This window comes from Myotis nattereri, assembly GCF_964212035.1.
Source record: "Myotis nattereri genome assembly, chromosome: 2".
Lineage (NCBI taxonomy): Eukaryota > Metazoa > Chordata > Mammalia > Chiroptera > Vespertilionidae > Myotis > Myotis nattereri.
Genome location: NC_138076.1, coordinates 119,322,201 through 119,610,558, shown reverse-complemented (window position 1 = coordinate 119,610,558; position 288,358 = coordinate 119,322,201). Strand labels below are relative to the sequence as shown.

The 288,358-nt window shown below is 47.6% G+C and overlaps 1 protein-coding gene across 1 annotated transcript; it reads left to right on the top strand.

Moving 5' to 3' along the window:
- The first annotated feature begins 55,787 nt into the window (after positions 1 to 55,787).
- On the top strand, positions 55,788 to 280,728 carry CACNA1C (calcium voltage-gated channel subunit alpha1 C). The gene is made up of 43 exons (XM_081083633.1): positions 55,788 to 55,888; positions 63,830 to 63,969; positions 91,100 to 91,258; positions 98,740 to 98,936; positions 109,205 to 109,308; positions 116,588 to 116,760; positions 142,133 to 142,207; positions 144,624 to 144,714; positions 152,044 to 152,070; positions 156,000 to 156,160; positions 157,607 to 157,832; positions 168,914 to 169,121; positions 170,070 to 170,190; positions 171,726 to 171,840; positions 172,581 to 172,701; positions 173,008 to 173,077; positions 177,437 to 177,569; positions 187,887 to 188,016; positions 193,266 to 193,372; positions 195,558 to 195,645; positions 196,226 to 196,333; positions 197,104 to 197,156; positions 197,447 to 197,593; positions 198,976 to 199,177; positions 200,718 to 200,876; positions 201,503 to 201,613; positions 221,212 to 221,295; positions 238,649 to 238,777; positions 240,602 to 240,667; positions 242,080 to 242,171; positions 254,079 to 254,244; positions 254,843 to 254,970; positions 255,635 to 255,731; positions 257,528 to 257,630; positions 263,562 to 263,663; positions 265,799 to 265,926; positions 266,349 to 266,483; positions 267,998 to 268,350; positions 271,018 to 271,146; positions 273,394 to 273,497; positions 273,820 to 273,923; positions 276,325 to 276,660; positions 278,630 to 280,728. Exons 3-43 carry the CDS (start codon positions 91,135 to 91,137, stop codon positions 278,930 to 278,932), a joined length of 5,610 nt encoding a protein of 1,869 aa, XP_080939759.1. The 5' UTR covers positions 55,788 to 55,888; positions 63,830 to 63,969; positions 91,100 to 91,134; the 3' UTR covers positions 278,933 to 280,728.
- The last annotated feature ends 7,630 nt before the right edge of the window (positions 280,729 to 288,358 follow it).

Below are 288,358 nucleotides of genomic sequence, written 5' to 3'. Positions count from 1 at the left end.
CCTCCTTTTGCCTGGGAAATTGCAACAACCTCTTGACCAGCCTCTCTGCCTCCCTCTAGTCTTAATTCAGCTGCCATTCTATAGCTAGAGTTACCTTTCTAAAATGCAATCTTGATAAAATTACTTCTCTGCTTAAAAGTTCTAAAATCCTTCGATGGCCCCAGTTTTTTCTTAAGATAACTATCAAACTCCTTAGCATGGCCCCCAAAGCCGTGGTTCGTGCCTCTGGTGCATGTTAGCATCACCTGCAGATGCTTTAAAAAGCACCTGTGCCTGGGCTCACGCTGGGGATCCCCAGCATCAGTGGGTGGCCAGGGCTGTGCTGCCACTGGCTCAGGAGAACCACTCGGTAAATTTTCAGGAATTTTGCAAGTGGTTTTTAAAAACAACTGTTATTAAAAATTGAATTATAGCTTACAGGTAAAAAGTCATATTTTTAAAAAGGCATAAATACTCAGAATTCATCACTTCCTAATGATTTTACTATATTTTTGTGTTACCATTGCCCGTGTTAACATAAAGAACATTCAAACCAGTGAAGAATTTTTTGTGAGTTTATTTGAGCCATACTGTCAACAATTGCTGAGAAACAGAACAACGATTGAGATAATGCTCCAGAGAATGGCCGTTTTGCACCTTGCGTTATACATTACAATCAAAAGAGGAGAGATAGCTGTGTTACATGAAATCCATTGGTGAGAGAGTAGTGAGGCAGGAAAAAGCCAAGTGAGGGGAAACCCCTGGGATTGATAAAAAGTAAAATGATAGACACATACGTCTTTCACTTAAGTGGGTGCAGGATCATTAATAGTCAACAATTAACTCAATAACAATGAGGGGATTTGTGGTCTCTGCAGAGCGGTGGCTGTGCTTTGAGGGGTCTGGATAAAGGAAAATTACTTAGACAGTCCAATGATATGTCATCGTAGATGCAAAAAGACAATAGGCTCAGTTAAAGTAAAGACTGACCTTTGTTAGAGAAGATTCCGGCCTAGGCCATGACTACCTACCATAAACTCCTTTTTAATTTTAAAAATGTTTTAATTTCAGACCATCTTTTGTGGTTACTTTAGGTCTCTGAGTTTGCAAGGCCACCACACAGGCCTTCCCCAAATTAGTCAGGTTAGCATGTGGCCCCTTTCCTCAATGACACTGGTGGCACCTTGGGATAGAAATACTGTAGAACAGCATGCTGCGTGCCTCCTCTCTACTCCGCCTTCACTGACATCTCATTGGAAGTTTGAAATCAGCCACCATGGCAGTGTTCATACCACGATTAATTGGTGAATGCTACAAATCAGGGCCCCCTGATTTGTAGCATTTTACATTTAGAAATGTAAAAACATTTCTAAAACTGGGTGGGGCTCAGGTATTGACAGGATTTTTTCAAGGCTCCCCCAGTTGATCCTCACGAGCAGCCGGAGTTGAGAACCCCAGCGGGGACCTGGCTCCGCACTGCCTCTCCAGCCTGATCTCCAAGTGGACACCCTCCCCAGACTCCTTCTGTCCAGCCTCACACGACCATCTGTAGTGGCCCAAGTAGGTCATGTTATTTCTCATTTTTGTTTTTATTCCTTGACACACTGCCTGGAACTCCTGTTGCTTCCTTGTCTGCCTGGCCAGCACCTCTAGGCTTTTCAGAACTCGGCTCAATATCTTGTTCTGTAGGAGGCCTTTCCTGGTGCCTCCCCGCACCCTAGGGCTACCATCCTCCCTGTGTGACCTGTACATATTCCCATCATGGTTCCTAGAGAATTTTGTCATGCTCTCTCATGACATTTGTCTCTCCTCCTCCTCCTTTAGACTGTGAGCACCTTGAGGGCAGGGCCAGGACTCCCAGTCTGAGGCTGAGTGGGAGTGAGGCCACATGTTGAGGGAATGAATGGATGGATGAGGCCCAGTCTCCAGCCCCATGCAGGGCTCTGACCAGCCAGTACTGCGGCTGACCTGCCCTTTCCCAGCTCCACACCTGTGGCCAGACTGTGCTCTGTCTTGCTGCTGTGCCACACAGTACAAGGATGCTTCTCCCATTTTTTCTTTTATTGTAAGACGTGTTTTATTGAGTGTAATCAGATTGGGATTTCTCTCCATGCATTATTCACTGGGCCTTGGGATTTGGTGGTGCACAAGGGTTAGAGGGACTCACAAAACCTCCAGTGAGGGTGACTCCGGGGAGGAAGGAAGCACTTTCTGTTAACTGGGTAAGTGCTCGAGACGGAGAGTGCCTGGCTGCAGGCTTACCTCCTGGCCTGTGGGTTACATGAAAGCTTCCTGGAGTGGGTGAAATCTGGCCAGACACCTGAGGAAAGAGGAGGGTGGAAAGATGCTCCAGGGCCAGAGAGAGCTTAGCAGGATTAAGGAACTGAAAGAAGATGGCTCATAATATATGAAGGGGTGAATGGTGATGGCTGAGGTTGGAAAATCCATCAGGGGCCAGGACCAGGGAGGTCTGGATTCTGTCTTTGAAATAGTGGAATACCACTGGAAGCACACAGCAGGGAGCCCACTGCCAGTAGTGGACCCACTCACAGTAGTGGTCCAAGAGATATCAAACAGGATTGGAGACTGTGACTTTAGTAAGAGACGAGGCTATAGGGATGGATAGAGAGAATGGATTCAAGAAGCAGAATCATGGGGCATAGTGATGGATGTGGTGATGGAGGTGAAGGAGGGATGAAGGGTCTGGCTGGAGAGGTAGGGAGAGCTGATCAGCTCATGCGCTCGGCTTTGGGTTTGTGGTGTTGGCAGTATCTGTGACATACTCAATGTCATTACCAAGGAGGCAGTTAGTTGTTTTGGGTCTGGAACTTAGAGGAGAGCTGTGGGAGAGAAATACAAACAGAGAGTCATCAACTCATAGATGGTAACTGGAACCACAGGCACAAAGGCCATGGTTGAATAGAAAGAATGGAGTAAGAAGTGTAGAGAACACCAGGCAAGTGTGGGGCCACGGGAGCCAGGGAAAACATGTTTGGGGAGTCAGTGGTCACAGTCGCATGCTCCTGCTGATAGGTGAGGTCACTAAGCTAAGGACTGAAGCATGACCATTGGATTCAGAACATGTTGGTCACTAGTGAGCTTGGCAAGACTATTGGTGGAGTGATGAGCAGAGGCCAGGATACTGCATTGAGTAGGTGGGAGGTGAGATGATGGAGACAAGTGGATGACCTCAGAAGACTGGCCTGGGAGAAAGGGGTGAGAGAGGGCAATCTATGGAGGGGAATTCTGTGGGATCTAGAAAAGTTTTCTGGTTTTGTAGCTTGTTTTTATTTTATTTTATTTTTTAATATATTTTATTGATTTTTTACAGAGAGGAAGGGAGAGGGATAGAGAGTTAGAAACATTGATGAGAGAGAAACATAGATCAGCTGCCTCCTGCACACCGTGTCCCCACTGGGGATGTGCCTGCAACCAAGGTACATGCCCTTGACCTGAATCGAACCTGGGACCCTTGAGTCCACAGACCAACTCTCTATCCACTGAGCCAAACCGGTTAGGGCTGTAGCTTGTTTTTAAATAGATTAAGCAAGCTGACTAAATTTAGAATAAAAAGGAATACTGTGACCTGTCCTATAAACAAAGGGGAGTGATCTTTTATATGATCAGTGTTATTCTGTAACCCATGTTTGCCTGACAAGCACTTAGAATTGTCCAAGACATTTCCGTGCTTGGCCTAATTTCACTGATAACTGCTTCTACAGGTTCTTCGTTGCCTCTAATCAACCACACTTTGGGCCTTCATTTTTCTTTTCCTTGACAGATATTTAAATAAGCCTCCTGTCCCCAGCCTTTTGGGGCATCATTAATTCCATCTATTTGTGCTCTGCTCAGCCCGCCCATCCTCATCTCTTTAACCCTTTGGCACTGAGTCACTCCATTCCTTCCTTTTTTTTCTGGGTGAGTTCCAATGGGTGTACTCATGTAGTTCCTGCCTCCCTTCTTTCTCATTTATCAGAGTTTACAGAACACTGCTTAGGGCGCCCCGTATTCCCAGGCTGAGGACATGAAAGTGGCTGATTTTCATTACAGCTCTTCTCAAGACCACTTCTAGAAATCACAGAATCCTAGAACCTTATTACTGGAGTAGAGGTTGAGGAGTCATCTAACCCATTCCCTTATTCTTAGGCAGTTCACTTTCTAACTTTATAAATGGATCTTCTTCTTCAATATTTCTGTGTAAAAGATTACAACCTAGGCCTTATGATTAGGTGACCATATAATTTAGCATTCAAACACGGGTACCCTCATGCAAACAAAAGGGGGCCCTCACCAAATAGGACACCAGGACAACTGAGGTCAATTGTGACTGTCCTGGGCTAGCCAGGTTATCCAGTTGCCCTGCATATGATGAGCATGATGGACAGAACTTGAGGGAATCTTCTTTTGCTAATGTTTAACATTAGGAGATAGTCGCTGAGCATCTGCTATAGTACAGGCATTGTTGTAGATACTGGAGCCAAAGTTGAATGAAATATAATCCTTCCCTTTAAAAATTGTTGGGGAAGAGATAACACAGACACATTTTGGCATAATTCAGTTTGATGGGTTTTGAATTCTGTTTTGATAAAGAATAACTATAAACTAATTGCTTTGGGAACACAGCAAAAGAAGTAACTAGGTTGGCAGGGCTGAAGAGTCAGAAGAGGTGACATAAAAGACAGGCTTTGTGACTGGTCACGTTTTCTTTGGGAGCAGGGTTACAGAGAGAGGGGAATGTGAAGATGTGAAGATTGTGTGACCAGAGGAGTGGGTACAAAAGACAGAGGCAGGAGATAAAGCTGGGAAACACAACTGGGGCCCTGCTAAGGAGTTTTAACCTTTGGAGGCATTCATTCTATGCATTTGTGATCACTTGCATGAGTACAAGTCTGTGGCATGCTGAAGGTTAGTAGACACATCAGGTGAAGGTGTGGAAAAGGCCAGAATAGGGAGTGACTGGGGGTGGGGAGGCCAGCTTGAAGACTCTTCACTCAGCAAAAGGGATGGGATGGTCCTGAGCTAAGGCAGGGTTAAGAAGGATAAAAAGGATGAGAATTTGACAGTAGAAATGATAGGACTTAGTGCCTGGTATGGAAGGTGAGGATCACTAAGGCACCAAGATGTGAGGAGTCTACTTTGAGGACAAAAACTAGGTTTCCATTCACTGAGACATGGAGTGATAAAGGGGTGGGGGTGGGGCTTGTGTTTAGGCGCTGATGGAGCATCCACAAGGAGATGCCTGTTATATCTCTGGCCTGGGCTGGGGGGTCAGATTTGTGCTGGAAATACTGATTCCTCAGTGGGCTGATTGAAGACATGGTGGTAGATGAGGTTAGGCATGAAACAAGTGTGGAACTGGGAGCCCAGGATTAGTCTTTGGGAAATGCCTAACTCCAAGGAAAGGGAACCATGAAAGGCTCTTCAGAGGGAACAGCTAGCAAGGTGGGAGAGAACCAAGACGAAGACTGCCAAGGAAGCCAGGAGAGAAGGACACTCAGGGACGCCTGTGGTGACCAAGGAGAGGCCGCTGCGTCTCAGAACTGGATTCTCTTTGGGGATCTTTAAAAGAGCAGTTTTAACAAAGTGATTGGACAGGAGCCATGGCTAGAGTGGGGTGGGAGATGGGGAGGAGGAAATAACGAAGTGTAGCCTGCTCCTTTAACATTGGAGTTAAGGCAAAGGAGAAAGATTGAAGTTACAGCGTGAGCTAGGTCAGTGGAATCTTAAGGCGGTTCCTTCTTACAGAGAATTCTTAAGAACACCCACTCTGGGCTCTTTGATATAATGAAGCCTTCACTCTGCCTTCTAGACCTGCGCTGTCCAATATATCGGCCATTAGCCAGGTATGGCCACGTAAATGTAAATCAGTTAAAATTAAATAGCATAAAAAATTCAGTTCCTCAATCTCACTGGCCACATAACAAATGCTCAAGAAGCACATGGCTCATGGCTGCTGTACCAGGCAGCACAGGTGAGAGTGTGTCTGTCGTTGGGAAGTCCTGCTGGCCAGCACTGCTCTAGACGTCACCACATTTGCTTATCTTCTCACTCCTGCTTATTAGAATGCTGTGCTGTCAGTATTATCTGGTTTCCAAACCTAAAGTGAAGAAAGCCATATGATTTTTTATCTGATATGCTGAAGAATTGTTATAATGTTAAAGTCAACCTTATCCCTGACACCAACCTATAAAAAATTATTTCTTGATGTTAAACACAAGAGACGGGGAGAGAGAAATGTAAATAAGTGGATTATTCTTTATGAGACACCTATTTACAGCCTTTTCATAGTTACCATCAAGCTATTTCCATCTGATTATTATTAGCCTTTGTGCATCCACAGTTAACTTAATTTTTCTAATTTTTTTTACAGTTGTGTGCTCATTAGAAAAAAAAAATTGGCAACATGGCTTCTTCCTTCCAGGAAGCTACAGGCCCTGGTAGCTTTCCACCTGTCTGGGCACCTTCGAGCAGACCTTTAGCTGTGGGCATTGAAAGCATCTAATTTGCTGGCTATATAGGTGTATGCATCAGATGGTAGCGGATTTCTGAGAAACCACTGTGTCTGGGCACAGGCCCAGAGCATACTTTTCATTCTCCCTAGCTACTTTCCCTTTTATCCTTCAAAGGAATTTGTTTTGGGGCAATTTTACATCTCCAGGATGCTTGTGTCTGAAAGGTCCTTTCATTGTTGTATGTGCGGAGGACTCGGACACAGGCTGGAGAAGTGCTGCCGATGCCCAGGTGGGAGACAGAAGGTTGTAGCTGAGGAGTTGCCCAGTGGCTGTCACCTGGGGAGGAGAGCATATTGGCTGAATGTTTTCAGGTCAGTCCCACCCCACATGGATGTGTTCATGGACACATTCAGCAGAAATGTGGCAACTAGGGAGCTTTACTCTATGTCCATCTGGCCTTCATTAGTTTGCTTAAACTCCTAGGGCAATCCTTACATTTAATAAGACACACTGCATCAATGGCTATTGTTAACCCTCTAATTTTCATCCTAACAGCAAAGTACTGCCCCTCACTTCAAGCCCCCAGACAGACACATGCCCTTCAGCCTAACCTCACCCTGGTAGCTTCTCCTGGATTTAACAGCCCATAAAAGTGCACTGCCTTGCTTCATAGCCTGAAACTAAGGCTGCAACTTCATCTTCCCCAGAAATCTGGGCTCACTGGGAGAGAGAGACAAGACCCCCAGACCAGTACGTCACAACAGAGGCTGCCTGACAAACAGAAGAACATGAAATCTGGGCTGTGGAGGCCTCTTTACATGATTGCTAGCAGCTGAGCAACACAGGGTCAGGCATTGTGTGTGTGACTGCCAGCTCTAGACCCCAACAATGGGCTCCTCCGGGCTGGCCTGGCCTGCAACACCTGCTTCTCAGGGAAGACCATGGCACCCAGTGGTAGAGGTAGAATACAGGCTTCCAACTGTTGGATCTTCATTTTCCGGCTCTGTTGTCAACTAGCTGTGTGACCTTAGACAAGTGATGAGTGGGCAGAGCTTTGGAGCCTTATAGCCCTTATTGGACCCTTTGCTGGCTATACAGTTTGGGGCAAACCATTGAACTTCTCTAAGCCTCTGTTTCTAGTCTGTAAAAGATGATAGAAATACTGACTTTGCAGGGTTGTTGTGGAGATTAAATGATGTATAGCAGATGCCTAAAATTGATGCTCAGCCAATATTAATTTCCCTTATTCTCTTAGGTTAAAATCTTTGTTGGGTCCTAGTTTTCTTAACCTGTAGAGGTTATAAGGTCTAAAACTCTGTCATTCTAACAACTCACCAGGGTAGTGCCTACATCTAAATCAGACTGAAAGGGAGCCTGGGAAAGAAGCTACACAATTTGCTCAAGGTCCCAGGTAAGCCACAGGTGGGCCAGGGAGGAGACCAGTTTGTGTGGCCAAGTGCTAGCCTCTCCCTGCCCCTACTGTAGCTTCTCTCTGAGTGGTTCTCAACCTTCCTAATGCCGCGACCCTTTAATACAGTTCCTCATGTTGTGGTGACCCCCAACCATAAAATTATGTTCGTTGCTACTTCATAACTGTAATGTTGCTACTGTTATGAATCGTAATGTAAATATCTGATATGCAGGATGTATTTTCATTGTTCGTGACCCACAGGTTGAGAACCGCTGCTGTACAAACACAGGAGCCAGGCCCTAACTGCCAGGTCAACCTGGACATAGCCATGATAAATTCAGGCTTCAGAACATCAGGGCTCAAAGAAAAGTGACTAATAAAATAAGAAATATATATTTCTTGAGGCTTCATTTTAAAGGGAAGAGGTAGGATAAACCTGAGGCCTCCCCTCACCAAGCAGACCTTTAAACATTAAACCTTTTACTCATAAAATAAACAGATTCCCTGCTGCCTGAAGAAAATGGACATCTTCTCTCCTTGGTGGAGATGACATCATCTCACTTACTATATATGTAAATGTGAAATGTTTTTAACACTGGCAAACCAGGGTGGGGTTCTGGAAAGCTTCTCCTCAGAGAGAAACAATGGGAAAAGGGCAGCCGAGCAGGAAAAGTACAGGAGGGGGGTGGGAACCCACCCCCAGAGAAGACACAGTAGGTGGTGCCCAGCCAGTCTCTCCCTCTGGTTAGAAATCTGAGTGGCATTTTCCCCATTTATAAGTAGGCTAACTCTACTGTGAGCTGCATCTGCAAAGCCAGTCGGAGGCTAGACTTTACTTCATTTAGGATCCAAGTTCTTCACTGTCAGCTTGTCTAACTCCAAATGTTTGTAGTTTGTATTTGTTGTCTTTTTTCTTAGTTTTCTAGTGAAATTTTCATATGAAAATTCCGAGCTTCATTTTAGCTAAATAGAGGAGGTTTTTTGACTCTCTTTAAGCTAGAGGGGGATCAGTGTGCCCCTAGTGGCCATAGGCAGTAATGACAGGGAAAGTGTGTCCAGCCTCCTCCAGAGTCCCCAGAAGAGCAGGCCGCAGATTTTCCAGGCTGGAGCAGTTTCTTTCTTCCTGTCTGACGTTTACCAGGTACACCTTACAAGGAAGGACCTCTGTGTGCATCGCGGAGTCCTATGATTTGAGGAAAGGTAGGCAGTGAACAGGGACCTCTTTTGCATTTGCACAGCCCAGATCTGAACCAAGTGAATAGTTACTCATACTCATATCTGCCTTTAATTGAGAACTTAGAATGTGCTCGGACTGACATGCATTATGCCGTTTAATGTGAGCCAGGAATAAGTATTAGGGTCCCCAGTTTTCAAATGGAGAAACTGAAGCTAGCAAGATTAATCTGTCAAGATCACTTAGTGAGTGGATACCGGTCTGACTCAATGAGCCTGAATGCCCAGCCCCATGGCCTGCTCTCCGGACATTGAACTTCAGCAGGGGATAGCCCTGGCCAGTTGAAGAGGTGCAGCTGACATAGGGAGCACATGTGAATGGTATGTTTGTACAGTCTTAGCCATAGAGTCCAACACCCTGGTTGAATAAATAGAGCTTCTACGAAGCAGGATACATTTTAGGGGGCCGAGTTATTCCCAGAGGTTCTGCCTGTGCCAGTTGGGTGTGTTGTAATGATGTGCCTCTGCTCTCTGAGGCTTCTGAGATAGGTAAGAACAGAAAGAGGTGAAGACATGGGTCCCACCAGGAAATGTGGAAATATTTGCAGCTTGATTATTCCTGAGAGTATCAATAGCAAAGCTGTTTCCCCTCCATTTCCAAGTCTGAGGAGAAAAAGGCCTATCCAAGCAGAGGTTTTTGGTGTTTTTTTCTGTGGTTGAGGGGTAGAAAGGCAGATCAGCCCAACCAGGTTCTTAGGGAAGGCCTGATGGGGCCTGTGGCCTGGGGAGTGTGCTGAATCTGATTCAGCTGAGCAGAGCTTGCTGCCCAGGCCTGTGGTCCTCCAAGACACTAGCTGAGGATCCTGAAACCTAGGCCCATGTGAACAGGGTGAGTTGTTGTCACCAGGACTTGCCCTGTCACCACCTATTAAATTTTCTGGGGACCCAGCAGCCCCCGTCCTGTGGCCACACAGCAGCCTCCTCCTGGCCAAGAACTCTGGCATGAAGCTAGGCCTCTCTGATTATTTAATGTTTCATTAGTGGTTTTCCAAAGGCAAGGGTCCAAGCTTGGCCCGGCCACGCCATTCGGAAGTATGTGAACACTTAATAAAACCAAACTGTTGAAGGATCCCAAACCCAGGAATCTGGTCTCTTAGAAGTCCAGGCTGGAGGCCCAGGGAGGGCTGCTGCATTATCTCAGCTCCTTCCTCTTCTGGATACTTCTGCCATACATCTGTCTCTCTCGAGTTATTTAGCCTGTTAGCAGCTCTTAACTATTGGGGGTTCTCTAACCCTTTTTATATCTGATGAAAGGTTTGGGCTCTCTCCCCAGAAAAATGCAGGGCCCATACCCATGAAATGCAACATTTTGCTTAGAATCACAAGGTGCTCACAAGCCACCCTCTAAAACTGGGTTCCCATTGAGAATCCCTTTGCTGAATAGCAGCTTCCAGGATTAGACACAGGGGACTGTAGGAGGTCATCTCATGGAGAAGAGTAAATAGGTTTATGTTTCTGAAATTCCAGAATGCCTTGAGTTGCAGAATGGGGCCTAAACCACAAGAATCACCTCAGACTTCACAGGCAAGAAAGGGAGCTCATTTGAGTGACAGACCCCTCCAGCAGAGTCACTTCGGGGCAAGTGTTCCGAGCCCGCAGGTCCTTTAGATGTCGGGGAGCAAGTCAGGTACAGCAGCATGGGACAAGGAGTCGCTTTCACGTGGTGCTAATGGCAGATACTGAGGGAGACACAGCTTTGCAGGGGGCACAGCTGCATTCAGATGCCGATTGCTGTTGACTCCATGGTCCTGGGCACATCCAGAGCCTCTGACCCTGTAAGTGGTACCACGCTTGTGGTTGCAGAGGATTAAGTTGTATAAAGTGTCTGGCACAAAGTGGGAGCTCGGTACACTAAACAGGGCTAATGGTAGAGGTGGTGGGGGTAGGACACGCCTTGTTCCAGGTGAGCGGTGTTAATGTCCACAGAGGGCTGGCTTCCTGCTGGTGTCTCAAGCCAGGAGCCTTTTGAGAAATCTTATGTACCGCCCTCCACCACCCACCTCAGAGCTTCCGATTTGGGGGGAGGTGAGGACAGTGGAAGAAAGCATAGTTAGCTGTTTGGGCAGCTAGCTGTGGCAGGTGGCATGATTTGTCCCCCAAAGGAGCTGTAACAGGTGCCCTTGAGGGACAGAAAGGGTTCTAGAGTGTGAACACTCTAAGGAGTGGTTCTCAACCTTGGATGCACATTAGAATCACCTGGGAATCTTTTTTTTTTTTTTAATATATTTTATTGATTTTTTACAGAGAGGAAGGGAGAGAGATAGTTAGAAACATCGATGAGAGAGAAACATCGATCAGCTGCCTCCTGCACATCTCCTACTGGGGATGTGCCTGCAACCCAGGTACATGTCCTTGACCGGAATCGAACCTGTGACCTTTCAGTCCACAAGCCGACGCTCTATCCACTGAGCCAAACCGGTTTTGGCAAGAATCACCTGGGAATCTTTTTAAAATCCTGATTTCTGGGCCTCATCCTCCGGAAATTCTGTTTCTTTGTTACTAATGTTGTGGCCCCACCCCGTAACAAAGAAACAAAATTTCCAGAGGATGAAGCCCAGAAATCAGGATTTTAAAAAGATTCCCAGATGATTCTAATGTGCAGCCAAGGTTGAGAACCACTGCTCTGAGGGCTGCTCCAGGGGCCTCCTGCCCCAGTCCCCGAGTCTGCAATTCCTCAATCTCCACCATGTGCCCAAGGACAGGCTCGGGGTTGGGATAAACTCAGATAGGCTGGAGAGGCAGGTAGGAGAAGAGGCTGTTTGGCATTTTCCAAAGGGTGGGAGAGGGCTTCTCACTTTTGTACTCTAAATATGAATGCACTCTTTTAAAATCATATTTGCATCTTCTGAGTACCCTGGCCCTCGGGCCAACCCCAGGAATAGAACTTACTGAGTGCTCTGAGGGCCCCTCCCCCCAAGAACCCCCAATACCTCCAATCCCTGGGACAAGAAAACTGTACTGAGCTTGACTTCGTGAAGTTTGTATTAGAAAAGCAGTAGGCGTTTTTTTCATCTGTACATATAAAGTTATCACACTGGATAAGCTTTTCCAAACTACATGCCCGTATTTGGATAGGTGCCTCTGAAAGAATGTATCCCTCCCTTCAAGCATCCGAGATGCTTGGCTGCAAACAAGGGCCTGGGAGGAGGGGCATGGCAGGGCTGGGGAGTCAGTGTGGGGACCTGACTGTGTTTAATTGCGGGGAGCACACTCAGTCTTTTCTTTCTGTCCCACAGTGTCTCCTGTCCTCAGCTGAGCAGAAGTGGCCACAGCTGGTTTGCCACTGTCTATATGAGTGACGTCGCTGCTTTTGGCAGCCTCGTCCAAACATTAGATGCTCATGAATATTTTGGTGGGTTGTCTGATTGCTATTGATGTTTCTAAACAGATGGTCTTGGCTTTGTAAAGGGAAGGGCAATGAGGTTGGTGACTCTAAACGGGGCAGTGCTCTGGTTTGTGAGTCAGGAGACCTGCCGCTTGAGCGCCAGGTGGCCTCTGTGAGCCACGCCTCCTTCTGTGCGAGTTGGGCAGCGTGGGTCCTTCCCAGCTTCCACCAGGTTGGCATCATGGCTGGAGATGCTGTCTGTGGAAACACTAAAATGTGCCGTTCCAGAACGCCAGGTCTGAAGAGAGTTGCCTCGGCTGTTTCAACGCTGCGGAAAGAAAGAGGGATGTGCCGGGTCCAGGGAAAAGGGCGAGCAGGCTCTAGAGCCGCACCGAGCAGGTCCTGGGCCAGATGCTGGCAGAGGCCCACCAGGTCAGAAAACAGTGAGGAGGAAGCAGGCTGGGCCCTGTTGTCACTCGGAAACTTAAGAACAGAGAGGGTTGTGGTGGCGAAGCCATAAGAGTGATCCTGAGGGCAGGCAGGGGAAGAAACTCCCGGAGAGGCTGGGCAGCTCTGGGTGCCCGTGTCAGTAATTGTGTGGCCAACCGTACTCTGTCTGACTCGTAGGGTCTTATTTCTAAAACACAAATTTAACAGCGCAGTCTCCCTTTAAGAAGCCTTCCTGCTCCTGAGCACCATAGTCAGGGCCCTCGGAGTGCTGGCTTGCTCAGCCATTGGCCTGTACACAGCAAGCACCTTGTAGCCATTCAAAACCACTGCCATTCCTCACCCCCACACTCTCGGCACAGACTGTGTGCCCTGCCTCCAAGGCCCTTCCTCACTACCCTTGAGGGAGCGGCTCCTATGCCACCCTGTGGTGAAAGCCTTCCTGGCCCTCCTGACCCTGCATGGTGGTGCTGTTCTCGTGAGCACAGATCAGAGGTCTCCTGCACGCCTCCTGGCTGCACCAGAGTCCCTAGCAGGGTCCACGTGGGCGCACTGCTGCTCTGAGCTCTGCGCCTGACTTGCAGGAAGTGCGGGGGAAAGCAGCCTGATCAGCTGACTGCTTACCTTGCCTCACCTGTGATCTGGGCTCTGGGCTGACATCTGTGCCTTGCTTCCATCTCCAAACCTCTACTCTTCTGAGGCCAAATGGTCATGTCTTGCGGTTGGGGACTCATAGCAACCTTCAGTGTCTAAGTAAGTCAGCAGGAACCTGTAGCCTGACGCCCGTGGATACTACAGTAGTGGTTTGGCTTGTCAAGGTGGGCCCAGCACCCCTCATCTTGAAGGTTCCAAGGAATGGTTGAGAAGCCAAGGTGCAGGGATGTAGTAAGTGAAGGCTTGACTGAGCTGGAAGGAGCCTTAGGGCTAGGGCCTGTGACCAAAGGGGCAAAGAGACCTCTAAACCATGCCATCTCTGCCTCCCGCCATCCTGTCACTCTCACCCATCATCATTGTGGGCTCTCCTCTGTCCTGATAAACCATTAACTGGCATCAATTTCTAATCGCTGGCTCTGTCTCCCATTTCCCTGCTGACATGCTCAGGAAGAGCAAGAGGACAGCTGGTTGGAACCAGCCCTCGGGAGAACCTCGGCTGTCCCCTAGCAACTTGCCTACAGAGCCCAGGAGTAAGCTGTTCCAGTCTCAGCACAGCTCTTCTCCGCGAAGCTTAAAGGCTTGGGGCTGAATCAGTTCAGTGGGAAGAACTTGCACAGGGATCTGAGCAGACAGGGTGGCAAAGGGAAGGTTTTGTTTTTTTACAGGAAGCTAAAGAGAAGAGTGACTTGGCTACAGGACCTGTCAAAGAACAGAACATGAAAATCAGGGAAACAGACAGGGGACAGGCTGCTGCAGTGAAATGTCTTGGGGAAATGGGAGAACAGAGGTGTGTTTAGCCAGTTTTGTCTCACCAAGCAGGATGGTTATTAGTAATGTTGAATTCATTATGCCAGCACCCACAGGGAGGTGAGTTATGTCACTGCTGAAGACGATTAGATTGGGGATTAATCATGGAGTTGGCAACGGGCCCTGAAAATATGCCTGGAGCAGGGGGTGGGCAGCAGGGCCTGCAGCCATGCGAGGTGGGAGGCGACTTTGGCCAGGGAGGGCAAGTGGCTTTCAAGACAGAAGCCCCACTGCTTTTTCAGGAAGTGCTAGGCCTGCACTGTGGCTCAGAGGCTGCTGTGGGGAAGCGAGAGCTCCTTAGCCCACGGAGGGTTCACAGCACAGATGTTTGACCATGAACAAGTCACTTAACCTTAATGGCCTTCAAGGATCTTTTTAAAAGAAAAATATTGAATTTATTGGGGTGACATTGATTAATAAAATTATAGAGCTATGAGGTGCACAGTGCTATACTACGTTATCTGCATATTGTATTGTGTGTTCACCACCCCAAGTCAAGTCTCCTGTCACCATTAATGCCCCCTATCCCACCTTCTCTCTGGTAATCACCATACTGTTGTCTGTGTCTAAGAGTATTTTTTCTTTGCTTAATCCCTTCTTCACCTTTTTCACTCAGCCTACAATGCCCCTCTCCTCTGACAGCCCTCAGTCTGTTCTCTGCAGGGATCTTTTAACTGAGGAGGAAATGGAGGCCCCAAGGGATGGTTGAGAAGACAAGGGAGAGGAGTGTGGAAAGCTTTGTGGCCTGGCAGTAAGCAGGAGGCCCCCTGACTCCTCACTGAGAACTGGGAAGCCACCAGCTTACCCTAGCCCCTGACCTTCCCTCTGATTGAGGGATAGAATGGATAGAGTCCTTATCATTAGGCAATTCATTCCTTTCTGTCTTTAAAATGTTAGGCCTCATAGAGCCAAACATTTAGCCCCAGAAGTAACGTATTAGGAGCCAACATCTCAGAGCTGGTAACTCAGAAGCAGAGAGGTGTGCCCTGGGGGAGGTTGCCCGGCCCCAGCCCGCTCCACAGCTTCTCCTAACACTGTGAGCTATTGGTCTGCCAGCATCCACTCTGAACTTCCCTGGCTCTTCTTGTCACCAGGGTACAGTCACTTGGCATCTCAGTTCAGCCAGGACAATTGGAGGGATCAGGTGGGCAAACATCCCGTGGGAATTAGGGAGGCCCAGTGGCTTTTAGGCTCCCAAATTAATCAGCAACGACTCTGAGATGTCATCCTGAAAAAACGGAGCTTTTTGTATGATTTGACCCATGCTTTTCCCCTAACAGGGTTTACTCTCTGTTTTATTAAAGAGCTGCTCACCCTGACCTCGGATCATTAGGAACTCGGAATAAGCTGACTTTTCAGAATCTGAGCCCTGGCTTTCCTATCTCTTGGAAATGTTAATGCAAAAATGTCTGCCCTTCAGCACCAGGGGTTGGCCCCCTTGCAAGGGATTTAGGAGATTTAGACAATGAGTCTTACAGCAGCAATGGCTCATTTCTTTTCTTTTTTAAATATATTTTTATTGATTTCAGAGAGGAAGGGAGAGGGAGAGAGAGAGAGATAGAAACATCAGTGATGAGAGAGAATCATTGATTGGCTGCATCCTGAACACCCCACACTGGGGATTGAGCCTACAACCCAGGCATGTGCCCTGACCAGGAATCAAACCGTGACCTCCTGGTTCATAGGTCGATGCCCAACCACTGAGCAACACCAGCTGGGCAATTTCTTAACATTTCTTAACATTTCACCTCCTGAAGGTGAAAGCAAAGGGGCTAGGTTCCTTAAGCTGCCTCACTGAGCATGGGTTAAGGGCAGTATCTCATTTATTCCTCATTACAGTGCTGTGAGGTAGGTAATGTTAAAACCGTTTAACAAGTGAGAACTGAGGCTCAGCAAAGTTAAATAACTTGCCAGTACAATGCACCACTGCTAGAGTTGGATTCAAACTCAGCCTTATTTAACACTAGAAACCAGGACCTATTGCCTTAACCCAAAGGCTAAGCCAGAATGAGGAACAGCTCACTGAGAAGCAGGCTTCAGATGGTTTCTGTGGAGCCGGTGTTTAAGTGCTCCATACTATCTCCATCACCTACAGGCTGTCATCGGAGGTAAAAGGATGCTATCTGGAGTTAGAGGAACCTGGGTTTGAGAGCCTGCCCCACCACCCACTTGCTATTTGTATGGCCTTGGCCTCACTGAGCCTGTAACATGCTAACCTTCATAGGCCTGCTCTGAATATTGAACAGAACAGTGCAAATAAAGTGCTCAGTGTGGTCTCCTCTCTGCCCACCAGATTAGTTTAAGATCCCTGTTATGCACCTGCAGCATTCTCTGCTCCCACTTGAAGCACTCTTCCCTCTTGTCCATTTGCCTCCTCCTCAAGTTACCGAAGACCAGGTGCCCCATCTGGCCTGCGCACTGCTGAGCCCCAGCTGCTGACTCAGTGCCCAACACCTGGTCAGAAGTCAGTAAATATTTGGTGGCTGGCTATTAGCTACAACTGTCATTACTGTTGTCCCTGCTGCTCCAAAACCCTGCTTTTTGCTTGAGCCTGATGCCTCCCCTCTGGCCCTGCCCGCCGTGCCAGATACCTCCCCCCTCTTAGCCTTTTCTCCCAGGTTTCCCACCCAGGAAAGTGAGGACACTCTGCACACTCTTTCTTCCTTAGGTCTCTCCCAGCAGCTTCCCCATGACCTTCTCAGAGCAACTGGGGTGCTCTTGGTGACACCTCAGGGTTTGGAATAGGAGAAAATTATGCTCTTACTACTACATGTGTGTTTTTGTCTCTTCAGCCCTTTGGGGTTTGTTGGGCCTCCTGTGGGGGGTGGGATGGGAACGTGTTCTCCCGCCTCCGCCATCAGGCCTAGTACCAGGCCAAGTGGGAGGCGAACCCCAGGAGCACCAAGTCTGTTGATGGGAAATATGGGCACTTACAACTCGATTTTAAGGCATGTCACCTGGGTGTGGGTGATCACCTTTTGGCTTTCCTGCTCATTAGAAGCTTCATAACCAAGGTTGGAAGAGTGTTAAACTGTTTTGTTTAAAGAAAGGGCTAACATTTGCCTTTTTATTTTTCATGCTCCATCACCATCTAACCATGCATCCCAAATATTTATTTGGCTACATATGGTCCTCTGGTAGGCGTGGAACCAAATAAGATTACCAAACATGTTGATTAGTTTCATATTTAAGATCCCAAAGCAGACACATCAATGAGGACTTCAGCTCTTTTTAAAGATGAATGACGTAAAATTTATTATATTCATATCCGTAAGACACGTGTGTAATAACAGACACATTTTCATGTCTGTGATCTCATCTGATCATCATAACCAGCCTATGAGGTTAATAAGTAGGTCAGGTCTCCCTTTGACATATGGGGAAACTGAGGCATGAAGATAAAGCTAGCAGACAGGAGCAACCAGAATTTCTGCCCCTGACTGGGTGATGCATCTGTGATGGTGAAGGACAGACTCTGGAGCCAGACTGCCTGCCAACTTTTTAATTTGGTTTTCCTGACAAGTTGTTTAACTCCCCTATGCCTCCGGTTTTTCATCTTAAAGTGGGTATAATGGTACTACTTATAGGATTATTATGAGGATTAACTGAATTAATATCTACAAAGCAAGTATTAACTTATGTACCTGGTGTATAATAAGCATGAATGTTTGTCCAATAAAAACCCAAATCTTGATGTGTATATGAGGTTCTTTATACTCTGTTCCTCTCCTCTTATGTACCTCTGAACATCTCCATAACAAAAAGGAAGGGGACAAAGTGTCCCTTAGTTTTCTGTTAATTAAAGGACCCTATGGTTTGAAACCCTTACCTAAAGCATCACGGATGTCCTCTACGGGTGAATATTACTTGACTGTGCCTCTGGGCAGAGAGCAGGAACATGAGCTGAATTACCATGTCTCAATAATAAGATGCCCGTGTGAATTACACATGCGGGAACATCCTGCTTGAGAAAGCCGTGATTTCCAGCCTGGTTCTGTGACTTCACCAAAGCTAGATAATTATCCAAGCAGTACCTGACCTTTCCGACTGTTTATCTTATTGGCTGGCAGCACTCCAGGCTTTTAATGTTAAACCTCTCCTCTTGTTCCTGGCACTTTGAGGATGATAATGAAGTGAGGGGAGAGTGCCGTGTGCAACATGGCTGGCTAGGAGCCTGGGCTGGAGAGCTCAGTTTGAAGAGGGAATGCCATGTGCTTCTAGGGGCCAGAACCAGGCCCCACGTGAGGCTCTGGAGAACAGGAGCCAGCCAGCTGGAAGAGGAAGGCAGGAGGTGCATTGTAGGCAGCGTGGATGTGGAAAACAAGGAGATTGGTTTCCCAGGCCTCAGTCTGCAACTTATTGCTGTGGACCTGAAGCAAGGCACTTACCCTCTCTGAGTCTCAGTGGTCCTATCTGGGAAATGGGGATATTCATACTGGCTCTGACTACTTTGCATGTGAAATTTACAAATCTTAAGCCCTATGCTGACGTTGTTCTAAATTGGAGATAATGAGCAGTATGCTAGCAATGACTTTCTGTCACCCATCAGCCTTGTGGGTTCCAGCGTCAGTGGGAGCCTTAGTGGCCTGGTCACAGCCACAGGAAGGTTCTGTGGCACCACCACCATCACCAGAACATTGCTGCCTCCAAGGATTTATTCTTTGGGTCATGATTTAAGCCATTATCACTTACTATAATACCTTATGAATAATAGATTAATTAGATTTTGCCCCACCATTTGCCCCCCTGCAAAGAAAAAGGTTGTTTGGTTTTTTGAGAGGGGTGAGAGTTGAAAGGGACAGCCAGATCATGAGGGTCATGGAGTCAGGGGAATTAGACTGGCCTTGAGGGGGCAGGAAAGAGGGACTTGGGTATCCAGGTGGCAGCACAGAGACACATGGAGCCAGGATGGAGCACTGGAGTAATAAAGGACATGCCACAGTCTTCTCAAAACTTCCTAGCGGTCTACCTCTTTCGAACGCTCTTCATTCCTTTCTGGTCAGTCTTTCAGCCCCCAAATCAAGCTGAAGCAAGTATAACCCCAGGCCAAAGATACATCTTGTACTATTAACCTGTGGTCTTGCCCCACAGCTAACCAGCTAGGTAGGTTTCCGTTTGCTCCTCTGTGGAGGGAGAGGGTGGGGCTGCAGAGTGAAGGTGTCGGAGGCAGAGTGAATGTGGTGTTTGCAGGGACATGAGAGGTGGGATTTGGAACCACTTGGTGACAGGACAGCAGCACATAGCTCCCGCGCTGGCATCACGTCTCAGACAGCCATTTCCAGGCTGCTTTTCCTTTCCTTTATTCCCTTTAATTAATTTAAACTTTTTTGATTAAGTGACAGCTTTCATCACTTCTGGCAGCTGCTGAGAGACAAGATAATTTATAGAGGCATTGACACTATATGATTAGGACAAGTACAGTAAATAACAGATGAGAAGATGATTGTCAGCAACCTGAAGCCTCCCTCCCCCCCCCCCCCCTTGGTCTCCCTGGCCTCCCTCCCCATCTCATAACCAAGCCCCAGGTAGATAGATGTATGCTGCTGTCACTCAGGGACCCCTGGAGCATGGGATGCCTTTCCCCACTGCAAGATGATGAAGATGATGGCCTATGGACTGCTGCTGTTGCCCCAGGAGCCACAGCCCTGCCTTGATGGCCCTGGGGTTTTCTCGTAGCTGCCCATTTCTACCTGGAGAAACACGAAATTCTCAGTCTTGAAAGCTTCTTTAGAACTTCTCTGGTCAGAATGCCCTTGCTGGTTTCAGGGGCACACCATGGGCTTAGTCTAGCCAGGCTGGGTCTAGGACACAGGATCCCTGGGCTGGTTACTTGCTGCTGGCCAGGGGCACCTCATTCATGGCATCTCCCAGATGCCATGAAAATGCTGTCATTTTCTCTGTGTGCTCGCTGTGGAGGAGGAGAGTGTTGAGAATCACTGCTAGTCTACTTCTAGGCCTGTAGCAAGGATTGTCACTAAACCGCCCAGGAAATATGGGCGTCTGTCCTCAGCTCTTCAGAATTGTCAGGGTCCCAAGCCACTGGAGAGTGCAACTTGTCACCTCTTCCTTATATCAACCAGAAATCTTCACAAGGGTCCACTGAGACCTCTCCTGGGTAAAGCATGTTTCCCCTTCCTCAGCGTGACATTCTGTGACATTTCCTTAGAGTGAGGGAATGCCCTACCCAGGGCATATGGGGCCCACATCCCAGGCATTCGCACGTGGGAGGTGTGCCCTAGGTATTTATAATTAGTATTGAATAAGCAAGATGAAATCAGGGACTCAAGCATGTACAACCCAGAACAATTAGATGTTGAGTGGGAAGGCAAGATTCTGTTTCACCTCAGAGGTCCGGCTACTGTGCGAGCCCCTCCCAGTGTGGGCTCTTCTCATTGGGCTGGAAAGGAAAGACCAAGCTCCCATCCTGATGAATGCAGTACCTTGGGTTTCCAGGAGATTAAGTGAATAAACATAGCTTGTCAGCTTCAGGGGGATTGCTTGTTGGTGTGGGAAGAAACGAAGCAATGGAGATTCCCATTCAAAGATTACATAGTCTGTGGCCGATATTTTTTGTGGGTGTTCTTTATAAAGAGCCAAGCGTAACAGACTGAGAAGGAGTCCAGAAAAAGACAAGCTTTGGGATGATAAGGAGGGATCCATGTGGTACTTATTCTTAGTTTTCCCTCAATTGCCTAGCACAGTGCTCAGGACACAAATAGATGTTCCCATAAAAGCATTGCTAAATTGCACAGGGGATCTTATTTTGTTGTGGGGGACACCCCCTGCCTCAGTTTCCCCACTTGACAACCAAAGCTTGCTGGTTTGGATTCCTGGAAGGAGGACTGAGCTACTCCCTGAGGGAAATCAGGAAAAATTGGGGCAGGGGGGAAGAAATGGATATGTTTTACTGACCCAAGTCACTTTAATATTATTTTTTTAATACTTATAGATTTATAGGAGCTTTCAAATATAAACAAGTCCAAAAGGCATTGGAGTGAAAATGTAGAGTCTTTTATTGAGGTAACAGTTTTAAAACTGGGGAGATGAAGCCTCTTACAGAAACCGAAAGTATGCTCCTCTGAGACAAAGGGGAGGCCGTCTTTTGTACAGAAAGTTCCTGTCCAGGTTCCCTATTTATATTTTATATAAATGAGGTATCCAAATTCTATGGTTATGATTAGTCTGAATAGTGCAGTCCTGATTGGTCAGTATAGCTGCAAATGAGGATGCAGTTTGTCTAGTTCTGATTGTACAGGGCTGGTCTCAGTCTGTTGGTGGAAAGATGAGACCAGGGTTTTCTTGCGGCAGTTGACTCAGACGGCATAGACAGCAGGGCCCAGCGCAGGAGGTCAAGAGTTCAGTCTGAGGTTCCTCCTAGAGTATAGAATATCTAAGAATCTTTGTCAGCACATGGTGCTAGGCTCTTATTATTTATAAAACTTGGGCCCTTAGTTATCCATGGGGAGTCTATCTCAGCAGATAAATTCCTTCTTGCGGTTCACATCAAATCTTTCTACTTGGGGTCCACACAAAGGTAGTACAGAGAGCTCCACTGTACCCCAGTGGTTACATCTTACATAACTATGGTACAATATCAACACCAGGAGCTGGTGTTGGCACGATGTGCATATAGTTCTGTGCCATTTTATCACATGTGTAGATTCATGTAAGCACCACCTCGGTCAGGGTACAGAATTGTTCCGCCACCACAGAGACCTGCCTCATGCTCTCCTGTATAGCACATCCACCCCATCTCCAATTTTGTCATTTTAAGAATGTTGTATGAATGAATTCTTGTTGCCTTCCTGTGGATTATCAAACATTTTATTTATTTTCCATAAAAGCATTGCTAAATTGCACAGGGGATCTTATTTTGTTGGGGCTGGGGGAGGGGAGGCAACAAAAACTATCCACATTTAATAGTTTTTGTAGTGTATCTCTTCATATAGCTCATTTAATGGTTACTCTCGGGTCTATATTATATATACATAATTTATCAGCCTACTAGTAAATATATTTTACTAGTTCAAATGAAGTGTCAATGTTTTATCTCTCCTTACCCTCCCTGTTGATAATATAATTGCCTTAGATATTTTCTGTACATACATGAGAGACACATCAATGTTCTAACTTTTGCTTGAACCATCAAACATAATTGAGAAAACACAAGAGGAGAAGATTAGTCTATTGTACTCACCCACAGTTTTGCTCTTCCTGTTCTTTATGGTAATCTAAAATTCCTTTTTTGTTTGTTTATTTAAATCATTTCTTTTCTGCTTAGAGAACTTTCTTTAACCATTCTAAAGGTGAGTCTGCCTGTGACAAATTATTAGTTTTCCTTCATCTGTGAAAATGCATTTATTTTCCCTTCATTCATAAAGGATATTTCCACTGGGTTGATGATAGTTCTTTTCATTTAGCAGTTGAAAAATGTGTGCCACCTCCTGCTGACATCCATGGTTTCCGATGAGAAGTCTGCTGTCCTTGGAGTTGCTCTCCCCCTCTAGGAAAGGTGTTAGTTATCCTAACATCTGTCCATCTCAGTGTTGGTGTATGTTAGTTGTTTTTCTCATTCAAGTTGACATTTTCCTGGATCTAGTTATGATGAGTTATTTTATTGAAACCTGGAAATCCTGGGTTATGAGAGTCTGGATATTCTTTGAAACCTTCTGTTATAGATGGCATTCCCAGAAATGGATGTCCAGGTTCCTCACCAGGCCTCCACTGACACCAGCAGGGCAAGGTCTCCTCGTTGCTGCTGGTGGTAGTTCCCAAGAGCTCAGCAGATACCAACCAATGGGGACATCATAGTAGGGAGAGGGCTCATTACCATTGGGCAGTGTGAAAGTCCTACTCTCCAGGGGGCTCCTCTGGCACCACACAGCAGGGAGAGGAAGGTGTATGTCATTTCATTACTGCCAAGTCAGAGTAGAAGTTCAGTTTCTGACTCTCTCCACCTGATCTCCACTGATACCATGGGGGTACTGGAAGCCTCATTACTCCCTACTTGGCCTTGTCTGACACCACCCCAGAAGGGGATTGGGTGCCTCATTATAGCCTGGCAAGGATGAACATCTAGGCTCCCCATGTGGCCTTTGCTAGAAGAGGTGGGTGTTTGGCTGGAGTAGAATGGTTATTGTCTGAAGTTTTCTGTCTTTATTTAAAAATGGTCAAAGAATTTGAATAGAAATTTTTCCAAAGATATAAAAATGGCCAATTAGCATATAAAAAGATGCTTAACATTACAGGTTATTAGAGAAATGCAAATCAAAACCACAGTGAGATACCACTTCACACTTATTAGAATGGATGTTGTCAAAAGAACAGAAAATAACAAGTGTTGGCAAGGATGTGCAGAAGGTGGAACCCCTGTGCATTGTCGATGGGAATGTAAAATGGTACAGCTGCTATAGAAAACAGTATGATGGTTCCTCTAAAAATTAAACATAGAATTACCATATGAATCTAGCAATTCCACTTCTGAGAATATACCTAGAATTGAAAGCAGGGACTTCCAATATTTGTTCACCCATGTTCATAGCAGCATTATTCACAATAGCTAAAACATGAAAACAACCCAAATGTCCATCAGTGGATGAATGGATAAACAAAATGTAGTATATCCATACCATGAAATACTATGCTGCCTTAAAAAGAAATGAAATTCTGACACATCTGCAACATGGATGAACCTTGAAAAAAAACATTTAAAATAAAATAAGGCAAACACTAACGGACAAATTTTATATAATTCCACTTAAGGAGGTACCTAGAATAATCAAATTAATAGAAACAGAGAGGAGAATAGTGATTACCAGGGGCTGGGAGAGAATGGCAGAAGTTATTGTTTAATGGATATAGTTTCAGTTGGAGAATATGAAAAAGCTCATGAGGTGAATGGTGGTGATGGTTGCACAGTAGTGTGAATGTATTATGCCACAGAACTGTACATTTAAAAATGGTTATAGTGGTAAATTTTATGTTATGTATATTTTCCTATAATTTTGAAAAAAGATTTTGTCTTGCTAGTGTGGGCCTTTGGCTAAAGAGAGCAGACTTCAGTTGGGAGTTTGTCTGTCTGTCTGTACCCACTGGCATTTCTGGGTTGCCCAGAAACCAGGGAACTCACATTGGTGTCATTCCTCAGGTCCTGGGATTCCTAGCCAGTTTATCTTCTTCTCTCCATCGTGTAATCTTTTTATGTTTGATATATGTGTGTGTGTATGTGTGTATATATATGTATATATACATATATATTATATACATATATACATATGTTATATACATACATATATATTTTATATATATACATACATACATATATATATATATACATACATACATATATATATCCTAGTAGCCCTGTGCACGAATCCGTGCGCCAGTAGCTTGCTGCCGCCCTCCTGTAGCTCCCCCCACCTCCCTCATAGCTTACTGCCCTGCCCACTCCTGTAGCTCTCCACCTCCTGCTTGTTTGCTGCCCTGCCCACTCCTGCAGCTCTTTGCCGCCCACTTGTAGCTCACTGCCCCACCCTCCTGCTGATCCAGTTGTGATGCAGTCAGTCATTATGCTTCATGGCATAATGACCATTTGCATATTACATCTTTATTATATAGGATATGAATTTTAGGTACACTTCATGGTAGGAACAGGAAAATATATGTCTACTCTACCATTCCAGAAACTGGTCTCCAAATCACTTTATGGAAAGAGTTCTGTCCAAGTTTCATTTCTTTCTGTAGCTAGTGAAATCTCCTTTATTTCAATTTAGCATATAAAACTATGGCTGAAAAATCTTTGCTTTTCTAACAAGGGTTGCTACTTCTAAAATCTTACGTTAGCTGCCTTCTCACGCTTTTATTGGCATATGTGCTCCAACATACTTAGGTTGGACTTGTCCTTTTGTCCTCATCATAACTGCCAGTTTTTTTAAAGATTTTTTTTAATTGATATTTTGAGAGAGAGAGAGAGAGGAAGGGTGCTGGGGTTGGGTAGGGGGAGAAACATCAATGTGAGAGTGACACTTTGGCTGCGTCCTGCACGCCCCCTCACCCCCTACCCAGAATCAAGCCTGCAACCCGGGTATGTGCCCTGACTGGGAATCAAACTGGCAACCTTTCAGTGCCCTGGATGATGCCCAAAAAACTGAACCACACCAGCCAGGGCATAGCTTCTAGTTTTTAAAATACTCATTGGATAAAAAACCCTGTACGGGTTTTGCAGTAAAAGTAATGGGTTTGAATTTGGACATTTGGGTACTAGTCCTCATTTTGACATTAACCAGATGATCATTTTATTTTCTGAGCTTCAGATTTCTTTATCATTAAAATGAGGGAAGGAAAATTGGGTCATCCCTATGGGGACTTTCTGTATGAACCAGCTTTATGTTTGAGCTACTCACCTCTAATAAAGTCCAAGACATTGTCAGAATGTGGTGGCAGGGAAGGGGAGTGTTTGAAAACACAGGTGTCACCATAGCCGGATCCCCTTGATGGTTGTCTGCTGATGGGTAGGGGCCAGCAGTTGATGGACAGTTTGTGTAGACTTTCCATTAAGATTCCTGTTTGTGGTTTGTCACCGTAATATTTTATTTTCATTGACAGTTGCACCTGGAGCAATACCCAAATTATGAGTGATTTCCATTTTCCCCTTGAAGTTAGGTGCCTTAATCACATCTTCTTTCTCTTTTCCTTCCATTCTGTCTCTCGAAATCCTCTGCCATTTCTTCCTTCCTGAAGCAGAAGTGCTCACCTTAGCCAAGTAGGTCCCCTGTGTTTTCTCCATGCCTCCCATGGCTCTGTACCAAATGAAGGAAAGAAGAGCCAGCCCAGGGCCCGCTGCCCATGAAGGGAGGCAGAAGCAGTGCACATATGATGCACAGAATCCCTTCAAGGCAAGAGGAAGAAATAGCATGAGGAAGAAAATGGGGCAGAAGGGACAGACACGCATGCAGGAGAACTAACGGAAGGACGAGATGAATGAGTGGATGGCTCAGGGAGACAGGAAAGCAAACAGAGGAGAATTTTCTATGGGGTGGAGATGAATCATCCTCACCTGCCAGCCGCCAGGCCTCAGAAAGCTGGCAGCCTCTTCTTCTCTCAGACTAGGTTGTTCTTAGCTGCCAGTCTTGCATTTGGCATCCTGTTCCAGAGGGACCGGCAGTGGGAACCCTGGGCCTCTGGGGACAAGGTATTTAATGGGCCACAGAGGGCCACTCTCCAGAACAGCATGACTCGGCCAGTCACAAACGCCCACGTTGACTGCAGAGTCCACATGACCTTCGCTCCTCACAGGCAGGTTTTAGCAGGTGCCCGACTTCCCATTGTCCACAAAGGAAAGAACATCAAGAACCAGGCCCCACCCCAAATCTCGGAGGCATTGCTTTAAAAGTTTTTCAAAAAATGGACCCTTGCAAGGAACTTGGTGCATGATGTAGTTTTCATTTCCAAAGGACCATGATTTGCATGGACCGTTTTGTGTAAAGGACGTCAAACCCAAACGTTTAAAGTGAATGAGAATAAGCATGCCTGGAGTAAAAAGCACCTAGACCGCGTGTGTGCGTGTGTGTGTGTGTGTGTGTGTGTGTGTGTGTGTACTCAGCATAGATGTTTTTCAGGAGGTGACGCAAGCTATGAACTTGGCTCCCCACCCTTTATTCCTCTTTGCTGCCTGTGCTTCGATGGGGAGTGTCTTTCTCTCCCTGCTCTCCTCGGCAGGGCAGAGCCCCAGCCCTGTCCATATGAGGCTAGGCCCTGTCACTCTGTGGAGAGACTCCTGCCGGATTGGGAAGGGTCTCGGTCACAATCCCCCACCACCAGATATCCCCCAGGTGGGTGTGTTGGGTATTTACAACTTTCCCCAGCAGAGCCCACCTCTCCTGACTTACTGAACTCAATGGGATAGTCAAGAGTTTCCACCACTTTGGAGGAGGGAAGAAGGAAAGAACAGAATTCCCATCCCAGTGTGAGTCCCCACCCCGGTAGAACTGACAGCAAAGTGGGAGTGACGGCGTGGAAAGGGGAACTCCTCAGAACTCACAGCTCACAGGTAGTGGGAACTCTGGGCCTTCAGGGACAAGGCGCTTCATAGGCCACAGATAATTCCTACAGAAGCCTGGATCCTGCTGGGGCTAACCTGGTTTAGCTGGCCATTTTCCGAACCACAAAGACCCTCGAGATGCAGAGCGTTGGACTTCCCCTGCTCCCTTCCAGCCCTGCCTTCCCTGGGGTGGCTGGGGCGCTGGCTGTGACCACCCAGCTATGAGGGAAACCAGCCCCGAGATGGTCTGGCTGCCCTTCACCTCCACCAGGGATCCCAGAGGTCTCCATCTTGCATTGCAATGGCAAAACGACTGCAGAGCCCCTGGCACAGAGGAGCGGGTATTTCAACCAAGCAAGCCTCCCGCTCCCCCTGAGGCTCCCTCCCGTGTTCCCCACCACAGTGCCTTTAACTCTGTCCCTGTGAGGAAACCCTGAGGGTCTGTAGAAGGTGTCTCCTTTCAGCGGGCAGCCTGGGGGCCGTGAAAGGTGCAGGACTCTGAACTTGCATGACTCTCCCTCCCAGCGGTCCCTCAGAGCTCTCATTTGAGGGCAGGAAAAGCTCTTTTGGGGACCAGAGCCATCTTCTTTATCAAACTTGGTCCTGCTCCCCATGACCAGGTTTACCCCCACCAGCCTGCCCCTCCTCGGTCCTCTCAGCTGCATGGGCTGCTCAGGCTGTGTGCCACTGCCCTCCTTGCTGCAGCCTGAGGCCAGTGCTAGACTCTTGGAGCACCTCCCACCAGGCCTTCCTCTGCTCCTGTGGGGAAGGCAGGCCCAGTCTGAGAAGATTATTGGGGACCTAGAACTCAGCTCAAGTATTGACACATTATGTGTGTGGGGCTGGGACTCAGCATCTGACCAGGGCCCCCAGGGGTATTTGGAGTGTTTGGTGGCCTTGGCCCACCCCCGCCCACATCAACCTTCCCAGTTAGCAATGAATCCAAGCAAACCACTGCTACAGGAGTCAGCCTGAACTAGCCCCACAAATTCTCCATAAATTGTGGGCTTAGGTGGGAGAGAGGGAAGAGCCAGGAGTCAGAGATCCTAGGTTCTCATCCATTTCTGTGACTAACTTTCTGAGTGTCTTCAGTGAAGTTACAAACATCGGGGAGAAATTTTCTTTATTTGGAGTAACAGTAATCACCATTCATTGAGCTCTTATTAGACACCATTTTTTTATACATTCAGGGAGTGATAAACATATAACAAGCATGGGAAGCTCGCTGACAAATCAGAACAGATGAATAGACAAAACAAACTGTGTGCTTATGCTGGGTACCCCTGATGAATGTCAGCTCAGCACATGTCTCATTTAGCTCACACACAACTGCAAAATGTAAACATCATTATTATCTTAGTATAATTATTCTCTTTACAAGTTGAGAAACTGAGACTCAGAGAGGGTAAGTACCTTACCCAAGGTTACACAGCTAGAAGAGGTACCAGGAAGGATGACAGGTGGTAAGGATGTCCAGTGGAAAGGATCACCACCTTCTCTGATTTATAGCTGTAGCAGCACAGTGCTGTCCTGGGCAGGAGGCTGAGCAGCGACACTCCCACCCCCATCCCCGTCAGGTCTGGGGTCTTTGTCTCAGGACATGGGCAGAGTCCAGGTTTTGAAAGGGCACCCAAATTCAACACCAGCTCCTCTGGGGCCACCCTCACATAGCCCTGTCAGCGGCTGGGCCGGCTTCAGGGAGAAGATGAGCTTGGGGCCTACCCAGGGCATATCTGACAACCAGAGCAGCTGGGCCCATTTGCTTCCCAGCATCATCACTACCCACCCCAGTCTAATGCAGTTCAAGGGAACACTGGGGATCCCACCAAGTCAGCTTGGGGGTCTGGAAGGAAGAAAAAAACATTCCTAGTTGCTCTCCCACAACTCCCCCTCAGAGCCTGGCGTCCTGGGTACAGACAGATACACCGTGCCCGCTGGCATTTGTCCTTAGATGCGTACCTGACATGTATCACCTATAGCATTGCCCAGTGCCCCGTGGACACCAGGGGACGAATTTGTGGTGACGAGGTTTTGGAAGCCTGGTTCTTGGTCACACAATGGGGAGAATGCCCCGGAAGTGGAGGCCATGAAAGGGATGCGGCAGAAGCACCTCAGAGAATGTGCTGTGGCTCAGGAACTGAGTCCCTTGGGTAACACGTACTGCAGAGGGGGCTCCTCCACTCAGTACCTGTTAGAAAGCCTCTGGTGTCAGGCAGTGTGTTTAGTGATGAGTTACTCCAACAAATGCCTTTCGGGCCCTCTCTGTGTCTTCTGAGGTATCAGGAACCAGGGGGCAATGCCCAGCAGACCTGGCTATTCAGACATGGGTCTCTGTGAGGTAAGAGGCATATGAAGACCAGGGCATGGCGGTGAGACAAGCACAGGCCTAGAGACTCTGATTATGTACGGAAACTGAGGTCTGGTTCCCCCCCTCCCAGTAATTCATTTCAATTTGGTTCAGCCCTCTCCAGTCCATAGCAAGTGTTCAATAAATCAGCTCACTTTTTTTGAACCAGGGAATAAATATCTTCACCCACACGTAAATAAGTAGATATTTAACAGATGCCTATGAAATGGGATTAATGCATTTTCAAACTACTGTGTTGGAAGAAAAGGCAATACCTGAACCCAGGTTTTTCTCATCTGTTGAATGCATGCCAACATCCCTGTCCTACATGAAGGCATTGCAGAATCAGTAAGATGGGAGTCACTGAGAAAGGCTCCAAAGAACATGTAGTTATGTCCAACTCCAAAAAATTATTATAGGGGAAATTCATGAAATAAATCTTGGCGAATGAATGAATGATTGAAGAAATAAAAGCAATCTGATAAATTGTGAATGACTCCCACTCATCTTCCAACCCTATGCCCTCCTTTACCCTTCCCGTTTGCTGCTTCAATTACCATATGAATTTATTGCTCCTGCCAAATGCATTCAGCTGAGATGGAAATGTTAATTTATTGGAGCAGACATTTGTCAACACAGCTCTGATAAAATGCTCTTGCATGCCATTCCAAAGCCCACATACTGTGCCACTGCAAAACTGCTGTGCTTGAGGTCTCATAGCTGCTTCTGGCTGGGTGTGGCCCCCATCCTGCCATCTTTGCCCCTTCATAAACTTCATATGAGATGAGCCACATGAGTCCGCAGAGCCTCCTGATAACACAGTGTTCCTTCCACCTGAAAGTCCCTCTTGCCATTTAGGCCATCAGAGCCCCACCTGTCCTTCAAGACCCAGATCGCTTGCTGGTCCCACCGTGCAGCCTTGCCTGCTCCTGAGCCACAGACGAGCTCTCATTTTTCACTCCGGGGCACCTCCCACACTGCATGGTCTGTCAGCATTTGAATACTGTTGATCCTTGAATAACACAGTTTGAACTGCATGGGTCCACTTACACGTGGATTTTTTTCAATCAACACTGTGAATGTATTTTCTCTTTGTTATGATTTTCTTAATAACATCTTTTCTCTAGTTTACTTATTATAAAAATACAGTATATAATACATATTGCATACAAAATAGGTGTTAATCGACTATTTATGTTCTTGGTGAGGCTTCCAGTGAACAATAGGTTATTAGTAGTTAAATTTGGGGGGAGTCAGAAGTAATATGTGGATTTTCAACTGCGTTGTTCAAGTGCCAACCATAGATGATGTGCTCTCCTGCTGGGCCATAAACTCCTTAAAGCTGAGCCTGCCTGACAAATGCTTAGTAGGTCGCCCCCGTACCTGTGTGACCTGTGCTCAGTGCAATGCCTCACATCAGGGAGATCAGCATGGCGAGGTGCGAGGAGGATGGGGAAGACACCAGCTCCCAGATTTTCCTAGGACTGAATTTGGTTGTCTGTGCTGAGTGAAGGTCTGGGACTTCACTCTAAAGAGGTTTAAGTATTAACCAAGTTCAGCTCAAGGCCTTAAGCCTGGATCAAGCTTCCCACCTGCTCTCAGAGGAAAGCCACTGTCATTTGTAATGTTGATAGCTGTTCTGAGATAGCAAGAAACAAAAAGATTCAGTGGTCCCGTGAGTGTCAGGCATGGTGCCCTCTTTCTTCGTGGTGTTAGCGAAAGGGGGCCTTCCAGTTCCCTGCGGAAGCCCTCCTTGGCACACACCTCCTCATGTTGAAACAGCCTCGCCCTCTCCAGAAACTTGTCCAGGCTTAGACATCTGGAGGCAGGCACTGTTCTTCACCTGTGGGGCTAGTGCCCAGGATAGTTCCCTGAACATGGAGACAACAGATGTTTGTTGGAGTCATGAACACACGAGTACCCTGGGCATCTGACTGGACCCACAGTCTGTCTGAGACTGGCCAGGCACGTGGAGTCCATTTCCGCAGGCCATGGACTGGAGAGTCTGGAGTCAGAGGTAGCAGTGGCGTAAAGTGACACGGAGGTGGGTGCTTGCCCTAGAGCAGATGCTGCTAGTGCTCTGGCCTCTCACTGAGGGTGACCAGCCCGGGCCAGAGGGGTGACTTCTAGCCAGAAGGTAGTCAGATATCTGTGGGGGACCCTAGCTTCCATGGGCAGAGGCACTGGGATCACTGGCTTTCTTTCTCCACAAAAGATGCACAATGGCCAGCTCTTAACCAAGAGGAGCCAAAACAGTGCTCCTCCCCCTGAAGTTAGGGTACCTGTGGGCTCTGGGAGACAGGTGGACAAGGACATGTGGATTCATGCCCATCAGGCTCTTTCTCCAGCGCACATTGGGCATGGTACCTGTATGTGCTGTGTGTCTGTTACACACATGCCCACACCCCTCCTGCTGGGCAGACACCCCTGGGGTGTGTGAATATGACCGGGGGAAACCATAACCCTGGATGTTCATTCTGGATGGTAAACAGACTCCGATGGTTTTCCTTCTTGCTCTTATGTGTTTTCTCTTCCTGGCTGTTCTGCCTTTTAATCCTCCATTTTATTTTTCAGTTTTCCTCTCTAGCAGTTTTTACCTGTCTTTCACCTTTCCTCCCTTTCTCCCTCAGTGAGCACACTCACCCCCTGCCTGTTGATGCTTCGGGAGCCACATTAACACTCTATCCAAGTTTCCAAATTCGACCCTGGCTTCTCTGCCCCTCCTGGGGCCCAGACGGTCCCCCTGCTGTCCTGCAGCTGCTGTCCTGAGCTGGGATCATGAAAATGAAATATTGTTTTTCTTCCACGTAGAAATGCTTTACACTATTTTCTCCAAGCCCACAGACAATGAAAATTTAAAACAACAAAGGCAGCAGGAACAACAAAATCACCATAAGATTGACAATGGGTAACAGACTCTGGAACCCAAGACCCTCCAATGTGATCAATCCTTCCGGCAACAGAGGGCGGCCGTCAGTGTGTGGGGCCCAGACCGTGCACTAGGGTCCCCGCCATAGTCAGGCTGGCATGTCTGCTCTCACTGAGGAACGGCGGCTTAACTAATGGTCCTCCATCCCTGCTGTTTCTCCCTTCAGCCCCACTCTCCCATGATCCTCTTCTCTGCTTCTCCCTTTGCCTGCATTCCTCTCCTCTGGTGTCATCCACTGCTGTTTCCTGACACCCGCCCACCCCCCCAATCCCAGCCCAGTACCGCAGCCCTTCCCTGCAGCTTAGAGTCTTCACTGTCCAAGGTAGGCTCCTCCTCTTTCCCCTTTCTCAACCCCTTCTTTCCCTCTGTCCTCCCAGGGGAGCCCCGGCTCAGGCTTACCTGGGCTCAGGGCTTCAGGGAGGCAGACACCTCCAAGTGCACATAACCTGTTCCCTCCTGTCCCTCTGGTCCTCGCACAAGTGCCTCCTGCTCAGAGAGCCATCCCTGTTCCCTCTGCGGATTTGTGCTTACAGCTCATCACTGTGAAAAATTCTTCTTTCCCCTCATCCAGTGTCTGTCTCTTCTCCCCAGAATGCAGACTGTGCGAGAGCAGGGCTTTCCTTCTTGGTCATCACCTTTTCTCTCTTTTCTTGTTCAGCGCTACATTCCCAGGTCCTGGGACAGTGTCAGGTGCATTAGAGAAACCCCTTGGAAAGGAAGGAAGAAGAACAGGCAGGAAAGAAGGAGAGAGGAAGGAAGTAAGGAAGGAAGAAAAGAAAAGAGGAAGGACAAGGGGGAGAAAGGAAAGGAGGGAAGGAGAAAGGGATAATTTGTAAAATTTATAATATTAACCCACTGAATCTTCATAACAGTGTCATGGGGTGGCTACTATTATCTCACGTTAGAGATGAGGAAACTGAGGCACAACATTTAGGGAACTTGGTCAAGGTTAAAGTGCTAGTAACTGGCAACACCTGGATTCAAAACCAGGCAGTCTCACACCAGGTCTCACACCAGAGACTGGGCTCTTAGCCACCATGATCTGAGTCTCACGTAAGATGTACAAGGCGGGCAGCACTCGGGACCCCTCCTGCATTTTAGGGCACATGTCCACGGGAGCAGGAGGGAAGGTCGTTCTTACTTGGCACCTACTCTGGGAATCAGGGCCACATGCAGGATTTCCTTCATCTTCATCTTCATCTTCATCACAACCCCCTGAAAAGGGTGTTAGCAGCATCACCTTTCACAGAAGAGGACCCTGAGGATCGGAGAGCCTGAGGGGCTGGCTGCAGTCACACAGCCAGTAGAAGGGGGCCAGACCCACGCCCAGGTCTCTTGGTTCCGAATCCAGTGTTCTCTGTGTTCCTCCTGCTATTTGGCTGCCCATGAGAGATACTCCATCAACATTAGTGAATGCATCTCCCTGTTTTGAACGCTCTCGCTCCATACACGCCTGGCATAAGTGTGTTTATAGTTGTCTAAATATGGGGCATGGTCATTTCTATCACATGTAAAGCACGGGCATCAGGCAAGGATGTGACATGGTCCGATGATGAAATCGTGTTCAGCTCATGCCATTCAGAGGTGGAAGAATTGTCCAGGTCAGGCAGATGCGAAGGGAGAGGTAACGATGCTGTTAATCACGGATACTTATCCGTGCTAATGGATCGTCCATCCCAGGTAGCAGCATGTTCTAATTCAGTTAAAACTCAAATCTCCCTGAAAAGGCCCTTAGGTGAGTTCTGTGGATGCTGGGGTGTCAGGAAACTGGCTGGCAGTTGTTTGGGGCAGGAGAGTTTTCTCTGGGCTAGTTCCCCCTGTAAGCTGCCGCCTCTCCGGCCTGTGACAAAGGGCACAGGAACGGCAAGGAGGTCCTGCAGGGTGGACCTTCTTCTGGCCACGTATTCCACAAGGGCAGCTCTAGGCCCCGCCCCCCATGTGCAGTGCACAGGGAGCCTCCATGGACAGCAATTGTGTGGTTAAGAAGGAAAATAGGATTCTCAGGGCTGTACACTGCATCTCCTCTTAAGAGACTCTGACCGCAGTCCAACCTCAGCCAAGCTGGAGAGAGGGCAGCTGGTGCTGGCTGAGCTGGGCAGCAGAGATATGCCCTCACAGGTGCTGGTCTGAAACTGCCCTGCCAGGGCCTCTCCCTCCACCGCCACCTCCCGTCTGGCTCCAGCCTGGCCTACATACCACTTGCTTAGCCTTGCCCTGGCACTGCCAAGCTTTACCTGATGAGGCCACTTGGCCATAGCTCTGCCCCACTGTGTGCCAGGAGAATTCAGCTGGACATGGTAACCGGTGTCAGGCAAAACCGTGTGTGAGCGACCATTTGGGGAAGGGGGTGGCAGTAAAGGGGAATAGTGAGTGCCAGACGATTAAAGAGCCGAAGCGCCTAAAAGGGACATGGAGCCACTCCCTCTAATTGCCCCTCCCTCATCGCCCCCTCTGCCTTTGCCCTGAGAAGTGGCTTTTCTCTCAGCTGCCACTGTTAATTCATGTGAGAGATTGGACCAGGGAGATGCCACCGTGTCTCCCAGGCTGTACCGAGGAGGCAGTGGGAGGGATGGGAGGGCTGATTGGGGCCACCTTCATTAGACAGAGCTGGTATCCTGCTAAAGGAGAAGCCTCCACTGAGCTGTGTCCGCCGACTTCTCTCCATCACTGCACATCATTGCTCCTCTCAGGCATGAAGCAGGGGTGGGGGAGCCCCAGAGGAGAGGAGAGTGTTACTGTTGGGACCTAAGGCACCCAAGTCCCTTTCAGTGTACCCTATAAGTGAGAACAAATGTGATTTTTTATCTACCCACTGTCTCTCTAAACAGGGTTTCTAGAACATCATGTGAATTTGAACATCATCTCAAACACTGGAGCGTGCGTTTGAGATGGGCAGACACAATCTGTTCAACATTGAACCTCTGCTTAGTGTGTGAACACAGCCAGGACTTAGGCAGGAATCGGGGCTGGACTAAAATCTGGCTCCCCCAAACCACTAGCCCCTCTGAGCCGGCTTTCCTTACCTGGAGGGCATGCGCCCAGGTCTTACTGTTGTTGATCTCTGTGTGTGAAGCTCACGTGCAGTTCTGGAGCCAGGATGTCCTAGTGGGAGCTCTAACCCTTTGTCCCTTCCTCTCACCTAAGTTAGGAAACGCACTTTCAGCCAGATCCTGTGAGTTACATTAAAATGGAACAGTAGCCAGAGGTATACTGTATCTGGTGACTAACACAGTTGAAATCCCAAGAAGACTATTTTATTTGGCTTCAAATACAATTCTCAAGTTTTTTTCTCATACTGTCAACCCAAAGAGTCAGAAATTTAAAGCTTAGCAAAACACTCTAACAGGAAACTTATAAATATTTATAAAATATGTTGTAATTGTAATATTTTCTGTTAACTGGCTTAGCAATCATTTATCTGCTCAATTAACCCAATAAATTAATAACTTTTGAAAACTTTACTTCACAAATGAGGAAAACATGAGAATAAAATAAGATTTACTTGGTTGATGTCCTAAAGCAAACTATAGGCCACATCTGATTAGAATCTTCCACACTTGAAGTTTCTTATTATTAATTAAATCTCTTAGTCACACTTCTTTTCTTGAGGAACAAGTGGGTTTCATCATAGGAAATAGAGTTATCTGAGAGGAACTTTCAGGGGTTGAGAAGGAAAAGGTCACATAGCCCAACTAGATAGTCCAAGAGTTTAATTCGGTGCTGTTACAGATAAGATCTTCTCTCTATTGAACATCAGAACTTATTTTTCTCCCTCCTAGATTGTCTTTAACAGCCTTTAGTATCATTGTAATTCTCTACCCTTTATGGCCATGCTAAGACACAATGAACTTGGCAATGAATGAAATATATTTCTCTGTTTTTCTATTTGGAAAAATCCATCAATAATGAGATAATACATGTTTTATTGCCATCTAGAAATGAAATGCCCATAAATATCCCAAAACAGAAATCAAATGTAGCCCATTTAATTACCAACAAGTAAACTAAATGAGTCTTCCTTCATAAGATACCTGAACACTTTCATAATTGACCAGTTAAAGTGCCATAAAAATGATTATTCAATATACAGAGGGGAAAGGGAGAGAAGGGGGAGGAGCAGCAGTATTCACAGAGCCAATGGAATCGCGGGGCGGGGTTGAGGGAGTGGAAGATAAGCCCATGATGGCGGAGGTGCTTTCATAAACAAGTCAATGAACCAAAGGCAGGCTTTCGTCCTTTCTTACCAAAGGAATCTTTTCTTTCCCCTTGGCACGTCCCCACCATCTTGAGAAAGTTGCTCCCAACAATCATTCCCTCAAGTCAGTTCCATAGCAGTTTTACTCTGCAAGGAGTGAGGGGTGTCCTGGTGCTTTGGGAGACTCACTGCAGTATAATTAGGGTGCCCATGGTTTCTAGTTCACACCTGTGTCCCCACGTAATTGCTAATAGTGCCTCTTTTACTCTCAGAAGTGTCCCTGTTTGAATGATCAATTATATGGTTGCCCTGTGCATCACGTGGAGAGAATGAGGGTGTGTCACCTTGTGAGTCGGCACTGGTAGCTGACAGTGGCTGCCTAGAGTGCTGTGCTGAGAAGGGGTCTGAGATCCGATGCAGCTCAGCAAAGAAAGCCCTGGAGATCGCTAGGCAGCGTGCTGCAGGCTTGGTTGTTACCATCCTCATCTTATACGTGAACAAATTAAAGCTAAGAAAGAAAAGGCAACGGCATTCTGGGCTCCGACTGCCCGAGATCAAACACTTGCCTTAGAATTACAACCTGCTCGGTTTGGGTGAGTTGACATCATCTTTCCATGTGTCAGTCTCCTCATCTGTAGGATAATGATGTTGTTGTGAGGAATAAAGGAAGTAACAGGTGCAGGACGCTTGGGCTCTGATGGGGTTTAGAACACATACAATCACATTAGTTGATGGAAGCAATAGGTGGTTGGGGTGGCAGTAACAGCAGTAGAGTTGATGGTGTTGGTGACCAGCGAGTTAATGGCATAACCAGGACTCTTCTCAGGCCCGTATAGGGCCTCTGAATTCATTGTCTGCTGTCTGCCTTAGGATTGATAGTCACAAGTTAGAAGTGGAAAGTGTAAGGATAAGAAAAATGAAGACAGTGGAGATAACTTTACTCAGCTAGCACTGAGAGCATGTCAGCTAGGGGGCTCCAACTCCTCCTTCCTCAATTCAGATTATTCCAGTAAAGGAAGTGGTGCAGGGTGAGGGTTGCTGGTTAGGCCATTGCACTGTGGGCTCACAGTGGTCCCGTGATTGAACCAAGCTCACTCTGCCCTCCTCACCCTCGGGCAGGGGTATGTAAGAGGCGGTGTTCCTTTAGTAACCGGTGTTCATTATGTGGTGCCACACTGGTCAGGAAATTTTCCCTCAGCCCATACCTACCAGTGTCTGGTGATTTGTTAATGGCACAAGCCGATGTTCACGGCTGTGTTTTTGTTTTCAGTAGGTCTGCACAAATTTTAAGTAATTCGCGAGACATGCTTCAGTTAGCTGAACTCCTGTGTGACTCAGCAAATGCTGAATGTGCACAGCTGCCCATCTCTCAGGTGGAGAAGGAAAATCTGAGAGAAGTGAAGAAGGGAATGGAAGGAATAGGTGGGAGAAAGAAAAGTCAAGCTCTCTAGCAGAGGGGAGAGGAAAAGTGAAGAAGAGCGGGCAGTAAGGCAGGGAGAAGGAGAAAGGAAGAAGGAGACCCCGCCTGCATGGGGACAGGAGATGGGAGGACAGGCTACTTTACCGAGCACGAGACAGATTCCAGTCTTCTTTCTCAGATGTTTGGTGTCTTGGCTAAAAGTATGTCAACTGAATGGTGTCCTAGGGACAGGGAGACAGGGAGGAATGTGACACTTTGCAGGAAGCTCAGGCCTGGAGCTGTGCTCACAGGGAGGTGGGGCAGGTTCCTGTGCCTTGCTGAGAATGGTGACAGAGACCCCTGTCCACCTGGGAGCCAGAGCCAAGTCCCTGGAAAATTGTGTGTTCTCATGATGGGGAAGGCTCCACTTTCCATGGTAGCCTCTCCATAAAAGGAGAAAGGGACCCCTGTGTGGAAGGGGTCTCCCTGATACCTCTGCAAGGATGGAAGGAGGGCTCCGAGTGTTCCAAGAGATTATGAGCCAGTGGGTGCAGCTGGGATCCATGAGGAGGAGTATGGAGGGGAAGGAGCACTGAATGTGGAGTCCTGGTCCCAGGTCTGCTGCCTCTAACTAGTAGTGAGGCTCCAGACAAGTCATTCCCTCTGTCTCACCCTCATTTTCCTGAGCTGTAAAATGGGAGACTTGATGCTCAGTGAGATCCCTTCCAGCAGCAATGCTTGATCCTCAGGGAGCTCTAAGGGCTGCCTATAGGGACAACCAGACCCTGTCAGCCAACAAGGAAGCGGGTGCTGGACTCAGCTGGGCACTCTGTTCTGGGGGGACGAGTGTCCAAGGGGGGCTCATCAGCAGCCCTGGGGCTAAAGCAGGCTGTTGGCCCTCCACCTCCCCAAGAGGGGCTTGCTCCAGATTGAATATGGCATAGAAACATAAAGCACCAAGCCCATAAAATTGGGTAAATAAATAATAGTGCACCTATCCATGCTACTAGAATGTGATAAGGTTATTGAAAGTGATGGTGGAAATAAAATTGGCTAACCTACTAGATGTGTAAAATCTATTGTTAAGCAAAAATAAAAAAGATTGTAAAATAATATGAACAGTATGATGACAATTTGGAAAGACAGCAATATACACAAAGAAAAGAAATAAGACATTGCTCATTTTTATTTTCCTTTTTGCCTTAGAATTTTCTTAAATTTCTAAAATGATTTGCTATTAGAAAATAAAGTGATCAACATTACCAGAAAGGCAGGGGTTCAAGTAGGGGAACTGCAGGGGGCACCGACTCAGGGCAGGCAGCATCTGAAAGAGGCTGGTGCACAGCAAAGCACAGTTGCTGACTGTATCCTGGGCTCTCTGAGAAGCCCAAGCCACAGGCTTGAACCAGGGGAGCGAGAAACCTTGGCCTTTGCCTTCCCAGTTTAACCTTTAGCAGCCAGTCTTTAGAGCTCCTTGGAATTCACCTACCTTTTTTCCAGCCTGGGTTAATGCTGTCTTCATTTGCAATGCTAAGCTTTTATCTTTTTTTCCCCCCTGGAAGCTTTGTAGTTCCCTTTAAAGACCTTACTTAGTGAAGGCTGAAAGGCACCGGAAGCCAAGATTATCTAATGCCAGTGCCTGGGACAAATGAAAGGTCACAGAAATGAGAAGGGAAAGTTTCCGGAGAGCGCTAGAAGGTCCCAGGAGACTTGGAAAATCAAGTAGTAATTTGTCAAGGGGGTTTTGCTCACTTCGGTTTGGGGGCAGCTCTCTGACTTTCTGTGCTATTGGTGTAGAGCAGCCGTAGGGCAAACTACGGCCCGCGGGCTGGATCTGGCCCGCTTGAAATGAATAAAACTAAAAAAAAAAAAAAAAAAAAAGACCGTACCCTTTTATGTAATGATGTTTACTTTGAATTTATATTAGTTCACACAAACACTCCATCCATGCTTTTGTTCCGGCCCTCCGGTCCAGTTTAAGAACCCATTGTGGCCCTCCAGTCAAAAAGTTTGCCCACCCCTGGTGTAGAGGGTACGGGGTGGGGGGTGGACATACTCCATGTTCTAGAAAGCATCTGTGGGGGGACTGAAACATGAGCTCAGACCTCATGGAAAAGCAGGAGGATTGGGGCCCAGCTCAGAGCTGTGTGGAAGGTGCATTGCTAAAAACTGACTCGGCATGGTTATTTTCAGATACTCACTGAATTTCCAAGTCTCATCAATCAATGAGTAATAAATATACTTCTGCACAAGACATTGGGTTAAAAGTTGAGCCTAAATATAAGACAAGCCTTTGCCCATGATGGACTGTCAATCTAATTAAGAAAGTAAGATATAAAACACGTGTAAAGTTAACACACAGTATGTAAGACATGACACAAGGTAATGTGTATGTCATTAAGGGCTAAGGGTGTGGCACAGACAGTGAGCACTTCAGTTCTGAGAAGTATTTGAAGAAGAGGCAATTTACCTGAATCTTGGAGAATGGGTAAAATCAGGAGAAAGGAAACAGATATTTCAGGCCTGAGCCTAGAGGGGAACAATTTAGGCAAATTCTTAGAATTAGGGAATCCCAAGTTGTATTTAAAGGCAGTAGAGGGTATAGAAGACCCATGCAAATGCATAACAATAACATCAATATTTAGTGGCTTTAAACCACAACCGTTCACATAGCTCACATTTCTGCAGGTTAGTAATGTGGATTGAGCCCAATTGGGTGGTTCTGCTGGACCTGGCAGGGCTCAGTTGGTCTGAGTTAGACTTGCTCAAGTGTCTGCAGTCAGATGCTGGGTTACCGGAACTGGGTCCTTCATTACGGCTGTGGCTGAGTCGGCTGGTACGACTGGGTCCTTTCTGCACAGGGTCTCTCATTCTGAAGCAGGCTAGCTATTTTGGGCTTGTTCATGTGGTGGGAGAAAGGCCGAGAGGCCCCCAGAGGCCTAGGCTCAGAGGTTGCACACTGCCACTGCCCCTGTATTCTATTGGTCAAAGCAAGTAACAAATTAGCACAGATTCAAGAGATGGGAAAATAGACTCTGACTCTTGATAGGAAGAGCTTTAAAATATTGTGGCCATTTTTTGCCATCTTCCACAGATTGGTTGGGTAGAGCCAAATCCTTTGGCCTTGGGGGCCAGAGCAAAAAACACCTTAGTAGGAAGGACACAGAACGTACGCAGTGAGGTGGAGAGTAGGAAGGACCTAAGCTTCTGATGCGAGTCTGCCGCCCAGGTCGACCTGCAGTGAAGGTTTGCTGGCTACATCCGATGAGAAAAAGAAGCTGAGTGCAGTGTGTGTAGCGATGGCAGTGGGGGTTGCTAACCATCCTTTATTCTGCTATTGTTTCTCCCTCCTTTTATGAAATTATAATAAATGGACATTGTTATTTTTAATATTTCTACTTGGCAGGATAAAAAGTTGGCAACCCTACTTCCGTCCCTAACATTTTTTTTGCTATTTTACTCTTCCATGAAATGTTGACAGAGCCTGGGAATCAGTTGGTGAGTGATTAAGGTGAAGAGTTCTCAGAAGGGAGAGACCCACACAATGAGAAAGGTGTCCCTGAGCAGAGGCGGGGAGAGGGTCAAGACTGGTCCTAGAATGGCTAGCATTCTGGGAGGCAGGTTTTTATAAGCAAAGTAATGTCTGCTTTGGAATGTTTATAATATATTAGTGACTCTTTATCAGATCACACAGCCCCATCACTTCAGGGATTCCAAGCTGAGAAACACTTTCAAAGGAAAGGCTATATCTTGTATTATTTGCTTAGAAATTGAAAATCTGTTTTAATTCTACCTGAAGAGTGCTTTCATGAGATTTACTTCCTCATTATTGGTTCAGCACTGCCCACAGGAAAAAAGCTCAGGTTTCTTCACTGACATTTGCAAGCCTCCCCTCTATCTAGCTCAGGGGTGGGCAAACTTTTTGACTCGAGGGCCACAATGGGTTCTTAAACTGGACCGGAGGGCCGGAACAAAAGCATGGATGGAGTGTTTGTGTGAACTAATATAAATTCAAAGTAAACATCATTACATAAAAGGGTACGGTCTTTTTTTTTTTTTTTTTTTTTAGTTTTATTCGTTTCAAGCGGGCCGGATCCGGCCCGCGGGCCGTAGTTTGCCCACGGCTGATCTAGCTCCTATCCCTCCCTCCCCAGGAAGCCCTCCTGGAGCCTGCAGTCAAATGCATTGTGCTGGGACCACTGCACTGTGATGGGACCACAGCACTGTGCTGGGACCACTGTGCTGTGCTGAGACCACTGCACTGTGCTGGGACCACTGCACTGTGCTGGAACCACTGCACTGTGCTGGGACCACTGCACTGTGCTGGGACCACTGCACTGTGCTGGGATCACTGCACTGTGCTGGGACCTCTGCACTGTGCTGGAATCACTGCGCTGTGCTGGAACCACTGCGCTGTGCTAGAATCACTGCGCTGTGCTGGAATCACTGCACTGTGCTGGAATCACTGCACTGTGCTGGGACCTCTGCACTGTGCTGGAATCACTGCGCTGTGCTGGAATCACTGCACTGTGCTGGGACCACTGCACTGTGCTGGAATCACTGCACTGTGCTGGGACCTCTGCACTGTGCTGGAACCACTGCGCTGTGCTGGGACCACTGCACTGTGCTGGAACCACTGCACTGTGCTGGGACCACTGCACTGTGCTGGGACCTCTGCGCTGTGCTGGAATCACTGCGCTGTGCTGGGACCACTGCACTGTGCTGGGACCACTGCACTGTGCTGGGACCTCTGCGCTGTGCTGGAATCACTGCGCTGTGCTGGAATCACTGCGCTGTGCTGGAACCACTGCGCTGTGCTGGGACCACTGCGCTGTGCTGGGACCACTGCACTGTGCTGGAATCACTGCACTGTGCTGGAATCACTGCACTGTGCTGGGACCACTGCGCTGTGCTGGGACCACTGCGCTGTGCTGGGACCACTGCGCTGTGCTGGGACCACTGCACTGTGCTGGAATCACTGCACTGTGCTGGAACCACTGCGCTGTGCTGGGACCACTGCGCTGTGCTGGGACCACTGCGCTGTGCTGGGACCACTGCACTGTGCTGGAATCACTGCACTGTGCTGGGACCACTGCATTGTGCTGGAACCACTGCATTGTGCTGAAACCACTGCCCTGAGCTGGAACGAGCATGTCTCAACCTGGTATCCTCCCCTGCAGGTTGATGGCATAGAGCAGGCCTGACAGCCCTGCCCTCCCTTTGCCTCCCTTTGCTCCTGAACTTTCCACCCTGGAAACCACCCCCCCCCCCCCGCCCCTGACTCATAGCACCCAGTGTCCTGGCACTGTGCCTGGCCTCAGACGTCTCTGTAAAAGCCACATGTCACCTTCTGTGGTCAATGATCTGCCTCTCCCTGCCCACTGCACCTCCTGTCAGGTGTGACGGGTCCAGGCTGTACCCTGCAGAGCACCTTTGCTCCTAGGAAGCAGGGATAGGTTTGAGAATCTTATGGCTGAAAGGAACCATGGAGACCATTTGACTGGTGGTCCCCAACTTGGTCTCTTCAGATTTGGGGGTGGGGGAGGGGCTGTTAGAATCCAGATTCCTAGGCCCATCCCAGAATATTCTAATTCAGCCCATTTGGGATGGGGGCCAGGAGGCTATATTTTTTAACAGGTGTCTAGGGCATTTCTAGCTAGCCATCAGAGAACTGAAATTCAGGATCCACTGATAAAGTCTAGCCTCTTCATTAGGAGAATGTTGTGGGTGAGAAAAGCCAGGTTCACAGAAGCTGTGCAGCCTCCCACGGTCACCCGCTTGATTATGGCGGAACTAAAATTAGAGCCCAAGATTCCTGACTCCCAGGATGGTGCTCTCACTGCCACAGTGTGCTCAGTGCCCTTGCTTTAGTTTTTAGAGGGAGAAAAAGCAACAGGAGGCTGTATGCAATCCAGGGTCCACAAGTGTGGAGGCTGAGGGGTCCATACAGCCAGCGTGGTGCCAGGCAGACCATGGTCCCATCTTGTGCCGTGAGAATAATGATGGCTATGAGATAACCTCTGGAAAGTACCGTGCCCAGGACCTGGCATGTGACAAGAACTGTGAGCTGTTCAGGCGCAGTTACTTCACTTGCCTGCCACGAAAGGGCAGGAGGAGCCAGCAGGCCTTATGTCCAGCTTCATTGTGCTGCTGTGCAGTGAGCGCTTTCCGACAGGGCTCAGTGAGCGTCAGGTGAAGGAAGGCAGGACCCTGGGCCCCGTGGCCTCTGGTGTTTGGATCCTGAGATTCCCATCCCCCTTCCCACCTACACAAAATCCATCTTCACACGGAGAGACAGCTTACCTCACTCACCCCTGCCGGGGTCCCCAAAGGGTAAGGCTGTGAATCACTCTTACCACACTCCCCTTTTAGGGCAGGTCCCATTTTTTATTGCTCTCTGTTTTATATCATTATAATTGAACTGATCAGCAGGGAGAACAAGCTCATTTTTACAAGGGAAAGAAGACAGCCACAAAAAGCCAAAATTATGACTGTTTGCAGCTTGCAGGAAACACGTATTAAATTAGATCTGCCTTCGGCATAGGCGTCAGCCAGTTCCCAAGAAGAGCTTGAGTGTGAGGAGCGAGCCTGATTTGGAGGACAGGCGAGTTAGCCCTTTTTTAGGTGACTTGTGCTCAGCAGAGCAGCTAGGAGCAGTCTTCAGGGATACACTCCCCGACTGCCCAGAGCAGGAAGTGGACCATGGGTTCCTGCGGAGCAGAGACCTTACCTTTGAATTTTTGCATGGCTGGTGCCCTGGTATTCACCACAGTGCCAGCTGCCATCAATGTGAAAATAGCTTAATCGCCCTTTCACATGGCCAACCTGGGGACCTGCTCTAGCATCTCAGGGGAAAGGGCTCCAACACTGGGGTTTGCGTTCTCCTGCTCTAGGAGTCTATGACTCTCCACCCACAACACCACACTGAGAAATACCAGTTCTGCATCTGTGTCCTTTATCTCCAGACTTCTGCCACTGGACTATGGGAGGAGCTCCTCCATGCCTCCCACCCACCTCTTAGGATGGTAACATTACTGCAACCATGCCCTTTGTCTCAACATCCCTGTGCTGGAGCAGGAGGCTAAGCATAGCTTACATAGCTACCCTCTGATTGGGATTTGGGCTTATCTCTCTAGATCTAGTCTGAGATAGTAATCTGAAATAAGCACCTCACCCCCAGGCTGAAAGCTAACCAGGAGACAGGAGCACTTGTCTGATAGTGTTTGAGAGCTTCTGCTTTTCCCAGCGGATGAGACTAAGCTTGGTGTTAATGTGCCCAAATGGCTGATAAGGTGTGGAAGCACTGAGCAGGAGTGGGGTAGAGGTGGGAGGAGGAGTGATGTGTAGAGATAGCAAACAGAGTCTATCAATAAGGATGCCTTCAGATGCAAGTGTAAGAAAACTACCTCGAAATGGTTGCTACAGTAAGGAAGTTTTATGTCACATAAAATAAGCCCCAAATTAGGATGGCACTAAAGTTGGTTGAGTTAAATCAACAACTTTATCCAGGATGCCAGTTCTTTTCATCCTTTCTTTTTGCCACCCTCAGCATGTAGATCTCATGATGGTTGCCATGGATCCAGGCTTTATTTATATAGACATGAGCATGTCCAGCTAAAGAAAAGATTACAGTGCCAGGCTTGGGTCACATGCTTCTCCTGAAGCCAGAGGATGGTGATGATGGCAGTAGTGTTGATGGTGGTGGTTGGTGATGAAGATGGTGATGACGATGATAATGGTGATTGTGGCGGTGGTGGTGATGACAGTGGTGGTAACAATGGAGATGGTGGTGGAGGTGTTCATTGGTGATAGTGGTGGTGGTGATAGTGATGATGGTGGTTTTGTGAGAAGGAAAAGAAAGTGGGAGTATGAGGAGAAGAAATGTATCTACCCTTCCTGCTTTACAAGTGATCATGAGACTCAACATTTGAATGTATGGAAGTGCCCTATGAATGTAGAGTACTTCCCAGTGAGTTGCACTGTGGGGGTTACTGTATGGTTAGCAAACCTTCTCAATCCATGGGTCCTCTGCTTCTGGGAGCACTGACTGTCATCCTTCACCCTTGTCCGCTGTAGCTGAAATAAATCACTTCAGGGAGCAAAGGATTGGCAGGTTCCCAGGGACACAAGGAAAATGGTCGCAGCTTTGGGACTGGGGGTTATTAAAGCCAGAATAGAACCGATTACTGTAGATCTAACGAATAGGAGGGATGTGGGGCAAGGACATTTAGAATACAGGGAACCCAGCAGATAGGATACAGAGAAGTTTGTATTTTGTCTTTCTTTGATAACAGATGTGAGGCCTCAAGTCTTTAGTTTTTGTTAACATCCAGAGGATCAAAAGAGGCACAAAAGTGAGTTAAGCCATCTGCTGAGAGGCCAGGAGAGCTGATGTGGCCAGGGCAGCAGAGGAGACAGAGAGGCAGCAGGGCTGGTGCCGCTGACGGCTTCCACTGCCCAGGAGGGGCGCCATGGAGTAGACAGAGCCAGGACCTCTGGGGAGGACACACAAAGCCACCTGGAGCAGGGATGTTCACTCCTCAGACATGGGCAGAACACCTACTGTGTGCAGCTGCTAGGGCTGCAGTAATGTCAGCAACTGCCATTTGAGTGATGACTCTGTGATTTCTAATTCTCAAAATTACCCGTCAATCTGTGTAACCATCTCCTGTCTACTGGTGATAAAACCAGAGTTCGGAGAGGTTACATAGCTGGCAACTGGGAAACAATTTGATCTCAGGTGTGTCTGACTCCAAAGCCCTCTTTCCTCTATCATTTTGACTTTCATTTAAAGATACCTCTTAACCAAAAGTGAAGAAGAAACTTGCTTCTGCCCTGCAGGCACTCTGTCCTGAGGGAGAGGAGGCCCTAGAAAACACAGTGTGATAAGTGTTATCACTGTGATCTGAAGAGAGGGGCGGAAGCTGGGAGGAGGTGCTAACCAATCCCTCCTTTCTGGGGCAGGGTAGCTGGGAAGTGACAAAGTGATGACAGGGAGCTGTCTAGGAGCCTGAGGAGAAAGGGTAGAGGTTGGCAGGGCATGAAGAAGAGTGTTGCTATGACAACCTGTCTGGCTTGGGTGAGGCGAGTGAACATTTGGTGTGGCTGCGGTGCAGGGTGGTGGCCAGGCATGAGGCCAGAGGGACTGGTGGGGTCGGCCTGTGGCAGACCTGGGAGCCAGGCTCAGGAGGCTGGGTTCCATTTCCAGGCAGAGGAGCCTTTGGAGGTTTTAAAGAAGTAAAACAGCCTGGATGTCAATGCAACCAGTTAGGAAGCTGCTTTGGTATCTAAACAGCCAGTGATGGGGGCCGGGAAGGAGACGGACAGAAAAGACAGGCTGTTTCCCTGGGTCAGGTGTTAGTCTACTCCTCAAAGAGTTTTGAGGCTACTGCTGCATCTTCCTTCTATTTGGGAATTACACACTAGCCACAGGTCACTAAGCAAATGCCCCAGTGTCCCCAGGAGTAATTCAGGCCTGACTGGTGATTGGTAGTATCTGTCACCCTGTCCACTTCATTTCTCCAAAAGAAAAGGCAATGTCCCTGAACCAGAGAGAGCTCCTTGGAGGGAAGGGTCTGGCCATCCTCTCACAGTGGAGCTGCCCAGTGACAGGACGAGCAGCCATATAAGGAAGTGACCTTCTGAGGTGGGGGCCAGCAAGGGCGAGAGCTCCTGCTGTGGGCAGATGCTGGTTGTATAACATTGGGCTTCTTTTGAATCCAAGAGAGCAATGCAAATAGTATGTGACAAAGGTTGCTTGTCCCCTCTGTACCGCTCATATGCTGGACTCTAGATAGAGAACTTCAGCAGGCCAGTCTCTGCCCTGTGGGACTTGACAGTTGAGAAATAGAGCCTAGGAGGGGCTCCATGGATGACAGAGATGCTCTCTCAGGGACAGGGGCAGTGAAGGGCCCAGAAGAAGTAGGCAGGCAGCATGCTCGGTGCACTTGGGATCTGAGGCTGGTGCCAACAGGCTGGGGCAGCTGAGGCTAGTCCAGCATCTAGAGAAGAAGACATGAATGTGAGAAATTAATCAGTGATCGTCACTTCAACTTAGTGTCATGGGCAAGCGTAAAGAAAACAGACCGGTTGGAGGACAGTTTTTATTTTTCTAAACTGAGCTACTGTAAAACACTGACATACTTTTTAACTCACTCAGCCTCAGTTGCTATTTGGACTCGATAAATAGGTGAATATTCTTTTCAAGGCTGCTTTACTCTTAGGCTATTAAATGGTTTGTCCCCTCCCTTCTTCCTTTACAGGAAATATTGAGTCTTAAGGCCACCACCATCTGAACCACCAGGCACCTTCTATATGAGACCCTTGGGAAGGGCTTGCCCTCAAAAATTGAGAAACCAAAGCAGTTGTCTTCAGTGGGCTCCCACCTCCCTGCCCAGCCCCCTTATCCTCAATCCAGGTACCCCAGACATCTGGCCAGGATCTCGCCATGAAAAGCTATTCTGTCAACATTCTGATGAATCAGTCCCTTTTAAGGTGGTAGCTGATACAGGTTTAAATATGACCTCAGGTAGTTTAGATGGAGACCACTAAAAGTTAGAAAACCTTTAAGATCCAAAGGAATCCTTTTTTTTTTTTTTTTGCATTGTAGTAAACAACATAAAATTTTCCTTTCTAACCATTTTTAAGTGTACACTTCAGTGACATTAATTATACTCACAATGTCGTGCAACTATCACCGCTGTTTCCAAGGGTTTTTATTCCCTGAAACAGTTCCTCCTTCCAGCTCCCGGTAACCTCTAATCTATGTTCTGTCTCTGTATTTGCTCATTCTAGGTATTTCACATACATGAAATCATACAGTATTTGTCCTTTTGTGTCAGGCTTTTTTCACGTAGCACAATGTCTTCAAGGCTCATCCGTGTAGCACGTGTCAGAATTCCATTTGTTCTGTGGCTAATATTCCATCCTGTGTGGATATACCATATTGTGTTTATCAGTCATCCACTGATGGAAGGAAGGCTTCTTAATGGCTACATTTCAAGCACCAGTAGGGACCCCCAGGAAGAGGTTTTGGGACCCTGCTACCCACCCTTCCAACCATACCATATAGATGGCCCTTTACTGCCCAATGACTGATGGGCACAATAATTCAGGGTTTCAGTCAGTCCACAGACACAAAGAGCTGTGCTGTGTCAGAAGGTGCGCCAGCCAGCTGTTAGAAAACCTGAGTGCCCATCACATTGGGTAGATGCTCGGCCTTGGACAAGTCCCCTTATTTCTGTATAATGAGGAGCTTGGAATGTGTGTCCTTATTTCTTATTTCTACAAGTCTGTCAGTGTCCTAAGAGGGCAATGTGGCAAGTGGGGTGGGGTGGAGCAGACCCTCAGGAAATATCTGTGACTTGAATGAATGAATGAATGAATGAGTGAATGAGAGAAGAATTGGAGAGTGAGGAACTACGGTATTCCAGTTTCTTTGCCCCCTTCATTAGAGAATAGGCAGGCGGCTATAATTTGAGGTTAGATTGAATGGTACTTAAGTTATGAAACAGTCCGGAATCCAAGGTGCTGCTTGAAGCATTATTATTGTGTTTAATGTCTTTGCACCTTGTACTGAGATAAAATTGTATGACTGGGCTTCTTATCAACTTGTTTGGTGTAGAATTCTTGGCAGCTTTAATAAATACACTTGCCTAAATTTAAGAGGGTGCATATGGGCTTAGTCCCAATTCTTACACGCTGGTCTAAGCAGATGTAAGCTGTAGAATGTTCAACATGGACAGTGGGCATCGCCAAGATGTGCCGTGTGTGTGTGTGTGTGTGTGTGTGTGTGCATCCATGAATAGACAAGCTCTGTACAGATGTCCTTGTCCTAGGAGCTCTACCTTGGCATGGCTCCTGCTCACAAGGACAAATAGTACTGATTTCTTTAATGAAGGATTTTTTATTATAAAATCCATTTGTATTCATGGTGATCATCAGACAAGGAGGACAAGAACTCCATGTTCCTTTCCATGTCTTGGAATCTGTGCTTCAGGCGGAACTGCACGCACACCAGGCATCAGCATCCCCACTCCTCCCTTGCCATAGAATTTTGGAGAGAATTTATACGTCATCTACTACTTTGGAAGTGGTGTTCAGAGTTACAAGAAAAATGCAAAAAGCAGTGATTCCTCTTCTGAAATAAAATCTTATGCAGAACCCTGCAGATGAAGCCAAATAAAAGCCTTCCAGGCTGGTTAGGAAGAGGGGGCAACTTCCTTTTGTGTATATTCTCTGTCTACACCCCCATCAAATTGTCCTGAATTAATGGCATTCTACTGTGTTAGGACTTTTGGACAATTTAGCATGTGGGTTCAAATGGCACTGCTCTGGTTCAGGGGTGGCCAGCCAGAGCCCCACTTTCTCAGTCTTCCCCTAAATTGTAGCTGCTCCCAAACAGCACTGTAGAAACCAAGGGCTCTCTGCGGCGCTGTGTTTTTAAAATGCTTAACTAGTTCTTTTACAGATAAAAAAAAATAGAGCCAGAAAAGTAAAATGACTTGCCCAAAGACACACACAGTCAGTTGGTGCCAAAATTAAGATTATTACTGTCAAAAAAAAAACAGAGTCTCTGTCCTCTGTAAGTTTAAAAAGGGTATGTACACATGAAAAGATAAATGAAAAACTAAGATAGCCAGTACTCATCAGTGTCTGATTAGCTCCACGAATGTTTAGAAGATGTCATGACTCCTGGGAACTGAGCTCTCTCCCCACTGAATTCTTCTAAATGTTTCCAACATGGGTGTGACCATGGGCCCTGGTTGCCAGTGGTAGCCCTAAGAAATGAGCAGGGAGAGAGGAAAGAAAGGGAGAAGAACATGGAAATGAAAGGAAGCAGTAGGAGGAATATAGCATTGGAGAGGAAGAGACGTGATAGAAAGGAAGAAGAAAGACAGGACCATCTGCCAGGGCCCGGTCATCACACTGCCCCAAGGAAGGGGCTCCTCCAGGAGCCCTGGGGAATCCAGTCCCCACATTCGAAGCCTTGAGAGTCTGGTGTTTCCCTGACTTGGTCCCATGGTTTGTTCTCTCTTTTGCAGTTTTTCTACCTTCTCCACCCTTTCCAACCTCAACACGGAATAGTAGGAATGAGGATCTTAGTCTGTTCCAGGTTGGCTTCCAAAGTTCCCTAGTTCCCAAGAGCACAGAAAGGGCCATTCACATGCTGACTGTTGGGTGCATTCTCCGAGAGCCCCGCGGCCCCTGCAGATTCAGGAGGGCACACAGAGCGCGGGCCTCAGGAGGGGACTGCCCAACAGTGTGTCCTCACAGGACCGGAGACACCAACACCAGGGTGTCAACAGCAAGAGAATAATCTGTGACAAAGTTTTGTTTTTCTTTACTTCGTTCATTTTCACCCTTAGATGTTTCTATAGCAGTACAGCACATATTTTCAAAGGATCACTGAAGCTGTTTCATTTATTTAAGGGGTTTTTTGGTTTGGTTTTTTTTTTTTTTTTTTTTTTTTATTAATTCTGTAAAAACATTCATGCCCCTAAGGTCACAGTGAATACAGTGCTTTTCCCAGTGGCAGTTAGCACAGATGGCTGTGTCCAGATCTTGCACCCACAGGCACCTGCCCCTCTGGGTTCTTGTTCACACTCCTTCTTACTGACTCCCTGGTCCCTTTTCACTTCTATCCCAGGTCCTTAGCAAGAGCAGTGTGACCAGGGAGGCCAGATGAGATGAAGTGACCTTTGGATGGAGGGTCAGGAAATCTGGTTTCCTATTCTCGGCCTGTGCCTCCCTGGCCTTGGTATCTTATTAGTCTCCTAATTTTTCAAATGAGGAGGTTAATTGGATAACTGCCAAGATCCCTTTTTCTCTCACACGCCTGGTTTGAGGAAGGGTCCTGTAACTTCTGCCTAGGAGTTAAGTGTCACCATGCGGAAGTGCTTTCCTGGGGATGAGGTTGTCCCTTACACGGCCAGATTCCAGCCTCAGCTTTTTTTCTCTTTAGTCTGCACGCTCTCCCAGGGCCACCTCCTTCAGCCCTCCCTGCAAGCTGCACTCCCCTCTGAGCCCCACCTCTGCATCCTGATGTCCCACAAGTGCCCTAATTCAGCAAGTCCAGAACTGATGTCTCTCCCCGTTCCTCTTCCTAGTCCCCTACTGTGGTGAGAGGCATCACCATCCAGAGTCGCCAAATTAGAAACCTCAGGGAGGGGACAGTGCACTTCTTTCACTGCCTCTTCCTCCAACCGCTACGTGCAATCAGAAACCAAATTACATCTTTCATAAAGTATCTCTCAAATCCCCTACTGCTCAACCAGTCCCTCTGTCTCTACTGCGGCTTGAGACTATGACCTCTGCATGGGTCACTCGCCCACCCTCCCCACCCCCGTCACCACTGTCATGCTCTATGGCAGGGCCACAGTGCAGTGCACATCTGACCCCGTCATTCCAGTCTCCTCAGAATGGGATCCGAGCACCCAGGTGTGGCCACACTGGCCTTGGTCATCTAGCTTCTACCCATCCCTCCACCCCCATTTTCTCACAGCCTTCACTCCAGCCACATCAAATGTTTGCATTTCCTGAAGCTCTCCACACTCCCCCCCTCCTTAGTTCTCCCTCCATGTGGAGTACCTGACCCCCACCCCCACCTGCACAACACTCATCCTTCAAGCTTCATCTCGGAGATGCTGACCATTGGGAAGTCCACCCAGTACATACATGTGTGTGCCAATGTCTGAGTGATTCACTGTCATGTCAGATGGGTCCTCTGAGTCTCCACGTATTATGTGCCAGGATGTGGAACAAATGTCACATAGTTTAGACTTTATTGGAAGAATTAAAAAGGCCAAAGGTCACAAGAGAAGCCACAGACATGTCCCCCTTAAGTCCCCCACCTCACAAAGAGGTGTGCTAGGTCCAGGAAGCCACTGGTCTTCAGTGTGGGGCTGCATCGCAGCAGAGGGGACCAGGACCCCTCCACCTCCTGGCTTTTCTCTTTTTATAGGGAAATCAAGCAAGGCAGAGCAGCCTTGTAGATGAGGGAATAAATAGACTGCTTGGTGCCAGGCAGTCTGGGTTGGGGGGTGCCAGCTGTTTACAGGAGTTGTCTGGGAATGCTGGCTTCCCAGCACATAGGGCCCTTGGAGCCTTTGGGATATTACTGTTCTCCCTTCCCTGGGGAAGAGGTGCTCTAAGCTTGGGTGCTGCCTCTCTCAGAAGGTTTAGACGCCCCAGAGGGAGCTCCAGTGGTACTTTAAGGTAGTTCGGCTGGTTGTTCCACACTGACAATGAATGACTGGATGGATGGGTGGGTGGATGGACATGTAAAAGTAATTAGCACATATGTAAACATATGAAAATGCCTGACACCTAGTGGGTACCCAGCTCATGTTTATTTCCCTTTCCTTGTCTTCCCTTCTCGTCCCAGCTCCAACTCCGTGGGTTTCCACGGAGGTTTCTGGGGTACAGGGGAGGTGGCTCTGTCATCTGGCAGAAACATGAGCGCTCTGACCATCATGGGGATGGGCCTGTGTGGCTGTCTGACAGCCCCACCCCCTTCCACAAGTTTCCTCAAGTTGCACTGTGCCCTTTTGTTTCCTTTTCAACACTACTCTGATGTTCATTTTAACACAAAGTAACCTAATTTTAGAAGATTGGAGGCTCCCACACATTGTGATTTGAACCTGGGTCACAGCTCCTAGGCAGTCTCATCCCCAGACTAACTTTATGATGCTCCAGTGGGTAGAAAGTAAAGGATGGATGCCTGCCTCTGAGATGCTGATTCAATCCGAACTCTCCATTCCCTTCCCACAATTGCTGCCTGACCTGGGCCTGCATCCGCACACAAGCCAGTGGTTCTTAAACTTCACATGCCTCAGAGACACCTGGAAATTGTTTGTAATACACAGTTCCAGGCTGCATAACCAGGAGATCTACTTCAGTAGGTCTGGCTGGGGCCCAGAATTCTGCATTTTTTTTAACTTTGCATCCTTAAACTGCTTCACCCCAGGGGTAAGGCCAGTAGGGGATCCAGAAAGAATGAAGGGAGCACAGGGACATGCATGGAGGGACCTCTTCCTGCAGAGCTACCCATCAGGCTCCCAATGCTCCCATCTCGGAGCACCCTCCAGCAGCTCGGTGGAAGGAGGCGGGCCTTCCCGGGTGATGCTCACTCTACAATGTGGCTGGGACTGGAGACCTTCAGTGAGCTCCACCTGACCTGGTAGAAGATGGGAAAATAGGTCTGGGTGTTCTGAGTTGAATGCTTCCTGGAGGTTGTGGACGGGCCTGTCCTGCTTAGAGGACTTGTGGCCTAATGCCACATGGACTGTTGTTTTTGTGGCTCCAGTGAGAGATGGGCTGAGGGTCCTGCAGAGGCGAGCAGTGGAGTGTGAAGAAACAGGCAGCAGCCGTGGCTTGATGGGGGCCATTAAGGATCTGCACTGGGGATGGTTGTGGGAGAAAGCAATTAGTGGTGCAGAAATCTTGCGAATCAGCCCAGAGTCAGCTTGCTCTAATTCAGCCAAAGAGTCTCTCCTGTTCAGTGTGGGTTCCCAGGGTCAGGAGCTGCAGCCTTAAATGCAAAGCCCTTCTTCGAGGTGGCAGAGGGAAGAAATGACTGCCTACCTCCTGCCCCTGAGAAAAGAGATGAACCTCTTCCATTTACTATCCCCATCCCAGTGCCTGTCTCCATCCCGGAAATGCTGATTTTCACTGCTAACCTGCTCTATGTCTCTGGACAGAATTTTATTTTCTCGAGAGAGAGAGTTCAAATTTTTGGACGTGTGTATGTGAGCAGTTTTGCCTGTTTCGGCTGCTGTTGAGAGATCTTCAGTGTCTCAAACACAGCTGTGTGCTTGCTCTTTTGGAGAGCTCAGCTGGTACTCTCCCAAGACTGTGTTGTCTCCAGGGTTTGTTACCTTGAATCATGGCACACTCCTCCTGCGGTCCTTTCTCAGCACCCTCTCCTATGTCCAGGCATTGTTTCCCTTTTCATTGGTTCTCAACCTGTGGGTCGTGACCCCTTTGGCGGTTGAACGACCCTTTTACAGGGGTCGCCTAAGACCATCCTGCATATCAGATATTTACATTACGATTCATAACAGTAGCAACATTACAATTATGAAGTAGCAACAAAAATAATTTTATGGTTGAGTCATAACATGAGGAACTGTATTTAAAGGGCCAGAAGGTTGAGAACCACTGCTTTAGATCAAGACATGATGGGTTCTCTCCTGAGAAGGTACTATGACATATTCACTGATTAAGTAAGATGTTTCCCCAAAAATGTGTAATTTTTGACCATTATAATATTTACACTTTAACAGAAGATATTTAAGGACTTAAAAACAAACAAAAAACCTAATGCCCAGTGCATTGGAATTCTAATCATGAAACAGACTGTGGAGTTACTAATTTGTCTTGGGGGTCCTACCCAGTGTACCCTTAATTCCTCCCATGGGGGTAGGGATAACATTCTCCTCCACCTTTTGCGAGAGTTGATGGGGCAGAACTTTATAAAACCCCCAATCTAACAATTTTCTTTTTCTCTCTCTTCTATTTTTGTTTCCTAGGAACGAGTGGAATATCTCTTTCTCATCATTTTTACTGTGGAAGCATTTTTAAAAGTAATAGCCTATGGACTTCTCTTTCACCCTAACGCTTACCTCCGCAACGGGTGGAATTTACTAGATTTTATAATTGTGGTTGTAGGGTAAGTACAGCTACCCTTCTCTACTTCCTCCCCTCACCCCTGCCGCCAACCAATACATATCTCTTCCCTTCTGTGTTTATATCTCCTTTTGATCTGGTCACAGTGGTTCTGGGCTCAGGCAGAACAAGAGGACTTACTAAATATCTCTTTGAATTCAGATTTTCTCCAAAGGGAAAGGAGCCATTATCTAGGAACCTCCTCACCACTACACACACACACACACACACACACACACACACATGCATGCATGAGTTGAATGTGAGTACTTTTGATGGAACCCAGGGTCCTTCATGCAACTTAGGACAGTCCTCTGCTTAAGGTGTTTTCTTCCATCTCCAACCACACCTGGCCTGACAGCGCCTCTGACCAATGTCCCTGCTGTGTCACTGAGCAGAATAGTTCAGCTTGCCTGTGAGCATGCAGTCCCCGGGCCTGGTTGGGGCTGACACACAAGCACTGCGGATGCCCCCTCTCACCTCTGCAGTGAGCTTTGTTCTGTGGCCAAGGAACCAGGCTGCTCAAGACAGGTGGGTGAGAAGAAAACAGGGAACTATGAAGGACCAACATGATGAGTAGCCAAACCCAAATCAAACACAGCCTCCCCTTGACATGCTGCTGGATTTTAGTATCAGATGAGGCAAAGTCAATATATGCTTTTTAAAAAAAAAGCATTGTATGAAATCTTAAATAAAATTTAGAAGTAATCTCCTCATCGAGGAATTAGTAACTTCACAGAATGATTCTCTGGGACATGTTTCTACCTAACAAGCCTACATCTGCTGTGTGAGATGTAACTTATTAGCACACAATGGTTGAGGTTCCTACGACTGGGCTGTTTTCTAAAGGGAGGGTCCCTTTGCAGCAAGATTTCACTTTAAGAACTAGCTGGCTTCTTTGAGCCCATGGAGAGCTCAAGTTGTAGCCACCTTGTGTTTCCACTGCCTTGGAGTTCGGACGGGCTTCATTGTCAAGGTCAATATGTCATTTGGCTCTTACCCCAAGAAACTATTTTCCTGAATCCTTTTGTGCTGTCCCAGTGAAGACCAAGGCCTCACAGTTCCTCCAGAGCACTCGCTGCTGTGACCTCAGGGGAGTGTCTGGTCTTTCCTGAAGGAAATAACACGGGGGCAAACCGAGGTCAATTGGAAGTTATGTCCTTGTCTCTGGCCATCTGGATGGCTTGTGAGGGTTTGGAACTGTTTTAGAGTTTTTACTTTGTTGTCCTTGACCAATGAGTGACACACTTGGGCCACATTAACATCAGGGATATTTGGGTGACTTGAGCACTAAAATCAGACTGTTTGCCAGGAATATATCTGGTTCCAGAGGACTCGGAGTGAGGAGGCAGTTATACAAGAGATTTTGCCAGAATTTCATGCCAGAATGCACAACAAGTGACTCCACAAATGCCTTGAATTAACTCAGTAAAACATAGCAGAGGTCTTTAAGGTGGGTTGTTCCAAATGTCCCTGAATCCTTTTTAAATCCAGCATCTTTTGCAAGGCCTCAGTCTACTGGGAACTTTTCATACATGTGTGGAAAAGAGCCCCAGGCTGAGCTCGGGTGCTTCTGGGAGCCATGGAGAGACGAGGTATCTTGCTGGGACCAATTTTGTTTAGGCAAGGATGCTGCTTTCTCTCATGTTTATGAATGAAAAAGACTTGACCAGATACAGCTCTGTGCTCCATTCACGGCCTTAACTAGAGCACAAGAGGTGAGAACAGTCAGCACCGGTAGGCATCCAACAGGAGCCCTGGGATGGGGGAGCAGCTGCCAGCCAGGCCTGCGCACTGGGAAACCCTGCTCATCTCTAGCTTGTTTAGATTCCCCTGCACCCCTTGTACTGCTTCTCCTTCTAACAACCACAGAAGGTGGACTTTTTGTGGGTCATCTAGATTCTGGTCACATCTCCCTGGGGTCTAGATCATGAGCCCAATGGAGAAAGGCAGGCATTCTTCCAAAAGACACCTCTAGTTGACTCTAAGCCTTTTGCTCACCTTGTGGTTCAGCGTGACCCTTTGAGTTCTTCCCCATTAATATCACACGTGGCCATGTTTGGGACCTAGTTTCTCTTCTCCATGGGCACTGGTCCTGGGGGATTTCCATCCAGTCTAAATCTCAGCCAATCCTACTGACTCAAAAAATGGCGCACATCCCCCCCACCCCCCACAGAAGGTGTAGCTCAACCACCTCTGTTCAGCCGAGCCTCCCATTCCTACTGTCTTTACAGTATTAAATGGGTATCCCTGTTTCCCTTGCATCTCCTAGTAAATATCTGCTCTCCTTGGCACTCCCCACAGCTATTTAGGGGAAGGTCTCTCCTGCCTCCTTCAGGTCAGGAGAATCTGCCTGAGGGTGCCCCCGGAGATGGGAGTACCTGCCTGCTGCCGGAGGGCCAGGTCGAGAGCCGCTCTCTCACCTCTGCATTGCCCTTCCGGTGGCCTGTGATGAGGCATTTCCTTCCTCCCACAGACCTGTCACATTTTCATCCTAAAGTGGGGTTAGCTCCTTGGTATGATGGGAGATGCTGCTGCTGAGTGAACATGGAGAGGACTTCTGGGGGTGAGCTACCCCGCCCCCAGCCTACCCTGAGAACTGGGGACTCACAGTAGCTCCATCCGCTCCAGACATGCTGCGGCAGCCACAAAGGCTTCTGTCTCCCTCCTCACATGTTGGTCCTGCCTCACTGGGGCCTCTGGAGCCTCATTGCCCTGTTCTTTTAAAAGCTCTAATGTTCAGCTAAGGAACCACCAGACACACCTCCTACAGAAATCCGCCCCCCCCCCCCCCCCCCCCACACACACACACAAAGCATCGGCATCTGAACCTAGCCCTTAGGACAGGTAGGCACCAAGCCTGGTCCCACCTTTACAGTGTCTAATGAGGAGAAACACAGCAGTCCCCCCAGGCCAAGGCAAACATTCCCCAGGCCCGTCCCTGCATTTCCTGCATTTCCTACCCCTTCAAAACTAAAGACAGACACTTAATAAAGAGTCTGCATCAAGTTGGAGCAGGGGTTAAAAGACAGGAAAGTTGTCTACTCTCTGCTCCCTCTGCTCCCTTCACGGAATAATATATGGTGAACATCTTGTACTCCGATAAGCATATTGCTTTCTTTCAGGAAATACTAGCAACCACATCTGGTTTGGATTTGGAATGCTATCTGACCAACTTGTGAGCAGGTCTCCATTTCCATGATCTAGACTTCAGTGGAAAGAATATTTCTCTGTGGAGAAAGGAGCCCGCTCCCCCACTCTGGCAAACCACTGCCTGGGATTCCAGGCATCACAGTTAACATGTGAAGCCATCAGATTGCCAAGCCGAGCTGAAAGAATCATGGAGCACAGAGAGACTTTAGATGTGGTCTGGCCAGGGTCATCTAACTCCTTTTAGCTGCAGAACCCATTTTCAAACAAAGCCTTACTCAGAGGCCCAATGCAAAACACAGATCAAAGGGAGCCCACTGTTAAATATGGGGAAAGGATCCAGAACCCCAGTCACTCACCTCTGGCCTCGCTGCTGGAGATGCCCCCAAGGTTCCATGGAGCACAGTTTGAAAATCCTTAACCTAGACCAGTGGTTCTCAACCTGTGGGTTGCGACCCCTTTGGCGGTTGAACGACCCTTTCACAGGGGTCGCCTAAGACCATCCTGCATATCAGATATTTAGATTACGATTCATAACAGTAGCAACATTACAGTATGAAGTAGCAACGAAAATAATTTTATTGTTGGGTCACAACATGAGGAATTGTATTTAAAGGGCCAGAAGGTTGAGAACCACTGAACTAGACCAACTTCATTGCCGGGCCCTGACTGGATCTGAGCTTCTGCAAAGCTAAGCCTGCAGCTACAGCCTCCCATTTCCAGGTCCACTGCTCTGGGTGTGAGTCATTTAAGGCTTCAGTCTAGTCCTCAAAACAAGGTTGCCCCAGCCCTGAGTTCATGTCTGGTAAGGGAACCCAGTTTTCATACCTGGACTTCCTTCTTGACCCCAGACCCTGGCCCAGCACACTCTCCACTGGCAGTGAATCAGTAGTCATCTCAAGGTACAAAGGACAGAAATTGCCCCTGTGTACCCTTTCCCTATTGCTCTTGGTTCCCACAAAAAGTCTCAGTCTCCATCCCATGTAGGCTGTGTCCTCTGATCTGCACCCTCCTCCCCTCCACCCCACTCCTGAATCCTGCCCACTGTGCCCTCTGTGCCCACTGTGCCCTCTGTGCCCACTGTGCCCTCTGTGCCCACTGTGCCCTCTGTGCCCCACAGTCCATCTCCACTCAGGGGCAGCAGACATTTCTGTAAAGAGTCGGGTAACAGCTTTTCAGCTTTGTGAGCCCTGCAGTCTCTGTCCCAGCTATTCAATTCTGTGGGGAGAACACAGGAATGATATAAGGGAATGGTATGGCCAAATTCCAGTTAGACTTTATCTTCTGACCCCTCCTTTCACTTTCTGGCTTTAACCTGAGGGTCCTGCTCCCCTTGCAGTCTCTAGAGATGGCCCATTTCCCTCCCAGGTGCTTCATTCCACAGCCCAGAGGTCAGGAGAGTGGCCCCGATTTCCCCTTCTTTCTGCTTCCGACCACTGTTCCTCCCACTAAAATCCTCCACTTTTGATGTTTGTGTCATCGGACACTTCTGTGGCCCACATCTCCTATTGTTGTCCTCTACAGACCTTTGAGTCACTCCACATCCCTTGAAGAGTGAGCTCTTGGCTCACTCCCTCTCTCCAGCACTCACTGCTCTGCTGCTGCCACCACCTTCCCCCCTCTGGGAGCTTCTTCCCTAGGGATCACAACTCATCCTATTTCAGCTGCCCACTCCCATGATTATACCAATATCCCTGCCATTCCCTAATAACTACACCCTCCCTATAATCTCAAACCAAACATTATACTCTAAGCAATACCACCATCTTTCCAGCTCACTCCCTCTAGCACTTACCTCCAACAATCCATTCCATTTGTCCTGCCACATCTGTCTGCTCCTCCTCCCGTCATGTGCACTCCTCCTTCCAACTGGCTTAGATGCCACATCCCATCATTATAATCCTTCACTTGCATTTATTCTCAACTTTTATTCCTCTCTTCATTTGTCTTGCTCACCAGTCCTGATCAAATCCAACTAGATGGAGATTTTTTTGGTACCTGAAGCTGTGCCATTGAAAGGGGAGAGACATGCAAAGTGAAGCTAATGGGTCTCACTTTACACTCGTGATCACCAACCTCGAAAAGGTCAACAGTGATTCCTGGCAACCATGCTACATGTTCCTACTCACTCTTCCACATTCTCTATGATTCTTTAATGCCCTTGCCTTTCTCTTCAGTCTTCTAATACCTCCTCCCCTTTCACATTTTTAGCTACCTGTTTCCCTGGGAACACAGATGCAATCAAAAGAGAATTTTCATGCATTCTCACAACCACATCTGTGCCCCTATAATGTGCCTCCCAACCTGAACCATGATAAACCTTCCCACCTCTATATAAGGCCAGCATTCCTAAGTGTGTGTTAGGTACCATCCTGCCTACTGAGGGACATCGGCCCTTTGAGTAATTGTTCCTGCTATGTCTGCATTGTCAAATTATACAACTCTGTTAGATGAGTCCCATCACAGTTAAAAATGCTACCATATCTTCATTTAAAAACAAACAAAACACTTGATTCCATACCCTTCTGAAAAACTACCATTTTTCTCTAATCCTTTTTATAGCAAAATTCCTCAAAGGAGTTGTACAGTAGCCACCAGATACATGTGGCCATTCAGCACCTGAAAAGTAGCTAATCTGAATTCAGATATGCTGTAAAATACACAGTAGAGTTAAAAGATTTAGAACAAAAGACAGAGTGACAGCTATCTTATTTAAAATTCTTTACTTATATTTATTACAGATAAAATATTTTGGTTACATTGAGTTACAAAAATATATTGTCAAAGTTAATTTCACCTGTTTCTTTTTTACTTTTTTAATGTGGCTGCTAGAAAATTTAAATTATATATGTGGCTCACATTTGTGGCCTGTATTATATTTCTTTTGGACAAAGCTGTCCATTCTCCCTGTCTCTAGTGCTCTTCCTGTTCTCATATCTATTAGGTTTTTGTTCCCATCACTCTATCAAAACCTGTTTGCATGGTCTCATTGGTCTTCATATTACTAAATTCCATAGTCAGTGGTCCATCTTTGTATCTGTAGCACTTGATGGTTAACCACTCTCTTCTCATGACCAGTTCTTTCACAGCCCTCCATTCTATCTACTTGTCTCTTTTATTGGTTTCTCCTCTCCTTCACTCCTCAGTGTTGGAGCCCCAGTGTTCAGTCCTATCACATCTTCACTTTGTACACTAGCCTCCTAGGCAATCTCGTTGGATTTGACTTTAATACAGTGGACACAAGTATCAAGTGTTTGTCTCCAGCCTGGAGTCCCCACCCCCCAGAAGTCCACACCCAATAGAGCCTACTAAGACATCTATTCAGATGTCCAACCGGCAGCTCAAACTGCACAAAGTTTAAAATAGAACCCTAGATGTGCATCCCCCATACCTCATCCTTCCAGTTGCTCAAGCCCAAACTGTTGGAATGGTCTTGATTCTTCTGTTTTTCTCACAATTCACATCTGGTTTATCAGCCCATCTCATCACATCTTTCTTAAAATAAATCCAGAATCCGACTATTCCTCATGACCTCCAACACCACCACCTGGTCTGTGCCTCCCCACCTGGATTAATACAGCAGCCTGCCCTGGCCTTGTCCTACTACAGGCTATTCTTCCCACAGCATTAGAGTGATTCTTTTAAAACCTTTAGTCAAATCATGTCACTCTCCTGCTCAAAACCTCCCAGTGCCTTCGGACTCAGAGAGAAAACTGGTAGGGCTCCCTGCTTCCCCTCCACCTTCATCTCCCACTGTGTCCATTTACCTGCTTTGCACCAGCCACCCTGCCACTTGTCCCTCTAAGGTACTACCATGCTGCTCCCTCAGGCCCTTTGCACCGACTGTTCCCTCTGCCTCCTTCCATAGCTCTGCGTCCACTCCTGCACTGTCTTTAGGTCTCTGCTGACATGTCAGCCTAGAAGCGAGTTCCTTTCTTAACCTTTTGACGTCAAACAGGAAGGCTCCCACCCTGGCCCCTCCAGACTCCCCTTCATTGCTGCATTTATCACTCTCTAAGTCTGATATACATTTATTGATTATTTGGTTTATTGTCTGACTCCTTCACTAGAATGTAAGCTCCAAGAGGGGGTAATGACTGTCTATTTTGCTGTGGCCTTGGTGTCTAGAACATTACCGGGTGCATAGGTGTTCGCATTTGTTGGAGGGATGGACATACAAGCAGAAACACAGAGCAGCAGGACTGCAATTTCCATGTCTTGGTTATATCCCTTAGTGTGTGGTATTGCTCCTGCTGGAAACTTACTCATTCAATCTTTATTCACTTGTTCATCTTATTTCCTTTGAGCATCTATTGTGCCGGCACAAAGTAGATTCCTTTGGGATCATTTATTTGCACCCAGGTACAAATCAAATAGATGGGGAGGAGAAAGAATGTGGTTCCAGGCCACATAAGGGCAGCAGCTAGGGTATCACGGAGGGGCCAAAGGGCACCACAAGGGTACAGGGGGCCTGGCAGCAAACTTATTTTGCTTTTCACTCTGTCTAAGGCTGCCCAGCTCACAGAGCCAGATGTGTTTTCACAGCTTTATGTTGGCAAAGGGCCTGCCTGTGGCCTTGCTCAGACTTCTCTAGGCAGAGGCTATGCCCTGTATACCCACATGATGCATTGTCACCTTCCGGTGGCACAGACCCTCCTGGGCACACACCTCAGCACTTGCTCCTGAGGTGGAGATGGTCACAAACTGCTCCCCCAGGCCTCCTTCCGAGAATTCAGAGTCCAGCTGAGCAAAGAAACACTGTCTGACAGTTTCTTCTCTCCTTCCTCTCTTTTAGGCTTTTTAGTGCAATTTTAGAACAAGCAACCAAAGCTGACGGGGCAAACGCTCTAGGAGGGAAGGGGGCTGGATTTGATGTGAAGGCGCTGAGGGCGTTCCGCGTGCTGCGCCCCTTGCGGCTGGTGTCCGGAGTTCCAAGTAAGTAGAGCCATTCTTATGTTGTCAACACCCTCCACTTTCCTTCGCAAATTGCCGAGAGCACTCTGCAAAGGAACCTGATTTCCCAATAAATGGAGGTTTTGCCTAAATGAGATCCTTTGCTTTTAAAAACCCAGCTCTGATGTGAGTCCATTAAAACACACTGTGGTCCAGCTCCTGTAAATACTTGGAAAAAAAACACAAAAGCACTCACAGCCAAATGAAGACAAGTTTGCACAGACCAAAGAGTCTTGTGGCCAGCTGAGCAGCCCTGCCAGGCTCTGGGCTGGGAATTTAAATACATTTGTGGCAAAAGCGCCAGGTGAGCAGAGACAGCTAATCCCCAAGGCTCGCAGGATATTTGAACCAATGGGATTAACTCTACTCTCTGTATTTTGCCAAAGAACAATCAGAAAAGCACCGGTGGATGTTCTAAAAGTTTAATTTTGCCATTTCTTCTAGTTCCTCCTCCTTTCATGTCAAATGAGGCATCTCTGGCCACAGAAGCCCTATTAATGGACCCCGCCTGTCGTAATGAGGACTGGTTTCACCTGAGGGGTGGAGGGTGTTCAGTAATCTCAAACAAGTAGAGTGTTAGGGAGATATTGTCCATCAGGACACCAGTCACATGGACAGCCCCCTCCACAGTGCCCCCAGAATTCTGTCCCATTGGGGATGAGGCCCAGGCACTGAACACAGCAGCTTCAGGCACCTGCATCAGCTCCAGCAAACCCAGCCCATGTTGCTCCTGGGGGCTAAATCAGCTTTCGGGGAGCTTCTCCTTCTCCTTGCTTGATTTGTGGTATCTGAGCATAATTCTGGACTTGTTTGCAGAGAGTTTACACTCTCAAGTCAGCTCCATCAGATCTGGCTCAAGACTTAAGGCAGCGGGGGTCCCTATGACCAAGCTGGAAGCGAACTAGTTTGGGGGTGGGGGCAGGGTCAGCAAAACAAAGAGGTCCTCTGAGCACCCAGCCTTTGCCACCTACCCCGGGGACGGAGCACTGGGCGACATTATGCTGCTTGGTGATATAGCTTAGAGTCATAAAACCGTGGAAATGTGAAGGACCTCATAGTAGCCTGTTCAGTCCTTTGTTTGTTTCTTTTTTCTGTTTTTTTGTTCAGTCCTTTTTGTACATGCACAGAATAGTGAAGAGATCGTCTCCAAGTAACTTAACCAGCAGCAGAGCATGGCTAGGACCAGGTCTCCCAACTTTCTAACCAGCTCTTTCCTACCACACACCCCAAGACCTCCAGTAAAGAATTAACTGTTGATTGTCTTAGACTTGTACACATATATCCTGTCTCTTCAATTACATTATAAGTCCCTTGAAGCCCAGAACTGTGCCTGATATTGTCTCTGATTCCTGCACAATGTCTAAATAGTCTCTGCACAAGGAAGGTCACTTTACTTGGTAAATGAAGCAAGAATTGGACTATTTTCTTTGCAGTGAGGCCCCCTGGGCAAGGCTTGTGGCCTGTCTTAAACTGGACATAGAGCTAAATCACACAAACACATGCAGAGCAGATTCTTTCTATGTGGCCTTAAACACTGGGGCATGTAGGGATAGAAACATTATATATGACGCCCAAGACCCAATTCCCCTTTTCTGAAGCTTGAATTATTTAGGTTTTCTTGGTCAACAGCCATATCTCAGTAGACCAAAATCAAGGGTGAGAAGGCAGGGTGAGAATGGCTTTGAACATGACTTTAAGGAGCTTATCATGAAGGTGCAGCCAACGTGTCAGTGATATGAATCATGCATTGATTCCAAACTTTAGCTAAACAAGCTACAACGGATATAATGACTCACTGTTGTGTATGTGCTTATTAGGGGCCCACAATTTCAGAGCATTGTGGTGTATATGAGGACGTATCATAAAGAATAAAGATGGCCCTAGTCGGTTTGGCTCAGTGGATAGAGCATCGGCCTGCGGACCAAAGGGTCCTGAGTTCAGTTCTGGTCAAGGGTACGTACCTTGGTTGCAGGCTTTCCCCCGGCCCGAGCCCTGGTTGGGCTTATACAGGAGGCAACCAATCGATGTGTTTCTCTCACATCAATGTTGTTTCTCTCTGTCTTTCCCTCTCTCTCCCATTCTCCCTAAAAATCAATGAAAAATATCCTCGGATGAGGATTAACAAAAACAGCAACAACAGAAGAGAATAAATATGGTTCTGTCACTTGAGGAATATGATAGTCTAATAAAGAGGATGTCAGTCAGCTTTTACCACAGGAATGAACAATCCCAAACTCACAGTGACTTAAAAAGGAACACATGTACCTGGATCGTGGTACACAAGGATGTTGGCCAGCTGAGCTGTGCTGGGCTCACGGGCTTCTGCTTGCCGTCTGGATGCAGCCCAGCCTGAAGAAGCGTCCAGCATGCAGGCCATGTTGTTCTCGTGGCAGAGGGCAGACAGACACTCACAGAGGGGGCAGAAGGCTAAACCACACAAGCGTATTTTGTTTTTGTTCAAATATGTCTTATATCACAGCTGCTCACATTCCCATAGCCAAAGCAAGTTACATGGCCATCTTTGTCCTAAAGATAATGGGACAAAGAAATATATCGTACTTACAGAGAAGCATGGGGGAATAATTGTGAACAAGTAGTACAATCTGTCACAAAGGGATTGAGGAGAGTGTTATTAACAGAAATAGTTACACTAATTACTCTATTACAGAGATTTGTAATTAGAGATGCATATGGCTGAGAACCCTCGTGCTTTAGTGCATGAAAAGGGAGAATTTGATAGAGTAGTGGGGGCTCCACTGTAGAAGAAACTTCCGTGTGAAGGTGTCTTGTCCCCACCTGTGTTTGCATAATGGTGGAACTGTACTGTGGTCAGGAAGAGGTAACACTTTTCAGAATTCTCTCATCAGGAAGATGAAGGCATGATAAAGCCCCTCAAATCCAAGGCCCCGGTTTTACCTGTCATGCAGTCCAGGGAGCTACTTTTTGTCATTAAAGATGATGACACTGAGATGGTTTTGCAGGGTGGGCAGCCTTGCAGGTGACTTCATGCTTATGCATGGCAGTAACAACTGTGTGTTGTTTTCTGTAGGTCACCAATAAAAAGAGAATGGATCTTTTTTGAGCTTAAAGAAAGTGCCAATCCAGCCTTCCACCCTTTCTCAATGGAATAGTGTCTGTGTGACTTTTTGAGAAAGTATGTAGCCCAAGGTGAAGAGGTGCACTGTACTAGTTTAGTTGATATCATCTAGGAAAACATCAGCAATATCTCTTATACTACAAACCTAGACAAATGCCTCCTTCTCCCATTTCTCATAACTTAAGGTTGTCTCCTTTTATACTTCAGCAAAACTCTTTTAAAAAAAACAACCCACAGTTGCCTTTACCTGTTATCTCCAATTCTCACCTTTCCATTCTCTCTTGAATCCAGTACAGTCGGGCTTCCTCCCTCGCTACTGTGCCAAACCTCTCTGCTGAGGCCCCTGCGACTTCCATGTTACAGAGTCTGGTGATCACTTGTCTGGTGCAGTTTTGCTTGATCTATCGGCAGCTTATCTCTGAGCCACTGTGATCACTAGGCTTTTGGAATACTGTCGTTTCTTAGTTGTGCCCTTGCTTCACTTGTTTTTCCTTCTCGGGCATTCAAGGAAATCGTGACTGCGATCCTGGCTTTGTGCACAGTAAGGCTGCGTGGTTTAGGGGATGATTTCATTGTGATATAGAAATCAGTTGACTCTTTCAATGAAATTCTATGTAACTGCAAGATCTGTCCATTTTGTTTCATCGAGACTCTTCCGCATAAAGGAAATCAGTTCCGCTGCCTGTGCGCGCCACTGTGCACACGCAGTGCTGTAAGCGCAGGTGGCACCGAAGGACCAGCCATATGGAACAATAAACACTACACAATGAACATGAACAATAAATATGGAAGGTTGTGAATAAATATTTGCCTTGTGTATACAAGGAGTGCCTTTGCTTGTGGAGCAATAAGCAAGGGGTCATTCCTCCTTTCATATAATCCCATCTGCCCTCCAGAGAAGGACTCTTAGGAATGGACTGAGTAAAGGGGGCAGGCAGAGGGAGGTGAGGAAGGGTGTTTTGGTTTTGTGAGGTCTCTGACAAAACACACAGCAGCCCAGACTGAATCCAGCGCTGAAGGGGATTGAAGGATCAGTTACCTTTATGCAGAACCGGCACCAGCCTTGGAAAACACCATCCACTCACCAGGAACACTTATCAGGCACGTTCTGTGGGCCAGGCACGAGGCAAGGCACTGGGGCTCAGAGATTAATAGGATACTATCCCCAGCTGTCCAGGTACTTGAATGCTTTGGACTTTTCATGGGATACGTGCTTTCTTATGACATGAATTTGTTTAAGGTTAGCTCCTTCTCAGTTAAAAGTGTTGTTTCTGGAAGCACACACAATAGAAAACAGCTTGTTATTATACAAGGGTTTGCTTCCTGATTGAAAAGTGAGAAGGAGCAGTGAGAACCGTGTGTGGAGAGGGGTCAAACTCTTTTTTTTTGTTGTTTTCCTTGCTTAGATTAGGACTGTTTCCTAACAACAAATCAGCACCGATCAGTTGACAAGTAGCTGATGAGTGGATACCAATAGAAGGCACCAGGAGAGACTTAAGACAGTTGTGAGCATGAGCTCTTGAATCAGACTGCCTGGCTTCTGCCACTGACTTACTCTGTGACCTTGGAGAAGTTACTCAGCCGCTTTGTGCCTTAGCTTCCTCATCTAAAATGGGAATAATAATAGAACTTATTTCATATGTTGTTAGAAGAACTAAATGAGTGCAATGGCAATGTTAGCTAATTAGTTACTAGCCCCCAGGCTGGGGGGAGGGAGGGCGCAGGGGCCCTCAAACATTGCCTAGCATACGGTGAGCACTCAGTTCAATGGTGGCTGTTACATCCCATTACATTATGCATGTAAAATAGAAGTATATGACAAGATTACTATCAAGACCAAACATCCTATATAATAAAAGGCTAATATGCAAATCGACCAAACAGCAGAACGACCGGTTGCTACAATGCAAACTGACCACCAGGGGGCAGATGCTCAACACAGAAGCTCCCCCTTGTTGGTCAGTGCGCTCCCACAGGGGGAGCGCTGCTCAGTCAGAAGCCAGGCTCATGGCTGGCAAGCACAGAGGTGGTGGCGGGAGCCTCTCCCATCTCCGCAGCAGTGCTAAGGATGTCTGACTGACATCCTCTGAGGGCTCCCGGACTGTGAGAGGGCACAGGTCGGGCTGAGGGACCCCCCCACCGAGTGCACAAATTTCGTGCACTGGACCTCTAGTAAAGAATAATCAAGAGGTAAATATCAACCTGAGACAAGAAAAATACCAGAGTGGCATGTGCATGATTATTTGACTTGCATAGAAAATGAAATGGATTCACGGGGCAAGTTTCCCAGGGACTGTTGCAGTCCAGAAAAGCTTATGAAGGAGTCAGTATTTGAGATGAGCCTTGAGGCTTATGTAGAAGAGGTAGGGATGGTAGTGGAAGGGCATTTGGGGTGAAAACCTCCTTTGTTTGTGTCACCAATACAGGGAAGCCCAGGCCTGCACATAAGGCTATGCATGAACCAAGACAATGGAGGAGGAAGGAGTGAGAACCAGATGAGAAAAGTCAGCAGGGAACAGACTGGTGGGTCCAGAATTCCAAGCCAATAGGCAATTTTCTAAACAGCCACCGATGTTCCCTCTTCATTAGAAACATTTAAAAGACTGCACTGCAGAGAAATAGCTAAATGTCTCAGAAATCCCCTGAGTGTCAGAATGGATAGTGGATCTTGAATTCCAGGGAGATTCATTAATCCACCCTGGATACAGTGAGCTGGTAGCAAAGCTAATTCAGAGCCAGACCAGAGCAGCCCACACTCTCCCACCCTGTACTCCTCCCCGTGGGCCGGGGCTAGACACCCTGCTCGCAGAGCACTCTGCTAGCTCCAACGCTGCAGGATACCTGTCCCTCTCTTTTTTGTTCATGAGGGAGTGGATCCTCCTGCTGCAAAAGGGGAAAACTCACCCAAGTTCCCCGGTGACCCACTGTCGTCCTGCATCCAGGCTTTCCTCCAGAATGGGCTCTCCCTCCCGGCTCTAGTAACTGTGAGACTGGCCACACCAATTATCTAACACTGCCATTGGGGGCATATTAGAGCTGCTAAAAACAACTTTTCTGAGTGTTTTCACGCTTTGATAGTTCAAAAGTAGTCATGCCATCCTGCCCGAAATTTGTTCTTCGGTGAGTTGGGCCATCATGGATTTGCAGCCACCATTACCGCTGCCAGGACAGTGTCCTGTGGTCCGGGGGAAGCCCTCACCACTGGGAGGGCTTGAGCACCAGAGGTGGTCCCCAGAAACAGTTCGTCACTCTCACTTTATTTACAGACACCTCACCATGCAGATTTGAGGTGTGTGTGTGTGGGGGGGGGGGGGCGGGGGGGGGAGGGGGAGAGTCTGCCTAAAGCTGATACTCAGAAATCAAGTAACTCGACCGCCTGAAATAGACACACTTTGGAAACTGAGTCCCAGAGAGGATCCACACTGCTTCCTTCCTCACCCCTGCTTTTTCCACGGCCTATGTCATCATCCTCTCAGGCCAGCCTTCATTCCTGGTTAGTGTGACCTAACGCCCTGAAGTGTCCACATGCTGCAGGTGGCGCAGTGCCTGTAAGTGAAGGGGGCAGAAGTCTCCGACTCCAGCCCTACTTTTTCTCACAACCAGCTCGGTGGCCTTGGGCAGGTTCTCTTGGGATCTCTGTTCCGCATCTGTGACTTGAAGGGCCAGGACTGGCTGGCTCCACATGTCTTCCTTCCCCACATCCTCCTCTCCACAGCAGCTAATACCCCTTGCCTTTGGCAGGCCTTCTTGCCTCTCCACCCTCTGCTCTTTACCTCCTTTCATTTCCTTGAATCTGGCCTTCTTCTTCCCCACACTTCCTATTTTGCTTCCTGTGCCTTTTCATCCCTAAAGAGGACTTAAATGTCAGGGGACCTGAGACCAATATGAGGGGACACTTATAAGACTACTTGCAAGGACAGGGACATGAGCAGAGTGCCACCCATAAGTCCATCCCTCACTCTACTTCTCAGAGGGCCACAGGCTGCCCACTCCCACTGTGCACTCCATCCAGAAATCCTTTCTGCCTCATCTTCTAGGCCCACTTCTCTACCACTTCTTTCACTGACACAGGAAGTAATAAAACCTTGTTCCCTACATTCATCTCATGGTGCTATTCCTGAAGTAGAATGTCTGATATCTGGTCCAACCAAGTTCCATTTCTACAGACAGGAGCACTGCAGCCCAGCCAGCTAAATAGCTTTCTCAAGGTCACACAGGTGGCAGGCAGGCAGGGCTCAATTCCTGCACCATCTGTGGAAGACTGATGGCAGTCATGAAGGGACCCTCTGGTTTTGTAGTCTTTGGAAGTTGCAGTGCTCCCTTGTACACATTGGTTTACAGCCACGGCAAGAGAGAAGCAAGCCCTGGGAGTGTCAGTGTTCCCTCCCACCTTCCCGCCCTAGGCAGCCCTGAGTTGGTGTTCCCTAAGGCCCCCACAGAGCCCTCTGGGGCAGAGGTGAAGAGCATGACCTCTTACCTTTCTAAACAGGTTGCTGGCTGGTTTTACTGTGAAGAGTCTGAAGTTAGATCCCTGTTGTGGGCATGCCTTGCCTATCAGACACAGAACAGAATTTAGAATAGGGCCCCACACGCCCTGCCCCAGTCTCCCAATGCCTTTCATATTCCCTGCACCTAGTGTGCTCGCCCTCTTCCACTTCACCCAGTGGGATTCCTCATCTTCCACTGCAGCCCTCTCTCCACTGATTCGCCACCTGTTGTCCCCCTGCCCCCTTTCCAGGTGCCTCCAAAGGGGCCCTAGACTGGATTTCAGGGGCACAGGTATAGTCCCAGCTCTGCTGGCAACCTTTTTTGTCCTCTACTTTGTGCTTTGCCGAGGTTTATCTACAAAATGAGATTGATAATGGGTATTGTATACACAGGAGAAAGATTTCACCTGTGAAGTGTCATGAGCTTCTATCCTCCACTTGAAGAGAGATGTTATGGATTGTGATGAGACACAGCATGAGGTAGTGAGAAAAAAAAGACACCCAAATGCAGCAAAGCAAGTTAATGTAAACAATGGGCATATTTCAGAAGTTCCAGTTCCGGCTGTCATGGAATTCTTACTGAGAAGTTATTGACTAACAATAACAGAATGTGACTAATCTGGGAAAGTCTCTATTACGTGGTACTCTACATACAGCAGCTTACTTTATGATAACAAAGAATGCATCCAATCACACGGTAACTTCTCAAATTTACCAAAGTGCACAGACATTCCCCCAGCGATGAAAAGGTCCCATTTTGATTTGAGAATGAAATGTGGTGGTGATAAATGTTAGGGTTATCACCAATTAAAAGCCATATTCAGTGTCAGTGCCAGGCTTTCAGACCTTTATTGGTTGATTAATCGGCCCCACAGTACAGGAAGACAGAGACATTACCCCTAATTTATAGATGAGCACATGCAGTCGCCAGTGCTTCTAGACGAGAGTAATGCAGATGGGCTAACGGGGTAATCCAAATGGGCTCAGACTCTTCCAGCCGGTTTACCCCCTGCAGCATCCCCACCCCTGTTGTTGGGAGGAGGACATAACTCTCTCAGCAGGATGCCCACCTGGCTTTGAAGAGTGAGGGCAGTTGATATAGTTCCAGTGTTGGTTCCTTTATGTTTTGAGGGCTCATGAACCTTTTTGCCACAGGATCTGAAGAGAAATGGTATTGCTGCCACCCAAGGGACTTGTGATGATGGTGGAGGCACTCCAGGCTTGCCAGTGAGGAGGCCAGGCTCTAAGTCTGGCCTGCAATGTGACCTTCCCTTTTGACCTCTGGCCCTCAGTTTCCTCATCTGGGAAATGAAAGGGTTAAACTGTATTCACCCTAAAATTCTTCCCAGCAGTGTCCTTCTGTGCTCCACTAACAGAGAATAGCAGTGAGCTGAGAATTTCTTAAGTCGCTAATTCTATATGTAGTCAAGGCTAGGGTGTGACCTTGGACAGATGCCTTCACTCTTGCAGAAGCTCAATACACTAGCAGTCAGTCCAGAGGTGGGAGAATATGTCACACAGTAAGTCAGTAATATTTACTAAGCACTGACTATGCACCTGGGCCCTGGGAGAGAGAGCTTCTTCAACTCAGGGAGCTCCATGATGGATTCTCCCTCACGCCCTGCCCTTCCCTAGAGACCCTCCAACATGAAAAAAACAGCCAGCAGCAAGGTCAATATAATTTAATTTAAAATAATGGTAATGATAAAGGCCACTTAGGCTTACCAGTGATCCATGCTTTATAAATGTTGGAGAGAGAAACGAGGGGAGAGGAAGTGAAGATGGAGTGAGGTCAGCGGCCCATGAAGTGATCAATACACAGAGCATGCGCTTCATGCACCTATTATTCTTGATTCATTCCCTCTCACTGATCCATGGCAACTAGTGGTTGAGGACATAGGTAGCGGAGTCCTACTAGCTAGTTTCCAGTTCCAAAGCCAAGTATTAGCTATGGGCCTTGGTTTTCTGACCTTAAATCAAAGTTAAAATTGCAATTACCTCATGGAGTTGTTGTGAGGATGAAATAAGTACGTGCTTGTGAAGCATTCAGAATTGTGCTCAGCACTTAGAAGCATTCAGCAAATGTAAGATGTCAGTATTCCTATGGGTACAACTTCCTTTCTACCTGCCCAGGCTCCAACTTAAACTGATTTGAGGAAGAGGGATATTTACACTTGATTTTTTTAAAAATTAACCTTATTGAAGTATAATTCATATTCAACTACGTGTTCAAATTTTACCTGTATAGTTGGATTTTTAATAACCTGACAGCAGTGTGAATTTCATTTACCCAGCCCCCTCCTGTGTGATGGTTATACATCTTTCACTTATGCATGTATTATAAACCCCACCCCACAGTGTTAATATTTTTTGCCTTAAACAGTCAGTTATCTTTAAATTATGAAAAAAAATAAAGCAATGTTTTATATTTACTCACTCATGCACCATTTCTGGTGCTCTCCATTCCTTTCTGTAGATCCAGGTTGCCTTCTGGTATCATCGCCCCTCACCCTGAAGCACATCCCTAGCATTTCTATAACACAGGTCTGACGGATTATCTCAACTTTCATTTCTCTGAAAATGTTTTTATCCCATCCTCTTTTTGAAGTAGATTTGTATTCTTTATTGGAGTGACATTGGTTAACATTATCTACATTTCAAGTGTACAATTCTATAATACATCATGTGTGTTGTGAGCTTACCACTCAAAGTCTAGTCTCTTTTCATCACCATACATTTGACCCTTCTTCATCCTCCCCACACCTCCCCTCCCTCTGGTAACCACCATTCTATTGTCTGTGTCAGTGAGTTTGTTCATTTGTCTTATATTCCACATATAAGTGAAATTATGTGGTTCTTGTCCTTTTCCATCTGACTTATTGCACTTAGCATGGTCCTCTAAGATCCATCCACGTTGTTGCAAATGGGAGTACTTCACCCTTTCTTATGACTGAGTAGTATTCCATTATATATATATATACTAGAGGCCTGGTGCTCAAAATTCACTCATGGGGGGGGGGGCGGTCCCTCAGTCTAGCCTGCACCCTCTCACAATCCAGGACCCCCTTGGGGGATGTCTGACTGCCAGTTTAGGCCCGATCCCACAGGGGTTGGGCCTAAACCGGCAGCTGGATATCCCTCTCGCAATCCGGGACTGCTGGCTCCTAACCGCTCACCTTCCTGCCTGCCTGATAGCCCCTAACCACTCTGCTTGCCTGCCTGATCACCCCTAACAACTCACCTGCCTGCCTGATCGCCCCTAACAGCTTGCCTGCCTGCCTGATCACCCCTAACTGCTCACCTGCCTGCCTGATCACCCCTAACCACCTCTTCCTTGGCCCCCGCACCTGGGACCCGAGCTTCCCTCCCTATGGCTGGCCACAGGCACCCAGGACCCAGGCTTCCCTCCCTCTGGCCGGCCACAGACATCCAGGCCAGCTTCGCCCGGGCCGGCACCTGGGACCCCGGGCGGCTTTGCCCAGGCCCCAGCTTTGTCAGGAAGGACAACTGAATGACGTATGGAAGATGTCCAGTCTATCCGGTCTAATTAGCATATTACCCTTCTACCAGTATAGACTAGAGGCCCAGTGCAAGGATTTGTGCACCGGTGGGGTCGCTGGGCCTGGCCTGTGCCCTCTCACAATCCAGGACCCCTCAGGGAATGTCAGAGGCCCAGTGCATGGATTCGGCCCAATCCCCATGACCAGGCCAATGGACCCGACTGGTGCACCAATCCATGCACCAGGCCTCTAGTATGCTTATAAGATCTTTGGTTAATCTCTTCCCACCCTTCCCCCTCCCCCCATCACTCTGAGATTCATCAGTCTGTTCCATGTTTCCATGCCTGTGCATTGAGCGTCTGCCCCCTGGTCGCCAGTGCACATCATAGCTACCCGTTGAACGGTCAAATAGTCAAATGGTCACTTAGGCTTTTATATATATTGATGTATATCACATCTTCTTTATTCAGTCATCCATCAAAGGAAACTTAGGTTGTTTTCATGTCTTGGCTACTGTGTATAATCCTGCAATGAACATAGGGTTACATATATCCTTACGAATAAGTGTTTTCAAAATTTTCAGGTAGATAACCAGATGGGGGATTAATAGGTCATGTGGTAGTTCTAGATTTAATTTTTTGAGGAACCTCCATACTTTTTTCCATAGTGACTATACCAATTTTCATCCCCCCCCCCCCCCGCCCCAGTAGTGTATGAGGGTTTCTTTTTCTCCTCTCTAACACTTACTTACTGTCTTCTTGATAATAGACATTTCAACAGATGTGAGGTGGTATCTCATTATAGTTTTGATTTGATTTTTCCTTGTAGCTAGTAAAGTTGAGCATCTTTTCATATATCTGGTGACCATTTGTATGTCCTCTTGGGAAAAGTGTCTGTTCGAGTCCTCTGACATTTTTAAATAGGATTACTTATTTGTTTTGTTGTTGAGTTGTATGAGTTTATTATATATTTTTGATATTAGACCATTATTAGAGGTGTTGTTTGAAAATATCTCCACACATTTGGTTGGTTGCCTTTTTGTCTTGTTGATTTGTTTGTTTGTTTTTCTGTGCAGAAACTTTTTAGTTTGATATAGTCCCATTCATTTATTTTTGCTTTTACTTCCCCTTGCCTTTGGGATGAAGGTTATAAAATTCTCTCAGCAACCAAGATTCATAAATTTAGTAGCTGTTTTCTTCTGTGTTTACATTTTGATCCATTTTGATTTAAATTTGTGTATGGTGTCAAATAGCAACCTAGTTTCATTCTTTTGAATGTGGTTTTCCAATTTTCCCAACACCATTTATTGAAGAGGCTTTCTTTTCTCCATTGTATGTTTTTGACTTTTTTATAAAAAATTAGTGGTCCATATACATGAGGGTTTATTTCTGGGTTGTTAATTCTGTTTCATTGGTCTGCGTGTCTGTTTTGCTACCAATACCATGCTGTTTTTATTATAATAGCTTTGTAGTATAATTTGAGGTCAGAAAGTGTGATATACCTCCAGCTTTGTTCTTTTTTTCTCAGGAAATTTTGATGACTTTTTGTTCTACTTCTTTTAAAAATGCCTATCGGATTTTTGATGGGGATTGCATGAAATCTGTGTATTGCTTTTGGTAATATGACCATATAGATGAATCTTGTGTTGTTATTATAATCCACTTAGTCACTCCTTGTCTTTTGATTGGAGAATTTAGTCTATTGATATTCTTTAAATTATTGATGGATATGTACTTGTTGCCATTTAAAAACATGTTTTTTGGTTGTTTTGTAGTTCCTCTGTTTCTTCTTTTGCTTTCTTCCCTTGTTCTTTGATTACTTTCCTTAGTATTATGCTTAGAGTCCTCTCATTTATGTATCTATTATAGATGTTTGCTTTGTGTGATTACCACGAGGCTCACATATAACAGCATATATATGTCTGTTTTAAGTTGATAGCATCTTAACTTTGAAGGCATTCTAAAACTCTAAATTTTTGCTCCCCATTTTATGTTTTTGATGTCACATTTTATGTTTTTTTATTTTGTGTACCCTTTAACTGATGATTGTAGTTACAGTTATATTTACTCCTTTTTTTCTTTTAGCCTTCATATTAGATTTATAAGTAATCAATCCACTTATGGAAATAATAATATAGTTTTAAATAATAATATAAGAATAAACTGTGCTTATGTATCACAACTGTAAACCTATTTTTGCCATACCCTATGTATACATATATATATATATATATTTATCTTTAGCAGTTAAATTTATTTATTTATTTATTTTACTAATTAATGTCCTTTATTTATAGCTGAAAGAAGTTTTGTTAACATTTCTTATAAGGTTGGTTTATTTTTTAAAAAAATATATTTTTATTGACTTCAGAAAGGAAGGGAGAGGGAGAGATAGAAACATCAGTGATGAGAGAGAATCATGGATCGGCTGCCTCCCACATGCCCCCTACTGGAGATCAAGCCCACAACCCTGGGCATGTTTCCTGTGTGGGAATCAAATCGAACTGTGACCTCCTGGTTCATAGTTTGATGCTCAACCACTGAGTCACACCCGTGGGCAGCTTTTGCTTTTTTGTAACTCTTTTTTCTTCAGTTTTGAATAACTGCTGGGTAGAGTATTCTTGATTGATATTTTTTCTTTTAGCTCTTTGAATATATCATGCTACTCCCTTCTAGCTTGCCAAGTTTCTGCTGAAAAATCTCCTGGGAGTCTCATGTGGGTTTGAAAAATCTCCTGATGATCACATGGGAGTTCCCTGTATGTAACAAGTTGATTGTATCATGCTGATTTTAAGATTCTCTTTTTGTATTTAACTTTTGACATTTTAATTATAATGTGTCTTGGTGTGGATATTTTTGGGTTCATCTTATGTGGAACTCTCAGGGCTTCCTGAATCTGGATGTCTGTTTCCTTTTTCAGGTTAAGAAAGTTTTAGTTATTATTACTTTAAATACATTTTCCCACCTTTTCTCTCACTCTCCTTCTGGGACCCATATAATTAAAATGTTATTATTCTTGATGTTGCCCCATAGCTCCGTTAACTTATCTCTGCTTTTAAAAATTATTTTTTCTTTCTACTGTACTATTTGAATGAGGTACACTGCTCTGGCTTCTACATCAATGATCCTTTCTTCTGCTTTATCGAGTCTGCTGTCAAACTTTCTAGTGTAAATTTCAGTTCAGTTCTTCAGCTCTGTTACTTCTGTTTGTTACTTCCTTATATTTTCTGTCTCTTTGTTAAAAATATCACTGTGTTCATCCATTCTTATCCCAAATACAGGGAGCATCTTTATGACCATCACTTTAAAATTTTTATCAGGTAAATTACTTATTCTGATTCAATAAGGGTTTTTATTTTTCTGAGTTTGTATCTTGTTCTTTCATTTGGAACATATTTCCCTGCTTCCTTATTTGACATGACTCTCTTGTGTGTTTTTTCTATGTGTTAGGCAAAAAACTTCCTCTCCTCCCAGTCTTGAAGGAGTATCATTGTGTAGGATATCATTTTTATCTTTCAACCTAGCTCTAGCTTTGGTTGTTTCTCAAACTTTTGTGATTGCTTAAGCAGCCTAATTTACTCTAAATAGGTCTCAGTTGTTGAGGTTCTACCAAGATCTTTCAGTATTCCAAAGGAAGCGATCTTAGGCAGCACCTAGTTTCCGGCAGATTAAAAGACAGACCCCCAGGCATTAGCTTTTAAAATATGCAAATATATACAGTCTTGTGGAAACACAGTGGTAAGACCTGCTGGACTCCAGACCAGACAATCTGGAGGTGTTCCCTGGGCAGCTTGAGACTGGTGTATAAGCGCCTTTTGAGGAGGTACCAGATGGCTGTAGTGAGCCAAGGGAGACCACAAATATGGCACCCACCAGCCTATGTTTCCTGAGAGCATATCCATGGCCTCTAAATGCATAACAAACATGAAGTCTGCTGCTCAGGCTGGAGCTCCAGGACAAATAAATAGCCTTTCTCATAGAAAGACTGGGGGTGGGTTTTAGTCTGCTGCCTGTGTAGTGCCCTGGGGGAAGCGGAGGGGGAGGCCGGCCTTTCTGATTGTTATAGTGCTAACCCGGAATGCAAGCCCCCCTGGCCACCGGTGCCAGGCAATTAAGGAGCATTCCCTTTGTTGAGCCTTACCCCACACAGCTTGCAGGAACAGGTGGGCAGCAAATCAGAGCTTTCTGTTAACTGACTAACACCATTCACTCTGCTCTGATGATTCCCTGGGACCTGCCTCACACAGCTCCCAGGCTGGTGTAAACCTCTTCCAGCAGCTTTTCTACACAGCTTGTCTCGGCTCACATTGAACACTTTCTGAAAACCTCTTAAAGATTCACAAACTCCAAAAAAGAGCATCTGGCCTCAGCATGCCCTGTACCTCTTACTAAGCAGTCCCAAGCCTCACACTAGGAGCAGCCAGCCTCTCCCAGGCCTCCAAGCCCAGAACAGGTGGCAGCCTTCTACAGATCACTTTGTAGCTCTTATCAGGTGGTCCTGGCTGGGCACAGGCAGTGGCTGACCTTGGCCTGCACCAGAGTTCCTCCCAAGAGGCCCCAGGACAAACACCTGGTGACTGGCTTGAGACCACACCAGAGTACCACCCAACCAGCTCCACAAACAACAAATCCAAATGGTGGACTTAACAGGCACCAGAGTTCTGCTAAAGAGAATCCTGCTTCATGGAATCAGACCCTGCACAATAGCTTGTTTGCTGTAGTCACTCACGCCTATTTCTAATAGCCAGTCAGCCTGAGGGGGAAATTCCTCCCACTGACTTGGCAACAGCAGTCAAGGCTCAACTATAACAGGAAAGCACTCACAGCCCACACAAGGGACACCCGTAGAACACCCAACTCAGACAACCAGGGAGACTGCACCACTGGGTCCCACAGGAACCAGAAGATACGGAAAAGAGCCATATGTAAAATTTGGAAGTTAAGAATACAATAATAATTTTTTAAAATGCAGTGAATGGATTTAAAAGAAGGCTTGGCACAGCTGAAAATAGAATTATTGACCTGTATAGAGATGGGGTGGGGGGGGTTATTGAGAATCAAGCATAGAGAATCAAAAGAATGGGAAATACAAAAAAGAAGTAAAAGATTGGGAAATAAATGGTGAAATTTATGAAATGCTTTCTAAATCTATTGATAGATTCATGAATTTTTATTAATTTGGTGAATTACACTTTATCCTGTTATTTAAGTGTAATATATGGTTTATGCATCTGTATATATCCTATCTCACACATCTTTTATCAAAGTTTTTTAAAAGAAGGAAAGGTTCTGGTCTAGGCATCTACATCATTGCAGGTACCAAAAGAAGTCTGCTTTCTATTCTGCCATTAGCTGAAAGATGCAGTTTATCACCAGTAGGGAAGGGACACGCAGGGTGCCAAATCATGATCTAATCACTTCCAGTGAATTCATGTTGTCATGGGAGATACACTGTTGAGAAGAATCGTGAAGCCCTTTATGGGAGCAGAGGGAGAGAGGCCATGATTAATAACATATCTGCCATGCACAGGGTCAGAAAGTCGTGGAATGTATTTGCCATTTTTGCCTGGATAGTGACTAAGATTGGAGGATTTAAAATAAGGTTCTCCTAACTTTTAACTCCAGCTCCAGCATTTACAAGGTGTGTAATCTTGGACAAGTTATCTGTCTTACCTAAGTCTCAGTTCATTTATCTTTATTAAAATAGTCAACTAATTAAGTTAAATGATATATGTAAAGCATATCCTGAGTCCTTAAGAAAGGTAGCTGGTATTATCATTATTGTTGTTTGCTTCAGATCATCTTATCTCCATTTTGCCATATTTATTTTTTTCTAATATCAAGATGTCTCTTATTTTTTCTCATCACAACCCCTATTGCTAATACCAAAAAAAAAGTAATAATTCCATGTGAAGGTTGATATTTTAATTACTCTCATAGATTTTAATTTATTAGGCAAAGAGTATACACCATTTCTTTCCTGGGACAACAACCTCCTTTAATGTTCATCAAACCACTTGTGGGATGCAGAAATTTATTAACATGGAAAGGTTCAATTAAGCATAAATGAAAACCTCTAATGAATAAGGACATTTTAATAAGAACATGATTCTTAAAAAAACACACACCTTAAGACTGCAGGAACACAATCAAGCAAGAATTCTTCTCCCCTCCATGGAGAGACTTTCAGTAAGAAAATGTTTCAGGCACCTTTGACCCTCAATGTAACAAACTTACTTTTAACCCAAGGGAGACCTACCTGCTTTGTAGTTATAGATCTATTTTCTTTTGAAAGTCATTAAGCCTATGAATCTATTAAAAGTGTATCTTGCTCCATTAGTCAAATGAAGATACAAAACATGATCCATGAATTTCTTCTTAATTCCAATTTCTAGCCAGTCCACACTGGTTCCTGTATATCAGAAGTAAGCATAAATCAATAGTCACAATCTGATGATGGTGAAGATGATGATCACAACAACGATGATAATGATGCTAGTCACAATCACACATGCTGAGAAAAAAATTCATTTGTAGATTCCATTCAGGTATGACTTTGGAAGATGAGGACCCAGAGTTGGCTAGTGAGTTAGACATTTATCTCATCACCCTCTCAAATTGGGGACTTCTTGCTCATAAAACTCAGAAGCCCATCAAATAGGGGAATTCCTCCTAGTTTAATGGAATAGGGATGGTAATATAGAAAGCCAGTGATACTTTGCCAACTACTGTAAGTTCATTGTTCTGTCTGCCCTACGTTGTTCCATTTGCCCCACCATATCACTCTCCACCCTTCTCCACTATGCTGTCTGGCGAAAGGGGCTAACCATATAGACTACATTAAAAAGCTACCTTGCACTCTGGCTTCCAGTTGGTTTCATTCAATGGGGAGCAGAGCAGGAGCTCAGCAGGAGAGAGGAAAGTGAAAATCAGGGGGTTTTTGTCCTGAGATCCTTCCCAGGTCATCTTGGGCTGGAATCATCACAGCTTCTCTCAAAATGGTTCCCTCAATAGATTGCTCTCCTTCCCATGTGTTTCTACTATCCTGATATTTGGAACTTGGTTTTATTCTTTTCACAAATTAATTTGAGTACCTACTATGTGCAGATCATGTAGAAGGGGTTTCTGAGCAGGGCAATTTTAGGATGAATAATGGGCTAATGGTGCAGAATGGGTTGAGTGGCAGGAACCAGAAGCAGGAAGCCCAGTCTACCAATCCAGACAGGAGACAGTAAGGATAGCAGTGGCTGCAGTGGGAAGAGCAGATATGGCAGATGCTATTGGTGAAGAATTGCTGGCATTTGCTGAAGAAGTTAACAAAGGTGACTGCCAAGTTTTGAGCTTTCTGGGGACCAGGGAATTGCTATGAGTTCAGGTTTAGATGTATTGAGTATAAGGAGATGGTAGGATATCCCAGTAGAAATATCTAGTAGTTTATGGAGATGCATGGCTTGAACTCAAAAGAGAGGGCAAAGAAAATGTATAGCAAATTTGGATTCACTTATAATGGTGACTATTGAACCTTTAGGAAAGAGTGAAGTGAATGAATTTCCTGAGAAAAGGAGAGTTTAGAGACACAAAAGGATAAAAGATTAACTGTGAGTAAGTGGCAGAAAGAAGCTTACCCCCCCGACATACACAGTGCACATGCCCATCCCACTGGCACTTAGTCTGTCTTACTCTCCCAGGTTAGGGCAGTCTCTCCGTCCTTTATGCTTTCACAGTTCTTTGGACAAATTCTTAGGAAGATTATCATCTCCTTCTGCAATTAGCTATTTTCACATCTGCCTCTCCATGTAGCTGAAAGTTCCTCATGGGCAGGGACTTCCTCTCTTTTGTCTTTGTAATATTCCTCAGATTAAAAGAGGTCGAGAAGGGAGGGCGGGGAAGGAGGCAAAGAACTAATTATGGAGTTGCACGAACTAAAATTGTACACTGTCATGGAGACAAGGGGAGTTTAATAATCGATGGCCATGGCCATGCGAAGGCATGGATTGGCCAGTCGGAGGCCATAGGAGCATTTGGGGATGCAGGCTTGGTAAGAGTGGTAATGATGCAGGCCCACTGCCCAGAGGGGAAAGGGATGCCTAGCTGCTCCTACCATCAGTCACAGTCGCAGAGCCCCTTCTACAACTCTGTTGTAGCTGGGAAGAGAGACCTAGCGTACATCTCTCCTGCTCTCCGGTGGCGCAGTGTAGGCTAATGTCCCTCTCTTGCCCTCTGCAATTATCAAGTGTTTTTTCAAGAAGTAAAAATAAAATAAAAAAATTTAATGTATCACCCTGAAGGACCCTCATACTAGTTAGAGCGAGGCATTTTCTGTAGCCAGCATTGGGTTCATGTACTTTACCAGTTCACACATTACTGACAAGAGTGATGTGACAGGGACCACCAGCTGTGAAAAGCCAGTAACTGCTTAAGAGTGCCTGGGGCCACAGGCGGCCAGCTGAGATTGTGGCCTCCCAGCATGACTGCAGAGCTCTGGGCCTTGCTTCCCCAAGTTTGGTCAGTGGGAGGGCAGCTTTGGTATCATCTAGGTCCTGGTCAGAAATGCAGAACTCGGGTCCCACCCCAGAGGGACCAAATCAAAGTGCATTTTAACAGAATCCCAGGTAACCCATCTGCATTATCACTGCTTTAGTTTCCACTGATAGTGTCACCACACTTCTAATAATGGCATTTACTGTGGGCCAGATATTTTTCTGAGCACTTGACATGAATTAACTTGCGTAATCCCCACATCAACTTTATAAGGTAGGTACTGTCATCCTCCTCACTTTAAGATGAGGTCAAATAGCTTGTCCAAGGTCACATGGCTGAGATGTGGTAGAACCAGGATTCAACCCAGTCATTTGGCTCCAGGGCCCCCTGTGCTTTAACCACTGTACTGCCCTGCCCTTCCTCCCCCACCTCCCATGGCAACTGTCCGGGGACTTCTTAGGTGCTCAGTAAACTCCCAAGTGGGGATGCAAAGCTGTCTGTGGTGCTGGAGAAAGGAAACCTTAGCACTTTGAGGAAGAGCTTTCTACCATCTGGGTACACCTTCTCCCTTTAGGGCAGGGGAGCTCCTCTGAAGGCACCTGACAAAGGAAAGAGTCATTCTAGGTTTCCCTCGTAGGAGAGGTTGGTGTTTCATATGCACTTTCTTAAAATCAGCGTCCAGGTTCAAGGTGAAGGAGGTCTGGGGGCAGAATGGACATGGTAAAGACAATGTTCTTTACTTGAACGCCTGTTTTAATAGGAATGCATTCCTTTGTGAGAGCATCCACATCCCAGGAGGGGCTGGTAAAAAAAGCTTAGAGTTGGCTCACCATGTACTGCCATTTTGTTTGAATTTGGTTAATATTGAAGACATAACTCTGGTGAGGCCAGCCTCTCAGTTAATCATCATTCAGCTCATCAGATCTCTGGATTAAGCAGTGTGTTTTCCTGGCCACCATTCTGTGAGGAGAGGACAGCTAACTTAAATCAAGAAGTTATCTAAACTGCTGGCCTAGTGAGGGCAGTCCTGAAACCTCCCCAGTCCTGGATGAGATGTGTCTTCCTAACCACGGCCCGGAGTCAGCACCAAAACCAACAGTAATTTCATCGGAAAAACTGGCTGCTTTAGGAATGGGGTCTGTCCCATTTCAGAAGACTTTTTCCAGGTTTGAGATTGGCAGGACATCTCTTTAAATCTAGGCGTGCTGTTTGGCAGCATTTTAGGTGGTGCCACACTCTCGAGTTGGATTGAGTCAGCCGAGAGCCTGGTGATAAAGGGACCCTGAAGCCAGCAGAACAATAGAGGACTGTTGGCCCAGTTCTCTGCTCCCTCCACTCCCTCGGTGGCATAGGGGATTATTTTCTCCATATCACAAAGGAGGCTGTGAGGAGAGCCCTTCTCATGTGCTTCCTGAATTGTTTTCTCTAAAAGTCAACGTGATTTCTGCTTCCTCAGACTTCAGATAGAAGTAGTTAAACTAGTTTCCCAAATCTCCTTTCAGTTGTTTAAAGAAGCAGAAAAACAAGGGGAAAGCCCAAGGCCAACAGACGGAGGCTATGGGTCTCCCATGAGTCTCCAAAATCACCCAGCCAGGCAACCTTCTTTTGGAACTTTCAGAGGCCTCTGCCTAGACCCATCTTCCTGCCCATTCACTTGGCCAGGTTCTCTTCAGCGTCACCTCAAGCCTCTCTTCCTGGGGAAGCCTCCTCTACTCTCCATGCTAAAGGAGGACCCTTATTATACCCTTCTGTTCCATTAAAGATCTTGGCAGAGTTTGTAATCATCTGTCAGTTTTGTGATTATTTGATTAATGTCTGGCTTCCATTACAAACTCTATGAGGGCGAGGACTGAGGGCCTTTTATTCACCACTGTATCCCCTATTCCTAACACCGCAGGCCCAGAGAACACAGCCCAGTAAATATCCTTTGAAGGAGTGAAAATTAAGGAATTGAGTTAGGTGATTCCAAAGTCCTCTTCCTGTTCTGACAAACTTTGAATCCATCTATGAGAAGCTTGTATTCACCACCAACACCCAAACTTCTCTTCTCCTAGTTCAGTGATTCTCAGTATTGTTGCCTTATGGATTCTGTGATCAGACTTCCTTGATCATTTTTATTGCTTTCCTAATGCTTGTCTGGAGCCATGGAGTCTGAATAGTTAGGAACATGAAATGTACATTCCTAGCCACCAACAAAAAGTTATGTCAATATAGAATCCAAACAGCAAATCTAACTAACATTAGCAAATATCTCCAATTTGAGGTTTTCAATTACTTCTCCCCTTTTCCTTCTCATTTTATACCAGAATGGCTTAAAACTTGAGTTCAAAAGGGGAACTGTGAAGGTAGAGTTTGCATGAAGAAAACAGAGTGCTTGGTCAGACAACACTTCTGCACACTACCTTTCAGTGCCAGTAAATTTTCATTCTCCTCATTTCTCAGGCTCTTACACAGTAATTTTTGGACTCCTTCCTGATATTTCCCCTGGGGCTCAGAACAGAACAATCCACCAGCAAAAGCAGGGCTTGGTGCGATGCTCTGTAATAAAACAAAAGAATGTAATGTGTCCTTGACCATGCATCCAGTGGTGGACTGTCGGTAACAGGTGTGGAAGCACCAACTTCAGTCAATCTGGGCATTTTCAGGGTAATCTCAACACTATCTTACAGAAAAATGCCAGGTTTTGCTTTCCATAATTTGCGGCTTCTCTTGATATTTTAAGGAAAAACAGAATGATTTTATCTATGCAGATCCTTGAAGCCTTTCCTAACCTGGAATTTTCAAGTTGGAATATATTTGACCAGAAGGAATACATTACAGCACGCTAAGAGGGAGAAAAGCAAAGCTACACGTGTTAGCTAAACTCCGTCTTTGCCCTTGTCCTAATCCCAGCATTTAATGGTGCTGTTTCCCAAAGCCCCGTCTCCCTGGAAGGTTGGGCAAGCAGGCATGTAGGTAGTTTTTTTAACCACAGAAGAGATCACCTAACATGAGATTGGATTTATAGATTATTTGTTAATCTTTGTGGAACTGTATTTTCAAGTATACTTTTCACATCAAATATTCAATCCATAAGTGCTCATATTATTTGTCAGATCTTATATCCTGATTTCTGGTGAGGAAAGAGAGTCATCATAAATGTAAACCTTATGATCTTGTGTTCAGAGGGCATTTTATAACAGCAGCTTTACCAGGCTTATCAAGGGCTCATTTTCTTCCACCAGTATGATCGGCCACCCTGAAGAAGGGCCTAGCAATTGCTTATCAGAAGTAAGCATGATCTATCTGAGGAGAACACTTGGGTAGAGAAATGTTGCTATGTTTTCCAAATTTGAACTTGAGCTGGAGGAGCTGTTTGTGGGACAGTGGTGAGCCAATTCCAAGAAGAAGCTATTAAGCATCCAGGCCTTGAGAGCCAAATTCTCATGATGGACTGGAGAGAAGGAGTCCTGGCGCCACGCCTTCCACACCAGCCTGGCTGGTTGTGAAGAAAACAGCAAAAATTAGAAGCCTTTCCTGGAACTAGCCTTGGAAACATCTAGGAGGCTCCCACACCTTATTGGCAGATGCTGTAAGCATGGGTTACTGCTCTATAGACATAGATCATGGAGGCTGAGAACCACAGTCTTGGGGCATGAGGAGGCATGTAGCAATGGTGAAGCCCATAGGCTCTGAAGCCAGGCCACCTGGCACTAAACTCCATGCCACCAGGCACCAGCTATGTAACTATGGACAGGCCATTGAACCTCTCTAGGACTCACTTTTCTCAACTGTAGAGTGTGATTAATAATAGTACCTACTTCATAGAGTTGTTGCCAAGAGGAAATGGAATAATTCAAGTAGAGTGTTGAGAACTGCATGTGGCCCATGGTAAGTATTCAGAACATGTTAGTGAGGGTATAGGGGGTTTTGGTGTGCAAGGGAAATCCTTTACCCAATGGCTGAATCCCTACCAATGCATCTCCTCCAAGAGCTTATTTAGTCAAGGTTTGAATGCCTCTGAGGATGGGATGCCTACTACCTCTTAAAGCATCCCACACCACCTTCACATAGGCCTGTTTCTTGAACATATTTGTGTTGAATCTAAAGCCATTCTGAATCCTTCCTTGTTGGTCCTAGCTCCATCACTATGGTCATACAGAATTCATCTAACACAATTTATATCATGTAAAAATTATTGACATCATTCTCCCTCCCTACGCTTTTTCCCATTCCATGAGTCTTATCTTTTCCTGACCTTTGAATGTCATGGTTTCAGATTCCTTTGTCATTTCTGTCTTCTGAAAGCAGCCTGTCCTTACAAATATGATTTACTCCGTGTGCATTGAGTCACTACTGTGCACTGATACAAATATTAGATGAGGCTCCAGGGACTCTTAGTTAGGCAGGGAATAGCTTTCTAGGCAGGGGGAACAACATATGCTGAGATAGGGACGCATGAAGCCACAGAAGTTCAGACAGTTTGGTATATTATTGGAATTACTGTATAAACTAGAATCAAATGTGGTCAAACCGTGGCATGAGGCAGGTGAATTTCACCTGTAGGTGGTGGTAGTCATTGGAAGACTTCAGCAGGGGAGGAACATGTTCCAATTTGTGCTTCAGTAGACCATTCTAACTGTGGCATGAAGATTGGGCAAAACTGAATGTAGGGAGATTGTTAACCGAATGATGAAGACCAAGGGGATGGAGAGGAGGAAAACGAGTCATGGGCCAAAATGTCCAAAAATTATACCAAATGGCTAACAGTGGTTATGTCTGGGTGGTGGGATATGGGTGATTTCTTTCTCCTTTCATTTCCCTGAGTTTTCCAATTCCTCTATAATAAGTATTTTCCATTTTTTCTATATATAGCACATGTTATTTATGTAGTAGAAATAATTTAGTCTAAAATAGTTCAGAATCAAACTGGCAGGACTTGGTCACTGATGGAAGGAGGTACTGGTATCAGTCACCTGATCTGGATACTCAGGTGGGCAGGGTGGCCACCAACCAAGCCCAAACAGGGGCTCTTAGGAATTCTGAGGCATTTCTGTGGCCGAAAGGAATTCTGGGCTGCTGTGACTTCCTTTTGGCCTCTTTGCATCCCACTCAGTAGTCTCCGTGGCACCTGAAACTTCCCGACCATGCATATACCTGCCTGTCTGGCAGACTCATTGCAGCCAAGCCCATCAGAGCTCCATGACAGTGGCAGCGTTTCCTTAGACTGTGTGTCACTCCTTCGGTAGACACTTACCGAGCTGCTGTGTGCTCAGCACCAAGGTAGACTTAGCCATAAAATGGTCAAAGAATGGACAGTGCCATCTTCACAAAACTCAAACCCGATATGAGAGACAGACAAAAATGTTAAAAAATTATTTAATGAGCATGTGATTCCAAACTGAGACTAGTGCTCCAAAGGAAGGAAATGTTTCCAAGAGGACATGTAAGAAAGGAAACTTCTTTGGTCTGGGAGATTGGGGAAGGATCCCTGGGAAGAGAGATGCTTGGGCTGAGAGCCAAAGGGTTAAGTCGGAGGAAATATTGGAAAAGCGGACCAGCTGAGGGAACAAGCAGCATTTTTGGCCGCCCAGGAGTGGGAGGAAGTATGGCTTGTTTGAGTCTAAAAGAAAAGTTGTCTAACCAGGAGTCCTAAGAGTGAGTGGCAGGGGATGGAAGTGGGTGGAGAGGTGTGCCGGTTGACCCTCTGGGGCCTTATAGGGCATGAGAAGGATGTCAGAATTTATTCTAAGAGCAGACCCTCTGGCTGTGGCACCGAAGAGAGTTTCCCATCCTGTGTCTCCTCCTATTTTCTTGCCATCTGAGGCTGTGGCACTGGAGGCCTGATAACAAAGGCCCCTCCTTGCAGCAGACATCCCTGAAAGTTGCTTTGCAGTTCAGTTTTCAACTTTCTCATGACTTTGCATACTTTATCACTAATGTGTGTACAACGTGCTAAGTAATGGAATCATTGGGATCTGAAACATCTCGTTCTAATGGGAGGCTGCAAATTAATTCCCAGGTGAAATGATTCCACCTTTTCTCTTCCTTTATTTTTTCTCTCCCAGCTTGGCTGTAGCTGTGGAGAATTCCCTTAGTTAGGCTTGTGAAGACATCCACCAGATTACAAAGTGCCAGTGACCTGCCTGGGGAGCAGGAGACCCAGGCTTTGTTCACCCAGGGAGGAGGGTGGTGGGTGAATACAGAGGGAAGTTCCAAATACTTAGAAAAGTGGGGCAATGTCCAATGTCCATGGTGAGTGGGGAAGTCAGACAGCGACACTGGGGTGTGATTCAGAGGTGGGGGTCCTATCATACCTATGTGAGAGGCGGCCCACAGAAGATTTCTGCACAGCTGGCCTAGATGTAAGGCGGGCGAGCCTGCCCTTCCCCCACATCTCTCCTAGGATGTGGAGACTTGGTGCGCTCATGTAGGCAGAAGCTTTCCTAGGACTAATCTTGGGTGACTTGCCGGTGACCACCTCTTGGGCATTTGCAAATGAAAACTTGCCACATCCCCTTTAAATAAGGAGCATTCTTGGTGTGTTATTTATGCTTGAGCTTATAAGTAAGGGGGTCCTTCTCCTCATAAGTCAACAGTACAAACCTATAGCCCTTGGGGTGCACTGACAAGACCCAAGTGCTAAATAGTTTTCCATTTACTCTTCTTTTTTCCTTGAAGGGATCTGGGTACCTTAGTTTTTTTTTATTGTGGAGATAGATAGATAGATAGATAGATAGATAGATAGATATAAATTTACCATTTAACCATTTTTAAGTGTACAGTTCAGTGACACTAAGTCCATTCACAATGTGTAGCCACCACCACCATCATCCATCCCTAGAACTTTTTTCATTTCCTCAAAGTGAAACCCAATACCCATTAAACACAGACTTTCTTCAATGGGGTTTTTGAATGAAAGGCTATAGTGTTCTTCAGACTTGGGTCCTGAAGGAAGGTGGCCTGGTGAGAAATCTGTAGGAAGAGAGGTCCACCCATGTAATCCAGAGAAGGTGCCCTCAAAGTTACTTCCTCAGCCCTCTCACGGAGGTCTCACTGCCCAGAGGTATCCCAGGGTATGAATCAGTTTCAGCAAAGGAAGTCCCACCCCCTTGATGCCCTACTACCAGGCTAATCTGTTTTAGAGCATACGGGTCAGCCATAGTCTCTTGAGCGATCACCACGTCCTTGCATGGCTGCCTCTAGTCAAAGTGAGCCTCCCTATAGGGAGTCGCTGCTACAGGAGAAGAAGAGAGTAGGTTGTCTCTAAGATGGGGTGTTAGGAAACTGCATAGTTCTAGGTAAAACAACATGTTCTTCCCCTTGGATAGATAGCCCTGCTAGTCCTTTCATTTGGATTTAGCTCCAGAGAGATTTGGAGTCAGGCCAGCCCGGGTGTCATTCCTCTGTCACTCAGTTTCTTCATCTAAAAAAGGGGGCTCATGGTGCAAGGAGTATGCTAAGAAGATGGCATGAGATCATGTCAGTATGGCATCCAAGATAGCACATAATTCAATAATGGAAGCTGGTGTTCTCACTATTGTCACTGACTATGATTTGTCATTGTAGGTCTCCAGGTGGTTCTGAATTCCATCATCAAGGCCATGGTTCCCCTGCTGCACATCGCCCTGCTAGTGCTGTTTGTCATCATTATCTATGCTATCATTGGCCTGGAACTCTTCATGGGGAAAATGCATAAGACCTGCTACAACCAGGAGGGCATAGCAGGTAAGGGAAGATGCTGACTGGCCAGCTGTCAAGAAGCTTTACTGTGTTGTCACTACTTTTCATTCAGCCAGGGACATGGCCTCCACCTGACCAGCAGTGCCCGGGAAGGCCTCCATTCCAGGGCTCATTTCCAAACCATGGTTAAGGGAGAGGCAGAGATTGGTTGTCTTTTTCTCTTGATAATTTTTGTTTTTACTAAAATAGATCTTGGTTACAAATAGCTAAATGCAAGCTTTGTGCAGCGCTGCTCAACACTGTTTAAATGAGCTGTGCGATTTGAGAAACATCTCTTAGCCAACCTTGAATATTCTAATTTAAGAATCAGAATTAACCTAAGGACGTAGATCTATGCTATGTCGGTTCTTCAGTGTTGCTGGCCATCAAAAGTCCTTTCAGGAAGGTGGCGTTGCCTGTCACCAGCAGGTTGAGTGTTCGGGCTGATCCTGGCTCCTCTGCTTCTCCATTCCTAGGCAGAACCCCGGCCCTGTCTCACGCTGGGAGGAGGTTGGCCAGTGGTGAAACCTCTTTTCCTCCAGGGGAAGGTTTCGCTCTACCTCATGACTTCGTAGTCCTTTCCTTTTTGAGAACTTCGCTTTTGTGTTCCTTCCATAAATCAATCTATTTAACAAGCAATGCTGGCTCATTAAGCACTTCCTTGAGTAGATCTAGAGTTTCGGCCTGAGGAGTATGCTACAACTACTGTCTTAAGGTACTAAAATCTCAACTTGACATTAAAAAGAAGATTCAAACAGAAATTGACAAGGCTTTTTAACAGACATATAAAGTAGTTCAACATAAGAACTTGTTGAAAAATACCCCCAAGGGGTTAGTAGTGTTAAAACTTTCATGATTTGTTATTTTTTCATAACAATATCATTCATCTTAGTTTTTGGCATCTTGATAAGGAAAGGGGAACATGTCTGAAGCATTAAAGCATTGTGCACGTCTCTCAATCTACTGCCCCTCATTTCTATCAGCCTAGAATTAATCCCGTGTGACCCCTCTTGCTTTGGGGGTTGACCTACAACAGGGAGTAAAATGGATTATTCATATTCAGAAACCGAAATGGGTTGCAGATTCTGGATGATCTGATTTGATTGACTATATTGGGTATTTGCAAGGTTGCTGCCATATGGCCACAGTCCCCAAACAAACAAAAAGCTATAAACCCATAAGCACAGTCTCACACAATGGTTTTTACTTTTTTGATGGAGAGTGTTTAATAGGAGACCATTTTTTCACTCTAGAGAGAATTTCCAAATTACTGGGACCATAATTGTATAAAATAAACTGTCATGTTAAATAACACAGAAGCCTTTTAGTATTGGAACGAACAGGCTTGCCTTTAGCTAAAATTCTGAGGTTTCAGCCTTGCCTAAAGAAATACCAAATAATGCAATGAATAATATTTTCCCCTTGAATTCAAATCCTTCCTTATGTTCAGTTTAATCTGTAGCTAGCCCCAGGCCAGTAAATTTATATTAATTCTGTGGCTTTGTTAGAGCTCATTATGAGTCCTACTTAAGAGCTACTGTAGTATGTCTAAAGTTTATGCACTTGTACTAGTATTAAAGTGATCAATGACCTGTTTGGCCCAAACTTCTCAGGCAGTCACTGGGATGTTGAGTCTCAAAGATCCCCATCAATTCAGCAGTGGATGCTGGTGTGCCTCTCACTAACCACATATCAAATGGGAAAGAGTGAAATGGTGAAATCCTGCCAAAAAGCCAAAGATGGCAGTCCTGCCCTGTGCACCGCTGAGCTACAGGGCACTGTTCCCAACACTGCACATGGCTCCTATCATCCTGCTGGGAAAGTGTGTTTTCTACTGGTGGCAGGGTCCTGGAAGGGCCTGTGCTAACAAGCAACCGTGAATATTGGTTGGAAGTCACTGGGCTTTGTTGAGGCCTGCAGTAGCCCCAAATGGCAGGAAATGGTGGGCGTGATAGACCAGGGAGAGACAGGATGGGATACTCTGCCCCATGCAGCTGGACAGTCTGGTGAAATAGGCCCTCAGGCCTGCTCAAAGTTTTAGCGGCCTCCTTGCTTTTAAGATAAAGACCTGAACTGTCCTCACCAATTGCAGTGGCCAATTTAGGGCCATATTATTGTCCATCCTCAATAGTAATCAGGACCAGGAAAAGTACCCAAGACATTGCCTACTTCCTACCAGGGATGCATCAGATTATTTATGTGGTGGGTTTTACCTTCACCCCCAAGTTCACAAGGGAAGGTAGCTCCCATCACGAAAATGACCATCAGCCCTGGGAGCCAGTTTGTCAGAGGACAGACACCAAAGAAGCGCTTCTGAGAGGGGAGCCATGCGAGCTCCATCGGAAGGTGACCTTGCTTTCCATGTGGAGCCAGTCTTCCTGCTGGGGAGAGGACAGGGGACATGTGGCTGCAGGAGCCTTTCCTCCCAGTACTACAGTCGGAGCTCACACACCTCCTCTTCCTGATCCTGCTGTCTGATGACAACCCTGGGACCCACTCATCCATCTCTCCCAACAGAACATGACACAGCTGTCCTAAGGGCCTCTCTCACCCATAGTGACGAACCCTGATGAGGAGGGAACATGTACAGGAATCTGGACATACTTGATGCAGCCAGAGTAGAAAACCAACCCTGCAGTCTTTGAAACCAATCTCATGTGTTTTGGAGAGTTTCATACCACCTTTGGAATGGGTGTTTTTTAAAGTCCAGTCTTTGGATTGAATTACCATGTTTTCTGCAAACTTAGATTATACAGAAGTGTTTGTGAGCCCTTGTTAAAATATTTAATGGGTCCGGTCAGTGTGGCTCAGTGGTTTAGCATCGACCGATGAACTAGGGGGTCACAGTTCCATTCCCAGTCAAGGCATATGCCTGGATTGGGCTCAATCCCAGGTGGAGGGGTGGGGTTGCGGGAGGCAGCCAATCAATGATTCTCTTTCATCATTGATGTTTCTGTCTCTGTCCCTCTACCTTCCTTTCTCTGAAATCAATAAAAACATATCTTTAAAAAAGAAAAAAGAATTGTTAATGGGATTTACATCCAATTCTTCTTTTTACATTTTGAGTTTCTTTTTCAGACTGAATTTTATGTGCTTGTAAATTTTAGAATACATTCGATTTTGAGCCATGTTTCCTAGAAAATATATAAAGAAGCCCTGGAGCCGGCCAGGCAAACCATTATTCTGCCTCTAGGTTGCCCCCGCCAGTTCCCAGGAGAGGTGGCCTCAAGAGAGACAATGTTCCTCCAGTCCCTAAGGCACCTGGCAGGCGCCCCCCAGGCCCCTCCGCAGGTGCACCAGCATATGCTGGCTCCTTTTGTTTCTGGCATCCCATCTGTTTGATGGTGCTCTGAGCCAGGTCACTCTGAATGGCTCTCCCAAACACAATAATTACCCCAGAGACTGGCAAAGAATGGGTTGACTAAAACCTAGAAATGAAATCATTTTCATTCTATTCACTCCTTAAAATTGGGGCCTAAAAAAGTAATTGGTTTTGTCTCTGGTATTTCTCCTTGGGACCCCTAACTGGCACTGTCCCAGGGTCTCATGCTCCTGTTGGTATTGACCGCATTTTTTAAATCTCTCATAATCTGGCCTCCATTAGTTTACTTCGAACTTAATTTGGACTTTCCAGAATGACTTTACCACGCTTCACCCACATTGCTTTGTTTTTTCCTCCTCCCTCATGCCCACCCCACCTCACCAGGACTTCATGACCTCCCCCTCCCCCCCAGGAAAACCAACACATTTTCCCATTAGATCTCATTTCCCCTCACCCTCCAGAGCATGTCACAGGACCTGCTGATTTGTGTGTTCACATTTTTGAAGTGCTCCCTTTACTGCTTTTTATAGATATCTATTTTTACCAGATCATCACTGCTTCTTAATTGTTCTCATATCTTTCTTTTTTTTCTGTTGTTCAAGACAGACTTAAATCGAAATAGTAGAGTGGCCCTTGAGCTTTTAGATGATCTTTCTGAATCTCAACCCTTTCTCTTTTAGTAATGAGATCATTTCCCCTTCATGCTATTTCTTTTCAACATACATTTGTAAAAGCCCAAACTGTGTTTTTCTTTCTTGAGGACACTCAGAACTCACTTTCCTTATTTCTGCTTATTTCAGGGGTTGAGAATACAGGAAAAGCTGTCAGATTGGCAACCACAGTAAAAAGATTAATACTATCTTAATTGCACTAAAAAGCAAAACGGGAAAAGGAGATGCAAAATTTCCCTCTATTTTCCCTTCTCTTTCCATCCCATCTCTCATATTATTCCAGCCCTTTCATAACAGAGACTGAACATGTTCTAGGGAGCCATCGCTAGCAAGGGCAAGGACACAGCTGGGTTTATGATCTATTCAGTCTCTCAACTCTCATTCTTTTACATACTTTTAATCCACTTTTTCTTTAACTTTCCAGGTTTGGTATTCACTTTTCAGTTCCCCTCCTTTCATAGCCTCCCTTTGTTTAAGCTCACATTCAAATCTCCAAAGATTTCGAAATTTGAAGTCACAAAAAATTGATTGGATTTCAGCTGTATGAACAGAGCGCCTTGGGAGCCAGCGTCAGGAGTGGGAAATGATTTTCTGAGACAGCTCAGGGACCAGTGATGCAGACCTCTTCACCTGGGTCATATCACAGACACCCATGTACAGCCTAAAGCACCAGGCCAAGAATAAGCCAGAAGTAGCACTATTCACAATAGCCCAAACCTGGAAACAATCCAAATGCCCATCAGCTAGCAGTGGTCGGCAAACTCATTAGTCAACAGAGCAAAATATCAACAGTACAATGATTGAAATTTCTTTTGAGAACCAAATTTTTTAAACTTAAACTATATAGGTAGCTACATTGTTATTAACTTAATTATGGTACTCCTAAGGCGTAGGAAGAGCCACACTCAAGGGGCCAAAGAGCCGCATGTGGCTCTCGAGCCATAGTTTGCTGACCACGGAGCTAGTGGATAAACAGACAGTGAAATGAACATGTATGTGCAATTTCTAGAGAGGCAAGCTATAGACATGGAGTGCAGACCAGGTTGGTAGGGCAGGAGCAAGGACTGACTGCAAACAGGCACACAGGAATTTTGGAGAAGGATGGAAGTGTTTTAAAATGAATTGTGGTGATGGCTGCACAACTATGTAAATTTACTAAAAATAATTGAGCTGTGCATTTACATTCATGGATTGGAAGAAATGTAAATTATATTTCAATAAAGTAACTAAAACGAGAGAGAGAAAAGAAAAAAAAAGCCAAGAAGACACAATCCAGCATTTATTTCCAGCCATGCTGCTCAACTCCTTCTTTTAAGAATTGTCTTAGTTATGGATTACTATTCTCTTCCTGTCTTCCTTTTGGGAGTGAAATTTCTAATTTGAAGCCACAAACCAAGAAACAACCAACCAGCCATCTTCAGTACTGAAGTACTAGACACTGTGATTGTTTTGATACATATGGAAATCTCTAAATGAAAAACTGCAAGTAAATTCACTCTCTGGGACCATATCGTTCCTGTTGTCAGAAGCAATCAGTTGGTTGTTAAGTCTACCCTGCTTATTGCTGTTACTTTCTACAAGCATGAGACAATGTCCTAGAGTTCACACAATTACCTTCCTCAGCTGGGGCCAAGCCTTTCTCAGCATTTTTCTATTCTTTTACTACAATAAAAATTCTTAAATAAATCAAGTCTTATTTCAAACTACTAATGATCTCTGCACCAAAAATATAAACCTCGTCTTAATTTATTGGTTTTTAGCAGCTGTTCCCAGCATGTGGAATTAGCCCGAGCACTGTCTGTAGCCACAGATGTTAAACTGTTTTCTGAAAAAGCCCTGTCCACACCTACTGAGTATTCTCCCTGTCACCCTCTGCCCCTCTATCTTGAGTAGAGGTCAGAAAATGATTCTTTTCTTCTGAAAGGTAGGAATGCTGGTGAGCAAGGGCAGTGGTGCAAGGTTCTACTTGACCTGCGTAAAACGCAGGCCACAGTGGTGCTCTCAGGTTATAATAAAGACGGCTGCAGGCGGTCCTCTCCCTGCAGTCAGGGTTTACTTTATCCTTCGCCTAGATAAGGCCTGCACCACAGAGTGACTTGCATCCCTGCTGATGCTTCATGTAACACCTTATGGACTCTCCCATAGTCTCAAAGTGCGATGGGATGGGATCTGTTGGCTAATTATGTGGAATAGTCTTCCAGTCAACACGCTTTCACTTGAAACTCTGCTATTTCGATGGAAATACCCCAAAAATAAGAATACATGGACTTCCTTCATTTTCCAGGAAACCTTCCACTCAGAGTGGTTCCATCATCATTATTTTTTGATTGACTATTTGACTATGATGCTGATGTGCTACAACAGAATGTGCCATGTCCCTACTGTCTTTGAAATCGATTACTGGGCTAAAATGACATTTTAAAACAATTGGTTGAAAGTACTAACGTTCTAAACTAGTGATGGCGAACCTATGACACGCGTGTCAGAGGTGACACGCGAACTCATTTTTTGGTTGATTTTTCTTTGTTAAGTGGCATTTAAATATATAAAATAAATATCAAAAATGTAAGTCTTTGTTTTACTATGGTTGCAAATATCAAAAAATTTCTATATGTGACACGGCACCAGAGTTAAGTTAGGGTTTTTCAAAATGCTGACGCGCCGAGCTCAAAAGGTTCGCTATCACTGTTCTAAACCAACAGCCTAAATGAATACCTAGTTCCTTATGTTGTTTTAATTCATATACAGGGGATGAATGAAAACTTTTTTTTCCATTACCATTGTGTGGTGGTTTTGCCTATCCCATCAATCTTATCTTGTAACTTTCCTCTCTGACTTGCCGATTTTTTTTCTCTGCCCATCTCTCCCTCCCTTCTGCCCATCTCCCCTCCCTCTATGTGTCCCCACCTTGTGCATCCCCTTCCCCTCTGTGTGCCTCCTCTGTGCATCCCCTCCCCTCTGTGCACCTCCCCCCTCTCTGTTCATCCCTTTCTCCTCTGTGTGTCCCCCCCGTGCATCCCCCTCCACTCTGTGCATCTCCCCGCTCTGTGCATCCCCTCCCTCTGTGCATCTCCCCCCTCTCTGTCCATCCCTCTCTCCTCTGTACATCACCCCCTCTGTGCTACTCCCCCCTCTGTGCATCTCCCACATCTGTGCTACTCCCCCCTCTGTGCATCTCCCCCCTCTCCATCCATCCCTCTCTCCTCTGTACATCCCCCGCTCTGTGAATCTCCCTCCACTCTATGCATCCCCCGCTCTGTGAATCTCCCTCCACACTATGCATCCCCCCCTCTGTGCATCCCCCCTCTGTGCATCCCCCCCTCTGTGCATCCCCCCTCTGTGCATCCCCCCTCTGTGCATCCCCCCCTCTGTGCATCCCCCCTCTGTGCATCCCCCCTCTGTGCATCTCCCCCTCTGTGCATCTCCCCCCATTGTGTATCCCCCTCCCCTCTGTGCATCTCCGCCCTTTATGTGTTCCCCCCCGGCCATTTGAGATGTTCCAGCAGAAGATGATCCCTCCCCTTGTGCTCTGGAGACAGGCCATGGACGGCAGTGTCAGAATGGCACTGTGTGCAAGCCTGGGTGGGATGGGCCCAGGCACGGCATCACCAACTTCGACAACTTCGCCTTCGCCATGCTCACGGTGTTCCAGTGCATCACCATGGAAGGCTGGACAGACGTGCTGTACTGGGTACGTAGCTTGCGATGGGCAGCGGCAGGGAGTCCGGAAAGCTTTAAGGCTCCCTTCCCTCGACATCTCCCTTGTTTACCTCCCATGACTTTGATGGAGAGGCTGATGAATGTGTTTGATTTCTTTCAGGCCTTTCCTGAGAGATAAAGCAAACACTCACACTCCCTGTGGTCTCTCTTTGCCACCAGCCTCAGAGAAATGCCACCTTTCAGTGTGTGCTACGCTTTTCTAGTAAGAAACATGGCAGGCACAACACAGGATCCCATTCACTCCTCTCCCACTATTGGGTTTTTCTCTTCTTACTATTGTCTTGCCTCTGTCCCCAAAAGATACATCATTTATAATTTTTAGACAGATCATTTATAATTAAAGAGAAACATTAAGCCTGGTCTTCTAAAAAGAAGCCATTTTTAAAAATATATATTTTTATTGATTTCAGAGAGAAAGGGAGAGAAACATCAGTGATGAGAGAGAATCATTGATTGGTGGCCTCCTGCACACCCTACACTGGGGATTGAGCCCACAACCCTTCCATGTGCCCTAACAAGGAATCAAACCGCGATTTGGTCAATGCTCACTCACTGAGCCACATCGGTCAGGCAGAAGCCATTTTTATTGAATGGTGTAGCGTTACAGCATGCTATTATATTCTTATTTCTCAGAGTAATCTTACCTATCATATGAGAATAGTCCAGACAAATACATTGCTGGCTTTCTTAGTGTTAACAAAACATGCTGGTGCTTACATGATGCATATTTAGAAACTATACTTCTTAAGTGTCAGCCATTTGACAGCAAATCTTTAAAAATCTTTTGCCCCTTTTCATGTCCATCAGCCAACAGTACTTTGCCACCTTTGAGCCACTGAAGGGATTTTGGTGCAGCCTATCCCACAGGCAAACACACACATCATGTTTGAGCGGTCTCCATTTGGCAGAGTTAAATCCATTATTTATAAAAATCCAGGAAACATAATTCTTTATAGTATCTCCTATTTTAGCAGGAAATGATTCACCAGAATCCAGTGTTGTTCTCCAACATTTGAATGAAAATGCTTGTTCCATTCTTGAAAATACCATCTCACCTAGCATTTTGCAAACAGTCATATGTTTTTGGCCATCCTGAAAACCATGTGAGAGCATGCTTAAGGAACAGTGTCTGCACGCTAAAGCATGGAAGAGGGGTGATGCCTCCCCATCAAGCAGAGCTGCCAGACAGGCAGGAACCAATGCCATGAGGGGTGCTAACTTCTTTCTGAATCAGAAAAGTTTGTAGCAACATGGAGATGTGATATAGGGTATTGTATCCTCTAAATTTTTTATAAGCATCATGTTCTATTGATTCAAAACCCCATTTCCCAGTTTTTATGTTGTAGTGGACATGCTGAAACCCAGTGTTGCTATGAAATTGCACCTCTCTGCAAATGACCACTTGAAACTTGCCTGAGCACCTTGTACCTAGCAAACATTTCCTGAGCATTCCTTGCATGCCAGGGGTGCCCCTATAGACTGAGAATTCAGACTAAAAAACATCCAGTTCAGACTGAAAAGCTCAGTCTAGGGAAACACTAAATTTCAACTGAATGATGGCTACACAACCAGAACCCCTGCTGGGAAAGTTGCTGTGTTGTCATACTTTCAAAAGAAGATGAAGGCCAAATCAACCCTTCCTCAAACTAAAATGAAACTTTGAAAATATTTTCTAAGGCCCATACTGAATAAAAACTGATTTTAAATGATTTGTACAAAGAGAGGGATTGAACTTATTATACTTAGACAAATTTATTTCACTTAGCAAAGTTGATCAAATTCCCAAGTGGTCCTAAGGACAGAAGCATCCTTTTTCAGATGGGCAGTTTGGAACGGTGTATGGAACGGTGCCTTGGAGACTCATCAGGTGGAGCTTCAAATCCATGCCTTAAGTTGCTATGGAAACACCTTTGATGGCAGCAACTTGAGGGCAGGGTAGTGGTGGGTGAGTGTGGGGTTGAGGGGAATAGGTATAATTTACTTTGCTAATGGCCCTGATGTGTTTTTGTGATCTTCCTTCATTACATCCCCCCTCTCCCCAACCACAACTCACTGATACCCCACCAGCCAGATGTGACCCAAAGAAATACTATCATGATGACAGCGGAGTAGGGAATGAGAACAAGCACACAAATGCAACTACCAATTTTCAGCAGCTGGGTTGTGCTTTCTCCCCTGGGGTGTGTGTGATAGAGCTCAGGCTGGAAATGGAAAAAGTGTCAGAGGTGAAGAAACAACCCCAGGCTCATGGGACATGCCTCTCTGATTTTCCCAGCACCTTTTTGAAATTGCCGTGTTATGTGTGTTTGTGTGTGTGTGTGACTGTGTGGGGGGGTCACACACACATTCACACACACACACACACACACACACACACACACACACACCTAAAGCTGAAACAGAGCCTCGTACTTGGGTATTCATGATGGAGGCACCTCCCAGCCCAAAGCTCCTGGCTTTCAGATAATTTCTCTGATTGCTTTGACCTTCCTATGGCCATTTCTTTCTTCCTTCCTTCTTCCTATTTTTCCCTCTTTCTTCCTTCCCCTTGAGCATTCCTCCTCTTTGCCTCTAGGCTGTATCTCTAAACCCACAGACTCTCAAATCTCAATGTGCTTTAGTATAACATGGAGCTTTCTAAAATGAAGATGCCAAGACTTCCCTCAAGCCATTGGATTAGAAGCTCCAAGTTAGACCCAAGTATCTGCATTTTGAAAGCTCCCCTTGTGATTCTGATACTCAAGCTGGAGTTTGAAAACCCCTAGAAGTCTAAACTATTGAATTTGAATGGTGCTTTTTTGGTGCCCCAAATTTGAACCATTGTAGGTAGATAGTTTCCATAGTAATTGGGGAAGTAGGGTCTTCTACTCAGAAGAATGCATTTCTCTTAAAATCCAAGGGACAAGTCTAGAGGACATGGGAGGGAGAAACCCAGATTTTTAAGTATGGCAGTGAATGGAGACCCCAGGGCTGGATTCCTTCTGAACCACCAAACAGCAGGGAGAGACTAGATCATTGCAGCACTAAAGAAGTCAATGATTCAATCACTAGATACCACCTTGGATAGAAGGGAGTTAGAAGGTCACCAGTAGCATACAGTAGGCACCTGCCTTCTGCTATGGAAGATACTGAGTCTATTTCTCCTTTTCTCTGACATTCATTATTTTATCTTGTTGTTGTGATTTTGAAGAGTTAGTGCACTCAAAGTAAGATCAAACTTGAATATTTCCTCAGCTATTAAACTTTGGCCAAACACTAGGTCAAGGTCCCAACTAGCTGAACAATTAGCTTAAAACATTTCCTGTACCTAGTGCCCCATTCTAGAGGTTTGTAGATGGCTGGGTATGGGGATTTGGAAGCTAAGACAAAACTCATGTGTGTGTTTAAGGGTGTGGTTTCCTTGGGCAATGGCTTCTTAAGCCAAAGCCTCTCCGTTTCCTCCCAGAATGTTCACACCTCTTATGATCTTGGGTGGGAGGGGAGAGGATGGTGATCACATAAAAAGTGCGGCAGGGAGGAATTTAGGGTTGTATGGTATGGCCATTGATTTCTGATTCTACTTCCAGGTGTGTTTGGTTTTTTTAACCTAATGTCCCTAGCCTGGCACAGTAGAACGCACTCTGGTCTATGTTTTCCAGACTCCTGGTCCTCCCCACCCTGCCACCATTGGGGTCACCATCTCCCCACCACCCATTGCCCCATCCACTGGTTTCTCCATGATCAGTGCTTCCACTGATCTAAAAATATTAGCAATTGAGCTTTAAAATAAGATTAGAAAGAATACTTAGTGAGAAATCGTGTAAAGGAAATATTTTAGGATCACAAAGAGTGTCTTCTGTAGGGTCTGGATTAGTTTGGGTTCAGCAGGAGACCTCGGGAACAAATAGCACGTTTTGACTTTTCACGAGTCAGTTGTTGACACTGCACTCTGTCTTGTCATTCCAGTACATGTCTGCACATGCTGGGAAGATATTCCTACTGATATCTCATCTCTGGTCTCAGTGCTGCTGAAACACCCCTTGTTTATGACAAAGGCCTTTGCATTCAGGCAGTTTGTAACTCAGGTTTTACTCTGTTTCTCTCCCCTCCTCCATGGTTTCTTCAAAAGGCCACCTCTTTTCACTAAGTATAGAAACGAGTCTCGGAAGGCATCAGGAAAGCTGAAAGGTGGAGCTGGATGCTCTTGATGACCTAGTAGTCATTCTAAGTCAAGAGTTGAGAAAAAAATCCTCCAGTGACCCATAAACAACATTCTCAGTTCTAACAGGTACCAGAGTAGAGAAGGTGGTAGGTCCTACTTAGGACTCTGTGGTCTTTAATTCGGAATCTGTCTCAGAGTGTTACCCACTTACCCAGCTTTAAACAGAGAATCTGTTATCTAAGCTGTAAACTGTTGGTTCATAAACATATCAAGAAAGAGAATTAGCATATCTCAAAGTTATTATTTATTTACTTAGTGGGTTTCATTTTATTCATTTCACTGGTGTTCGGTGAGTCCTTATTATTCAGTAAGGCCTGAGTGGGGCCTGGGTGGGGTTGGTGGGGAGAAGAAGGCCTGCTCTCAAGGAGTTTAGGATCTAATTCGAGAGACAGGGGCCACACAAAGAAATGTGTCCAAAAATATGGAGCAACACAGAGGGCAGGGAGAGCATTGCAAGGGGATCGGGACCAGGAACAGGTGGGATTTTGCTGGCCTTGAGCCTGAATGAGGAGCAAGAGGGCTCCTCTGCCTGGGAGAACAAACTTTGTAATAGTTCAGGAGATTGAAGAGAACTGGGTTTCAGCTTCTCTCAACAGACCCAAGAAATAACTCTGCTGCCCAGGTGCTATCACCAAGTGTTTAAAGGATCAAATGGGGTCTAGTCACAGGCATCAGACTTGGCCCAGGCCCGGTGGCTGCTCAGGACAACAAGCATGTCTTCTGCCCACTACACATGTCTTCTGTCCTCTCCACGGCTCCTGACCTTCCCAGGGAAGTCAGTGTACTATCCCATCTGAGTTGAGGGATTTTTTAAAAGAGATTGTAGATGGAGAGCTTGCCTTCTCTGTGTTAGGAGCCCATGGGTGTCTTTAACATGCAAACCAGGCTTTTTACTGCACTCCGAGGCTCGCACAGGTTTTCTGTGCAGAACAATGAGCAGGCGTAGGGGCAAAAAGGAGTCAGGTGAGACCTGTTATCTGCTATGCTGCTCTCTCAGTGACCGTGGGTGGACACCCCATATCCCAGCAAGCAAGGTGACAAAGGTCACGAGTAGTCACAGATTTATCTATCGAGTCTTTGCTCAGGGCACTGGCATTTTTGGCAGCAGCAAACCCTGTCCTCTAATGACACTGTATAAAGTGCTGTGACTTTTATTGGTTTACACCTCCTGCCCTTGTTGGCAAGTAACAGCCTCTTTTGGCATTAGCTGTAACAGTCAATCTCTTCAGATTCATGGTGCCTATGCCAAGCCTTACAGAAGAAAGACAATGCTTGAAAACCCAGAGAAATCAGCTAATATCAAGAGTGGCCTAGAGGGAGTAGTGGCCAAGAGGTGTTCCTGCTGTTTTTTCTTGGGGGGGGGGGGGGGCGGAGGGGGCGGGATATACATTGATTTAGGGTTGGATTCCCGTCAAGGAATTAGATTGAATGGTTTCAGAAAGTCTTCTGTATTTTCATTCAGCATTGCCTTTGTCCACTGATTCTAGGGCCAGTGAGCTGTGTGTTTCAGCAAAGGCGGGGCTGCATGTCACTCTTGGCCCTGGAGGCACAATGCTGTGGACAGTGCGCATCGGGAGGTCTCTCCACACGCCTTCCCTAGGAAAGTCAGAACACTGCTGTGCTGCAGGCCTAAGAAACAACTAGCTTTCATGGTTAGAAAGGACCTATCCTTTTTCACCTCTAAATCAGGGTGTCAGCCATCTGGGTCATTTTTTGAAAATGTGACTGTATTTATTCTCTCTTCTAAATAGCTCCATTAGAGCTGATTTTAAGACATCGATCTCATCCCCAAGCATTGCCCTACTTCAGAGCCACTCAGCATTGTCAGTGCTCTACCCAGGCTGCCCCCAAAGTAGGTGGCCTAGAATAAAGAAGAGAAAGTAAGAGGGAAAACAAAGAAGCTCCCTTCTCTCTGGCCAGAGCCGGGCGACCAGAGAACCCCTCTTGTGGTTGTTGAGCATTGTCCACTAAGGGGCTGCTGGGCTCCTAAGACCACCTTGGAAGCTCGCTAATCTCTCATTTGTCCTCCTACCCCTCACCTACTATTCCATCTGAACCTCTGAAAGAACTCTCCCACAGCCGAGGAAGAAGCCAAAGCAGAAACATAGGGCAATGGGGAGAGGATGTGGCCCTGGCTGTGGGGAATCTATGGGTCCTGAGTGCATCTGTGCGATACCTGTGGGTGATGTGGTCTGTAGCTCCATTCACTTGAGGTTATTAATGGCACAGAGGACAAGACATTCAAACTAAAAACAAGGGCCCAAGGACATCTCCAAGGCTCACGGGTTTGTTGACTCATCAGAGCTGTGGGGCCTGGAAGACTATTTTCTGTCCATTAAGTTGTCACAAAATTTAGGGAGTATGAGGAAGCAGTCAGGAGAGATTTCATTTCAAGGAGCCAGCCAGCCCTGCCTCCCACTCATCCTTCTCCCGGGCTCCAGAAGCAGCTCTATAAGGGTGAACTGGTGAGCATGCCATTGCCTCCTGGAACTGCCTGTTCCCAGCGGTCTTGTTCTGAGGGAGCTGAGACCTGGGATCCAGGAGGAGCAAGGGAACTTCTTCAGAACAGAGCCCTTGACCCCCTACCCCCACTTAGGGAAATGCTGCCCTAGGGTTAGCACAGAACAAGCTGGTTGGTCAGTCACACGGTCAGAACAGCTGTGAGATTGTACGCAGTGTGCTGTGTGTATGCGCCTTTTCTCTGGTGAGAGTCCACAGTTCTCTTCAGCCTTCTCTGACCTCCCCACCCTCCCAAAAAAGAAAAGATGCACCAAATTAAGGACGAAGAAAGGATCTCTCTGACCTTCATCGGCAGGACTTAATCTGAGAGAGGAAAGGTGGGACACTCAAGGCTTTACCTGACCTTGCATCGGGGTCCATAGACGCCTCCTCACAGATGCCCCCTCCCACCTCAGGCTGCTTCTAACCCGGTGGCTCTCACTGTAGCCCAGAACACATGTCTTACACATGGTAGTCACTCAGTACATACTTAATGAACAAATAGGGACTCTTACCAAGACTGCTACCAAGAATAATAGAAGGATGATGTCACCATGCCCATAATAAAATGTGACATACAGATGCTGGTATCACATGACCATCATTGCCATCATTGCCATCCACCAGCTCACTGTGGCTCCCATGCTTTTCTCCTTCCTAATCTCCTTCCATCAACCCCGCCACTGCTTGAACTAGCACAGTTTTGTTTTCCTCCTGGCAGTGAAGATGTTACTGGACTTCTTTCTGCTGGCTTGGTTTCCTATCAGCCTTGGTGCAGAAAGTCACCTTCTGGTTAAAGGAGGCTCCTGGCTCCCTGAGATGAGGCAGCTCTGACTCATGGGGACCTCTCGCCCTGCCTCCTCACTGTTGCTGTTGTGTTGCACATTTTATGGTTCAGCCACTGGGAAAAGCCTCCATCCCAGAACTAGGATGGCTGTCCAGTTGTAGGCTCTATTTTTAACAACCGCAAGTTCCTAGGAAAGCCCCACTTCCACCACAGGATGATATGCCCTCCATGCTCCCTCCTACTCCTGCTTCCCTTGCCCAGCCTGGCTCTGCTTGTTCTCATGCTTCACAAGCCACTCTTGCCTTTTGGATTCCAATAACCCTGCATGTTTACCTCTACAACGGCATTCACCACCTTGCATTGTGGTTGTCTTTTATTGATCTGTTCCCCCTTCAAGCCCAGGCTTCCTGACAGCACAGTGCCTGGCACATATCAAGCTCATTCATTCACTCAACAAATCTTTACTGAGCACCTGCTGCCTGCAAGGCATTGTTCTAGGCCAGTGGTCAGCAAACCACAGTTCCCAAGGCACATGCGATTCTTTGGCCCCTTGAGTGTGGCTCTTCCACAAAATACCACATGCGGGCGCACACGTACAATGCAATTGAAACTTCGTGGCCCATGCACAGAAGTTGGTTTTCGGCCTGGGCCAGTCTATTTTGAAGAAGTGGCGTTAGAAGAAGTGGGGGGTGTCGGTCGGTCGGGCGACAGGAGATGCGGCGCAGGCGGGCTGCGGGATACGCAGCATGGGGGAGGTATATTGTTTTGAGGTACATTCCTGAGGTCGACCCCTCACAACTCTCCCATCCACACTCGTCTATCTGAAACAAGTATACAAGATGAGTGTGGACGTTTTTAGCAAAGGCCAGCTTAGGAGTACCCTAATTAAATTAATAACAATGTACCTACCTATATAGTTTAAGTTTAAAAAATTTGGCTCTCAAAAGAAATTTCAATCGTTGTACTGTTGATATGTGGCTCTGTTGACTAATGAGATTGCCGACCATTGTTCTAGCCTCTTGGGATACAGCAGTGAATAAAACAGGCCCAAACTGCCTGTCTTCACGGAGCTTACATTCCAGCATGGAAGACAAGCACATAATAAATGCGTAAATTATAAGTTAGAAAGTGATAAGCACTATGTAAAAAACAGCAGGGTGTGTGGAGGTGTGATGATCAATAAACTCGTATTCAGTTGAGTTAAATTTGGCATGGTTCAGTGACATTGTTGAGAATTCTTCTTTTCCTCCCTGACCCAGTTTAACAAATGACCCCCACGCCCTTGACATAATTTCTGTACTTTGCACCATGATTACATTTGATAGATTTCTCTAATCAAAGTATGGTAACCCCAGATAAATATTAATAGATTTGCAAAGAATATATTGGTAGGTAACACTTTTACCAGTCAGATTAGGTAGGTCACTTGTCAATCTTTTTATTCACAACAAGCAAAGAACATATTTGTCCAGCATACATACTCAGGGCCCCTGAGGGCAGCACTGTCCCAGCACACCTGGAGCTCATTTCAGGCACCTGGCAGTGGTCAGGGAACTTCAGCCTGCTTTAGGATCACCTGGGTGATTAATATGGGCTCATTGAATTCTCTAAATTCTCTAAACCAGTGGTTCTCAACCTTCTGGCCCTTTAAATACAGTTCCTCATGTTGTGACCCAACCATAAAATTATTTTTGTTGCTACTTCATAACTGTAATGTTGCTACTGTTATGAATTGTAATGTAAATATCTGATATGCAGGATGGTCTTAGGCGACCCCTGTGAAAGGGTCATTCAACTGCCAAAGGGGTCGCGACCCACAGGTTGAGAACTGCTGCTCTAAATGCCGGGCCCAGCTCAGGTCCAGGTGGCAGGCCCCATTAGGAAGGTCTCCTTCCCCCACATCCTGGAAGGTTCCAGGTCTCTGGCTCTAGCAGTAAGAGCTGAGGCACATCCAACACCAAGCTCGGATGCAGTGGAAGATTTAATGTCACGTAAACCCAAGTGAGTTAAAATCATTCCTTGCTGAAGGAATTATTTTTTTGAGGCAACCCACCTTCTTAGACAAGTGGATAGAAAACATTGGGGAAAGTTTTTTGTTCCAGAAAATAAAATAACAGAGAGAACCAGACAAGATCTCTCTTAAGGCAGAGCCTGCAAAAGTCCCTGACAGTTCAGGTCAAGGCCATAAGTATTCTGAGTATAGGTGATGCAGGAGTAGCAATGGGCCATGACCCACATAGACAGACACCAAGGGCAGCCCCATTCGTCTCCTCCAGTTTCTCTCCACTGCCTCTCTACCTGCCTCCTCGCTTTGACTCAGTTCTGCTTTCCCTCTTTCCTAACTTTCCTTCATCTTTCCAGATGCAGGACGCTATGGGCTATGAGTTACCCTGGGTGTATTTTGTCAGTCTGGTCATCTTTGGATCCTTTTTCGTTCTAAATCTGGTTCTCGGTGTGTTGAGCGGGTAAGCTGACCATTTCTTTGTCCTCCTTACAATGCAGCCGAGCAAGGTCCCAGGTTCCACTCTGTCCATCGCCAGGATCCTCAGGGATGGGACCCTAAGAGGCCCAGGAAAACCAGGGGAAAACCCCAAATTCTGACCCATTGGCGGGCAGGCTGTTTGGCCTCTGATTTTCACCTAGAGGACCGGGGTCCTGGCGCTGCATGGGTCGGTGTCTGGAGCCAATGATGGGTGCTGGGCCATGCTCGACTGCTGTGTGCACCTCACTAACTATCATTCCGTTCTTCCAGGTCAATGATGCCGTAGGAAGGGACTGGCCCTGGATCTATTTTGTTACACTAATCATCATAGGGTCATTTTTTGTACTTAACTTGGTTCTCGGTGTCCTTAGCGGGTAAGCAGGACCAAGGAAAAAGGTCTTGATTTTTCCATTTTATTTACTCTTTCTGCTATTCCTGGCTTTATTCTTTTACTGGCTCTGATGAACCTGGGATAAGGGGCCACCTCAGGAGCCTTGAAGTGAATGTCCTTGGCCTGGCTGGGCAGAGGGTCAAATGTACAAATGATAAATTCTTTGGTTCAGGCTCCTCCAGGAGATGCCGTGGCCCACCTGTCTCCTGCCAGCTCATCCAAGGCCCTCCCCCTCTCAAGCAGCTGCTTGGGTAGGCAGGTGCTTCTTGTACCTGAGGAGCAGCATGGCGACACCATGGCCCGGGAGGCTTTGGCAGCTGGAATTGGAGGGAAGAGTCGCAGACTGTGTGCTTCAGCATATGCGGCAGTCCTGCAGAGGGTCCTTGCCTGACCATCGGGCCAGTCCCAGTGTGTGCCCGGCTCACAGTAAAGATGAGGGAGCCAGGGTAATAAGAGTTTCAGGGTTGAACCAGGGTAATAAGAGTTTGATTTAAACTACAAATAAACAAATGCAGACTAAATATATAATTCCCTTTGATTCTAATGCATAGACTGAGCAGTCCCTGTCTGAATGAAAAGGGCACTTAGGTCTTCAAAGCCCGAGATTATTTGAGAACTGAAGAGAGGCAATGTGGTTTCCTTTCAGCTTATCTGCTTGCCTCCACATATAAAGCCTGCTTGATTTTGGCCTTTGCTCAGATGAAGTTAGAAAGTGGTAGAAGCAGCAGAGGTACGGGGCATCGAGGAGCCCTGGGGATGGCTGCCTTTGCCATGGGACTCACTGGATTTCCTCAGTCCACTTTCCTCATAAGCTCACCCAGCCGTGCCAAGGCCTAACACCTAAATGCTCCTGGTAACCTGCTCCTGGGTGTCACGCTCTGCTGCCTTGGCTAGGAGGGAGGGGTGCAGTCTATTTCTGCTCTGCTCCAGACAAGTCAACTGCTTTGAATAGCCTATCCTAGATCTCTAGGGACATTAATTCTGGGGGAAATTCAGGGCTAGGGAGAAAGATTGATCTTCATTTTTACTCAGTAATAAACCAGGAATGGCTACTCCCACCTCCTGCCACAGCCTAATGCAATGCAGGAGCAACAGGTTTAGTCTTAAGAACTGGGTGAAGGAAGGACTCTGCTTCCACCCTCACCCTTTCCCCTGGTAGGTGGCTTGTTAGAGACTTTGATGACATCATGCCTCTGCCAAGGTAAGACCACACAGGAAACGAGGGTATTCCCTCAGGGGTAAGAGTGATGAGTTCAAGAGAAGCCCCTGATTAGCTGCCTGGAAGATGGAAGGGCTTACATATTTGTGTTCCAACACGAGAAAATGCCCCTGGGTTTCTATGTAAATCACCAAGGAAAGCATGGAAATCAGCTTCATCCCCACTGAAGACAGAAATTTAGCTATCCCAGCCCTGCACTTGCTGGAAGCATTATGTTGAGCGATGTCACCTCTTTAAGCTTTAGTTCCCCATCAGAAAACATCAAGATAACAATAGGTTGTTGGGTTGATAAAATAAGATCATTTATGTGAAATACTTAGCATATAGTAAATGCTCAGTAATAGTGCTACCATTACAATGGTTATTGCTTACTTGGTGCCTATCATAACTGGAATTAGTGACTAGAATCATCAAAAGTTAGATTTTAAAGATGAGGAAAGTGAGCCCAGAGTTGTTAAGCGACTTGCATGGTGTCACTTGGTTGGTAAATAGCAGAACAAGGCTCCTATCTTCCCGTCATTGCCCACTGGGTACATACTGAATGACCTTGAACTGATACAACCCAGAGCTCTGAACCTCTAGAAAAATTTCTAATGATTCCATTTTCTTCCCCCAGAAATTAGAAACAAATCTAAGGGAAATACGCCTACCCCACCCTGGAATCGGGTTTGGAGAGTGGGAACTAGACTACAAACACCCCTCCTCAAGCAGAGAACCTGCCCATAGTCCTTGCCCCACAAGAAAAATCATCTTCCCGGTGGTATCAGAGTAAAGATGCCAGCTTTCAGCAGCTGCTGACCTGAGAGAAAGCTGTTGGAGACCTGGCCTGGCTCAGTCACAGTGAGAGGGTGTGTAAAAACGCCAGCCCAGAGCCTGGCAAGTAGTAACACTCAGAGCGTGTGTGGACTCTGAACAGGAGCACCAGACCTTCAGACCTAGGCACCTTGAGTCCTTGGTCCGCAGTGGTGTCCTGGAGACCTTCCCCGTACCTGCTCCCTGACCTTCCCTGAGCAGTGCCTGCTGCTCAGAGCTCTGCAACATCTGACAGAACTTCGCCCAAGGCCTCCTGGACCCCTGGGCACACCCTCTGCTGGTACAAAGAAATGTCCGTGGGCGAGCAGCTCCCCTTCCTGGGTTAAGGAACCCTTTCTAACCTGTCAAGAGGGCCAGCCAACCTGAATGGGCCACCCTGAGCCCATGAAGTGACATGGACTCAGGCTCCTGCTGCCTGACTAGCTGGTGGTGGCAGGTTTGGGTTTGAATCAGTGTCTAGGCAGGACCACAAGAATGCAGCAAACTCCCATTTTTTCATCAGTCAGACTCCTGGGTAAGCCAACCTGCCAGAAGCATTCAGGGAAGTCTCAGAGCCCATGAAACTCACTGCAGCAATGAGGCATGACCAGGAGCCAGCATTCTCTGTCAGGCTCTGTCCCGGGAGCATCAGGTAGATTAACTCATGCAGGGCCCCCAACAACCCTCTAAGCTAGTGCTGTTCACACCTCCATGTTAGAGAGAAGAAAAGTGAGCTTTCCATGAATTCCTACCTCACTTCTGACAGGTGAAAAGGGGAGGATCCAGGTTAAATCCAAGCAATGTGAACCCATAACCTCATTCCTGAACTTGTTATACTGTCCCCCAACCAATTTGGCTGGTTAAACCTATGTCCTGAAGTTATAGTAAAAAAAGGAGAGAGATGAAGAGTGGAACTGCTGTGAGGAAGGGCGAGAGAGCAGGCAGCAGCCCTGGTCCGTGGCAGGCTCCTGGAACAGCCAGCGGGAGCAGAGTCCCAGGAGGAAGGTGTAGAGCCAGCGCCGGAGGCTGCAGCAGGGCAGGGCTGTTCAGCATGGGGGCTGGCAGCCAGCAAGTCCTAACACACTCAGAGAGAGGAGCCCCCCCCCCCCCCCCACTCAGCAGCACTGCAGGCTTGGAGCATTCTGGGACTGGGGGCATTAGCCTGCAGCTGTAAGTTAAGAGTAACTCACATTCAAATTATGTCCCTTGGCACCAAGAAAAGGTTAAAGTGTGCTTGGAGCTTGCCGCTCATGAAGGTAGGGAAGATGGCACTCCATGAAGTTTCCATTTAAAAGGTGGGAATCAGAAATGTTGGTCTTCAGAGGGTCCTTTGGGTGTCCTTCATCTAGGATACTCACATATCCTGACAGGGCTGGATAGTGTCAGTGGAAAGAATTTACATGTTCATTGCCTATTGGTCCTCGCAGGCCTGGTATTATAGATATGAATCAGGTTATATTTGTGTTCCCCTTGAGAAGGCTCACCCTCCAGCCTATCAGAATTACAACAGCAGTGACGGTGAGAGTCTCAAAACTGCATGGACGCTGTAATCAGTTGCAAGCCCCTGGACTCTGGAATCCAGTCACTTTTTGTTTTTAAGTGATTGTGAACAGAGACTTCAGACATGTGCCTCCAGTTGACAAGGGGCCCAGTACCGCTAGGTGGGTAGTCATCCAGTTCTTTTCCCCTGGGGAGATGTGCATGTCTCTCTCCCCCAAAAGCAGAGAGCCAGGTGGGTAAGCATGTTACCACCTAAAGGCATAATTGGACCCTGGCACAACACCCAGGTCCAGATGGAAGCAAGAGAAAGGCCAGGGTGAACATGCCTTGTGGGTGGAAGCGGAAGAGATGGCAGCATAGACAATTGATTCTCATTATTCTGTGATGTCCCCACAAATGCTGAGTATCAATCCCGAACCATTGGTCTCAGGAGAAATACAGGGTGAGGTTCCTGCTAGTCTCTGATCACACCATTTTAATCAAGTGATCAGTACATAACCATGCATTTTGTGTGTTTCTCTTTAAATATACTTTATTTAATACACACTGTTGATTCATTAACATTGAACTTATGGCCAACAGCTCTGTAACTCATGCCTGGAAAAAGCTCATCTAGCATATGTATTTTCTCCAGGAGGCACCTCACAGCCTTCTTGCACTTAGGACACCGGACAGCACTTCAGCACTATGCTTGGGGGCCATTTTAAACAGCAGAATCACCAACACAAACACAAAAGTGGCAATGAGCAGACCATACAAACTGTGGCAATAAACAGACCGTAAAAAGGAGACCTCTGTTCACAGTCCGAGAGCTGAAACAAGAAGGCAACGGGTCACCTTGTCTGACCTCAGCTCCAAGTGACTCAGTTTTCTTCCACTTTACAGATGTCTGGGGAAGACCTCACAGGCACACGAGTAATTGACTTGGGGTTACAAGTAAAGTTTAGCGGGTAGGCAAATTCGCAAGTTCAGAATCTGTGAATAATGGGGCTCGACTGTATGGATCACAGAGGGCCTAGAGCACCAGCCGTCGGTATTGAGGATTTTCCACTTGCACATCCCTGTGCTCGCTTACATCAGTGAGTGCCGGTCCTCTGGCGCTCCACCCCACCCTCATTTTTCATGTTGGCCCTTGCTGGCCAGGGAAGTGCTTCTGCCTACGACAAATCCCACAGCTGTGACTGATTGTCTAGCCGACTTGGTCCCTGGGCCCAGCACAGCCCGACAGGCTGGGGCTTCATGTCTTCATTAGCTCAGTCCCCAGAGCAGGTGCCTGGCTGGCATCCAGGCGAGGAGATAAAAGAGAGCCAGGCACTGCCACCCAGAAAAATCCCTTACTGCATGGGGTCTGGACGGGGAAACCTGGCTTACCTTCCACTCGGCTGCAGTGTGATTGTGTCCCATGACCCCTGGGAGCCAAGGGGAGCCACAGGCTTCCGATCTGACCCTGCCACTGTCCTATCCCCGTCACACCCCCCACACACTTCAGTTTTCTTTCATCACAGGGATGTGTGATGTTTACTTTGAGTCCCCAGAGGGTACCGATGGTGAGTTTGATTCCACAGGGCAGATGCTGTAATAGGTCTGGGTCAATTGTCCCTACTCCAGTTGGGCCCCAGTCCTATCCTCCCAACCCTAGAAGAAGAATGGGTAGCTGTTTTGGAACTAGAACTTGGACCCTCTGCAAAATATTCCAAAAGAGCCTAAATAAACCCTCAGCTATTTAGTCACCTTACAACTCAAACCCACTCCACAGGAGAGGGATGGAGGTGCAAATGCGTGTGGGCAGAAAGAGAGCAGAGAGCAGGGCTTTCAAGCGTAGTATTGGAGTTGATCCTCACAGGGAGGGAACTTCTATATGAAGTGACTGTCTCCAGAGAGCAGGCCTACGGCCCTGGGGCAGTGTGACTAGGTACAGAGGTGTGACTAGGCAGGTGGCTGGCATCTTTCCTTGTCCACCTCAATAACAAAAGGACAGCTGGGCAAAGCAGAGCAAGGCCTCCATCGTCACTGCAAGCTGTTAATCTGGCCCCTTCTCCCTGGCATTAAACTCCCTGGGAAGGAAATGAAGGTACCCACCAGTTGGCAGGAAGCCCAATGAAAAACAAGTTCAGTCCAATTAGAATTCAATCAAATTTAGGAAGAAAATTCCATCCAAACCAGAGCACCATTAAGGCAGCAGTTGAAGAGAACTCGTTAGCTTGAGAGCTCCCACATCTCCCAATTAAGAAGTTCCCTAGACCACTTCCAGCACCAACCCCATTCACCATAAAAATGGTGAGCTCTAACCCATGCTCTCCAAAGCAGCACTAGCAAAATGCACATAGCAGCCAGTGGGTGTGGTGAGAGAGCCAGCTAATGTCAGCCAATAGATTCAGGGGCTGAGCCTGTGCCCACTATGGTTTGTTGGTGTGTCCTTCCTTCCAAGGTGCTTCTGTAGAGTGTCTGGCTTGTGCAAGGAATTCTTTCAAGGTGGTTTCTGCAGCCGCCTGCCATGAACTACACCTTTACTGGTGAGAGAAGGAGGAATCATATTTCTAAGAATTAAACAAGATGCCCAATGCAACACACACACACACACACACACACATACACACACCACTGAGGGCCCCATTCCCCATAGACTGAGTATCAAGCAGAGAAATGCTCCTGTGTACAATTTGACAAGAAAAGACACAAACTTGCTTGGCAAGTTAAGAACTAACCTTCTTGATCACAGCCTTCTGCTGCCAGCCCTGCCTTGCTAGGAAAGTGAATTTGAAATCAGAGAGAAATAAGGACAGAATCATAGAAAATAAATAGCCCTTCTGTCAAATTTTTCAACAGGCCCTTCTTTTGTCAAACTCCAATTCAATTCCAATTTCTGCTCATTATTACTTTAAACTGAACGCATCATTTAACTTTTATATCATCTTGATTTTATGTATTTTTCCATTATGATTAGATTTCTTTTTTAACCTAAAAGGCAGCCCCCAGGACATTTTCTTGTGTTTGGAACCCTCATTGTCTCCATGTGAGAAAGCACTTTCTCTAGATTAAAAATCCTCCCAGGCAGCTAAGAGAGGCAGGAAGAGCCCTATTCATAAGAATAGAGAAGGAGGGGGTTCATTCCCCTGGGTCTCAAATCAGTGGTGCACTGATACATATTTAACAATTGGCTCTTTAGGGGAGAAAGCCCTGGTTTATAACATTTGCCAGTTCCCATGGTGTAAATATTCCCACCATGGCCAATTTGAAGCCACCACAGAGACCTCACTGAAGCCAGAGTTGGGAAGAGCCGTGTACAGGTGGCTCTCGGGAGCTGCTGTGGTTGAGCAGGCTTCAGCACACCGGGCTCCTGCACCTTTTGCCACCCACAGGCTCTTGAGACTCTTCTCCTGCCGTCCAAAGCTGGGAAAGGCGAATGCATGTTCCGTACTATTGTGGAGGTTTTTTTGGTTACTGTTCGAAGGAGATTTCGGGTCATTGGAGAACAGTTGTTATTGAAGGCAGAGCCTGTAATCATGATCCAGGAAAAAGGGAAATGGGTTTTATCCCTCCCATTCAGTGACTCCCTCTATTTATGTGAGAGCCAAGACATAGCCTGGGATGGCTAGAGAAAGCTACCTGTGGAAGTTGGGGCATGTGGGCAGGCTTCCTAGTGCAAAGCCATCCTCACTTTTGTTTCCCCTTGTCTCCATCTCTCCTTCATGCCCCACCCACGCCCTCCTTCCATGCACTCCCTGCCCTGCCCACTCCACTCTCTCTCCAGAGAGTTCTCCAAAGAGAGGGAGAAGGCCAAGGCTCGGGGGGATTTCCAAAAGCTACGAGAGAAGCAACAACTGGAAGAGGACCTGAAGGGCTACCTGGACTGGATCACACAGGCGGAAGACATTGACCCTGAGAACGAGGACGAAGGCATGGATGAGGAGAAACCCCGAAACAGTGAGCAGCATCCTCTGTCTTGGCTGGGTTCTGGGAGAGGGAAGAGATGGTGGGAGCACGGCAGAAACCTTTTACCACCAACCTTTCTTTACAGTTGTCCTCCTGGAACAACATTGGTCTCACTGCTTGCAATCATTTGCTACTCATAGAATTTAGTGAAATAATTATGATTGATCTGGAAAACCTCATTTTCTTTTAGGGTCTTTGATCTTAAAGACAGTTTAGATTTTGCTAAGGTGCACTGTTTTTAAGTCAGACAGCCTCCTCTGGGCTCCATCTCTTTGGGCAGAGGGCAGGCTCCTGCACAGGCTTGTTACAAAGAATACTTTCCACCAAGCAGCTCCCTAGAAAGCGGGACCCTCGCCCCCTTTGCAGCAGACTTCCAAGCCCCATTGTGCTTTCTCGGGGAAAGCAGCCAAAGGCTTCTTCTCGTAAGGAGGTTAGATTCAAAGTACTAGATGGGAAGGCTGAGGAAGCCTAGAGGCATTTGACAGGTTATGGAAACTGAGCTAAATCCCTTCCTCTGGGGTTGCACGGGGCAGGCTCTCACCACATTAGCCCAGTGGGTCTCAAAGTGTGGTCCCTGGACCGGCAGCACCTGGGGAGTTACTAGAAATGCAAACTCAGGCTGCACTTCAGATCTGCTGGCTCAGAGATCCTGGGGTGGGGCCCAGCAATTGGTTTGAACAGCCTGCGGATGATAGAGCTACCGGGTACATTGGAGAACCACTGCGCTAGGTCCGACTATTCTCCCTGGGACCTCCATCTCTCTGATGACCACGCACTTGCCTCCTCTCTCTGGGTGCACTCTTTCCCTTTCATTTTGCGTGTTTGCATAGGTGTGTTTCTTCCTCAAGCAGCATAACTTGAAAACATGCTCCTGAACCTTGAGCATCTAGGGTAGTCAGGAACCGAACAGGTTAAAAAGCCAACAAGATGGTTGCTGTATGGAGACAGGCAGGTAAGGTGGGCAGCCAGAAACATTCCCTGAGTGGAGGGGAGGTGACAGTACCCACCGGGTCTCAGGGAGGCTGATGGAGGGAAGCAGGACGCTGGTATGGATCAGGTGCTTCTCTCCTTAAGGAGCCAGGAAGGCGCAGGACTGCCAGGCCAGCTGCCCTGAGGAAAGCACGGTCTTCCCATCAGCTGTGAAATCCCTGTGTGCAGGCATGTGCGTACATATATATCCTAGCACATACATGTAAATACAGTGAGTCTAGTTTCTCGGCCTTATAGTAGGCACGAGTTATGTCCATGTTTTCAAACTCCCGACAGATTTCTGTGAGTTTCTGCTCATTAGCACCTGAGTCCTGATGGGGGATCTAGAGGAGGATCGAGTGGAGGAAGTGGGCAAGGAGCCAGCAAAGGTTTAGCTGCAGAGACCGCTAGAACTCTCCACCAATGCTCCCTTTCTGATCGCTGCTCAAGGGGAAACACAAAATTAAAACACACAAACAGGGACTGGTAATGACATAATTTAATAACCTGAGGAGGCAGGTTGGAAGACAAGGCTTTCAATGAATTATAATAGTGAGCAATGGTGCCACTGGGGTCTTTCTGGGAAAATGCTTGGCAAATTCTATTATACTGTTGCTGGAACTGTGGTGTAGTTAGTTTGTGGCACAGAGTGGCACGGTAGATAAGTACCACAGAGAAGCTTACCTCTGAAACACAGAAACTGGCATCTTGGCCCCTCTCCATCCTAAGTCAGGGCAGAGGCCCAGTGTCATGATTCATGCTGATGAGCAAGTTTCTTAGCATATTATTAAAAATGAGCGGCATCCACTACTTGCTTAGCAGTCAGTTGTGGTCCACAGACACACATAGTTATTCTGTTCTCTGTCTAAAGCAAGAGCTCCCTAGATGTGTGCTGCTTCCCTGTCCTGACCATTAAATGAATAAATTCCAAGGCATTCCTAGCATGGAGAATTCTTTGCCTCTGGACCAGATCACGTGGACAAGGCCTGTCCCCCACATTTCTGGCCAGGCTTTGGGATGAGCGTGATGAACTGCCTAATCCAGTGGACAGAACCTCTGCCAAGATTTTCAGAAGTCCGAATATGGATGAAATCAGACTCTGGAGACTGCTGTTCCTCCCACCGTGTACTCCTTCCTGATGGCTGGAGGAGCCTTTGCTGTCTGCTTCTGGTCCTCAGCCAGCCTTGTCCTGGGAGAGCACAGTGGGAGCCTGCCACCTTCAATTGTTGAAATGGTGCTAGAACAGTTCTACTGGGGTGGGGCAAGGAAATGAGTCTATAAAAAAGCAAGATGAAGAGTAAAATAGACCCATGCAATGAAATGGATATGAGAGATGTGGTAATGGAGCCAGGAAATCAGTCCAAAGGACTGTGTCTATTGGGGAAGTCCAATAAAAGCAGTGATTAAATTATTAGGGAATTGGCAACCTAATAGATTTGCAGAAAAGGCTAGCGTATGGCTCAGGAACTATATTCTTGTCTTCTAAACTTCATAGTTTGCCCTTTGAAACAAACACAAGGGGAGAAATGCTGCTATAATTTATATGCATGTTTCAATTAAAGTAGTATCTTAGCCTTTGAAGTTGCTAAAAATTTATAATATCGTAAGCTCTGCCAGTTCTTTTCAGCTCAAAAACAAAGTAGTCTTTTAAGAAAAAAGGCATCATCACTATTCATCAACGGCTCTGGCAATTTTTGTTCTTCCCTGGGCAGAAGGCGGGTCAGCACCTGCCAGATGCTGCTGGAGTAGGACGTGGTGACAGAGAGGTGGCACCAGGGCAGGACAGTTAGCATACCTGCAGGAGCCCAATCATGCACTTCTCCTAGGAAAAGCTACAAACACCATGGAGGAAATAGGAAGAGCAGTAGTAGAGAAGACAGAGAGCAAGGGCACAGTTAGGAGGTACTTCTCTAAGTAATTAGAGTAATAATGTAGCTGGTAAATTACATCCAAAAATATGTTCCAGTTTATGCTTCCACCCATTCATCCTCTCATTAAAGTCTGCTCCATGCCAGACACTGTTTCAGGTGCAGGGGGTATAGCAATGAGCAAAGCAGTCAAATATCCCTGCCCTCATGGAACTTACCTCCTAGTGGGGAGACATACCAATTAAATGGTATGTCAGAGAGTGATAAGTGCCATGGAGAAGGTGAAATACGAGAGGGAGACAGAAGTGCTGAGAGGCTGTAATTTAGGTGGGGTGCTCAGAAGTACCTCACTGAGAAGGTGGCATTTGAATGAAGACTTGAAGGCAGTAAGGAAATATATAGATATTTGGGGAAAGAGCATTCTGGGCAGAGGGAGCAGCCTGTGGAAAGGCCTCAAGGGAGAAGCAGAGCTGATATATTTGAGGAGCAGAGAAGAGGCTAATGTGACTGGAGGGCAGTGAGTAAGAGGGAAAGAGGTAGGTGATGAAGTCCAAGGTAACCAGGACGTGAACCATGAGGCTCACTGTAAGAACTTGGGCTTTTCCGAGGAGTGAACTAGGAAGCCACTGAGAGTTTTTAGCTGAGAAGTGCTATGACTTGACCCACGTTTACCAGGAACTCCCTGGCTGCAATCTGCAGAATGGAATGGAGGTGGGCAAGGGCGAAGCAGGGAGCCGGGGGAGGGGTTGGGGCTCCTGCCTCAAGAGACCATAACACCTTGTCCTGGTATCAGTGAGGTGATACAGTGGGGCTCCATGTTGTCCTGGTAACAATGAGGTGATACAGTGGGGCTCCATGTTGTCCTGGTAACAATGAGGTGATACAGTGAGGCTCCACGTTGTCCTGGTAACAATGAGGTGATACAGTGAGGCTCCATGTTGTCCTGGTAACAATGAGGTGATACAGTGAGGCTCTATGTTGTCCTGGTAACAATGAGGTGATACAGAAAGGCTCCAGAATGACGTCATTTGCTGGAGTATCAGATATAAGATGTGTGTATGAGAGAGAGAAAGAAACCAGGAGTTTTCCAGGTGATTGTCTAAACAGCAGAAAGTGTGGAATCCTCATGTACTGATCCAGGGGAGCTATGAGAGGAATAGGTGTCAGGGCAGGAATATTAGGAAAAGTCTCACACCCAGACGTTTGAAATGCCTATTTGACATCCAAATGTAGATGGTGTGTAGGCAATTGGGAATTCATCTGAGGTCTGGGGAGAGGTCTGGGACAAATTATATTTTGAGAAGTCAACAACATATAGAGGGGATCTAAACCTATTTGCCTGGATGAGATCACTTGCGGAGTAGTGTAGAGAGAAATGGGAGAGGCCAGCACTGCCCTGGCCTTTCCCACCTCTACTGATGTGTGGAGGCTAGGGGATGAGGAAGAGCCAGCAGAGGAGATAGAAGGGCATGGCAGAGAGGAGGTAGGATAGGCCAGGGCAGTGCTGCTGAGAGGCGAGTATGGTGGGCGCTGGGAACTCATTACTGGGCTTAGCAGTGTGGGGTCACTGGTGCCTTGACAAGAGCTGCTCAGTGCCACGGTGACGCCCAAAGCTTGAGGGCAAACAGAGTCCTGTTTCATGAGTGTATTGAGTCTCCAGACTTTCCAGGATGCCATCACGCTGCAGACCTCCTGTTCTGGGTGCAACCTAGCTGCCAGTCATCTGAGGGTTTCCAGACAGAAAAGGAGAAGCACATGGCCCAGCCTACCTAGATCCTAAGGGGTCAGCGTTCAGCCCTTCATCAGGCCCAATATGTGGCTGGTTACAGATAGCCTTGGAGAAAAGGACAGAATGATACTCAAGAGCCATTTTAGGGCCCAAAAAGACAGAAAAGAGGCAAAAGGGGCATGTTTGTACCCTGTTGCCTTTTGTGCCACTTCCGGAGTGGGCGGCCTCATGGGTCTTGGCTCCACACCCCTCTGCTCGACAGGGTCATGTAGAGGCCTTTCCCCTCCCTCTGAGCAGCAATGAGCATCCCTTTTAAAGGCACCGACTACAAAACTGTTGCTGCTGCACAGGTATTGTCATCAGCAGAGAAGCACCGTTGCAAGGCACATGGTCCATTTCCTGGCTCGAATGCTTCATCTGAGAGAAGGCCAGCCATGAAGAAAGATAAAGATAGAATTCTTTCTCTTTTTCTCCTCCTCAAGATAAAAAAATGCATTTATTAAACATATATCCATATAGGAACCTCTCTCTCATGTCATTAAGACAATTTAAAGGCTGTCCCAGCCCTCTAAAGCTTATAGTGTAAGACAGATCCCTCCATGGTTATCAATTCCTACATCAATTACCAAGTCTATCAATTGACCTCCTAGAAAGTGCCTCTTGCCTGCTCCCTGCTCTCCTCTCCACCTCTGTTCCCCTAGACCAGCAGCCACTTGCCTGCCCTGCTCCCCAGCACTGCTTACACATATCTAGTACAATGTAGACAAGCCGGTCTTCCTGGAGTTGACATGGCATTCCCTTGTCAAAAGCTTTGGCTGTCTCTGCATAGCTACAAAATAAAGCCTGGCAGATGGCAATAGCTGGTGCATAAAGGGAAAATCAAATGCTCCTCACCTTGCAAACAAACTCCCCCAGGGTGGATCACGTGGTACAAAGAATTTTAGAACTGTACACTTGTTTAGGGGTCATATAGTTAAATTCTCTCATTTTACAGATGGGAAAAAAAATGAGGTTTGGAGAAAGTAATGTAATTAGCCAAAAGAAACTCTGAAACCAATTATAAACTTCTTGTCTTTATATAGATGTGTTCAACATCACTAGTCATTAGGGAAATGCAAATTTAGACCATCATGACACTTATAAGAACAGATAAGATAAAAAGTCATGACAGCACTAAACTTGGGTGAGGATGTGAAGAACCAGGATCACTTATCCATTATTGGTTGGAACAGAGAATTGTACAGGCATTCTGGAAAAGAGTCTGGCCATTTCTTTAAAAATCTAAATATATACTTACTGAGCAGTTACACTCCTAACAATTTACCCCAGAAAATGAAAAGCTATATCCACATAAAAATCTGTGCACAGTTATTCATAGCAGCTTTATTTGTAATAGCCCCAAACTGGAAACAATCAAAATATACTTCCATGGATAAATGTTTAAACAATGGTACATCCACACTATGGAATACTACTCAGTAATAAGAAGGAATAAACCAGACTGCTCCTCCTTCCAAACAGGCCTGCAATTTGCTGTTTCTGGACCTTTGTAAATCCCTCCTCCCTCTGCCTAGGACAACCTTTACCTCTTCTACTCCACCTGCCAACCCAATATAGAGAGTGCGTCTTCACTGACGCCCTTCCAGACCCCCACTTTCAGCGCAGGCAGGTCAGAGCACCAGTGTGAGCTGGAATGGCCCAGCTCTGTTGTCATATAGAGAGCTCTCAGGAGGCAAAGTATGCTCTCCCACTCAGCATTCGGGACAGCAATTTATATTTAATAGACTTCCCTCTCCAAAATATGTTGAAAATTGAATCCTCTTTGAAACAAGAGAATTATGGTTCTATATCTCTACACTAAAGGCCCGGTGCACGGATTCATGTACCAGTGGGGTCCCTTGGCCTGGCCTGTGCCCTCTCACAATCTGGGACCCTTAGGGGATGTTGGAGAGCCTGTTTCAGCCCAATCCCCACAGGCCAGGCCAAGGGACCCCACCGATGCACAAATCTGTGCACTGGACCTCTAGTATGCATGTAAGATCTTTGGTTAATCTATTCCCACCCTCCCCCTCTCCCCTTACCTCTGAAATTCATCAGTCTGTTCCATGTTTCCATGCCTGTGCATTGAGCATCTGACCCCTGATGGTCATAGCTACCAGCCGGCTGGTCGGCCGGTCGGCCAGTCACTTAGGCTTTTATATATATAGATTCCTCCCTAGTTGGCCAAATCCCCTTTGTCTTGTTCTCACTGTACTCATCCTAGGCCTTTGGAGGGTGTATTGTCATTGATGGAGTTGGTAAAAATGATTTCAGAGTTTAAAAACTGAGCCTAGAGGAACAACCGGAAGGAGGTAGAAATAGATCCATTCAATGGTCAGTAGGACAAGGGGCATGACATTGCTCGCTCTTGCATTCTCTCTTTGAGGGGAACCATTATTCCATAACCTGTGTGGAATTGCTTATTGGATTCTGAGGGTGGACAGTGGACACATATCAGCCTCTGTGGGCTCCCCTGGGCTAGAAGGCAGAGCCAGGACTAGGGCAGGAGCTAGATCAGTGATGGCAAACCTATGACACGCATGTCAGAGGTGACACGCGAACTCATTTTTTTGGTTGATTTTTCTTTGTTAAGTGGCATTTAAATATATACATAAATATCAAAAATATAAGTCTTTGTTTTACTATGGTTGCAAATATCAAAAAATTTCTATATGTGACACGGCACCAGAGTTAAGTTAGGGTTTTTCAAAATGCTGACATGCCGAGCTCAAAAGGTTCGCCATCACTGAGCTAGATAGAGATGATCTCATTTAATCCTCCAGTTAAGATCATCTCATTTGGGTACCAATATCCCCATTTTATAGATGGGAAGACTGAGGCTCAGAGAAATTAACTTGTTCATGCAACACAGCTCAAATTTTCACCTAGCCTCTGGTAGGTAGGCGGTGAGTTCAGTTCTGCAGACTCCGCAGCACACTCCCTGTACCACAGTCCCTCCCTCTGTAATGTTCTGACTATCCTCCAGCCAGGGGGCAACAGGAAGAGCATCCTTCTGATCCCTCAGCCAGAGTAGCCTCTTCATCTCCCTTGTTATGGCATTTATCACCCTCAGTTTAATATGCAAAGCAAGATGGATGGAGGTAAGGAGAAGAGAAGTAGGAAAACAGACCTTAGTCCTGGCCGAGTGGCTCAGTTGGTTGGAGCGTTGTCCTGTACACCACAAGATTGTGGCTTTGATTCCAGGTCGGGGCTCGTATGAGAGGCAATCAATCAATACTTCTATCTCCCACTGATGTTTTTCTCTCTCCCCCTTCCTCTCTCTTTACAGTCAATAAAAACATTTCCTTGGGTGAGGATTTGAAAATACACACACACATGCTATATGGATCCATTTCTATAAATTTCAATAACAGATAAAATCAAGCAATAGTGTTCACAGATGTATATTTCTTCTAAAAACTGACCTTAAATGTGAACACAAAGAGGCAAAGATTTGTTTGTTTTTTAAAAGGGGAGAGATAAAAGATAAGATTTATGATTATAAAAACTATGTTTGAAGCATAAAGCAGGTTATGGCATTATCTTCCTCAAACAAAAACAATAAAAATAAAAAATAGATGTTTAACAGATCAAAACCTCCATTTGGAATGGTTTGAGAGACAGTCTTGCACAAAAGGAGGCATATCAATTATGTGACCTGTCAGTTTCTTTTTGTTTCTGGCTGCTTTTGAACTTGATTAGAGGGGTGCAGTGGTCAGCCAGCATGCTCAGGACTGGGCTGTTCCAGCTCAGTGACCATCCCCTCTCCCACCTTGGCACGTTCACTGCCCGGAACGTGGTATGATCTGACTTTGCTGATTCAGGAGTGTGAGGCACTACAGGGCAGTGGCTCTGAGACCCTGATGCTCCCAGGCACCCAGCATAGGGGACCCTGCAGGGGATCTCTGCCAGGGACAGCCTCACAGAAAGAAGTTCATTTGTGTAGCTTGGGGAGAAGTCCTGTCACCTACCTGAAGCCACAATCCCCTATGACAAATCAATCTGCCCACACAGCCTCGCCCAAGGTCGGCACCCAAAAAGTGCTGATTTGATTTTAATTTGGTGCTTTGCAAACAGATCAACACACCTGAGAGCTGAGAGTAACTCAGCCGAGGGGGTGAAGGGGAGATGAATCATCCTATATTTCCCTTTGATCCATTTCCTCCAGTAACCAGTGCTCAGCCTCTAAACAGAGCACCCAGGATACAGTTGCCCTGGGCTCCCACCATCCTCCACTCCCTTCCGCATAAACGGGAGATAAAAGCCCCATGTCACATCAAGATACATTATCTGTCAGAGGCTGATAGTGGAGGAGTGACAGCTCCTGCTTCTGTCATTGCTAATATGGAAAGTTATCATTTGGTAATGGAAGAAGATTACCGTGGACTGCGTCCCACCATGGGTGCGTGCACAGGAGCCAATGGGGAGAGCAGAGAAACTGCCGCCCCAGGTCAGGGTTGGTGGATTGGCTGCAGCAGTGGCCTGTCTTCCTGAGAGCTGGCTTGTCCTGTGTGCTTAGCAGTGGGAGCCCTGTCATGCCCTTTGTCCCTTGCTGTTCAAAGGTCTGTTTTCTGTCTGTGACCATAAACACACCAACAAGCCATCCCTTCACCCTGAAAGGTACCGCTTGTAGAATTCCAAATAACTCTGCCTCCTTTAATTCTTGTCTGATGTGGCTTATAAAAAAAAAATGTTGAGTAACAGCCCCAAATCGGAGGCTTTGAGGGCTCTGCTCTTCAGGATTACATGAGCGGACGAAGAGATGGTGCCTCTGGTGACAGCCACAGGGTTCCAGAGGAGGCTTATGCTCCCGTGTGATGGGAAAGAGTCTGTCCTCTTAACAGTCCTGGTGCCCGCCCTGAGTACTGGGCTGTTCTGTATTCGGGTCACTTTGTATGTAAGCCTCATTGTTGGGGGTGGCAAGACTGAAGCCTGGTCAGGAACAACAGAGTTTTCTAAAGGGAGTTGCTTAATGGAATGGGGCTCCCCTGGGGAGATGGATGGAATTCTTAAAAACAGAAGGAAAAATGTCAGTGTTAGGCTGGGCTGAAGGCAGCGAGAAGAGAGAAAGCTGGACAGGGGAGGGCTGGCACATTTAAGATTTGTTTCTGTCTTAGCCTAGCTATTCTAACAAATTACCACAGACCTTGTGGCTTAGACAGCGGACATTTGTTTCTCCCAGTTCTGGAGGCTGGAGGTGAGAAGCAGCATGGTCAGGTCCTTGGTGAGGGCCGTCTTCCTGGTTCACATCTTCCCGGTCGTCTCCTTGCAGTGTCCTCACACGTGGGAAGGGTGCTAGCTAGTCTCTGGCCTCATGTAAGAAGGCACTGATCCCATTTGTAAGAGCTCCACCTCATACCTAATGACCTCCCAAAGGCCCATCTCCAAATACTACATATTAGGATTGGGGTTTCTTTCAATATGGGATTTTGGGGTCAACACAAACATTTGGTCCATTGCAATTATCTTTCCATATCCCTAAACTGGGCCCTGGATTCCCCTGTAGCCAAGGGGGTGGCTCCATCATAATCAGAGAATCAGGGCACCCTAAAACCTGGGACAAAGGGATCCCCAGGTCACTGAGTCTATTTCCCAGCCTCTGGGCAGAGCCTCATATCCTCCAGGCCTGCCTTGCCCCTGTCAGGGTTGCTGGGGCTGTTTCTAAAGGCCCTGTCCCCTGTCAACTGGTTTGTTTTCTAAAGATAGAAAAGGGCAGATCCTCCCTGCTCACAGTTTTTACAGGTTCACTGGCTCTTAGGGGTACATGCAGATTTCAACCCTCTCTCAGGACAGAGCACGGGAGAGGCTCAGAGGCAACATAAGGGGAACTGGGAGAACAGTGGGCTCTTGGCCTGGAAGTCTTTGGAATTCTGCCCCTGGGACAGATGACGAGGGCCTGCCCTGTCACTGTGTCAGAGCTAAAATCAGATGGGGCCAGATTTGGTCCAGCAGGGGGTGTAAAATGAATCAGACACACAAGTTAATTCTTCATCTTCTGTTTCTTGTCTGTCAATGCAATTTCTAACTTCTGAGAGAGGACAGGGATATTTCACGATGTTTTACTTCATGTACTCGCCTCTTCTCCCCTTTTTTCTTCAAATACATCCAGAGAAATGTCAGAAATATCCTTATTTTATGTCTTTTTCAGTGAGGCCAGTAGCCAGCTCAGCATGAAAGTCAGCAAATGGTTAAGAGAGAACCAAGAATAAAGCCCCAGCTGCTGTGTAGGACCAGAAAGCCGCATACGTTTAAGTCTTGAAAAGGTCAACTGCCTTCTACCGGGCAGAGGTTTGATTTCATCCATTATGTGGTCTTTGGCATACTGCTCATTTCATTCACTGGCTGCAATGGAGATTTATGGAGTAAATGTTATCACAAGCTGAGACTTAATGAGATCTCAACTGTATCTCCTGGATGTCGTGGAAAGCAACCGTTTTGGTAATAAATAGAGAACGGCATCTAATTTGTAAATTCCTCTTTCCGTTGCTAAGTTTAATCTGATCAGTGAAACTGAAGGGAATTGTTGATGACCCCATATTATTTTCCATGCCTTACTCTGGCCAGGAAACATTATTCCTAACGGAAATGGCATGTTGCTCTGGCGAAGGTAGGGATGACATTTGTCATGAGGCTAACCCAATTATTGCATATTATAAAACATGTTTAGACCAAAATCTATTTAAAACCAGAATGGAACTGAGGCCCCTTATTGCTCTGTTACTGGTGTCCCTGGTTCATAGAAGCAAAGCTGTAGAAGTCTGTAGCAGTGGCCATCCTGAAGGGGCCCTCCGGATGTGATTTCATCTTGACTCCATTCAGAGTTAGGCTGGATGGGCCACCACGGTGCCCAGCTTGTGGTCACAAATGACCTTTCCTGAGATGGCAGAGAGCAGGTTAAGGGGCAAACACAATCTTTCATGGGTCCTTTTTTTTGTTTAGGGTTCATAGAAAGAATTAAAGCGGCACAAAAGGGAGGCTGATTTAAGCACAACATAAGGGAGTTGTGCTTAAATAGTTTTTCATGATCAATCCTAATTAAAGATTTTTGCAAATTATCTTCTCACAAGTTGCTAAGCAGGGACCATATCACAGTAAGTTGCGGGGCACACAGGAGTAACTTCATGAATATTTCATGAAAGGACTGGCAACAACGATGAAGACATCAGGATCCTGATGGCCCCCCAAGGAACATGGTGGACTTAGCCATATAGGCCTCGAGAACACACAGATCATCTCCAATAATTGTTTAGATTCCACATGATCTTTTAGATGCAAAAAGTGATCCTGAGGGTCTTCTTTTTGGCCTCTGTTTTGCTTTTTCATTCCCCAATGAAATATATATATATTTCTACATACTCTTGAATATTGCAGATGACAGCTATCACTTTTAAGCATCTCCTCTAACTCACAGAATCTTTAATTTTAACCCTCCAAGATTAGAATTATCAGCTTCATTTTTTATATGAGAAAGGTGAGGTTCCAATAATTTGTTCAAGGCCAGACAGCCAATAGTAGGGCTATCTAATGATAAAGGCAGCAAAGAGGTAAGCATAAAATACCTGCTGATAGGAATGTGAGATGGGGGTGAGAGGGAAAAGGAACCTGGAAAAGAAGTCAGAAGACCTGGTTGGCTCCTCATCTCAGCTCTAATACTCTGTGACCTCGAACAAACCCTTCCCTCTCTGGACTTCAGTTTCCTAACATGTAAGAATAATACTCAGGTAATCTCTGGTTTTCTATAAATTCTTGAGCTGTCTGATCCTGGGACTCCCTCTGGCACTGCCTTTGTCCAGAAGTGGTGTGTGGCTGGGCCAGGGAGAGAACGTCCTCGTTTGCAGACACGGCCTCTCTCCTCTTGGCCAGGCAGCAGGTGGCGACAAGAGAGAAAATGTCCTCTAAGGGAGGACTCTGGACGACAGCCTCTCTCCAACATCCAGCAGCCTGCCTCTTCATGCCCTGACACTTGTGCCTTTTTCCCAGAGTCAGTGTCCTGAAAACTTTGTCTTTGCCTGGAAAGCATTGAATGGTAGAATCTCTTCTCATCTCAGGTCTCCATTATGCATGACCCTCCTCTACAGCCCACCCCCTTCTTAAACACTCTGTGGTAGGAACTCACCAGATCACAAGAAACCCCTCCCATTTTCGTGCAACTCCAGTCTTAGAAAACTCTTTGTTTTCCTGAGCTGATACCTGGGACTGTTCAACTTCCACGAGCTGGTCTGAGGTGTCATGGGTGCAACGGTGTCCTCCCAGGGGCGCTGCTAATTGTCCTCGCTTGGCTAATGACTCCTGCTAATTGCTTCTCCTCTATGCTCTCCCTCCTATCTTACATTCCCATTTGAGATCATTGCCCATTTCTTCTCATTGGTCTTCCCAGTAGCCCAGGAGGAAAGCTCTGAGCTGTTAAAACTGTGTCCTTCCCAAACATGGAGTCGGTACTGAGCAGGGCCCTGCCACTCGGGAGTCCTGACTGGAAAGTACAGCTTCCAGGCCAGCTCTCTCCTGCCTCCCTCCTCCCCAACCCCTGGTGATGCTGCCCCCTTTCCTCACCGGTGCTGACCTCTGTGCTTGGTCCTTCTCATCTGCAAGGAGACTCACTCTCCCACTTTATTATTGGAATTAGGAAAAGACCACTGTTCCTTTCTGCTTTCCCTAAATCAGGCAAAGGCCTTGTCTTCATACCTTTTCAGCTATCACATAAGGATTACTCCTGCACTGCTGACAGCAAAAGAATAGAGTTGCTCAAATCTGCCCAAAGGCCCCACGTCCTTGCTATACAGACCCAGTCACACCTGTCATCATGCAGTCCACGCAACCAACAGTCCCCTTCCTCACAGGAAAAGCCTGTACAGTATCCCACCCACCAGGACCAGGACTCCACCTCACCACGGCCTCTGTTCCTTTCCTTCCTTCTGGATTTCCTGGGTCAAGAATCCTCATAGACTCTCGAGGAATCAGGGGGAGCAGTCACATAGAGGCAGCCTACACCCCGCAGGAGGCCCAGGTGAACCCAAGGTCGGCCTCCCATCCCAGTCACTTCTGGAACATTAGCATTCCCACTTCCTGCCAGTGCCTCCAGGCCTTTTGCTTGTTGAAGACTGCAGTCCCTATTCTCTATATTTCAAAAAAATTTTCTCTTCTAAAGATTTTCTCTTCTAAACAATCAGCTTCTCCAACAAGCCCAACCCTCCTGAGACATTATGGAAGAATTCTAAGATTAAGGAAAAGAGGGAGGAGAGGGTGGTGGGTGATTAACACCTTTGATTCAGAGTCAGACTGGAGAGGAAGAATCTGGAGGGAGAGCTGCTCAGTAAAGAAATACTATGTGTACCGGTTGATAATGAGGATTTTTTTCAATAGATGGAGTTACACATATGTTGATATATATGCAATTTGATGTGTATGCTATTTTGTTGTATTGACAACAAGCTTCAAAACTTCATATGTCAAATTTTCTGAAGGGATTAACATCATAGATATTTTTACACTTAAAAATGTCCAATTTTGTGCCAAAAAAAGAGCATTTGCGGGAAGTTTTAATTCATTACTTTACTAGTAAAAGTGATATTGTCCTACATTAAAATCCACCTGTCCTGGCACATTTCATTTGGAGTTGGTTTCTCCTTCTCTGTGCCTGGTTCAGAGTCACCCCAGCTGCTATGGGCATGAGCAGCCACTGCCCACCGTGGTCACATGTTGGCCCTTCCACTAAACAGCACAGGAGGTAGGAAGGAGCCTTGAGGTGGCTGACTATGTGCATTCCAGTGCCTGGTCTGGTGAAACAGTGAATGAATGAAACAATACTAACCCTGGCCCCATCCCAGACATGCGCAGTCCTACCCCACTCTGAGGGTGAAGGAGTAGAAGAAAGCTGAATGCGGTGTGTGTGCCCGAGTACCCACCAATATTTGTGGTACACCTCCTGTGCCTCCAACAGAAGTTACAAGTCAGCACTTCCCATGTGGCTGCCCGGGGAGGTCAGTTTGGTGCCAGAGCGTGGAGCAGAGAAGGGCAGGGGTCGGTGAGATGAGACCAGGAGAGCCTTGACTCTCCCACCCATTCCTGAGCGACAGTCAAAGGCACATGTGGCTGGGGAAGCAGCAGGGAATAGAGGAGTGGGACCTGTGTCCTTGTCCTGGCTCTGCTCCCTTGACCTCAGTTTCCCCTCTACGACTTGTGAATGAAGACACCTTCCTGGCTGTCTGCCCAGGCGGTTGTGGAGATTAACTGAAGTAACGTACTGAGCATGCTCTAAACCACACAGGGCTGTACCCTTTTCTGATGAGCGAAGAACCCTGTGCGCAGCAGAGTTCTACACCACACGGTACAAACGGTGCCTGGTTCTGGAAGAAGATGGCTCTGTGGTCTAAGAGGCTTCATGAAAACAGTGGGCTTACGGAGGAGCCCAGGGGAGTTCCCAGCCAAGCAGAGACCAGAGGGGGGTGCACAGTCCCTGGCACGCACCATGCACGTGTCAGGCCCTCCACACAATGCGGTCAAACCAGCGCTGACAAAGCGTGGCATGTTCTGGAGGCCATGAGTCGAGCTGAGTGCCTGACCAGAGGGTGAACGCTGGGTCGAAATGGGAAAAGGTTGGATGGGTAGAGTGAAACCGAATTTCGAAGCGCCTTGGGGGAAAGCCTGAGCATTCTGTGCGGTGACAGTGATGTGATATGAAGAAACAGGGCTAAGGGGAGACTCATCCATCCTCTGAGAGAATTTAGTAAGAGCTTCAAGATCTGCTTCTCTCTGGGCCAAGTCCCTGCCCCTCACAAGCAATCAGCAATCTGGGGTTTCCTCATGCAGAGCTCCTTGCTTATAATGTTCAGTTTCTTTGTTTTCTAAGGTAAAAAAAACTCTTAGACATCTCCTCTCAAACCCCCAACAAATGCTAGGAACCTTTCAATAATGAGCAACTCCTAGTCTCTCAAGGAAGCTAGGCCATTTGGCAATGTTTCTTATATTAGGGCAAAATTCTCATTCTTCAATGCCTATTCCTTGTGGAGCTACTCTTTCCTTCCTCGTGGGAAGATTGATGGTGCTGAGGTCGCCCAGCCTACCATATCTAAATTAAACCTCTCCAGCTTCTTCCTAGACCATGGTGTACAGCCCTTCACCATCCCAAAATGCTGCCTCTGGCTGCTGCCCCTCTCTGACCATGGTCCTGAGCTGTGACTGTCTGTCCTAACAAGGTTTGGCCAATGCTGAGGAGAGGAGCTCTGCCTCCCTGGGTCTTTGCCAGCTAAAGGACTGCCCAGTGAAACTTACAGACCAGGCACACTGCATCCTTGGTCTTGCAACCAGGGGAAGAAGAAGGAAAATAACAAATGCAAGCATCCAAAAGGCAGAGTTGACAGATTAATGACAGGAAAGAACTTGCTGCAGAAGGGGACACGCTGATTGTATTCTGACAGCTGCCCATAAACTCATTCATGAAACTATGGAGCGGAAGAGGCACCACGGGGCTGGAAGCTAAAGTGACTCACTTCACATAAAAGCCATTAATGGAAGCAGCCTAAAAATTTAAGGCAGCAATTGATTTGGGTGCCGGAAGGGAGGGCAAGGCTGAGACGCTGCTGAAGAAAGTTACTGTTCCTTGCTCCAGATAGCTCCCCGCCGTGTGTACTTTGAGACTGTGGTGGGCCATGTAGGACCTTCTTGTTGGAAATGTGACGTGGGCCAAAATTATCTTGAGCAGCAGAAAGCAGTGAAGTAGAAGACAGAGACCTCCCCCCCAAAAAAAGGAAAAAAAAAAGAAAAAGAAAAATAGTGGACCGTGAGCTCTATATAGCTGTTGTCAACAACTCACCCACTGTGAAACTTCTGAATTTCAGACAAGGGAGGGAGCCCTGGACCTATGCTCAGCCCTGATGACCAAGGGTGGGCTTTCAGCCTCTCCGTGATGTAAGTTAGTGACAACTGAAAAGAGGGATCATTGATGGTGGAAAGAGGACTGGACCTCTGCCACTAGCCAGCTGTGTGACCCTGGACCAGTCACAGAGCCTCTCTAGACCTTCACATTCTTACCTGTAAAACGAAGGGTTGGCCTATCCCTTCCACCCCTGCAGTGCAGGCTTAATGGAAATCTGTTCTGTAGTGGGGAACCTGAGCCACAGAGGAGTGATGTAACATATCCAAAGTGGCAGAGCCAGGATTCAAATTTGGGCCACCTGGCTCCAGCCCCTGCTCCTAACCACACTGCTTCCTGCCTCCGCCTTCCTGGCAGGAAGGCCCTGGTCAGGATTATAAAATGAGCAGCTTCCCTTCGGACCTCCAGCTGCACCTTCTGCCTCTCTTCTCCCCCTGTGGGTACAAGCACATCTGCAGGACTCTCTTCTGATTAGGAAAGGCTTTTATGAATTTACCCAGTGTGTGTAGTAGCTGAGAGGGCTGACTTGGCATAACATCCACCTCTGTTCAAATGCTGGATCTCGTTAGTTTCTCACTTTGAGTAAGTAACTCAATTCTCTAGGCCTCCATTTTCTGATCTGTAAATTGGGAACATATAATGGGGACAGATGACCCCTCACAGGGTTGTTTTGGGGCTTCAATCAGTTAATATGTGTTAAGTGCACGGAAGAGTAGCTGGCATGGAGCAAGTGATCAAAACACTGAGCTGTTGTTGCTATTAAAATAGCAATGACTGTATTTGCACGCTGAGGGCCAAGACCCTAAAATGAAGGAGTTGCCAGTAGACATCACTGGATTGAGTTGGAGAGGGATTGGGGACTCAAATCGTTCCTGTTCCTTTCATGTCATACCACATGGGTGACCATCTACTGCTAACCCTGGCCTTGCAGACCAGAATAACGTCCTCTCTCCAACCTAAAAGTTGTTTTGTGCCTAAAAGAATTGGATTTCCAAAGGAATTCTACAAATAGAGGCCCCGACATCTACATCTAGAAGCCCCTGTCACATCCCCAATGAATGCGGTGAGCTGTTTTCCCTTGGAGGTGTCAACCCTCCTGTGTGATCAGATGTCCTGTTTGCACCTGGTCCCAAGGGCCTGAGAATGTCCACGCTGCCCTGTCGCCCCTAATGAAGGTGAGGTTGGGATGGCGAGGGGCTGTTTATTTGATTCAGCCACTTCCCCTCGACCCCAGTAATAACTGAGGTGGCCTGACTCAGTGGCACCACAGTTGTGGAGAGATGTTTTCGGCCTGGGAGCCAGCACTGGATGTTTATGTCCTGCTGAGAGCACAGCCACCCTCATCTTCTTCTCTGGCTTATAGCTGCAGATCAAGGGCAGGCACACACGCCTCCTCCCAGTTTATAGCAGTAATAATAATTATGGTGATGGCACATCATGCTTATATTGTGCCTTTTTAATGAGGCCACTTTGTTTGGCTTCTTAATATTTAATCCTGTTTTATATTTACTTTCTGATGGCTTAAAATCAGCCAGGCTTTAATTGCTTATGTGGAGGGTGCCACGCTGGGCCTGGGCTGCAGCAGTTGTTGAGCCGGCTCTGGAGGCTGGTGGCACCTTTCTCTGTGACCTTCCACCCAGGCATGCTGCCATGGCTAGAACCGTTTTGCTCTCTCTCTCTCACCATCTCTTTCCTTTTCCCCCCTGCATTTGCTTTTCTCCTGTCCTGATCTCTTTCTTTCCCTTATAAGAGATCTATAATTCATCACCTACTTCAATTTATTTATATAAGAAATGAGGAAAATGAGACCCCAAATCATCATGTGACTTGGAGCTATTTATTGGCAAGGCCAAGGAACAGACTACCTGGCATTTACTAGACTCCCGTACAAGGGAGATTCCTGAGACCCTGAGCTGGATGAAGACATGCAAAGAGCTTCACCAGCAGCTTGGGACTCCCCGTGGCCAGGGGCTCGATCTAACAAACTGTGGGAAAGTCGTAGGAATAACTGCCCAAGCTGGTTTTTCAGCAAGAGAAAATTAAATTTGATAAAATGTGATAAAGTTCCTTTGAAGAGAGTCTCCTAGGACTGTAACCAGACTGTTTGATCTGTCCTGCCATGGAGCTAAAGCAATCCCTGTGCTAATACCCTACCTCACGAGTTCTTACCAGTAATTCAACCTGCAAATATAGGTGTAAGTCAAGTTATTCTGAAGGTTGCCTGATGTAGCCGGTAAAGCCTGGGCTCCGGGGCAGCCATTCTCTACTATTACTAGCTATTAGCAGTCACCTTCAATTGTTGGACTAGCCTTCTCCTCTCAGTGGGCTAATACCTTGCCCACACAGGTAGCTGTGGAAACTGGTGATTTTAGGAAAGGCTAATGAAAATGCAGGCAGGGCTTAAGGAGTCAGCAAGGGAGGCAGGACCCTGAGGGCAGCACCTGGAGGGAGCTATTATCACCACAGGCCTGAAGGGACAAGAAAAGAGAGCAGTTTTCAGAAGTTTGAGTGGTGGTCATGACAAAAGGGTCACATGGCAGACCTGTGGCCCTCAGCAACAGAGGCAGCCAATCTGCACCAACCCGCAGGTAAGCACCAGGGGTGGAGAACCCAGCCTCACTCACCTCAGGCCTCAATGATGTCCATCCTATTGGTGCTTCCAAAGGCCAACCCAAAAGGGAGCTCACTGATGAAGTTTGCAAGCTCCCTGCAGGATTCAGGGCGTGGGGGAGAGGGCTGGAGAGTGCGTCTAAAGGACAAACCTCGTGAGGTCCAGCATACAGGACTGCCCTTAAAACTCTGTGAAGATATAGTGCTATTATTATAGCTTCACATTCTGTATCACTAGAGCTGAAAGGAAATCCAGAAAATCCTGATATAAAGTCCCCGGCCTTGAAAAAGTTAAAATTTAGTTAGGGACAGAGGTCTAATACTTACTCAGCAAACTATAATAAAAACAGATTAAAATTAATGGTAATATTAGGAAATACTCATAGTACTTATCATTGTACAAAGTTATTTTATAGATGTTTCGCTTAATTCTTGCCAGAACCTCTCAAAAGGAACAGTATCGTTATCTTCTTTTTACAGATAGGAAACCTGACCTCAGAGAGGTTAGATAGCTTCCCAGAGTTACACAGCTGGGAGAGGTGGGATTGAACCTTGAATTCAGGCTTTTATTTGTAATTCCCAGGGGTCGCCATATTCCTGGAGCTCAGAGGAGGGGACTTGGCAGCTGGTGGTCCTGAAAGCCCCACACACTGGACCTGGGCCCCCAGGGATGGGCCCATTTTGATTAGCTTAGGAGCCAGCACACTCTTTGTCTGAAGGATCTGTTAGCGAGTATTGTAGGCTTTAAGGCCACATAGAGCCGCTGCTGCAACTATTTGACTCCGTGGTTGGAGGGTGAAAGCAGCCGCAGATCACACTTACGCAGGTGGGCATGCTTGTACTCCGCGAGACTTTATGTTTTCGGAACAAGTGGCAATCTGGGTTTGGCCCAGGGGCTGTAGTGTGGGGGAAGCAGGCAGGCACTTCTGGAGGAGATATGATATAGGACAACATAACTATACTAATAAAAATGTAATATGCTAATTAGACCAGACATCCATCCAGATGTCCTTCTGGACAAAGCCACAGTGGCAGGGGGCCGAGGCAGAGGCAGTTAAGGGCGATCAGACCAGCAGGCAGAGGTGGTTAGGGGCTATTAGGCAGTCAGTCAGAGGCAGTTAGGGGCAATCAAGCAGGCAGGGAAGCAGTTAGGGGCATCAGGCAGGTAGCAGAGTGGTTAGGGGCGATCAGGCAGGCAGGCAGGTTAGGAGCCAGTGGTCCTGGATTGTGAGAGGGATGTCCGACTGCCACAGGGATCTGGCCTAAACTAGCAATCAGACATCCCCCGAGGGGCTCCAGATTGGAGAGAGTGCAGGCTGGGCTGAGGAACCATGCACGAATGTTGTGCACTGAGACTCTAGTATATATATATATATATATATATATATATATATATATATATATATAAAGCCCAGAGGTTGGAATAAAGATGGCCCATTCAGGGACAATGAACAGGGTAATCTGCACCAACCCTCATGCAAGCACCAGGGGAGTGTGCGTTCAGCCTCACTCATCCCGACTCCGGGGAGAGTTTCTCCTGGAAGTAACAGGAAACAAGAATGGGTAGATAGTACTTTAGTAGTTCTGTTGCAAGGGCAGCCCTAGCAACAGAACCACAGGAATTTATTCTCTAACAGTTCTGGAGGCCAAAAATTCAAGATAGAGGTGTCAGCAGGGTTGGTTCCTTCTGAGGGCCATGAGGGGAGGGTGTGCCCCAGGTGTGTCCCCACTGCTTGTGGATAGCCCTCTTGTCCCTATGTCTGCACATCATCTTCCCTCTGTAAGTGGCTGTGCCCAAATGTTTTCTTCTGATTAGGATACCAGTCATATTAAATTAGAGCCCAACCTCATGGCCTCATTTTAATTTAATGGTAATTATCTCTTTAAAGACTCTTTCTCCAAATACAGCTCCGAGGTACAGGAGTTAGGACATTGCCGTGAATTTCTGAGGGGGCACCTTCAGCCATCAAAGATAGGATGGAGCCAAATTTCAGGGAGTTTTAGATTCCAGATTAGAGTCAATAAGGTAGGAAATTAGGAATCCTTTTGCTTGTTAGATATATCTCTGATTAGTACTTTGAGGAAATGAATGCTTATTATACCACTCATCTTCCAAAAAAGATAATAAAATTGGTATCCTCCAGTAAATGGCAAAATAAGTGCTTCCGTCCCATCAAAGAGTGCAGGGAAGCCTGGGCAGTGGGTCCCAGCAGGCTGGCCGGCCAGGATTCAGCCCCTTTGCTCCACATGGCACTCCACAGCACTGGAGGAGCACAGGTTGGGTGGAGAATGCCTTCAACTACTGCTTGGGTGTCTGGCCCTGATGCTCTAACCCTCTTCCAACTAGAGGAAATAAATTATTGACAGCAGTCAGTAAGCTCTCTGACCTTGGCTAATGAAGCTACCAGCTGAGTTCCAGGATGAAGATGGCAAATCACAAGAGAAGCCAGCCATTCTTGCTGACAGTCACAACAGGGCACTGCAAAGCCCCATCCCCATGACAAAGTCAAAGCTGTTTAGCATGACCAAAGATTTCGGAAGGAGGCGGATTCCTCCATCTCTCCCCACATTCATTCCTCATTCCCTCAATGGAGTTTTGCTCTATCATCACGCAGCCAGTTATGATGCATAAAAAGATCTGAGACAGAAGGCCTCAAGAAGCAAGGCCAGATGTTTTACATGTGGATGGTTCTTTACATTATCTCCTCCAGCCTCGAGGATGGGAAAGATAGGAGGAAGGGGAGGAGAAGAGGAGGAAAAAGGAGTAAAGGACAGAATACCTAAGAAGATTTTGCTTCCGTGTCCTCTGTGGATTGATTGCTAAGTAACTTAGTGACTTGCATTGTCTTTATCAATACTGAAGGTGCTCCTACTCTCAAACCTTGGGCCCTTCAGAAGTCATTTTTTATTCCTGTAAATGAGTTTGGCCATCTTTAGGCACATGTTGCATCATGTTTGCATTAAGATGGTTAAATGAGATCTAATTTTCTTTTATGGGAAGCATGAGTGTTAACATGGAGCAACAGCCTGGAGCAGACCCACTCCTTAGAGATTTGTCTTAAACCCCAGAAGGATCTGACTGGAGACAATTGTTAGTTTTCTGGAGGATCCTGTGCTCTGAACCTGTTCTTTCTCTGTGGATCACAGCAGCAGAAAGGCTGGCCAGCTGATCTATGCAGCCGTGTTTTCTAAGCACTGTCTGGTATTCAATGGAGGATTCCTAAATTTTAGTGAAGAAACTCTCAAAAGGTTTGCAAACCCAGATATACCAGGAAACACCAATCTTCATAGCAGTTTAGACCTATGCTCCTCTCCCTGTATGAGTCATTTGATTTCCAGTTTCAGGAGATTACCTCCTGTCAGATGTGGCTTATTATACCGCTGGTATCCACACAGCTGTTCTCCAAGCAGATCAGGGGAGACAAGAACTGTGCACCTCCCTCGAAACACAGAAATTGTTCTACTAAGCACCGTTCAAGCAAGAGTTACCCACAAGAGTAGATGTTTGGGGAAAAGATGACATTAATTCAAGATGTAGTCAGTTTTTGGCAAAATGGTGTCTGTACTCATTGTAGCCATTGATGATATTATCAAATATGTAATTATGTATCCACCCCCTGCAATGGCAGCTGTTAATTACTCTTTCGTGAAAATATCATTTTCTTTTGGAATCTTCTCAGCAGAAGCCAAGGGACAGGAGAGCCCAGAGACCCAGATTTGATCCACAGTACCTATAACAGTGAAGTTTAGAAAGTCAGAAAACCAGCTTTCTCTCTAGTGGTCTTCCTTGGCATTCTTCTTCCTAAATCCATCCAATGATGCACAATTCATTCCACAGAGGGTGCATCATCATCACATTGTCTGCAGATGAGCAGGCTCAGGCTTCACTTCTCAGGGCATGCAGAGGGCTGCCTTTAAAGGTGAGGTGTCCTTGGGCACCTAGCTAGGTTCATCGCCATCTTTCTGCCTTGATTTCCCACCAGTTCAAAGGAGGAGTCAAGTTGTCCATCTTATACTCAGAATTCATGTCCAGTATTTATAAATCTCAACTTTCAACTGTTTGTGAACTCTAAGAAGGAGTCCAAGTCCATCTCTCTAGAGTAGCAAGTCCCTCCAAGAAGCAGCTATGATCCTGCTGTCTAATCCCTTAGTAATAGGAATACAATTGCTTCCTCGCCCATCTTATTCCTTCACAGGCTTATGGGATGAACTATCATAGGCACTAATATGTTATTGTACTGTTCCTTCCAGGTGAGGTATTTTCATTTCAGCAAGAAACCTTCAGATATAACTTCACCTAAAATAGCAGGTCTAGTGGAGGGAGATGATTAATTTAAAATATATTTTTATTGATTTCAGAGAGGAAGGAGAGAGAGAAAAATACAAACATCAGTGATGAGAGAGAATCATTAATTGGCTGCCTCATGCACATTCCCCACTGGGGATCGAGCCTGCAACCCTGGCGCCCTGACCCGGAATCGAACCGTGACCTCCTGGTTCATAGGTTGATACTTGATCACTGATCTACCCTGGCTGGACAAGGGAGATGATTTAGATGCTCTTCCAATCACTTGCCAACTTTGCCTGCATGAAGGACCAAACCTGGTCAAATTCAATTATTTTACCAAGCTTTTTCTCTTGTTTTGAAAATTATCAACAGTTATTTCTGAAGTTGGACAAGATAGGACAATATTGATGCCAAAACCAAAAGTTGGATGGGATGATGCTTCCATATAACAGGTCACAATGTTCATGGCTTTTCATCATTGGCTAGGGTTCCTGTACCCCCAGACAACTGTGTGAACAGAGATGTGGTGACTGGCAGCCTCGTGTTTATCCCCTCTGAATAGAAGACCCCTCTGAGATGTTCACTTGAGTGACTGTTATTCTAAACTGAGACATATCTTCTTTTCCAGAAGAAAAGTCATTCATGTCAGTTCCTCACTCTCCGTGCTTTTTTCAAATAGGATTTTTCAGAAGTTAAAATGCTACAGGTTGTGACGTTTCTGCTTATTTCAAGTTTTGTCTTTTAAATATGTGTTTGGGAAATGGACCTTCACCTAAATTAAAATAAGCCTGACCCTTTTCTATCATGAGCCAGTCTTCAATATTCTCACTAACAAACAGCATTCAAGGGTGTTCACTGAACATCATCCGACTTTTCAGGCAAGAGGATGAGATAAAGAAGCATCTAAAGTTTGGATTGACTTTCCCTTCATGCTCTTTCCTGGAACTGATGGGGCCACCCATCCATTCCTCATCAGGACCCTGCTTCTGTCCATGAGCGGTTGGGGATTTCCCACCTCACTAGTCATCGGTGACTATGCCTCATTCCTCACTCATCCTCAGCACCCTCCATGGCACAGTTAATGCCAGTTCTATCAAAGATGTGGGAAAACTGTCTTTCTTGGGAATTTGCTAATGCATTTGATATCTAGATCTCAGAGTCCATTGCACAATACAGAACTCCCCCTGTTCCACTCGCAACAATCATTGTCTTCACACTCTCACCAGCACCTTCTCTTCAACTACAGTCCAGGACCAAGAGAAGCTCACATAATTCTTTCTTATATACAAACCTCCTCAAAAGACCACCCATTGACAAGTAATTGAGCAACTTCGTTGCTGTTTAAACCCATTAAAAACTGATACATATATCTTTGGGATGTGATCAGGCCTGTGGCGCTTGGTAGGTCTTTACTGAATGGCATTGAATGATTGAATTGGACAAAGGGGCAAGTAGATCCACAGTTGCTTTCTACCTGCAAGTGTCCCAGTTGTAAGTGGCAATGGAGCCCTTGAACCTAATATAGGTGGGGGAGGGTCCAGTCAGGTGGCTGTTGGGTGGGGGTGAAGGAGGACACCAATGCTATGGTTTGATTTTAGTATTTACACTGGAGCCTGTTCAAGGGCACCTCCCACAGAAGTCAGCAGGGATGCATGGTGACCCCTCCCTGGAAGCTCTCTCCTCAGAGCCACTAACCAGACACACCAGTGTAGACTGAAGCCTCTGCTGCATTAATTCCTTCTCCCCAATGTCTGTCATTTGTTTTGTGTCATTAGTTCACGTGATTTGGGGTTTTGGTTCTATTTTATTATGTGTTATTATTTGTTTTGGTTTATTGATTTTTACAATTTTCAGTTTATTTTTGGAGATGCAATGGATGTTCTTTGTGAAAGCTGAGTTCTTTGTTTCTTTCTTTTGCCCGTGGCTGACTGCATGCTCACTATTGATGTCTTGTTCCTGGTTCTTGAAAATGACCATCTTGTCTGTGAAAGGAGGAGCTGCAGCAGGCTTGCTTGATCAGAAGAAAGGGAAGTTTGCTTGGTTTAGTCACTCCACAGAAACCCATGGTAACGTTCCCTGTGCTCTGTGTGTCAATGTGTGTTGCTACATACCAGTCTGGATGGGAGGGTATTTTTCTTGATGGCTTGTGATGCTGTGATCGTGTGTGTTTATATGTTTGTGTATATATTTGTATGTATGTTTGTGTTTTTGTAAGGGGGTGGTAATCTGTCTCACTCACAGCCACTGCCTTGTCATCTCTTTGTATAAAGTCAGCAGACATAATAGTCAGCAGCTAGTCCTTGATGGACTCTTTCCTTTGGGTAGTGCCAGCCAAGATTAAGATAACTGTAAATGTAATCTTGGTACTGGTACAGGCAGTGCCTTGATTTAGAAGATAATATGGTTCCTCCTAATGCCCAGGCCTACCTACTCCTAATTTGGTTGTCTTTCCATGCCCAGCACCACCACCATCACACCACTCCACACCTAAGGGGCACTCTGGGAGCAGCATGTCATGGAAAGTCAGAGAACTTTCTGTACACAACTCAGCTCTTTAAGTAACGATGTTGGAAGAATTAAAGGGACCTCGGCCAGAAATCGCTGGAGAGAGATGGATTAAAAGACTGAAAGCTCTTCTATTATATTACTTCTTCATTAATGTGGATGGACTAAGGAATTCTGAAAGTCTTACCTTCCCAGTTCCCAGGGCTAAAACCATCCCTAAGGTCTGGTCTTGCTCCCCAGCTCCCTCAGACCTTGGGCTGCAAGGAGAGTGTAAGTGCTGTAAAATTCAACACTGTCCTTGGGCTATTCACCATGTTCTGATGATGTCCCGGTAGCCTGATTTGGCTTTAAGAACCTCATCTGGTCCTAGAGTGTAGGAAAGGGAGTTGGTCAACATGGGGACAATCTAATGAGCATGGTACAGAGGGTCCTGACGCTTGTGCTCCAATCCAAATACCACCCCAAACTCTGTGTGACCTTGGGCATCTGTCCCTTCCTTAGACCTCGTTTTCCTGTCCTGTGAGGTGAAGGGGACAAGTTAATATCTAAAGTCCTATCCAGCTCCAAGTGTCTATAAAATGGCATCTAGATTTCTTATTACCCAACTTTATTGAAAATGACCCCAAGGTGGACAGGTTGCTCAGATGTGACAGTCAAACACATGGTAAGTCATGGGCTTTCTCTTTGTATCTTTGGTGTTCTTGAAATGAGTCTCTTCCCACTCGCCCATCTTGTGTTCAACCACAAGAGAAGAAACTGGGGAAACCCATGTAACCAGTAGAAGTCTTTTCCTGGCTGTGGTGGCCCCATGGGGACTTGTCACATGGTGCCACATCACCTGATGCCACAGCCTCACTAATGCAGATTCTCTGGCTGCTGAGGGCTAGTGGTTTTCTCCCCACATGAGGAGTGTGTCCTGCAAGGAGAGCTGAACCAGGGCCCATGCTGTGAACAAAGGTTGGCACAAATAAGGAACTCACTGATATGTCATATTAAAAGGGTGATAGAAGGTAGAAAATAAATCTCTTGAATTAAATTCTTACTTGGAATCAAAAATAATAATAAAAGAAATGGCTTCTTCTAAGCCATCAAATGTGCTCCAAGGAGAAAACTCCTGCTGGTTTCAAAGCTCAGCCCTCACCACCTCAGGGAGAGACTGGAGATGGCCAGTAGGTCAGCGCCAGTGGAAGTAGGTGGTTTATATCCCAGGGCAGCCTGTGGAGATGGGAATGTCCCAGCTGCTGGAGGGAGACTGCGTGCCTGCAGTTGAGCATCAGGCCACAGTAAACTCGGCGTGGCGACTGCTCCTTTCTGCGGGCTGCAGTGCCAGTGTGCACCTCAGTGCATGGTCCGTGCAGGCTCTAGGCGGCAGGTACTGTCCCAGACGTAACAGACTCAGGACCCCATAGGCACAACAGAAAGGAGGCTTTCCGCTAAATCCATCTAGTAGTTCATGCAGGCGGTGGAGATGCCTTTTCTACAAATAAGCAGGACCCCCCTATGTTTGGGAATGGAGCCCCTGAGAATGGGTGGGAAAAGGTAAGAGAAATAAAATGTTTTCCAGAAAGATTCCCTTTTTATGGCAAGTAGTAGATACAATTGGACAAGCTTACACAGCTTCTCTGAGGGTGTAGAGTTGAGGGTGGAGAAAGGTCCAATGGTGAGTGTTTTGACTATGTCTCCTATAGAGTAAATGATCCGATCGCCAGGTTCCCTTCCACATTCCCACTGTTTGGCGTGTCCTCAGCAACATGACCTACCCTAGATAAGCAGCAGGCATGTCACTCCCTCATGGAAACCCTGGACCTGGCCAGGGCAGTGCAGGGCCTCAGCCTGCTCCCAGCAGCACCCCCACCCTCACCAGCGGGTGCTGCAGGCTGGCCTCCTCCTGAGACTGGGGTACTGCACACTAATGCTCTTCTCTCCCCTTCTCCTCCCGCCCTCATGCCTTGTTCTGCATCCCTTTGACTCTTGCAGTGAGCATGCCCACAAGTGAGACGGAGTCTGTCAACACTGAGAACGTGGCTGGCGGTGACATCGAGGGAGAAAACTGCGGGGCCAGGCTGGCGTGAGTAGGCACTTGCAGCGAGCGCAGGGGCTGGGCTTTACTGAGGGGGGGTAGGGAAGCTGTGTCCTTAAGTCAGAATGGGGAGGGGGGAACTCATTACTGCAGGGGGTGAGGCTGGAGAAGGGGGCAGAGGTCAGAGCATAGCAGGAAGCAAAAACCTGCTCAGGGAGCCAGAGCAGAGGGCTGGGGTGAGTACAGCCCTAGGCTGGTATTGAGTCTTAAATTGAGACCGCTCCTCAGTTGGTTATTGAGCTCCTTTCCATCACATCAGAGAAATACAGAGTGTGAGGGGTTGAGGGTGGCTCTGAAGCCTCTCTCTTCCCAGCCCCTCTCACCCCTTTCACAAGAGACGGCTGTGTTAGGCCCCTGGGTGCCGCTCACCTCTCTTTCCATTCTGATAAAAGTGACCTGGAAGGAAAGCATAAGAAAATACACTGGGAGATGATAAGCATGGTCCATGTTGGCATCTCCAGGTTACCCATCCAGTGGAGGGAAGCAAACTGTAGTTCATAAACTCACCTGTGCTCAGCCTGGACTACACTGGCTCCGCTAACACGAGCCCCAGCCTGCATGTCCAGGATTTCCCTCCCCTAGTCAAGCCCCAAGCCCTGGCTTCCAGAGAAGACTTTGGCCTGGGATGGAGCAGAGCCAGGTGTGAGCGGAACAGCTCACAGGTGGATTATCGCAATCACCCATCTTAGTTCACTCTTTAAAATGGAAACCGTAGTCCCTGGGCAATGTGCCCCTCAAAAAAAAAAAAAAGAAGAAGAAGAAGAAGAAGAAAGGAGAAGAAGGAAGAATGGAGAAGGGAGAAGGGAGAAAGGAGAAAGGAGAAAGGAGAAAGAAGAAAGAAGAAGGGAAAAATGGTTTACCTACTAAAAATAAGTAAACTGCTGGCTTCATTACCAGTGTCTTAGAAAGCGGAGTTCAAAGGATAAAGGCTGCGGGGTCACAGTGACCATGAGCACAAGGACTCCTCTGGGCAGAAGGGGCTCCACTGTGGGAAGTGGGGACGCTTCCTCCTGCCTGGGAGGCGTAGGAACTGTCAGCTCCACCGGACACTGAAAGGCACCGAGAGAAGGCGCTGAGGAGGACCTGCCTCAGATGAAACCACTCCATCACCCTCCTCTCTGAAGTGGCGCAATAGTGTCCCCATCCATTTTAAGAAGTTAGTGAGTCTAAACACAAGAATGCCCCCTGAGCCAAAGGGAAAAGGACTGGAGGCCCAGGCACAAGCCAGCCCTGTGACCTCCATCTCTGCACTGCAGGTTTCTCAGCCTTGCTGGGGAGCACTCTCATCCAAATGTTGTTAAATATGGTGCTAATTATGTTTTAAGCGGCAATCCAAGCCTTTTTTCCTTCTCTTCTTTTGGAACCATACAAAACAAGCAATTGCATTTCTCAGTCAGCCACTCTAGAGCAAGGCAGAGAGCAAGCCTTCGGAGTCCCTCAGTGCTAGGCCTTTCTGAGGTCTTGACCCCAAGGGAGCGGAGAGAAGGTTAAGGACCCTGCAACTCTAGATGTTGGGCATGGCCCAGGCGCAGGCCAGGAGGGACAGGGACTGGCAGCAGGAGGCCACTGGAGAGCTGAGCTCTGTTGGAAGAACACGATGACCCCCACAGAGAGAGCTGGCAGTCCCTCTGGTGCAGCTGTCAATGCCTTGAGGATAGGCTCTGCAGCCTTCAAGAGCTCTGTAGAAATGGTCCACATTTATATACCTACGCTGTGCATATAAAATATCTGGTCACGGTGCCAGAATTATAACATGTACTTAATAAATTATGGTCTTTCCCTATCTCTCACCTTCCCCCCTCAGACAATGATGGGAGGAGACTTCCTGGTGGGAGAGGCAGCATGAGGACAGGCCAGGGCCTGAGAGTGGGTGCTAGTGAGGAGGCAGTGAGAGGCTAGTTGTGAAGGAAGATGAGGTCTGGGTAAGGATTTATATGTAGTGAGAGGCTGGGATGAAAATGGTTCCTGTGGGGCAGCGGCAGAGAGAAAGGGCCTGCAATGTGATATTTGGGGGGAGAAGGAAGGAGGATAAGTGTGCAGAGGAAGGAGCCATCGAAGTTTGGAGGCAGAACATGATAAGAATGCTGAAGTGCCCTGTGAAGCAGGCCAAGCCGAGGGATCATGCAGGCAGCAGGATGTGGAGGTCCGAGGTCCAGCTCCGGCTCCGGGCAGGGAGGAGTCACACGTTTGAGGTTATCAGGATAAAAACTATTACGAGTCATATGCCAGGGTTGTTCTTAGGAGAATGGAGGCAGAACCTTGGGACACAGACACATAGAAGAATAAGAACAAGTAAATGAAACAGGTGAAGTGGTGTTAGGGGTACAGATCTCAGCAGTCGCTTGGAAACCACTGAAGGAAGAATTTCAAGACACAGCCATCCATCTGTACACTCAGTCAGTAGTGTGCCCGGTGTGGAGCTAGCGATGGTGACGCATAGCAGTCAGTAGAGCAAATTGACACCCTCTTGCTAGAGCTCATAATCTGGTGTGAAGTTGACATTCATAAGTAAATAAGTCGTTAAAATTGGGGTAAGTGTTAAGAAGGAAGAGTAGCTGAAGTATGCGCTTAATGACAGGGATGGACTTGACTTAGACTGGCAGGTTGGGAACAGCTGCTGGGGAGAAATAAAATTTCAGCTCCGAACTGAAGGGTTGAAGAATAGTACATTACTGAGGTGAAGAGTGTGGAGAATGTTCCAGTCAGAGGCAACAGTGCATGTCAAGGCCCTGGAGTGGAAGAACTGAGAGAAGGCCAGCTTGGACAGTGCAGCCTGAGTGAAGACAGAGATGAGGCTGGAGATGGGGCAGGGCCTGGGAGACCCCTTGATGGCCTTGGTCTTTGTCACAAGACTGTGAGAATTCATGGGATGAGGAGCTGGTTGATTTGGTTAGTTTTGCATTCTTGACAGACCACTTTAGAAAAGAAAGTTTAGGGGTGGGGCCAATGGGGAAGCAGCACACGTGTGCAGAGGCCTCCCTGGCAGTTACCCACAGGTGAGATGATGAGGTGCAGGCTAGAGTCACGTGTGGGGATGGAAAGGATGGAAAGGAGTGGAGGACTCTGTGCTCTGTGCGGTGGGAGCTGAGTCTCAGAGTGGAGAGGGGGTGGAAATGAGCCAGCACAAGGAGCTGACTCCACCAGTGGGGCCATGGAAAGGAGAGGAGAGTAGGATCCTAGAAAGAGGGGGCTTGTTTCATCATAGTAAAGAGATGATCTTTAAAGCAAAAAAAGAAGTCCATGAAAATGGAGGGGCTAAAGGCTCTGGGATCTAAATGGGAGTGCCTACGAAGGAACTACTTAAGAAGAGGGAGTGGACTTCAAAGACAGTTTGAGACACTGGATTCACACAGGAAGAAGGAGCTCCTTTCCCAGGAGATGGGAGAAGAGACCTTTCGTCAGGAGTTTGCAGTCCAGCACTGATCCGCCCTGGACCTCAGCTGGCACTTCTGCTCTGAGTCTCGGCCTCCTCCTCTAGGGAAGGAAGGGCTGGCCTGATGGTGCCTCAGGGGCTCTCAGCAGAGGCCAGGGATCCTGGGAACCGCGGCAGGGCTGGGACAGGAGACCACTTTCACCTCTTTCACACATTGGGCTTCCATGTAAGATTTCTGGAATAAAACACCCTGTAACTTGATATTTGTGGACCATAGATCCAGCTCTCAAAGCCAACAGTTTTATAAAGAATATAGAATCAAAAACAGGCTCTGCTGAAGATATGATAGGAGTCATAGCAAATGATCTGTCAGCTCCTCCCAGAGGAGGGATAGGTGTCCTAGGGACCTGCAGGACAGGAGATTCAAACTAGTGAGTCAACAGGACATCGCAAACAGCTTGCTGAGCAGTGCGAATCTGAATCCACAGTGGAGACTGACATCGTAAATGTGCAATTGGCCTGCAGAACTATGACTGGTTTTTGGTAGGCTCTTTGACCTGGGGGCAGCACTAAAAACACGACAGTGGTGTGAACCAGGATGGGGTTTGCCAAGCAGACCCAGCAGAAGGCCCAGGCAGTGGGGAGTCTGCGTGGTGTGGAGGGCAGTCCTGACATGACCATGGGGCCAAGCTGAGAACTGGAGGTGACGTGTGCATTGGCCTGGGAGCCCTGGAAGAGTGAGTGGTTGGGAAGATCCAGCGAGGGCAAAGTGGATTCAGTGAAAGAGCAAGAGGGGTAATAGAGAAGGAGACTCTGGCCAGGGGTGGGGAGCAACTGCCTTCAGTACCTCGTAGCTCCAGTACTAACAGCCATGGGAGGTGTTGCAGCGATAGAGATGAGGAGGCAGTCAGATGTGTGTCAGCCTGGGTGGTGACTCCAGTGCCCTCTGATTTATGTTAAAGGCAAATTGGGACAATTCTGGCAAATGCTACTTCACACAACAGGGAGTAAACATATGGTGCTCATTACTCTAAGAGGGGGAGAGAAGCTGAAAATATAAATGGCTCCCAAGAAGTTCAAATATTTGTCAAATAATGACAAATGCAAATTGAGTAACGAAGCAAAACAAAAAGAGTTTTGGGGTTTTCTCTAGTTTTGAACTTCAATATCAAAGAAAATCATAGTTTCCTAGAAGGTTTGTCTTGGAGGCCTAGGCAGAAAAAATATCTTGGATTAGATGTACCCCAGGTCCAAACCATTGGAACTGTTCTGATGGTCTTATGTGTTAAATTCTAACTTTCCTCATCTCCCTGCTCTATCCACTTAAAACACTAGATAGGGTTTTTAGGATAGGATGGGATGGCATGGCATGGGATGGCATGGGATGGCATAGAATAGAATAGAATAGAATAGAATAGAATAGAATAGAATGATGGAAAAAGCCATCAAGCCTTCTGAACAAGCTGTTTGCGCCTCATTGGGGTTTGGAGAAGCTGGAGACTCTACTGTTCAGTAGAAGGAAGCATTTGCCACACGTGAAACAGCCCAGGGTATGGAGCGGTGCACCCACCTAGTCCCCACCTGCTTACTCACACAGGGGACGAGTTCGAGCAGCTTTCCAAACCCTAAGCCGGTGGTTACCTCCCAGGAGGTGAAAGGCTGCAGAGCGATGGGGCCCCTCTGTTTTTGTGGAGTGGGTCCCACTGTCCTCTCACACCTGTCAGGGAGAATGGAGGCATCAATGCACTTGGGCTTTGCAAGACTTCTAACCTCAGCTCTCCAAGGGCTGGGTTTCCTGGGTCTCAGACAAATGCCTCTTGAACAACACTCTCCCCTTCCCAAGTACAAACACTTAAGTAATATGGTGCTTAGAAGGGGATGAATGTTCCAGACTCAGAAAGCCTGAAATTAAGCTCACAATCCCCTGAAACAGCAACAACACGAAAATCAGTCTCAAAGTGTGGTCCAGGGTTATACATCGGAACAAACAACTAAGCGGAAAAGAAAGTCCTGCTCCCTTTCCTCCTCCTCAGAATGTGCCAGAATGCCATGCGCGGACCCATAGCTGATGACCATGCCTACACTCAGGCCAGGCCCTCATTTCAAAGTCACCCAGCACCAATCCTTCCCTGTGTCCAATTCCCAGAGTCACTTCCTTGGAAGATGTGAACATTCAGATTTCGGTTTCCATATATGTTGGATTTAAGAACCCAATTTTCTTCTGACTCCCATGGACTGCAAGAGAGAGCCTTGTGGGGAAGGGGCCATGGTCTGCACTGACGGGCACTGCAGAGAGGGTCATGGGGACGTTTCAGAAAGAATGCCGAGGGCTGGCCAAGCTCTATGGACAAAGCCTCGGAGATCATGATCATCTGCATTGGCTTCTGCAAGAGTGAGAACTGCCTGAAGGTGCCATGCTCAGCCCAGCCCTGCTGGAGAACAGAGCACCCTGGACTCCCTGCCACCCAATTAGCACCTGGAAAACATTTGTTTCCCCATTAAACTGTGACTCTAAATAAAATGCTGCCCGGCTCCCTCTCCCCGTCCCACATGCTTTGTTAACATGTGATTAAACCCTCCAGTCCTGGCAGGCAGTCTTTGGAGGCGGGAAAAGGTTATTAGCTAACGGTTCAGAGCAGTAAAGGCACTTGGCTCAGATTCTCAGTGCCCCAGAGATATAATTATCTCATGCTCGATGGCTTTGCCACCTGCCACATCTTCTGCTTTAATTTTTTTTAAATAAAAAACAATGAGAGGGGTTGTTTTCTTGCTATGCAACAGAGCTTGCTTTGTGCTGAGCTGGATGACACAGGCTTGCAGCAGTCGCCTCTCAAGTCCCTGCTCCTGTTTTCTCTTGGCATCTCTTTGTCTCTACTGTTCTCTCCATCCCTTTTGCCACCTCTAACTTGGATTTTTGTATCTCTCTGTGCATTCACCTGCAAGCTCTCCAGTGTTTACTCCCTGACACCAAGCCTTTCTGACTCATTGCCTTCAAGTTTCTGTCTCAAGTTCTCTCTCTCTCTCTCTCTCTCTCTCTCTCTCTCTCTCTCTCTCTCTCTCTCTCCATATATTTATCTCCCTTCCTTCCTCTCTTCTTCCCTCTCTCTTCTCCCATCCTGCCTCCGTCCAGATCTCCTGGACTCTCCTATGTGAACTAGGTGGTCTCAGGGCCTCCTTGAAGGTTCACCTTTCAGTGGACCCGCCCCATACAGTGACCCTTCGAATCATCCAGCAGCACACCTGCCCGGTGCTCCTGCCCAGAGTCCCCCAGGGCTTCCGGGCTGCACCTGGCTGCCAGCATGCTGGCTTTCTCCTCGGGACCCATGGCTTCCTTCAGGCCCAGGTTTCTGCCCTCACCAGGACTGTAGTGCCTTTCAGTGCCCAGCTGGCTCTTGTGCTCATCTTCACTTCAAAGCCAGCGTTGGCCAGGCTCCTGTTCAGAGGGCAGTGGAGTCTCCCCGATGTGTTTCTGCCACGGTCTCTGGCTGGTGAGACCCTCCACCTGCTGGAGAGACCTCCCTGTCCTGTATGGCCCTTCCCAAGGCGCCTCCCTGTCCTGTACGGCTCTTCCCAAGGTGCCTCCCTGTCCTCTATGGCACTTCTCAAGGTGCAGCTTCCTAACACGCTGCCTAACCTGACCTCACGGAACCTCATCGTAGATGCTGGTGATCTGAGAGCACGGGCTGTCCTGCTCCACTCAGAAGACACTGGATTTGTAGACTTGTCAGTGGGACAGGCTTCAGTCTCCACATTCAAACACACAAGCACACCAGAAGATGCTGACAAATAGGTTCTCTCTTCAGAGTTGTTCTAAGTCACATCACACATCCATCGGGTGCCCACAAATAGTCAGCAGGGGACATCGACTTCCCTGGCATGGCTGAACACCTTTGAAATGGAAGGGAACATATGTCACCTGCTAACGTCCCCCTTTTCTCTTTCAGCCACCGGATCTCCAAGTCAAAGTTCAGGTAAGTGCAGGACATGCTGCTCTTCCTTCCCTCTGCCCGCCAGCTCCATCCAGTGCCCTTCCAGGAGGGGGAAGAGTGAGGGGGAACTGCCCTCTTTTGTATGGCTAGAAAGAAGAGGTTTGGGGGTTATAGCAAGCAAATAATCCAGGGGTTAATACGTGTTGAATTATCTTTATCCATCAGTCTTTTGGGCAGCACCATCCCAAGGCGGCTGTGAGGCCTAGTGTGCCCCCTCGCTTATAAGATGAAGTCCAGTTAAAATCACTGCCACGTGGTTGTTTGCTGCTGCTCTGATGCTTCATGTCCATGGGCCACAGTGAGATATGAGCGTAAGGGTTTGGGAAGCACACAGGATCACCACGCGGCTGGGCTCCGAACTTTCCACAGGGGCTAAGGTCTTCAGCCCCACCTGACTTTCCAGTCTCACCTTCCTCACTCCCCTGCACATACCCTTTGTTCCAACCCATGGAACTTGCATTTACTGGAATGTTCCCTGTCCTCTCGTACATCAGGGCCTTTGCCTGGAGCCTCTCTTCTACCTGATTCACTGTGTCCCCATGTCTTTATTTGGAGAACTCAGGCTTTTGTTAAGAGCCTCAAATGTCACAAACTGCAAAAATGTCTGCAAACCCCTCAGGGGAAGTTATCCACCTCCCTCCATTCCCATAGTGCTTTGCTCATAACTCTATCACAGCACTTACCATACTACACACCAGTTATTGGCTCACATGACTGTTGCCTTCAGTAGGTTCTGCATGCTCCAGAGGTATTACTTCCAGAGAGTATAGCTGAGTACCAGCCCAGTGGTAGGCTGTTCGCACATGTGTATACTAAGGTTTCCACTACAGATGCTAGAAAAATGTGTCCACATTTTCTGGTGTCTGATTGTGGCAGCCAAGACTGAATGGAAGAATATAGGAGAAGGGCAAGGAAATACAGGGCGAAAATGGAGAGAGAACTTTTGCAACTCAGAAGTAACCTTGTAGACAGTGAAGAGCCCGTTTTACTCAAAAAACAAAATCTCTAAAATTTGAGTTTTAAAAAAATCAAAGCATTCCTGATCATTTACTCAGTTTAGCAATGACAAATAATGGAAGTTGAGCTTAAAAACTGGCCTACTCTATTTGCAAAACTGAATATACAAAGTTACAGTTTATTTAAAAGAAATATTAGAGCAGAGCTTTTAGGAAAAATTCTGCAAATTAATGACTTATAATATTAGAATTAGTTACAACAAGGAACGTTGCAACATTTGGGGCTTCCTGTTCAGAAGAGGATTTAAACAGTGATGGAACAAATGATTCAGAAAGTCTTATGCAACTTGAAGGGATTAATCAGATAACCTGTTAGAGCTTCCAGATCTCCACTTTATAGAGTTCTGAAGTGGTTCCCATGGAGTTTCTAGAATTTTGGAGGACTATCTGCCCCGTGTTCAGTGAAATGTGCCTCCAATGTTCCCTTTACTTCTTCTGTCCCATAAGCAACAAGGCACCCATATTTGCCCCCATCTCTAATAGTCTATTTTTAAGTTACTTAGATATAAAATAATTAAATTTAATGACTTTCTGTGTTGCTTGTTCTCAGTTCTGTAGCCACTAGAAAGAGCCTGAAGTGTCCATCATTTTGACATTGTCTAATGTTCTAGATGACTGTCAAAAATTATGTGCCAAGCAAACTCTCAGGAGCACGGCCCTCTCCTGACACCCTCCCTCTTCCCTGGGTCTCAAGAGCCCCGAGGCCCAAAGCCTGTCTCCAAGGAGCTTGTCTCCAGCCTGTAAGAGTTCGTGAAATGGACGGCATGTACTGTGAGTCTGCAACAAAGTGCAAGACTATCCCATCCCCTAATTGGAGATACATGCAGTGCCAGATAACTGGGAAGGCATTTCCTCTGGGAACCATTTCTGGCTCCTCTGTGACTGTCTAGGATGCCCGTGTATGTGCTCTGCTGACCCACCTTGGCACTGATCATGCTCTGCGATTGCTTGCTGAGTGGTCTGTACACCACGTGGGTTTTATGCAGACAGAGGCTACGTCTATAGTGCTAACTGTTGAATATCTAGTACCTGGCCCACATAGGAGTTCAGTAAGTACTTCTTAAATATATAAATAAACAATGATGCTGACAATGAGTTCTAAGCCTGCGAAGACTAGAAAAGTACTCCAGGGAGAAGCTGGGATGGATAGGACATAGAAGGGGAGGGTCTGACGGGGGGGGAGGGGGGGGACAGTCCATGTAGAAAGGCAAGCACAGGGCCCATATTGGGAAGAGGTAGGAGGATCTGAGGTGAGTGAGCAGAAATTTCCTAGGGGAAGCAGTGGAGTAGAAGTGGATTAGACACAGTCATATCTATCCTTCTCTCCCAGGTCTACATGGGAAAGTTCTATTTCTAGAGAAAATGACTTTCCCAGTTAGTGTGAAGGGAACTAAACAACAGGCACATTTCTCCTCCCTGTTTTATCATTTAATTTCTATATCCTCCATGCATATGTAAACACAAATAAATTCACACATCCTAATAAACCATTGCATTTATTATACAGTAGGAAGCGTTGCCAGGAAACCAGTTGTCAAGCAAAGCTATATTTTGAAGAGTGGGAGGTGTATAATTATCTTTAAATACTTTCTCGGGGTAGTAATTACCCGACCCCCACCCCAGCTCAAATCCATGTGACTCTCGTGAATGGCTGTGCAGGGAAACAGCACGACTTAGGGATACCACCTGTCCATGACAGCCTCTCCTTCAGGGGTTCGAGCAGAGCAGTTCCAGACCCGTGGACAGGCCTGACCATGTCACCCCCACAGCCACTAACCACAAACCCCAGGGAAAGAGGAGCTTAATCTAAGTTCTCGGCATAAACTGACTTCGAGTCGGCTCCTAACACGTAAAAGAAAGCAAACTTGATTCCTTTGGACCAAGCATCAGTGACTTCTGTAAATGGCACTGTATCTAAAACATTTTTTGAAACTACAGTGTAAGCTATTTAAGATCCGATATGACTCTGTCCTGAAAATTCATTTCTTATGAAAAAAATTGTTACCAAATTTCTCTATAATATTAATAACCACAATAATGGAAGAATCAGAGTCCTGCCCAGGCGAGAAAGACTCTGTCCCGAGGTCTGGCCACCTCCAAAAGTTGCAGCTCACTAAGGACCAACCACCTGGGACTCAGTCCCCTTCCTTTACCCTCTGTTCACTCTCATATCCTCACGCTTACCTGGGGTGGTAAGTGCATCTGGAAACTATAATTTTCTGACCCGAGGCATTTCTTCTCTGTGTAGTGACTTTTCCTTAGGGAGCAGGTAAGTGTCCCCCACAAAGGTGTGGTGCTCACTGAGAGGGCATTCCAGCACCCACAGTGATAATAGCGGCCAGATCAGAACACGACCCAGTGAACCCTCCCTGCTCTTCCCTCCCTGCTCTACAAGCCAAAAAACCAGGTTCTCCTTGTGGTTCTGAGGAAACCATACCCTTCCCAGATGTACGTCCCACTTCTCTAATCTTGTTGCACCAGGGTTTGGTAAGGGGATTATCCAGGGACAGTAGGTAGAAGTAATCTGGGATGCATGAAGGGATCATAAACAGCAGACGTCTCCCTCCCTGGAAACATAGAGTAAAGATGTTCATGGACATTACTCCACGATTCTGCTCTATTTCTCACCTGCCTTCTTTATTAGCCAAACCATCTTCATTTCTCCCCATCAGAGTTACACATCCAGCTGCATATTTTCTCTGCATTGCAAGGATGAAATTCGGGGTGTGTTTTAAACATGCCACCATAGAATTACGAGATGTGACTTGTTTTGCTTGGGTTCATCTAGCATAGTGGTTCTCGGTCATGCTTACACAGTAGAATCATGTGGGGAAATCTGAATTTCATAGCCACCTCTCTCCCACCCTTCTCTCCTCAACCCCCACCCCTTTCCAGTCGCTACTGGCGCCGGTGGAATCGGTTCTGCAGAAGGAAGTGTCGTGCCGCAGTCAAGTCCAATGTCTTCTACTGGCTCGTGATTTTCCTGGTGTTCCTCAACACGCTCACCATTGCCTCGGAGCATTACAACCAGCCGCACTGGCTCACAGAAGTCCAAGGTGAGAGGCAGCCCCTGGCGCCATCCTGGTTTACTCTGGCACAAGCATGTCAAACTCAAAGGCTAACACGGGCCAAATAAACAAGGCATGCGGCCCTCGGGCTGAGAGTTTGACATGCTTGAGTCCCAGGGAGTGAGCTGTCACACGCAGAAGGTGGACGGGAAAGCATCCATGGTTGCGGCTCTTGGCAGGTGCCATGCTTGGGACACCAAGGGCCTGGCAGCTCGAAAGCCCCACAATAAAATGCACACCTCGTCGTAAACAAGCTGGCTCACCTGGCTGGGTCCATGCCATCTGCCTGCCCCAATAGTCATTCTTGGGCCCAGGTGACATGGACACGTGCTGTACCTAGTTTGCTCTCTCAGACCCTTGGCTGCCGACTTCCCAGAATGGGTTTTCAATCCTTTAGCTTTCCTGTTGCCTCCAGGTATACGTGGCGGTAAGTCCAGGTGGGCTGCAGACGTGAGGATGAGGTGAGCAAAAAAGCAGGGGGTAGGGCAGCAGTGGCCTGAACACGGGGAGCCTCCTCGGCGGGTAGTTAGTGCCCAGGCCCTTCCCTGAAGCGACCCCTTGGAGAGGCCCTCACTGGCCAGTGCCTCAGCACCACCCCAGGCATCAGGCAGACACAGGGGTGCATTCTAGACTCAGGTGGCCTAGCTTCGCCTCTTGGCTTATTGGTTTTGGTGGAGTACTCATCTCTCTGAGCCTCACTTCTTACATCTGGAAAATGGGCAATAATACTTGGAAAATTCCAAAGATAATTGTGGCTCGGTGGTTAGAGCATCACCCCATGCAATGAAGGATCGCAGGTTTGATATCTGGTCAGGGGCAGGTATCTGGGTTGCAGGTTGGATCCCCAACCCCAGTCATAGCATGTGTGGGAGGCAACCAATCAATCTGTCTCTCTCACAATGATGTTTCTCTGTCTTTCTCCCCCCACACTGCCCCCTTCCTTCCCTTCCACTCTCTATAAAAATCAATGGAAAAATATCCTCAGGTATAGATTAACAAAAATAAATGAATGAATGAATGAATGAATGAATGAATGAATAAATAAATAAATAAATAAATAAATAAATAAATAAATAAAATTGCACACTGTTCTGAGTAGTATGGTGAAGCCTCACACTGTTTGAGTGTGATGTACAGGAAAAACAGTGAATATAGGGTTCAGTACTATCTCTGGTTTCAGGCATCCAATGGGAGTCTTAGACTATATCTCCTATGGATAAGGGAGATTGCTGTACTTGATAAATGGATACCTCTGCCCATTGATTTGGCCCTACTTGTTCTGCTTTGGTAGCTGTGGATGGGAGAGGTGTCCTGGCTGGGAAGGGAGAATTAGTTTTTTTCAGTGCTGATTATTACTGTGTTTTCTTTCTCCTCCTCCCCGTGTTCCCTCCTCTCACACCTGTTTGGATCCCATCCCACCCCTGAACCTGCCAGACACGGCCAACAAGGCGCTCCTGGCCCTGTTCACTGCGGAGATGCTGCTGAAGATGTACAGCCTGGGCCTGCAGGCCTACTTCGTGTCCCTCTTCAACCGCTTCGACTGCTTCATTGTGTGCGGGGGCATCCTGGAGACCATCCTGGTGGAGACCAAGGTCATGTCCCCCTTGGGCATCTCTGTGCTGAGATGTGTTCGGCTCCTGAGGATATTTAAAATCACCAGGTATTGCCCTCCTCACGGGACTCGGGGAGATGTTGGCCCGGAGGGCAGGGAGGCAGAAAGGCCTGGGCGGGAGAGCAGCTGCTGTTCCCGGAGGGGTCCGGGGTCCGGCAGCTCCATCAGGGAGGGAGCTTTGATTCAGTTACATGCGTATCACTTAGAAGTCCCTTTGACTGCTAGTACCAGAGACTCAGCTCAGTGCTGTAAGCAAATTAGGGATTTGCTCAGCCACATAAAGGAAGCCCCGGTGGCTTTGAGATGGCAGCAGGACCCCGTCTCCTGGTCGCTTTGCCAGCCTTAGGCCTGCCTTCCACCCCAAGGTCGCAAGGCGGCTCTTGGAGACTGAGCCTTCCTGTTGGAATTTGAGGCAAGCAGGAGCGGAACAACGGGGACACCCACCCCACTGAGCCAGCTGTCCCGGGAAATCTCCCCACACCTCTGTTCTCATGACCCCCCCAGCTGTGAGAGACAGAAACGCGGCCTAGCAGGTGCAGGCTTGGCTCCGAGGTCCCTTAGCTGAAGAAGGGCCATGGATATTGTGCCACAGAGGGCTTTCATCCCTCCTTCCTCATGCTCGCCCCTCTGTCCGTCTGTCCATCTGCCAGGCTCAGCAGTGATTCCCATGCAGAGGACAGGCCGGGCAGGGCTCGGGAGTGGGAAGCATATTCTAGAACAATCATTTTCAACTGCGTTTTGACCCGTTTGGAATGATGAAATCAGTTTATTGGATCACAACCATCATTTTAAACAGCTTTCTTGAGATGTAATTAACATACGAATAAATTCACCCCTTTATACAATTCATTTTTATATGTATTCAGAGCGTTGCAACCATCAGCACTGTCTGGTTTTAGACCATTTTCATCACCCCTAAAAGAGACCCCAGGCCCATTCCTCATTCCCCACCCCCCTCCCAGTAGCAACACTAACTGACTTTCTATCCCTTAGATCTGCCCACTGTGAGCATTGACCTGTGTGGACGCAGGCCGTGCATGGTGTTTAGCTTCTTTCACTTGGCATGATGGTCTCCAGGTTCCCCCACTTGGTAGGATGGATAACACTCCATTCCTTTCTTGGCTGAATAACGTCCCATTGTATGGATATGTACCCCATTTGTGTATTCATTCCTCACTTGGTGGACATTTGGTTTATATCTGCCTTTTGGCTACTATGAATAATGCAGCTATGAATAACTGATGTTCTAGTTTTTGGTATGGATGTGTTTCCATTTCTCTTGGATATGTGCTTAGCAGTGGACTATTCAGGTCATTTAGAAACTGTGTTTAAGGTTTTGAGGAAACACCAAACTGTTTTTCCAGAAAGTAGGCCATTTTACATTCCCATCAGTGACGTATAAAGGTTCCAATTTCTCCACATTCTCGCTTTTCATGAAAGAGCAAAATAGAGCAAGGAAGCATCAGAAGGCCTCACATGAACGCATGCATTTGTCATCAAAATCTTTGAGATATACATCTGAGTTGTGGTATAATATGTATTTCTCACTGTGGGTTGTGGTCAGCCCATGTCAGAAGCACCTGGAAGGAAGCAAGCCCCTCTCCTGAAGAATCTGCTGTGGGGTCTGACAGCAGGAGCGCAGAGGCCATCATCGGGATTGTGTTAGACTCGCAGTGATGGCAAACCTTTTGAGCTTGGTGTGTCAGCATTTTGAAAAACCCTAACTTAACTCTGGTGCCGTGTCACATATAGAAATTTTTTGATATTTGCAACCACAGTAAAACAAAGACATATTTTAGATATTTATTTTATATATTTAAATGCCATTTAACAAAGAAAAATCAATCAACAAAATGAGTTCGCGTGTCAGAGGTTCGCCATCACTGTGTTAGAGGAAGGGGGTGGGTGGGTAGCTCCCATTCAGGGCCCTGGAGTTAGGCAGATCCTGCTCAGAGTGTTCTGAACGTGACTGAGTGAGTCAGCGGGGCCCATAAAACATCCCTAGGTTCTCAGCAAGCACCTCGCACGCCTTGCTCCTATGGTGTTGTCGGGGGTCATATGGGAAAAGGATTTAAGGTGTTCACTTCAGGCAGAAGAGTGCCAGGCCAAGGAGACACACCCGGAGCATTTATTATTAATCTAATTGTAATTGTTACTATCAGAGAACACGGCCTACACATACACACTCTCTTACCTGTGTTTCTCTACCATGTAATACTGTGACAAGCCTGGTGGGGGACCTGGGAATAGGAGGGGAAGGTTTAGTACCAGACAATAGACTTAAAGTGTATGCAGAATTGAAATCCCCAAGTTTGACACTCCTGAGCAACAAACCCCTCCCCCCTCAAAAAAAAGAGCTCTTTATGATATGAATGTCCTAAATATCTTGGCATTTCAGAAAATTCTTGGTTTAGAATAAAAGTAGCAGAAATATAGTAACAATCATAGTTAACGTGCATCAAGGCTGGCTCTGTGCCAGGCAGTGTGATTGAGTTCAAGTGCATTTGCTCCACTAATCCTCACAATGACCTGTCAGAGCGGGTGAGGATACACCACTATGATCATTATTCCCATTTTGCAGATGAGAAAACTGTGGCTTAGGGTTAAGTCACTTTCCCAAGGCCACACAAACTGCTCAGGGGCAAAGCTGGGCCTGTGCACCCGAGGGTCATGGGTTCAATGCCCGGTCAAGGGCAGGTACCTGAGTTGCAGGTTCTTTCCCTGCTCCCCGTCAGAACCTGTGCGGGAGGCAACCAATTGAAGTGTCTCTCTCACATCAATGTTTCTCTTCTCTCCCTCTTTCTCTCTTTCTCTTTCCCCCCTTCCTCCCTCCCTTCCACTTTTTCTAAAAATCAATGGGAAAAAATATCCTCAAGTGAAGATTAACAAAACCAAAAAAAAAGGCACCTCTGTGTGCCTGGCTTCTGGTTCTGTGCAGCTCATGACCATAAACTCAGAGGTGACGGCTAAACTGTCTTGTTGTCTGTGTCCCTGAGACAGAACTTAAGGGACTTAGCATACTGATACTTGCCAGATAATTGCGGATTTTATTTTCTCCTCCTGGGGTATGGTGATAGCTATTTTTAATTTGCAGTTTCTAGAACCTCTTAAATAATTCTCAACGTCCATGTGTTTGGGAGTCTTGTTTTTGTTTTTTTGTTTTAATTCCTATATGAAAGAATTTTGCTTTTAGATATCGTCATAGCATCTTGAAGAGATTTAACATTCATTCTATTTTTAATCAATGATTTATCTATTTATAATCTGGAACTATTGCCAAGAAATTATTTTTTAACTCTGTCTTTATTGGAGAGCCTCCCATAGTCCCTCCATGAGAAAGATTAGTGTTATTTTCAGATCTCTATAAACCCTGTAAACAGAATAATTTCATTATCTAATTGGAAGCTTTGGCAAAAGCCATCATCTTCCTGTTTTCCAGTCTCCAAACTCTCTGGGGGCTTTTGGAAAACAACAAAAAGACTAACTATGCAGGGGAATCCCATGCTCCCTCTGAACCTTGTCCCCAATACACTCCAGAGACCAAGAAAATGCCTACGACATGGCCTGGGGTGGGCACTGGGCCTTGAGGCGGGTCATCTGTGCATGGTCCTGCCACCAAACACGATTCTGTTAAAATCTCTCGGAGAATACTTTGTGATGTCTCACTACTGGTTTCACAGTGTGTTCTGAACCAGTGATTGCGATTCTCATACTTAGTTGAACTTTTTGGAGGTCTCATTAAGGACCCGCCTCTAGAGATTTTGACCAGCCAGTGGACAGTTCGGTGCTGGTGGTCCAGTGACCTCGCTTTGAGAAACACTGGCCTAATTTTCTGCTGCTGTCCTTTGTCCACTTTTTGCCTAAAAGGTGAACCTTTGTATGTAATTGGAAACCTTGATTTCTCCCCCCCCGCTTACCTAAGGATATGCTTTTTATTGATTTTAGAGAGAAAGGGAGGGAGAGAGAAACATTGATGTGAGAGAAAAACATCAATTGGTTGCCTCCATCCATTACTTGTATCTCCGTCCCTCTCCTGCCCTGAGTCTGTCCCCGGCTGGAGTCCTGTGGAATTCTCCCTTCTCTCCAATGACAGAACGTGGCCTGAGCCTTGTTTGAACTGGAACTTTCATCTAGTGACCCTTTTCTTCAAATAGCTCAGGGCTGGGACCTTTTCATTCTAGGTACAGAGCAGAGCATCGCGCTTGCTCTAAGGGAAAGACCTTCACAGTAACAGTACCAATAGCTTTGGGTGCTTTGCAAACGCTCTACCCTACCTCCCCTGTCTCAGACAGGGCCGTAATTAAATTTGTCCTGAGAAGTAAAAAAAAAAAAAAAACAGAAAGAAAGAAAAAGAAAACCTCCTTGTGTTGGTGGCAATGATCTATTGCTGGTGGCATGCTTATAAAGCAAATGTCAGTGAGTAGTGTGGGCTTCTGTACACCATCCTAAGAATGGGAGGGAGAGGCAGGCAAGGGGGAAAGGATTCAGTCATGTGAGGAAACCTGGGGAAGCAGGTTCATCGGTGAGGAGCTCGGCCTTGCCCGTGCCTCTCCTGCACCAGCCACAGGGACATCAGGACTCAAACCAGGAGCAGGCTCAGAGCAGGAGAGGGACGGAGGTACAAGTACCCCTGAACAGATGGTGACAACTTAAACCCAGGGAGGCACAGGGGAGGTAACAAAAGTGAAGCCGGGGTTGGCAGGTGAGAGAATTCAGGTAATGAAGAAACTGGTCAGGTCAAAAGCCCTGAGGTGCACCTGCTTTAAGGAGAAGGCAGTGGGCTGGGGATGACGGGGGATGGGTGGGCAAAGACACACTTGGAGGCAGTGACTCAGAGCCCCCGAAGGACTGAAAAGAAAAGTTGACCCCAAGGGATGACTGTGCAGATGGAGTGTCTGAGGATGGGGTGGCGTGTGCTTCGGGGCTGCATCCCGCGACCTGGATGTGGACACAGGTGTGCGGTGCTCTGCAGGGAGGGCGCTGAGTTCTCCGGGGCTCCTCTCCGGGGTCCGGGACATTCACACTTGGTTCTGCAGCTGCTTGCTTTTCTCCAAAGCTCTTTCTTTTGGGGGGTGTGAGTGTGTATTTCATAGTTTTAATGAATTAGGATAAAAGCCTCGGTTGATTGCTAGTATGCCATTAACCTCTCTAGTTCACCACCAGCTAATGTTCCTCCGAGACCCATGCATCGCCAGACCTCAGGCCATGGCTGTAATGGCCATCAAGAGCCAGACTGACGCTAAGGAGAGTGCCTGAGGAGCTGGAAGGGCTGCCCACCACTTTGCCTAAATGGTATTTCATGCCACCCTACCCAGAGGCTGCCCGGCCCCTCCATATCTCATCGGTATTAATGATGAGGAGACCCCCACACCATACCTGCTATCAGCTCAGGCACGTCTGGCCCCAACTCCGCCTCTCCTCTGAGCCCTGGGTGTCCTTTGCCACAGCGCCTCGTTAGCAATCTCCTTGTCTTAATCTTAGTGTCCCCACGTGCACATGAGGGACAGACAGGCTTCTGTCCAACACGCTGGGTACCCTCATGATGTTTGAAGGAACAAAAGTGCAGGTGGCAGCCTAGTGCGGGCGGCCCCCACCCTGCCTGGGTTGAATGGGAAGCAACAGGGGTTTGAAGGCAAACAGCACAAACTACCATGATCTCCATTTGTCTCAACTTCATCTTACCTGTGTGACCGGCTGACAACGCAGTGTCTGTTCAGCCAGGCGTTTTTCGTGAGGAGGGCGGTGGCGTCAGTGAACCTGGCTGCAGTTTGGCTCTGAAACAAAGGCTGCCTCGTGCCCTCAAGCCCGCGGCCTTTGGTTTGCATGGAGTTCTTCCCAAAGGGAATCCCATGTTCTCAGAGCTCTGGAGATCCTGTGCCAAGGGTCTCAACACCATAGCCACCCAATTTTCTATAGGGCAAATGGGCACATAATAGCTCTTTTCTTTCTTTGTTTGTTTTTATATTGAGGTATCATGACATATAACATTATATTACTTCCAGGTGGGCCACAGAATGATCTTTTGTTGTCTATATAGTAGTCCCCTTATCCACGGATTCTTTGTTTGAGTTGCCTGAGGTCAAACACAGTCTGAAAATATTAAATGGAAAATTCCAGAAATAAGCAGTTCATAGGTTTTAAATTGCACACTGTTTTGAGGACAGTGATAAAATCTCGTGCAGTCCCGCTCTGTCCCAACTGGTACGTGAGTCATCCCTTAATCCGGCTCTGTACACACTCCGTGCCGCTGATCAGTCACCGTCTTAGTTATCAGATCAGCTGGTCACAGGATCGCAGTGCTTGTGTTCAAGCAACCCTGATGTTACTTAATAATGACCCCAGGCACAAGAGTAGTGATGCTGGCAATTTAGAAATGCCCCAGAGAAGATGTAAAGGGTACTTATGCATAGAAAAAGCAGCATATATGGGGCTCGGTGCCATCTGTGGTTTCAGGCATCCACCGGGGTCTTGAAATGTATCCTCCCATGGATGGGGGGACTGCTATATTGTGAAATGATCACCACAGTAAGTCTAGTTGACATCTTTCACCACAAATAATTACCAAAAATATCTTTTGTGATAAGAGGATATTTAAGATTTAACTCTCTTGGCAACTTTCAAATGAGCAATCCAGTATTATTAATTACTAGAGGCCCAATGCACAAAAGTTTGTGCACTCGGCGGGGGGGGGGGGGGGGGGGCGGGGCGGGGGGTGGTCCCTCAGCCCGGCCTGTGCCCTCTCACAGTCTGGGACCCCTCGGGGGATGCTCACCTGCTGGCTTAGGCCTGCTTCCTGGGGGATCGGGTCTAAACTAGCAATCAGACATCCCTCTGTCAGCCTGGCAGCCCTCGGGGGATGTCCACTTGCTAGTGGGGAGCAGGCCTAAGCTGCAGTTGGACATCCTTAGTGCTGCTAAGGAGGCGGGAGAGGCTCCCACCACCACCACTGTACTGGCAGCCATCAGCCTGGCTTGTGGCTGAGCAGAGCTCCCCCTGTGGGAGCGCACTGACTACCAGGGGGCAACTCCTGCATTGAACGTCTGCCCCCTGGTGGTCAGTATGTGTCATAGTGACCAGTCATTCCCAGTCGTTCTGCTGTTAGGGTCAATTTGCACATTACCCTTTTATTATATAGGATAGAGGCCTGGTGCACAGGTGGGGGCCGGCTGGTTTTCCCTGAAGGGTGTCCCGGATCAGGGTGGGGGTCCCGCTGGGTTGCCTAGCCAGCCTGGGTGAGGGACTGAGGGCTGTTTTCAGGCTGGCCACTCCCCCTTCAGGGTTGGGGTCCCCACTGGGGTGCCTGGCCAGCCTGGGTGAGGGGCTGATGGCTGTTTTCAGGCTGGCCACGCCCCCTGGCAACCCAAGCTCCCAGCCTCTCCTTATTTTCTTTTCTTTTTTTCTTTTTTGGCGGGCTGGAAGCAGGTATCTGGGAATTATTTATCTTCTATAATTGAAACTTTGTAGTCTTGAGCGGAGCCCAGGGCTGGCCAGGGCAGGCAGGAAGCTTGGCTTCCTCCATTGCCAGGAGCAACCCAAGCCCCCTGCTCACTCCAGCTCCATGGCTGTTGCCATCTTAGTTGGGTTAATTTGCATACTGGCTCCTGATTAGCTGGTGGGCGTGGCTTGTGGGTATAGCAGAGTGGCAGAGTGATGGTTAATTTGCATCTTTCTCTTTTATTAGTGTAGATAGTTGCCATTCTGTAGATTGCATAGCCATGACCAATTTATTTGTTAACTGGAAATTTGAACCTTTTGAACCCCTTCACTCATTCAACCTATCTCCCCACCCCTGCCTCTGGCAACTACCAGTCTCTTCTCTTGCTGCATAATACAGGTGTCCCCCCAAAATATATACACACTTTAATAGCCAATACCTATTAAATGAAAGTGAAATGTACTTTATAATTATTCAAAGTGTGTGCATACATTTTTGTGGGACACCTACAATTTGACATGAGATCTGGCAATGGAACAGTCAGGAATCTCAGACACTTGACCCATAAATTTAGGGAAAGAAATGATGTGGGGGAGGTGCAAATTGCCACTTCTCACTGTTGGGCCAAGTATGTGCGTGTGAGAAGTCCTGCCACCACCCCACCTGTTCCCACCAGACACACCTTGTTCTCCTGCCTTTCCCACCTTAATCTACGTATCAACATACTCCCTTCTGACAGCTGGGAATTCTCATTATAAATATGCTCTAAAGTTGCTGGTTTCTAAACATTAGTTGACTGACAGGTGCTGGAGTGGTCACGTGAGAATCGTGCGAGGCCCAGAGCCAGAGACTATGATTTCATGGTTCCGGGGGGTCCTGGAAATCAGTATTTAGGAAACACGATCACTGTCCTCAGTGGTTTCTTCTCCAGCACGTTTGGGAACGCTGCTCAGATGTAGACGGGAAGGGCAGTCTAGCCCCAGAAAGGCTCTCTCACTTGTTTAAACAAAACAATGACTACAACTTCCAGCCTATAGGGACCCCAGGCAGTCCGCCACACGTACTGGGTTACACAGATTTTATCTAGGGACAGCGATGAAGAGAACAGAACTTCTGGTCCCTGCCCTCGAGAACTCAGAGCCAATTCTGGTGAGACAAGACTGTCACAATGAAAACACTCGAGAGTGTTTGTAGAACAGATACAACTAAGTGTATGATGTTCTGCGAACAGAGGGAGAATGACTGGCTCAATTTGGAAGGAGAAAGGAGCATGAAAGGAGTTCATATTGACATTCAAACTGGTGGCCCACCTGCTCTGTCACTGCCTATGGAACAGTTCTCTGGAGAGACCTGTCAGGCTGAGGGTGTGGTAGTGAGGCGGCATGGGGGTGACTCGTATGTCACTCTCTTAAGTAGCGAAACCACTTCACTGTATATGTGCTAATAAGTTGGGAATGTCTTAAGTGGAGGAAATCTGGATGGTGACCAGGAAGGCAGAGAGCCAGCATGGAGCCTGGGGACACAAGATTTCTCTGTTGTTACACGTGCTGCTGACTAAGGCTGCCTCCCTTTTGCTACAGGGCATTTCCTTCTCTGAAACTGACCATCTCATGGGTGTCCAGGCCTCCTCCTGCAGCCAAAGGGATTTTCCCAAGCTATACTGCAGGACCTCGGTGCTTGCTTACAGTGAAGGGAAGGTTGTTGACTATACGGAACCACACCCATAGCCCATCTGCCTAGACTGTCCCTGTGAGTGAAACAGGTTTTCCCAAACTTGCCTGCTTATCAGAATTCCCAGAAGTGGAATTACTGGGTCATAGGTAGTACAAATTTTTAATATTTTGAGGTAACTCCATACTGCTTTCCACAGTGACTGCGCCAGTCTGCATTCCCACCAACAGTGCGTGACGGTTCCCTTTTCTCCACATCCTCCCCAACACTTGTTTGTTGATTTATTGATGATAGCCATTCTGATAGGTGTGAGGTGATATCTCATTGTAGTTTAATTTGCATTTCTCTAGTGATTAGTGAGTTGAGCATTTTTTCATATGTCTATTGGCCATCTGTATGTTCTCTTTGGAGAGTGTCTATTCAAGCCTTTTGCCCATTTTTTTTAATTGGATTGTTGTTGTTTTTTGGTGTTGAGTTTTATAAGTTCTTTGTATATTTTGGATATTAACCCCTTATCGGATGTATCATTGCTGAATATGTTCTCCAGTTCAGTGGGTTGTCTTTTCATTACGTTGATGTTTCCTTTACTGGGCAAAAACTCTTTAATTTGATGTAGTCCCATTTGTTTATTTTTTTCGTTTCCCTTGCTCAAGGACATATATCAGAAAAATATTGCTATGAGAAATGTCTGAGATTTTACTGTGTTTTATGATTTTAGTCTAACATTTATGGTTTTGAGTCTAACATTTAAGTCTTTAATCCATTTTGAGTTTATTCTTGTGTGGTGTAAGAAGGTAGTCTAGTTTCATTTACTTTGCACATTATCTGTCCAATTTTCACAATACCATTTGTTGAATAGACTATCTAATTTGAAAGAATATATGCACCCCAATGTTTATTGCAGTGTTACTTACAATAGCCAAGATTTGGAAGCAGCCCAAGTGTCCATCAGTAGATGAGCGGATAAAAAAGCTGTGGCACATTTACACAATGGAATACTACTCAGCCATGTGACAACATGGATGGAACCTGGAGAACATTAAGCTAAGTGAAATAAGCCAGTCAGAGAAAGACAAGTACCACATGTTTTCACTCATATGTGGAATTTACCGAACAAACTGAACTAACAAGCAAATGGAGACAGTCTCATAGAGAGCAGGCAGACAGCTCTGCTGTGAGAGGGGGGTATTGTCGGAGTGGAGGGATGAGCAAAAAAGAAAGAAAAAGAACTCATGGACACAGACAACCGTGTGATGATTGTTGGGGGTGGGGGAGAGGAGTGGGTGGAGGTGAAAGAGGGTATAATGGGGATAAGTGGTGATGAAAAAATAAAATAAAGAAAAAATAAAATAAATACAGATGTCTCAGCCTCAAATTACAGCTATCAAATCTGGATCTTCAGAAGAGAGGCTTTAAAAAAAAACAAAAAACACACAATTCTTTGGGCAGGGTACACTTGGGAAACTAAGTGACACACCCTCTCTTACCCGTGGGTGACCTAACTCTTGCCTCTGCTGGACAGCTGCTGCCTAGGCGAGGCTGAGGGGACCATTCCTGTGGGGGTGGAAAGTGTTTTTTCTATTTAAAACCCACCGTGGTAACAATATAACTACCCTTTTCAATTGTGCACCAGACACTATACTGGAAGCTTTTTATTTTTTTAATATCTCATGTAATTCTCCCAATAACTTACTGAAGTGTGGGTTATTGTCCCTGTTTCCTCAGCGGGAGACAGAGGACAGGAAGTTAAGTGACTTGTCCAAAGGCACACACAGCTAGCAGCGGTAGAGCTAGGTCAGAACTCCGTCTCTTCTCCATTACACGTCATCAATCCTGGGACCTTGAACCAACTAGCTGCACATTCCAATTGGAAGATCACCAGCCCAATTCCAAACACCACCCCACGTAAAGGGGAAATGAGGAGAGGGCTGAAATTTACCTTAAACTCCAGTGGGTGTGTGAACAAGGAATGAAGTCTGGGAAAGCATAGGAGAAGGATGTTGATTCCTCATTTGGTCCTCAGGTACTGGAACTCCTTAAGCAACCTGGTGGCATCCTTGCTGAACTCCGTGCGCTCCATCGCCTCCCTGCTACTACTGCTCTTCCTCTTCATCATCATCTTCTCCCTCCTGGGGATGCAGCTTTTTGGAGGAAAGTTCAACTTTGATGAGATGCAGACTCGGAGGAGCACGTTTGATAACTTTCCCCAGTCCCTCCTCACCGTGTTTCAGGTATGGACTCTCCTCTGCTGGGCTTATGACCTGGGGGGTGGAGGTGGTCGAGTGGTGGGGGGAGTGGGGAGCAGGAAGAAGGAGCCTGGCAAGGTGGGGGGAAGCTTCACCCTTGCGTGGGCAGCCAAAGCCAGCTAGATCAGCCACAGAGGGTCCATGCCAGGGGAACCTTGAGCTCCTTCTATAGTTTCCCCCACCCGCAGGCCCCCATGGAATTTCCCTTTTGGGTGGACCATTGAAAAAAGATCTAATTGAGAGGTTTAAAAACTCTTCGTAGCCTTGGGAACCTTTATTCAAATAAATTCTACATGGAAGCCCAAAATATAAACAAATAAAAGCAGACTACTCTGTCGTGGGAGGGGAGGATGGAGCTCTGTCTGTCTATCCACCATGCTTGCCCCTAGAAATACATAGCTAGCCTATCAAATTTGTGCTTCCATAGATATTTTGGTTTAGGGCAAAGCTAAAGTAGCACTTGTTTAAGTTTAAAAGTAGATTTATTTACAGGTAAAAATGAATAACAATGTGGATGTTGTCAAAATCTTAAAGCTGGGACCCAGATGACTAATGTTTGGAGAGAACTGGATTGTGTGATATTCTCCCGATGGACACATTCACATTTGTAAAGGGGCCCCTGATGCCTTAACCCAAGGAATGGCTAGCGGTGGCCATCCCATGCACCATATGTGGGCAGTGGGAGGTGCCTTGGCCAGGAAGCCCTTTGGGTCACTTCTCAAATAATAGTGTGCTGGTGGCCATGCACTTTGAGGACAGGGTCAGCTTGCCAGGTCCAGCTCAGTGGCCCAGGGAGGAGAGCTGGGGCAGGAGAGCCAGAGGTGGAAGGAGATTTCAGGCGTTCTTGTCAGCAGAGCGGGGCAGGGCAGGGGAGTTTTGGGTTTGCTGTTGGTCTAACACTGTGTCCCTTATTGGTGGGAATGTGTCATTCAGATCCTGACCGGGGAGGACTGGAATTCGGTGATGTATGATGGGATCATGGCTTATGGCGGCCCCTCTTTTCCAGGGATGTTAGTCTGTATTTACTTCATCATCCTCTTCATCTGTGGAAACTGTATCCTTTGTTCCTGCTTCCCCACCCCTGCCACCCACCCTCCCTCAGCCTACAGCCCGGTGCCAAATAGGTGTGCCCGCAGGCCATCACTCAGGGTTGAAAACCGTAGCTGCCCACCCACAGGGCCCCCAGGCAAGTGGGGAAAGGCATGTTCTGGGGGAGAAAGCAGTTCCCAGCCCAGACCGCCTTAGCTGGAGGAGGGGCTTGGTGGAAGGAGCCAGGAACTGTGGCACAGGCAGAATGTAAGTTCATCTTCCTGTGCTGTTATGCCTCAGGGCTGCCCGACTCCAGGAGGCGTGTCCTCCTCCTAGTTCAGATGACCAACACACCTGTGTTATCATGTGCAGCCCCATGTGAGCTCACACAGACTCCCATGTGAGCCACCTAGATGTGAGCGCCTTAGCTGCCCTGGCTGCCCTGGCCTCATGGGGATGGGAGGCTTTGTTGACTGAACCTCATCCTTCACATGACCGTCATCTCTTCCCCTGCCTTCTGGTCAGTGCTCCTCCCTCTGAAGCCACTCTGCCAGCTTTTGGTCATAGGGAAAGCTGGACACGCCTCACTAGGCAGGTCCACAGGCAGTATTTTAGGGTCTCACGTGTGGGCACTCCTCTCTGCCCATGGTGGTCACCTGTGAGGCTGTGTGCAGAGGCGGGAGGCCAAGTAGACCAAGGTCTAAATCACAGATGAATGAAATGCAGAAAGTATGGCCCTGGCCCCAGCCCCAAAGATAGGCTGGGCAACTGCTGATGATGATGTACTGGGGTGATGAAGTGATAGCAGCTGCTCCTCAGTGGGTCCTTGTGAGGGTCAGCGGGTAAGGCCTAAGGGCAGGTACCCAGCAGCCTCTTGGACAAACCTCCCCGCCCCCGGTTGTGGTTTCCCTGTGTGTGAAATGGTATGACTGTCGTGTCTGGGGAAGGAGGTCAGACTTAACAGATGTTAAGTCCCTGCTCAGCTATCCTTTCTTTGCTTCTACAGTTCTCTGACCCAGTGTTTCCATTCAAAGTTGGGGGTAGAGGGAGAAGACAAGGGCAAACAGCCACTTCAGTCGGGACTTGCCAAGCTCCACCGGACCCCTGAGGGCCTCTGTAGGGGCGGCTCACATTAAGAGTTGGCAGGAATATCAGGCCACCTCCTCAGTGCCCAGCTATAATGAACAGGCCTTAAGAGCCCTCTGCGTTGTTAGAGACAATGCTCTTCATAATGTCAATTACAGCCAGCCATCTCTGTGGGGGAACCAATAATGAAGCCCAGCAATTAAAGAGCGAGGCAGAGCACTGCCTTCCTCCCTCCCTGTTCTAGCCTGAAAGCCAGCCTACTCTCCAACCCTTAGAAAACTCCAGGTAGCTAGAAGTGTGATGTGGAGGCAAAGAGATGGAGGAGGGACACCCCTGAGCTTAGCACTCCTGAGTCACGGTTGAGCTCCCTCTGTGGGGAACTCTATCCCTGCATGTCCTGCACCCCCTGACCCCCTATGCCCACCAAAAACCCCAAGGCCAAGGGTCATTTTCTTTAAGAATGGACACAAACAGATATCCTACTGAATGTGTTCTTGGCCATTGCTGTGGACAACCTGGCTGATGCTGAGAGTCTCACATCTGCCCAGAAGGAGGAAGAAGAAGAGAAGGAGAGAAAGAAGCTGGCCAGGTAACCCTCTAAGCTGCCCCAGGCCCAGGGCCCCAGGGCCCAGTTCTGGAATGCCATTCCCATTGGTGGTAAAGAGAGGTGTGAGCACGGCCTCTGCTGGCCTGTGTCCCTCCCAGAAGGGCACTGGGTTTGGGACTTCCTAGAATAGGTTGGGCCTCTCCTCCAGTTCCTAGGCATTGCTCCAAAGTGGGGACCAGCATGACTTACAGCCTCTGTGAAGGTGTTGCATTCCCCCACCTGTGTAGGAAGTTGTGGTTTTCTCCTTTGAGAAAAGAGGTCATCGTAGGTGAGGGGAGCAAAGGATGGGAAGGTGGGAGCAACCACACAGTAAAGAATTGCAACTCCAGGTGAGAGAGAGATTCCTTCTCACTGTTTTGAAGGCAAAATTGGGCCCTTCACTGTCTTGTCATTATCTAGATGGGACTGTCCTAGGCCACAGATCTGCTGGGTACTGAGCCAAGTTCTCAGGAGCCAATCCTGAATGAGATCCCAGAACCTTTCTCTGACTTAGACAGGGCCTGGGAAAGGCCAACTGAGTACTGACAGCAAGGTGTGGCCAGCTGCCTGGATCCTGGGCCTAGCCCAGTAGCATTTGTGATGGAGTTGCACCTGCCTGTGCCCCGGGGAAGGAAGATGGACACAGGCACTGGCCCCCAGCAGCCCTCAGGGCAGTTTCCTACCCCTGTTCCCTGTCACTCCAGTAAACATCCCTTTATGGTTTTCTCCTGCTGACCGGCCAGGACTGCCAGCCCAGAGAAGAAACAGGAGGTGGTGGAGAAGCCAGCAGTGGAGGAGACCAAGGAGGAGAAAATTGAGCTGAAATCCATTACAGCTGACGGAGAGTCCCCGCCCACCACCAAGGTGAGCACCGTCTCCTTCCAGGACCTGGGAGGGCAGGGACCATCTTCCCAGGCCAGACACCCACGGAAAAGAGCAAGGAGGGAAAGAGACAGGTGGATAAGGGCAGTGAGGGCGGAGCAGGAGAGCAGGAATGTGAAGAGCAGGCAGAGTGATTGAATCCCAGCCTCTGTTAATGTCTCAAGGGTCTGTGCAAAGTCATGAGGATATATTTTTGAGTCAGCAGCTCAGCCACTGACTATAATGCAGCCTCTAAGAGTTGGGCCATATCTGACTGGATTCTTCCTTCCCTCTCCCTCGGCTGCCTAGATCAACATGGATGACCTCCAGCCCAATGAAAATGAGGACAAGGGTGTCTACCCCAACCCGGAAGCGACAGGTATGGTTCCCCTGCCTGCCACTGGGGGGACCTGGGGGTGGGGGGAAGGGAATGGAGGAGACCTAAAGCCATGTGAAAGTAACCATGTGTTAGGGGCCAATGGTTCCGGTTTTCCTCTACAAGGACCTTGCGTTGCTCAGTATCTCTGTCTCTGCACTGAAGCGTTACCAATGATCATCTGGGGGAAACGCTGCTGCTGGTTTGCTCATAATAATAGTGGAAGACTGAGTACATTAGGTCTGAGCAGTGCTGTCGTGTCCTTTGGAAGATGGATTATGTATACATTTAAGGTTTTATTATATCTTAAGTTGTAAAATCATTATTAACATTATATAATTCATTAGTCTAACATATGTCACAGCATCATGCACACAAAATAATAATAGTAAATTCCAAATCTGTCTTGTCCTTACTCAGGAGGCAGTGCTGAGTACAAGGACAGCTGCCACCACAGATGTCCCACTTGCCGCTTTGTAAACCGCTTTCAGGTCTCTTATTATAAAAAGAGCTAGTACCACTCGGTCTTCTCATCTTCTGTCTGATCTGTACATGGCAGGCAGGCTCCGCTGGAAGGCTTGGGTTGTCAGAGTTCCTTCCGCCTCCCTCCAGGATTCAATTCTCTGCCTCCTGCAACCCCACATCCTGTACCAGCCCTGGGTTTGCCTCTCTTTTACCTACAATTGAAGATATTCCCACCAGCTTCAAGCTTGCACTCAAGTACATGCAATAAGGGACTGTTGATTTTACTGACATTTCCTGCTCTGTGTAGGCTAGGCTATATTTGGGTTGGTAGCCACCTTAGGTGGCTGACAACCTTCTGCACTTATAAGCAAAGCTAGATTTTCCTTTTGCTTTCCCTCCCCTGGTTCTCTGCTGTACTCTCTGTAAGGGCACCAGCAGCCACCTTGTCCCTGGGAGCGGGCTCCCTGCGGTCATTCCCTTCTCTCACCTCCCTCTGCAAGGGAAATAGGGCAGGGCAGGCTCCCAGCCTTGGCGGAGGGCCAGAAGGGTGTGTCCAGGTGCAGGCACTAAGCTTTTTGAAGTTTTAAAGCCCTTCTAGCTGGAAACCATCACAGAATTTCAAAGACAGAGAAATATTGGCCAAACGCAATGGGAGGATTTTGTCTTGATCTTGCATGAATAAATAAACTTTGAAATGACATTGTTTTAGCTAATTAGGGGAAATTGAATATGGACTGGGAACTAAACGATTTTAGTTTTTGTTAGTCTTGTTAATATAATGATATCATTTTAATTCTATTTTTAAATGCTGAAGTGTTTATAGCTGGAGTCTAAAATATTTAGAGGTTGCTTTAAAATAATACAATTTTTTAAAAACGGGAACAGAAGTAAATGAAACAAGATGGGCAAACTATCAATAGTTGTTGGAGTTGGGTATGGAGGTCCACCATGCGAGGCTTTCTACTCATAGGATTATTATAAGGATGATTATTGTTATTAATGTTTAAAAGGAAAGACAGTAATAAAACAAATACCTCTGGGTCCTAAGCTATCTGTCCCACCTGCCTGAGCCTTCAGGAGGCCCTGCCCACAGCCATTCTCCCTCAGGGCTGGGGCAGACACAAACCTAGGACAATAGCTGCAAATTCATCATTCTAAATAGACTCATGGCTGTTCTCTTCTCTGTTGCTCTAAATAAAAAAGAAGTGAAATAAAAAAGAAGCAGGTCAAGGGGAAAAGGACTAATAAGGATACTATTGTCCTGGTATCAGTCATCAAAGAAGTGTCTCTGTTGACCAGCTTTAAGGATTCTTGGAACGGTTTTGCTTTTAAACTGAAAAGCTATTCCCACACTGCTGACTCCTCCGGAGTCTTTAGATGTTTTTAGGATCTATTCTTTTCCCTGATCATGTGGCCACCTTCCTCTACCCTCTTTTCTACCCAGGCCTTTGTTTCTTTGGGTCCCACACTTCTCCCACCTCTGGTCCATAACCGAGGCTGAGGCTATCTTGCCTCTGCGGCTCCCCACCACCACCGCTCAGGCCTTGAAAGCAGCCCTAAGCCCCTCCCTCTCCTCCAAGGCTAACTCAGCATCTGTTTCCAGCTCCTGCTCCCCCTTCCTGCCTGGGCAAGCAGCTCCTGGCTCCCTTTGTACCAGGTGCGGCAGAAACCCCCAATGTCTCCCCCAAGGTCACTTGACCTGTTGTCTCTGCTCTTGTCAGTACCTTGTTCCTGCCTGCTTCTCCTCTGATCTGCGGTTGTCCTTGCAACCACTGCCTCTTCTGCTTTCACAGCTTTGGGGCAGCTGGCCCTGCTGTGCCCCTTGGGAGGCAGCTCTGGTGAGCGTCCTTGTGCCCCACTTGCCACCAGCCTTCCAGAGGGGAAGGTCAGAGCTGGAGAGTAATCCTACACTCTCCTCCCTCCTTGCCCCTCCTGCTCCCTTTGCCATCACCCCTCTCTGTAGGCTGCTCTGTTTACTTGTCCAAGTTGCACCAAAGGTGTGTTTGGAGACACTGAGTAAGGCTGAACTGCAGCTTGCAGTCTGCTGGCCACAGCCCCTGCCCTCTCAGGGACACCCAAAGGAGGGCCTGTTTCTAATCCTCAGAGCAGCCTCAAAGGCCAGAGGTGGCCAGTCAGCCCTTCCCTCTCAGTTTAATCTCTAAAGCTCACCAGGTGGTTTTAGCCTCCCAGCTGTTATGCCCAGATTTCAAGATCTCCAAGAGCCCACCAGGGAGCCAGCGAGTCTGATGCAAAAGCAGAGAGTCTTTTATTCGAACTAGTTCAGCTCCCCGACCACACTCACCAATGCAACGGTAAGCCACATGGCAGAGAGAGGGCTAGCCCGATGGGAAGAGGAGTTTTATAGGGGGGTGGAGAGGTGACTGTGGGTCCTGCCGATTGGCCAGGCGCAAGTCGGTGTCTTGTCATTGGTTAGTTTAAAGAAATCCTGGGCGTGGCTAGCAGAGGCTTGGGCTTCCGGGAAGAAGGTACTTTCCTGAGCACATGGCTGCTGCCCCAACATGGAGGATACGGGGCAAGATGGAGGGCATAGCCCTCGCCCTTTCACCAGCTTCGTATGCACTCAACGTTAGAAATATCTACTTGCCCAGGAAGGAAAGCATTGTGCCAAGATTGTGCTATTATGTAATTGATTAACTTACTTGCATGAACATACGCATGTTCTTAAAAGTCACTAAGGACTTAAAATTAATGAGGACAATGAAGAAGAAATGTGAAGGGTATCAGGGGATGTATAGTTCAGGGCCAGATGTGGGGGTCACTCAAATTGATGCAAGGGGTTTGAGGAGAGCAGTGAGGTAGGGGATGCCAGGGAAGCTTCATGGGCAAGGGTGGCCTTGAATGGGCTTTGAGTTCAGAGAACTGGAGAAGGAAGAAGTTATTTCAGGACCACTATTCTCAAGACACAAAGCAGGAAGAAACCTTGGAGACATTCATTCACTAGTAACTACTTAGCAAGCACCTACTGTGTGCCAGGCACTGTGGCAGGCACCGAATACTCCTGCTTTCCTGGAGCTCACATTTCAGTGGGGAGACCAACAATGTGCAAAAAAACAAGCCAGCCAGAAAGGTAACATCAGATCCAGAGCTGAGGGCTGTGCTTCAGTTAATGGGGCTGCTGCTTTGCTGTTAGGCCCATGAAGACCTCTTCGAGGAGGCAGCATGTGAGCTGAAGCTGAAGAAATCATGGGGAAGCCTGAAAAACACATGTGGAAATCAGAGGGAAGAGCTGTCCAGGTGGAGGGTCTAGCAAGTGCAGAATCTCTGAAGTGGAATGCGCTTTTCTGAGGAGGAGCTGGAAGGAGCCTGTAGCAGAGCGAATAAAGGGGCCAGGCCAGGTCAGAGCCGGTGCCCGGGTGGACTGTTGCAGGTGAAAGAGCACGCGAAGTTCCTCATGAGGAGCTTAGGAAAGCACAACGCTAGTAAATAACGTTCGTTTTTTTTCTATAAACACAAATGATTAAGATAATCATTAAATTACCTGTTACCAAATTATCATGAATAAGAAAGTGTGGGATTTATCTGGAGCAAAAGTGAAAGAAAAACAAACAGCTAGGCAGAAACTTAAGATCCTTACTTTAATTTCATTTATAAATATCATGATTTTAAAAACCAGTTTAAAAACCAGTACAGTTCTGGGAAAACCAGCATGAGTCAGTCACCCCTCTTATTAGGTGCTGCCAACAAAGTCTTTCTCTAACATAGACGAATTCCAGTGGTGCCCATGGGGAGAAAGCTGAGTGTCTGTCTTGGTTGGTACCTTATGTTTTCAGAAATACAAATGATGTCTTGATTCTTGTCCGTAGGAAGGCATCTGAAGTAGGCAGCGCAGTGGTGAAAGTAAATGGAGTTATTTAGAAGGTGCTTTTTTTCTTTCAGGAGAGGAGGATGAGGAGGAGCCTGAGATGCCCGTGGGCCCACGCCCACGCCCACTCTCGGAGCTGCACCTCAAGGAAAAGGCAGTGCCCATGCCTGAAGCCAGTGCATTTTTCATCTTCAGCCCCAGCAACAGGTGTGTGAGGATAGTGGGGAAGGTGGGCTCTGCTCTCTCCAGGCTCCAGGACCACCAGCTCACACAACTTGTGTGAAGAGAGGGACTGGTTTTGTTAAATATATTTATTCAGCATGTTAAATATATTATTCCACTGTACAGTCAGTTGGCATTCCTACACTCATTGTAGGTAATCTGCCCCTTATCTCTTTTTAGGGAAAAGAGTTCTGGATTCTAAATCAGAAGGCCTGTGTATTTTTCTCTTCATTTTTTGAAATACGTAAACCCTATTTCTAGTCTTTTGGTGATTTTTCTTGGTAATTAGTAAGTCTATTTAACTTAAACTCTAAAGCTAACAAGGTATTTAACTTTGTGCAAGATATCCTTAACTTCTTGCAAAATAAAAGGAAGTTCAATTATTTTAACTCCTCTCAACCCCTCCTGCCTTACTTGTTATTGTTGATTAGTATTTAATCCTGAAGTTAGACATTATTGTCAATATCAGTATTATTATATAGGCAGTATATATTTGGATTTACATACAACTTACCAGTCCATCCTTCTGCAATCATGTTTTTTTCTTCCTAAAGTACATTCTTTGCTTCTCTTTTTTTAAATTGCACTTATTTTTTTTTTTTACTTTTTAATTACAGTTGACATATAATATTATATAGTTTCAGGTGTCCTAAAGTACATTCTTTATAAGTTCCTGTAGTTCCTGTATGATAAACTCATTTGGCCTTTGTTTATCTATATAATTGTTTTCATTTTGCATACTGAAATTTGACTCTTTTATTTTATTCTTTAAGTTTTCAGTTTTCATCCATGTATTTAGACATGTACACATGTTAGTTTTCATCAATCAGGTTTTTTTAACTTATCTTTATTGTTGAAAGTGTTACAGATGTCCCCATTCTTTCCCCACTGACCCCCTCCACCTTGTACCCGCTCCCCGAAGGCCTTCACCTCAGTATTGTCTGTGTTTATGAGTTATGCATATGTGCATATAAGTTCTTTGGTTAATCCCTTCGTGCCCCCTCTCCTCCCTTCCCTCTGAGATTAGTCAGTCTGTTCCATGCTTCTATGTCTCTGGATCTATATTGTTCATCAGTTTATTTTGTTCATTTGATTCCACATTTGAGTGAGATCATGTAATAATTTTCTTTACCATTTTTTGCCCTTAAAAATAGTTTTGCTGTGTACACAATTTTAAATTGACAGGTTTTGTCCCTCAGCATGTTAGATGAATTATTCCACTGTATAATTAGCTGTTATGCCTAATTCCTACTATCATTTCTTTGTAGGTAATCTCCCCTTATTTCTAGCTGCTTTTACCATCTATTTGTTGCCTTTGATGCGCAGATTTACTACCATGTGTCTAGACGTGGACTTTTTTCTACTTACCTTGCTTGGAATATGTTATGCTTCCTAAGTATATAGATTTATATTTTTCTTCAGTTCTTGAATGATATTGAAGATTAAAATAATAATTCCTAATTCTTGAAAAATTGCAGCCATCACTCTAAATTTTGCCCATCCTCATTCTCTCTATTCTCTCCTTCTGGTACTCTAATTAGATGTATGTTAGACCACATCTACCTACTCGATCTCTTAATGAGTCTTGCATACCTTTCAACTTCTTATCTCTATTTTGGTATGCTGGTAATTTTTTCAGCTATATCTTCCAGTTTCTTAATTCTCTCTTCAACTTTGTCTATGCTAAATTAGTTTTTATATTGACTGTTATATTCTTTTTTTTTTTATTTCAAGCAGTTCCATTTGTTGTTTGATTTTACAGATTCATCTGTCTATATCTAAGACTTACCTATTAATTCATCTTTGTGATCAAGTCCTTTATTTCATTAAATATTTCAGATATAGTTGTCCTATATTTTGTTTCTGATATTTTTAATATTCAAAGTCTTTGGCAGGGGGGAGTCTAAATCACTTATTTATTTATTTTTTTTTCTTTCTGATTTTCCAACTTAGTGGCTTATCTTGTATGTTTAATGATCTTTGATTGTTATCTCAGTACCTCATATTAATTGGTGGCCTTAATTACTACTGGGAAAGCTTTTTTCCAGATATTTCTGGCTTGAAATGAAGCTTCCTGATAGCAGTGCTGCTACTGGCATCTATCCTCAGGCAGCTCTGCCCCCCTGCCTACCTATCACACAGACCCCAGATTGGAGGATTTGTTTATTTGTTTGAAGGGGATGGTCATTGAAGACTCCTCTGAACTCTCATGAAACCAGAATTGTCTCGAAGAGCTTGTCCTTTCCAGCGTTTGGTGCTTCTGCAGCAGTAAGGTCTTTCAGAGCATTTAAGCGACCACATGCCAGGAGCTGAGGTCTGAGGCCTGGTTTCAAGCCTTCACTCTACAGGTTACATTTCTGGGCAAGCTTGTCCTTCTTGGGTTTCATTGTTTTTATTTACCAAATGAAAATGATGATACCCCCCATATCACCTTTTAAACCGTCACAATAAGATAGTACATAAAACACCCTTGGCATTGGCGGTTTTAGCACTTGTGTTATTATCAGTGTGAGCCCAGAGATCCAGGTGTGTAGTAGTTCTTTGTAATAGTGCTGAGGTGTGGAATTGAACTATACACCATGAAGCTATCACACAGAGTAAATCGCCTCCATAGAGTGTAGGTTCCGCCATCCTCTCAGCATCCATGTCTCTGGGTGGCTCTGTTGTTCCCTATACATAAAAACATGAAGTAGATCTCAAAGTAGGGTGGGGTTTTTTTAAATTCTTTATTAGTTAAGGTATTACAAATGTGTCCTTATTCCCCCCCCCCCATTAATGTTCTCATCCCCCTGTTGTCCATGTCCATTGGTTTGGCTTATATGCATGCATACAAGTCCTTTGGTTGATCTCTTCCCCTTATCCCCTCCCTCCCTTACTTTCCCTCTGGGGTGTGATAGTCTGATCACTGTTTCTCTGTCTTTGGATCTGTCCCTGTTTATCAGTCTATGTTGTTATCTATAATCCACAAATGAGTGAGATCATGTGGTATTTATTTTTCTCTGACTGGCTTATTTCACTTAGCATAATGCTCTCCAGTTCCATTCATGCTATTGCAAAAGGCAAGAGTTCCTTCTTTTTTACCGCAGCATAGTATTCCATTGTGTAGCTGTACCACAGTTTTATAATCCACTCATCTGCTGATGGACACTTAGGCTGTTTCCAAATCTTAGCTATGGTGAATTGTGCTGCTATGAACATAGGGGTGCATATATCCTTTCTGATTGGTGTTTCTGGTTTCTTGAGATATATTCCTAGAAGTGGGATCACTGGGTCAAATGGGAGTTCCATTTTTAGTTTTTTGAGGAAACTCCATATTGGTCTCCACAGTGGCTGCACCAGTCTGCATTCCTACCAGCAGTACAGAAGGGTTCCTTTTTCTCCACATGCTCTCCAACATTTGTTGTTTGTTGACTTGTTGATGATAGCCATTCTGACAGGTGTGAGATGATACCGCATTGTCGTTTTGATTTGCATTTCTCATATAATTAGTGACTTTGAGCATGTTTTCATATGTCTTTCGGCCTTCTGTATGTCCTCTTTCAAAAAGTGTCTATCTAGGTCCGTTGCCCATTTTTTTATTGGATTGTTTATCTTCCTATTGTTAAGTTTCATGAGTTCCCTGTAAATGTTGGAGATTAAACCCTTATCGGTGACATCATTGGCAAATATGTTCTCCCATGTAGTGGGTCTTCTTGTTGTTTTGTTGATAGTTTCCTTTGCTGTGCAAAAGCTTTTTATTTTGATGTAGTCCTATTTGTTTATTTTCTCTTTAGTTTCCATTGCCCTAGGAGCATTATCAGAGACGAAATTCCTTTGGCATATGTTTGCGATTTCGCTGCCTGTGGATTCCTCTAGTATTTTTATGGTTTCCCGTCTTACGTTTAAGTCTTTTTTCCATTTTGAGTTTATTTTTGTGTATAGTGTGAGTTGGTGGTCTAGTTTCATCTTTTTGCATGTATCTGTCCAATTTTCCCAACACCATTAAGTGAAGAGACTGTCTTGACTCCATTGTCTGCTCTTGCCTCCTTTGTCGAATATTAATTGAGCATAGTGGTTGGGTCAATTTCTGGGTTCTCTATTCTATTTCATTGATCTATATGTCTGTTCTTGTGCCAATACCAAGCTGTTTTAAGAACAATGGCTTTGTAATACAATTTGATATCTGGTATTGAGATCCCACCAACTTTGTTCTTCTTTCTCAGGATTGCTGCAGCTATTCGAGGTCTTTTTTTATTCCAGATGAATTTTTGGAACGTTCATTTTAGATTTGTGAAATATGCCATTGGTAATTTAATGGGGATTGCATTGAATCTATAGATTGCTTTGGGTAGTATGGACATTTTGATGATGTTGATTCTACCAATCCATGAACACGGTATGTTCTTCCATCTGTTTATGTCTTCCTCTATCTCTTTTTTCAGTGTCCTGTAGTTTTTTGCATATAAGTCTTTTATCTCCTTAGTTAAATTTATTCCTAGGTATCTTAATTTTTTTCGGTGCAATGGTAAATTGGATTGCTTTTTCAGTCTCACTTTCTGTAAGTTCACTATTGGTGTAAAGAAATGCCATGGATGTCTTGGCATTAATTTTGTATCCTGCTACATTGCCGAATTCATTTATTAAGACTAATAATTTTTTGATGGAGTCTTTAGGGTTCTCTGTGTACAGTATCATGTCATCTGCAAATAAGGACAGTTTACTTCTTCTTTTCCAATTTGGATGCCTTTTATTTCTTCTTGTCTGGTCGCAATGGCTAGTACTTCCAGTACTATGTTGAACAGGAGTGGTGAGAGGGGGCATCCCTGTCTTGTTCCTGTTTTTAGGCGGAATGGTTTTAGTTTTTGCCCATTGATTATGATGTTGGCTGTGGGTTTGTCATATATGGCTTTTATTATGTTGAGGTATGATCCTTCCATTCCTACCTTGCTGAGAGTTTTTATCAAGAAAGGGTGTTGAATTTTGTCAAAAGCTTTTTCTGCATCAATTGATATGATTATGTGGTTTTTTTCTCTCAATTTGTTTATGTGATGTATTATGTTTATTGATTTGCAGATATTGTACCATCCTTGCATCCCTGGAATAAATCCTACTTGGTCATGGTGTATGATCTTTCTGATGTACTGCTGGGTCCGATTTGCTAGGATTTTGTTGAGGATTTTGGCATCTATGTCCATGAGGGATATTGGCCTGTAATTCTCTTTCATTGTGTTGTAATTATCTGATTTTGGTATTAGGGTAATGCTGGCTTCATAGAATGAGCTTGGAAGTGTTCCTTCTTCTTGAATTTTTTGGAGTAGTCTGAGGAGGATAGGTTTTAGTTCTTCCTTGAATGTTTGGTAAAACTCCACTGTGAAGCCGTCTGGCCCCGAGCTTTTGTTTGCTGGAAGCTTTTTTATTACTGCTTCAATTTCCTCCATAGTTATTGGCCTATTGAGACTTTTAGCTTCTTCCAGATTAAGTTTTGGAAGGTTGTATTTTTCTAGGAATATGTCCATTTCCTCCAGGTTGTCTAGTTTGTTGGAGTAGAGTTGTTCATAGTATTTTTTAACAATCCTTTGTATTTCTGTGGGGTCTGTTGTTATTTCTCCTCTTTCATTTCTGATTTTGTTTATTTGGGTCCTCTCTCTTTGTTTCTTGGTGTGCCTGGCTAGAGGTTCATCAAACTTGTTTATCCTTTCAAAGAATCAGCTCTTTCTTTCATTGATCTTTTATATTGTTTTTTTGGTCTCTATGTCGTTTATCTCCCCTCTGATCTTTATTATTTCCTTCCTTCTGCTTACACTGGGCTTTTCTTGTTGTTCTCTTTCTAACTCTTTGAGTTGTAGAGTTAGGTAATTTATTCTTATTGTTTCTTGTTTCTTGCAGTAGGCTTGTAGCGCTATGAACTTCTCTCTCAAGACTGCTTTTGCTGTGTCCCATAGGTTTTGGATTGTTGTGTTTTCATTGTCGTTTGTTGCCATGATGTTTTTTTATTTCTTCTTTAATCTCTCTGGTAACCCAGTCATTGTTTAATAGTGTGCTATTTAGTCTCCATGTGTTTGATTTTTTTGGATTGTTTTTATTGTAGTTGATTTCCAGTTTTATGCCACTGTGGTCTGAGAAGATGCTTGATAGGATTTCAATCTTCTTGAATTTGAATAGACTTTGCCTGTGACCCAATATATGGTCTATCTTTGGAAATGACCCATGTGCACTTGAGAAGAATGTATATTCTGTGGCTTTGGGGTGAAATGTTCTGAAGATGTAAATTAATTCCATCTGATATAGTGTGTCATTTAGGATTGATGTTTCTTTGCTGATTTTTTTGTTTAGAGGATTTGTCCAATGGTGATAATGGGGTGTTAAAGTCTCCTACTATGATTGTGTTGCTGTCAATCTCTCCCTTGATCCCCTCTAAAAGATTTCTTATGTATTTGGGTGCTCCTATATTGCGTGCGTATATGTTTACCAGAGTTATTTCTTCTTGTTGGATTTCTCCCTTTAGTATTATGAAGTGGCCTTCCTTATCTCTTTTGATGTCCTTCACTTTAAGATCTAATTTGTCAGATATAAGTACTGCTACCCCGGCTTTTTTTCCACTTCCATTCACCTGAAAAAACGTTTTCCATCCCTTCACCATCAGTCTGTGTGCATCTTTTTTTCTGAGGTGGGTTTCCTGTAGACAGCAGATATATGGGTCATGTTTTCTTATCCACTCAGTTACCCTATGTCTTTTGATTGGGGCATTTAATCCACTTACATTTAAAGTTATTATTGATAGACACTTGTTTGTCATCATTTTTATTCTTTACCCCTGTGTTCCTTCTTCGTTTCCTATATTTTCTTTTTACAGCAGACACTTTAGCATATCTTGCATTGCTGATTTGGCGGTAATAAACTCCCGTAGTCCTTTTTTGTCTGTGAAGCTCCTGATTTGACCCTCAATTTTGATTGATAGCCTTGCTGGGTACAATATTCTTGGATTCAGACCCTTCGTTTGCATGACTTTGTATATTTCATTCCATTCCCTTCTTGCTTGATGTGTTTCTGTTGAGAAATCGGTCGCTAGTCTGATGGGGGATCCTTTGTAGGTAATTTTCTGTCTCTCTCTGGCTGCTTTTAAGATTCTTGCTTTGTCATTGGTATCTGCCAATTTAATTATAATGTGCCTTGGCATTGGTCTTTTGGGGTTCATTTTGTTTGGGACTCTGTGAGCTTCTTGGATTTGTGTGAGTTTTTTCTTCCCTATAGGGAAGTTTTCTGTCATTATTTTTTCAAACAGGTTTTCTATTCCTTGCTCAGTTTCCTCTCCCTCTGGCACCCCTATTATTCGGATGTTGTTTCATTTCATGTTGTCTCAAAGTTCTCTTGGGCTCTCTTCCTGCTTTTTAATTTTTTTTCCTAGAAGCTGCTCTGCTTGGGTATTTTTTCCTACCTTGCCTTCTAGCTCACTGATGTGGTCCTCTGCTTCTTCTAGTCTACTGTTGATGCTTTCTATTGAGTTCTTTATAGCAGTGATGTCATTTTTCATTTCTTCTTGGTTTTTCTTCATTTCCTCTTGGTTCTTGCACATATTGTTGAATTTATCTTCCATTCTTTTCATCCGCCTTATGGCCATTTCTCTGAATTCTTTCTCTGACGGGTTGCTTGCCTCCATTGCCTCCATTTCGTTTACTTCCTTTTCTGGTGATGCCTGTTTTTCTTTCATACGCGGGCTGGTTCTTTGTTTCACCATGATCTCTCGTCTCCAGATGTTTGGTTATGTAGTTCTTTCTCTGCTGTGTTGATTTAAAGGCACAAAATACAACACAACAAGGCACAACGTACAAGGCACTGAACACAAATGTATTCATGATATTAATAACCCCAAATAAAGGTGACCACCCAAGCAAAGATAATTAGGGGATAAGGAAGATAGAAGAGAAAATGATAAAAGAGAAAAGGAAAAAAAAAGGAGTGCAAAATTGGAATTGGGAAAAGGGAGAAAATAAAGTAAGAGAGAGAAGAGAGAGAATGAAATAGAAGAGGGGAAGAGACTATTTCTATGGGGAGAAAACTCCAATAGCACCACCACTAATCCCAACCAATTCCAGCAACAGATCCCTGGAGATGAATGCAAACTAAAACAACCACTAATATCAAGCGAGGCGAGGGAAAACAGAAGCACAAAAATAACTGGAGAAAAAAAAAACCAACAGGAAAATAAAAAGAAAAAGCTAAACAATCTCACAAACAAGCATAAAAAACCCCAATATACTCAACAATCAAGCAAACATAACAAAACGACAGAGAGAAGAAAAAAAAATTGGATATTGAAGAAAGGTAAGAGAGAGGCGTATATGGATTTAGAGCAGGAGATTGGAAATTAGATATATAAGTAGGGTGAAATTTAGACAGGGGGTAAAAAGAAGGAATAGGGAAAATCTAAAGCAGAAATAGGGTAAGAGAAACAGAACAACAAAAGGGGAAAAGTGAGGAAGAGAGTTGTGGCATAAAGGTAAAGTTGCGGTAGAGAAAAATGATGCTAAAGGAATGATGAAAATAGAATGTAGAACACTAATCCCAAAATAAAATAAAGAGAAAATAAAATGACACTTTAAAAAATGGTAAAATGGTAGTAGTAATAATACTAGTTAAAAATAAAAGTGTTGTAATCAAAAAGGTAAAATAAGGTGATGAAAAAAGAAAAAAAAATAGTTTCTTAATTAAAAGGTGAAAAAAGAATTAAATATAAAAATAAAAATAAAAATGTACAGTAGTGAAGGTGCTTCAGGTCCTCTACTCTTCTTTCTGGGATGCCTTAGTCCTGCCAGGTATTCAGGAGAGTGTTGAATTCCCCTGCGATACACTGTTCCTCCGTGTTGTAAACCACAGTCCTGATTTTAAGGCAGGCCGTATTTGTTTCCCAGACTGCCTTTATTTGTGTTTACAGAAGAGTCAGTTCGTGGATCAGCCCCTGGGTCGCAGTGTTTCTGGATTGACCTCTGAGGCTGTAAGTCCTCTCTATCCAGCAGTTGAGTTTATTTTCCCTATCACACTTAAAACTGGTTTGGGAGAGTCGACTATCCTATAACCTCTTCTTTAGTCGTTACTCCGGCTCTGTTTCCCAGGTTCCACAAAAACAACTTTCCCTGCAGTCTCTGCAAGTGACCCCGACAGGCAATCCCATATACTGGGCAATCCCATATACTGGGTCTAATAATCAAACGCAAAGATTTAATGGGAAGAGAGAGAACAAGAGCCTGAGAAGTTGCGCAAATTCACAATTTCCCCCTTTCAGCTCTGTGTGCAGTCCCTTCCACGCACCCTCTCTTCCCCAGTGCTAAGCAGCCGGCACACTGTCAAAATCCAAGGCTGCTTTTTTGTACCCAGTCCAGCTATGGGCTTATTTTTAGCATTCCCTTCTGCCAGCAGCCCTGTGGGAGCCCTTCCACACTCACGGATCACTCTGGCCCCAACGGCCACGGACTTTGTGGGGCTCAGATTTCCCCAGCGCAGGCACGTGCATGCATTCCTCTCTCCAACCTGAATTGCAAACCGCACCTTTAGGGGAAGTCTGACCTTTCCATGGGGAAAAGCAGGGTTCCTCTAAGTTCACATAGTCACGCTGCTTGGGGTTTGTTGTTTCCGGGTTAGTAGCCGATCTCTGGATGCCATGGATGCCGCATCTTTGGCTTTATATGCTCCCAATAACAGCCACTCAAGATGGCGCATTCTCCGTGGCTGAGCCGGCACTCTGGGAGAGATTTCAGCCGCAATCTCTAACTGTTCCCTTTCTCCAGGAGTCCTCTGTCTTTCCTGACTGCAAACTGTCTCCCAGCTGAATATGTTCTGCTTATTAGGGCTGTATGTTACCCATTTCAGCTGCTCACCCTTATCTGTTCCTGGACAAGGCACAGGGCACGTCCGTCTATACCTCTGCCATTTTGGGGGCGTATTTTTTTATTTAATAACGGGGAAAGAAGTCTCCCAACAAAAGCCAGTTGTTAAGGTCACAACAGTATTTGAAAGTTTAGAAATTCACAGAGGCCTCAGATGTAACCCTATAAAATGTCAAAGCTTGCTATCAGTGAAAGAGCTTTAGAAGGCAGCATTCTGTGCAGACATGCCTTGTGGTGGGGGTGCCGGGGCTGCCGTCACCCAGCAAGTAAGACTTCAGGCTGAAGAACGCCCTCCCCCAGTGAGTAAGACTTCAGGCTGAAGAACCCCCTCCCCCAACTGGCACACCTTCTGCACACTGAGAGGAGCTGGGGCTCCTGAGACCCAGGGAGCTGCTTTCCTTGCCTTCCTGACATACATCTCTTCTCTCTCCTCCCCATGCAGGTTTCGCCTCCAGTGCCACCGCATTGTCAATGACTCGATCTTCACCAACCTGATCCTCTTCTTCATCCTGCTCAGCAGCATTTCCCTGGCTGCGGAGGACCCGGTCCAGCACACCTCCTTCAGGAACCATGTATGCATTCCCGTTAGTTCTCTGCACCCCTTCCTCCCGGGAACGTGACGGGGCCCACAGCTTCTGTCGCTGGCCTCACTGTTCAGTCAGGAGCCCAGCTCCAAATCTCATAGTCAAATAAACAGTTCTTTATAGATTAAGGCTTTGGTAGAAATCACATAAGGACCATAAGTAAGATAACATGTACCTAGCTACCTCAGGCTGGCCTGATGGGCAAAGATCAGGACTTTCATTGCCCTGTGGATGTCCCCTGGTTTCCTGTACACTTAAGAAAAAAATCTCCCAAGGTAGTCTGACCAGTCCTAATCATGAGGGAGACAGGAGCACTGCAGATAGCTGCCAATGATAAGGCTGACCTTAAATAAAAGAGAGCTTCTGTAGCCTCCTGTGGAGCAGAACTAAACTTGGAGGCCCGCTCAAGGCTCCGATGAACAACATTAAAATCAAAAATAAGCATTGCTGTATCTCAAATCCTCAAAACAAATCCCAACCAAGTGGGCATGAAGAGAGGGGCCTACCAATCTAAAGGCATGTCCACGCAAACCACTTGGTGGTCCTGCTTGGTTCAGAGCATTTCTACTGGGAAAAGTATTGGGCCTCACTCCGATCCACTGAGAAGGAATAAAACGTGAAACCATACAGCCTGCCCCAGCCTGGGTGGGCCTCCCCTGGAGGATGCACCTCCTGTGCCCAGAGGACATACTCCCACCAACGTGGAAAGCTGGCCAAGTCACACCAATGCCAGTTAAGCACTTTGCATCTTCTTGCAAAAGCAAACAAGAAAACCCTATTTGCTGTCCTTTTGACAAGTTGTCTCAGTGGACTGATTTGGGTTTGTAAGGATTGGATTAATGAGAAAAGCATCAAGATGCTGTAGAGACTTGGGACCAGCTGAGGCCTGCCCTGAGCTCCCTTCACACATCTGGGGACCCCATCCAGAGCCCCCAGCTGCCTGAGGCCAGCCCGCTTCAGGGTCCAGTGCTGTGTGTGTGCACTCAGCTCCTAACTTATTTGCCTTTGTCTCCATGTGGAAAGGCTCACGCGGTGTCTGTCGTGGTTTGAAGTGATTCCTTTTCCGGTGAACAGCCACTGACCGCTCCCCCATCCTGCCTCTCCCTTCCCTCCCTGTTCCCACTCCGTTTCTCTTTGTTTTACAGATTCTGTATTATTTTGATATTGTTTTTACTACCATTTTCACCATTGAAATTGCTCTGAAGGTAAAGCCCACCCCTCCCCCTGCACCTCCTGTTCTCCAGGGCACTAGCTCTCTGCCACTGTCTGTCCCTAACACACGTGCACCTGTTGCTGTCCGTTCCCTCTCTGAGCCACTAATTCAATTGTGCTTATTTTTCAGATCCTAGGCAATGCAGACTATGTCTTCACTAGTATCTTTACATTAGAAATTATCCTTAAGGTAATGCAACCTGAGAAATGCATTCTCTCTGTCTCTTTCTCTATCTCTGCCCTGCCTGCCTGTCTCTTTCCTCTTGTTTCTTTTACTCTCAAGCCTGAAATCAGAAGAATTAGTGCCCCTGACATTGTGCTAGCGCCTTGCTAAGGCTCAGAAGCCAGAGAAACCCCACTCCCATTCCCACACCTGCCTCCTCCCGGCCTGGCATTTGGCTGCCAGTGTCACCTACTGGGCTGTCCTGTCACCAGGTCTGGCCCTGTGCCCGCCAGCAGTGCCCCCACACTCCTGCACATGCCCCACACACCATCTGTGGGCAATTGATGACTGACCCTGCTTGGACCCCCTCCTGCCCTGAGGAGATGCCACACAAAATCCAGGGGTGGGGAAGCTCCGGGCCATGGCAGGGTCGCTTTGGCTACCTTGTTTGATGCCCATCATCAACTCCTCAGTACTTGCAGCAGACATGTGGGCCCAACACAAGATTTGGGGCCAGACTCTCCAATGAGTTCTGATAGACAACTCTAGATTAGATTACTCCTGCAGCCTCGGTTACTGCCAGAAAGCTTTGTGGCAATGCCCCTTGCCCTGAGGAGGGAGAGTTATACTGGAGAGCTAAGTACAGGGGGTGAGAGCCAAGTGCTGAAAGAAGCTGGAGCACCCAGGCCCCAGGGCCCAGACATGAGGGCTCAGGCCTCCAGCAGCCCCAGGTGTAGGCAGCTCATCTGCAGAATCCACAGCCCACCTCCGCGCAGCACTGGGATGAGGCACATTGTTTCCAAGTTTTTTCTTATTATTTATATTAATTATATTAATACATAACTCATAGATTACTTATGTTTTATTTTATTCTGATTTCTAAGTTTACCCAGTATACTTCTGAGCCACTAACCAACGCATCGCCACTCCAGTTCACCCGAGATACAGGGGATTTACCCTGACCCCAAACAGCCCCCCACCGAAGGGTCAAAGCCTCCCAAGGGATGCTCCTCCCAAGGGGCCAGGCTCCCTTTTCACCCTTCAGGTGGCTGGTGCAACCAACGTCCAACCTGGCCCTGTGAGGGCAGCCCCAGGCCCTGCTCTTCCTGGTGGAAGTCCCACGGCCTGACCCAGCCTGTCACGTATAGGACAAGCTCTGTCTTTTCCAGTTAGTTTGGGTTGGGCAGTTTTGTGCCTTTTTTTTTTTTCCGTTCAGACCCAGTTTCGGTCCCTGGTTCCAGCTAACAAGACTGTTTCTGGGGTTTTCTCTCTACTCAGCAGAGTGGATCCTCCAGGTCCCGGTTCTGGGGGTGAGGAGAGGGGCCCGAGGGGTGCTGGCTGCACTGGGAGGGGTGCTGCAGAGCCCCCTTCCAGGAGGAGCTGATATTTTCAGACTCGGGGACGCACACAAAATCCCCAAATCCTCTCCTGTTACCAGCAGTTCCCAGCGCCCTCTGCAGAGCCTCCCTGGGGGCTTCAGTGGCGCTGTTGTGCCTAAACATTTCACAAACAGGAGTGAGAGCTCACTGCACAGGCATTGTCATGGCAAGGCCTTCCTTGCCTTCCCCTCTGTCTCTTCTACTCTCTACTCAGTGTGCTTGCAGATATAAATCCCAGCCCCAGCGCCCTTCCCTGCACCTCCTTCCACGGGCCTCTGCCTGGCTGCAGGCCTGGCGTCCTGCCACTGGCACAGACAATGACAGTCATCAAGAGGGACATTTAGTCCCAGGAGCAGGTGAAAGACTGGGGGGTTTTGGCCTCAAAGAGAAAAGGCTTGTAGGACACAACAGTTGGCCTGAACGATGCAAAGGCCTGTCACATAGAGGAGGGAGGAGCTGGGGCCAGGACAAATGAGCAGAAATGATAAAAGGTGAGATGCAGTTGGGAACTAGAATTGCTGGCTCCAGAAGTGGTGGGTTACCCGTGGCTGGACAGAGGGGCCTTCCTGTCCTTCCAGCTCAGAGTCAGTGGCCCTGTGTCCCGCTGCTTTTCTTTCTTTGGGCTGAAAATGCCCAACAGTGGCTTTTCCCAAGCAATGGCTCAGACAAAACTGGAACCCAAATCAAAGAACAGAGCTGGCGCTCTGAGCCCAGCGTCCACCGGAGGGAAGCATGCTTTCCCCTGGATGCAGATGGCTCTGTTGGAGCTCAGAGAGTCCTCACAATACCCAGCACCTTCTCTAAGATGAGATGGGGGTGGCTAGGGAGGTGCTCAGCCTTCAGCAGGCACAGAGCACTTTGGTTAACATGAACCATGGGAGCCACCCAAGTCCGCTCTCGGGGGTCCCAAATCCTCACCAAGAGGGGCAGCGAGCCCCTCCAGATGGTAGCCTCTGGGAGAGATCTCCGACTCTATTCCTCTGCCACCTTTTATATAACCTGCCCACTTCAAGAAACGATTGCAGGACACAGGTGTCTGCATCCCCTGTGACCCCCTGTGGCAAGAGATAAATGGAAAGAATTAGGTTGCAAGAGTTATTTTTGCTCATTCCCCCTGTGTTTGCTTGGAACCGCTCTGCAGACGTGCTGCCCTGGGCATGCTCTGCTCCAAAGGGATGAACTGGACCCGGTGACCCGCTTGGCCTCTCGGCCAGCAGCTTCCAAGCTTCCCTTTGGCTGATGTTCTGTGGCCCGTGGCCTTTCACAGCCCTTCACCTGGAAACCCTTAATTCAGGTCAACACAATTGGAAAGGCTATTTGCTGAGCACCTACAGTGGCTTTATACCAAGCTCTGAGAGAGGTAATAATAGCCAGTACTGATAATACTCATCAGTCCACATGTTCCCTTTTGGTTTCACGTGGTTTTCCATACGTAGTATGTGCCTCAGGGAGGCAGGGAATCGTGCACCCACTTTATCGATGAGGAAACTGAACTTCCATTGTGCAGAAAGAATCCAGAATTCAAATCCAAGCTCTCTGAGCCCAGCATGCACACAGCACTGACTACCAGCAGGATATCGTTCTAAGTGATTTACATACAATAACTCAACTGGAACTTGTAGCCCTATAGGGGAGATATTATCAGTCTCCCCATTTCTTAGATGATGAAACTGAAACACAGAATAGTTAGTAACTTGCCCAGGCCTCACAAATAAAATACAATAGGGTTGGGATTTAAACCCAGGCGGCCTGACTTTAGAGCCTGTGATCTTTAACACGCACCACACGGCCCCTCTGGACACAGCTCTGGCCCTTGAAGAACACACAGTCTAGCAGCAAGATGGCAACTGAGATTAGAATGCGTGGCCCAGGTCAGAGGCAGTTTTAGGGAGGCTGAGTGCCAGAGCTATTGGCGGGTCTTCTCACTGGGCAGTAGAGGCCCACCTGTTCCAATTTGCCTGAGACTGAGGGACCCATCCTTTCAGAACTGAACTGGGAAGTCCCAGGGAACCAGGATGGTTGTGACCTTCCTGGGCACACCTCCTCCCCACAGATGCCTGGTGTCCTAAGCTGGTTCCGATGTCAGTGGAATTTTGAGAGGAGGTTGGAAAACCTGGTCAGCATAGCATCAGCAAAGGGCCCCTCGGGTCTGGAGCCATGGCTATGCGATGAGGAACAGTAGAAAATGGGAAAGGGCTGGCGGCCTGATTTGAAAGGGCTTCGAATATAGGATCGAAGAGTCTGGCATCGCCTGCTAGGTAGGAGACACTGATAGCCCCTGGGCTTGGGATTCTTTGGTGGTTGTATAAAAGGTTGCAGAACCCTTTTCTTGACACTGTATCTCCTTCTCCAGTCTTGCCTACCCCCAGCCCTCTGTCCCCTCACTGCTCTTCAGGGTGCCGTGGGAGGGCCGGGTGGGAGGGGGGGCTCTGGAGTTTGGACAGGCACCACTCATGCGGGTGTTTCTCTGTGCCTCCCTGCAGATGACTGCTTATGGGGCTTTCTTGCACAAGGGCTCCTTTTGCCGGAACTACTTCAACATCTTGGACCTGCTAGTGGTCAGCGTGTCCCTCATCTCCTTTGGCATCCAGTGAGTAGGACCCCTCAGCTGTGAGGGCATGCAACTAGGAATGGGTGTCAGGACATGAAGAGTCTGCAGGGTCCCCCGCACCCATCCATGGATCTGCAGTGTGAATGGGATGGGGCCTCTGACTTGTACAACATGGCGGCTTTGATTTCTTGTGCCCATGTCCTGTCCTCATGGTGTGACCCTTGGGGCGTGTTGATCACGCAAGAACACATATAAATGCCTGAAGCTTGCCATGGCAGGCAGGGCCAGGCCCCGTTATAATGAGAAGGAAGGCTCAAGGGCCTTCCTGTCCCTCCACCATATGCCCAGGGCCTTTGGGTGCCCTCAGCTCCAAGGGCCTGTCATTGTCCTGATCTGCCCTGGTCTCCGGCCCATTCCCCCTCCCTTCCTCTCACCTCTCCAGTCAAAGCACCTGGTGAGAGAGAGAGAAGGAGGGAGTAATGGAGGGTTCTCAATCTTGGCTACACAGCGAATCATCTAAGTAACTTTTAAAAAGACATGTGCCCCAGAGTTTTTTATTTAACTGTTCTGGGTTTCAGCCTGGGCTTTAAGATTGTTAAAAGCTCTCCAGGGGGTTCCACCTTACAACCAAGTTTGCAAACTTGCTCAGGTTTAAAAGAATCTGATTACAAGTTTCTCTCACATTGTATCAGCTAATAGTGCTAATCCTGCACTTTAACTTTCTAGGTACTTTCACCCACATTCCCCTGTGATCCCCACACAAACCTACAAGGTGGGCAGGGCAACTGCTGTTGCCCCCAGTTTATAGACAGCAAAACTGAGGTTCAGGACATTGTGAGACATACCCAAGGTCACACTGAGGGCAAAGAAAACGACCCTGAGTCTCCCCTCCCAAGGGTGTTTTCAAGGTCAGCCTAGAAAGCATGGAGTGGGGGTGTTAGGCATGAGACTCTCCCCTCTGGTCACCAATTATCTGACCTACCACCGTCTGTCTGCAAGCCTGCGGGTCTGGATTCTAACCCAGCACTACCACAAAGTCACCGTTTAACCCTGAACCAAGGACTCCCTGCTTTAGTCTGTGCTTTTCCTATCTGACCTTTAAATCCCTCCTGTTGTGATTCAGTGCAAACCAACTCCCTCCCTCATATACCATATAGATAGGGATGTCCTTTGAATCCTTTGGAATGAAAGAGCTGAGAACCAGAGAAATCAGCTCTCTCTGCCACCCCCCGGCCCCCCGCCCCCCAGCACATCAGCCTGACCACCTGAAGAATGAAGTTAGCACTTACCTGCCTCATGTGTTGTTTAGGTCCCAAGGTGGGTCTAAGGCTCTCCGAAAGCCAGAGGGATTATCTCAATCAGACATTAGCGGTCAGCATGTGAGGGTTAGGACACACCTCAGAGTTGCTCCCCGAGCTGATGAGCTGGTGTGGTGAACAGGCCACCTGGGCTGGTGGGGGCTGGGGCCCTGGGACCTCCTATTCGTTAGGGAACAACAGTGGCCGGAGGTTCCTGAAGTTTTTCAAGGTGTGCAGGACCTGCTAGATAGAACCCATTCCTCCTGACTGCTATGAGCCAGAAGTTTTACGTATAAGTGTACTGGCAGCCACCTAGGACATGTTTAGAGATGAGCATGGTATCTCCCGCCCATGCCCTCCACCTCGTGCCCCCCGCCTGAAGCGCCGCCATTTGTGTAGTGTTTCTTCTAGTTCAGCCATGTCTTCCTCAGCCCTCATAATAAAGCTGCCATGGACTCAGTTCATACACTAGACCACTCACACCTCACGCAGTCCTTGCAGCAACCTTACGAAGTGATTGCTACCCAGTTTTACAGGTGAAAAAACGAGGGCCCAGAAAAGTTAGGGCATTGATCCTCAGTGACGCGGCTGGTGCGTGGCACAGCTGGGTTAGACCCCAAGTCTGCGTGGCCCGCGCTGTGTCTCTGATGGCTCTAAAGGCCCTGGGTGGCAGGTGATGTTGCTAGTGAGTCCTGGTGAGCTGCTTTTCATATTACTTACTCACCCACAGGCAGGCGGGGCAGGCACGCCTCAGGTCCTCATGGGGTGGGAGCCGGGAGTAGAGAGAGTAGAAAGGGTCCCAGGATGAGAAAGCCCCGTCACATTAACAGGTTTGCTGGGTTACCTGCCAGGACACTCCTCACCACATTCTTTGCTGCTTTGACAAAAACACAAGAAGCTCACTCCCTGCCCTGCTTCTCTCCCAGGTCCAGTGCAATCAATGTTGTAAAGATCTTGCGAGTTCTACGTGTACTCAGGCCCCTGAGAGCCATCAACCGAGCCAAGGGGCTAAAGGTGAGAGGGGGGCTGAGTGGGAGCCACCAACACCCCCCCACCCCCGCAGCCTGTGGGCTGCAGGGGGGAGCCAAGCTGTGGTGAGCAGTGGGCTGCAGTGGGGAGCTAAGCTGCTGTGAGGGGTGGGCTGCAGGGGGGAGGTAGTGTGGGGTCGAGTGGCTGCCCTGTTGGAGCCTGCACTCTCCTGCTGCTTCTCGACTCCCCCTTTAAGAACAATGACAGGCAGCCACTCAAAATCTGAACTCCTCAGCAACACTTCTGCAAAAAGGAGACCCACACACAAACCCAGTGCCCAGATGGTGATGAGGTCCCTGTATTCCTACCCTAGGAATTAGGAAGAGAGTGGGGCTTATGTCCCTGTGGTTACCTAGAGCCCAAAGGGGCCTTTGTGTGCCACTGGGCTCCCTCCCATGTGACCCTGGGAAGGGGAAGGTGCTTTGCCTCTTTGAGCCTGAGTTCCTCACTGTGGCCAGGGGGCTGCCGTACTGCCTCCTCGGAGGGGCCTGTGCTTTGCCAAAGAAGCCCAGGCTACAGGCATTTCCCAACACCACTCCCCCGCCCGCCTTCTCTCCATCTGCAGCATGTGGTCCAGTGTGTGTTCGTGGCCATCCGCACCATCGGGAACATCGTGATTGTCACCACGCTGCTTCAGTTCATGTTCGCCTGCATCGGGGTCCAGCTCTTCAAGGTAAGACCTTGGCTCTTCCTTCTCCTGTCAGCGTTCCGAGGAAGGGGACCTGGCAGATACAGCCAGAAGAGGACTGTGGCCTGGGTCAGGCTTGGGATGAAGGTCACCCTGCCCTCAGCTCCCAGACCAGAAAAGGGACAGGCTTGGAAGGAGGCATTGCCCCACCACGCGAAGACCCTTCGGCCTCTAGGTGCTGCCTGCCCTTCAGGTCCTGCCCCTGCTTCTGGCGGTAAAGGGAGACAGACTCCTATGCTCAGAAACCTCCGTGTGAGGCACCTGCGTAAAACCTGCAGTGGTTCCCTTTTTGGCGGCATCAAACTGCCCTGCCTCTATCCACGTCCTCTCTCACTGCTTCCTGAGAAGCCCCCCAGGCCCAGGGAGCCCAGTGTCCTTGGTTTCCACTCTTTTCTGCCGTAATCCTTTCATCTCTGTGCTCCTCCCATTGGAAGCATTCTTCCCCCCTCTCCTACCCACCAATTAAACTTCCACTGATTTCCTCCCACCCAATCATCCCTCCAAGCCCAGCTCCACCGCTCTCTTCCCCCACGAGACCTCCTTCAGAGTCTGGCACTCACGATTGGAGCTCCCTTTTTTGAATTCCAGTGGTTCTCGGGCTCTGACTGCTTCATATCTGTGACTCAGGTCTGCCCACCTAGACTCTACTCCCCTCACACTTGTTGTCCCAACCTCCCTAGCATGGTGCTGGGATGATCATTTCTGATTAATTCATTGATTAACATGTCCAACCCCTTCCTTCTTCTGCCTTCCAGGGAAAGCTCTACACCTGTTCAGACAGTTCCAAGCAGACTGAGGCGGAATGCAAGTGAGTGCAGCGTCCAGGCTGGGTAACTCGGGAGGTTGGTGGCTTGGTGTGAGAGGAGGGACAGCCATGCTTCCTCAGATTGCAGTGGAGCTGGACTTTTACCCAAGGATAATCTGATCCCACAGACATAACATACCAGGTTCTCCCCACTGAAGATCCTGCTGATGGCTAGAACTGAGGGTGTTAAGCCTAACTAGTTCCCTCCCACCCAGCATGCTAAGAGTTATTGTGGATCAGGTGTGAAAGGAGATGAGAGACCCCCCCCCCCAACTAACTTTCTCCTTTCTCAGGGGAAACTACATCACATACAAGGACGGGGAGGTTGACCACCCCATCATCCAGCCCCGCAACTGGGAGAACAGCAAGTTTGACTTTGACAATGTCCTGGCAGCCATGATGGCTCTCTTCACCGTCTCCACCTTTGAGGGGTGGCCAGAGTGAGTACGCAAATCACGGCCTGATACCAGAGGCCAGGACATGGTCCTCACACTCGGTCCCCAAGTTTTATTACTGTCCCATACTCCTTCCCAGAGGTCACTTACCAGAGTCCTCCCCCAGGAAGTCTGGCTGTGTTTCTAGAACAATTTGTAAGCCATCATCACTGCTGAAACACACACTTTTCTTTTTCTAGAGATGTCAACATTTCAGAAACTCAAACCAAAAATGAGCTTTTAATTCTCCTTCCCAGCCTCAGAGTGAAGCCCTAACAATAGGGTCTGTGGTTACCCTCATGACACCTGGGAGTGGGTGCGGGGAAAGTTTCTCTACTGTGGGCCTTTGAGTCACCACAGGATTTAAGATCATCACTCCCAGCGTGCACTCAGTGCGTGTGAAGATGGCAGAGCTGTCTCTGTTTTATGAGACCCTACCCCAGCCTCCGTAGAGAAAGTATGTTGATATTTATAGTGGAAAGTAAGAAAGGGATGGAAGCGTGGGTCCAGACTTCGCTGCAGAGGCAGTGTCTTCATGCCCAAACTACCAGCTGGTCAGCCTTTATGCTGTATCACCCGTACCAGGCAGCTTGTCCATCTTGTGCTCCCTACATCTTTATACAGACACCTGCTCCCCCACTTTTGTATTCCAGTGAAATTATCACCTAACAGTCAGAAAGTTCTACATATTTTAAGTCAACAATAGCACATGACCTTAGGTAAGAGTCACCATTATTATATGGTACAATATTGATAATACCTGGAAGATAACCAAGCACTAAGCTGGGTAAGAAGAAGGGGAAGAGGAGAACAAGCATGATGGACATAGCGCCCAGGCCCCGATGGATGGCACACACATGGAAACCCCCAAGTGTAAACCCAAACCATTGCTGATGACCTGAGTAAGCCTGGGTCCTTTGTTGCCTACTCTTTTTATCTAAATGGGTGTTTGATCGCTGATAGATTTATGTTCATTGTAACACCCTCCGAGTCTCTGTCAGTTTGCAAAGCTGTTTCAATATTTACCAATATTTATAGTATTTTAAATCAATGTCCAGGATTCATATTACATTAAAATATTAAAATAATTTTTACAGTTTCAGAACACCTTCATATACATTATATCAACAATTTTGCCAGTTAGGAAAGTCAGGAATTATTGTTTTCATTTTACAGATGAAGAATCTCAGGCTCAAAGAGGTTAAGTGATTTGTCCAAGGTCACAAGGCCAGTAAGTGGCATAGCTGGGACTTGAACCCAGATCTTCTGACTTCCAGCCTAGAGCTGTTTCCAGCACCCCTGAACTCCTTAGGAGCAGTAGTGCCATCATTCCGCAGAGGTGGCACTGCTTCTCCAGTTCCCTCTGTGGGACCTGTCTCCTCTTCCAGGCTGCTGTACCGCTCCATCGACTCCCACACAGAAGACAAGGGCCCCATATACAACTATCGTGTGGAGATCTCCATCTTCTTCATCATCTACATCATCATCATTGCCTTCTTCATGATGAACATCTTCGTGGGTTTCGTCATCGTCACCTTCCAGGAGCAGGGAGAGCAGGAGTACAAGAACTGTGAGCTGGACAAGAACCAGGTAGCTTCCTAGGAAGGAGAGGACCGAGGCATTGAGGGGAAGTAGGGCCACATGAGGAATGACAGCAGTTGACCCTCCCAGAAGAGAGGCTGTGGTCAGGAGAGAGATCCATATGGATACTAAGATCATCTGTCTGCTCCTGTAAATGAGAATAGGGCTCCCCAGTCTTCTGGAGGAGTCTGAGCAAAAGAAATGCTAATCCCAGATCTACCAAATGCATTCATTCAGCCAATAATTATTCATTAAGTATCTACTTATGGAGACTCTGTGATAGACTTGGGGGAGGGAGGTGTGAGGGGGTGAAAACCTTGTGCCCTATCTAGAAGCTGACAAGTTAGAAAGTGCCCATGGTAGGTTAGTCCCATTGATAAAAAGGAAAGAAACTAGAACAGTGAGGGACTGAGAGTTTTGAGGGTTAGGAAGAGCATGGCATTAAAAAACCACTATTCAGTGGTTTCTCAAGTAAAACCCAGAGGCCTGTGCATGAAGTGGGGGCAGGAAAGAGGCTTAAGTAGGAGTGCTGTGGTAATGCCCAGTACCATGTTATACTCTCTCAGCCTATGAACAAGAACTGGCAGTTGGTGAGGAATGAAGCTGTTAGGGTTGGCTGCAGCGTACAGTCACTGAGGTCAGGTGCCCAGCCAGGTTCCCCCATGGGAAGAGTCCATGCGGTAATATACCCCTATGAGTGACTTCAGGTCTGCTTATGGAAAGGAGCATGGCACAAGACACTCAGCTGAACCCCTCAAAGATTTTGATGTCAACATCTTGGGTTGAGACTCATCATTCTGGCTGCTGTATGCACTTTAGGTTGGTAATAAGACAGGGAAGAAGGAGACCAGTCAGAAAGTTTATATGAAAGATGATTAGACCCTCATCTACTACCAGGTTAACAATAGTAGAGATGACGAGACTAAGAGGAAATAAGGTGGATCAGGCTTAGAGACTGGATATGGGGGCAGGTATGTGTGTAAGAGAAGAGGCTACAGTGACTCCTCGGTTCCAGACTTGGAAACTTGGGCATAGTGCTAAGAAATTATGAGCACAGTGCTGGGCACTTTGCTGGAGTCCCAAGAACCTAGTTAGCCTAAGATCTCATCACCATCCATGATCTGGGTCTTCTGATCTGTGGACACTGGTAATAAGGAAGATTAGTTGAGGACAAGAAAGAAAAATAGAGCGGACAAGTGCTCCAAAGAGAGTCTGTGGCATAGGAACTAAAATGCCAACCATGTGGCAGCCGTGTAGTAGGCATTGGGAGTTGAAAGGAGACACATACTCCTCAGCTAAGCCTAATAAAGAGATTAACTAGAAGATATGATCTCCTTGATTAAGGGAGAGAAAAATCCAAAAAATGTTCAAATAATACCTCAAACTTATAAATGAACTAGAGCAATAAATTATTCTCAGATTCCCAGAGACCGCTACCCCCCAGGGACATAGTTTCATCAACATCCCACCCTCCTCTGCACATATCCAGGTAACTAACCACACTCTCTCCCCATTTCCACCCCCACCCCCCCAACTACCTCCCTCCCAGCGTCAGTGTGTAGAATATGCCCTCAAGGCCCGACCCCTGCGGAGGTACATACCCAAGAACCAGCACCAGTACAAAGTGTGGTATGTGGTCAACTCCACCTACTTTGAGTACCTGATGTTCGTCCTCATCCTGCTCAACACCATCTGCTTGGCCATGCAGGTTAGTCCAGGGGAGTCCTTGGTCCCTTGATGCCTGCATGGGGGAGAGTGCTATGGGAGGAAATGGAGTGCAAAAGGGCTGCACAGGCATCTCTGATTTGTTACCTCCCTGGTGGCCAAAGGAGGTTGAAAGACCAGAAGAGCTGTCCTCTTCTCCCAGGTAGAGAAAGACAAGTTCTCTTTCTCAAGGATGAGCTCCTCTCTGGGACCTTAGGAATCCATAGGCCCTTAGGTTGGAACAAATGGAGAGAGTGGAGGAAATGGAGAACAGAGGGTGAGCTCGAAGTGTTCATTTATGGTCAATAAGGCATGGTGTGTGGAAATTGATTCTACATCTACCTGTCGTCAGGGAGATCAACTCATGCTAGTGCTCTTTTGAGTGCCAGTATTCTCCATAAAGTTGTCATAACCAAACAAAGCAGGAACGTAGAACTCTGCCAACTTCTGTTTTCGGAGATGGCAGAGAAAGAAAGAACTTGTTAGATTTCCTGAATCCACTTGACTGCCCACAGAGAACTGGATGGACTTCCAGGAAGTGGATGGTTCAAGGAAGACCTCTGTTGAGATGAGGGTGGTGAGGAGTAGGGATATCCCTGCCTCGTTTTCACAGTTCTTCCCTCCGCTCAGCACTACGGTCAGAGCTGCCTGTTTAAAATCGCCATGAACATCCTCAACATGCTCTTCACTGGCCTCTTCACTGTGGAGATGATTCTGAAGCTCATTGCCTTTAAACCCAAGGTAAGCCTCTGAATAAAAGACATCTGGTGTGCAGGCACTAGAGGGATGGAGTACCAGTATCAAAAGAAGGAGAGTGAGGGGCAGAAATAATCAGTGAAGGGCCATATCTTCTCTGATGATAGATAAATGCTCCAACTCCTAAACCTGCCAAGATTGGACCAGGTCAAGTCTTTGAAGTAGAATCTCAGCTCATGGTCTGGAGCCAGGGGTCCTCAAACTACGGCCCGCGGGCCACATGCAAATACAAATATTGTATTTGTTCCCGTTTTGTTTTTTTACTTCAAAATAAGATATGTGCAGTGTGCATAGGAATTTGTTCATAGGTTTTTTTTTAAACTATAGTCCGGCCCTCCAACGGTCTGAGGGACAGTGAACTGGCCCCCTGTTTAAAAAGTTTGAGGACCCCTGGACTCTGGACCATGGCTGATATGGACAGGACACAGATTTGCCCCCGAGCTGAGCCTTTCCATCCAGGGAGGCAGATGATGCTCTTCCCTCTCCCATTTCTCACTTTGTCTCTGGCCCATCCCCCAGTACATGATCTAGAAGAAACTATGCAAACCAAACCTCTCCAGGCCCAGCGCCCCAGATCCACTCAGGCCTCTGTTCTATCCTCCTCCCATTTCATCAACCACCAGCCCCGCTGTAAAAAGCCCAGCCAGGGCTGCATTTGCTCAGGGCTCAGTATTCTAGCCCAGTGGTCGGCAAGCTCATTAGTCAACAGAGCCAAATATCAACAGTACAACGATTGAAATTCCTTTTGAGAGCCAAATTTTTTAAACTTAAACTATATAGGTAGGTACGTTGTTATTAACTTAATTAGGGTACTCCTAAGGCTTAGGAAGAGCCACACTCAAGGGGCCAAAGAGCCGCATGTGGCTCGTGAGCCGCAGTTTGCTGACCACGGTTCTAGCCCATGGGGCCTCCTGTTCCCCACCTCAGAGACTACATCATTGCTCCCTTGCATCTTCCAGCACCTGAAGGGCAGTTACCTGCAAATGTCTATGCTTTGCTTCTTATAAGCAGCTCCTCAAAAAGAGTTTGAGAGACAAGAGTAGAACCCTTGGATGGATGAGGCAGGGTAGGGAAAGCTGGATTACCTATCACCTTGGATTATCTGTGCCCTCCTTAACCAGCCCCACCCCATTGTCCTGGATAATGGAGAAGCAGGCTGGTTTGAGCAGCACCTTCTGTCTTCCACCCCTGAAGAGAAGCCAGAATCACTGGCATCCACTGACCTGGGATTCACAACATGAGCAGCTACTTCTGAGGGAGAGTCTGTAACAACTCAGTGGCTCTCCTGGCTACCCTAACTCCTGTCAGAGAGCGATGAGAAGATTTGGTTCAGAGAGAATTGTTCCATACGGACTTGAGAAAACTCTCTGGCTTTCTGTTCCTTCTCTTCCCCTCCTTTGTTAGTTTCCCCAGATGCATCACAAATCAACAGAAGGCCAAAAGGAGGAGTCCCTGGCCATGTATTTTATTGCTATTCAAATGTGTACTTGTCCCAGGACTAATTGGGGCAGGGGGTGCTCCTTGGCTCTTGGGTCCATGTTCATTGACAAGCTATCCATCATCTTTTTTGAATTAATATTCAACCAGCATTTCTGAATAACCTACCATGTGCTACACATACCTCATTGCATGTAAACCTCAAAATGCCCCTATACGATAGGTCTTAGCACCCCCACTTTAGGGAAGAGGGAAGTGAAGTTCAGAGCAATTGGGTGTAATATTAATTACACCAGTACTAATTAGCTTAACTGGGAACAGAATCTAACACTTCTGAGTTAAGGTCAGTGTATTTCCACATCAGCTTGTTAGCATCTTTCTACATCAAGTGTTCTGCTGGGTACATTTCAGAAAGAGGGAAACAACCTTTGAGATACGCCAAAAATAAGACTGACAATATTCTTAAAATGCTGATTTTTCTTTCCACTCAAAGAATGCCTAGGTGTTTTGGCTGATTTTCAAAGAATTAGACTCCTAATGAAGGTCATCTGGTGATGAGAATGGTGTTTTCCTGCTTCCTCCAAGACAGCAATTATAATCTTTTCCCTTCTATCCTATTCCCATTAAGGGACATAAATTTTTGTCCTGGCCTAGAGAAGACCACTGAATATCCCTGGCCACTTTCTGAAGGGCTCACAGTACCTCTGCCCACCTGTGGGCCAGGAGTACTGACAGGTTCACAGCCCACAGCGATATGACTGAGCAAGGCCAGGAATTCAGGATCATTGCCGAGTTGAGCTTCAATCTCAGATGGCAGCCCCTAGGTAGGGAAACTGGCATCACTTTCATCTAGTTTCATGAGACATATGGTTTAAATATTTCAAAGCCTTGAGTCATTTCACAATTGACTCAGATGTGTTTCTGATGATGCCTGACGCATTCTGCAGGGCCCTGCAGTGGACTTCCTGAATCAGTCTCACGAGCACGGGAGATGTATTGAGCAAACCTGCCCCAGGGTGCAAATAAAACTGACACCTGCAGGAGCCTCCACCTGAAGGACATTGTGCCCAAATCCTGCAGCTCTAGGAACGAGCCAGCCTCCCAAAACTAGCCAGCTGTGGTCTACAGCATAAAGTGCTGCCTAGTTTCCTCAACCCCTAGTTGTCTATTGTGAGAATATGGGAAAAACAAGGAGACTTTTCCTAAAGAAGAAAGAGAGCCATCCTGGGGCCATTTGCATTTCACCCGCAAGGGTCAGTCTGTGAAGAGAACGGGAAATGGACCCTTCCTGTGGATGCCTCTAAGTGTCTCCTGGCAGGAGAGGGTGCCGGTCACTGAACTGGCTGGCCAGCGAAGGTCAACCAGTTTGGAGGAGCATTGGGAAAGCAGGGCTCCCTGGATTCTTATTAAGTGATATTCTTCATTAAGGAATAGACTCCAGGAAAAGCCTCCCCAAACATTTCAGGCAGAAAACCAAACCAGAAACAACTTGTAGCTCTGGTGAAAATATCGAGCTGAATGTGCCCAAGAACCAGGGCTTCTGACAGTGACCTGAAGTTAATTCCCATTAGTTGAATTCTGTTGCACCTTATCACTCCCTGGATGATGGTTTATGTGTGATATGAAAGGGTTTACACTTGTGGACAATCGCTGTAAAAGGACAGTTAGGCAGCAACACAGTCACAGCCAGGGAGAAGTGATCTCAGGTTGCCACTACTTGCTTTTTCTTGTCCTTCTTGTCTCTGTGATTGGTTGGTGGGTCAGTCAGTCATTGGTGGTGTGCGCTCTTGCTTTCATTGTCTTCAGGGTGATTAGTGTTCCCAAGTTCTTCATTTCTATCTATTCTCACCACTCAATGGAAAATGAATTACTCAAGTAAATCCCTGCCCCAAATTCAACTGCCCCACTCCTTAGATCCACACTTTGTTCCAAAAATACACAAAAACGATGGGTGAATATAAACCAGTTTAGAGCAGTTCAGTCCCCCACCAAACCCCAGGGACCTGAGTCTGCTGATGTCTGGAAGAGTGGGAAAGCTGAGACAGTAGGATTGATTTGAACACCTAATGGCATGCCAAAGGAAATCCCCTCCTGAGAGCAGAGGGCATGCCTGGCTTGGGGCAGATAGCACCTGGTCCTACTTGATTGTACAGGACCAAGTTGATCAGCATGAAAAACTGGTTAGAATGGTCTGAAAATAACTGAATAGCTGGGTTGCTTTCCTATCATGAACTGAAATTTGTCAAAAATGATGGATAAATATTTTTAAGACACACTTTAGGATAAGCACTGAAAAATATACAATGCCTAAGAATAAACCTAACAAAATATGTCTCAAATCTCTACAGAGAGAACTATAAAATTTCATAAAGATGAATTAAAGAAAACTTAGTAAATGGAGAAATATATCATGTTCATGAATTGGAAAACCTAATATTATAAAGATGTCAGTTTTCTTCAAACTGATCCGTAGACAGCACAATCCCAGTTAAAGCTCCAGGTTGAACTTTACCCAAGGTGGGAATAGCAGGAGAAAGGGAGCCACCCAACAGGAACTTTATGGCCAATCAGATGACCTTGGGTGGGTGGTCCCAAGGCTTCAACCTAGTTGGGCCGCTCAGATATCAGGAGAGGCAGGAACCTGCTTCTAGAAGTGGTGCCAGTCACGACACTCCACTGTCAGTAGGGTTTTAGTACCAAGAGTGATGCTGCGACTTTGTTGCCTGGGATTTGCTGTTGGCAATGACTCAGCAAGGGTGAGGGGGTGAGGAGCAGCACAGGATGGGGCTCTGCCTTCCCCTCCTCACTAGAAGTCCATCTGCCCAAAAAAGGAGAAGCCCACCCAAACAGAAAGTTTCTAGCCACTCTCCTCCCCCACAGGTCTGCCCGTGGTCATGGAGGGGCGACGAGGCAGGAACTGCTATTTCTGAGACTTACCTCATTCCCAGTGGCTGCTGCCCACTCAAGGAGCATGCCCTTCTCACTACCTCTTAGCATCTCTCCAAGGGGAAGACTCTGGGGGGAGTTGACCCTGGCAGCTCTCTGGCATCAAGGTCTTGGTCTCTCTGGCTTTCTTCCAGCCTGAGAATAGTCCGGAGAGGTGAATGGGCCCAAAGTGAAAGCACTCACTGACCTTCCTGGCCCCCCGTTTTCTTGAATAAGAGCAACTGAACCTCGGGACTCACCGTCCTGTTGTAGGACAAATTAGGGTCCAAAGGCATTTCCAACCTGAGGGATGAGTGAGGCCTCTAAGCCAGCACTACGTAATGGAGCGTTCTGCAGTAATTAAAACATCCCGTACGCCCTGTCCACGAAATAGCCACTAGCCTTCTGTGCCTAGTGAGCACTTGAAATGTGGCTAGTGCAGCTGAGGAATGGATGTTTTCATTTTGTTCACTTTAATTACTTTACATTTCTTGGGCTGCATGGCTCGGACATGGCTTCTGCCCAGGACACTCCTGTAGTGGCTGCCCTCTGTCCGTCTTGGCTTCCTCAGCCCAGCTGCCTTGGCTTCAGGAAGCTGATGGTTTCTCTCACCCTCCCTACTCTTTCCCCAGCTGATAATTTTCTACCAGGAATCAACTCTTGATAGTGGAAGCCATCTTGACAGGGCGAGCTAGCCTCGTGCCCTGGGGTCCCCAGTGCGGGTTTTCTCCTGAGTCCGTCCGCTCTCCCAGTTGTCCCAGGATCCCCGCAGGCCTCGTCAGTGTGGAGGCTGTTCCCCTGCGGACCCTTCCTCACCTAGTTCCTGAGCTGGTCCGAGGAAGGCAGAGTGCCCTGGCAGGTGTGGTCTGGAGTTGGTCTTGCTGCTGTGGCTGAATGGGGGAGAGGGCTGTGCCTGGTGAGCACAGCCATTGGACTTCTGACCAGGGTTTCTGATTAGCATTTAGTGCCTCAGTAAAACTCAAACCTGTGAGCCCTCGCCCCTGCCCGGTTCTTACACATCCCTTCCCCAGGATGCAGCGCCTGGCCCTGCACACCCCAATTGCTGGACAGAGACTTGCTGCCTGATAGCTTTGACACCACTGCCAAAGTGGGCTCCGACTTCCAGCCGCGCCGCCCACTGTGCCTGGCATCCTCTCCCCGCCCGCTGGCCTCTCCGGGAGGCTCCAGCCTGCCTCGCTGCGTGCCCTCTAAACTGTCTGGGCTGACTGCTGCCACCTGCGCTCAGGCAGGGGATTTGGCTAACATTTTATATGCAAGCGAACAGTGGGGTAGTAGTTCAGCTGACACCCTGTTTTCTCAGCTTCAGAGGCTTTTTGAAGCTCCTGCTACCTTTGAGGAATGAGGACACGAAACCTCGGAGAGCAGAGACAGAAAGCAGGTGGCGTGGGCAGCAATGGCTGATGCTGACAAACAACCCGTTCCTCCTGTCCTCGGACTGCTGCCCTGAGATGCCCATCGGTGGCCCCTCGGTGCTTCCCTTGGCTGGGTGCAAGGGCTGAGCCATAGCTGGAAGGAGCGTGGGTAGTGAGATGCTGCAGCAGCAGCTGCTCAGGACCACAGAGGTTAAGCACTTTCTCTCTGTTGGGGTCACTCACCACAGCACTGGGCACAGCCTGGCTCAGGTCTCGCCGGCATGCGCAGCAGCGCTGCGAGGAGGAAAAGGCTCTTGAGTGGCCCTCACAGGGGTGAGCACTGTGAGTGCTTGAGCCAGGGCCAGTCTCTGCATCTTGAAGGTCTCAGCCTGAGAGACAGTGTTGCTGGCCTTGGACTGGCTGGGCAGGAAGGCAGCCTTCTTCTTATTCCTAATTAGCATGTTAGTGCCTATCCGAGTGCGGGGCATCCCATGGTTCCCAGTGGCCCCAGAGTAATCTTTTCTCTGCATACAGTGTTGTTCTTAGGGAAGGCCTGTTGCCCTGCGTAGGCGAGGAGCCTGTGGGGACCCCCAGAGGGTGTGGTCAAGGTGGGAAGTCCTCACCAGCTGCCTCTTTTCACTGGGCTTGTGGCAAAAGGGACAGGTGAGGGCAGTCCAACTTCCCACGTGGACAGGCAGCAGGAAAGCTGGAGTGGGGAGGGCGCATTTTTCTGCAAAGAAACTCTGCAGCTTAATTCTTGGTCTGCTCTGTCAGCTTTATCCATGCCTAGAACCTCCTTCCTTAAAGCTCCAGCATCAGGCTTCCCTTTGGCAAACAGCTTTCTTCGCACAGCCTGAAGGCATCCTGCCCTCCCTCCAGCCAGCTCGGGCTTTTCTGGGACACCCATGCCCTGTACCAATGTGAAGGGCACTCCTGAGGCTGAGGGTCCAAGTCATCCAGGCAGGAAGGCATTTTCTGACCCTGCAAGAGCAAGCTGTTCCTGGGGAAGGGACCAGGGGCTGACACTCACCAGGAGGTGGAGGGCGGGGAGGGCCCTTCTGAAGGTGACTCCACCCCAAGTCCAGCGGCAGATCTACTCATCTGACCCAGGAAATATTAAGCATTTGTGCCAACTGTGAGCCCAGCCCACCTTCCTACTCAGGCCAGGGAGTCGTGGTTTTCATTAACTTCCAAAATCAGGTGTGCCCGCTGTCCCCCAAAGAAAGCCAGTGGGGAGCATGCCAGCGGATAGGTCCCAAAATACTGCCAACTCTGACAGAAACAGAGGCACTGGACAGAGGGATGCGTTACCCTGTGTTAGACAAGCCACTAAGCAGCAGAGCAGAGAGGTCTGGCAACTGCCACCAAAGCCCTGAGGGGCAGCCTGGGCAGATGGAGTGAGAGGAACCGCAGGCCAGGGTGCCTGTAATGCACCGGGACAGCAGCTGAGGCGCCGAGAAGACCACCGGCAAGATTCCCCCAGGCCAGGCTCCCTCCACCGGGCAGGAGACGCTGATCCCCACTCACCCTCTCGTGAGCTGTTGAGAGAAATGTCCCTTAGAGCCCAGTGAAGAGCAGGAGAAGGAAGGAGAGAGTGAGATGACTAGCAGGAAAGGAGCAAATCGGGGCCACTGGCTCTTGTTGAAAGCTGAGAATCTTTTAGAGACTTGGTGTGTTTTTACCAGATAATTACATCGCCTGCTAAAATCTACTTTCTCTCGAACTTTACCTCTGGCTCTAACTGTACCATTCACAGACATTCCCCCTTCTAACAATTTAAGTGGTGCAGTAATTCTTGTGAGGCCATATGTATGATTGATTTAGTTTTAGAGAGAGAAACTCTAATTTGTTGTTTCACTTACTTATGCATTCATTGTATGTGCCCTGATGGGATTGAATCTGTAACTTTGGTGTATTGAGACGAAGTTCTAACCAACTGAGCTACCTGGCTAGGGCCCTGGCTTTATATTTTTACAATGCAAATTTTATTTCATTTCTTTGCTTAATCATCTACTGCCCCAAATTCCACAAAGAGAGAAAATTCTGGTAGATTGAGAACCAGGAAGCCCATCTCCTACCTCAGCACCACCTTGAATGCGTTGGGGGTGGGCAGGGAGGGCATAAGGTTCCTACATGCACTGTTCTTCCCATGCCTCAGTTTCCATAACGTAGGAAGACTGGCTTAGCGGACTGTGGTGAGACCAGTGAGGTCATGTCTGCCTTAGCCCATCCAGGCTGCTGTAACAATACCACACACTGGGTAGGGTATAAACAACAGAAATGTATTCTCACTGTTGTGGAAGCAGGAAGCCCGAGATCAAGGCCCCAGCATGGTCACATTCTCCCAGTTGGATAGCCGGTGCCTTCTTGCTGGGCCCTCATGTGGCGGAAGGGGCAAGAGAGCTCTGCGAAATCTCTTTTATAAGAGCATGAATCCCATTCTTGAAAGCTTTGCTCCCATGAAGTAATCACCTCCCAAAGGCCCTACCTCCTAACTCCTCTGGGTGTCAGGATTCCAGCCTGTGCCTTGGGGGGAGGTGGGGAGCAAATACTCAGACCGCAGCAGTGTCTGCAGGTCACTAAGGCTTCTGGGGAGAGTGCCATCTGGATGGAGTGTGTTCTATGCATGAGCCCTCAGCCTGGGAGTCTGCACCCAGCTCTCAACTCAGAACAAAGGACCTTTGCCTTCTGCCTCATGTCCTGCTTGTTCCTTTCCATTTTTAAATTGGTCTTTTTGCAGTTCTGGTGTTCTGTCATCTCTCATCCTGAGCTCATGCGTGCTACCCCTTCCTGCAGATGTCTGCCTCTCACTATGATATACGTCTAGGGCTCATCTTCATGCGTCCTTGAAGCCCAGTTGTGCTAGGACAGATACAAACCATGCTGCTAATGCCTAAAACTGCCGCTCGCCCTTTTCTGTGACCAGTGCCACCCATGGCTGGGCTTCCCCAGATCTGAGCCCAGTTTTTCACCATTTCCGCTCTTTCTCTGTCTCTAGGCCTTGTCATTCTTCATATTATTATCTTAAGAACTCTCGACTCTATGCCGTTTGGCTAGTGTTTTGCTGCAGCCTAAAGTTAACCAATAACCCACAAATATTGTATTGAGCTTCCAACGCACCAGGCAGTGTGCTTGGTGCCAGGGACACAATGGGGACTGCAAGCCGGTGAGCCCTCGTGTGGGTTTTAAGAGCAGACTTCCCTGACTCTGGCCCCCTCTTGGGTCTTGTAGAGTCCCCACTTCACCGTCCCATTCTTCCCTAGGAAACCTGCTATTCAGCCTGGTACTCCCATTCCTATTAAAAAGAAGTGATGAATAATTACATTAACCAATTTTGTATCAATTCTTAAAATTAAGTAATATTCAGAAGCAAGGAGGGAAGGAAGTAATATACAGGGTATCACAAAAAATGTATATACTTTGAGTAATTGTAAAGGCAGTGCTTATTAAAATGCATTTCATTTTCAGAATTGAGCTATCAGCTATTAAAATGTGTATACATTTTGGGGGGACACCCTGTATATTGTGTCTGTGAAGAATCAGACATTTTCCATTCATGATCTCAGTCAAGCTATAAGACAAGTAAAATGGTCTTTAGGAAACTGGAGAGCAGAGAAAAAATCGAAGTAATGGGTCCAAAACAAAGAGCCATTTTTGTTGTTGTTTTGGGGGATTTTCATGCAGGTTTAGGTGATTCAAAAGCCAAGTTTTTTAACTACACTCTCACTGAAACAATGAATGTGAGCAAATTGATATGTTGCTTTGCACTTAGTGGATCCTCAGCAAGTATAAGCAAACCAGAGACAAAATGAAAGCAATCCATTCTCAAGTAGCAACTCTATGGAAACATAATAGTCACTCCCTTCCTATATCCCTCCACCTCCTCTGAGGCCCCATTCTTTGGCCCATATGTTCTCCTAGATGGGGCTGCACTTTCTGATTTCCTTTCCAAATATGAAGTGACAGGTACTTTGAGGCTATGGGACAGTCACCTGACAGGTGGGTTCAGGAGAGTGAAACAGTAACCTAATGTACCCTGCTATTCACGTGTATGTGTGCACACACATGCACATACGCATGCACACACGCATGCATGCACACGCATATACACATGCACTTGCCGTGGAAGACTTTCAAGTTGCAGAGACAAAAATTAGACTGCTGAATTCCTTGAAGGAAGAGAGTGTTTCATATGCATTTTTGTGCCATGAGAAGCATTCAGTGAGCATTTAATGCATGTGTGAGTGAATGAATGAAAATTATAGAACTAGAGAACAAGGTAAAGTGTCGGAATATTAATGTTAGAAAACACCATTAAGATCATGTATCTTTCAGCACCACAGAAATCTCTACACATTCCTGTTTCTAGAGGCATCTGTGTTGGGAATGCTCCTTTACACTGAACTGAATGGCCTCTCTGTAATTTCCACTCATTAGCACAACTTTTTCCATCTTTTCTTTCTATAGTTGTTGAGCACTTCTTGATGATGTTGAGACATGGTAGCATCTTTACAAGGCTCATGGTGTCATGACACCAGTAAAAAAAGAGGTTGCAGAATAGGCAAGTGCCATGCTGGGGGATGGGTTACCACAGGGAGAGCCGCGGAGGAAGAGGCAACTGTTTGAGAGAAGGAGTTCGGGAAGGTGCCGGTTAAACTGAACCCTGGAGGTTGAACAGGAACCAGAGAAGAGCATTTCAGGCAGAGAGAAAAGCAAAGGCCCTGAGGCAGGGGTGAGCTCAGCTTTTTCTGGGGCCTGAAGCAGTGAGTGAAGAGGAGGTGTGGGTAGGGCCAGAGTGTGCAGGCCCTTCGGGACTAGTATGGGATGTGGATGTACTCTCACTGCCCTCAGAAACCACAGCAGCAGGGGCCTGAAGTGGGGCATTATACAATCTGATTGTGGTTTTGAACCGGCGTGCTGAGTGCTGGTGAAGAATAGGCAGTGTGGTGATGGGGGAGCAGTTCAAGCCTACTGTACCTCTAGATCCAACACAGTAGCACCTGCAGCATCAGGTGTCTGTAAATGTCACCGCATGAGCAAAAGAAAGCCAGCCTCTGCAGATGCATCCCTGGTGGCCCCACCCCCTCACTCCTAGAGGCCACTTTTGCCCCCTGCATCATAGTGGTGCCCTGCAGGATCCCAAACACCCCCTAGAGCAGTGGTTCTCAACCTTCCTAATGCTGCGACCCTTTAGTACAGTTCCTCATGTTGTGGTGACCCCCAGTTTCATTGTTACAAATTGAATATAATTAAAGCATAGTGATTAATCACAAAAACAATATGTAATTATATATGTGTTTTCCAATGGTCTTAGGCCACCCCTGTGAAAGGGTCGTTCGACCCCCAAAGGGGTCGCGACCCACAGGTTGAGAACCGCTGCCCTAGAGGGCAATGCACTCCCCACACTCAGAACCACGGCCTTAGGCTAAGGTAGGACTTCAGCCTCTTATTTAGTTTTCCTTGAAACCTCTTTATCCCAACTCTTAAGAAACCAGGGTCTCCCACCATCCATGGAACCCCTCAGCCCAGAAACTTGGCAGGGAAGGGAAGGAGAGGAAGGGAGGCTGCAAGGGGACACCAGGGAGCCAGTCAGCCAGCCCAGCAAGGGCGTCAGCCTGACTGAGGAGCTGCGTGCTGCGCCAGGCAGCCTGTTTCTCAGCAGCCTGGTTGGTGAGTGGGCATCACTCTGATTATTATTTACTTGTGGAGTGCCCACAGGGTACCTGTTAGAGCAGCGCAGGCAGACAGGCATAAGTGGGCTTTGTCATGGGGCCTCCCGCCTGCTCTCGTACCCAGGGATTTGCATATTGTTGCAACACTGTGACAGGTTTCCTTCTTGCCTGGCACTTGAAAGCTTAAAAGTCACTATGAATAATAAAAAATAATTATATGACTTGCATAAAGCCTTGTGTGGGAAGGGTAGTATTAGCTATTACATTTAATTATTTAATGTGGAAAATTATCCACATTGTATAAAGAAGCCCGGTGGGAAGTACGCTGGTTCCATCTCCATTCCTGCCGCTGAGAAAGAGACCCGACCACACCAAGTCCGGGAGGGGAAGAGGGGTCGCCAAAGCTGTGGAGCTGTGTGCAGCCCTGACCCCCCAGAACGGAGGCACTGCCAGTGCTCCCACCGGTGCTGCGGGGAAGGGGGGGCCATCTAGGATGCAGGCGGGCAGCCTGGCTCGAACCCTGCAGCAGTCACAGGAACAATCCCAGCCACCAGCAGGCACCGCACAACCCTCGGAGGGGGTGCACCGTGGTCCCTCCATCTGCCGGGAAGGAAGCAGAGGCTGTGGTAACATGCCTGCACAACTCAAGGCTCTCTTCTGGAAGTGAGGACAGTTGCTCATTTCGTTCACATTTTGTTCACTACAGTGGGTGCAGATTGCAACTCACATGATCGCAGTTGGGTCACACCTGCCTTTGCTAAGTAAGGGTCCGCTCATCACGCCAGAAAGGGCCTGGAGACGGTAGGGTGGGGCCTGCCAGGTCTGGCTTTGGAATACTGTCCCAGAGTCTAGGACAGCTGGACTGGACAGGAGAGAATTTGAGACAGGCAGACCACAGAGGCTGCATGGGCTAAGCTCCTTGGCTGCTCCTCCCGTCCTCCCAGTCCCAGGGCCGCCTGGTCTCTGCCTTCCCTGCCTCTCCACAGTGTCATGCGGTTCGTTTGACTGTAAAGTTGCCTGCGTACTTGCAGTGCATCTGCTGGCCTTGCCCGCTCCAGGGGTAGGTCCATGCAACACCCTATCCTGGAGGAGTCCTTTGCACAAATCAGCTCATGGCTGGCATTAGCATGGAGCACCTGCAGCCTACGCGGGTGCAGACTGAGGCAGAGAATGAACCTGCTAAGGTTCCCAAAGATGCTTAGTCCATAACCAGCAGTTTTCATCTGCTCCCAGAGGAGAAAACCGAAAGTGCCAGGTTTGGCCATGTCTGCAGGCCCACACCTGGCACACCAGGCACCTTGTAAGCACTCATTGATGAGATAAATGAATGAGGGCCTTTAAAACTTTCCTGGGGAGGGAAAAGCTTAATTCCAAAGGCAACTGGAAGCAGATGATGTCCAGTTCAGAGTTTACATTCCTATAAAAATTTTGAGAGCAGCCCCCATCACCACCACCACCTGGGCCCTCACCAGAGAAGGCCCCAGGCCCTGACCACACCCCCTCCCTGCTCCTGCCCTCTGTCCCTGCTGCCCCAGGCTGTCTGTGCAGTGTGAGCCCTCAGGCATTTCTGAATGAATACATCGCAGGGAGGGAGCCTACAGACAAGGCAGAGATCCTCGCTGCCTCCCAGGCAGCCAGGCCTGGGAGCAGCTGTGTGCTCCATTATGCCTTCTCCATGAGACACCGCTAATTTCCATGATTACTGTTATGCCTAAATGGCATCCTAATGTAATACAATTTATATTATCTCTGCTTGGTGTCAGTTACCATTGTGTTCCAGGATGTTCCCTGGCACTGACTCTTCACAAATGTAGAGACTTCACTACTGCGCCTCCCCCAGCTGCATGCAGCTCTTCTCCCTGTCCCCTCAGCCCCGCCCATCCCTCCGTTCCACAGCCTGAGGCCCAGGAGAGATCAGTGTGTCCAGGACCTGGGCACTGCCTCCCACCCACCACCAACCCCTCCGCTCAGCCTCCTGACGCAGATGCTTGCTCACTCACGCGGGGCTCTGCCCTCTTTCAGGAACCCCTTCCCTGGGTTAAGTGCAAGCCATTTTTTACCCCCTCCCGTGCATTTTAGGTCCTGCCTCCCCCAGGTGGCCCTGACCCCTTCCTCCAGCTTCATGGATTCCCGCTGCTTTCCTGTCCCAGTTGCATGGTCACTTCAGAGGTCTGGGCCCACTCTAGGAGCTCTCCATCCTGCCTGTCTCTCCTCTTCCCTCCCCTCCTCTCCTCTCCAATTCTGTCTCTCTCCCTCTCTCTGTCCTGTTCTCTCCCCACCACCTTCTCCCCATTTTCGACCCTCTGTGTGGTCTTTCCTCTTTTCCTCTTTCTCCTCTCCTGCCTTCTACCTGAGTGACCTTTCCCATCAGTTCCCTTCTCAGCTGTTCTTCTCACACGATTTCTGTAATTCCTCCTCGTCCCTGCCATCCCCATCTCTTGGCAGTTGTGCTCCCTCCCACCCCCCAGACACTCTTCCTCTGTCAGTTTTCCTATCTGTTCCTGCTCTCCGCCTCGATTCCAACAGCTCCATTTCTAATCTCAACTCAGGTGTCCCACTTCGACACTCTTAGACCCCATGTGTCCCTGGAAGGGAACGGTCTTTGGGGAGAGACTCGCAGACAGACTGAAAGTCCAGAGTCCGCTTTCCTATCAGGGCCACATCATCTCTGCGCTCCTCTGCGCTCCTTCGCTTCACCTTCTCTCTGCTGGACCAGCGGAGGTACACGCGGACGATAGGCAAGAGGAATAGAGAAGAGAAAAAAACAAGTCATGGCAGTGAAACAACTTTTGCCTCAAAATTACTAAGAATACACAACACAATCCCAGGTGTGCAGATTGTCTATGGATTCCTTCTTACCACCTTGCTTTAAAGCTGGTATTGCCTCTGTGAAGATCACAGTGGTGAACTCTGCTCTGGGCAGCAAAGGAACTAAGAATCCAGAATTCAAGGGCAAGGACACAAACCTACCACCTCCCGCACAACAGCTCTCTGGGGTCAGCACTGGAAAAAGGCCCACTCGGCCGCTCAGGCCTCGCTCCCCAGCCCTCCTGGCAGAGGAGCGGAAACTGAGTCTTTCCTGGTAGGAATAGTGGTTTCTAAGAACATGGCAGTTGACTAGATCAGGGGTGGGCAACCTTTTTGTGAGTGCGTGCCAAAACCAGCAAAATCTCCGACTCAAAATTCTTCTGCGTGCCAACCCTAATTTGTTGAGAACATGCTACGCCTACTTGATATCTCTTAAGGGGTACGTATGTGAAGAACCTTGAAGAAATAATAAAATTCATTCGAGCGACAAAAACACAGTATATGATGATGAAAAATACATTTATTTTTTAATGTATACATGTACACTGATAGTCTGATAGAAAAGTTTATGACTTCGTTTGATATTATCAGTGAGACTTTTGCTGCTGCATCACTGATGACAGAGATTTTACATCAGGTTTATATTTCATGACCTTCAGAGATATGCACGAGCTACTACTTTCATCCATCAGGCTACTCCTATTAGGAGACTTAACAAAATTCATCACTGAGAACAAAGATTCACAAGCGTATGTGGATGAAACCAAAACACAGGTCGGATCTAGGAAGGCAGGGAGAGTTAAGGCAGAGGCATAGAAATTGCTCTTCCCCTCTCTCGTCAATCCATGTCTATGGTCTTTAAGATAACTTGTTATGTAAAATTATTTATTTATCTAAGATGCACCTACACTGAATTTATCTGAAAAATAAATCAATATTAAGAAAAAAATGTAAATGGAAGATTATAAGAGAGGGTTTCGCATGCCAGCAAAAGTTACTGGCGTGCCATGTTTGGCACGCGTGCCAGGGGTTGCCCACCCCTGGTCTAGATGAACTTGAGCCTCAAAAATTAGCCATGATAACTTGCATACTGTCACTAATCTCAAAATAGTACCAGCCATAGTTTAGAGTCTCAAGACAGTCCCACTACTTAGTAGCAACTCAAGATGGGCAGAAAAGGCCTTGGAGACAGATGAGAGGTGAGCTCAGGATTCCAGAAACTTCGGCCTCTTCCCTCCTCCTTCCACAGACACCTGGGCTTTGCCTTCCCCTCTGCTGTCCCACCCCCAAGATTAACCCTGTGAATCCGACCTAACAGATCCCCTCTGGTTAATCATGACAGTAGCTAATGCTACTGTCCTTTATTCCTCACCAGGACCCTATGGTTATCCCACTTTATAGGTGGGGAAACTGAGGCATGGGAGGTTATGTCATTTGCTCAAGGTTACCCAGCTAATAAGTGACAGAGTTAGGATTTGAACCCAGACACCTCACCCCACCCCTAACCACCACACTGCCTCTTTCAACTTGGAATAGCTCTGGTGGAGGAGGTGCATCAGGACACAGATAATCCAAAAGAGAGGAAAATCCAAAATTCTTGTGCATGTGAAATGCATCAGATGATACTTTTGCATCAATTTGGTCTACATTATCTCAGCCCACGTCAGCCCGTGAGCGGAGGGCCAGCGGCACGAGAGAGAATGTGTTACCCCTGGGGTGTGAGCAATCGCAGGGGTGCTGCTGCTTAGCCTGGAGGGGAGAGCACAAGACCTCCTGAGGGTGGCCAAGGGAGAGCCCATCTTGAAAGGGGACATCTACTGATTCTGCAGGGCCTAGGGATTGCAAGGAAAAGACTTCCAACCCTGAAAGCACCATCCCATCTGGGCGATCAGGCCTGCATGGCTCTGAGGAGCTGGACACGAAGAGGTTTGGTTTACCATTCAGGGAGAGCCAGGAAAACCTGTCCCTAACCCTGGTGTCTTCCCTGCCGTTTGGGACCTGTCACCAGGGAAAGAAGGAGTGGCAGGTATAAGAGAAAAAACACCTATGATTGTTTTCATCCTCTTTCTTCCATTATACCCCCGAAATCCACATTTCCAATGGTTTCCAGCAAATAAGGAAGTGGGCAAAACAGGTGTGCGGGGGTGGGTTAGGGTAGGGGGGAATAGGAGAATGGGAAAGAGAGCATAACAGAGCACTAAGCTCTCACACTCCAGAGAGTTTAGGGGAAAAGTAATTCTCCCAGGCCCTGCCTGCTTAGGGGTTTGGCCAGTGTCCCCCTTAGACACCTGTTGGCCTAATGGGGGTGTTGGGCCTTGTTTCTAGTAGTGGGTGGGAATGGGTGGGAGGAAGGGACAACTGAAAGAGTGGGAGGAGGAGGCTGACCTAAACGCTGGATCTGAAGGGGTCTTCAGGGTCCACTTGGGAAGGTTGATGGGCTGTGGGACAGTGGAAAGGTGGGTGGAAGGGTCAGGGTTAAAAGCTGCCTCTTAAAGGGATCCTGTCAACAACCTCCCACAAACATGGTCCCCCAGCCATGGCATTCTGGCTACATGCAAAAAATCTCCTCAGGGCTTGGTTCCCAGGATCCCTTGGCGACAAGGGCATGGCTGGTTTCTGCAGCCAGTGGAGGCCCAGGCACTGGGCCCACCAAGTAGCTTGCCATAGACCAGAGAAGTCATTCAGAAGCCTCCATCAGCACAGCCTGTTGAGGGCAAGGGCAAGGGCAAGGCATGAGGCATGAATCTCCAGAGCCCAGCCAACCCAGTAGTAGGCAGCCATGAAGCTGTGGAAGCTGCTGTGGTCCAGGAGGAATTGACTGTGGTGTTTCCTTCCATGTGCACATGCACATAGAGACCCAGAAGACGTGGTGACAGGTGATGCACACCCAGGAGGTTGACAGGGTCCCTTTAGGTCTGGGCCCCGCCCCTGGTGCTCCCAGCTGATTAACCTGTGTGTTAACCTCGCCTTTGCCTGTTTGCTGCCTCTCTTCCTTTCCCTTTCCTCCTCTCAGAGATGTTGCAGACCAAGGCCAACTTACCCATTTTGTTTCAGGTCTCTCATGGATGAAAGACTCTAATCATTCTCCTTTCTTGAGCCCTGAGCCTTCTGCCTTCCTCCCTCTCCTCCTGTCCCCACTCCCAAATCGTGTTTTGTTACCACGTTTTCTAGGCTGGATGCAGAACATCCTGGACTCTGCTCTCGTTCCTGTTTCTCTCCTTTCTCTCCCTTGACCTTCTCCCCTTCCCTTCTGAAATAGCTCTACCCACGAAGATGGTGTTCCTATCTAGAGATATCCCCCAATGTTTTCCAAATTCTAATTTTAAAACATATGCATCTTTATAGTCCATTTGAGGCCTTCACTCTTTACCTTCCTCCCTTCAAAATCAGCCCTCTCCATTTGCCCTGAGAATGACATCTGAGAACCTGGGAGGGATTGGGTTGTTTCCTGCTCATAACATCTGATTTAAATGAGAGAGAGAGGCCCCTCTCTGCCTCAAAGGGTCTAGCATGATCAGAAAAATATTCTGGGAAGCCAATAAGAGAGCCATGTATTCAGGCTGACCCTCACCTAACCCATGCCCTGGCCAACCTCTGCTTCCCCAGCCTGGCTGTGCAAAGTCTCCACAGTGGCACTTCTGTTTTCTTTTGGCAGAAATGCCTGGGAACCAAGAGGCCCCTTTCCCTGTGACCTGACCTCCCATACTAAGAATAACAGCCCTAGGACAGCGTGTCTTGCGATCCCTCTGGAAAGAGGGCATGGCTGGGAAGTGGGGAAGTTAAGGGAGCTGGATAGAGCCAGGAGGAAATGGAAGACACTGACGTATGGCTCTTGTGAGTAAAAAATAAAAAGGGAGAGTTGGCAGCCTCCTAGAAGGCTGGGGAGAGAGACCTGGGAAACTCTCAGGAGAACTTTAGTGCTTCCAGACCCACTCACCAGGCTCTGGAATTCCATCTCCCGGAAGCCCCAACTGGCGGCTAGAGAATAGGAAAGGTCTGGTCCTGCTCAGCAAATGTTTTCCAGTCCTGTTTTGTCCCCTTTGCAGACATTTATTTAAAAACTAAAAGAGCAAATTCCTTTTTTAAAGAAGACAAATGTCTTTAGTACTAGCTCCTTTCCACTCCATGGGAAATGTGGCTGTCCTGTTCCTAGGGTTTCCTCACTTATGAGCCGATGTCCGTGTGGTCACAGCACTGCCCTCTAAATCCCTCACCTCACGGATAGGCAAATGGCCCACCCAGGACTCCTGGAATCCTCTAGGGAACCTGGGACTGCCTATCCCTTGGTTGGCCAGTTGTCCAAGTACCTTAAAGTCTTGCAAAAAAAATTTATCTCTTTCCTTTTCTAAATATGGTGGAGGTGAAATTCCATAGGTACAGGGTAAAGTGGTAAAAGCAGGACACTGTCCTTCCTCTTCTGTGCCAGAATCTCTCCTTCCTAAGAATCCTCTTCCCTTCCATACCCTCTATCCAGACCACCCCTATCAGCCCAGTTCTCAGGAAAGGCTTTGATAACTTCATTCACTTTGGTGGCACCTGCATTTCAGCAGGACCCTATAGCAGAATGGCAGTGTTGGGCAGGAGCCTGGGCAGGTGTAGCTTAGGAGAGCATTGTCTAGGGCCATGTCCTGTGCTCCCCAACTATGAGACCTACGTGCACTATGTCTCCTTTCAGCCAGGAAAGCCTTTGCCATGGCACAGCTGCCCCTGAAAATTCTTGGGCACATCCAGAGCTGGAACAAGGTGACCCTCATTCTAGCTGCATAAAGTCCAGCTTTTTATAGACATTGTTTTAATGACGTGGTCCCCTTGTCATTGCTGAACTTTACATGAGGCACCTCCGAGGTCAGATGACCTGGCCACCCTTCTGGATCACACTGACCGTTTCTCTTTAGCTCCCAGATTACCCATGGGACCACAGCCCGTTCTCCTCTAAGGGGTCACCCAGCTGTGGTCCCTCCCCGCCTCCAGACAGGCCCTTCTGATGAAGAGAACCGGGGACATGGGAGTTGCTAAATGTGGACTGAAAAGAGAGTCCAGCCACATCCCTGCACCATGGCAGCTTGTGCTGCCTGGCCCCAGGCCCTGCTGGGAAGTAGAGAGGGCCTCTGTGCAGGAGGGTGGTGAAGCGGGATGGTCTGGAGGAAGGGGAGCCGTGTGGCCATGGGGAGGCAGGGCAGGAGGATTGGACTAGCCGCCTCCTGGCACCTCCTTTTCCCCTGGGCTCCTGGGCTCTGAGAGGGTGTTTGGAACTCCAGCAGCAACACTGAGGTGCCGGAACGGTGATTCTGATGGTGATTGTTGCTCTGTTCTTGTCTGTCTAATATTCCTTTTTAATCCCCATCCTGCCTGCCCCTCCCTTATGTAGGGTTACTTTAGTGATCCCTGGAATGTTTTTGACTTCCTCATCGTAATTGGCAGCATAATTGACGTCATTCTCAGTGAAACTAATGTGAGTATGACTCTGCCCTCCCCAGGAACCTTCTCCTTCCTCTTCTTCTGCCTACTGTTTCCCTCTCACTCTCTCTCTCTTTACCTCCTTTTATTTATTTGTTTTAATTTCCTGTTTTTACCCCCCTCCAGTCATGCTTTTTATTGAACCTGCCGTCGTCCTGTGAGGGAAAAAAAGTGGGAGCCTCTCCTCCTTTTTTTCCACTAGTCCCAGCTCAGCCCTGTGTGCCAGGCCCAGGGGCTTGGCCGAGTGGAGGGAGCAGGCGGTGGGCGGCCGCCAGCTCCCCTCCCAAGTGGCCACAGCCCGGCGTAACCTTTGAACTAACCCAGCTTTTGTCAGGCCTCTCCACCCTGCGAAAACCAGGTGACCCAGGTTTGAGCCACCAGGACTGTAGAGTGGTAAGAGAGTATTTACTATGCCCACGTAACCTCTTTCTTTTCTCATTTTTTTCTCTTCTCTCCTTTCTTTCATGCTTTGTTTTGTTTTGTTTTGTTTTTCCTCTTCCTTTTTGTTTTGTTTTTCTCCTTTGTTGTTGGTTTGTTTTTTTTTTTCTTCTCTCTCTCCTTTCCTCGGCTTCTCTGCCCCATGCAGCACTATTTCTGTGATGCATGGAATACGTTTGACGCCTTGATTGTTGTGGGTAGCATTGTTGATATAGCAATCACCGAGGTAAACGTAAGTACATGGCGTCTGGACCTGACTGTCCGTGCCTGCTCTAATACTCATTGTCTTTCCCCAGTTTATTGTTTTTCTTCCTCTTTTCTCCTCCCCACCTCCTTATTTTCATTTCCTGGTTTTCATTTGTTTGTTTATATTGGTTTAAAGGATTTTTTCTTGTTGCTTTATTTTGAAAATGTTTTTATGATTTATTTAACCTTGGAACGAGTTAGGCCTCCCTTTCCTTTAAGTTTTGATTGCTGCATCCTTTTCTCTCTCCCTTTACTCTCAGCCTGGCATGACTCACACTGTATAGGAGGATGCAGCTATGGGGAGCACGGAGTGAAAAAACCAAGGGACATTTGCAACTTCTGGGCAGCTGCTGGGGCGGGGACCCAAGCCTCTGTTCACTCCACCTCACCTCCAGACCTCTGCCTCTCCCCCTCTCGCCTTTCCACCCACAGCATCCTGGAAAGGAGCTCTCTCCAAGTGAGACGCTGGACTAAGGCTTGGTCTTCGCCTGCACTGTCAGCCCAAGGCCTGGCCCATTACATTCACACTGAAAGGGCTTTGTCCGATTTAACATCAGCAGCCCATGCAGGCAGCCCGGCCTGCCCAGGCCCATTTGGGAGAGAAGCAGAGAACTGGTCATGTTCAGAGCCCTGCCCTGCTTGCACCCCTCTTCCCTGGAGTGGCCAAAGAGCCAGGTGGCTGATGACCCACCAAGAGAGAGCTCTTCTGAGGTCTTTCCTCCCTCTTGCTGGGGCAGCAGCACCTCTCTCCCACATGGAACCCACCCAGGGAACGGACTCTTGTACCCGCCTGGTTCTCTCCCACTCCCGCCCCCACACCCTGCCCTGGCTCCCTGGCCTCAGACAGAACTCCAGCCCCTGCACTCCGAGGCCTCCTGCCGCCTTCCCCGAGAGTTGCCTCCTCCTATACAGCTCCTACCAGTTCCTGCACATGTCTCTTTGTTACCTGGCATGTTTAAACTGTCTCTTTATCTATAGGCAAGCCCTCTTACAGTTAGTCTTTAACATGTGTTAATCTTTTGTCATAATTTTTCCTTAATTAAGAGACTTGGTAATGTTTGCACAAATCTTTGGTGCACTGAACCATGAATAACAGCATGGAGCAGATGCTGTCCAGTTTTGATCAAAGATGTTTAAAACTGCCCTACCAACCGCCACCATCTCCCCACTGTGTCCCACACCCCCTCTCCCTCCATACTTTGCTCCCCATCAGTTGAACTGACTTGTCATTTTATCTGCCTGATTCCCCTGATGAAAGCCCCTGTCTGCCCCCTCCCAGCAGATGGACATTGAAGGAGGCTGTCACGCTTCCCATACCCGCCCTCAGCCCCCAGCACCCTCCCCACTCACCCGTAGCTCCAGATTTGGTTGCCTCTCTGTCTCCCAGATCCCCCGAGTTGTCTGTCTCATGTGTGTATGTGTGTGTATGTGTGTGTATGTGTGTACACTTGCCCTTGACTTCTTCCGGTGAATGATAGATTATATTTTTTAAAAAACAGCCTTCCTACACATGCTTTGTGCCCCCTCCCCTCATACTCTGCCTCACCCCTCCTGAGCTCACTCCCAGTTCTGCAGGCTGGATGACCCAAGTTGTATCTCAGATGCTATTCAGAGCCATGAGTTGGTCATGTGTCTGTAAAGGCCAGAGCTTCAGGCTCGGCGCTGGCACCGTGCCGTGCCCTGAACTGAGGGCGAACTCAAGGAGAGGACGGGGCAGAGGGCAGTGGTGGGCCCTGCCCTCTGAGGATGGAGTTTTTCAGATAGCAGTGCAGGTCCTCGTGAAGCCTGTGCCAGGGACCGGGAGCCTGAGAGACAGCAGGAAAGTGCCAGCCGGTGACAGCAAGCTGCTCCCCACTGTCGGCAAGGCCCACATCAACACTCAACCTGCCATTTTCCCCCGAACTGTTAGTGTTTCTAAAAGAAAGACAAAGAAAAAGAAGTGTTTAGGGCATAAATTTCTACAGAAGTGGCTATGTTGGCGGTAGAGAGGGAGGGTGCAGGACAGGAAGGAGCGTAAGGCCGCCATGCAGACCCTTCCATTTATACGTGGTTTTCTACTGACGATTCACCCTTGCATTTGTCTCATGGAACTGAACTGCCCTGCGAGTTTGACAGACAGAAGTTATAATCCCCAGTTTGCTGCCGCTAAAGATGCTGGTGGAGAGGTGAAGTCCTTCTGTGCTGTGCAGCTGAGGCCAGCCCCTCACTCCTGGGCCCCGCCCGAGTTCCCTCTCTAATCCATGATGCCCTTGATAAACACATCATCTCACATGTCCTTCCACCAGCCAGGCTTTGTTCAGCCCTTAAGTTCTGTAATTTATATTCAAAATAACCGTACCTGTTTTGATAGTCTACACAAAAGATGACGCATCAGCCCCCTCGGAGCTGTGATGCAGCCTCTCACCAGCCTCCCTTACCCCAGGCTCAGGGCCCTTCCTCCTCTAGACTGAGGTGAAGAGTCACACTGAAGGGTGGTCTGGAGACGAATTGGGAACAGTGTGTGTGATGGAGAGCAAGGGGCGTTGTCCGATGAATGGCTTGTGAACCAGAAAAACCAATGTAACGCCCCCAGGCAGGGGCGGTGTGGGAGAGAGGAGAGAGGGTTGACGTGAAGTCAGAGCTGGCAAGTGGCTGAGTCTTGCTTCTTCTTTTTCCTGGAAAAGAAGACTTCATTTCCTCCTCTGTCAAAGGAATGTGATTATCTTATGGGACTGTGTTTTGAAGCTCAACGAAGAGCATCTATTTTAAAACTCTATGTAAACTATAAAGTGCTATGGAATGGAAGAGACTGGCACCCAAGCAAATGACATTTTTTCCCAAATCCCTGCTGGAATAACTCTAGCCAATTATATTTAGTTATAACTTGCGCCCACAGGCACTGTTAGAACCCTTGTTTCCCAGATATGATTAGATTCGTGGAGATGGTTGACAGGTAGGGCCAGACCAAAGCCAGCGTAGCTCACTGACCGCAGCCCATACCCACGCCTCGGCAGGGCTGTTCCCCAAGCACATTGGGTGTAGCCCTGCACTTACATAGCAGTCAGTATTGTGGATGACAACTTGTATAAGCAATAATGCTTAGTCTCAGCGGTAGATCCCTCTGCCCATAGGTTCTGCCTCAGGCAACTGGCAGCTCCTGGGTTTGAACACTCCCTGGTGCAAGCAGTTTACAGCTCCAGGTGTCCCCTGGGGCCGCTCCAGGCCTTCCCAGAATTTTCTCGTCTTACTTGTCATCACAAGATACTCACTCCCAGACATACGTTCTACTTGGCCTCAGAGGGATCCATGAGGGATTTTCACCTGTAACTCATCATCTTTGACTCTTAAACCTACAGAAATTGACTCTCATTTCCCTCACCTAACTGCCATATTCATCCTAACCGCCCTCCAAATATTCCTCACATCGAAGCTCATCTCCCCATAAATGCCTCCTCTTTCCTCCTTGCCTTTACAAGGCTATGGCACCTCCCGCTGGGAAATGGGTTTCCCACCAATCCCAGGAGCCAGCATTCATTCATTCCACCATGTTTATCGTCTCCCCTTCTGTGTGCTGGGTACAATTGTAGGCACCTGGAGTACTTCAAACAAAAGCTCCCCTTTCATGAGCTGGCAGTCTAGGGTCAGGATAATAAGCCCGTGAGCAATGCACGGAGTATAGAAAACACGGAAGTCATAGTCCATCGAAAGCTGGTAAGTGCTTTGGAAAAGGAATAGTGTCGTGTAAGGGGGTCGGAGGTGCTAAGAGGCAGTGAGGGAAGGTGCTATTTCAAATAAGATGGAAGTGAGGAGTTACCCATGCAGATACCTGGGAGGAGGGCTGTGGGGGCAGGAGGAACAGCTGTTACTGGTGCAGAATGAGCAGGGGAGACGGAGAGGGGAGGGGACCAGAGAGGGGGAGCAGATTTTAGCTTTTATGCTGAGCAAGAAGGGGAGACACTGGTGCCTCTGAGAAGAGGTGTCCCCTAATCTGACTTACATTTCCGAAGGCCGATTGGCTGTCTATAGGAGTCAGGGTGGAAGCACCACACCATGTAGAAGGTGCACGTGATTACCCAGGGGGGAGGGGACCGTAGCCTGCAACAAAGCAGCAATAATAGAGGTGGTGAAAAGGGTCCAATTCTCAGTCTGTTTTGAAAATAGAATGAACAGTATCTCCTGACAGACTGGATGTGGGAGTAGGAGGAAGAGGTGGCCAGGATGGCTGTGAGGTTTGGGCCTAAGCAGTGGGAGGATAGAGCTGGTATGAACCGGGAAAGACAGGAGGTGGAGCACGTTTGCATGAGGAACTCATTGGGACGCGTCTATTTCACCTCCCGGTGGGGATGGCAGGTAGACAGTTAGACACACAGTCTGAGGGTGGGGCTTGGGGTTGTCAGCATATAGGTAGTATTCAAAGCCATGACAGTGGTGAAGAGCTCCCAGGGCTGAGTGGGGCGGGGCCTCCAGCAAGAGGAGGGCGGGACGTTTTGCGCTCAGAGCCAGTCTGAGGTTCACTCTCTGCTCCCTCTGGGAGATGCCTCTGACCACTGCAGAATGACCTAGGGGGCGATCAGAAGTCTCCACCATGTGGAGCTGTACTGGATCCTGCTTCCACTGCTCTTCTCCTCCAGAGGCCTTCCCTCGTTCTCAGTCAGAGGCTTCCTCCCTCCATGTCCCCTGGGAGGTCCGAGTGCAGCATCTTGTCACTCTAAGGAAGCCTTCTGGTTTTCCTTTATTTCTTGGGTCTGAAATATATTTTCCAGAGGGAAAAGCCTGAGACATAGGCCCTGTGATTGTTAATGGAAGTTCCTAGAGCATCAGAAACTGCTCCCTAACATCCCAAGTTGAAATCAATTTGGGTCCCTGGTCATTCAACACCTTTCCCAACACTGTTCTTTATCGTTCTGTATTTTGATTATTGCACAATAGAGAGCGCTGAGAGGCCTGGATTCTTGCATTATGGATACAGGACAATATTCCCAAATTGCAAATCAAGAAGCCTGTGTCCTGGTACTATGAAGCCATGTGACTTAGAGCAACTAACCCCATTCTCTGGTCCTCAACTTCCTTGAGAGTGAAAGGGGCCAGGGGCAGGTGGAGATGGCCTCAGAGGGCCTTTGCGACTCCAGCACTCCTTGGTTCTGAATGGGACATTTTCTGGCTGTGGGAGGCAGATTTCCATTTCCTCTCACTACCCTGCCAGATTCCAGCTCTAAGGCGAAGTTCCTTTCATAGCGCTCCAGGGCTGCGTGGGGATCTGCTCCCTGGCTTTGGGATGGCTCATTTGGAAATTCTCCCGGGAGGAGGCCTGCAGGGACCTTCAGGTTGAGGAGCAGGACAGAGATTGTGAGGCCTGGAGAGCTCCTCCAGAAGGTTCAGAGAGAGTAAACGCAGGAGGATTTGCTTAGGAGGCAACACACTAGCCCACTGAAGTGACCGGAGCAGAAAAACAAAGTAACGCTGGTCCTGGCTATGATCTTAGTTGATTAGAGTAAGGGAGGCAGGGAGGAGGACGGAGCAGAAGGGGAAGAGGGAAATGACGCTTTCTCTTGGATGAGCATGTGCCAGGCAGCCTACTAGGACATCACACACTGTCAGATTAGCACCTCCGGGTGCGTAGGGTCTGCAGAAGGAAACCGAGGCTTATGCAGGATGAACAGTTTGCCTATAGCTAATAGGTGGAAAGACTGGGATTCAAATCCATTTCTGTGGGAGAATTGAGTCTTGCATTTCCACAGGTTCCATTAGCCGACTCCCTGGGCCAGTCTGGCCAGGGCATGGCATCACCGAAGGGCCCCTGCCACTCACAGGACCTCATTCAGGGCACTCCCAGCACCACGGCCTGGGGCAGAGGCTTAACCTAACTTCTCTGTGCCTGCTGATGCTGCCAATGCCCGACCAAGGGAGCCCAGGCTGCCCTGGGCTCATGCGCCTAGTTAATGGGGCTCAGAAGAGAAGGGCAAAGCCATTGTAAAGCAGGCCCACCTGACAGCTGGAACTTGAGAAGAAAATGGGAGGGGGAACTAGATGGGCCTGGGACTCAGTTCCAGGGAGTGTCCAGCGGTGAGCACACGGAGGCCCCACATCCTCCCTCCCCCAGCTCCTGAGCCAGTGGGACCTTCCCACCACCCCTCTGAGTAACTGTCCCTCACCAGCTCCCCATAAAAATAATGAAGCAACTTTGACTCCTGCTCAGGCTTCAGGGCCTGGAATGACGGGGAGAGCAGCCATTCTGAGTCACAGAGTGTTTGCTGCACACCCGCCCCAGGGTTGAGTCAGAATGCTCAGCCCGCACGCGCGGACCCTCCCTCCACATCTCAGCCAGGATGCCTATGTGGGCCCTCAACCTGGCTCTTGGTCTGCCTTTTCCTGACCCCGCCATGGCAGAGAAGGGGCTAGATGGCATGAGAAAGGCAGGGCTGGGTGCCCCCAGAGGTGTGAGGAGGGTAAAGGCAGAAAATGGGGTCATCCACAACGTTAGAGAGAACGCAGCTTTGGAGACCAGCCAGAGCCCGTCTCCACAGACTCCACGAGCACCTGCTGGGTAGCAGCCCCCGATACACAGTTTTACAGACAAGGACAGTGGAGGCAGAGGCAGGGAACAACTCACTCATCCTCACAGCATTTCACAGCAAGGCCAAGCCAGAGCCTGGCGCCTGAGCGCAATCCGGCATGTTTAGTTAGGGGCTCAAGGAGTGGCATTGCCAAACATTGTCTAAATGGCAGTGGTCAGTGTGGCAGGGGCTGCTTCTAAGGTAAATTAAAGCAAGATGGGTGGTGTCAGGCCCAGCTGGGTGAGGACCTCCCGACACCTCCATTTCCCTTTTCTGGGTGCCTCCTCTGTCGCTGACGGAGCTTCCAGCCTCTTGACGTCCATCCCCACAACAGAATGAATGAGACCAAGGTCTCTTGTTTCCAATATACTAATTCATATTCAGGTGGGGGTGACTCAATCAGCTCCCCTTTCTTTGAAGAAGAGAGGGTAACACTCACCCCAAGGACTGAGTATCTCATGTGTCTCCTGTAAGACTTTCGGGAACATGACGCCGAATGAGGAAGCTGGTCCCCAGCCTCGGCCTCCCAGCGGTGTGACACAGCAGTTTCCTCCTCTGCTGGGGCATAGAGCTGGCCCTCGAGAGACGTGGCTGAGCCCACTCTTCCCAGCAGGGTGGCAGCATGTGGCCATCGGCAGGCAGTCCAGCTGGAAGGGGAAGAGCCACTGCAAAAGCCTCTGGAGGGCGAGGCTGCTGCGTGGGCAGCGCAGGAGCGCAGGAGGCAGTGTGGTGGGACAGCCAGGCTGGCGAAGCAGCCCCGTACCAGCAAGTTTCCCAACGCTGGTGCCTTGAGACGAGGCCTGCAGGCTTGGCCCGAAGGTCTGTGGGAAGCTGTTTGCTAGTTTGTGATGGACAGCCCGGTCTGGGTTCTATTCAGCTGTCAGATCATCTGACAGGTTAGCTCCCCGTGCCCTCTGTTTTGTAACCAAGGCCCCTTCACTTTTGTTTTCCTCTATTTTTCTTCCCTTCTTTATGCTCTCTCTTCTATCCACAGACAACCCCCTCCTTTCATCTAAAACAGGAGAGTGGGAGGAAGCTGTCACAACACACTCCTTGGTTTGGCCAGACAGCCACCTGGGTCTGACCAGTGTCTGTCACTTCAGGTCTCACAGGCTGAGCAAGTTCCTGTTGCTGTGTTTGCCAGACGCCTCTAAAGCAAAGGAGCCTAGGGTATTCCAGAGCTAGTGGAGAGAGTGAGAGAGCCTCAGGCAGGCTCAGAAATGCCAGAAGTGCCCCCAAAAGCATCGCCACTTCTGTTAACACCCATTTACTCTTCATGTCTGTCCTTCCTTGGGAATCATCTGCTTGCTCTTTTTCCTTTATGGGTCTCTCTGTCTTCACTCTTATTCTTTGTCCTTTGGGATGCTCTCTCTCTCCCTCTCTCTCTCCCTCCCTCTTCCCCTCCTATGGAATTCTTTCATGCTGCTAGCACGGCTGACAATGGATTTCATCCATTTATTCTTTATGGGTTTCTTTTGTTTGCATGACTGGACAAGGGCCATCCTTCCCAAGAGAAGATAAAGCTGCCCTGGCAATATGATAATCAGTCTTGTTTATTGTGAGTGCCTGGCAGGTGACAGCAGTACCCATGCCCTGCACCTCCCACCTGTCCCCTGGGGGCCAAAAGTCCCCTCGAGGGAGATTCTGAAGGGTGTTTCATCTGGGTGCCTGTAGCCACAAAGATTCATGAGGGATCATCTCCTGTGCGTAGAATTTTTCCTTGGAGAAACAGATGCCAGCCAGGGAATTTTCAACATGGTGGACATGGGGGGAGGGGGTGTTGCTCTTTCCACGCTCCACCTTGTCATCTTTGGGCTTATTATCTTCATTTCTTCCCTGCCCTGTTCTGTCCAATGTTTTTGCCTCCCTCATAATGCCCCATCTTCCTCTTCTTACCACTCCTCCTCCACAGACCTGTTTACATCTCCCATTCATTCCAGACCAAGAGGGAAATTCTGTGTAAGAATTACTTTCAGGTGCCCATCTTCCCTTCATTTGCGCTTATATCTAAAAGCCTTTGACATCTTCCGTATCCCAGTTGACTTATGGTTCTTTAAACTTTGCATCCCCCTTAGCAAGGAAGCTCTTAATTCAACTTTGGAAGGTTACAGGTTAAAACATTTTTTACTTTGGTCTCCTAAGCATGCCTTTCCCTGCTGCCATTTCTGGTGGCTCTAAGGTGCAGCATCTCCCAGCTCCCTGACATCTATAGGCCACACTAGTCCCTGTGTGCTCATTTCTCCTGGTTGAAAGAGGAGGTAAAAGGATAATGAGGACCCCCCCCCCCAACTAACTGACACTTGTTAGCTCCTGGCCACGACGCTGGTGTCAGATGTTTCTAGAAGCCCCTGGCTCTGCCTCTCCCCATCCTCTCTGTGTGTACCAGCCTGATAATGGTCCTCTCACCACAGATTAACTGGGGTTTCACCAACAAAGCCCCGGCCACTCAGCCCTCCACCATACCACTGTGCTCTCACAACTGAACTAGCCATCCTGCCTTGCAGATCAAATTGAGACGAGAGCAGAGACAGCAAAAGCAGAGACACAGAGCTTGCATGGGGTGGGGGTGTAGGCAATGGCAGCTGGAACTTGCCCTTCAGGTGGATGGAGTGGAATTTCTATCACAGCCACTCCCTAAATTTTAGACAAAAAAATTTTAAAAAAAGAAAAACAAGGTTCCTCAGCAGGGTGCCCAGTAAAAGACTCACATACCCCATGGCATTGCCCTCACCTCCTATTCAGAGGAATGAGGAACCTCAGTGGCCATGAGGTTATAGCCATCGCCTCAACAGCAGCCATCGGAATTGGCAGCCCATCTGTGGGCCCTGCTCCTGACTCAGCGGGGAGCCAGCCTCCCCTGGAGGGAGCCCGAGGGAGTCAGTGCCTTTCAAGGTCAACATGGCGAGGAGGGGGCAGCAGAGGCTTCTGAGCTCTTTAAAATTCTCTTTAACCAACTGATCTCAAGAGAATTCTGGAAGACAACTTTGTTGGGTATTCCAGCCTAGATATCTACACCTAGCCCCTAAATCCCCAGTAATCTTCCCCCTCCTGGCTGTGCAAGAAAAGGAGGGGCAGGGGTAGGGAGAACAGCCCTTTTTATATGGTTAGGAGCTATTTTCAACAACTTTTAGTTCTCCAGAGAGACAAAGTAATGTTAACAACTGGGAAACACATGCCACTGATGTCATATTCCTGGGAAATCCCTCCACTAGGACAATCTCTCTGCCTCTCCTGTGTTCCCGGGGTTTCCCTAAGCAGCCTCTGTGTGGTCTGGAGATAGTACCGTAGTGAGCAGGAGCAGTGAGTATATTCCAGAAACCGACTCACCCACTGAGGCAACACTTCCGATTTGATCCTAAACTTCACTCAGAGACTCTCTCTTACTAGCTGCCCCATGTCACCCCTATCGTCCCAGCCAGTTATACCAAACCAAGCTAATCTGCATATGTAAATTGCAGTACATTAACTGGCTTTTCCTCTCTATTGGCCCTTAACCCAGCGGTTCTCAACCTGTGAGTCGCGACCCCTTTGGCGCGGTTGAACGACCCTTTCACAGGGGTCGCCTAAGACCATCCTGCATATCAGATATTTACATTACGATTCATAACAGTAGCAACATTACAGTTATCAAGTAGCAATGAAAATAATTTTATGGTTTGCTCACAACATGAGGAACTATATTTAAAGGGCCAGAAGGTTGAGAACCACTGCTAACCTGTTAGCTGGAACCACTAGCCAGGACTCTTTCTGAAAATGTCCCACCTCCTCCTCACTATAGCGTAATCACCTGAGTTCATGTATACAAATTGCATGAACAAGTTTAGTTAATTGACCCAATATCTTTAATGCCTTGAAAGTTACTAGATCATTAGAAAACAAAGATGAAAAAATTGGTTGCTCAGACATTCACGCCACACCTACCATTAGTGGATACAGCGCAGAATTCAAGCTCCGCCAGAATGCTCAGGGCTGATGTGCAGCTCCATTGGCTCTTGGGGAAGGGGAAGCAGTAGGGTCTCCAGGCTCCAGGGGCGTACGTCTGCAGGGAGTCCTACCCCTCTTCCCCAGGAGACCGTGGATGGAGAAACTGTCATCTAACTCAGGGAACTGGGAGCAGCTCTGGAAAATGGTCAGAGATGGATGGCACAAGCACTCCAGGCTACCAACTAATTCCAAGTTTAGCTCAAAAAGTAGAACTGTTGCCAGGTAGTTTTTTTAAGAGAACCAGGGACTCACAGAGAGTAGCCAACGAACAGTTGGCTGAAAGTGCAGGTGCCCGGGTCCAACTGGCCCCGTCTTCCCTTCCAGCTCATTTGCAGCTGGGCAAGGGGACCAAAGACAGGACCGACTACACCAGGTCATCTAGGAATGTCCTTCGGGCGCTAGCGGTATGTCCGTGAACCGTGGGTTCTCAAGAGCAAGGGCTGTGTGTTAGGCTTCTTCCTGTTGGTTCCACTGAGAATCATTCTGTGATTGCTTTGAGAGTTTATTATGAGTGGTAAGTTTTTTTGTGTTTTTGGTTTGTTTTTTTTGAGACTGTGCACTTTGTAAGCATAGCCCCTCACATAGAACAGGCTGTGTGAGAGGTTCACAGGCAACACTGCCCCAGCAAGTCGAAAGTGCCCTCTGACCCTAGTGCCCACCAGTAGATGAGTGGATAAAAAGGCCGTGGTACATTTACACTATGGAATACTAGGCAGCAATAAAAAAGAAGAATCTGAGACAGCATGGAGGGACCTGGAGAGCATTATGCTAAGTGAAATAAGCCAGTCAGAGAAAGACAGGTACTCTATGATTTCACTTATATGTGGACTCTAACAAGCAAAGTAGAGAAAGACACATAGATAGAGAGCAGGCTGACAGCTGTCAGGGTGGGAGGAGCTTGGGGGACTGGGTTGGGGGACGTGGTGGAGGGACTGAGCGAAAAGAGACATACGTGCCCTTTGAAAAGCGTGGTCTAAAGCCAGAGTAAATGATTCATCTGTGAGTCTCCTGATTCTCCCACAGTGCCGGTCTCATTAACCGGGCGGGGGACCCAATGCAGGCCCCCAGGCCCCCGTCCTCCCACTCACTGCTGCCCTCACAGCTCCCCTGACCACTCCTTGTCTCCCACTGCAGAGACGTATCATGAGGATCCTTAAATCAATACATATTATTAAAATAACAAGACAGGATCAAGGTGATTAGAACAGACCTAAAACTACACTTTGAAATAAAATATGACTTAAATAGAATAGATCTTAAATAAGAGCTATAAAAGGCTAAAATTCAACCAAAAAAAGACAGTAAAGACCTTTACATATCCCAAATGAAGCATTCTGCATGTGTAAAAAGTAAAATACAATAAAACAAGTAGTTTAAATGTTTTAATGGCTGGGGTTATTCAGTGTGACCAGGTGACTCAGGTGAGTTCTCTAAGTTGTTTTCATTCTGGTCCTGTTTGGGATGGGATTGACCCAGAGGACCTTCAAGCTTTTCCCAGGGTTCTTAGCAGTAATGGGGTGGGGCGGAGGTTTCAGGGTGGGCCCAAGCCTGCTGGGAACTCTGCCTCATGCCTGGGCATAGTGTGTAGAATAGATTGACCTCTGTATGACCCTCACACTCCCTCACTGAAGCCTCAGAAACACAGAACCATTCACACAGGTGCACAAACACTTGACCATCCTGACTTCCCTCCGTGTGTGTGTGTGTGTGTGTGTGTGTGTGTGTGTGTGTGTGTCCGTGTTCTATCGCAGCCTGCTAGTCAAATTCTAGTGAGCCCAGCTTCCAGGTCTGTGGACTGACCGGCAGCTCGTGCTCCTCCAGAAGCAGAATGGAGATGGGACTGTGTTCTGCAGAAGGCTGGAGAGCATCCCTGCCCTATTCTTCCCTGGCCTCCCCCTGCATCTCCATCCTTCCCCAAAAAACATCCCACCAATTTGCTATGGGAAAAAGGAACTTGCCGACAAATTTGTTGCCAAAGGAGTGTTTTAAGTCTGCAAGCAAATGTCTGGTTGTACACATTTTCATCCTTCAAAAATCCATTACAATGTTCGTTTGTATGTATCTTAAAAACAGAAACACAAGAGCATCCATCTGAAAGTGGAGGGTAAACGCAAAGTCGTGACCTTCTAGAAAGAGTTAACAGCTCAGAAGGTCAGATCAGTCAGGCGCTCAGCTCTAGTGCTGAGAGTGGGGGCGTCTTCGGGATCCAGGCTCCGAACCGGACAGAGAGCTGAGCGGCACTCAACATGCCGCTTTCCCCAGCACCTGCCCCAAACTGAGCTCAGCAGTCAGACCCGTGAGAGCAGCTTCGTGGGTGTTAGTAACCACATCTTAAATTGTGTGCAGAGCTTCCCAACTTCAAAAACAGCTCCACACACTGGTCATGCCATGCCAAGGCTCTCACACCTGAAGACTGGTAGCTAAGCAGGACTGCCTCCCACCTGAGCCTCAGCCTGCGGACTAGCTCCTGCTATGGAGGGAGGTGAGGGCCACCTCTTTAGACCCTCCACAGTGAGAATTAAAACCCAGGCTCCCCCTAAACCTGAGGGGCCATTGCTTGCCAGCTCCCTCAGTGGCAATGCTGGGGTAGAGCTAGAGTGAGTGAAGCTATCTTAGAATACGTGGTGGGCTTTGCTAAGTGAAATAAGCCAGTCAGAGAAAGACCTCCATCCACAGAGTCCAGATCTCATTTGCACTGGTTGTGAGCTATTTAATACATGACGGAGATGGTAGACGTGAGGCCCAGCGAATGCAGAGCCCACACTCACGGTGCAGAACCCGCCTGTGGTTGGTATTTCTGTCACTTGTTTCCTTTTGCCCTCTCCTGCCACTGTGTTGCTCCTGTGTTAGCCAAGACCTAGAATGCCGATCTCTTCGTTGGAGACTCATTACAGCTTATCTCTATCTGCCTTTCTTTAAAGCCAGCTGAACATACCCAATGCTCTCCCTCTCTGGTAAGACCAACCCTCCAGACCACGCTCTGAGCTTCTGTGACCTCCTCTAACACCCCCCACTCTTACCACTGGACCCCGAGTCTCCCAGAGCCCAGCCTGGCTCCTGCTGCATGTGGCCACCGTGTCCGTCTTGCACCTTGCCTGCCTGGTCTCGTGGAACTGTGACGTGCTGTCTGTGTAATGGTGTCTTCCCCCCTCCCTGAACTCCCCTTGGGTGATAATTCACTGTGATCTTGACTGTCTAACGAGCCACTGGGAGAGAACTGGACCCGAGGGCAATTTCCTGTTAAACACCCTGAGACCCACTAGCTAAGCCTCTAGCAGCTACCGCAGGCCGGATCTGGCCCGTTTGAAATGAATAAAACTAAAAAAAAAAAAAGACCATACCCTTTTATGTAACGATGTTTACTTTGAATTTATATTAGTTCACACAAACACTCCATCCATGCTTTTGTTCCGGCCCTCCGGTACAGTTTAAGAACCCATGTGGCCCTCGAGTCAAAAAGTTTGCCCACCCCTGGGCTAGCCCTAACCTGACTGGGAACGTTGCACAGGGCGCCTTCGAGCGTTTGCCCAGGGTTCTCAGCAGTAATGGGGTGGGCAGACGCTTGAAGGTCTCCATGGTGAGGCCTCCTGGGAAAGGGGGAAGAGGAGATGATCCAGCAGGAAGCGGGAGGGCAGGCGGTTACTTTCTTCCTTTAATGGAGTTTCTGTCAGGACTGGGCTCCTTTGTGCCGAGTTTAAGGCCACAGCAGAAGGTTTGAGCTGGGATTTGTTTCTGACAGTGCGGCTGAATTTCCAGTGGCTTCATACCTGTAGAATTTTCTAAATTCCTGAGCTCATTAAAATTGGGCTGTCCCCACCCACTTTTCCGCAGCACACAGCAATCGGAGAAGCTCAGCTCTTCGATTGGAGCACTCCGATTCACTTCGGCTCCAGTGATAGAGATGCCACTTGGTGTGACTTTGAGGTCTCCTTAGAACAGCCTTCTCAGAAAAGCTATCGTCACACATTTAGCGGTGGGGTGATTCCCTGAACCCCGAGTCAGCAGACAAGACAAGGCTGGGTGGGCTGGTGGTGTTTCCTGACACGCCGCCCCAGGCCGGGTGGAGGCGGCCGAGGCAGGGCTGCTCCTGGGCTTGCCCCCCACTTCGCAGGGACGGCCACTGGCTCTGCTTCTTCATTGCAGTGTCGTTTGGTTTATTAGAAGAAGTGGCCATGTCCACGCGGAGTGTGTATCCCCCTCTAGAGCATCAGGAAACTACAGCGGCCGGGGGGCTCCTGGTCCCAGGCTGGAAGCCACACTGCAGGCTTGGGTTTCGTTTCCTCACCTGTCAGACCCAGACGCCCCTGTGGCACAACTTCCCAGACTCTTGACACTCACAACTGAGGTTCCCACTTCAGCTTGTTCTTTCTTCTGTCCGCCTCCCCCAACACGGTGGCACTGACAGCTGTTGTACACCCCGAGCCTCTGCCGCATACTCCTCGTTTAAGGAAAGAAAATAGAACCTCAAGTAGATACACGGGTGTTAGAAATGCAGAGATTAAGGGCATCAAAGACTTCAGAATCCACCCAGGGCAGAGGGTGGGGCAAGTCGAGGACACTGCCTGCCCCTCCTCCCCGGCTCCCCCCACAGCCTGCCCTGCCTGAGGGGACTGAGGAGGGCTCTGGCTGAGATGTAGGAGAAATACTGCGACTCTTCCCCCGCATGGAGAGTCCAAAACCCAGAGGGACTTCCTGCTGGTTTCTGAGCATCCCTCCAGGAGGGGTAAAGGCTGTCTCTGGGTTACTCTGGCCTCTGGAGCCAGCAGCCACGTCAGTGACAGTCAGCGGGACAGGCCGCAGGGCCTGGGGGAGCAGGGCGACCATGCTGATGGGATGTGGGGATGGAGAGGGCCAGAGAGGCTCCCACCTGAGAATGACTAAGCACCAAGCCGGAAATGTGGGTGGAGAAGCCGGGAGGCAACACAGGGTCCCAGCGATGACCCAGAGGGAGGCAGCGATGGGAACAGTAACAGGAAGCCCCAGGGTCCGTTCTCTCCCGGTGCAGACAGGGCTGGGTGAGCTGCACTAGCTCTGGGAGCAGGCAGGTGGCTGCCTGGTCACCACCCCAGCTCCTAGGCCCGCGTGGCAGGAGGAGAGGCCAGCGGGTCAGTCCATGTTTGCCTTGGGTCTGGAGGCAGACGGTGGCAGGGAAATCTTTCCTGCCCCCTGAGCCTGCCCCGGCCTGTGCCCAAGCCCTGGGACCCTCCAGGTCCAAGATGCCCAGTGATCCCTCGGCCAGCAGCCCCAGCAGCGCAGCGCCATATTCCCACCTCAGCGGCTGTGCCTGCTCCATCCTTCTTCCCCTGGCCCTTGCCCTCACCCCCCAGGACTCCTGAGAAGATGATCTGCCCTGAGCAGGACCCCTTGGTCCTCTCATTCCAGCTGCCTCCCCACCTCTCCTGGAGAGGGGGTGCCTCCTAGAGGCCCAGGGCAGAGGAGGAGATGTGGGGGGGGGGGCAGGTTTAGAGCCCCAGAAAAGGCAAGGGCTGTAAAGCAGACACTCGCCCAGCACTAAGCAACACCAGAGCCATGTGGGGCGGGGCTGTGAGCAGTGGGAGTTGACACACAGAAGTGCTGGAGTCCTGAGGAGCCCGAGAGCCAGCTCTTGCAGTGGGCAGCCCACTGCTTCCCACCGGCCCCAGTGCAGTCGTCCCCCTGCTGGGAGGGGCCCACATGCACCGGCCACCTTGCAAACCCATCCCCTCAGGATGCAGGACCCGCGGTCACGCCGGGCGGGAGGGAGGCCGCTGCTTTCTCAGCACGTGGCCGAGGCCGGGCGCCCTCAGAGGCTGGCGCCCCGCCTGGATCACAGGGCCTATGGAAGTTCCTCAGGGATGCTCCTGTCGCCCCACCCAGGCGCCCAAGGACTCGGGAAGAAAGCGAAGCAGGAGAATAGGAAAAAGGGCATGGGCTCAGGGCCTGGGCACAGCTTGGCTCTGCAGAGACCTCAGGGTTGGGTTGTCCACCTGGAAAAGGTGGGCGCTGCCTTCCCTCGGCGGCCAGGGAGAGAACTAGTGCAGCCAACCCCGCCCTGAGCTGGTCTGTCCCAGCCAAGGGCTGTGTTGCTGGAGCAGGGCCCACCCCGCTCTCGCCCACCCCTCCGTGTTGCTGTGTTAACTACCACCTCCTGTTGCCAATGGATTCCAGAATGCAGAGGAGAACTCCCGCATCTCCATCACCTTCTTCCGCCTCTTCCGGGTCATGCGCCTGGTTAAGCTGCTGAGCCGTGGGGAGGGCATCCGGACGCTGCTGTGGACCTTCATCAAGTCCTTCCAGGTAGCCACCTCTGCCCTGAGCACTGGCGGGAGGAGACCTCCGCTTCTCCCGGGCTGCAGGGCTGCACGGGACTCCCCCACCCCAGCTCCCACGGGCTCCCTGAGCGGGAGGAGAGAGTCAAGGAATGAGTAGCATCCAGGAGTCAAGATGGGGCTCGCTCTGCTGCTCACTGCTTCTCGTGTCTGACATGAGTCGCTTGGACTCAGTTTGTGGTTCTCAAAAGCATGTCTGGGTCCCCGGTTCTCCCTGAGGTCGGGTGGGGAAGGCTGAAAGCCCAGGGGGGCTGAATGGCTCTGCTTTCTTCTCTCACTTAGGTATTTTTCTGCAAGAATTGATTAGACAGAGGGACTTTGTGGTGGAACAAATTTGAAAATCATGGCCCCCAAGACCCCAATTCTGTCATTGCAGCAGTGACTGCTGTTCCTACTTAGGGACTTGGCTAAACTCTCCAGGACCCGGCATCACTGCTCTCGAGGAGAGATGGAACCTCAAATGAGCACAGGGTTGCCCAACATAGAATCAGTTCTCTTGGCTCAGCCATTGTTTTCCATCTGTAAAAGCAGAATAACAGTTGCCTCTGGCCATCTCTGCAAGGCTTTTATTAGCTTAAGCAAAGCCCTGTCAGGTCACTGAATCCCTGACAGGTGTGGCACTGCCATCAGGCACCTGCTTGCTTTGGAACCCCACCCCAAAGGCATACACACCTCCACAGAGAGCCTCCTGCCCGGGGTCAGCATCCCCGCCCAAGACGGGCCACAGGGAGGGCTCCAGCCTGGCTGCACTCCTAGCCGGCCCAGGCTGACTGCCCACCTCAGGAGGAGCGGGCCCTCCCTGCCACCCCACCCACCCTGAGCCACTCTTCGTCCCTGGGAAGCTGAGGATTCTTCGGAAAGCAGACTGGGCTGACCCTGTCCAACGGGCACCTTTGGAGACCCACAGCTGTGGGTGACCATGTGGGCCTCCCGTGTTTCCTGGGCCGGGAAGAGGCACCGGGCCTGTGGAGAGGGAGGCCGGACTGTGGAGCTGGAGCGCTGATGACCCTTAGCGTCCACATGGTCTCGCAGTGCCATCTAGTGGTCGGTGGGCACCTGGCCGGGCATTTCCCCAGGGGCCTCCCCAGAAGTGGCAGGAGCTCTGGAAAATTCTGTCGTCTGCGCATCTTGAGTGAATAAAATGTGTGGAACCCAAGTGCAAGGCAATGCACGAAACGTTTTGTAAGCCTGACATCATTTAAGCTCTACAAAAGCCCCGCAAAGTCATCGTTGCTCTTCTCATTTTTCAGATGAAGAAAACGAGGCTCAGGGAGGTCAATATGCCCAAGTTCTCATAGCTAGAGAGTGGCAGAAATAGGATTTGAGCCCATCATACTTCTTGTAGTTAAGTTCCCCTCAGTAAATGTTTTTATGACCATTAGTGGAACAACAGACAGTCATACAAAGAAAGGGAGGGAGCTGCCTCCACCTGCACCTCCCGGGGAGCCTTGGTGTGTGTCCTCCGAGCCTTTCTCCTTGCTGAACAAAGATACATGTCTCCTCAGAGGACATTTTGCTCTTTTGTCATTGTTTTTACTAAGTAATATCACACTATTTTCTTTACTCTGCAACCTGCTTTTCTCAAGACTACACTGCTTTTCGGGTGATTAAAACCACGTAAAATGAAGGGTCAGTATCATCACTCAGGCCTCCTCCCAGGTGCCCAGAACCATGGAGCTCCTGGAAATGCCCCCCAAGCCAGGCATCTGCTGGTGGCAGGTGCCGTGCCCTGGGAAGGGGTCCAGCCAGCCCGCCGTCTTCACCGCCTCACGAAGTCTTTTGCTTCCTCCAGGCCCTGCCCTACGTGGCCCTTCTGATCGTGATGCTGTTCTTCATCTATGCCGTGATCGGGATGCAGGTAGGAGCTCCCTGGTGCTCGGTTCCTCTGTGCCCTGCTTTCCCAGCCCCACACTCCCTGACGCCCTCTGCCTTCTCACCTCCCCCCTGCTCCTGACTACCCTGCTCCCTCCTCTTTCACCTTCTGAGGCCCAAATGTCACAGGAATTGGAACTCCCCCCCAAATTGTATCCTATAAGTAGCAGGGTGAATGGCCTAGAGTGGAATACATAGTTCAGAGAGTTTCTCTCCCCATTTTCCCAGGCCTGGGTTCTGCTCTCAGAAAAACGTTTCCAAATTATGCAGTGGCCTCAAGAGATATGGGCCCTTCTAGGAATCCGCAGGAAGGGTGTGTCAGACAGCATCCCTCCCTTTGCCCAGGTCTGACGGGCCTGAGAACGATCCCCAATCAGTGTCTCTCAGGAGAGAGGGAGGGAGAGAGGCAGGCTCTCCCCATCAAACACACAGCAGTTCCCAGGCCCCCCACCCGTGCCACTGCACTTTCTCCTGCCCAAGCCCCGAGTTCTCCAGCCACGCCTCGGGATTCCAGAACACCCAGCCCACACTGCACCCTGGCCAGGAGCTTTTCCTCGGCAGCTCCTTGAGCACGATTCTCCTGCGTGTTTTTGCAGAAAGACCCAAAGGTTCATAGGCCAAAACCTTTGAGATGAAAAGAGCTACCTTGCCATTGATCAAGGGTGGCAGTTCCTAAGATAAGCATCGCTTTAAAAGTTCGGGGGATGGGGTGAGGAGGCCTCTGATTTCAAGGATGCATTAAATTTGTTGAAGCCCCAGATTGCTTATTCCATATCATTCCAGAGTCCAAGAACGAAATTTGGAAGTGTGCTTGGGCATATGGAGCTGAAATGGCAAAGGCATCAATAAGTTCTGATGATCTAATGGTGATGATAGTTAATAATAACACAGTATTGTAGCCTTGACATTGCTGACAGATCGTAAGCGTTCTTACACCAAAAAACTGTTAACTGTGTGAGATGAGGCATGCTAATTGTCTTGATATTGGTAATGATCCTATAGTGTGTGCGTGTACATCAAATCATCAACACATTGTACACTTTAAATATATACAATTATATTTGTTAGTTATTCCTTAATAAAGTTTTTAAGAGAAAATATTCTTAAGAATGTGCAGTTCCCTCCCCTCTGAAAACCAGAGAGCCTGTTCTCAGCCTCAGCGCCCACCGGGCCACCGGGCCTCTGCTGAGGGCCCATGGGTTCTTCTTACATTGACACAGGGAAGCAGGTGCCTGCCCCGTTGAGGCCCAGCCAGGTTGCATGAGGGGACTCTGCTCAGTTTGTAGGCCAGCCTGTCCCAGGGTCAGCGCTGACCCTGAGGAGACCTTTGAGTGATGGGTGGGAACTAGGGTGCTCCTGGTCCATGCTTCACCGAATCCCTTTCCTCTCCCCTCTTAGGTGTTTGGGAAAATTGCCTTGAATGACACTACAGAGATCAACCGGAACAACAACTTTCAGACCTTCCCCCAAGCTGTGCTGCTCCTCTTCAGGTGGGTCTCTGAGCACCGTGCACACAGAAACAGCAGCGTGATGCCGCCCTAGAGTCCGGATGCAGAACGAGAGGGGACCCTCTCCAGGAGAGTGGGCAGGGGGCGAACTGATGCTGGGTCTCCCTCCAGGGACTGGGAAGCAGTCGCTTCATTGTTATTTACAACCTCCCATCAGGCAGCCCATGGACAGGGCACAGCTGCTGGTAACCACCTGAAAACAGTAGGGGATCAAAAGTCAAATACTGAAAGCTCCCTGGTTTGGAAGCTAAACAGGCTGAAAGCCAAGCCTGCAACACACTTGCTCTATGGCCCTGAGTAAGAATCTAACTTCTCTGAGCTTCAGTTTCCTCATAAAACAAATACAGGTGCCAGTGTCGGTGCCATTGCTGTGTTGGGTGGGTATGTCCATGTGCTTGGTTCCTCTCGGTGAGGCCAGCCACGCACCTTTACTTCTTGGGAAGCCATCCTCAGGTGTAGCTGCGGAGGGCAGGGTTCTCATGCCTGCCTGTGAGTGAGCGAGTTTTTGCCACTTGCAGCAGCTTCTCCTCCTCCTCTGGCTCCCAGCCACCCTGTCAGCCCCCTTGGTTCCTATCACCTCCCTGGGACCCCACCTAGTCCAGGGCTGGGAGGTGAGAACTGTTAACCCTATCCTGGGCCACATGATTTCTAGTCATTGCCCTGGCGTTCCTTTCCAGAGGATCCAGGGATTCTCTCTATCAGATAGCCCACCTTCACCATATTCTAGAGCAGTGGTTCTCAACCTTCCTAATGCCACGACCCTTTAATACAGCTCCTCATGTTGTGGTGACCCCCAACCATAAAATTATGTTCGTTGCTACTTCATAACTGTAATTTTGCTACTGTTATGAATCGTAATGTAAATATCTGATAAGCAGGATGTATTTTCATGGTTACAGATTGAACATAATTAAAGCATAGTGATTAATCACAAAAACAATATGTAATTATATATGTGTTTTTCGATGGTCTTAGGCGACCCCTATGAAAGGGTCGTTCGACCCCCAAAGGGGTCGCGACCCATAGGTTGAGAACCACTGTTCTAGAGCATCCTTTCTTCATGACCAAGCCTAAGTATCATTATTGCTTAAATGTCTCCAATCAAATGACAGAGCCCTCCCTCAGACTGTGGCTATGAGAACACAAGGGCCCCTGTCGACTGCAATTTAACAACACTTTAGCCTATGCCACATTTAAACAGGGGAACTAGACACAGATGACAGAGCAAGAACATGGTCTATCTCCCCTCCTTTCCTCAAGTCCTTGATGGCAGAGATATTTTTAAAAGAATAAACCATAACAGGACTAGGAAGAAGAAAAGCAAACATGAAAGGGTGCTACTGGTGAACCAGAAATATTGAGAATTTCCTAAGTGGAAAAAAGCAGATAGGATTCAGCTACAAAGAAAAAAATGTAATATGTACATTCTAAACCACTAGAGGGGGAAATGGATGCACACACATAAACTATTGCAACTCAGCAAAAGGACAGAGATGCAAAGAAGGGAAGGAAGGGAGGGAGAGAGAGAAAGAGAGAGCGAGAGAAAGAAAGAAAGAAAGAAAGAAAGAAAGAAAGAAAGAAAGAAAGAAAGAGGAAAGGAAAGGAAGGAAGGAAGGAAGGAAGGAAGGAAGGAAGGAAGGAAGGAAGGAAGGAGAAAGGAAGAAAGAAAGAAAGAAAGAAAGAAAGAAAGAAAGAAAGAAAGAAAGAAAGAAAGAAAGAAAGAAAGAAAAAGAAAGAAAGAAAGAAAGAGGAAAGGAAAGAAGGAAGGAAGGAAGGAAGGAAGGGAGGAAGGAAGGAAGGAAGGAAGGAAGGAAGGAAGGAAGGAAGGAAGAAAGAAAAAGAAAGGAAGGAAGGAAGGAAGAAAACTAGAAATAAATTAAGATGGTGGGAATAAGAACAAAAATTAATAATCATGAAAAATTAAATTTCTCTATTAAAAGATAGATATTCTAATGTTGGCTTTAAAAAGTCTAGCTCTAGCCTGTTTATAATAGGTAGAGTAAAATAAAATAACCTAAAGAGAATAAAAATAAAGGAATAGAAAAAGAATACCAGGCCATGCTTACCAAAAATGTAGATGTAATAAAAGCAATATCAGAAGAAATAAAATTCCAGGTGAAAGAAGGATATTCAATATTGATAAAAGATATAATCCATCAATAATATGTAACAATCATAAAACCACATGCATGTAACAATGTATTTGGGAATATATCAATCAGACACTGGTAGAACCATAAAGAGAAAATGAACACAACACAGGGAGAGACTTCCATACAGCACATAGAAGCTGACAGACCAAACAGGACATCTAAATAACATAATTAAACCTAATTGAATAGCTCTGTACTCAATAAATAGCAAAAAAAAAAAACAACACAACACTACTTTTTTAAGCACCCAGAAACATTCCAAAAATTAGCCAAGATGTAAGTCACAAAGAAAATTTCAATGAATTCTAAAATTTCTCTTACTTCAATACAGCAAAAATTAGAAAGTAACCATAAAATTAGTAGTCCCTCCAAAATCTATTCACTTAATTGTGTTCTAAATAACTCAGAGCTGAAGCTACAGACTACTTAGAAATGAGAGAGAGAGAGAGAGAGAGAGAGAGAGAGAGAGAGAGAATAATATCTTAAATTTATGAGCTTTACTAATCAATGAAAAAGGAAAATTTGGAGCCAAGATTAATTTATTTTTTTAAGTTTATAATAATTCAACTAATAGATGGAAAAAGAACAGCCATATTACCCCAAAGGATGAAGGAATATATTTATTAAAATAAAAGCAGAAATAAAATATCTTTAAAATATATTAATAAACTTTAAAACTGAATCTTTGAAAAGAGCAATAAATAGACAAACTTTCATCAAATCCAAATTTTTTGAAAATTTTTCAAGAGTTTATTTGAGCCAAACTGATGACAGATGCCAAGGAGCAAGATCTCTAATGCTCCCAAGTTTTCCAGCTTCTTTTATTCATTTTAAATTAAAGAAGGAATTTAGAGAAGATAACATAGAGGTATGAAAAAGCAGGGTAGGAATTGGATTATAGGATTGTTAACTAGATTTCGTGCTTTCTTTTTTATTTACTTTTCAATTGCAGCTTAATTCAATATTATTTTATATTAGTTTTATGTGTACAGCAGAGTGGTTACACAATCAAGTTATATAATTTATAAAGTGAACCTCCCAATATATCAAGCACTCACCTGGCACCATACATAGTTACTCTAATACTAGAGGCCTGGTGCACAAAATTTGTGCACTCGGAGGGGTCCCTCAGCCCAGCCTGCACCCTCTCACAGTCCGGGAGCCCTCGGGGAATGTCAGACTGATGGCTTAGGCCTGCTCCCTAAGGGGAGCGGACCTAAGACAGCAGTTGGACATCCTTAGCGCTGCTGTGGAGGCGGGAGAGGCTCCCACCACTGCCACTGCGCTCGCCAGCCATGAGCCTGGCTTCTGGCTGAGCAATGCTCCCCTTGTGGGATCAGGCCAAAGCCCACTCTCCTCCAACATCCCCCTAAGGGGTCCTGGATTGCGAGAGGGCACAGGCCAGGCCAAGGAACCCCACCAGTGCACGATTGTGGCTAGGGGGAGAGTCGTGGGAGGTTGGCCAGTCAGGGAGGGACCACGGGAGGGCTTCAGGGCATGTCTGGCCTGTCTCACTCAGTCCCAATCAGCTGGACTCCAGCAGCAAGCTAACCTACTGGTTGTCTGCCCCCCCCCCCGGTGGTCAGTGCATGTCATAGCGAGTGGTTGAGCGGCCTTAGCATATCATTAGCATATTACACTTTGATTGGTTGAAGAGCTGACCGGTTGACTGGACACTTAGCATATTAGGCTTTTATTATATAGGATTATTGACTACATTCCCTATGCTGTACTTTACATCCTCTTGACTATTTTGTAACTACCAATTTTTACTTCTTACTACCTTCACCTTTTTGACCTAGCCCCCAACATTCCTCCAATCTGGCGACCCTCAGTCTGTATCTATGAGTCTGTTTCTATTTTGTTTGATTATTTATTTTAGATTTGGCATGTAAGTGAAATCATATGGTATTTGTCTTTTTCTGTCTGATTTTATTTTACTTATAGTAGTAGGTCCATCCATACTGTCAAAAATGGTAAGATTTCATTCTTTATTATACCTGAGTATTATTCCATTGTATTTATGGACCATATCTTTATCTAATCATCTATTGATGGGCACTTGGGTTGCTTCCATATCGTGGCTATTGGAAGATCTTTAGCTTTTCTTGTCTGGGAAGATCTTTATTTCTCCTTCAATTTTAAATGATAGCTTTGCTGGGTAGAGTAGTCTTGGTTGTAGGCCCTTGCTTTTCATCACTTTGAATATTTCATACTGTTCACTTCTGGCTTGAAAATTTTCTATTAAAAAATCAGCTTAAAGTTTTATGGGAGCTTTCTTCTAGGTAACTGTTTTTTTCTTGATGCTTTTAAGATTATCTCTTTGTCTTTAACTTTTCTTGTTTTAATTATGATGTGTCTTAATATGGGCATTTTGGGATTAATCGTGTTTGGGACTCTCTGCACTTCCTGGACTTGTGTGCCTTTTTTCTTCAATAGGTTAGGAAATATTTTAGCCATTATATCTTCAAATAGGTTCTTAATCCCTTAATGTCTCTCTTTTCCTTCTAGTACACCCATGATACAAATGTTATTCTTGATGTTGTCCCAGAGGTCCCTTAAACTATTCTTATTTTTTTATTCTTTTTTCTTTTTGCTGCTCTTATTGGGTGTTTTTTGCTATTTGGTCTTCCAAATCACGGATTGGATCCTCTCAGTGAACCATAAAGGGAAAACAAACACACACACAGTGGGAGACTTTCATACAGCATGTTGATTCCTAATCTGCTGTTGACTACTTCTCGTGTATTCTTCATTCTAGTTACTGTATTCTTTATTTCTGACTGGTTCTTTTTCATGATTTCTGTGTGTTTTTTAATGCTGTTGAAGTTCTCACTAAGTTTTCTTTAGCATCCCTATAATCACTGTTTTGAACTCTGTATCTGGTATTTTGCTTTCCTCCATTTTATTTAGGTCCCCCTCCCCCACCCCCCACCCTCTGCCGCCGGGGCCATCTCCTGTTCTTTCATTTGAGACACGTTTCTTTGTCTCCCCATTTTAGCTATCTCTCTGTGTTTGTTTCTATGTATACGGTAGGTCTACTATGTCCCCCAGTGTTGGTATGTTGGCCTTATGTAATTGTTTCCTTTGAGGCCCAGTGGCACAGTCTCCTTGATCCCCTAAGTCGGGTGCTCCAAGAGTGTTCCTTGTATGGGTTATGTGTGCCCTCCTGTCTGGTTGAGCCTTAATAGCATATAAATGTGTGGGGTTGACCCTCAGGCTGGCTTAGTGTACAGATTGGCCACAAGCTATGTGGGGACCGGCCCCATGAAGAGGAATTTTCCCCAGTAGGGTCTGTGCCAGGTCTGGGGCAGGTCAGCAAAGGCTGAAGGCACCCTGAGACACACTGTCACCTTATGGCTTCCCCCATTAGGTTCAGCCACTGAAAGAGCCACTGGTGGTACACAAGTTGCATGAGGCAGGTTCTCAGGGAGTCACCAGGTAGGGGCGAGTGGTGTTCACCATGTTAATACAAATTCAAAGTTGGCACCATTTTGAGGCCACTCAACAAAAGTCTCAGGGTACACCAAGACCAGTAGCCATCAGCCTGGGGCCTGTGAAACTTTGCAGTGGGGTGGAGTCTTGAAGTCATCAGGGTGGAGCTAGTAAATCCATTGGGATACAGCAGATTTAGATTTGGCCATATGGAGGGAGGGCTTAACACAGGAAAGGTAGTGCCTGTCATCCATGCAGGAAGACGGCCCTCACCTTAAGCAACACAGCTGAGTTTCTCCCTGTGTGTCTCCGGCAATCCCCTTTAAGCTTGCCTGGGATGATATCATAGGTTGGTCCATTTATATAAATCCTCTTTTTGAACTTCAAGAGACCAATATGTATGTTTTATGTTTTCCATGCATTCTGCCTAATTTTATAGTCGGCTTTTTCTAATTGTGCATGCAAAAGATCAATTTAGAAGTAACAAAGAATCCTCATGATGGCTATCTTAGTTATAAATGGGAGGCTGACTGTTGTGGGGCCTATTGCCCATGTTAATTTTGAGATCTGTAGAATCTGAACAAACTTCTAGGGGAAACCAGCACTCATGTGCACATCTCCAGATGAGCCAATGCATGGATATTTTTCATCAGACAACAAAGATTGTTAGTCACCTAGCAATACCTGAACAAGGGCCTCTGAGAGCTTCCTGGATGCTGCCAGAACCATGGCACTTTCCAAGGCCTGGGCCCCTCTCTTGGGCTCCTCTTTTGGGGTGAACTCATTGCAAGTGCCCTCTGCTTCTCCCCATGGCTCCTGCCATCTTCTCCAGGATTAGCTGCATTATTGCACTGGACAACTCCCAGCACCCATCTCTGTCACTCTGGATTCGGAGATCTGAACTACTATCATCACCCCATTGACAATTCAGGTTGGGGAAGCAAGTGTCCTTTCTCTTTCATAATTCAGTCTCTCATTTAACCACCAACGATTTTGTGCACTCTCAGTAAACAATCCAGTTAAAGCAGCAGCCCATTCTTTTCCTTTCCCTGGATTATCTCAACCCTTATCTACCTCAAGAATTTTCTAAGAACAGCTCAGATAAAGTCATGGCCTGCTACTAATAACAAGGAGGCCTGGGGTTTTGTAAGAGACTCACCCAAGTTCACCCAATGCAAAGTAGGGAGCTGGTGGGGCATAATGGGCCCTTTCTTGTACCTAACACTGAGTCCAGGTCTGCAGGATGGTCCTGGGTGGGCTTCTTTAGAATCTTGCCGCCAATGCCAAGTAAATGCTGACATAAGAAACGTCTAAGAGATTTTTTAATGGGTTTATTTGAGTCAGGCTGATGACATTTGCCAGGGAGCAAGGGCAAATGCTCCCTCAAATACAATTTTTAAAAAAGACACAACAACATCAGGAATAAGAAAGCAACATAATTACAGATGTGAAAGTGAGTTTTAGAATGATAAGAGAACATTATTTTTTCTGATTATTTTTATTGTACAGTGTAGCATATATAGAAGGGTGCTTAAAACAGAAATATGCTACTCAATGAATTTTTCCAAAGCAAGTATCTATGTAGCCTTCATTTAAGTTAAGCAATAGAACTTTACCAACCCCTTAGACATCTCCCCCTAATCACTTTTCCCTTCCTCCTCCCCAAAAGTAGCCACTACTCTTTGCTTATAGAAATGAAAGGAGACAATGAATTTTTTTATGTTGCCTTATTTTGTTCAGTACTATTTTGGAGAGATTCAAGCATTATTTTTAAATATATATTATTATTATTATTGATTTCAGAGAGGAAGGGAGAGGGAGAGAGAAATAGAAACATCAGTAATGAGAGAGAATCATTGATTTACTGCCTCCTGCATGCCCTCTATTGGGATCAATCCCACACCAAGGCTTGTGCCCTGATCTGGAATGGAACCGTGACTTCCTGGAATGGAACCGTGACTTCCTGGTTCATAGGTCAATGCTCAACCATTGAGCCACATTGGTCGTGCTCAAGCATCGTTTTTAATGTATCAGTCGTTAGTTCATTGTCATTGCATGTAACTTACTGAATAGATGTGCTTTAATTTATTAATTCAGCCTATGTTCATTTAGTTTGTGTTTTTATTTAATGAATATTCTTATTCATACTCTTAGTATACTAATTTCTATTAGAAAGAGTAGAATTTGGGGGCCATGGGCGTTACATGTACTGTTTAGTAAATACTACCAAATAGGTGTCCAAAGTGGTTGTACTAAGTGGTTGCAGTATATGAGCATTCCCCTGCTTTGCTTTCTGTGAAAACTGCTCTTTTCAGTTTGCTAGCTAATCTGAGGAGTTTGTAGTTGTTTCTCATTGTAGTTTCAATTTGTATTTTTCTAATGCCTAAAGCAGTTTAGCATCTTTTTATAAATTTTTGTTTTATGAAGTGCCTGTGTAGTCTCTTTTTCCATTTTCTTCTAACAAACGTTAATTCTAGAAGCTCCCTATATAGCTTGACTATGAGCTCTGTGTGCATTATTGTGCTGTAAATATTTTTCTTACTGTATGGCTTTGCTGTTTCCTCTCAATGGTGTCACTGATGGACAGAAATTCTTAATTTTATTAGAGCAGTTTAATCAATATTTTTATCTTGTGTCTTATTTAAATTTCATACTCCCAAGTTAATGAAGATATTTTTCTCTATCTGCCACCAGCTTTCTTGTTTTTTATTTACATTTGGATCTGCATCCACTTGGAAGTGATTATTATGTATGGCATAAGATAAAGATCAAATTTAATATTTTTGTCCATATGGATGTTGATATGTGGTTAACCTAAGGCCAGTCATTTGAAAATACCATCCTTCCTTCAGTTGTCTGCAATCCAATCTTCCACATATCAAATGTCTGTATAGGCATGGATCTTTTCCTTTTGCATTGATTTGTTGGTATAAATCCTACACCTATATCACATTGTGTTAATTAATGTAGTTTTGTAATGAGTTTTAACACTGGTTTTATTTCTTCCTTAAGTATTTTGTAGAATTTAACAATGTGGTGATCTGGGCCTGGTATTTAATTTTTGAGGAGGTTTTCAATTATGGATTTAATGATTTTCACAATCAAAACCCATTCAAATTTTCTTTTACTCTGGGGTCAGTTTTTATAAATTGTATTTTTCTAAGAATTTTTTATTGCATTTAAAGTTTCAAAGTTATTGATGTACAGTTATTCATAAATAATACCCTTTTATCTTTTAATGTCTATAGTGGTGTTGTCCTTTTTTTCATCCCTGGCTATATGCTCTCATTCTCCCTCTCTCTCTTTCAGCATTTAATCAGTATTGCCAGGGGTTTATTAGCATTATTATTAAATGTTTTCAAAGAAACAACTTTTGTTTTAGAATTTGAAATTTGTATATCTTTTTGATGATTTGAGCCTTTTGTTGTTAATCCTCACCTGAGGATATTTCTTCCATGGCTCTTCAGAGAGAGTATAAGGGAGTGAGAGAGGAAGAGAGAGAGAAACATCGATGTGAGAGGTGAGAGGGACACATTGACTGGTTGCCTCCAGCACACAACAAGGGGTGGAAGCAGACTCTCAACCCTTCAGTACACAGGCCGATGCTTTAACCACTCAGCAACACTGACCGGGGCAATTTGAGCCGTTTGACCATATTTTATAAGCCGTGTAACCATATTTAATAATTTTATTAGAAATTCTACTTTGTGTGATATTAATACATCTATACCAGTTTTTTGTTTATTTGTTTGTAGTGTTTATATGGTATACTTTTTCCACACTTGAACATAAACCTTGCTATATTCTTACATTTTAGATATGTATTTCTTCTAAGTAGCCTATATTTTAATACAGTCTGACATATTTGCTTCTAACTTGAGGGATTTTTTTTTTCATTCTTTTACTTTCAAACTACTTGTACCTTTGAATCTAAAGTGTCTCCTATAGACAACACATAGTAGGAACATTTTTTATTAATTCAATCTGACAATCCCAATAAGACAATATTATTACAAATTTATGTCAATATATTTGAAAATCTAAATGAAGTGGATGCTTTTCTATAAGAAATATATGCACCCCTATGTTCACAGCAGTGCAATTTACAATAGCTAAGATTTGTAAACAGCCTAAGTGCCCATCAGCAGATGAATGGATTGAAAAACTGTGATACATTCATACAATGGAATACTAGGCAGCTGTAAAAAAAAGAAGGAACTCTTACTATTTGCAAAAACATGGATAGACCTGGAGAGCATTATACTAAGTGAAATAAGCCAGTCGGAGAAAGATAAATACCACATGATCTCACTCATATGTGGAATCTAACAAACAACATAAACTGATGAACAAAAATAGATTCAGAGACATAGAAGCACCTGATTTCTTAGGATATATTCCTAGAAGTGGGTTCACCGGGTCACACGGGCATTCCATGACTTTCTGTAGCCCTTTTTAACTGGTGCCAACAGATGTCCAGACCTGCGCTAAGCCCCGCCCAGCCGTGTGCATTCATTTACTCTCCCGGTGACTGGTGAATGCATGCATTTACTAGACCTACTCAGTATATATTTAAAATTACAGTAATACATATAGAAAACTTTTCTTTGAAATTAAACTTTTTGTACAGACTGAATTTTAATGACACAAATATGTCTACATAAATAAAACCAGGTAAACTAATTTGTCAACTTTTTAAAAAATATTTTTATTGATTTCAGAGAGAGGAAGGGAGAGGGAGAGAGAGATTGAAACATCAATGATGAGAGAATCATTGATTGGCTGCCTCCTGCACGCCCCCTACTGGGGATCGAGCCCACAACCCAGGCATGTGCCCTTGACTGGAATCGAACCCAGGACCCCCGAGTCCGCAGGCTGATGTTCTATCAATTGAGCCAAACCGGATAGGGCTAATTTGTCACTTTTTAACAACACATTTGGAAAACCTACTTTATTGTACAACAGACTTTCGGCTTTAACAGGTCCCCCCCCCCCTCACTTGAATTAATCAATTATATCAAGGTTTTACTGTATTTCCTCTACATTAGCTGCAAACAGAAAATAAAACTTTTTAAATATACCATTTATAATAGAATACTTTGTTTATTTTAAATAAGATACCTAGAAATAGCCTAACAAGGATGTTTTTGGTGAAATTATAAAATGTTATTAAAAAGCATGAAATAGGACCTAAATAAATGGTGACATGTGTCATATTCCTGGCTAAGAGACAATATCACAAAAATGTCAAATTCCCCAACTTAATCTATATTTTAATGCAATTTCAATGAAATGCTCAACAGGATTATTCATGGAACTTGATAAGCTGACCCTACCATGTCCATGGAATAGAAAAGGAAAATTAATAGCCAAGACAGTTTTCAAGAACAATAAGCTAGAGTCACTCTCCAAGACAGCAAGCCTTAACTGTAAAGTCAGAGTGGTCAAGACAATGTGGTCTACTAGGAATAGAATGAAATGGCTAGTGTGAGACCCACACGTGTATGGGAAAACAGTTATATCAGAAAATATATTTCAAATCAGTAGATGAAGATGGACTATTCAATAAATTGTATTAAGAAAATTGGTTATCTATACAGAAAAAGAAAAAGCATATTTCTACCTAATATGGAGTACAAAAATATATTTCAGATTCATGGGTTATTATGAAAAACAAAATTTTACAACTTTTAGAAAAGAGGAGAATTTTTTATGACCCATAATATAGAAGAATATTTTAAACAAGATGCAAAAAAAAATGATAGAGGAAAACTTTATAAAATTATTAAAAATAAAAAATCAGAAAAAAATTATAAATTTGGCCACATTGAAATTTAAAACTTAGATTCATCAAAACATACCATAAATAAAGTTAAAGACAAGTAAGCCACAGACTAGAAGAAGGTCTTGTGATGCATATAACTGAAAAAGATTAATGTGAAAAATATAGAAAGAATCCTAAAAACAAACACAACAAATAGCCCATGAGACAAGAATATGAACATGCGAGTCAACAGAAGATGAAATAAAAATCTCAACACATTAGTCATATTAAAACAGCAGTGAAATATTTTATACCTATCACATGAGCAACATTTTTTTTAATTCACTAATAGAATTGAAAAATCTAAACACATAGAAACAGGGAATGCAAAAGTGGTTTCCAGGAGAGGAATAGGAAGAAGTTCGTAAAAGGGTACCAATCTTCAATTTTAAGGTGAATAAGGTCTGAGGATCTGATGTGACACATGGTGACTATAGTGACAATACTATGTTGGGTTCTCTTGCCTCTCTGCCCCAGGTGTGCCACTGGGGAGGCGTGGCAGGACATCATGCTGGCCTGCATGCCAGGGAAGAAGTGCGCCCCGGAGTCGGAGCCCCACAACAGCACAGAAGGGGAGGCGCCCTGTGGCAGCAGCTTCGCTGTCTTCTACTTCATCAGCTTCTACATGCTCTGTGCCTTCCTGGTAAGCTGGAGTTGGACTAAATAGACACAGGGAATGAGCGAGCAGGTCGGACGGGGCAGCTTGACCCTGCCAGCTCCACAGCTCATGGCAAGGGCGACCCCGCAGAAGAGCTGCCGCAGAAAGATTGAGTTAGTAGGAATGTCCAACCACACTGAGACAAGGACAGAAAGCCTGAGCCAGAGTGAGCGCAGCCAGCATCTCTCTTGTCCATTCTTGGCTCTTGTCATGGTGGCATTGTCCCAGAGGACAGAGGAGATGCCTGTGGAGGCCTAGAAGCAACTTAGACATTTTTGACCCTTTGATTGGAGAATGAGGAAAAGGTGGCAGATAAAGTTGCCCTCTCTTCTTGGCAGCCCTGCCCAGCAGCCTAGGAGGGAAGCTGTCCAGCCCACATGTGGGTTCGGCACACACAATTCTGAGGGAAGCTGTGTTATGATCATATCCAAGAGGCCCAAGTTTCAGGGACTGGTGGTGTAAATGGTGACATATGGCTGGTCTTTAGAAATGTCGGCTTCTGCCATGCTGGCAAAGTGGATTCAAGTGGAAGTGTGTAAGAAGGTCCTCTTAGGCAACTCATCATACTCCCTGTTCTCTGCAGATTATCAACCTCTTTGTAGCTGTCATCATGGACAACTTTGACTACCTGACAAGGGACTGGTCAATCCTTGGTCCCCACCATTTGGACGAATTTAAAAGAATCTGGGCAGAGTATGACCCTGAAGCCAAGTAAGTTCCCAGGTGTAAATTCTGATTCCCAAAGCCAAGAGGGAGGATTGCACAACCATACCTTAGAAGAGGGTCTAGATGGGTTAGCGTGGGGTGGGTCCACTGGAAACACTGAATTGTACCAGGCACCAGGGTCCAGGGTCAAGGACCAGCAGTAGGAAGCCAGGCCCTTTGATTAAGTCATGAACATATCTGCAATTTGCAGTTGAATGGAAAAATAGAAGAGCCTAGTGTTTGGAATAACTGGTAGATACTCAAGTTAGGATGAATAGGACCAGGTATTTCTCAACTCCTTTCCTGCCTCAAGTCCAAGGATACCCTTTTCAATCAATCATGTTTGGCTAACACTCAATAAATACCTTTTGGTCAGGTGGTTAGTTGACTGAAGCAGCAAGTACATGTTGAGAATTTCATTGCACTACTAAATCCTTCCATTTTGAACATACACCACTGGATGGCTCACTAAAACCTAAACATGTATATATCGGTTTTGGAGTTTTACCATGCAATTCTGCAGCTCTGCACTGAGTTTGACCAATAGGACTCCAGCTATGGAGAGTCCCTCCTATAGGTGGGCCCCCACCTCTCAGGAACAGGAGTCCTGGCCCGCTGGCTAAGACCATGGCTCCTGACTGGCCTTTCCTTCCTCTTCTTCCTCTCCTAGGGGTCGTATCAAACACCTGGATGTGGTGACCCTGCTCCGGCGGATTCAGCCCCCACTGGGCTTTGGGAAGCTGTGCCCTCACCGTGTGGCTTGCAAAGTAAGAGACAACCTGGGTTCACGGGGAAAAGAGAGAAAATGTGGGAGGCAAGACGCCTGTTTGTCTTGTAACCTTGGTCAGGCCAGTGCTTTAAGGGAGTGAAGACGGTGTGTTATGTGCCTAAAGAAATGAGCCTGAGCCAGGTTAAATTTTAAGGTTCCTTCCAGCAATAAGTTCTCAGCCTCTATAAAGGAAAAGCGAAGTGAGTGCCTCATGTCCCAGTGAGCCCTGTGCCCAGTCCTGAGTAAAGGCCCTTGTTCAGAGCACGCTGTGCCACCTAGGCAACCTCACAGACTCCCATCTAGGATGGTGGATTAGGGTGCTCTCCTAGGATCACAGGGCCAATAGAAGGTCCATGCATCAGCTTCAGGGATCCACGAAGCCCTAAAATTGTATATGAAGTCACTGAGACACTCACAAATTGTGCCAGGGAGAGAATCATCATGCTCATCAGATTTCCAAGTGAGTCCATGATGTTTAGGACAGACATCGTAGGTTCTGGTAGACCTGACTCTTGCCTCTGTGGCCCTTGCATGACCCTGAGAGTGAGCTCTCCCTTAAGTCGTGTGCCCTCTCTTGCCTCACTGTAATCCCAGCCATGTAGCCCAGCACTTGCTGAAGAGTCTTGTTTCCACTCTCTCCCCTCTTTCTTTAATTCTCATGGTCACCCTTCTGAATTCCATGTTGGAATGGTGACAGGTTGAAAAGGGGCTGGGGGGCAGTGACGTCAGAGAACTGTACAGAGGAAGAAACACAAGTAGAAAAGTTCAGCTCTGTGGATAGCCCACTCATGGAAAATGGGGAATTGACAGAATATTGAACCTTCTACTTGTGCTCTGTTTTACTCAGTTTTTCCTCACTTGTACCTCCACTTCATTCAAAAAAAAAGATTTTAGAAGATTTTCCTCGGTGCAAAAGATATGAGAAACAAAGAGCACAAATTAAACGTCAGGGAAAGCGTAGTGGGAAACAAGAGTGGCGATGAGTGAGGCTGCAGTTCCATCGGGGCCTCCAGATGGGCCTGCACAGGCTGCGATTGAGCTGGCACTTCCCAGAGACCGCTGGAAAAGTCACTCAGAGCAATTATAACCCTTCTTGGCACCACGATTGACAGGAGGACACCCTGTGATCTAACGAATAATAGCCTCGACCACATCCTGGGAGCAGATGCCAGAATGAATTTCATGGTGCTTTTCTCACAATGACCCTGGTATATGCTGAGGGCCCCACACTGAGCACAGTGCCATGGCAGCAATGTTGGGAGGTGGGAAGGAGGAGAGAGGGCAACCCAATCCTGTCCAGTGTCAGCAAGCCTCTGATCCAGCCTGATGTAGAGGTAGATTTTTCAATATACAGAAAAAAAGGACAAATGCATCTCCTGCAAGCATCTCCCGTTATTGTCTCTCTTATCAGGCATTAGATGAATGTGGGTTGGCAGGTGGCTCCCAGCAAATGCCTGCACACAGCTGTTCTCTGTTGCCAGTAGAGAGCACACCCATACGCATGAGCAACATTTGAACGGGGAAGGGGTTGGAAGCAAGGGTCTAACAGGGACAACTTCCATCCCTCCCTCACTCTGTGCAGCTGGGTGAGAGTATCCGTAGCAAAGCCAAGATTCTCCCAGAACAGGTTTTGAATACATTTCAGTGGCTCCTGCTTCTACATGCCCGCCCACTCCAGACACATGCACACATGTTTAGAGGCTCCCTCCCAGCGTTCTCCTGCCTTGGTGATTCTGTGGGTCCTTTGAGAACCGTTTGCTGTAATCACCAGCTCTGCCTCCCTTTCCCCTCCAGCGTCTGGTCTCCATGAATATGCCTCTGAACAGTGATGGGACGGTCATGTTCAATGCCACCCTATTTGCCCTGGTCCGGACAGCCCTGAGGATCAAAACAGAAGGTAAGAATCACCCACGGGGCACTGGAAGAGCCACCCAGAAGACCTGGCACACCAGCAAGAGGCGGTCGGCACCTGCAGAGGCCCAGGACCTTCCCGTCCTGCGCGGAGCTGTGGCTCAGCAATAACTCCACCTTGGGGTTATAAACGGGGCCTCGTCCTGTTCCCTTTGCCTCTTGAATGGCCTCTAGCTTATTTATTTTGAACTTCAGCTTTCCATCTTGAAGTCATAGGGTATCGTTCAAAAACCAGAAAAAGGTGAGTGTTACCTGAAGCAAGACCAAGCCTTACCTAAATGAAATTGAATCGTCTGCAAATGGGCCTCTCAAAGGCTCAACATTCTTTTTAAATTAAAAAATCTGTGTGGACTCTGGATGGGTAGCCCAGCTGGTTAGAGAGTTGTCTTGATATGTGAAGATTGCGGGCCCAATCCCCGGTCAGGGCACATACAAGAGTCAATAAGGGCCCTGCCGGCATGGCTCAGTGGTTGAGCATCAACCCATGAACCAGGAGGTCACAATTTGATTCCTGGTCGGGGCACATGCCCAGGTTGCGAGCTCAATTCCCAGTGTGGGGCATGCGGGAGACAGCCGATTGGTGATTCTCTCTCATCAGTGATGTTTCTCTCTCTCTCCCCCATCTCTCTCTTCCTCTCTCTGAAATTAATAAAAATATATATTTTTTAAAAATAATCAATCAGGGCACATACCTAGGTTGTATGGTTCAATCCCCATTCGGGACATGTGCGGGAGGCAACTCTCTCTCTCTTTCTCCACTCCCCCACCCCCAGTTTTCTTATCTTCTTATCTCCCTCTCTAAAAATATATAAAAAATAATAAAAACATATCCTTAGATGAGGGTTAAAAAAAAAGCCCTGTGTGGGGAAAGGGTCATAGTGGCAAATGGTGACTATGGTTGAAGTCATCACATACAGTGGCACAAGGGCGCAGCCAGCTCACGGGTGGGGGTTAAGATCGCACCTGTGCTCCACTAGGCAGGCCGTGCTCCCTGGGCCCGTGTCCACATGGAGGGACACCTTCTAGTTTGCGCAAAAGCACCCTGCGGGCTGCAGCCGCTTTGGCTGCAGTAATCGGCTGTCTGTGTAATGGATGTTTTCCTGAACCATCTGTGGAAAAGGCTATATGAAATGTACCTAAGAGTTGTATTTGCTGTACGACCTTCTAGTCTGTTATATAGTGTCTCTCAGAGAGTGATCAAAAGACCACCTGCCTCAGATTCAACTATTGGAGTTTCTTTAAAATACTGAGTCCCACGCACCAGCCCAGATCTCCAAACCTGGGGCTCAGAGCAGGCTCGGGAATCTGCACGTTCAACCAGCCACATTAGGATTCAGACAGGAAGTGAAGTTTGAAACCCTCATCTAGAAAACAAAGAACGCACGGAGAGGAGCAGTATGTCTTCTTTCCCTTCTCCTGCTTCAGTCTGAGAGGCGCGGGCTGCCAGCCGCGCGTCCTGGGCGCAACGGAAGGCGCTGGGCAGGGAGAGGGAGGCCTGACTCGGTCACATCTGTGACAAGCTGTGTGTTCTCTCTGCTTAAGCTTCTTCATCGTCAAATAAGAGGGTAATGAGCTGCTACGAGGGGAGTCACTTCAGTGAGTATCCCGGAGAGGTGCCTTCTCTCGGTTAAAGCCTTCCAGAAAATAATAGGAACATCCTAAAGGAAAGAAAACAAAAACAGGCCAACCCAATACATGTCAAAAATAATGAGCTAATCTTTAAAAAAATTAAAAATGGTTCAAGTTCTGCTGCTAAGCTACTAGTAAAAAGAAACAATGAATATACTCTCGGTAGCTAATGCAATAGCTCAATCTGAAGTGGATGTAAGTAGGCCTATTCTTCACACGGGAACAACTGAACACACATTTAATGTACTGTGCGTATATAGCAAGGAGAAAAACTGGAAGGACATTTATTACTTTAACAATGATTCTCACTGAGTAGTAGAGTGAGCAGTGATGTTTACCTTCTTCCTTTACTCTGTTACTTTCCAAATTTCTGCAATGACCATTACAATTATGTCCAGGAGGAAAGGTTTCCTTCTCTAAGGGAGAAGGTGTGATGACTGCAAGAAGGAATACTGTGCAGGACTTACAGCTTGAGGTAAATTGAGGGAACACATTTTCATTCCTTGGAGGACTGAATAGCGCTGGTGCACGGAGGCCCGAGTCCTCACTGTTGAAGATGCGCTGTCAGCGCAAACCAAGCCCCAGCTAAAGAATACCAACCGCTGCTGACAGTGCCAAAGGCGCTGCTCCAAAATACCCAGGACACATGGCCAGGCTCCAGGAAATGAGCAGTCAGGGGCGGGAGAAGCCAGCCACATGGGAACTGCAGTCAACAATTAAAGGAAACTTGAAACACGAAGACATTTATCTACTGCGCAGCATTGTCCCTATGGCTCACAGCACTGTTTTGTTGCTTAAAATTCTGTCTGGTGGGTAGAGCTCCTGGTAAGTGTTCTTACCAGAATAACATGAAATTTGGAGAGAGAGAGAAAAAAAAAGGAATAGCTACCAAAGGGCCCACAAGTGCCAGCTCAGGGGCAAACCTTTATCGGAGACAAACCCTCCCCCATAGTGTTAATCTCTTAAGCCTAGAAGACAAAGGCAAGTTCTTAGAAGCCACTGGAAAGACATGTGAGAAAGCATCTCAACTTGTGAGGATAAAGTCTTCACCAGTCATCGCCCTTCAGACTTTTGAGCGTGGAAGGAATTGGACAGAAATTATCACCTTCATCAGAGAACCAGTCCCAAGCCACACAAAACTTTGGGATGCAGAAGGAAGATATGTTTAAATACTTAGATGATGTGCAACAACTGCTAGTGACGTTCCCCAGGTACACAGCTAATCGTGAGAATAAACTGAGGCCTGAAAAAATTTAAAAGTTCTTTTGGAAGATGGATTTGTTGCCTAAGTCCATGGTAGCAGACTGTAGCAGATGGGACAGAAATGTTTCCTCTCACAGTTCAGGTGGCCAGAAACCCAAAGTCAAGGTGTCAGCGGGGTTCCCTTTCGGCTCTGAGGGGGAGCTGTTCCCTGCCTCTCTCCTGGCTCCTGGTGGCTGCCTCCCTCCAGTCTCTGCCTCCATCCTCTCCTGGCCTTCTTCCCTGTGTGTCTCCACATGTCTCCTCATCTGATAAGGACACCAGTCACACTGGATTTAGGGCCCACCTGATGAGTACAAGCTCATCTTAACTAATCACATCCACAAAGACTCTATTTCCAACGAAGGTCATATGCCAAGGTTCCATGTGGACATGAATTTGGAGGGAACACTATTCAACCCACTACATAAGATAAGTATATTTGAGCATTGTATTAATTTGGACTCTTTCACTGCATATGTCAGAAACCACTAGCTACCTTACCCAGGAAGGGAGCATAACCACGAAGGACTTCCTCCACAACTAGAATGTCAAGACTGCCCTTTGGCTCAGGTGCTGTTTGGATCGACGTTCTCACAGGGGATTCAGGTGCCCGCCACTCTCCCTTGCCACCTCTGCTTGCTCCTGTTGGGCTTCCTTCAAAGGGAGCCTCGCTGGCAGGGCCACAGAGCAGATTCCAGCGCAGGCAGCCTGACCAGCTCTGGCCGTGCTGCCTCCCCGCAGAGCAGCACTGGGCGGTTCAGCACACAGACCTCACTTTATTGCTCATTGCAGATAGGGCAAGACCCTCCACCAGCAAAAGGATTAGGACTTGCTGAACGCTCAGCTGATGGTTACCATTTTTAAACAATATTTTTCAATTAAGGTATTTACATTGTTTATATAGACCCTAGAGGCCTGGTGCACAAATTCGTGCACGGGTGGGGTTCCTCAGCCTTGCTGGTGATCAGGCCAATCAGGGCCATCTCCCAATCGGGGCTGTCCGGGGGGCAGGGAGCACGGGAGGTTGGCCGGCTGAGGGAGGTTGGCTGTGGAAGCTCACTGACCACCAAGGAGCAGCTACTGCATTGAGCATCTGCCGCCTGGTGGTCAGTGTGCATCATAGCTATTGGCCAGTCATCCGGTCATCCGGTCATAACAGTCACTTTGGCTTTTATATATATAGATAATGCTATTGTACAATTAATAAACTACAGTATAGTGTAAACATAATGTTTATATGCACTGGGAAATGAAAAAAAATTGTGACTGGCTTAATTGCAACATTCGCTTTATTGCGGTGATCTAAAACAGAATATCATAGAGGTCTGCCAGTATTGGTTTCCTATTGCTGTATAACCAATTACCACACATTTCTTGTCTTGAAACAACACCCAGGTATTGGCTCCCAGTTTTGTAGGTCAGGAGTGGAGCCATGGGTTAGCTGAGTTCTGTGCTCAGGGCTGTACAAGGCCAACGGGATATTGGTCAGGATGTGTCCTCTCCCAGAGACTCCAGGGAAGAACCCACTTCCAGCTCATTCAGGTTGCTGGCAGGATTCACTTCGTGCAGTTGCAGGGCTGGCTCTCTGCTGGGACCACTCAGCCCCAGAGGCTGCCTCTCTCAGCTCAGCTCCCAACTCGGTGTGTGCTTTCTTCCAGGCCCACGCCACCATCTCTCTCACTCCTGCTCCCAGCTGGAGAGAACTCTCTACTTCCACCTTTTGACCCCCTTCACGTGTTTATTTTTTGTTTGTTTTGTTTTTTATTGAGGTACAATTGACATATAACATTATAATAGTTTCAGGTATACAACTTGGTGATTTGTTATTTGTATATATTGTAAAATGATCATCACAATAATGCTAGTTAACATTCATCACCATGTATAGTTATAATATTTTTCTTGTGATGATAACTTTTTTAATCCTCACCTGAGGCTATGTTCAATGATGAGAGAGAGAGAGAGAGAGAGAGAGAGAGAGAGAGAGAGAGAGAGAGAGAGAAAGAAACATTGATTGATTGCCTCCCATAAGCACCCCAACCACAGACCAAACCCGCAACCTAGGTATGTTCCTTGACCGGGAATTGAACCTGCAACCTTTTGGTGTACAGGATGATGCTCCAACTAACTGAGCCACCCATCCAGGGCTTGTGATGAGAACTTTTAAGATCTACTCTCTTAGCAACTTTTAAATTGCAATACAGTACTAACTATAGTCACCAAGCTGTGCATTATATTCCCAGGACTTACTTATTTTATACTGGAAGTTTGTACCTGAGAACTCTCTACTGTTAAAGAGCTCTTGTGATTAGGTCGGGCTCACCTAGATAACCTCCCCATCTCAGGGTCGTATGTGCCATGTAATATAACCTACTCACAGGGTGAAATCCGTTCTGGTCACAGGCCAGGGACTGTGCAGGGGTGCATACATCAGTGGTGGTGGGAGGCAGGTTGGGGGCATCTTGCATCCTGTCTCACAGCTGCAGGCCTCAGCTTTCCTCTCATATGGCAATAAGGCCATTATCCCAGAGGCCACATGGGGTGAACACCTCATTAGCCTGTTTCGCCAGTGGGGAAGGTAGACCCAGAGAATCCAGTGTCTTCCATTTCTGCCTCCACACTGAGGCTGTGCCACCTGCTCCCTGCAGGAGACTCAGCAAAGGGCTTTGACACTGGGGAGACTGCTCTTCTTCCAATCACCCACGTCTCCCTGGCAACCACGGGGGCCCTGAGAAATGCCATCCAGGGAGAGCCCCTGTGCTCTCCTGCCAGATGGCTGCTGAGCTCTGTCCAGCACCAGCAGCCTTGTCAGTCCTAAGTGCCGCCCACAAGGAAAAGCAGTGTGTGAGGTGAAGGGATGCCCCTGGCCCGCTGAGTAGCAGGCCGAGAAGGAATGGCATTGGGCAGGGCACAAGACAGGGGAGAAAGAGGGAAACAAGGGATCAGGACCATCTGTGGGGCACTTGATGCTGAGAGCACACCCCATGGGGGGGCCTCCAAGAGTCGGATGATCTTTTCAGCCTTGTGTCTGTCTCCCTCCCCTCAGGGAACCTGGAACAAGCCAATGAGGAGCTGCGGGCCATAATCAAGAAGATCTGGAAGCGGACCAGCATGAAGCTGCTGGACCAAGTGGTGCCCCCCGCGGGTGGTAAGTGCTTCCCGCTCTCCGCACGCTCGCCACCTGCCTGGTTCTTGAGTTGCTAGGCTTGTGGGAAACCCGGTCTCCCCGAACCCTGCCTGTGGGCTGAAAGGCCCTCCTGGTTAGAAGGGACGAGGGTGCCACGCCCTCCACAAACTCAGATACAGGCCGCCGTTGGGTTGGAGATCCAGTCCAGTCCTACATTTCGCAGATGAAGTCAGACAAGGCCTCTCAAAGCTTGAGGTTTGGCAGAACTTCAAGGAAACTTTTAAGTTTCCCCATAAACCCCTGGCCTGATGGCTCTTGTCATAAATGGGTCCTGAGAGCGCCTCCTGGTGGGAGCTGTGTGTGTCCTTCTCAGGGTATGTTGCTCAGCCCTGTGCACCCACAGCCCCTACCGCTGTCCTGAGCCATAGGTAAAACAGCCTTCCCACACATGTAATTTCCAAAATATTAATATAATGCTTTAATTAATATAAAATGTATTGAAATCTAAAGGCTTTCAATATATAAAGTTGTAACTAACTGAAGGAATGCTTGTATGCACCCACGTATAACGATTAAGTGTTTAAAGGAAGTAAGATGATTGAATATTGTCAACATCTTGTTTTTGTCATTTTGAAGTATAAAGCTTAAGTATATTTAAACAACTTTACACACGCACATATATATACATACACCTACATGCATGCACATGCAAAGAACACATGCTGCCTGAGACAGGCAGGTCAACGACAGCGAGGACTCAGATTCCATCGGGGCAGGTGAAGCGAAGTCTTCTGTCAACTTACACAGCAGTTATGTTCCTGGAAAATTCTGGATATATTAAAACTATGTAAAGTGAAGTTAGGTTCTTAGCTCAGATAACTATAAGCAGGTTGTCCCCCACATGGATGTCCTGTCATAGTACTTGAAAGAGTGCGAAGCTATTATTTATTGTGCAAAACATGCCTGTGCTTAAGGGCCACATCGAGAGCCACTTAGTACCAGTAGCACCCCAAGTCACCATGTCAACTGAAAACATCCCACCAGCCTCAAAACACTTTTTAAAAGGTGACACCACCCCTGTTGAGAACCACTTCCCAGCGGGAAGGCAGGACTGGGACCCAGTGGAGTCACAGAGATGGACAGGCGGCACCTGACGGCTTTCATACAGTATTTTATTTGCTCCTTATAACGTTTCTATGATGTTTGCTCAAAGAATCAAAGTTCTTAGAGACTAAGTAGCTGGCCCAAGGCTACGCTGTGAGGACCTAGCAGATTTGGGATTTGAACCCAGGTCTGAGGGATGCCAGAGCGCCAAGCTCTTTCCCCTGCAACACTTCCTCCCCGACTGCTCTGGACAGGGGCTCAGGGTCTTTCCTCCCAATGGGAATGAGGGGGCTGCTGTGGATTTGGCTCCTCTTTGAGGACAATTAGAAGCAGGAGAACCATCGCAAGCCCTTAGATCTGACCCAACCAGCTGATTCCCAGGCCCGTGGCCCTGTCCTTCACAGAGACCTAGGAGGTGGAGCAAAGGGGCTCCTTATAGGGCATGAAATATTCTCGTTGGAGACTTCCTGGCTTCTCCATCACATGGCTCATTCCCAAGACAGTGGTCCCAGCCAACGCAATCTATCTGGTTGAAAGAAAAACCCAAACTTACACAGGAGGAAGGTGCTCCTCCCACCACCCCTCCTGCTGGCCTTTAAGCAGAACTATGTTTGCACTTAGGGGACTGGTTGCAGGGGGTCTGAAGCTTCAGAATCAAATGAGAACAGTAGCAATGTCAGTTCAGTAAACGGAGCAAGGTGGGAAATAATTTTGACAATATGGTATTTTTCTTTAAAAAGGGGGCAATAAGAATATATTGCTCATTTACAGAAAGCATTTGCATAAAGAATCTTTGCAAAAATATTCAAGAAACTAATAAAAAGCTTATCTATTAGGAGATGGTAACCTGGCAGATGGGAACAGTGGGAGAGAGGCTTTTCACTATATAATTTTTTATATAGTTTTGTCTTTTTGAACCGTGTGAATGTACTATCTCTTCAAAATATAAATTTAAAAATTTTTAAAGTTTGGCTGCTGAAAAATAAATTCATAAAGCCCAACTGAATTCCCCTTGTCCATCTCCAATTCCCTGTTCTCTCTTTGAATGTCAGATGATGAGGTCACGGTCGGCAAGTTCTATGCTACTTTCCTGATCCAAGAGTACTTCCGGAAGTTCAAGAAGCGCAAAGAGCAGGGCCTCGTGGGCAAGCCCTCCCAGAGGAACGCCTTGTCCCTGCAGGTGAGGGGCCAGCGGGGCCACACCCCGAGGAAGGCCTGGCCCCCTTCCTCTGACCCCGGGCCAGGGTCCAAGTCTCTCACCAGTGGGCGGGGGCCAGGTCCCTTCAGAAGGTGGATGCGCGAGGGGAACATAGTCCTTTCCCTCTGTGTTCTCTCCACACACACTGCCCGCATGCCCTGCCTGCTCCGCGGTGCCCAGGCTCTGGAGCGGGGCTGAGGTTCCCCGACAGCCCCTGCCACCTACTGTGCCTTCATCTCTCCTGGGTACGAGCCTGGGTTCTTCCACTTGGAGCCAGACAGAGCGGCCCCAGAGACGCCCAGTTCGCACACACAGGATGCCTTTTGGGGGCTCCCTGCCTGGGGAGACATGCGGGTGAGTGGCTGGGCGGGGGCCCCGGGCTCACGCGTCCCTCTGGGTTCCAGGCTGGCTTGCGCACGCTGCACGACATCGGGCCCGAGATCCGACGGGCCATCTCCGGAGACCTGACAGCCGAGGAGGAACTAGACAAAGCCATGAAGGAGGCTGTGTCTGCCGCCTCTGAAGACGACATCTTCAGGGTAGGCGGATGCTACAGAGCACTCTCCACCTTAATCATGTTTGGTTGAAGCAGGAGGGTGGACTGGTGTCCTGCCAGGGAGAAAGGCCCGAGTTCTGTGGCAGATTCCAGCTCTGCCCACCAGCTATTTCCTACCCCTCCCCTTTTCCAAGCCCAACTCCCTCTCAAGCCAGGGCTCCCAGTGCATGGCAGCTCTGAGGGCATCGCGGGCTCTGGGAGGAGGAAGAGGGACCCATTTTCCGAGGGAAATGTTTCCAAGGAGAAAGTACATTAGAAGCTGCAAAGTGATGGCCCTTGGGCCACAGCTAACATGCAGGCCCATTTCGTTTGCCAACATTTGAAAATCGGGCACATTCAAATAAAAATCTAGACTTCCGGTTTCTCTTTAAAGCATACGAAGCCCTGTCGATGTGAGGCTGTGGCCCCCATGGCAGCAGAGGGCTGGAGCCCAGTGGCAGCTGTCCCCTAGACGGGACATGTGTTCTCCAGGTCACAGGTCCCTCCAGCCTTGCCCCTCCTCCCCTGGGCCGGAGGCTGAACTTCAGTGTGCACAGCAGAAACAACATGACTGGACCGCTTGGCTCTTCCATCCAGCTCTCTCCCTTCATTTGTGGCACCTGCCTAATCCCGAAGGCATTTATCTAAGTGTTTCTCCAGCGAGGGCCAGCACACACCTGTCCCTCCCAGCCCCGTGCCTGGGTCCCCAGGCTATGGAAACACAGGGAGGCGAGAGGAAGTGGTCCTGCCTGTACCTGACCTGTCATCACATCCTCATTCTCATCACTGCGAAGCGTGCCTTACTGAGTGGCCTCAGGGACACAGCAGCAGGTTGACACGGCCCTGCCCAGACTCCGCCAACCAACCTTGCCAATAGCTACTTGCCCACTTGCCCAGGACAAGGAAAGAATGCTGGGCATGAGCCCGGTTCCAGATCTGAAATCTCTAAGACACTCCCCCCCCCCCGCCCCCCCGCCACCCCCCCCCCACACACACACACACAAACACACACAGGAAAGGAGGCCATAATATAATAGAGGTAGTAAATCCATCATCTTTATTTCAAAGCCTTTGGCTAACACAGTTTCTAGCCCAGTGAGCCAGATGGAGTTCCATTTTTAAATCTTGTTGGAGCCTCAGGCCCTTCCCCGCCCCTCAGACCTCGCAGCACCTCAGCTGCCACCCCTCCCAGGTGCAGGGGAGGCTGGGCACACTAGACTCATCCTTGAACTCAACCCCAGTCTTCCACAGGCTCATTAGAAACTCCCCGGGCAGCGGCTGCCCAGCCCGGCTGGCTCCCACAGGATGTCCTGTCCCTCACTATTCCCCCAGCCCTTCCAGAGGGGACTGATGGGTCCCTGCCACTCCAGCTGCCAGGCCACGTGGTGAAGAATCCCCACCCACCACGTGCTGCCCTGCGTGCTCTCAGAGGGCAGACAACTTCCCTTGGGGTGGCTGCGGAGGAGAGGTTGCCACGGAGGCGTCCTCCTCCACCCACCCCTCCTGTCTTGCCTGCAGAGGGCCGGTGGCCTGTTCGGCAACCACGTCAGCTACTACCAAAGCGACAGCCGGAGCACCTTCCCCCAGACCTTCACCACTCAGCGCCCGCTGCACATCAACAAGGCCACCAGCAGCCCAGGCGACACCGAGTCCCCGTCCCATGAGAAACTGGTGGACTCCACCTTCACCCCCAGCAGCTACTCATCCACTGGCTCCAATGCCAACATCAACAACGCCAACAACACTGCCCTGGGCCGCTTTCCCCGCCCCACCCGCTGCCCCATCTCCGTCAGCGCCGTGGAGGGCCATGGGCCCCCCTCGTCTCCCGCCATCCGGGTGCAGGAGGCAGCGTGGAAGCTCAGCTCCAAGAGGTAAGCAGGCGGGCGGGGCACCCAGGGCCCTGCAGGGCCTCACACACTCCAGCTCAGAGCGGTCGGGGAGGAGAGTTTGGCCCCCCGGCCTGCACTCACCCCTCACGCTGGGGTGGACGCTGCTGCCCCGTGATCCAGGGAGAGAGCAGGGTGCAGGCCGCCTCCCAGGTCCTGCCCTGACTACGTGTGGCAGCCATGCTCAGGGAAGGCGGGTGGCCCCATTGCCAGCAAGTGTCCTGAGGAGCACGCCTCTGGCAGAGCCTGCTCTGTGCTCTGGGCCCAGCCCCGCCCATGCAGAGGCCCTGGCCTCTCAGCCCCAAGATGTTTGCATCCTGGCTACACTACGGACACCGTTCCCCAAGTGGGAGGGGGACGAAGTTACCGCCTCCTCTTTCTACCCTTCTCACCCCTCCAGGGAGGGCCCTCTTGGTGGCAGGAGGCCCTTCGCTGTAGCAGATGCTCATCTGTCCCAGGGTAGCGTCATTCCTGGTCTTGACTGCACCTCCCACCTCCTGACCGGCTCTTTCTCCCTGTGCTCTGCTCCCTGGTGCTCCAGGGCGCAGTGCTGGGATAGCCTGCTCCCTGCTGCCATGCTCTGGGCCTCTGGGAGCCCAGCCTGGCCTAGAGGATCTGCCTGCCTATGTGGGCAGCTCTGGCTCCCCAGGCCGGTGGGAGAGGCCACGCATCTGCACCTTGCCACCTTGCCCTTAGCTGCACTGCTCTCCCAGAGCCGGGTGGCAGATCCAGCATGCCAGGTTCTTGGGCCAGTCTCTTTTTCTGCCCTTGAGCTCAGAAAAATTGAAATGTCCCAGCGTCTTTCTCAATCCATGGGCATGTGTCCTGAGCTGCTTTCCTTCAAGGAACCAGCGGCACACTTGTACGTCCACATGGCCTGGCCACTTACCAGTGACTGATGGCAGACAAGTCAAGCGGCCATCCGTCTACATTGCTGCCTAAGATTAGCTGGCTCACCACCCAAGCAGTGCTGAGCGCGTCCTGCCCACTCACACTGATGCCTTCTAGCTGCAGGGCCGTGTGTGAGCCCCGGTTTGGTGTGCTGATCAGAAAGGCTGGTTTGCACAGAAGGATGTCAACGTCCAGGTGGCTGGCCCAAGGCGTCCTCCTCCACCCACCCCTCCTTGTTTTGGCAGCCCCTCCCTTTTCTGCAACCCTCCCCCCTTCCTATGTCCTTCAGGGACTCAGTCCTAGTACCATCTTCTCCCTGCTCCCCTTATCCTCTAAGGAAGGCTTGCTGTGTTCATCACTAGCGTTTCAGTGTAAACTAACCCCTCCTTCAAAGGGAATTTTCATATGAGACTTTGTTCTGTATTAAGTAAGGAAGGTAAAAATCACTTTAGAGAGGAGGTAGGGAGGGGCATTGGGGATTTCTTCCTCTCCCTGCAGATCCATCTGTTGGGGAAACAGGATCACAGTGCCTAGCACATAGTAAGCGCTCTCTAAATCTCAGCTCCCACCTCCCATCACAGTTGGGAAAAACAATAGTCAGGACAGTAAGTTTCAAATTGTGAAGAGGGACAACTTAACCAAAGTTCCAGCTCTGGGACCTTGTCCTTTGTGTCACAGCTCAGGGCTGAGGTGGCTCCGGCACTGGCCTTGCTTTTGCTGGGGACAGACCAGCGCACCTGGCACACAGTGGCCCCCGAGGAGTGGTGTTGCCTGCCTGCTGCCATTCCCTGTGTCCAGCGCATCCCGTGTGCCTCACCAAAGCTCCCTCCCTGTCCCTCTCTTCCCACCCCATTCAGAGCCTGGGACTGTGGGGTGGGCAGCCACCGGTGAGGGCCTCCCCCAGACAACTGCGCTCAGTCCCAGCACTCAGTTCTGAGGATGAAGGGGGATGTTTCTCTGACTCCTCATGAGTCTGAGGATAACGCAGGCCCTGGCTTTCTGGGTCTAGAGGAAGAATGATGGAGGGGCTACTGAGCCCGGCACAGGCAGGAAAGGGAGCTAAGGAAGGTGCGAGGAGGTGAGCAGAAGACTGGCCGAGGGAAGGCAGTAGGATCCCAGGCCCATGTGGCGTGGCAGGGATGTGTGCTGCCAGCTCCATGGAGACTCAGCTCAGCAGGGCCTCAGGCATACTCCCCTCTGCTTAGAAGCACAAAACCACTCTCTGAGCCTTCTCTGTGCCTGCACTCCAGGGAGCCAATGCTAAACATGACACCAGGACCTCTCAGCTCTGCCCAACAAATGCCCAAAGGCCCAACTGCCTCTAGTGAAGGGAAGGGGCAGCACGCTCATCAGCCACCCCCCTCCATCAGTGCAGCCCGGGACCCTTCCTTAAAGGCTGATCCTCTCCTCCTTCCCAAGTACCATCTCGTGTGTTGCTTCATTTGCTCTTCACAACAAGCCTCTGGGTCAGGCAGGGCATATGTTATTCCAGTTTTATTGATGGGATCCTGAGGCTTGGGATGGCCTCAGTCACTGATGCCAGAGGGTAATTGAATGGGGTCAGAACTCAGGTCTCCCTGGTCCTAACCCTCTTCCCACATGGAACGTCAACCCCAGTCCTGTGCTTCCTCCGCGATCAGTCACAGGCGAGGCCTGGCTGCTGTGTGTGAGCGCGTGCGCACATGCGTGTGACGCCGTACTGCTGAGGAAGGGGAGGCGGCGGGCAGTTTCTGATTTTTTTCTCCATCTTGGACACTTTAGGTGCCACTCCCGGGAGAGCCAGATAGCCATGGTGTGTCGGGAGGAGTTTTCTCAGGACGAGACCTATGACGTGCAGATGGGTGACGACGCGGAGTACTGCAGTGAGCCCAGCCTGGTCTCCACAGACAAGTGAGCCCTGTGGCCTCTGCCCCGCGGGCCCGCGTGTGTAGAGGGGTCTGGGTGAAAGGCAGGCCCTGGGGCCCCTCCTCTGGGAGAGATCTGGAAGGGGAAAGAGGTCACATGTCAGAAGAGCGCCTGCAAGGCAGCTGTCAGCTCCTTAGGGACAGAAGCCTCAGACCCACACAGACACACACATCCCCTGGTTAGCTTGGTCCTTCCTCACAATACAGTGCTTTCAGAAAAAAACTTCTAAACAACGAAAAAATATATTTTATAGTGAGACTCAGTTATACACATTCACATATTGACCAGTAAACAAACATTTGTGAAACTACTTATAATAAAGCTGCCAGCAGAGGGCACTGTTGGCAAATGGTGGCTGAGATTTTTGTCAGCGCTGGAATTTTTTAAGGGTTTTTTAACTGCAGATCTAGACCAATTAAGAGGTTGTGACATTTACTTCGTTATGATCAGCACTTTTAAAAGAAAGCATAGCACATGATAGCACAGACTAGGATAAAATAAGAGGACATAAAATAGCATCCAGTGTCACAAAGGTAAGTATCATTTTGTGAAACATTTGTTTAATGGCCAACGTATGTGTTTGCAGTGTCCCATAAAATGTATTTATGAGTGTGGGTTGCATTCAAAAAGTTTAAGATGCATTGTTTTAAAGGCTTTCCTGAAAGCACTTTATAAAAAGGAAGGGCCAGCCCTTTTAGCCTTTAGATTTTTAGAGAATGCAAATTAATACAGTACATGGTCACATAGTTTGGAAATCAGGAAAAGCATATGTTCCATCCGTTTTGGCTCTTATAGAGTGCTCTGCTAGGTCATGGTTAAACTGGCTTCCACACTCAAGGAGAGTCTGCAAACTCGTTAGGAAGCTAAGATGATCTCTGAAGAGGAAAATGACAGAGATTTTCTAACTAATTGCTCACAGAGCGGTACAACTGTGAGGAGTACAGGCATTCTGAAAAGGTCCAAGTCAAGGTGGCTATAACAGGCTCCAGGCACAAGGTCAAACAGAAGCTGGGTCCTCAAGAATGGGTACGATTTGTTTAAAAGAAGAAGATATAATAGTGAGGGCTTACCAAGCTGAGAACGAGAGGAAAGGCTTAGAGCAGCGGTTCTCAACCTGTGGGTTGCAACCCCTTTGGGGGTCGAACGACCCTTTCACAGGGGTAGCCTAAGACCATCGGAAAACACATCTATAATTACATATTGTTTTTGTGATTAATCACTATGCTTTAATTATGTTCAATTTGTAACAATGAAAATATATCCTGCATATCAGATATTTACATTACGATTCATAACAGTAGCAAAATTACAGTTATGAAGTAGCAACGAAAATAATTTTATGGTTGGGGGTCACCACAACATGAGGAGCTGTATTAAAGGGTCCGGCATTAGGAAGGTTGAGAACCATTGGCTTAGAGGTTTTGGTTCAAAAACTTGCCTGAACATCTGCAGATGCTGGAAGTCAGGGGCCAGGAGCAGAAAGGCACTTACTTGGTCTCTGCCTCCGAGGACGCGGGTCCCAGAGGAGCAGAGCCGGTGGCCTCCTCTGTAAAACGACGGGGTTGGAATGCAATCTCAGAGCGACAGCTGTGTCCACCAGGGGTAGTGAAGTCAACTTAGTGGACTGCAACTGACATTTTAAAAGAAATAGAATGGACTAAAGTAGAATGGAAGGTGTCAGAGTGCGGAGCATGATGGTGAGTGTGGTTCATGATGTTTAGTTCAGTCGTGTGTGTGTGTGTGTGTGTGTGTGTGTGTGTGTGTGTGTACCTGTGAGTCCCATCAGAAAGGCTTAGGAACCACTGACTTGATGCCCCGGGTTTGTGACAGCTCTGCTGTTCACAGGGTGATTGTGTGGAGCCCATGCTGATGCAGGGGAGGGCAGGCCAGGGAGAAAGGGGTGGGGAGTTGGGGTGAAGTGGGGACTAGTCCTGGTAAAGAGCATCAGCATGTGGACGAGAGGGGCCCGGGCCATGCCTGGAAAGAACCTTGTGGGCCTCGAATTTTTCCCCAATTTTCTCAACTTTGACCCAAGAGCGCCCTCACTGCCTCTGATCAGAGGTGCGGGGCTCAGAGCATCCTGCTGCCCCCCCCCCCAAACCTTCCTGGGAGCACAGAGTGGGGGCTCCCTTCCCTGAGAGGCAAAAGAAACTGCCTTCTGGGGTGGCAGCTGTCCCTGTGGGGTGCATGTCTCAGCCTCCAGGAGCAAGCCCCAGGAGTTCTCTGTTCCAGGCTCTCCTACCAGGATGAGGAAAGCCGACAGTTGGCACCGCCAGAGGACAGGAGGGACACCCGGCAATCTCCAAAGAGGGGCTTCCTCCGCTCGGCCTCCCTGGGTAAGCCCACGCGCCTCGCTCTCAGATGTGTCAGCAGTGGGCACCTCAGATGACTGGTCAGGCACTCAGGGCGACAGAAACCATGGCGGCCTGGCTCTAACAATCCCACACAGTGGGCTGGGCAGATTTCCAAAGCGAGGAGAGGGAATCCAAGGGCAGGGCTTGTTGGCATCGGGCTTGGACTTAAGCTGCGTGGTATGTGTCAGAGAAAGATGGAAGGTAAAGAGGAGGTGTATCCAGACCTCTTCCCTCCCTGGCCCGAATCGGCACAGACCCCGTCTCCTTCCCTGGCTCTGATGCCGGTTCTTTGGCTCCTTTGCAGGCCGGAGGGCCTCCTTCCACCTCGAATGTCTGAAGCGACAGAAGAATCAAGGGGGAGACATCTCTCAGAAGACAGTCCTGCCCTTGCATCTGGTTCATCATCAGGTAGCTCACACTTTGGACAGGCCACTGGCCACCCCCCAGTAGGCTAGACAAAGTCCCCAAGACACCAATCTTCCCTGTCTCAGATCACTGCTGCATCCCCACCCCTGGCCTAGCAGCCCCCAGGGGAGGGGCTTTTTCTACCCAAACGAGAGCCTTAACAAAGCCTGTCACTTCCCACGGTGGAGAACTAGGAAATACTGGTGAGCAGGAGCCCCCCACACGGTCCCAGGATCCACCTGAGCTTTCTTCTTACAGTGGCACAGGTGTCCCCCACCCCCACCCCCACCCCCAAGACATTAGCTTACACCATAGGGCACTCAAGCAGATGTGGTTCTACCTATACTTGCAAAACACCTGGAAATTGAGCGGCACAAAAATCCATCCACTGAAATACAGAAATGATCGGAGAACCAGCCAGCTACATGGTCAGGAGTAGGGTGTGATATCCCAGGAAAACGGTCCAGGGAGAGTTGACTGTTGACCCTTTTCTTTTAGCACGGATGGCTCTGCGGTGTAAAATCCAAAGAGCATCAAAATGCTCTTAGTATCTCAGAACTAATGGAGTCCTCAAAGAATTATCTAAGGCAGTCTCTTACCTCCAGAAAAATTAGGCTGTAACCTAGAGTTTCCTAAACTTTTACCTCTTTAATTATGCACTCCCTTACCACAGGCGTATGTTTTCCTTTTTTTTTTTTTTTTTTTTTTTTACAAAGGCATTCAACGGCTGATTAAAGTTTATGATCTGCACTAGAGGCCCACGAAATTCGTGCGCTGCGGGGGGAGGTCCCTCAGCCTGGCCTGCGCCCTCTTACAGTCTGGGACCCCTCACTCCTTACCGCCCACCTACTTGCTGCTCCTTTGTGCTGCCACGGAGGCGGGAGAGGCTCCCGCCACTGCCGCTGCACTAGCCAGCCATGAGCCCAGCTTCAGGCTGAGCGGTGCTCCCCCATGGGAGCGCACTGACCACCAGGGGGCAGCTCCTGCATTGAGCATCTGCCCTCTGGTGGTCAGTGCTCATCATAGCAACCAGTCGTCTGGTCGTTCCGCCATAATGGTTGCTTAGGCTTTATTATATAGACTAGAGGCCCAGTGCACAAATTTGTGCATGGGTGGGGTCCGTCCGTCCATCCCTGGTAGGGGCCAGTCAGGCCGGGGCCGGTGGGGGCAGGGGACTTAGGAGGTTGGCTGGCTGGCCCTGCCCCCGATCATGGTGGTGGGGACCGATCAGGGGCTGGGTTGGCTGGGGGAAGGGGCCGCAGGAGGTTGGGTGGGGGCGGCCGATTGAGGCTGGTTGGCCGCTGAAGTATGCGTCATAGTGACCGATCGTTCGTTTGGTCGCTTGGCTTTTATATAAATAGATAAGATGGCCAGTGTGACTTGGCTAAGTTGACACTATTTCAGCTTAAAGAAATGCACTGTTTTGCTTAGTCTGCGTGGCATTGCCCACATGCATAGTATCTCCAGGGCCCAAGGGCCCAGGCTGGGGACATCAAGAGCAGTGGCCAGGGAAGGCTGGCAGGCTGGGAGGACACTGTATGTCATAGTTTCAAGGGTTTCTGGAAGTTTATTTCACTCATCTGTTCGATCATTCTGGAAGGCAAGAAACTGCTCTTCATTTACATTCTCCCTTTATGCCTTTCTGCTACCTCCCACCCACATGGCAGTGCCCCCTTCTCTCTGCCTCTCGGGCTGGGCGCTCCCCACGCTGCCCCTGCCCCGTGGATGCAGCACATCAGAGCAGGCATTGCGGCAGGTCACCTGGGCACCACGACCCACCCTTGGGGCACTCACGCACCAGGGGGCCAGAGGGCACAGCGTGTAAATAGTTCAATCACAATACAGTGTGAGATCTGAACAGCAGTGCAAAAACAAGGTGAGTAGAGACTGGCAGGGCATCGTTAACGGCCAGGTTAACTGTGAAAACGGGAACAGGAAGCCCTGGTTTTGTCCAGCCCTTTGGACGCACCGTGTGCTTCTGTGCAGACCCTCCTTCGCGTGGACCTCACATCAGCTCAGCCCGAGGGCAGGGAGACCGTGGGCTCTGTGTGTGGCCGTACAGGTGGCCCAGGCACATCCTCTCCAGTCAACTGACAAGGACGCCGAAGGGGGAGAATTCGCAGCTGGCGGGGCAGGGCCAGTGCTGACAGCCAGGGGACCCTGACTCCAGTCTGTCACAACGTTTGGAATTTAGAGGAGACAGGGTTACTTCAGACTGAGAGCGTCAGGAAATGCGTTGTAGGACGGGTGCAGTGTACACTGGGTCTTGATGAGGGAGGATTCAGACGGGTGACATGTGGTGTATGAGCTCCAGGCAGCTGGGACCAGCTGGAAGCAGTCGCTGCCGAGAGGCCTGCCTCCGGCCTGACCATTCCCGTAACCCGTGCTCCCTGTGTGTCCACAGGCATTGGCAGTGGCGGGCCTGAGCCCCCTCCTCCAGAGAAGCCATTCTCCCACCACGTTCCCCCGGCCGTGTGCCACCCCGCCGGCCACGCCCAGCAGCCGAGGCTGGCCCCCGCAGCCCATCCCCACCCTTCGGCTGGAAGGAACCGAGTCCACCGAGAAACTCAACAGCAGCTTCCCATCCGTCCACTGCAGCTCCTGGGCGGGGGAGCCCACACCCTGCGAGGGGGGCAGCAGCGCCCCACGGAGAGCCCGGCCGGTGTCCCTCACTGTGCCCAGCCAGGCCGGGGCCTGGGGCAGGCAGTTCCACGGCAGTGCCAGCAGTCTGGTGGAAGCAGTAAGTGACCCGAGCACGGCAGATGGGGAGGAAAGGCCCGAGGCAGAAGGCACTTTGCATGGAGATCACGAAGGGGGAACCCGGCTCTCTCCCAAGTGGACTGCAGTCAGTCTCCTGGCCTGAAAGGCCCTCACAGCCAGAGCCGGCAGCAGGACGGCATGGCAGGCAGGCAGTTCTGGACTTCTGTGGGGGCTGGGCTGACGCAGGGGGAGGGAGAAAACAGCGCACATCCCTACCACAGGCCAGTGAAGCGGAGAAAGCTGCGGGGCTTCACCACACACAGGGCATGCTGTCCGCCTGGCTATCAGCGGGCTGCCTGTGTGCACAGAGTCAGGTCTGAGTCCCGAGCCTGGTCGCTCGCTCATAGAATAACCTGCGGGGGTTGGAAACCTGTGACCAAGTAAATGGGTGTTTTTAAAAACTCTTTAGATGATTCTAATTAGATGATTCTAATTCCCAGCCAGGGTTGAGAGCCTCTAGGCTAGAACAAGAGCACCTTCGGGCCCACCCTGCTCTGCCCTGGTCAGACCACCAATTGCTACCCTGGCACCAGATCTCAGGGCACCTCTGGCAAATTGGAACAGTCCCAAAGGAGGATGACTGGGTTGGCAAGGTTCCTAGGAACCACTTTGTATGAGAACCGGTTGAGGGAATTCGGAAAGTAAACCTAGAGAGGTGGTGACGACTAATGAAGCCGTGATATGCCGCGCTGGCCGGTTGGCACCTCATCCCATACACCAGAGGGTTGTGGGTTCACTCCCCAGTCAGGGTGCATATGGGAGGCAATCAATTGATGCTTCTCCCTCATATCAATGTTTCTCTCTCTCTCTCCCTCCCTTCCACTCACTCTAAAAATAAAAACAAATCCTGGGGTGAGGACTAAAATAAAGAAGCCATGACATGCATCTCCATCCTGTAAGGCTTCTGGGTCCTGGACAAGAGGTCTTCAATGCAGGGCTGGCGCACCTGGACCAACCTGACAGGCAGACTGTAGCTAACACAAGGCGATCTTTCCAAAATGAGGGCTTTCCTGTGAAACAGGGAGCCCCATCACTTGACATGTGCAAGCAGAGACGATGCCTGTCCAGTCATCAGGCTGTCGCAGGAGGTGGGGAACGAAACCAGATGACTTCCCAAGTGCCTTCTACCTCTAAAGCCCTGTGGTTCCAGGGGCTTTGTTGCCTCTTATTCAGGCCACACATCTCCGCTGAGCACCTGCCTTGTGTAGACTGTGTTCTAGGGGGGGCCACCTCTAAGGAATAGGGTTTCTGCTCTGATGAGCTCACATGGTGGTGAGGAAAGACAGATATTAAGCATGTTGGGAAGGGTGGAGTGATGAAGAAACATTACGCAAGATAAAGAGTAAGGGGGAAGCAGGGCTAACAGCGCTTCCCTCCACTGCTTCCCCTGCCCACTGGCCCACGGGTCACTCCCCACACCGGTCACTGAAGCAGCCTCTAGGGAGGGGGGAGGAGCTTTGGCTTTGCCCGCTGGCCCTTCCCAGCAGAGGCAGAAGAGGAGGCAGGGCCAAGCGCGGAGCTGGCACAGGCCTTACTCAGGATCCGCACCGCAGACAGGCGACGGGCAGTGGGCAAAACAGTTTCACCAGAAGAGAATGAAGGTTTCTCGGAGAGAATGATATGGGACGCCAGGGAGGAGAAAAGACAAGGGCAGAGGGTAGAACCCTCTGCTGTGAGACTACCCCCTGCAGCCCCTCAGTGAGCCAGGTTTTCATGTATTTGTAACAGTTGTTGAGTACCCCAGCCCAAAGCTCTCTCCGCCAGCCTGTACATCCTGAATCTCACTCCTTTCCTCTGCGCACCCACCACACACTCACGCACTCACACACGCACGCACACACTCCTGAAGTTTCTAGTCAGAAGTCCTTTGCTCTAACCCTAAACAGAAGAGTTGAGCTGCAGGAATAATGTTCCTCTTTGGTTTTTCCTCATGGCCCTCCCCCCTTCAGGTCTTGATTTCGGAAGGACTGGGGCAGTTTGCCCAAGATCCCAAGTTTATCGAGGTCACAACCCAGGAGCTGGCTGACGCCTGCGACATGACCATCGAGGAGATGGAGAACGCTGCAGACAACATCCTCAGTGGGGGCGCCCAGCAGAGCCCCAACGGCACCCTATTACCTTTTGTTAACTGCAGGGACCAGGGGCAGGACAGAGCAGGGGGCGAGGAGCCCGGGCCCTGTGGGCCCAGCCAGGAGCCTCAGAGGAGCGAGGAGGAGCTGCAGGACAGCAGAGCCTACGTCAGCAGCCTGTAGGAGCTGGGCTGGGAGATGATGGGTTTTTTATTTGTCTCAATGTTCCTAAAGGGTTCGTTTCAGAAGTGCCTCACTGTTCTCGTGACCTGGAGTTAACGGAACAGCGTCTTCATTCATTTCGTTGGGACAAGACACAGAGTTGGGTGGTGTGGAGAGTCAGCTTTTTGGGGGGAAGAAAAGCAGCAACCCCAGTTTGTGTCCAAGGGGGTAGTGTGGTGAGGAGGAGGAGGAGGAGGAGGAGGAGGAGGAGGAAGGGTCAGGGAGGGAGCGAGAGAAGGCCGCCTGCTCTCCTGTGGTTTTGCAAGCCCTGTGCCAGGAACCAGCCTTCACCTTGGGCACAAAAGAGACCCTCAGCTTCCTGTGGTAGCCCCCACCGAAAAGGACCTTTGTCAAACGGGTGTCTTTCAACTTTGCTTGTACAAAAATCATTTTGCACATATTGTGTACGAGCCTCACTGTCCCCATAGAGCCAGGGCCCTGTGGATCTGCAGAAGGAGGCAGGCATGACTCCCACCCCCGACCCCCACCAGAGAGGGAAGAGCAGGCAGCAGGAGGCCAGGAGCTGGGAGCCAGGAGGGAGGGCGCTTGGCCAAGAGGCAGCTGCCCCACCCCCACCTCCAGCCGCCTGCTGCCCGCCTACGTCAGGATCACCATCCCCTCACTGGCCCCCAGCCCCAGCCCAGCAGCCCAGCCCGCAGCCAGCCAGCCTGCAGCGGAGGTGGTGAGGGGAGCGGCGCGGCCCGCAGGAAGGGGCAGCCAGCACTGGACAACGCGAGGAGGAGCTGGGTTCTGCTGAGCGCTCCTTTGTTCTGTGGTTTGACATTTCTCTTGACAGCATGTTGCAATTTTCATTTTGTTGTTTTGGGGTTTTTTATTTTATTTTCCCAGGAGGAGGGGGGAAGAGGAGTGTTGGCGAAGTTCAGTAGCCACCACCTTACTGTTTTCACTCTTGCAAATGTAAATCGGGTTCAGTTTGATCCTGCTATTAAACGGGTGTGGTTTCCTTTTCCTACAGAGGGTCCTTGCAGCCCTGTGGGAGAGCTTTACCAGACGTTGTGTATGCCCAGTAATTTGTATGGTTTCCATAGGTAGTGCACATGGTTTTCGATTGGTTTTATAATTTAAAGGTAATCAGCAATGCACTTCACAGGGGCTTGCACAGGTGGGTGGCTGAGGGGTTCTCTCCCACGCTGGGCGTATGGGTGGCTGGAAGAGAGGAAGCGTGTTCGAGAGTCTCTGAGTGTGATCCGCATGTAGTGGGTTGTCTGTTTGCGTGTGTCGGCCGTGTGTACGTGCGCCCACGCGGGGGCCCTGCGCCCAGTGAGTGTGCAGCGCCCCATTTCTGGGTTAACTGGGGGGATCTGAATCCAGGGCCATTTGAGAGCAAAAACAAATCACTGTCTCTGCTTCTGAAACAGGAATCAGTAACTTTGCATTTTCTGTCCCACAAGATATGCAAAAACAATGCAATAATATTCATTTTAAAAATACAATTGTGAGTCTTGTTGGCATTAAAACTGTATTTTAAAAAACACAGAAATTTAAGAAAAACTCAAGAAGGTGTTTTGCTTCTATATATTCCGTGTAATGTTTTATTGCATTGATAATGTTTCTGTTGAAGAAACCGTTATACTTGAATTCAGGTCAGTTTCAGTATTTTACAATTATTTTTTTAAAATTGAATTGCAATTGTGCCAAGCGAATATAATGAATTAAGTTTGTTTTTGAATTCACCTCTTGTATATTTTGCTGCATGTAAGTAAATCATTTTGTATTTGGAGTGTGACAAGCTTTACCTTTGAACTCTTAAGTGCTTTTCTATATGTGGTTGGGGGAAGGGAGGATTTTTTTTTTAATTTGTACAATGAGCAAGGGCATCACCAGTGTAAATCATTATTCTGCTACCCACCGACAGGTTTGGACATTACTGTTTTGCATATCTTGTGTTTGCTTCTGTTTCCCTCAATTTTCCCAAAACTATGACAGACATATTTGTACTACATCTCATTTGAGAGACCAGGCCATAGCTCACTCCAATCATCACTCCATCTACTCTGCACCAGTTCTCTGTTTGGGTATTTCTCTAGGGACAGCCCTTACTGTGAGGGGTCATGAGGCATTCTGACCGGCCTCTCTCCTCACTGCGCTAGCCTCCGCGTCCCCTGGAGGAGAGGAGAGGTGGCTGACTTTTCTCTTCACTCCCACGGCACAAGTTTTGCTCAGTGGTTTTTCAGGAAAGTATACACTGACCAAGAGGATAGGAGGAGAGTTGGGCTGGCAGGAGGGGAAGGACATCCTGGCTCTGGCAACTGCTCTACCCAAACTCAGACAGCAGGGGCTAGAAAGAGGCAACCAGGTAAAATGCTTGTCCATCCAAAAGTCAGCTCTGTCTTGCTCATCTCTCCATCTTTCCTTCACTCTGGGGCAGGACTTCCCGCAGACTCCCGTGGTATGTGGGCAGCTGTGGAGGGGACCAGGACAAGAGACACAGCATCAGGGGCTCACAGGGGTGGTGGAACCAGAGATTTTGTGGGAGCTTCTCTTATGCCAGTTTGCATCACCCTACTGATGCTGCCCTTTGAGTAGATGTCAGCAGTGATGGTCAAAAAGGGACTCACTTGGGGGAAACAGGACCCAGCCGTTCATCTGGATTTTACCCACCGGATCTCTCCCAGACCCATGTACTCTCAGCCTTTCTTGGCACTCATATAAGCAAACTAGAAATTTAAATTGGGGAAGTCCATTCCTCAGTGAAGATGAGTTTTGTTTTCATGAACTGATTCATGAAAATGTGGAGAAATGGGCCAGAAACTAACAAAAGCATTTCTTCCTGTTTCTCTGAGCCCAACTCATCCAAGCTTTCTTGGCTCCTTCTCGGTGCCATCAAGGTCTTCTAGACACTAGGTTCAGGGGTTACCCTTTGTCTGGTTTCCCAAAATGCCTGCCACTGTGCCACTAAGATGTTAGTTATGATAGAGAGGGGCGCCCTTTTGGATTGATATCTGGTTCTTGCTGTACACTTGATCCCTAGATAAAATTTGGAATCTTAATTACCACACACACACACACACACACACACACACACACACACACTCACACACCCGTTTCATGCTGCATTCTATTTTTTTTCCTTTTGGACTTTTCATCGGCATCGCCACATCTGATTGGCCAGCAGTATGGGCTACAGGCTGGCTTGTTCCAGCTACTCCTAGGGTCCTGCCTAAGTACAGCCCCCTTGTTTTTCACCACTTACACCCAAAGGCTCCCTTCTCCTTTATAGTCAACTCTGTCCAGAAGACCAGCTAGCCGTCCTCCCTGCCCCATAGAACAGTGTCAGCTGTGGCCAGGGCACTTTGCCCGGTGCGGCTGTGAAGGAAAGGAGCTTCCGCTGACAGCGCCCAGTCGAGTGTCTTTCTGAACCTGACCTCATGCTGGACTCGTGCAGGATGGACATGTGATGCCTGTCATCATCACAGACTAATAAAATCAGCTGTGAAATCAATGAGCCTCACCCACTGTATACTGGGTGATGTAGAACTTTCCCCATGACCTTGAAAAGCAAAGTGGTCGAGTCTTCTGAAAACCTTGGGGCGGCAGGAGAAAAGCAGACCGTGCTGAGTGAGGACCGGAGGACTTGGAGAAGTTCAGCTTAAGTTCTGGGTTTTGGTGAACTTCGTTTGTATTTTCTTCCGAAGAGCCCAGCCTCTTTCATATCCAGACCTTGGTCTGTTACCGATCATTCGTGTGCATGGCTACGTTAAGCAGAGGGGTTTCCGGCTGTGTCCTTTCTGCCTGTTCCTAGAAGATTCTTTTGGGTCTGGAGGTAAAAAGAGAAGACTTTCCCCCTAGATTTTGGCTTGATTCATGAATTTTTCTCTGCTTTGCTTCAGAAGCTATTAGTTCCAGTCCCTTCCTCAGCTTCTAGTCTGATAGACATCCCTCTACTGGGCAATCCAAGGACAGAGGAACAAGACTTCCTTACTCAGTCCTATTCTCCTCTGGGCCCTGCTCTCAAATTTCAGGAGCTTGTTTGGAGTGAAGCTGCCTGTCACTTGCACACAACCATCTCCTCGGGAATCCTGCTGAGCCTGCACTGGGCACAGTCCGGCCACCAGGGGAGAAGTGTGCCTCTCTGCCAAAGCAGTGACTTTCCGAGAAATAAGCACCTGAAGAGGAGGAGTTTGGAAGTCGTCAAAAGGGTGATGGTTGTTTTACAGAGGCCCGTCCCTCCTAAAGGCCATGGAACAGAACAAGAAGTTGAATTAGGCATAAAGAACGCTGACAGTCAGCGTTTTAGCCTCATCACACCAGAATCATACCTGTTGCTAAGGAAGATGACGGCCTCTCCATCCCTACAGAACCCGAAGAATTGAAATATCATCATCTAAAAGTTAGAAGCAGTTTAGCAAAGAGACCAAGAGAAAGGGCAACCTGGTTTTAGAAGGACCTCTTTCAGCGCCAGGGGAGCTAAAAACTTGCAGATAGAGTCCAGGCCAGTTCTGATTTTGAAGATATGGCTCTGGTCTGGGGAGAGTGTAAGCACAGGGGCTTAATGACATGTTTTGACTTCCTGTGTGCCTCTTCCCATGTTATGGAAGTTCAACCACTCACAATGGCCAGTGGAGAGGCCCATGTCTCGAGGATCTACTGTGGAAGAAGATAAAAGTAAAATTTTTTCTCACATTGTTTCCCAACCAAATCAAAGTTATCTGGCTGGATGTGGGGTGCTGTCACCCTGCCTTCCCTCTCTGCGGATATCCTGCCCTCGTGTTAGCCAGCGCACACTGAAGCAAGCCCTGGTCAGAGGCAGGGGTGAGGCTCAGGGTCACCGCCGCCCAGCTTCTCCAGCAATACAGCTGAGGAGACATAAGGGAAGGTGATAAGGGAAGGAAGTGTCCTGCAACTGTTGGGGGCTCTGTCCCCTTCCCTAAGCAGCTCTCTGTATTTCAGCCTCTTGCCCCAACTCCTCTGGTCGCCTCCCCCCTCCCCACCAGTCTAGTGAGAGAGAATGAAAGGAGTCCCATGTGCAATTCTTACATAGTTTTTTTGTGAAGCCATTTCTGGTTCTCACTTTATTTGTTTGTTTGTTTATTTATTTATTTATTTATTCAAAGCAATGAAGCATTGCCTTGTGGAGCCAGATACCAATACAACAGTTAAACGGGTATCTGCCAGGTTTCCACATTGTCGGGAAGACACTTGAACAATACGTGCACACACACACAAATACACATACACACAAATATACTCACACACACATACACTTGCACACACACACACACACACACACACACTAACATCCTTGAGGGACAAGTGCTGGTGCCGCGGCTGACCTCTAGACAAATGACTTTGTCTCCACCCAGAAGGCTGAGCACTGTATAGCCAGAGATTGGGGAGAGGGTGGAAATAGTGCCTGAACCTATCATGACTAGGAATTAAGTAAACATCTTAATTCATCTACACTAAGAAAATGCTACTACTCCTAAAGTCAAGGCCTTTTCCTCACATGATTTCAAGGGGCTCAGCCTCCATCAGATGAGGGGAAAGACCTCTGCCTTCTGGTGGATTGGGAAGCACGGACTCTGTCTCTGGAAGGGAACTCGAGACCAATAGACTCTCCTCATCTAAGTTAAAGGCACTCGCTCACCACTGAGAGCAGAGACGGTGTTGAGATTGTTCTCTACTAAAGTAAGGAAGACACGACCAAGACCATACAATTAAACAAAAGCTTGAAGTGTCACACCACCAGTCAAATACCTTCCACGCCAAGGAGGCTGGCCTTTTCACAGGTGTGCTCCCCGCTGTGGGGCAGCCCATGCTCCCAGTTTTCAGAATCTGAATCATCTGATTTGTATCAGGCTCCTAGAAAGGGTGCATGACACTTAATCTTCCATGAATCAGTCATTTGCTACACACCTACCATCTAAAAGTGACTCACACACACCTCACAAATCGGAAAATGCCATAATCGGACAAAGTCCTTGGTGGGGAAAGTGGTAAGTAGTAAGAGAGGTGATTTCTATGCAAGGAAATACAGAAATGGACAGAATAATTCCTGTTCACAGTTTGGGCCTGAGAACTCTTGCTCTGATGTTCGTAGAGCCCTTGAGTTTAGAAGCAGGGGGGTAAGGGAAAGGGTGAGCAGATATCAGCCTTGGCGGTGGCGCTGCTACAGGAGCCTGAGGGCTGCACATTTCCAAGGCCCCCGGGAGTCCCTCCTGAGCCTGCAGCCGGAGGAGAGAGGAGAAGGCCACCTGCTGCAGAGTCACAGGAAGAAGTAGAGGATGGGTCCCTGGGCCCTGCCCCAAGCCCCTCCCCCTAAGGACTCCCAACATGGAGAAACTATACCGAGGCTTGAAAGCAGAAAACAAAACTTGAAAACCAAGGGTAGACAGCTGTAAGCCAACAATCCCGTGCACAGGGCTCCTTCAGAAGGCAACTCAACACTGTGGGCACCTCTCCGCTCGCTCACGCCACACATCACACGTCAGCCACATCCATTCCCCCGCACTTGGACTCCATCTCTTGGCTCCCCCACCCAGGCTATGCACCACCCAGAGCGTGTGCTGGTCTCCCCGTGCCTGCAGGAAGAAGGTCTAGCACAGAAGTAGGCGGTGGATATCAAAGGCATACACAGGATTCACAGCCTGTGTTGGGAGCGGTGAGAACAACCTGTGGAAAAACACACACGTTCATTAAGAAATAGGGTGGCAGGTCCCCAGTTGGTGAAGCACTGGAATGTCTATTACTCTCATAATTTCCCGGTTTTATTTTAACCACAGAGGTACCAAGCAAGACTTCCCTTCATGTAAGAGGCTCCAGGTCCAGCCCGCCCATCCATCCCTCTTCTCCTCACTTCTTCCATCCTCTTGCTCAGGCCGACCTTCATACCCCCAAACCAAACTGTGTCATGCTTGTTCTCAGAGAGCTGTAGAAAGATGGACAGTGCCTCCATGGTCACCCCAATGCCTGTCATCATCCCCACCCACCTGCACACCCCACTCCTTCCCCTCCAGGCTCCACGGATTTGCAGTCTTACTATTGTAAATATTGTTGTACAGTTTGTAATCATCAAATAATCCCGTTGTCAAAGGCCTTGCCTGCTGCGCCTTCTCGCCCTTGAGAAAGGCCAGGGAATCTACAAGGGGCGGCCTTTCCAGAAGAGCTTCAGGGTGGTGATCTCTGTGTGAGACGCTATGTATATTCCTGTAAGATTGCATTTTTATCTGAGGAATAATGTTATTTAAAAAAGCAAAAACAAAAACAAAAAAATAAGAATTGCAAATAAATTTCTTAACAACGTCTATATTGGTTTATTGTATCTCCCCTCTTCTATATTCCTTCTCTTCTGTTTCCTAGAGGTCACAAAATATACTTACCTCTCAAATTATCATCTTATTCTCCAAAGAGGAGAGGAGTTGGGGAGAACATGGGAAATCAGAATATGGTGGAAATCTCCAACCTTATTTCTGGGTGGATCTCACTATCCACCTCTTCCTTCCAATGAAAAGGTTAACAGAAAAATGTTCAAAGGTTGTCAAGAAGACAGAAATGGAGGGATTAAATGGATAATCCACAAAATAGAAGAGGTGTCCCCCAAATATTTGGAAAGACACAAAATTGGTTTTGAATGAATGAAAGAAAAAAGGGAGGAGGGAGGGAAGGATGGGGAGAGAGAAAAAGAGGGAGGGAGTGATAAGATAATATAGATTAAAGCACTTTGAAGAGTATAAAATTGTAAGTTCTTTTTTTTTGGTTATTAAACTGACTCAGACAAAGTTTCCAGAATAATTCCCTGTGTAAAAATAATTTGCCCCAGAGTACATGTCTTAGTTGTCTACAGTTAAAAGAACAGAAACACACACACACACACACACACACACACACACACACACACACACCCGCCGCCATGGATAATCAGTCCCTTAGGGGAACTATAGGACCTTAGCTTCCTCACTTCTCCACTAGAGCCTCCAGCCCTGGGCTCTGGAGTCTAGGGCTGTATGAGAAGAAGAGAGGAGGGAAAGCGCTGGAGGAAAAGCAGCAGAGGACCAGCCTCCTTTAAACTGCTGCTCACCCAGCTCCTGGAGCAGGTTGGGGGTGCTCCCCCGGGACCTGCCCACAGGTTTCAGCCCATCGGCGGACCACAGCCAATTGTGAGATGTCGTTTGTTACCAGTAGTTATTAAAGTGCCAAGGTTTTCAAATCTTACTTGTAATCAGCTATAACACATTCAAGACCTACCCTAGGATGAAGATACTCTGTCTTGGATTTGGCTATGCTTTCCTGAGTGGCAGTGAAAGGAGAGGAGGTACAGCTGGGGGCAGAATTAAACAAAACCAAGGGCTCATGTCACCAAGGGAGTCATCCCTTGTGTGTGTAGGGCCTCACTTTTGCTTTATAATTTGGTGTCAACTGTTTAGGTCTGGCCTGACCTTCACCCCCTCTCCCAACATTAGGTCTGCTTCTGGCCATTTCTTCCTTCCTCCCCTCAAGGGGAACATGGTAATTGATCTGATTAGCTTGAGTATTAGCTATTAATTGGGCCACAGTTACTAATAGGCTGAATGACTGCATGGTAAAAAGTCTGTATATAGTGCTAGCTGGTTTGCTCAGTGATTGGAGTGTTGGCCCAAGGACTGAAAAGTACGTAGGTACTTGGTTGCAGGCTCAGTCCTTAGCCCCCATCAGGGCGCATGCAGGAGGCAACCAATTTATGTATCATTCTCACATCTATGCATCTATACGATTTCCTGGGGAATCCTACAGGGAGGAGAGGCAGAGCAGGACTTGCATTCTTGAATAGCTTAAATAGCATCAGAATCCCATATTACCCCATCCAATAGGTTGGCCATTTAGCCCAGGTGCTTCAATGAGGCCTCTCACATACAGCTCCACTGGCCAGACAGTACTCATCTCAGTAGTCCTTGCAGACCAGCTCCAGGCTGCTGATGCCCTCCAGCAAGTTCCCCACTGCCCCGCAGGCCATGTTTATGGACCAGCTCTGGCCCATGCCCTCTGGCAAGTTTCCTTAGCAACAGCAGGCACATAGCAATGCGTGCTCCCTTGGCAGCCAGGCCTCTCCAAGGAGGTCTGAGTCAGCCTTGAGGTGAGTGGAGGGGGGAGCTTTTCTAAGTTCTAAGTTCCTAATTTCCTCTTTCTGGGCCCTAGAAGTAATAACTGCTTTTTTACTTACTACGTCTAGTTTGTTAGTCACCGTTTACTAGTATAAGTTACAACTCTTTTTTTAAAAAAAATATATTTTATTGATTTTTTACAGAGAGGAAGGGAGAGGGATAGAGAGTTAGAAACATCGATGAGAGAGAAACATCGATCAGCTGCCTCCTGCACATCTCCTACTGGGAATGTGCCCGCAACCCAGGTACATGCCCTTGACCGGAATCGAACCTGGTACCCTTGAGTCCG

What these genes read in the sequence shown, in the direction of transcription:
- CACNA1C (XM_081083633.1), top strand. Translation starts at nt 91,135, where the DNA reads ATGGTTCCCCTGCTGCACATCGCCCTGCTAGTGCTGTTTGTCATCATT. An exon ending in TCACTCCACAGAAACCCATG is followed by an intron (nt 142,208 to 144,623) that starts GTAACGTTCCCT and finishes TGACTCTTGCAG; the next exon opens with TGAGCATGCCCACAAGTGAG. An exon ending in TCGGGGTCCAGCTCTTCAAG is followed by an intron (nt 196,334 to 197,103) that starts GTAAGACCTTGG and finishes TCTGCCTTCCAG; the next exon opens with GGAAAGCTCTACACCTGTTC.